This window comes from Medicago sativa, chromosome 1 (genome assembly GCF_051527215.1).
Source record: "Medicago sativa cultivar Bolivia chromosome 1, Bolivia_mono, whole genome shotgun sequence".
Taxonomy (NCBI): Eukaryota; Viridiplantae; Streptophyta; class Magnoliopsida; order Fabales; family Fabaceae; genus Medicago; species Medicago sativa.
In genome coordinates this window covers 83,526,132-83,805,278 of record NC_140749.1, presented here as the reverse complement: position 1 = coordinate 83,805,278, position 279,147 = coordinate 83,526,132, and the positions used below count along the sequence as shown (strand labels likewise).

General features: G+C 32.7%; 18 protein-coding genes, 3 long non-coding RNA genes, 1 other non-coding gene and 3 pseudogenes across 43 annotated transcripts; 12 read left to right on the top strand and 13 right to left on the bottom strand.

Annotated features, from left to right (window-relative positions):
* Positions 1 to 10,495: 10,495 nt before the first annotated feature.
* On the bottom strand, positions 10,496 to 23,747 carry LOC146958301 (serine/threonine-protein kinase STY8-like). Of its 2 annotated transcripts, XM_085739812.1 has the most exons (16): positions 23,458 to 23,747; positions 23,131 to 23,245; positions 21,969 to 22,078; positions 21,734 to 21,853; positions 19,382 to 19,454; positions 18,633 to 18,743; positions 17,959 to 18,009; positions 15,293 to 15,432; positions 15,070 to 15,177; positions 14,100 to 14,173; positions 13,305 to 13,480; positions 13,113 to 13,208; positions 12,701 to 12,781; positions 12,506 to 12,556; positions 11,073 to 11,213; positions 10,496 to 10,928 (listed from the first exon to the last, which is right to left on the bottom strand). In XM_085739812.1, the coding sequence occupies exons 1-16, from the start codon at positions 23,640 to 23,642 to the stop codon at positions 10,902 to 10,904; spliced, it is 1,659 nt and encodes a 552-aa protein (XP_085595938.1). In that variant the 5' UTR covers positions 23,643 to 23,747; the 3' UTR covers positions 10,496 to 10,901. The 2 variants fall into 2 exon arrangements, with proteins under 2 accessions (XP_085595938.1, XP_085595939.1); XM_085739813.1 differs by lacking the exon at positions 17,959 to 18,009.
* Positions 23,748 to 27,948: 4,201 nt separating this feature from the next.
* On the top strand, positions 27,949 to 32,531 carry LOC146958300 (alanine decarboxylase-like). Its single transcript, XM_085729995.1, has 5 exons — positions 27,949 to 28,220; positions 29,508 to 29,739; positions 29,830 to 30,023; positions 30,113 to 30,237; positions 31,614 to 32,531. Exons 1-5 carry the CDS (start codon positions 27,968 to 27,970, stop codon positions 32,187 to 32,189), a joined length of 1,380 nt encoding a protein of 459 aa, XP_085586121.1. The 5' UTR covers positions 27,949 to 27,967; the 3' UTR covers positions 32,190 to 32,531.
* Positions 32,532 to 44,743: 12,212 nt separating this feature from the next.
* Positions 44,744 to 49,107, top strand: LOC146958299 (uncharacterized). 9 transcript variants are annotated; one of them, XR_015024608.1, is made up of 9 exons: positions 44,748 to 46,030; positions 46,113 to 46,239; positions 46,637 to 46,736; positions 47,246 to 47,295; positions 47,391 to 47,473; positions 47,853 to 47,966; positions 48,132 to 48,198; positions 48,316 to 48,410; positions 48,785 to 49,107. It is a non-coding gene; the product is annotated as an uncharacterized LOC146958299 (long non-coding RNA). The 9 variants fall into 9 exon arrangements; XR_015024605.1 differs by having other exon boundaries at positions 45,529 to 46,030; positions 47,246 to 47,312; positions 47,853 to 47,933; XR_015024603.1 differs by having other exon boundaries at positions 45,636 to 46,030; positions 47,246 to 47,312.
* A 513-nt stretch (positions 49,108 to 49,620) lies between these two features.
* LOC146958298 (alanine decarboxylase-like) lies at positions 49,621 to 54,526 on the top strand. 2 transcript variants are annotated; one of them, XM_085739810.1, is made up of 6 exons: positions 49,621 to 49,753; positions 50,951 to 51,163; positions 52,117 to 52,348; positions 53,012 to 53,205; positions 53,421 to 53,557; positions 53,851 to 54,526. In XM_085739810.1, exons 2-6 carry the CDS (start codon positions 50,956 to 50,958, stop codon positions 54,394 to 54,396), a joined length of 1,317 nt encoding a protein of 438 aa, XP_085595936.1. In that variant the 5' UTR covers positions 49,621 to 49,753; positions 50,951 to 50,955; the 3' UTR covers positions 54,397 to 54,526. The 2 variants fall into 2 exon arrangements, with proteins under 2 accessions (XP_085595936.1, XP_085595937.1); XM_085739811.1 differs by having other exon boundaries at positions 49,627 to 49,753; positions 52,039 to 52,348.
* An 18,436-nt stretch (positions 54,527 to 72,962) lies between these two features.
* On the top strand, positions 72,963 to 76,356 carry LOC146958297 (serine decarboxylase-like). 3 transcript variants are annotated; one of them, XM_085739806.1, is made up of 6 exons: positions 72,963 to 73,065; positions 73,455 to 73,693; positions 74,121 to 74,352; positions 74,458 to 74,651; positions 74,741 to 74,877; positions 75,409 to 76,356. In XM_085739806.1, the coding sequence occupies exons 1-6, from the start codon at positions 73,022 to 73,024 to the stop codon at positions 75,988 to 75,990; spliced, it is 1,428 nt and encodes a 475-aa protein (XP_085595932.1). In that variant the 5' UTR covers positions 72,963 to 73,021; the 3' UTR covers positions 75,991 to 76,356. The 3 variants fall into 3 exon arrangements, with proteins under 3 accessions (XP_085595932.1, XP_085595934.1, XP_085595933.1); XM_085739808.1 differs by lacking the exon at positions 72,963 to 73,065 and adding an exon at positions 73,218 to 73,357; XM_085739807.1 differs by lacking the exon at positions 72,963 to 73,065 and adding an exon at positions 73,235 to 73,362.
* A 50-nt stretch (positions 76,357 to 76,406) lies between these two features.
* On the bottom strand, positions 76,407 to 79,529 carry LOC146958296 (uncharacterized). The gene is made up of 4 exons (XM_085739809.1): positions 79,054 to 79,529; positions 78,576 to 78,708; positions 77,086 to 77,170; positions 76,407 to 76,827 (listed from the first exon to the last, which is right to left on the bottom strand). Exons 1-4 carry the CDS (start codon positions 79,461 to 79,463, stop codon positions 76,580 to 76,582), a joined length of 876 nt encoding a protein of 291 aa, XP_085595935.1. The 5' UTR covers positions 79,464 to 79,529; the 3' UTR covers positions 76,407 to 76,579.
* Positions 79,530 to 81,748: 2,219 nt separating this feature from the next.
* Positions 81,749 to 87,260, bottom strand: LOC146958295 (small ribosomal subunit protein eS4-like; annotated as a pseudogene). Its single transcript, XR_015024601.1, has 2 exons — positions 87,181 to 87,260; positions 81,749 to 82,697 (listed from the first exon to the last, which is right to left on the bottom strand). The product of XR_015024601.1 is annotated as a small ribosomal subunit protein eS4-like (transcript).
* Positions 87,261 to 98,240: 10,980 nt separating this feature from the next.
* Positions 98,241 to 99,479, bottom strand: LOC146958294 (uncharacterized). Its single transcript, XM_085751904.1, has 4 exons — positions 99,331 to 99,479; positions 99,161 to 99,225; positions 98,668 to 99,050; positions 98,241 to 98,600 (listed from the first exon to the last, which is right to left on the bottom strand). Exons 1-4 carry the CDS (start codon positions 99,477 to 99,479, stop codon positions 98,241 to 98,243), a joined length of 957 nt encoding a protein of 318 aa, XP_085608030.1.
* A 43-nt stretch (positions 99,480 to 99,522) lies between these two features.
* LOC146958293 (uncharacterized) lies at positions 99,523 to 99,986 on the bottom strand. The gene is made up of 2 exons (XM_085751897.1): positions 99,976 to 99,986; positions 99,523 to 99,910 (listed from the first exon to the last, which is right to left on the bottom strand). The coding sequence occupies exons 1-2, from the start codon at positions 99,984 to 99,986 to the stop codon at positions 99,523 to 99,525; spliced, it is 399 nt and encodes a 132-aa protein (XP_085608023.1).
* Positions 99,987 to 108,699: 8,713 nt separating this feature from the next.
* LOC146958292 (alanine decarboxylase-like) lies at positions 108,700 to 111,639 on the top strand. Of its 2 annotated transcripts, XM_085729830.1 has the most exons (6): positions 108,700 to 108,734; positions 109,053 to 109,289; positions 109,445 to 109,676; positions 109,773 to 109,966; positions 110,100 to 110,236; positions 110,914 to 111,639. In XM_085729830.1, exons 2-6 carry the CDS (start codon positions 109,061 to 109,063, stop codon positions 111,478 to 111,480), a joined length of 1,359 nt encoding a protein of 452 aa, XP_085585956.1. In that variant the 5' UTR covers positions 108,700 to 108,734; positions 109,053 to 109,060; the 3' UTR covers positions 111,481 to 111,639. The 2 variants fall into 2 exon arrangements, with proteins under 2 accessions (XP_085585956.1, XP_085586028.1); XM_085729902.1 differs by lacking the exon at positions 108,700 to 108,734 and having other exon boundaries at positions 109,040 to 109,289.
* Positions 111,640 to 122,042: 10,403 nt separating this feature from the next.
* LOC146958291 (vacuolar iron transporter homolog 2-like) lies at positions 122,043 to 123,129 on the top strand. The gene has a single exon (XM_085739805.1). It carries the CDS (start codon positions 122,133 to 122,135, stop codon positions 122,796 to 122,798), a length of 666 nt encoding a protein of 221 aa, XP_085595931.1. The 5' UTR covers positions 122,043 to 122,132; the 3' UTR covers positions 122,799 to 123,129.
* A 2,042-nt stretch (positions 123,130 to 125,171) lies between these two features.
* Positions 125,172 to 125,752, bottom strand: LOC146958290 (uncharacterized). Its single transcript, XR_015024600.1, has 2 exons — positions 125,616 to 125,752; positions 125,172 to 125,338 (listed from the first exon to the last, which is right to left on the bottom strand). It is a non-coding gene; the product is annotated as an uncharacterized LOC146958290 (long non-coding RNA).
* Positions 125,753 to 126,856: 1,104 nt separating this feature from the next.
* Positions 126,857 to 135,027, bottom strand: LOC146958289 (eukaryotic translation initiation factor 2 (eIF-2) family protein). 2 transcript variants are annotated; one of them, XM_085739803.1, is made up of 12 exons: positions 132,835 to 135,027; positions 131,603 to 132,126; positions 131,410 to 131,517; positions 131,218 to 131,318; positions 130,468 to 130,558; positions 130,261 to 130,371; positions 130,121 to 130,186; positions 129,713 to 129,772; positions 129,038 to 129,595; positions 128,512 to 128,631; positions 128,057 to 128,176; positions 126,857 to 127,389 (listed from the first exon to the last, which is right to left on the bottom strand). In XM_085739803.1, the coding sequence occupies exons 1-12, from the start codon at positions 134,789 to 134,791 to the stop codon at positions 127,324 to 127,326; spliced, it is 3,882 nt and encodes a 1,293-aa protein (XP_085595929.1). In that variant the 5' UTR covers positions 134,792 to 135,027; the 3' UTR covers positions 126,857 to 127,323. The 2 variants fall into 2 exon arrangements, with proteins under 2 accessions (XP_085595929.1, XP_085595930.1); XM_085739804.1 differs by having other exon boundaries at positions 131,603 to 132,123.
* Positions 135,028 to 141,137: 6,110 nt separating this feature from the next.
* LOC146958288 (uncharacterized) lies at positions 141,138 to 149,715 on the top strand. 2 transcript variants are annotated; one of them, XM_085739802.1, is made up of 5 exons: positions 141,138 to 142,429; positions 144,058 to 144,178; positions 144,576 to 144,593; positions 144,958 to 147,937; positions 148,173 to 149,715. In XM_085739802.1, the coding sequence occupies exons 1-4, from the start codon at positions 142,193 to 142,195 to the stop codon at positions 144,978 to 144,980; spliced, it is 399 nt and encodes a 132-aa protein (XP_085595928.1). In that variant the 5' UTR covers positions 141,138 to 142,192; the 3' UTR covers positions 144,981 to 147,937; positions 148,173 to 149,715. The 2 variants fall into 2 exon arrangements, 1 of the variants encoding a protein (XP_085595928.1); XR_015024599.1 differs by lacking the exons at positions 144,576 to 144,593; positions 144,958 to 147,937; positions 148,173 to 149,715 and having other exon boundaries at positions 144,092 to 144,468.
* A 5,162-nt stretch (positions 149,716 to 154,877) lies between these two features.
* On the top strand, positions 154,878 to 164,187 carry LOC146958287 (putative L-gulonolactone oxidase 6; annotated as a pseudogene). The gene is made up of 6 exons (XR_015024598.1): positions 154,878 to 155,167; positions 155,365 to 155,758; positions 158,295 to 158,550; positions 158,820 to 158,927; positions 159,707 to 159,806; positions 163,402 to 164,187. The product of XR_015024598.1 is annotated as a putative L-gulonolactone oxidase 6 (transcript).
* A 2,310-nt stretch (positions 164,188 to 166,497) lies between these two features.
* Positions 166,498 to 173,964, bottom strand: LOC146958286 (receptor-like protein EIX2; annotated as a pseudogene). Its single transcript, XR_015024597.1, has 4 exons — positions 172,233 to 173,964; positions 171,655 to 172,076; positions 166,981 to 167,662; positions 166,498 to 166,732 (listed from the first exon to the last, which is right to left on the bottom strand). The product of XR_015024597.1 is annotated as a receptor-like protein EIX2 (transcript).
* Positions 173,965 to 176,542: 2,578 nt separating this feature from the next.
* LOC146958285 (eukaryotic translation initiation factor 5B-like) lies at positions 176,543 to 182,055 on the bottom strand. Of its 2 annotated transcripts, none has more exons than XM_085739798.1 (12): positions 180,972 to 182,055; positions 180,345 to 180,865; positions 180,147 to 180,254; positions 179,956 to 180,056; positions 179,220 to 179,310; positions 179,001 to 179,111; positions 178,854 to 178,919; positions 178,526 to 178,585; positions 177,844 to 178,401; positions 177,548 to 177,667; positions 177,328 to 177,447; positions 176,543 to 177,205 (listed from the first exon to the last, which is right to left on the bottom strand). In XM_085739798.1, the coding sequence occupies exons 1-12, from the start codon at positions 181,510 to 181,512 to the stop codon at positions 177,140 to 177,142; spliced, it is 2,463 nt and encodes an 820-aa protein (XP_085595924.1). In that variant the 5' UTR covers positions 181,513 to 182,055; the 3' UTR covers positions 176,543 to 177,139. The 2 variants fall into 2 exon arrangements, with proteins under 2 accessions (XP_085595924.1, XP_085595923.1); XM_085739797.1 differs by having other exon boundaries at positions 180,345 to 180,868; positions 180,972 to 181,903.
* Positions 182,056 to 182,657: 602 nt separating this feature from the next.
* LOC146958284 (Ubiquitin carboxyl-terminal hydrolase family protein) lies at positions 182,658 to 186,022 on the bottom strand. Of its 2 annotated transcripts, none has more exons than XM_085739799.1 (2): positions 185,828 to 186,022; positions 182,658 to 184,866 (listed from the first exon to the last, which is right to left on the bottom strand). In XM_085739799.1, exon 2 carries the CDS (start codon positions 184,722 to 184,724, stop codon positions 183,465 to 183,467), a length of 1,260 nt encoding a protein of 419 aa, XP_085595925.1. In that variant the 5' UTR covers positions 184,725 to 184,866; positions 185,828 to 186,022; the 3' UTR covers positions 182,658 to 183,464. The 2 variants fall into 2 exon arrangements, with proteins under 2 accessions (XP_085595925.1, XP_085595927.1); XM_085739801.1 differs by having other exon boundaries at positions 182,658 to 185,244; positions 185,828 to 185,940.
* A 3,387-nt stretch (positions 186,023 to 189,409) lies between these two features.
* Positions 189,410 to 197,674, bottom strand: LOC146958283 (ubiquitin interaction motif-containing protein). 2 transcript variants are annotated; one of them, XM_085741374.1, is made up of 7 exons: positions 196,824 to 197,674; positions 194,491 to 194,569; positions 193,765 to 193,913; positions 193,125 to 193,248; positions 192,786 to 192,974; positions 190,830 to 190,901; positions 189,410 to 190,731 (listed from the first exon to the last, which is right to left on the bottom strand). In XM_085741374.1, the coding sequence occupies exons 1-7, from the start codon at positions 197,246 to 197,248 to the stop codon at positions 189,907 to 189,909; spliced, it is 1,863 nt and encodes a 620-aa protein (XP_085597500.1). In that variant the 5' UTR covers positions 197,249 to 197,674; the 3' UTR covers positions 189,410 to 189,906. The 2 variants fall into 2 exon arrangements, with proteins under 2 accessions (XP_085597500.1, XP_085597501.1); XM_085741375.1 differs by having other exon boundaries at positions 192,786 to 192,971.
* Positions 197,675 to 202,932: 5,258 nt separating this feature from the next.
* On the bottom strand, positions 202,933 to 203,039 carry LOC146958282 (small nucleolar RNA R71). The gene has a single exon (XR_015025268.1). It is a non-coding gene; the product is annotated as a small nucleolar RNA R71 (small nucleolar RNA).
* Positions 203,040 to 215,002: 11,963 nt separating this feature from the next.
* On the top strand, positions 215,003 to 217,046 carry LOC146958281 (uncharacterized). The gene has a single exon (XM_085739796.1). It carries the CDS (start codon positions 215,544 to 215,546, stop codon positions 216,894 to 216,896), a length of 1,353 nt encoding a protein of 450 aa, XP_085595922.1. The 5' UTR covers positions 215,003 to 215,543; the 3' UTR covers positions 216,897 to 217,046.
* A 23,486-nt stretch (positions 217,047 to 240,532) lies between these two features.
* LOC146958280 (trihelix transcription factor DF1-like) lies at positions 240,533 to 244,024 on the top strand. Its single transcript, XM_085741373.1, has 2 exons — positions 240,533 to 240,931; positions 241,896 to 244,024. Exons 1-2 carry the CDS (start codon positions 240,648 to 240,650, stop codon positions 243,559 to 243,561), a joined length of 1,950 nt encoding a protein of 649 aa, XP_085597499.1. The 5' UTR covers positions 240,533 to 240,647; the 3' UTR covers positions 243,562 to 244,024.
* Positions 244,025 to 257,555: 13,531 nt separating this feature from the next.
* On the top strand, positions 257,556 to 259,169 carry LOC146958279 (uncharacterized). Its single transcript, XR_015020359.1, has 2 exons — positions 257,556 to 257,978; positions 258,103 to 259,169. It is a non-coding gene; the product is annotated as an uncharacterized LOC146958279 (long non-coding RNA).
* Positions 259,170 to 262,240: 3,071 nt separating this feature from the next.
* On the bottom strand, positions 262,241 to 265,177 carry LOC146958278 (trihelix transcription factor DF1-like). The gene is made up of 2 exons (XM_085741372.1): positions 264,813 to 265,177; positions 262,241 to 263,974 (listed from the first exon to the last, which is right to left on the bottom strand). The coding sequence occupies exons 1-2, from the start codon at positions 265,079 to 265,081 to the stop codon at positions 262,537 to 262,539; spliced, it is 1,707 nt and encodes a 568-aa protein (XP_085597498.1). The 5' UTR covers positions 265,082 to 265,177; the 3' UTR covers positions 262,241 to 262,536.
* Positions 265,178 to 275,647: 10,470 nt separating this feature from the next.
* LOC146958277 (uncharacterized) lies at positions 275,648 to 278,189 on the top strand. Its single transcript, XM_085741371.1, has one exon. It carries the CDS (start codon positions 275,867 to 275,869, stop codon positions 278,102 to 278,104), a length of 2,238 nt encoding a protein of 745 aa, XP_085597497.1. The 5' UTR covers positions 275,648 to 275,866; the 3' UTR covers positions 278,105 to 278,189.
* The last annotated feature ends 958 nt before the right edge of the window (positions 278,190 to 279,147 follow it).

The following is a 279,147-nucleotide window of genomic DNA, read 5'->3' as shown; positions in this document are numbered from 1 at the left end:
GGGCTGACCAAGATCTTCATATTTATTCTTTACGACAATTTGGTTTGCTACAATTTGGATTCTATGGAAGGAAAGGAATTACCGTATCTTCCAACATACGGTCTCTAATTCCGATGTTCTTATTGAAAAGGTTAAGCTCAATACATTCCTATGGCTGAAATCGAAGCAAGCTTCCTTTTGTTTTAGTTTTACTGATTGGTGGAAACACCCGACTCTTTGTATGGGTGTTCAGGTGTGATTTTTTCTTTATTTTGTTGCTGCTGTTTTGTAATGGTAGTTTGACTCTGTAAATACTTTCTGGTGGTTCTCCCTTTGCACACCTTGTGCTGGTTGAATCACCATGGTTGTTATGAAATCTCATTTTGATTTGTTCAAAAAAAGAAAAATATCGCCTACATAAAAAGAAAATGATCAAAATAAATTGTTAAAACGGTTTCGCACTTTTTATGCTCAAATTAACATGCAGAAATCGTGGAGGAATTCATGGAAGCATATTTTTCTTTTTGTTCTATGTATACAAGAGTAATTTATATCATATATGATGATTTCAGATGCTGGTGTGGCATACTAATGAAAGATGGGGGGTAAAAGTAAGATATATATAGCTCAAGTTGTTACATTATATTGAGTTAAAAAAAGTGGTTACATTATATAATAAGTATATGCATGATCCTCGCACTATAATGTTGATGAAGCTAGCAATTGATTTATATATTTTTTTAAGCAAGAAAGCTATTGCTTTATATGTAAACCAAACATTTTGATTTAAAATAATGTTACAAATTAATCAGTACTATATGATACTAAATAAAAAACAAGATTTGGTCGTCTACTCTAATTGACCTCACTTACACATTCAGATAAGCTGTCTAGCTCGAATATACATGCATACATAGATTCCTTAATTCTTGCATTTAGCTTAACCCATACAGTATATTATTCCTTAATTCCTCAATTTGGATGCTGGTGACCAATTTGCCGACTTTCTTATAAATTCATTTAAAAATATTCTATAGAGAATTTGTCTTATAGTCTGAATATTCAAACAACTTTACTGACATTAAAAAAAAAAAAATTGTTGCCGACACGGGATTTTTGTGTTTGATTCCCTATGTTACTACTAACACATCTAACATTTTTTTTAACAGCAAAATTTTATTTAAAAATCAGATTTTTGTTAAAGACGAACAAAGACTGGTAATTCAAAGAATACAACTAAAGACACCGTATATAAGCGGAACACTCGAAAATGAGAATCATCAACGACACCCCTACACACACACCTAACCGAACCATACCTTCAATACCTATAAGGACAACACCGTCAAAATAAAACATCACCACTTAAAACAAACTCCTTAACGAACCGATCACTGAAAAAATGATATCCATACTTTCTCTATCTTTAGATGCTTTATGTGTTTGGTTTAGAAGAGAAGTTGTGAAGAGAGAAATGGGTAAGAAAGAAGTTGTGAAGAGAGAAAAATGTGAGAAATAGAGTAGATTTGATGGGTTGTTTGGTATAAGAGAAAGAAGAGAGAAATAGAAGAGAAAGAGATGCCACTTTTTTTTTTAAAAAGACAAAAATACCCTTGAATTAAAACTAAAATATAATTTATTATATTTAGTTAAATTAATTTATTGGTTCTATATAATTAATTTTTTTAAGGATATAATTAAATTTAAATTATTATTAACTGATGTAATTATTAATATACTTTGATTCAATCTTTGACAAAATTAGTTTATTTAATTTAACAATCTAAGTTAAAGTGTATTATATATTTTCGAAACACAAATTTCAGCACAACTCTCTGCCTTGTTGCTGGTCCAGCCTCATTTATTTTATTTTTTTATAATACACACGCCAAGTTTTCTTTTTCCTGTATTTGTTACAAAAAAAAAAAATTGGGTTTGGCATATTTATCCAAAAATTCATTGAAACGAATCAAAATTGCATAAGTATGAATTTGCAAGGGCATAAGCGTGCATTTGCTATCTCCACGTCACTCCCCTGCATTTCTTCCCTTAATTGAAGAGAAACAAAAAGGTGGTAAGGCCCACCTATTTTTATTCTCTCTTCACAAACTCTTTGCTCTCCAAACAAGAGAAGTTTGGTACTTCTCTCCTAACTCTCTCTTCACTAATTCTCTCTTCTTTAACTCTCTCCAACGAAACAGAGTTACGTCTACATGTAGAATTTTCTTTTAGCACACGAGTTCAATCAAATCTTGCAAACTAAATACTTTTAGGGTGTGTTTGGTTTAGAAGAGAAGTTGTGAAGAGAGAAATAGGTGAGAGAGAGAGAGAGAGTGAGAAGAGAGAAGTATGTGAGAAATAGAGTAGATTTGAGGGGTTGTTTATTATTAAAAGTACTATAATACCCCTATATTAAAATAACATTTCTATTCAAATTAATTTAATTCTTTTGTTTTAATTCAGTTAATTAATTTAACTACTTATTTTAAATGAAACATATAGCTTTTTTTTTTGTATAAAATTAAGTATTTTTTACCAATAAAAGGTGTAGCATTTTCTCGTGAAAATAGTGTAGTATTTCGAAAATATTTTTTTTAAACTATTTAAACATGAGCGTACAACATACAATTGCAAATTAGCGACACACTCAATATTTTTTTTATAATACATACTCTCTCCGGTCACTATTATAAGCAAATTTTGATTTTTAGGTTCATTCAATAAATGATGTATGTGGTCTACAATATAGACCATATACATCATTTATCGAATGAATCTAAAAAGTAAAAATTTGCTTATAATAGTGACCGAAGGGAGTACTCTATATTTGTTTACTAATTTCTTATCTTGCCACTAATTAGCTGTTAACTAATTGTATACAATTGCAAATATTTGTTAACTATTTCAACTAATAAATACACTAATTCCCTAAAAAAACACTAATTATTTATCATGTGCACCCCTTCAATCCACATCTTTGCATGATAATTTCATTAGATATCCTTCATATGTACAGTACTTTGCGCAAGAGAATCATTTTTATATTTGCAGGAACTCTAAATAAATGAGAATATAATATTTCAATGCAAGGGCAAACATGGAATAACAAAATTAAGAGGCTTCTCTCCTCCCTTTCTTCTCTATTTGTGAGGAGAAATCAAAAAGTGGTGGGTCCCACTACTTTTTAATCTCTCTTCCGTATTTCTCTTCATTCCAAACAAGAGAAATCTGCTCTCTCTTCTCTATTTCTCTCTTCTCTCTTCTCTCTTTCTCTCTTCCTTATTTCTCTTCAACCAAACAGACTGGTAGAGATAATTTAAAAACAATCTAATGTAAGTGACACAATATTTCATCTAAATATAGGTTTCTCTCACTTTTACATAATACTACCTATTCAATCAATTCTTTTAAAATCAATTTTAATCACCCCAAAGTTAATACACTCGTAAAAGATTTAAATGCAATTTCTCTTGAATCAATGAAATGTTAATGTCAAATTCTGTTGTTTGAATAAATTAAACAATGAAAACTGAAAGGCAAAGGGAAACAAGACATGATCTGATAGTCGGGTCCAATGGTTTCATCATAATTCAAGAAAATGAACCTGCTACAAAGTCTACAACATGCATGCCATGGGACCCTTTTCACCAAACAATCATGATACGTGTTATGGACTCATTTTAATTTTTTTTTTTTTTATTGTGTATCACCCTTACATTATTTGTTTGGTTCTTCCAAGTGTCCAGCAGCCAGGATCAATATAGATTTTTAATTTAGAAGGACCCATTTTAATAAGAAAAAAATAAATACATATGTTTGGTTCTTCCAAGTGTCCAGCAGCCAGGATCAATATAGATTTTTAATTTAGAAGGACCCATTTTAATAAGAAAAAAAATAAATACATAAAATCTTTCATTTTCAAAATAATAGATTTGAACTTTTTTTATTTTGTATCACCTTTAGTCTCTCAAGCACAAGGAATGTCAGAGAAGAACTAAGGTAGAAGAAGTATTTGTTACATCAGGTTAACAATGGAAAAAAGTGATATAGCTATAATAAATTAAGTGATAACTCTCAAACATAAAAGGAGATGAAACCACCACACGTGATAATTAAAAGTAAAATTATAATGATTTACCTTCAATCACCAGAAAGATTGGAACTTAAGTATATCTATAAGCTAAATGATTGAATTTCCCTTTTATTGAAAAACTTTAGCATTCCCTTTTATCTATAACAGATTTGAACTTAAAAGATTAACTTCAAATCTTTTAAATTACAGTCCCATTTTTTATTTATTGTAAATCCTCATATTTTCTTTGATGTTTCAATAAGAAGATTTGAATTGACTTTTCAATCTGATTTTTTAAATGTAAAAGTGTTGAGTAGAATCTCTATAATAATTTTTAAATATTTATTTGATCAAATTACCATTCACTCGTGTTAGATTTATATATCTATTATCGTTTTTACAATCTAATGACTTGTTTTTAGGATAATTTATGTACTCGAACCACCTTATTTTCCACTTCTTATATGTGTTTATTTGAATATATGTTGGCAACTAGATTACTAGCAACAAAAAATTAATTTGATTATGTTGCCTTTCAAACTATTATTATAAATTCAAAATTCATATGAGTTTCTATAGTGTATAACTTGATAAATAGTTAACAAATTATCCGTAAAAATTTAAATAAACACTTTGAAAGAGATAAAGATTTTTAAATTACAAGGACTTATTTTAAAATGGAATACAACAATAATTATTGGTGCTTACATCATAAACAATAAATAAATAAATACAGACAAAGCAAATTATGTATAATTAAAATATTTCTACTACGCGAATGAAAGTTAAATTTTATGATATATAGTATAGAAATTTTGTCTCTCAAGATATTGTTTCTTTACTTAGGGCAATACTATTTACCACAAGGATAGAAATCATAAAAACTGTCACGACTTAGTTGCAACATTAGATTCGCTATTCAACACCAAAGTGGTAAAATGTGCATCACTAAAGATACATGTTTGTTGGTCGTAAATCATGTGATGCTCTTTTAAGCCGTTACTTTGTAACATTTGGCATTATCCTTTTATTTAATACAAAACATGGTAAATACAAAAGTTTGAAAAATATCACAATCTGTATTAAGCTCCATCATGGTACTTAACCTATACTTATTTATTCTATAAAAAAGTGCCCAACCCTTTTTTGGTGGCCATGAATAAATAAGGAAACCTTACACGACATTGAATACAAATCAAACCATTTGACATTGTCCTTTGTTGATCAATAAATGTGAGAGGCACTCTCCATGCACGTGTTCAATATTGTGATAGTCCTTGGCTCCTTGCCATTGGACCACTAGCTAGAAAGAGAGAAGAAATGTAAGTAAGTAAAAGAAGGAGAGAGTCCATAGGCTAGCAATATTTTGGACCATCGTGGAATATGTCGCCGTATGTAAATTTCATTTTCTTTTTTGGCAGAAATTTAGTTTAATTCAACTTTCAAAGACTTAAAAACAACACCAAAAAATTTGTACAAATTAAAAGTATCTTTTTATAAGTGACTTTGTCCTTGAAGTTTCAATAAATTAGTAAAGTTCAAATTCACAATTGGATAAACTTGGATAAGCAAAGAACAAAAAAAGTTAGGAACAAAAAATGATATTTATCAATGTTAAAAATTGACCACCATATTTATTTATTTACTTTTATAAGCAAACTTTTATTAATAAAGAGTAAACTAGCATAAAATATATAAAGCTATTCCAAAATCAGAATACAAAGTATTACACACCTTGTCTCCACATTACAAACTAGATAGTAACAAAATAAATAAAGCTAAAAAAAGATGCAGTGGTAGCACATGACCAATCCCTACAACACAACACGACCAAAATTTTACTCCTACAGCTGCAGCATCATGATTCATGAAGAGAACGCAGACTGGTTGATATCACACGGGCACCCATTTCAACTGCAAGTCCACTTGGTGCAACAACCAGCCTCATACGTAAAATAACATGAAAGAACTAGACTTTGCCACCAATACAAGAAGGCAAAAATCAAACACTTCGAATACAAGCGAGTGGACTTAGTTAACCACCAAAATCTGAAAATATAAAATTTATAATCATTCCTTTCCTACAAATAAACCAAGATATGATTCCATTAACCACTTCTAAACAATTTGCAACCTTTTTGTTAAAGAGAATATTAGAAAAATATTTTCTACATCTATTACCCATTCTGTATCAAGAGAGAGATCAAAATAGAGGGAGTGATGCGATAGATATGATAGATAAATGATATGATAAGAAGAGATAGATAGAGAAAAAAATGAAACGTTGAATAGACGTAGGAGAATTGAAAATGTATAAATATAAGAATTGAATAATATTTCAATTAATGAAATTCATGCAAGTGCAATCATTAGTGTTTCATCAATTATCACTACTTTGTTGCTAAATAGTAGGATCATATTGAGAGAAAAAATAGAACACTGTATAAGAAACTAAAAATGGATCGGTCCAATCGGTAAGAGAATTAAGTTTTGTGTGTTTGCCGGTTGATTTTTAGGGGTCTAAACTTATTATATGCTTATGTATCATGTTGTTCTTGAATTTATTTTTTTTTTAAAAATCAAATATATTTTTTAAAATATAGACTTAGCCCTCCAAAATCTTATGTCTAAAATCCAACTCGCAAACACACCCTTAAGCAAGTGGTTTGTGATTTGATCTTTGACTTTTACGTATAAAAAAATTTGATAATGGAACAACCCACCTTATGTGTCAATGAATTCTCTAACGAGGATTAGTTAATAAGTAGTGAAAACATTGTACCTATAACATAATACTTTGTACCTAAAAAAAAACATAATACTTTGTATAAGGAAATTTATTTATTATGCCCATCAATCAAATATAAGCTGTCCTCGTGTTCAGTTGGTATGAACAATGCATAAAATATGTAAGGTTCAAACCCCGGCCACTACAAAAAAAAAATCAAATATAAGCTAATCTTTGTAGGGTGGTAGTTTTTCTTTGTTTAATTATTCAAGCTAGATATCTGCTGATATTTTCGGTATATTTTGAATAGCTATACGTGATTATAAATGCTTTTAATATTAGTTAAATGTTTAACCAAAGTTAAGTTAGTTTTTTTTCTTTGGTAATCAACATTCAGGGGGAAGGAACGATGCCCTAATTTATAGAAGACGTCAGACTCAAATAGTATTTACAAATGTATTAATATTTATCCCTCTTTAAAGGCATTAGCATGACTCAAACTTATGACTTTTTGTTCAAAACTTGTTGTTTTATTTATAAAGTTAACTTTATTTTGTTTTGTAGAAAGTTTACTTTTTTTTTTTTTTCCTGAACTATTGATCTTTAAGCACAATACATATTTTTAGGATTCAACAATATTTTTTGAAAATAATGAAGTCACTGAATACAACAAATGAAATCAAATGATTGTTCCTTCAAAAAAAAAAAAAATCAAATGATTGAAATGAATCTGGACAATATGTATCTGGACAGGAAGCAAGCGAGTATTCTTCTCATCATGTAAAAACGAATTTGGTCGTGTATTCGGTATCTACATAATCTTGTTTAAGAGCAAAATCAACCTCCGGGAGGTGGTGAGGTTTAGTATGGGAAAGGGTAGTTCTTTCCCATCATGGGAAAGTTTAACCTAGACCGTAGATTTAATAGTTTTTTATTTAGATGGCTGAGATCTTTTACTTGGTAATTGTTGTAACTTTTTGATGGTTATTGTGTAGAAAAAAACCAACCCCACCAATTCATCATCTCAAACCCAGGAAAACCAGCTTCCTCCTCTTCCTCTTATTCTCCATTCACAAAACAAACCATACAAATCTAAAACTCAAAATGATGAAGAAGAAAATAACTCTGCATCAAGAACCAAAACGGTGAAGAAGTTTGGTAAAGAAGATGCAGAAGCTGATTTAAAGATCCAAAATATTGAACCCAAATCTGTAAATATTGAAAGCCAACTTCAATTTGTATTTAAGAATGTTAAAAAGAGTCCACCATTAAAATTTCTGATTCAACAATTTTCTGCATGCTGAAAAAAATTAAGCAATGTCCTGTTGAGAAACATCAACACTCACTGAGAAATAACAAAGGTACCCATAAGCATTTTTCTATTTTTCACCCTTTTGATTTCACTATTCTTTTTGTATCAGAATCAATTTGTGTCAAAAAAATCAGAATCCCAATTTTATTGTGCCTGAAACAACAACCGCCGGATCCAAATTTTGATGAGTGAAATATGGTGGAGGAAGAAGCAGAGAAGAGGAGATAAGAAGGATGCAAACATTGAACCGTTAAATATATCGCTTTCATTAGAACCGTTTTCTTTTAATTTTTTGTTTCAATAGTGTGCAATTGGATTGGGATTATGGCAACAGAGGAGTAATTTGTTCTCAGGAATGCAATTTGGATTGGGATTATTGGCATTTTAATATGTTTTTAATTAATTATTATTTTTTATTATTACAACAGGTCATGACTGTCAGCTGTAGGTAAAAAGCAAAGTTTCCCATGGTGGGAAACAAGTTGCCTTACCCAGGCTAAACGTCACCCCGGGGGGTTGGTGGAAAGATACCTGCAAAAGACACTCTGAAGTCAAACTTACACATAATAATATTTTACCCCCTCGATTTTAAAATGAATGTCGTTTAAGTTTTTTTATCTACAAATTAAAAAATACAATGATCTTGTCAAAAGACATCACAATTTTAATAAATTAACCTTATTTACTATTTGTTTTTTTTTTTTTTGAGGGAAACCTTATTTACTATTTGTGTAATGCTTTATAAGTAGTATACATTCAATTAATTAGAAAGTACGAATAGAAATTTGACAACAAAAAAAAAGAAGCTAAAATTAGAAGTGAAATAATAATTCAACATTAAAAAATGTAAGTGACATTCATTTTAAAACAAATTTTTATTGTTAAAGCGACCCTCATTTTAAAACGGAGGAAACAAGAGAGTAAAAGAATAGGAAGATGGGAGATGCATGAATTATGATAACTCATGAGACTCCTCCAAAGACGTGTCTCTGGATTTGGACCATAGACTAATATACTAGTAAAAGTCCGACTCCCATATTGATAGTTATAACTTTTGATAAGAGTTTTTAAAAAGGAAACGTCATATTATAAACCGGTTTAATAAGAATGAGTTGCGCTCAATTTCAACAAAATAAGATCACGTATTTACTCAATCGGTCCAACATCCTAAATGTATTCAATCCCTCTTGTTTGTATGCACTCAGCTACCTCTGCGTAGATTAACTTGGTATTATGCACAAATATTTGATATAGCAAACACTATCCTATACGGATTATCAAACTAGTCTATCTAGACTAATTACGTATACACCTAGATCATTCCATTTACCTCATATTAATTAAGTGTCAAGTTTACATTAACTATTGGCTGTTAGTCATTTTAATTTTTATAAGTGTACCTATATATGGATTATCAGACCAATTACCTATACACCTAGATCATTCTGTTTGTCTCAAATTAAGTGTCAAGTTTACATTGACTATTTGGTTGTTAGTCATTTTTATAAATGTACAATGAAATATAATGACTTGAAATAGTACATACAGTACTAATTTAATAATAGAATGGAAGAGAAAAAATAGTCATTGAAAAAAGAAAAACAACACTAGTGATGAACATTTTTTTTATTATATGCTAACCACAACATCGATTTTAATTTTGAGTGATACTTGTACCTTTGTTATACAATGTATGCATAATTTACCAAGCCAAAAAATATCAATGGACATCATTCTCCTTAGAATATACTTTTCTTATTTAATGAAATGTAAATAGATATCAAGTCTGGTAAAGGTCCTAGTTCAAGATTAGGGAATCACAGCCTAAATTAAATTGTTCTGCTCCTGAGAATCCAGGTCTCTGTTGGCTGTCGAATTCTATCTTATGAGAAAAAAGTAAAAGCATACAGGTAAAACACATCGGAAGAAGTTACCTTTGCCACTTGACATCTGCATATTTACATTTTCATTGTATTGAGCGTATTTTGTGGATTGGACACAAGTCATGATGCTATCAACTTGCAATTTGTTGTTCAAATAAACTAATTGATTGTTGAAAGAAAAAAGGACAAGAAAATGAACATTATGTATCCAATATTAAACTAGTTCTGCATACAATGAATCAGTCATGCGTTTGAAAGCAAGATCATTAAAATATTAAATGTAAATTCCTCAATATGAGGCATATCACTTGATGAAAGCCGAAGAAAGAATGTTATTATTGGCACATCAAGTGAGCCTTTTCATTGTTGTATTTGTTCATAAGAATTTTACTACGTATACAATGGTTATTTATTGTTTAGTTACACTATCGATGTAAACTTCATATCAAGACTGATATGTAGAACCTAACAATAAATAAACACAGAGTTGATAATAAGGAAAACATTGGTACCAGTAACACTTTGCACTAAACTAGCTTGGATAGCCGGGCTCATCGCCTCGTGTAATATATACAATACGAAACATTAGTTGATCGACAGAAAAATTACTCACAAAATACACTTCATTGATTTCACGTCATTTGAAAGAACATATCAATAACAGCTTGGAATAAATTCCTCTTTTCAAAACATCTTTACACAGTTAAGTTGGACGTGATTTTTCATGGGATATATATTTAAGTTATATGTCAACTATAACATTAGTATGCCTCTTTACATTTTCTCACTCTGTATTGGTCAGTTTTGTGAAGTCCTTTTTCCCTCGGTGCAAAAGGGAGCATGAGAAACTCTGCAGCTATTTGAATAGCGAAAGACCTCCCCAACCGTCTGAAAATAACTGGAATGTAATAGTTTGACCTTGAAAGGTTAAGCACCATTAACTTCTGAATAATTCTGCAATTTGCACGTTAAAAACAAAGATCAGACTAGGGAAGTTTGTTTTTTGATAGAAACCCGAGAAGTTAAATGTTATATTAAATAACAAGAAATGGAACCTCTTTTTTTTCTTTCTAAAAAATAACATTTACTATAGTTTACCTCCACTTCTAGCAAAAGATTTTCAAGTTCAACTCTTATCTCATTGAAGGATGGACGACTGCTAGGAATTGCTTCCCAACATCTTTGCATCAAACCTAATAGTTTAGGGTGCCCGTTCTTTGGAAGTTCTGGTCGCAGCCCCTGAATGAATGTACAAAATCACAACCGGGTCAGACACAAAAGTGCAAATACTGGTTGAACACTGCAACTTACATACACAGTCACAGTAACATTGATACAATGTTGTATCATTATATAATATATATTTCTGTGTATTAACATTAATCATCAATTATTTATAATATAGGATTAACATTAATCAATTATTCATAATATACTCTTGAATAAATATACCACTTGTGAAAAAGTTTATCAACTATTGAACTTGACCAATTGATCGACACTGAGTGAAATTTGTTGTGAATGGCATTTGATGGGCTAGATTACTCACTGCCATGCAAGTTTAGTGGTTCCTATTCTCATCTGATGGATAATCATTAATCTGATTCTTGATCTAAGTTTGTAGCGAAATTCTCCACCAATTGCTTTTTTTTTGGGACACTGGTATATTGTATAATAAAAACAAATCTTGTATCCAAGGGTTCCATGTTCGAGCACCGCTAGCCCCCCTTGCAGGGAGATACTGTAAATCTCTTTGTGAGTGTTTTTTGAGCCTTAAGGTCTTCCCTTGGACTGGGGCACCATCCCCTCATCCTAAATTTTTTTCATGAAAAAAAATACTAATAAAAAATAATATACCTTCGGGTTTAGAGGTAAAGTAAGAAATCTCAACCATTAAAGATTAAAGTAATACATCTCATCAATTAAGATATCACGCTCTCTCTATCAAGGTTTCATCACTATGGCTTCTCAAAAATTGAGCTCTCACTTTAAAAAGTAAAACATCTCAACCATGCCATTAAAAATAAAATCTCAATCATTAAAGAGAAAAAAATCAATAGCTAGTATTTTAACAAATTTATGATTTATTATGGATGTGCACGTAACATCAACCATTGTTGAGCTTTTCATAAACAATCGAGCTTACCTACTTCATACTCTTTAAATTGAATTGTTCACTTCAGAAAGCCGAATTATAGGGTTACGGACTAATTTTAATTCCTTATGCATAATAAGTCTTCACATGTATATTTTATGTTTCCTTCAAAAAATGTATATTTTATGTTAATTTTTATGCTCTTATATTTGACATTAATTTTTCATAATCTTTTACGCATGTTTATTATTATTTTGTATAAAAATGAATTCACCTATAGTGGGTACAATTATGTGAAACTTGAAAAAAATTAATTCATCTTTAATTAGAGATTATAATGTGCATTAACTATAATTAAATGTATCCCCTCAACAATTTGTCGAGCTCACAATTTTACACATCAAACATAAATCTCAATAATAAATAAAGAACAAACCTGTCTCACACCCAAAGCAGCTTGTAGTGGAGTCATTGTATCATATGGTATCTGAAGTACCAAAAGGAAAAAAAATTATAAAATCATTACAAGAATCTTGCACAATATATACATATATAAAGAATATCGGTTCAAAGAATTGGAAAGGAAGATAAATAAGAGAATAAAGCACTACAAGTCCAATTTCGGCCATACCTTTGCTGTCACTAGTTCCCATAGGACTATTGAAAAACTGAACACATCTGCCTTTTGATCATAAGGCTGGTGGTTTATGACCTTGAGAGAAAATGCAATGACAGTAAGATACCCAATGTAAAACCATAATAAACCAAATATATCACATGTAAAATCAATGTAAAACCTTAATTAAAACAAATACTCTGACATAATTATCTACGATATCACAAGATACTACATATATATTAACAGTTTATGTTGAAGTGTTCAACAAGAAAATGTAAAATAAAATTCTAGATCCCAAACTCAATTAGTCGTCAGAAGAAACATTTAGTTGTTACTAGTAATGAACCAGAACCATTGGCTTTACATTACACAATACTTCCACATGATATTAAAACATGAAAAGCATAACAATTTTTTAGCAAACCTCTGGAGCCATCCATCTATAGGTTCCAGTTTCTGCAGTCATCACTCCCCCCTGAATTAGGAACCGAGCAACTCCAAAATCTGCCACTTTAACAACCTACTCAAAAAAAAAAAATGTCAGTCATGATAAGAATTTAAAAAAAAATAAAAATAAAATCAGCAGCAGCATTTCAAACTTTCAGTAAATTCATACATTGTGAGTATCCATCAGCAAATTGGCTGTCTTCAGATCCCTGTGAATTATGTTGTTTCCATGCAAATACTCCATTCCCTTGCAGACATCAATTGCGAACTTGAGTAATTGAGACAGCTCCAAGACATTATGATTTTTGTGCAAGTAATCATACAGACTTCCCCCAGTCATATACTCTGCAAAAATATACAAAATTTTGAAATATAGTTTGAATACAAATAATGCTTTTACGCTTTTATTTTTATTTCATATTTCAATTAATCAAGGGACTCTCATTTGTGTGAATAAAATGAGGAATATATAGATTGATTACTCATCTTATACGATATTTCATCAAATTTTTACATTGGTGTTTAAATTCAAGTAAGTTTCATAGAACTTCTCCCATGGCGATTCCCATGTTCATTTTAACTTTAAAGTTTCTGCCTCAATCGTATCAATTTATTGTCTCCCAATGATACCATTTTTTCAGGTTTTCAACTAGAGTATCCTTCCTTACAAATATTGTTGTAGAGTAACATAAGAGGCCCTACCAACAAAAGTTTTTCATCAATTATCGGTAATTATTACATTATTGAAAAAGACAAAGAATGGTATGGACATAAGTTCTTTTTTTTAAAATCTATGTCGTGTATAAGAGGGTTCAATTTCTAACTTTAAACCTCTTGGAAGGTGTCATAATAGTGTTTAGTTACGCAAGACATCTCTCAATAAAGGGCACAACTTACTAATTACACATTAAATTGGATATTGTACAACCATATATTAGCATAACCAAATGGATAAATCTAATACCTGTTACTATGCACAAATGTGGACACTTTGTGCAGGCACCAATAAAACGGACAACATTTTTATGTTCTACCTGTCTGCATTCAGAAATACAAAAGTCAAATTGTCAAAATATTTCCAGGTTAGAGAAAGGTAGATGAAAAAGTGAGAATCCTTGCAAAACTATAATTAATGTAAACAAAAGCATTAAAACTAAGTACTTCCTCTGTTTCATATTACGTACCTTTTTAAGGTAGTGCACACTTCTTAGGAAAATGTTAATAAATGTTGTACCGTTATTCTAAAGTGACAATTAATGAGATAGAGAAATATTGCAAATAAGACATTTATAGTGAGATGGAGTTGGTAGCATATAGACTGACATCCAATCCTTGAAGGATTAACCAAGTGAACAGTTGTAAGGAAGCAGCTAAATAAGCAGTTTATTGGCATGATCTACATACTTGACAAAATGTACAAGTCACTAGTGAACCAGAAAAAGAGTAAGGCCTATTTTTCCTTCCTTGAAAAAAATTAAGACTGATAGTTTTGTAGCATGCCAAACCACTTCTTAAGACTTGGTACTTTCTTGACAAAATGTACAAGTCACTAGTGAACCAGAAAAAGAGTAAGGCCTATTTTTCTTTCCTTGAAAAAAATTAAGACTGATAGTTATGTAGCATGCCAAACCACTTCTTAAGACTTGGTACTTGAGTTGATATTTCATTTCTCTCTTTACTCTTTTAAATACATGTAGTTGTTAGAATATAAGAAAATATCTTATAATATCTTGATATTATGCTAGAATATTTAGAATTTAGGATTACTCCCGAAGAAAAAGAGAACATGCTTAAAAGTATAAAAAATTATATGGTACAACAAACAACAATAAAAATATTTATTAATTTTCAGAAAAAAGAATATATAAGAAAAACAAAATATGCAATATGCAGGATTGTCTTAATTCTTAAACCAAGAGCAGCAAAATACAGACCTCAAAATTGCTATTTCTTGAGTAAACTCATCCTCTAAAGCATCATTCAGTTGATCAGATTTCAGAACCTTAACAGCAACATCTTCACCAAGATAAACTCCATGATACCTGTCCGAAATACAAAGTGAATTAGATACACAAGAATATAAGTATGACGATATAGAGCAGAATAGAAAGAAAAATTAAAATATAGAAAAAATAACGGCAAAACAATCCAACATACAAATCTCCACAGGATCCAGATGCTATTTTCTCTCCTATCTTTAATGACCTCCTGTCTATTTCCCAGTCTCCAGATTTTCCTTCTGCTGCTAAGGCTTTCTCCACAGCTGAATGAGAATTTGAAGAATGAGACCATGACCCCTAAAGAAAGGAAGAGTATTGATTACAATATTACATGCTTAGCAAGAGTATTACTGAATCCCAAATATTAGATAAAATTCAAAATATCACTTTAAAATTTGGTTAATGTGTGATTGTCCTAATTTTTCTATAGAGTAATATATTGTGAGATTTTCCAGTGTTGAGAAAAGAGAAAACGGTGGAGAGAATCCATTACATCTGCCAATTGATCATTTGAACCAACAAAGCTAGTGATATCTCCAGATTAATTCTTCTCCCTAATAAAATGACAAATTGACAATCTATCACTGTATGTTTAGTCCTGCCATGAAATATTGGATTTGAGGCAACAAGAAAACAACTTAATTATTCACAGATGAGTGTCATCTGTGTAGCATCTCCAAACCTAAGATCCTAAAGTAACTATTTGTGCCAGATGAATTCACAATTAGTTGATGCCATGGCTCAATATTCTGCTACTGCACTTGGCCTTGCAACGACATTTGTTTCTCAGAAAACTCGTAACTACAAAACTCCTTGTTGAGTGACGACTGCCAAGCCTTATGAACACTATTTAGACGATATCTCTGGCCGATGTAGGACTCTCAGACACCCCCTCACGCTTAGGACTTTGAATCGCTCGACCCAAACACGAAACGCCACTTGACCCCTATCAAAGAAAGCCTTGGTATAGTGTGCTTGACTTGAAGGTTCACACATCCTCTTGCAGGGAAAGAGGAATGAATCCTTCGCGCTTGGTATGAAGTATGGACTAATGTGGACTTCATAACATGGATCTGAACACACCTTAAGCAGAAGATTGGACATCTAAAGTGTAGACAAAATGCGGCTGGGATAACAGAAGTCATGGCTCAATAACAAAATCTAGGATAGACTCTTACCATGTTGAGAATGAGAAATTGTGTGTTACACATCTGAGCTATATCATATGCATACTGAATTATAAAGTTATTACAAAAATACAAATATTGATGTTACCCTATAACTGTATTTACATGATACTAATGCTATCAACCGTGACTACTTATTTACATAATTTTTAACACCAGAATGAGAAATTGTGTGTTACACATCTGAGCTATATCATATGCATACTGAATTATAAAATTATGACAAAAATACAAATATTGATGTTACCCTATAACTGTATTTACATGATACTAATGCTATCAACCGTGACTACTTATTTACATAATTTTTAACACCCTTTTTTTTGAAATATAATTTTTAACACCCTAGATGTGGCGAAAGCAAAATACTTACTAAACAATACAAAATTCTCCTCAACCATTAAACATAAACTATAATCAATACTCCCTCCGTTCCTTTTTAATTATCACTTTTACAGAATTTGTTTGTTTCTAATTAACTGTCACTTTCAAAGTTCAAAATAACATTAAATGTTGTTTTTCCTATATTGCCCTTAGTAATTTATTGCAGAGAGAGAAATATATGAAATATGATATTAAATAATTAAGGTTATTATAGGAAAAACATAAATTGTTGTATCAAAAGTAGTAAAATACATTTATTGTCTTGGTTTGTGTAAAAAGCCAAAAGGTGACAATTAAAAAGGAACGGAGGGAGTAGATATTAGAAAATTCAAATGTATCTCTATCGTCATTAAAACCAGCATAAACCAGAGCAGCAATGAAACCACAAGCTTGCGTAACCTCATTGGTGAAAATCGTATTCCTTAGTATTAATTGTTATTTAAATGAAGTATAACATCAGATATAAGCATTACACTTTCTGTGACTGAAGTGGATTTCTGATGAACAGAGTGGGTTTTCTGAATATTTACTAAAGCTCACGGGCATACATTTTAAGAAAAGGGTAAGATATATATCAACTAAAGTTTATGAAGAGGATTTGTGTACAATGATTTTTAAGTAAAATACAGTTCGACATTACTAAAGACTACTTTGGGACATAGATATCAATAGTAATATTAGTTATCTGTAACAAAATCATAGGTCACTTGACAGTGTCTGTTACTCCTTATGTTTGTGTTCTGCTTTTGGAGATTGACCACGGACACCATTATTTACACAGTAGGGCTACTTGGCAGCTTTGTATTAGATATTTTGGCATCTTGTATGAGCATTGGTTTGAGGGTTTCTCCATCTTCTTTTGATAATTGTGTCCACCCTATAGGCTTTGGTGGCAGGAAAGAGTGTAAGATCTTTCGCAATGCTTTTGCAGGTTCCTATTGAGCATGAGCTGTGGGAAACTAAACAAGCTATAAGCTTTCCAGGATTTGTTAAGTTTGTTGTAAGTGGTCTATTTCTCTATATCCAGTTTTAAAATCCCAAATACTTTTCCTCCCCTAGGATCCTATACTCATAAGCCATTTCCAAGGAAATTGTAGAGTTGGTACTTTTTTGAAAGTTTATTGCAGGAAATACAAGCCTATGAGCATCAAGAATCATTAATCTATTCATTCTTGACAGAGGTAAAATTCAACAATTCAAACAAAACAGATATAAGATTTTGCAGAATCAAGGTCAAGGAGACAAAATGCACCTCACTCCTTGCTACAGCTTTTTCCATAGCAGCATACAAACCATCTGTTTCCTGAGCACAAGATTGCAAAGTAAGCAACAATGGGACTCAGCACAGATCACCGACACAGGAGAAATATAATAACAATGCTCCCTCATAGCCTACAAGCTTATGCCCTGGTTTGAACCAATTAACTTTTAACCCAAATTAAAAGGTCTGATAAAATAATTATTTTTAAGTAAGGGTCTTGCCAACAAGTGCCTAGGGCACTTGTTAAGGATAAAAAAAAGAAACAATTGATATATTTTATGTTTAAAAAGTTACTTTTTAATGTTTCAATGTGTTGAATACACAACTTCCAAGATAAAACTTCCACTTTAAACTTCTTATCAAGTGCCCTAAGGGCACTTGTTAGCATTTCCCTTTAAGTAAATGATCCAGATGAACATTAGTGAGTAACTGGTGTTCGCACCTAATCCATCTTCAAAGCTTAGATGTCAGTATCAGAGTCGAACAGTTTAACCACCAAGTACAAAATTGTATAATGACTTGAAGAGTTATCAAATGCATGCAACAACACAAATGTCAATGTAAAATTTAAATTAATGAACAATGACTGGTTTTAAAGATACAACTTTGCAGAGGTCTTCAAGGGGAAACAAATATCATCAAATTCATCACATGTAAAAGCATACCTCTAGTGGCCATCCGTCCACCACAAAAACATCAAGGGAGTATCCATCAGTAGTGGAAAATACATGTGCTTCACGGATGTTAAGCCCGATATCAGACAGCAATGCGGACAGCTAAAGAAAATAATATTCATCAAAGAAATCATGCTATCCATCAATAGGAAATAATATCCGTCGAAAGAAATCATGCCATTCATCAATTATATTTTAGGGCATTAACAAACTAGAACCTCATACTTCAATATAGTAACAAAATGGAGCTAAGTTTGCACAAAGGAACCCCCAACATCCACCCCAAAGATCTTTTCTATCCAATGTATATGGATTATGTAGGGATAATGATGTGTTAAATTAACAATAATAGGCAATAATACAAATCACTTGTCACCATCAAGAAAACAAATTACGTGTCACTATCAAGAAAACAATGATGCAGAAAATCTTTTTATTAAAACTTCGCTATAATATCCCACATAAGCTTTCAAAAAGTGTGTATAAGCTTCATATGACAGGATACTCCAAAACTTCTCAAAAAATCTCTAGCTATCAAATATCTTCAAATATTGAGGGAACCTTCTATTCCATTACACAAGTTCGACATACATGACAAATCAATAAAACAACGGAAAATAAACCCATAGATTGTATGCAGTGTAGATGAAAAATCTAGCTCATTTACATTAGGAGTTTGAAGTTAACCAAAATATGCAAATTTTAATCATAAAAAAATAAGTTTAACTTTTTGATCATACCTGACTTAAAAGCTTTGGTTTGTCAACAGCAGAAAATATTATTTCATGAACTGGGACACTTGAATGTTCATGCCTGCATTTTACGTTTAACTTATTTTCCACAAGCAAAATTTTTGAATCATGCGGGTAACATTTCACACAAGTAATACTTCAATTTGTAGCATAGATAGATCACACAGAGTTAAAAACTCAAGGTCAAAAGGTCCAATTTCTCCAACACAGGAAGAAGGTTTAATCTACCAGTTGTAATGAATAAATCCATGAAACTTCTAAGTTATATAAAAATAACACAAACACAGGGATACTAGTATATCCTCCAAAATGAAAAGATAATGTGAAAAATACACAAGCACATCAGAGCAAAACAAACTTTCCAAACCGAATGGATTTTTCTATAATGCACATGATGTTTCTGTTGCGCCTCTTGTCTACTTCATATCAATCTGTATATGGGTTGATACAAGAACAGCTTCCTTCTCTCATTTGGCCCCTCCCCCCAAAATAAAGTTATTTTCTTCCTTTAAAGTTAGACATACATGGAACGATGGAACTTCTATCAACATCAAAGTATCCGCTAGTGTTAAGGGTTCATATAATTTCTTCTTCTCAAGTTTCAAATCAAGAAAGTCCTACACCACATGTTCAGTGCACACAGAACAATGGCATAAATAGTAATTTTGAGGCTGGCGAGGTAGATTTGAAAGAGGTGGTTGTGGTGGCTGCGATAGCATTCAGTGCAAAGTATGCTATTAATTTGGCCATGATGCATCCATGTGTTATCATAGGTTTAACACCAATTACATTCCACAACAGCTTTAATCATTTCAGAACTCACTGAATCAATTTCAGCCTTCATTGCATTACAGATTATACGTAAAATCCTGATTTTGACTACCTAGGACTTGAGCATGCATTGAGAGTCTGGGTCCTGCTTTACTCAACATTGGTTCCAAGTCCAATAAATGTGGTTCGTCTTCATTCACTGTTCATGGGTCTAAACAAGCTTATTCCATAGTTAAATCTACTTTTCTCAAGCATTTAGGTGCTTAAGACTATTTTCTGGGCATTGAAGTGAAACGCTTAAAGGGTGTCTCTTTATTCCTTTTAAAAGGAAGGTACATTCAGGACATATTGCCTAGAGCTCACATACCACAAGCAAAAGGCATTTCCATATTTACCAGTTCATATTTTTCCTATACAGTAAAAAAAAGTATGTCAATTTCTCTATAACCCTTAACGGGACACAAGAAATAGTTAAAACAATACTCATCTATCTTAAGGGTACAACAAATGACAACAGTCTTCTGCTCAAAGCTTTGCCAAGACAGCCACTTCATTTAAAACCCTGTTGTGAATTTGTGATGCAAACTGGCTGCTAGCCCAGATGATAGAAGATCAACCTCTGGTTATTGAGTGTTTTTACTTTTTAGGCCCTAAATTGATCTTTTGGTGGTTTAAAAAGTAACAATTAGCAGCAAGATCTAATGCTGAGGCTGAATACAGAAGTTTGGCTGCAACGAAATTTTGAGGATTCAGTCACTACTAAATGTGCTGCATGTGCCAATATTAGAACTTTTGGATTGAATGTGATAATATCAACACTGTCGCTCAAATTCACAATCCTATTTTACATTCTAGAGCTAAATACATGGAGCTGGCGATATTTTTTTTAGAGAGAGTTCTAAAAGAGTCTTGTGGTCCATTGCATTCCATCAACAGGTTCACATACAAACCAAACCTCTATCTACTCAGAGATTCATTATTCTCATAGAGAGCCTTAAAGTGTTTAATTAATTTTCATCGGCACAAGCACCATGAGTTAAAGGGAATGTTCGGGTGTATATTATTCTATATTGCATTGTTGCTTCTATTGCATAGCACATAGTTAGGTGCTTCTACTATTAGTTCTCGCAGCTTCTGTTTCTAGTAGCTTATGTTTGGCTTCTGTGATAGAAGCTTCCTTTCAAATAGAGTCAGTTAGTAACTAACTAACAATTATGGTTAGTAAACGATAATTGGTTTTTTCCTGTTACCCTTAAACTTATAAATACAGAGGACCAGCTTCTGTATCATTTCAAGATTTAACAAATAATTTTTTTAGAAAATTCTCTCTAATATTCTAAGAATACACTTCTCTCAGTTTTTTTGGTCTTCCTCTCATTTTCTCACCTAGCATGAACTCTTAGTAGTTTGGAATTTCTAATTCCACTTGTAACAAGTATATAGAGCTAAATTCCTGTTCTACAAACAAAATTGCAGCCATATTGGGTTCTGATGAATGTAACAAGATAGTCATTTCAAAAGTTTAAAGATAAAGTAAGAATTCACATCACAATTTTATTCAATTGGTACCTCTGGGAAAAGCTGTCAGTTACAAATTTTTCCTTTGTATCCTTGGAGTTCTTCATAACATCCAAATTTAGATCCTCAAGCTTCGAGTAAGTCTCAAACTCAGTTGCCAGATCTCTTGTCCTAATGATAGAAATTACATAAACTATAGATTATGAAAAGATAAAACTGATATTTTCGTTGTGAAACCTTCCTGTGAGTGTATATGCATTATAATACTTCAAATTTCACTGAATACCTCTTATTAGATGCTATGACTCCCCCATTTGTTGCATGAGAAGAAGACTCGGGGCGAGTATGAGTATTAACAATTTCTTGATCTTCACCATCTGTCCTGGTAGCAATATTCTGCCCAGCAAAATGGTATATAGGAGAAGAAAAGTCAGTACAGATCTATGTGTGTCCAACACACATACATATAGTTATGTTCAATCACTTTTGCTTTCTCAAAGTATTATCAGTGTCCATGTATCACTGTTGTTCCAGTGTCCATATTTGTGCCAGCGCTTCATAGGTACAGGCATTAATATGAGAAAAAAAATTACTCCCTTTGTCTCATAATACTTGTTATATTTGCGGAAAAAATTGTCCCAAAAAGATTGTCACTTAGGTTTCCAATGTATTAATTTTTTTCCAACTGTACCCTCTAATTAATACAATTTACACCCTCAAGTTTTTTTAAGCAAAAGTTATAGTGCCAAAGCATCGCATGGCAGAAATGACATCCAACTATGTTGGCACCCAAGATCACCATCTATCATTTGTAACACCCCTAATAAATTTATTAAAATAAAAGAAAATAATAGAGTTTGGGGGACTATGCCAAAAGCCAAGGGTACAATCATGAGAAACAGACTACAATCGCCTCATTAAAAACCTTAAAAGGAAAAACCAAAGGGATTGAAAAAGAGTGCGGTGTAAAAAAGCTACAAATCAAATACAAAACTCATGATTAAGAAATCATTTAAAACGGAAGTTAGGAAGATGGTTCCTATTTCTAAAAAATTCCTCGGAAATGAGAGATAGAATTACATTCCACCATTGAAACGAGAATTGGACACAACATAGGATACAAGTTGGCTAGCACAGGTATTTCCTTTGGTGAATATATGCAAGCAGAAGAACCTCATTTGTTTGGTAAGAATCAAACAACTATCTTTGCATTTATATTCTACACCGATGAGAATACACTAATAGTTAATAAGGATAAATCAGTAAAATCATCGTTCTCTTTCTTTTATTTATCATTTTTTTCCGTAATCTATGTGAAATTATCAAATGCGTCAATTATTGTGTGACACAAAGAGTATCATTTTTCAAATTATCATGATGAGCTACTAAACATGAAGTTTCTAATTCTAGAAGTGATTCAAAATTTGGAACAAAAGTAACAACAATACCTCCAATAAACGAATATGGTAAACAGGACGCTTATCAGGATCTCTTGCCAAATCAAGAAGACTCCTATGAAGTAATACATCTTCAGCTCTATCAACATTCACATCAAGTCCATAACTGAAAATAATAACAATATCCATATTTTCATCACTTCAATTTCTTACTGCTCAACTCAACTCAAATCATAGCTAAATAATTTGAACGCATAAAATTGCGCGAAGGACATTCAAATTTTCAAATAGTAAAATCCAAAAACAATTCAAATTCAAAACAACAAAAACAGTGAGAAAATGAAATTGAACAGTGACGATCGAATTGATGAAGAGAACCTTGGAGGCAAACGATTGAAGTGAGAATCAAGCTGTTCACGAAACTCGGGATTCGATACGGCTTGTTCATGACCGGTTTCAACCAAACGGTTATAAACGTCGGTTCTGATATCGTAGTTACTGTAACCGCCACCGAAGGAACGCGGTGGTGATGAACTCTCTCCAACGCCTTCAAGTAAATCCATTGCTATTGATATTTTGGTATAGATCAAGATTGTTGCATGGTGAAGAAGAAATAGAAAGGAGGTTGAAAATTGCAGAGAAAAGAGAGAAAGAGAAAAGAGAAAGAGGATCTTTGACTCTGGTTTTACAGTTGAGAGTGGAAAAGAAGCAAGGGTAATTTCGTCAATTGGATGGGTATGTTGTAAGATTAAGGGGCAGGATATTGTGATGTTGCTTTCAGGGTAATTAAAATTATTTCTCGTATCATTATTATAAACAAAATTTTGTATCTTTATTATAAACAAATATCTATTCTTTACATTTATTAGATGATTAGTGTATAAAGACCGAATATATTAGTTATTGAAATCAGACGGGGCATTTTATTGGCATACTATGGATGTTTTATATGTTTCCCAAAAGCACAAAACAAATTTTAAACACTACATCAAAACAAATTTCAAGAGAATATATTGAAATGATACGATAATAAATAAACTAAAAACACCAAAACATAATGACGCTATCAATCCAACAAAAATCAAATTTCAAGAGTAGTCGCTCATAATTATTTAAACGGTTGATGAGTATATCAATGACAAAAATATTGGAGAACGCCTTAAGTTTGATTTTAATAGGAAATGTCATGGATTAATTGAGATATTGTTTGTATGAGTAAAGAAACTGGTGGTCTAGGGGTGAGGGGGTTGAGGGAGTTTAATATAACATTGCTTGGTAGGTGGTGTTGGAGGGCGTTGGAGGGGGGAGAGAGAGAGAGAGAGAGAGAGAGAGAGAGAGAGAGAGAGAGAGAGAGAGAGAGAGAGAGAGAGAGAGAGAGAGAGAGAGAGAGAGAGAGAGAGAGAGAGAGAGAGATAGATTATGGTATTAGGTGTTGGGTGTTAGGTACGGGGAGGTAAGGGGACAATTGAGTTATGGGGGAGGAGGAGGTTCTGTGTGGTGGAGGAATTTTAACTAGATTAGAAAGGGTTAGGGTCTGATGGATAGTGGTTGGTTTCGTGTTAATATTAACCGCGTAGTGGATAATGGGCTAGGTACTCTCTTTTGGTGAGATCCGTAGTTAGGCAGAGCTCCCTTGAGTGATAGATTTAGTCGGCTTTATGATTTATCGCTTACAAAAGTGGTAACAGTGGCTGGCAATATATACTCATTCGGTCATGGATTGGATGGTGTGGTGTGGCGTGGCAGTGGTGTAGGAGGTTGTTTGCTTGGGATGAGGAGTTGGTCGGGGAGTGTGTCGAACTATTGAATTATGTTGTTTTGTAGTCTGATAGGGAGGACATATGTGTTTGAAATTTACATCCTTCCCATCGTTATACGGTGTGCGACACTAACAACATCTTGGTAGTGGATGGTGGTATGTTTCATGACAATAGTCCAGTTTTGTAGTTAAAGGCAGACCGTTAAAATCAATCTTTTTGTGTGACGTTTATTACTCAACCGGGTGCCTACAAAAGAAAATCTGGTTCGCTGAAGGGTTCTGACAACAAATGATCAAATCTGTACTGGGCTCTGTGGCATGCAAGAGGATATGGACCATTTATTTTTCCATTGTAAGTTTTATGGCCAGTTATGGTCTTTGGTTTCAGGTTGGCTAGGTTGGTCATCGGTTAATAAAGGATCGGAAGCATATTGTTCAGTTTGGAAGGTTAGGTTGATCTTCCAAACAACTACATGAAGGTTTTCATATTATTTGGTTAGTGGTGGTGTGAGTGATTTGGAAAGAGAGAAATAAGCGTATTTTCCATAAAAAAAATATAGGAGCAGCTGCAAGTGTTGAGTGAAAAAGTAAAACTTCATTCTTTCTGGTGGTTGAAGTCGAAATACATCAAGTTTGACTTTGATGACCAACTTTGGAGGCTTAACCCCTTTTTTCTGTTTGTTAGCTATTTTTTCATTTTCTATTATCTCTCTCTCTCTCTCTCTCTCTCTCTCTCTCTCTCTCTCTCTCTCTCTCTATACTTTAATGTAACCGACGTTTTTCCCGTGAGTTCCATTTCTCACACCTTGTGGAGAAGGACTTATTGATATGTGGTAATATAATACATTTTTGCCTCTTCAAAAAAAAAAACTTGAGTTTTAATACATAACCAAAGTGTGTGTCAAAAAAATACAAGACCAAACTAATAGATTCAGCAAACCAACAAGATAATCTTTAAAATTGTCATGATTACCAAAAACAAGATGAGAGTAAGTCATTCATATTAAATGAAGACACTCATTCACAAATTTCTTATGGGAAATCAAACATACAAATTGAGTAACATGACCAGAGATGTTGATCGACAAAGCACGGCTAACACCTAGCAAAGATAAAATATCCAAACATAACTTAAAAGAAACATCACAATCAAAAAACAAATGACATGATTTTGTCGTTATGGTAAAAAATAGTTCTTAAACTCAAAAGTTTTGGATCAATTAAAACTAAGCTTGTGTTTTTAGAGAGATGTAAATATAAATATTTTGAAAGTGATCTTTAAACATGAAGGTCTTCTTTGCCTTTGAATGTGTCATCACTCCCTCATCCTTTTTTTTTAAAAATTATTATTTATTGTAATTTTTTTAATTAAACATGCACACGACATGTTATTGCAATTAGCTGAAAGAACGACACTATAAATTCATGTACATTGCATATGTTCGTGGAGCAGATGGCTTGACCACTCACTTCTAACAAGTAACAAGACATTTTTTTACCACTCACATATATAGAGAAGGGAAGGGAATGTTTGTGCAAATAGGTTAGCTAGCTTTGACCTTACCCTTTCCTTTTCTAATTTAAATTTATGGACAGATTTTTCAGACTTTATCAAGGAGTACAGTAGGAACATGTTGGTATATATGCCCAATTTCAGATTTATTAACTTTTGAAAAAGTCCTTGACATAATCCCCTTTTCTTTCTTGTATTTCTCTTCTTTTGGTCATATATTTTGCGTGGTGCTACTTGCATCACTTGGTTAAAAAAAATGTTGTAATATGACCATTAGAGTCACTATTATTAATAAAAAAAAAATCTCATTCCTCAATTTTTTCACATGTTCTCTATATTTTATATCAAATCTTCTACATTTTATTATTCTCAATAATCTTTTACGTATAAACCCAAACTTTTTTTAAGGGAAAAACTCAAACTTATATATACTACTTTGAAGTTTGACGTTAGTATATTTTTAAAAATATCGCTACTTTTTTTTATAGAAACCTATATCTTTCTGAAATTTAGCTACTTTTTTTATAGAAACCTATATCTTTCTGAAATGATATGTTCGCATGTTGCAGAATTTAGATATTTTCTTACCTTACAAATTCAAGACACTAACGCGAGGTGAGGAGTGATGCCCAATTGCAGGCTCACTATTTGACCGATACCATATTTGGGTTCCTGCCATATTTAACTGTCTATTCAGCCAACCGGCAAGATTGAAACGACGATGTAAGAAAAAACACGATAAAATATATTTTCCCTAGTACTAGTATTTTCTTAATAATTTAAAATAATCTTTAAAAGATGCATTGAAAATCAAATAGTGATACTTCTAGATCATGATTCGAGTGTGATTGAATAATTGAATAATTGAATCAACCACAATTCAATCGGTTCAACATTATTCAACAAGATTAAAGTAAAGTTTAGATGAACCCAATCAACGAACTCATTAATTCACAATTGAATATGCTGATTCGGTCCAATCTTTACAACGTTAAAGTTTTCTTTTTTAAGGAACTAAATTAAAGTTTTCTTCATGTCTGTCCACTTGTATATTTGCCATTGATTTCTAATATTTGGTAGGTCTTAGGTAGTTTTCTTTTTCAGCCCAATCAATATCCAACAAAACAAACTACTCCCTCCGTCCTGGATTAACTGAGCCATTTACTAAAAAAAAGTGTCCCAAAATAACTGAGTCATTTCAATTTTCAATACTACTTTCATCATTCCCAAATCAATATATTCTACTTTTTCCCCTTTATAACTCTAATTAATACTACTTTCATCATTCCCAATTCAATATATTCCACTTTCCCCTTTATTTATACATTTTTCTTAATAAGTGTGAAATGAGCCAAGGGCTCAATTAATTCGGGACGGAGGGAGTATAAGATATTGTGAGACATTATGACCAATATCCGTTTGTGTGTGATAGGAAAATACTACGTATATACACCAAAATGAATTGTGGACATAATTGATTCAAGTATAGAAGAATACACCCAATCCACAAAATATATTTAACTAATTAACTCACCTTCTTTTGCTATATATATAAATAATATATACATTGGTCACGCATATTAATTAACTACAAAACTACAAGTATATAATAGTTAATGGAAAACCTAGGAGGAAACACAATGGCAATGGCTTTCATTCCTGATTCAGAGTTGTTGCCGATGGTTAATGTTGATAATGCCAAGCTTTCAAGAGAAGAAGAGAGACGTGAAAATGTTGATGAAGAGAATAGACGCAAGGACCTTGCTATCAACCAATGCATGGGCGAAAAAGATGCCAATTTGGATGCAATAATTGCTCGCTATGCGGAGACTATATTGTCTATAAACAAGTACAACTTACGTAACTTAGGTAGGGTTTTGGTGCTTCATTTTTCTATCTTTAGTTATTAAGTTGGCAATTTCTATGGTACTCCAAACAAAATTGAGTGTTTTGGTACTCTCAAATGTTTAACCAATAGAAAATAGCCATTTCAATTAAATGATCTATGTCAGCATTATTAAATATTGGACAAATTATTATTTCAGTCAAGTAATTAATTAATTTTTTAATTAAAACAAAACCAAATCATTAACCGCCAATTTTCTCTCCAATCTTCATCATCTCAAAAGTAACCTCCTCCTTTTCCTTTATATAAGAACACAAAACTTCATCTATGTACCAATTTCATCTCAAACATCTTTGAACAAAACTTCATTTATGTTCCTTTGTTTCTTTCTCCATTAATTTTGCTTGAAATACTAGTACTGAATTTTAATTGGAAAATTGATGGCATGGCTTTCTTGTGTGACCTTTTTTCTTGTATTTTCATGGTACAATTTTATGTTTTTTTTATTTGTTTTTCTATCGGTACACTACTAGAAAAAGCAAAATTAGGGAGGGAAATTAGTGACGGAATTAGAGAGGGATTTCATGTTTTCCCTCACTAAATTTCCCTCACTAATTTTTGCTTTTTTAGTAGTGGTATTTTCAAATATACCTGATTTCTGCTTTGCATTATAAATAAGGGAAGTTATGTGATCGTGATTCACGATGTTTTTCTTTAATTGAAAGTTAATGTTAGAGCCAATTGTTTCGTGACATGGGTTAGTTTAAAGTGTAATCTTCATATTTGGGATGAAGAAGAACTGGGATGAAGGAATAGAAGAATGGACTTCAACGATTGAAATTTGTTTTCAATTAAATCAAATTAAAATTAATTATATCATAAAATAAAAGCCTCAAAGTGTAAAACTCACAAGTTTGGTGGTGCTAATTCTATAATCTACTCAAACTTACTTGTTCCATGCTGTCAAAAAACTATTGGTTATTTTAGTTTGGAGTATTGGTACGTATAAATATTTGGGTGTACGGTAGAAGGAGCCTATTAAGTCATCTAAACAAAAAAATTCATTTTCTTCTTCATTAAATTTTTTCATTCTATTCACTAGATCAAAAAAAATCATTTTCTTCTTCATTAAATTTTTTGCCATTAAAAAAACATGGAGATGAAATATCAACAAAAAGAAATTTAGTAACACACGTAACAGTTAAAACATAACAGAATCAGTATCTACCTATCTAAAACAATTCACTTACTTTTTTTTGAGCATAATTATTCTTCACTTACTAACGTCAAAAAAATTATATTAATTGAAGGCTACCCCACTAATCAAGACTTCAACTACGACAAATTAGCACCATTATTTCATTTTCACTTGAACAATGCGGGTGATCCATTTGTTGGAAGTAGTTTCTCTCTGAATTCAACTACATTTGAAGTTAGCGTGCTTGATTGGTTTGCAAATCTTTGGAACATAGACAAAAGTGAGTATTGGGGATATGTCACAACCGGTGGAAGTGAAGGAAATCTTCATGGAATTTTAGTAGGGTTAGTTTTTTTACGTACAACTTGTTCATATATCTATAATAATTATTATACACAACATGTATAGTACTTGATTTATACATTTGTATACAGGAGAGAACAATTTCCAGATGGAATTCTATATACTTCACAAGAGTCACATTATTCGATATTCAAAATAGCAAGAATGTATAGAATGCATTGTGTGAAGGTTGGTTCTTTATTCTCGGGTGAAATTGATTGTGTTCAACTAGAGGCCAGTCTACTTGCCCACAAGGACAAACCAGCCATCATCAATCTTAACATAGGTATTTCCTATTTACTAATTAAATTTGTATTTGGAAACAATATATTCACTTGTACAAAACAAGTTGAAATGATGGTTACTTTGTTGTAGGGACAAGTATTGATGATCTTGATCTTGTAATACAAACACTAAAGAAATGTGGTTTTACTCGTGATCGATTCTATATTCACTGTGATGGAGCTCTATTTGGAATCATGTTGCCTTTTATAGAACAAGTGAGTTTAAATTATTTTCATAAACTTTTTTTTTTTTTGAAAAATCTTTGGTATTCTATAAGCAAATTTTATTCAAAATAATTAGGGAAAATTACACTAACCTCCCCTGAGGTTTTCTTAAACAACACATAGACCCCCTCTATTTTAATAAAAACACTCACCTCCCCTCTATGAATCAACTGTTAACACCGTTCAGACTTCAATTTTCCTAATTTCTTTATTAACAATTCTAATGTCCTTACACCATGGCACAACTCTGCTTTACTCTGATTATTGTGCTTCAATATTCACTTTACCTCAGTTCTCCGCTGACGCTCATCTTCTTCTTTTTCAACATTTTGATTTATGGAGTGAAGTGATGTTGCTGAACTTTTAAAATGCTGAGATTGTTATTCTGAGCGAGGATTATATAGTTTCATGGATTCTTTTTCATATATCTGATTTGTAAGGAATTGGTTACTGATAATTGGGGATAATGTAACGAGGTTCTGTCAATTTTTGTTTTTTTTATTTGCACCTATTGAACAATCTTGGTGCAGCAGAAATGAATTTTAAAAGATAAATAATGAATTTTGGGGATAATAAATTTTGGTGCAGCAGATAATGTAGCGGCAATTCCTTCATCCATAATAACATGTATATATAAGCTATCCATTCACATTGATTTTGAAAGATAAATAATCTTTCTCTGTATTATGATACTTGTAGCCTTTTCAAACATAAAACCACAATCTAATTTTATGTAGGAAACAAATCCCTACTGCAAATTGCAGTCTTGAACCTCAGGGGAGTTATTTATGCTTACCGTAGAAGAAGGAGCACTCCGACTTATTCAAACTTCCGTTAAGAAGAGACTAACGGTGTTAACTTATAAGGGAGGTGTGTGTCAATTATAGAAATAAATAAGGGAGGTTAGTGTTAGTTTTTAAACTAGAGGGGGTCTATGTGTTGTTTAAGCAAACCTCAGGGGAGGTTAATGTAATTTCCCAAAATAATTAAATATAAAAAAATGATATGACATTAAACTATTGAATGTTAGGTATCATATCCAACAAAATTATAGGATACCAATGTATTCATCTATTTTTAACAAAATATTTGTTATTTTCAGAACACTGGGTTGAGTCTAACTCAACCTTACAAAATCGATTTTTAAGGTGAAGTGTGTCATCCTTTACATTACTGACAAAAAAAACATTTTCATATAGGAAAAAGTATTAACACAACTAATTGAATGAAAATTATTCAAATTTACTTGAAAACTATGATTATGTAGAATTCTTAACTCAAGCAAGGCTTCGTGTTTAATTTAAGGATATACCCTAAATGAATGATTACTTGATTTAATCTAAAATATTGTTTTGGTGATTTTACAGGCTCTAAGGGTTAGCTTCAAGAAACCTATCGGCAGTGTAACTATTTCAGGTCACAAGTTTTTGGGATGCCCATCTCCTTGTGGTGTTGTGATAACTCGTTTGAAATACATCAATGCACTATCTAGAGATGTTGGCATCATTGCTTCAAGGGATGCCACAATCACGGGTAGCCGTTGTGGGCATACTCCAATCTTCCTTTGGTATGCTCTCAAAAAAAGGGGTTTAATAGGACTTAAGAATGAAGTGCATAAATGCATAATGAATGCACGATACTTATTTGATCAACTACGTGATGCTGGAATTGGTGCAATGTTAAACGAGTTTAGCAACATAGTTGTATTTGAGAGGCCCCTCGATGATGACTTCAATCGTAGTTGGAATTTGGCATGCAATGGGAATATTGCACATGCGGTAGTGTTACAACATGTTTCTGTCCAAATGTTGGACACCTTTGTTCATGAATTTATTGAACAACGATCCGTTTGGTCAAAAGATGAACAATTTCAACCTCTATGCATTGCAAATGATGTTGGTTCCAAAAATTGTGCTTGTTTGATGCACAACTTATCACATTAGCTAAAATTTATAAGAAGTTCATTAAATAATTGACTCAGTTAATAGGGTCATTGGTCATGTACGTAATATTGCATAAAAATAATTAGTTCTTGTATTGGGGAGTGGGGACCGTTTTGTTAGAAATAGACTCTATATGTCACCCTTATTATCGTTTTTATAATGATTTTATTTGTTACTATTTGTTTGTTGTTACACTCTTTTTTCCTTCATCGGATTTTATCTCATTGAGGTTTTCGGATAAGGTTTTTAGCGAGGTAACTATATATGTATTCCATTGTTATTTTTTTGAGTTTTGGTCTAATCTCCCCAAATCATACTCTCCTTTTTATCTTTATTTTAATGATATTAGGGTGGCAAAAGTTGTGATTTTTTTGACCCCATGATATGATGTATATACACTCTAATTTTCATTATTTTCCCATGGATGTTGTGCTCTATATGTGAAATTTCATTCAAGTTATAACTTTAAAATTTTAACAACATTTCCCCCAACTATCATACTACAATTGTTTTAATACAATTATTATGTCATTGTATGTATACACTTCATATAAAATAAAATTATTTTATTTTAATTTATTTCACTCTGTTATACCTAAGTATTTTTATATGACTTGAACTGCAAGCAGCAAACTCTTTGATTTTAGCCCATGAAATGCACCACGCCATTCACTCATTTTGGCCCGCTGGATAAACTTTAGCTCAAATTCCATCGGTAACTACTGTGGTTAAAATCCAGCGGCAATTAACTGTCGTTGGAGTTAAACTTGTAATTTCATGGTGTTACTTAGCTTTATTAGAAGTTGGAAATTTGTTTTTTCTGTTATTTTGGAAAATTAAATAAAAAATGAATATTGAACCCCATGGGGACTTCGTCATCACCCCCATTGCTGGCCTTCTACGCCATCTTAACCTATCTCCTTCCTAAACCTAATTTCTCAACTTGATGTCAAAAATCTACTTTAGTAAAGGTATGAACCACGCTTAAACTATAACTAAGCAGAAACATACTCCAAACATCTACATGGTCAAAAAGGTGAATTGATGACAAGCACGTGATGGTGCAAAATCATTGCAACAACGTGGTGGAGAATCAACATCAGAGCTTAACGGTGACATGGTCACTACGAGTTTCGTTCTCTATCAAGCTTTATTTTTAAAGGAAAAAAAAAATAAGCAAGTCCATATGGTATATTTTGGACAATTTGATAGATTCGACCCAACAAAAATATGGAAAGTTATCCTACCTTTCCTGTAATAATGTTAGACGATTCGTTTTTTTGTTGGAAGGGCAAAGCCAATTTTATTGAAATGAAACACAACACAAGTACAAGGTATACTTTGTGTGTGAAAATAGATACAGGACGTGAAACAAGCAAAACAATACAAGTAGCATCAGGAACCAACAACAAACCAAAACACCTGACAACAAATATAACTAAACAATTAAAAGCCACTCCCTACTCAAACAGCAAACCAAAAGACGATCCGTTTATTAACTCAAGCTAATTATCTTGCCTGTGCACGACACAAATGCCTACGCTAGTGGTAAAATTAAAATAGGTAAACACTCTAGTTAGCTGACAAATGTCATAATACTAACCTTACTCTATTATTTTGTACTCCCTCTGTTTCACAATACTTGTCCATTTTGAAGAATAATTTTGTTTCACTTTACTTGTCACTTTCAAGTTTCAATGCAACATTAATTATTGGTTTATCAATAATACTCTTACTTATTTATTGCAGGGAGAGAAATAATAGAATGAAATAATAAATGACTATGGGTATTATAGAAAAAACACAAAGAATTTTATCAAAAATGACAGCATTTATTTGATTCCTTATTATGTGTAATTTCTTCAAAATAGACAAGTATTGTGAAACGGTGGGAGTAGATGATTCTCTCTTGATCATAAAGTTGGAGATATGTTTAAGAGCTATCTAAAGAGTCAAAAACTAATTTTGATGGTTTAATCTTGGCTAAATTGCATATTTGGTACCTTAACTTATTTTTAATTTTTATATTGGTCTCTTGATTAATTGTTGTTACGTTTTGGTCTCTCGACATTACTTTTGTTGGTCCAATTGGTCCTTTTATGTTAACTTTTACACCTATATCTAAGGTGGATAACATTGTAGGGGGTCCACCAAAGACCTCATTAATTTGGTTAACATTAATTGTTTGATCTTTTTTTTTTAAATACAACCATTAGATCACACATGTCTACTATACCTTATGGTGCACCCCATACACCTAATCTTTTTAACATTTCTTCATCTTCTTCCCTTCTCCTCCTCTTCACCTTCGTCATAATCATCGAACCAAATCCAGATAAAACCCAGAAAAAAAAACTCAAAATTATCAACATCCACCATGGATCCATGATACAAAACCAAATTAGTGACATCCAAATTCGAAAATGCACCAGTCTCACTTCCATTTGTTTTCTTCCTCATGATTATCATAAATTAAGTTTACAAACATTCACATAGTTTGAAATTCATTTATGAATAATAAATCACAATTAGTAGAAAGTAAACATCCCCAAAAAAAAAACAAACCTAAAAAAGAAGAAGGAACCTGGAAAAAGCGGCAGTGAAGTTTCTAAATTGGATTAAAGTATGGGAAATTCTGAAGAAATTCGAAGAAAGTTTGAGGAAAAATGAGAAACCCTAATATTCTCCGATGAAGATTTGAGGGAAAATCCCTTAAATAAGGATTTGTGATTGTAATATGTTGCGCTGGATGAATAATGAAAACTCTCTCTCTAAATATCTCTCTTCTTCGGGTATAGATTTTGGAACTGAATGGATGGTGGAGATTTTAGAAAAATCCATTGAAACATTTGGTATGGAGAGATCGGGTATAGATCTGTCAATTTTGAAAGTGACGAAGCAGAAATGAGATAATGACGTTGAAATTAAATTTCTGGTTTCTCTTGATGATTTTGAGTTTTTTTTATGGGTTTATTTTGGATCTGGTTGTTAGAATTTCTTCTAATATTTTGTGGGCTACAATCAATTGTTGGTTTTGGTTTTAATAAAAAACGGACTGATGTTGTGATCCATTTGATGATGCTTAGGCCCTAATAAAAGTGATCAATTAATAATGGGCTTTTGGGCACTTAATCTGATTTGTGTAGAAATATAGTGTAGGCCCAAACACTAGGCCCATGATGGGTGGTGCCTAGGGTTGCACGGTTATAAATAGAAAGGCTGAGTCCCCTTTGCCATCACTCTGATAATACGCTCATTAGTGGTTTGCCCTATCGACAACCCTAAGAACCGGAGCACGTGAAAGGCAAAGGAAGACTCAGTCATGGCATCCAATCCGACAAGTAAGTGTGTTCTATCTCATATAATATTGAATAATTTTCTTACATGTGGTATCAGAGCCACTATTATATGATTTAGAACCCAAATAATCACTTGTTTTGAATTGCTAATTGATTTTGTTCGAAATTATGATCCCTAAAATTAATATCTCATGATTCATTGAAAATTGGCTTATGCAACTCAAAGATTTTTTGTAGATTATGATCATACGAATTCAATGAGATCAAAATCGTTAATTTTCGTTGTCTGTAGAGAGAGAATTTCGAATAAAATCAATTAAAACTTTTAGGGTTTAGGTGAAATATGAATTCATGATTTCGATTCAAATTAATTGGGGCTTTTGTTACCAAACGATTAGAAATACGATTATCATTGAAAACCATATTTTTCTTTTGAAAATCGATTCATGAATTCATGTTGTTTTTTCATGAAATATGTCCGGTTCTCTTTTGTATTCAATAACATGATTATGTTGCTTTTTCCTTACGATTCTTGTGTGTGGTGAATTGGAAATTGAATTCCGGTCGAAACCCATCAAAAATCGCATAAAACCATTAAGTTTTGAGTGAAAACCCGTTTTCAAAGCTCAAACCCGTGCCCGACCCGGTTTCTGGTCGCGGGTTGACCCACCAGAGGTTGAAGATGAAGTTTTCATCTTCATGCGAAGCCCACTCTCACCCAGAGAGAGTGCAGGCGCGTGTGACCTCGCTGTAGGTTCGAATTCGATTCCATTTTTTGCGTTGATCTCGAAATTAAATTTCTGATTTTTATATATACTTTTCACAATTTTTTTCCGCTGCGTAAATATTTTCCGTAAATTATTTGACATTAATATGTTTATTTAAACAGTTTTATAATATTTACATAATAGAAAAGTATATTGGAAAATTAGAATTTAATATTCGGAGTTCAACAGAACTGTTCACTCTCCCTAATTAATGACTCATGATTATGAGTTAATTTTTTGTTCCCTATACTATTATTGAATTGTTCAGCAATCCTGTAGTAAACAAAATTATGATGAATGCGAATTGAAATGATACTGATCAGTCTAGATGCATTTAAATAATGCATATTTTTTCTGTGTCGTATTTTGACAAGAGTTGTTGATTCCTATGCAAAAGAATTTCTTGCGTTGATATAGCCCGTTACCACCAAAGTGGGACCGCCTCTATTGATTGATTGATGAAATTTCTTTTTGTAGTTTGAGGAATGTTTTTAATTGTAACATGTAGTTTCCTGCCCAAAGGTGGTTATTTCATTTTACAATTAAAAATTTATTTGGGATAAGTTATTGGAGAATGTTTTGAACTAAGGAATTTGTCTGCCCAAAGGTGACAAATTTCTGAATTCAATACATGCTCATTGATTAACTTACCTGAGGTTTTGACTGGGGTTTTAACCTTAGTTTGTACACTCTGCCCAAAGGTGATTGTACTATTGTATTGGCCTCATTGTGATAGCTTGTTAATTTTGAGCTATATCTTGTCATATGATTTATTTATTTATAATGCATTCATGTTTTGTCTCTACAGTGAATTTTTCTGTGAACAATTGTTCTACTTCCATCGAAATGTTGAATGGGTCGAATTATAAGAAATGGAAGCAAGATGTAGATTTTTCCTTGGGGATTGCTGACTTAGACATAACATTACGCGAGGATAAGCTTGTGGTCAATGCTGAGAGTACTGCTGAACAGAGAGAACGTCTTGCTAAGTGGGTGAGAGCTGACAGGTTAAGCCTAATTGCTATCAAAAGGACTATCTCCGAGCATCTTCTTGGCGGTTTGCCTGAGGAGTGCACTGCTAAGGAATTCCTTGATGCTTTAAAGGAGAGGTATACAGTGTCTGACAATGCTGAATCTGGCCGTCTGTTGAAAAAGTTAATGGATACAAAATATGATAATGATGAGGGTGGTGTTAGAGATTTTATTCTGAAAATTGTTCACATTCAAGGCAAGCTGAAAAACCACAAGATTGACCTGAACGACAAGTTTATCGTGGGACATGCCCTGAATTTCCTTCCTGTTGATTTCACCCAAATCAAGACTGCCTATAACACCATAGGGGTAGACTGGACTGTGAATGATCTTATTGCTAAATGTGTAGCTGAGGAGGAGAAACTTAAGAATGAAAAGAATGTATTAGCCTTGCTGTCTGTCCATTCCAAACCCCGTTTTGGCAAGAATAACTGGAAAAACAAAAACTCATTTCATGCTTCTCACAAAGGTCAGGATGTTAAGAAACCAGGCACATGTCATAACAACTTTGTAGGAGGTCCTAATCCAAATTTGTTTAAGAAATCAGGTTGGTGCTTCTTTTGTAAGGAGAGGGGTCACAAGAAACATGATTGTGCAAAGTTGAAAGCTTACCTAGAAAATAAGCAAAAGTCTGAAGGAAATAACTTTGCCCTTGTCTGTTTTGAGTCTAACCTTGTTGATGTTCCTATAGATTCTTGGTGGCTTGATGTGGTTCAACAACCCATATTGTTGTGTCTTTGCAGGGGTTCAGAAACCTGAGAAAGCCCAGTCCAAGGGAAAGAACACTGAGGGTAGGAAATGATCTAGCAGTAGCTGTGGAGTCAGTGGGAGATGTCAGCATAGTTTTAGATTCTGGTTTTGAACTTGTTTTGAAAAACACCTTTTATGTACCTTCTTTTAGAAGGAATCTTATTTCTATTTCTTTGTTGGATGAACTTGGTTTCAGTATCACTTTTGGTAGTAGAAAAATAAGTATGACATTAAACTCCCAAGTTATTGGTTTTGGAATTTTAGTTGATGGTTTATATAAATTGTCTTTGTCTTTAAATAACCTTGCTTCATCTTTTGTTGTTGAAAATCATGTTGCTAAAAGATCTAAGGTTGAGGAAAATTCCTTCTCCTTGTGGCATAAGCGTCTAGGTCATATTTCTAGGGAAAGGGTTGAGAGATTAACCAAAGCGAATATTCTACCTTCCTTAGATTTTGATGATCTAGGTACTTGTGTAGATTATATTAGAGGCAAGTTCACCAAAACCAATAGAAAAGGTTCAACTAGAAGTTCTGAACTCTTAGAAATTATCCACACTGACATTAGTGGACCCCTAACTCCTACAATTTGTGGCAATAAGTTGTTTATTACCTTCATTGATGACTTTTCCCAATATGGTTACCTTTATTTGATCAAAGAGAAATCTGAAGCTCTTGATAAATTTAAGATTTTTAAAACTGAAGTAGAGAAACAATTGGGAAAAGTAATCAAGATTGTAAGGTCTGACCGTGGTGGAGAGTATTATGGCAAACATGGTGTTGTAGGACAACATATGGGACCATTTGCCTCATACTTGCAGGATTGTGGAATTGTTCCACAATACACCATGCCTGGAACTCCTGAACAAAATGGTGTAGCTGAAAGGCGTAATAGGACACTGAAAGACATGGTGAGAAGCATGATGAGTAAATGTAACTTGCCTGAATATTTGTGGGGTGAAGCCTTGAAAACTGCCCTTTACATTTTGAATCGAGTTCCCAGTAAATCTGTCCCAAAAACTCCTTTTGAACTGTGGACAGGAAGAAAGCCAAGTCTTAACCATCTTAGAGTGTGGGGTTGTCCAGCAGAAGTAAAGATTTATGATCCTTTTCAAAGGAAATTAGATCCTAAAACAAGTCATTGTTTTTTTCATTGGATATCCAGAACGTGCTAAGGGATATCGATTCTACTGTTCTGGAGGTGGTGCAAAAATTGTGGAATCTATAAATGCAAAATTCTTAGAGCTTGATGTAGCTGATCCTATTGTCCCATCAAGTGAAAACAACACTCCTCCACCATCATCGGTGAGTTTGTCTCTGCCAATTGTTTCAACAGAGACAAATGTTCAAGCTGGTAATGAAGATTCTCCTCAGAATGATTATGATGATGGTGATGTAGATGCTCCCATTGAGAATGAAATACCACAACAAATTGAGCCTAATGAAGCTTTCCCTTTGAGAAGATCTACTAGACAAAGGAAACCCACTATTGGAGATGAATTTTTAGTTTATCTCAGTGAAGATGTTGTTGATATAGGAGATATTGTTGATCCAAAGTGTTATCACGAAGCAGTGACGTGCCCTCAATCTGAGAAGTGGAAACATGCTATGAATGAAGAAATGCAATCCATATCAGTAAATAAAGTATGGGAGCTTGTTGAGTTACCTGACAATTGTAGGGCAATTGGTTGCAAGTGGGTCTTCAAGACAAAGAAAGATGCTAATGGCAACATTGAAAGGTTTAAGGCTAGATTAGTGGCAAAAGGTTTCACACAAAAGGAGGGTATTGATTTCAATGAAACTTTTTCTCCTGTGTCCACAAAGGATTCCTTTAGAATCATTATGGCGTTTGTAGCACATTATGATTTGGAATTACATCAAATGGATGTGAAGACAGCTTTCCTAAATGGTGATCTAAGCGAGGAAGTATATATGCATCAACCTAAAGGTTTTCATGTTGGTGGAAATGACAATTTGGTTTGTAAGCTGAAAAGATCAATTTACGGCCTAAAACAAGCCTCTAGACAATGGTACCTAAAGTTTGATGAAGTGGTTACATCTTTGGGTTTTGAAGAAAATAAAGTTGATCAGTGTATATACCTTAAGGTCAGTGGGAGCAAATTTATTTTTCTTGTGTTGTATGTCGATGACATATTGTTGGCTTCAAATGATCTTGGTTTACTATGTGAGACAAAACAGACACTGACAAGATTTTTTGACATGAAAGATCTTGGAGAGGCTTCTTTCATTTTAGGAATTGAGATTAATAGAGATAGATCACGTCACACACTTGGATTATCTCAGAAGGCTTACATTAATAGAATCTTAGAAAGATTTAATATGCAGAATTGTAAACCTGGTGAAGTTCCTGTTGTCAAAGGTGATAAATTAAGTATGGAGCAATGTCCGAAGAATGAGGTTGAGCGAGCAGAAATGAATGATAGACCTTATGCGAGTATCTTGGGAAGTCTCATGTATGCTCAAGTTTGCACTAGACCGGATATCGCTTTCATAGTTGGCATCCTAGGTAGATACCAGTCAAATCCTGGGAATGATCACTGGGTAGCTGCCAAGAAGGTGATGAGGTACCTATAGAGGACTAAAGAGTACATGTTGACATACAGGAAAGTTGACAACCTGGAGATCGAAGGGTACACAGATTCAGATCTTGGTGGGTGCCCTGATGACAGGAAATCAACTTCTGGATACATCTTTATGTTAGCTGGAGGGGCAATATCCTGGAAGAGCAAGAAACAAACTCTTGTTGCCTCTTCAACTATGCAAGCAGAGTTCATTGCTTGTTATGCTGCCGCTACTCATGCTGTTTGGTTAAAGAATCTAGTGACAGGACTTCATGTTGTTGACTTCATTGACAAGCCAATAACCATCTTTTGTGACAACAGCGCTGCAGTGTTCCACACAAAGAATAACAAAACTTCTAGTGGGTCGAAGCACTTGGATTTGAAGTATCTAACCGTTAGAGATCTTGTTAAAGAGGGAAATATAGTGGTGAAACACATTGACACAAATTCCATGTTGGCTGATCCCTTAACCAAGGGGCTCAAGCCCATTGTTTTCAAGAGTCATGTTGAAAATATGGGAGTAGTGAGTTCTTTTAATGTTCTTGGTTAGTGGGAGTTTAAATTTTGTTGGTAGTTCGAATGTTGAATTACTGTTATTTGATACATTGATGTAGAACTTTATTGATGTAGAACTTTCATTTAATTGTCTTGTTATCAATAAAGTCAATTTTTCCATAAAATTTATATGATTGTATGGATGTATCAAATACGAAATATTATAGCTCAGTGTCATTGGGATCACTACGCCGGTGATCGACACTATTTTGGAGCGGAGACGATGTGGTTTTCCGTGGACCACATAATTTCTCTGGCTTTAATGCATTTGAGAGAAATCACATAATTTCTTTGGCTTTAAGGCATTTGAGAGAAATTTAATAAATTTCTCTGGCTTTAAGGCATTGAGAGAAAATGAGGACCGACAATGAAAATGATAGTATGGTCGATGATCACGTTGACATATCATTTCTTGCTACACTCTACACAGATGACTAGTCGACGGAATTGGCGATATTTGTAACCATGGAAGGTGTTGTATCAATTAAGGATATAACTACCGCCATGATTCGATATCATTCAGTTCGTAGTTGGACGGAGTCTTTATTAAGTGTTGCATCATGGGATCATGTAGTGGCCACGTTATGAAGTTTATTATCAGTCCGAGAGTCGTTTTCAAAAATTATTGTTTTTTAATTTTTAATTTTTATTTTATTTTAATTTTAAAATACACAATTGATTTTGCCCAAGTGGGAGAATGTTAGAATTTCTTCTAATATTTTGTGGGCTACAATCAATTGTTGGTTTTGGTTTTAATAAAAAACGGACTGATGTTGTGATCCATTTGATGATGCTTATGCCCTAATAAAAGTGATCAATTAATAATGGGCTTTTGGGCACTTAATCTGATTTGTGTAGAAATATAGTGTAGGCCCAAACACTAGGCCCATGATGGGTGGTGCCTAGGGTTGCACGGTTATAAATAGAAAGGCTAGGTCCCCTTTGCCATCACTCTGATAATACGCTCATTAGTGGTTTGCCCCATCGACAACCCTAAGAACCGGAGCACGTGAAAGGCAAAGGAAGACTCAGTCATGACATCCAATCCGACAAGTAAGTGTGTTCTATCTCATATAATATTGAATAATTTTCTTACACTGGTTTGATGAATATGACCAAGATGGAAATGAGGAGAAATGAAGAAGATTAAGAAATTTTAAAAAAATTAGGTGTGGGGATGCACCATTAGATATAGTAGGCATGTGTGATCTAATGGTTGTATTTAAAAAAAGATTAAATAATTAATGTTAATCAAATTAATGAGTCTTTGGTGGACCGTTTTTTTTTTTTTTGAATGACAAAATATATTATATATAAAAAGGATTAAATCCCAAATATTACACCAAAAAGAAAAAATACACCAAAACACCCATTGAAAAATCAACAACAATCAATTTTCCAACACCACCAACAGAGATCAAAAAAGCAGCCGACGATGATAAGATGCTTCAAACGATCAGAGTCTACAATGTTGATTCACCTTAGACATTGGTGTTAAAAGTTAACTGAAAAGGACCAACTGGACTGACATAAATAACCCACTCAAATTGGCACCGGAAAGAATTAAACCTGAAACCTTGAAGAGGAGCATACTCCAAGGTTTCAAGCCAACAACACTCAACCAACCCAAGTGGACCAAATATGAAGGACTAATACGAAGACAACAAATAAACTAATAGACCACACATGCAACTTAATCTTTAACTTTTTAAAAAGGGTTTGCTATCGAGTGCATGAGACACTCTTTAAAGATCTTAAAAATAAATATTTATTTATTGTGTAAAAAAATATATATTTATGAAAAGTTTATATCTTTAATGTATTGGAAAATAAAGTTTATATCGAATGCTCCGAATCATTTGTTTCCCTTAAAAGAAATATTATACACATTGAAGACAGTCCTCATGAGCTTAGCTCAGTTGGTATGGATAATGCATAAAATATGGAAGATCTGAGGTTCAAACCCCGATCACCAAAAAAAAATACACATTGAAGACAGGATACTTAAATTGAAGAGACAAAAGAGTCCCCTGAGCAATAAAACTGCCAGTCTACTACAACCAACCTCATCTCCTGCAAGGACACGATTATTTAAAGATATCAAGTCTCACTATTATTGCACACCTAATTCACGATCACGCATCGACTGGGAAGACACAACGTGGGAATCCAGTCTACTACAACCAACCTCATCTCCTGCAAGGACACGATTATTTAAAGATATCAAGTCTCACTATTATTGCACACCTAATTCACGATCACGCATCGACTGGGAAGACACAACGTGGGAATTATTATTCATCATAAGAAGCAGGTGTATGTCTTCCCAAATTGATTGTTTTGATCCATATGTAAGAGTTGTGTTATTTATACAATTAAAATTGTGACAACTAGTGAATACCATATATTGTGTGTATACACAAATTGAAAACAGCCAAAAAAATATTAAAAAAACAACTAATAAGCTGGCGGTTGTACAACCACAAATTTCAATATGTAATTATGGTTTCATGATACGTACATACCATACGTAGTCAAAAATCAAAGTCCATCATTCATCGAATTAAAAGTTCCAAAAGTCCCTTATATATACGTCAAAAATTCTAAAAATAACTATATCATACTTTATTTTTTGACAATATACGTTTTTTTTAAAGGATTTTTGACAATATATACTCTAAAAGTTGAATCTTGGTATTTTGTAGACATTCAAAAATTAATCAGGACTATCTTTCAAATAAAATTAATCTGGACACCTAATTTAATATTATTATCAACATTACTACATGATCACACACACATGATAGATAGAAGAAATAAATAAATAAATAAGTAACTAAGTGAGACTTATTTATCAAATATAATAAATAAGAGGGACTTATTAGTAATTAAATCAATAAGTAGGACTTACTATTTAATTTACGAAAATAGAGAAACACGTCCACATAAGATATGGTGCTCATAAGTGGGTCTACAAGTACAAAGGGGTTGAACATGATACACACTTCATAAGGTTCAGAAAACCCTAGCCACACTCAAACCCTAGTCTCTCAAAAGCTACGCTCGATTTGGCTAGCATTGATTATCGGAGAGATCAGTTTGTGTGGAATAGTAGATGTATCACTACACTTGCTTTGCTTGATCAGAATCAATTCCGCTACAAAGGCTCTGCGCTTTAGGAGGTAAACACATGAACCTTTCAAGGTGCTTGATTTTTGATTGATGGTTTAATTAAGGTCCGTTTTTGGGATTGTTCCGCTAAGAGGATTAATTTATTATTATTATTATTATTTATATAAAAAATTCTCTTAAAATCTCCACAATGACTTTACACCAAAAATTAAACCCCAACCCTTATTTATAGACATACTCAATCTAAATCAAGACCAAATCATAAAAATAAGTAATACTCCAAGAAGCAAAACCATAGTTTCTTTGATCAAGACCAAATCATAAAAATAAGTAATCTCAACAATGACTTTTTTTTTTTGAAGAGGCTAAAATGAATTGAATAAACACCAAAGAGGGCCTTCTCAGCACAAGATGTGCTAAAGAAGAAATACCCCAAGTTCAAACAGTTACACGATAATATTTACATTACAACACCAAACCGCTTCAGCGGAAAAAGCAAAAAGAAACACCAATTAACCAATGCCTAAAGTGATGAACGGACAAAGCCACCACCCATGGTAGTTAAGAGGAAGATTGATGAATTTTCCTTTCAACCACATGAAAGATGTCGACTTTATCTTGTCCACAACCTGAAAAATTGTGCATTTTCTATCATTAAATACCCAAAGAAAATGACTTGATACCAAAAATTAAACACCAACCCTTATTTAACCCTAAGAAATACTATCGGATACTATAAGATACGATACCCTAACACACTACAAGAAACAATTAATTTGCAAGAACAATAATATGTGATCATGACGCATTTGCCCTTTATCCAAGAAGGACAAATTTGTCCTTTTATCCAATTGCATATTCGTTCCATGTTTTCTTTCCTCATTTGGGCGGAAATGTTTCTGAATGTGGGATCCACCAAAACCATAGTTTCTTTCCTCTCAGACAGAGATACCAAACGAAGGAAGCTCCCTTATCTATAAACTTTCCTTCCTTCTTACTATCCATCCACTCACTTTCACTAGAAACAAAGAGTGTGTAAGTGTATGACATCCTTTGGCCCTCTCTCATCTCATGATTCTTCACATTTCCTCAACTTCACCTCTATCCTTCTGTAATTTCCATCAAATAAGGTGTTGAAAGTTTGACTAATCTTTTAAAAAACATGTAACCTATAGATATTACACAGGATAAAATCGAACTTGAGAATCTAATTTTTAATTTGTATTGAACACTACAAGAAATTTGCCATATAGCAACAGACACCTTTAGCAACTGCAAAAAAAAGCGTTGCAATAGATAAGATATAGCAACCAAAATTTCAATCAACGGTTGGCATAGGGTATGAGAGAAAAGGTGCCATTAGTTTTCACGAAATTTTCATATGCCTCCAAAACCAAAGTCTATAAGCGCTCAAATTTTTAGCCTCAATTAATTTATTATTTTTTTTCACCATCTTCTTTCTCTCACAAAACTAAACTGCTCACACAAAATAAAACAAAAACCTCACAACCCTACACCTATCCTTCATCAGAATCAATTCAATCGTAAAACCCATCTTCAATCGCTCAATCTTTCCACTTCCTTCAATCGAACCATTGTAAACCCTATCCTTCCCTGAAATCAATTCAACCTCTCAATCAAAACCCAAAACCGATTTCATCATCCTCTTCCGTCATAACTTGTACAGAGAAATCAACTTCCACTTCCAGCAGAGCTCTTTACCGAAGGTAAGGGAAAACCTAGTTCTATACAATTTTCTACTGCATTTCAAGTTCAAAATTTACTCATTTTTGTTAGGTTTTGTTGTAGTTGATGTAATAGATCTCAGTTTTTCAAAAGTTAGTGCTATCGACCCCAGTTCTTTAATTGATTTCCTCCTCTTCTTCAGTCACAGCTTGTTTCAATCTTCAATATCTAGAACCAGATCTCCTTGAAGGTAATATAAAATTGACTCTTTTTGTAACTTTGAGTGTGTTATTTGTTGCGTATTGAAGAGGTGTGGTGTGTGTTGTGTAGTTGTTGTATGATTGTATCTAGAAATCAGTTTTCAATCTCTTAATTTGGGTAGCAATGAGTAGATGGGATTTAGAGAAAAAATTTGGACTTTGAGTGTGTTGTTTGTGACTTTGTTGGTAATGAAAAAGAAAAAAACTGAGAATAATGATAGGGTTAGAGTGTTGGAACTCTGTTTGTGACTCTGTTGGGACTTTGAGTGTGTTGTATATGACTCTGTTGTGCTATCTTATAAAGTTATTTTATATTATAACATCTTTCATGTTTGTTACTAATTTCTTGTCCATTCAACTCTGTTGTCAAAATGGCTACGCCGACAGCTATAGCGGAAAAATTAGGACAACCGCAACAGGCCGTGTCGGTGCGTGTCAGAAGTGGCAAGCGGTCAAAGCGGACCGATCAATAGTAAAACAATAACTGGTACTAGTTGTATATAATTGTTATTAGCTATTTTCGATATTGCTATCCCTTTTATTTCATATTATGAATACTTCATGAAAATTTGAGTAATGTTTACGGTATTTTGTATTTCTTTTTGAATAGTATGGTATTTAGTATTAAATTACCAGTGGCGGTACCGCTTAAATCTAGTGATGGGTCATTTTATTATGTTTTTTTTTTTATATTTCTATATAGTAAACGAATGGTTTCATGTTAAATAAGTGTGTCATAGATTGTGTTTCTTGGTTTTTAGAGAATGGAATTTTAATTGCCCTGAATATGGAGATATTTTCTGCTACATTTGCTTCAACCTTGAGATTTGGAGAATTGATTTTGTTCTCCTCTATTGCAGCTTTGAAGGGTTCATACTTGAAAATATGATAAAGTTATTCCAATGTTAAAAATCTATCTTATTCATAGTGAATTTAAGATAGGAGCAATTTTATTTATTTATTTATTTTCATTTTGGTCATGGAACTTGTATACAGGAGGAATTTGTTGAGCCTGCGGATCTTGATGCTAAAGATAAGAGATTAATGTCAATGGCTCTTGCATGTACTTCTTGAAAAAGTTCTACTTGCTAGTTTTATGGTGAACATTGAATATAGCATAATGTTATTTGTGGTGAAACAGATAGACTACTACAAAAGGAAATGGGTGTTGGATCTCTTAAGAGTAATGATGGGGGTGGACTTACATACTTGATTTTTTGTAAGGTAGATGTTGTTGTTTTCATGAAGTATTATTCTGTGTGATTTTTTATAGTGGAAGTTTTGATTCTTATGGTGTATAACAATTCATGATGGAGGAAAAAAGAAGGCTTAACTCATAAGTAATTTTGAGTCTATTCTCTGAATTATTTTTATCCCGAAGCAAAATATTGACACTTTTTAAAATTGAATCCCGAGTTTTATTTTATATCATTCTTGCCATTTTTATGGTTGCATCCATTTGACCCTCACAACCACAGAGTAGGACGTAGGATTTGTGTGGTGTGTTTGGTCTTGTTTCCTGTTGGGGTGTTGTGTTTGTGTTTAGGGGCTGCATTTTGCTCCTTTGCAATTGATATGTCTGAAATTGAAATTATTATTGCAGGTTTGCTACAAGGCTGATCGGGATTAAGAGAGTGCTAAATTTCAAAAGAACAAGAATGGAGAGCACATCGAATCGAGTGTGGTACATGATAATTCCCTTATACAGCTAATGAAGGTCTTGTCAATCTTATGTTGCAGTTGCGCGTTAATGCTTCTTCATGTTATTTGTCTCCTTTTGTTTTACTAAATGCTGCACATATCAGCTCCATTTTTCCAATCTGATTGTGCAATATACTTCTGTTTGCAAATAATATATAATTATACTTGCTTTCTTTGGCAGATCTTTGATGATCCATCACCATCACCTTCCAAAGAGAAGTTTTCGCCTGAATACCGGTTTCAAAGAGGTATTTAAAATACAAATTGGTTTATGAATGATGTTGTTAACTGAATCATTACCATGAAGGGAAATATGTGTTGCAGAAAACTTGTTTAATTCTTGTTTTTTGATTACATGAATGCAGTTTGAAAGTTCCTTGAAGAATAAAACTACTAAGTTTCAAGCACTACATGTAAATTTTTTACAAAGAGAAAGCCACTTCTCTTCAGACCTTGCAAGGTACTTATCATCTGAGGTACTAATTAGCATTATTTTTTGTGGGATTTAACTTTTAATACACTAAAGTTACTGGTAGTATGATATTTTTCCAGCCACTTAAATATGTATTTGTATTTACTATGAAAGTAGGTGCTAAGTTAATATTGATATTAAAATATGACCGAGATGATAGTGGGCAAAATGTTAAACCTACTTTTACATGGCATAAGCGTTTTTTTGTTGATGAGATTTCTTTTAGGATTGAGTTTATGTTCTCCTTGTTGTGTTTTGTTATTGTAGGCCGTAGGCTTTGTGTTGTGTGTTTCCTGTTGGATTCTGATAATTCTCTCTCTCTCTCTCTCTCTCTCTCTCTCTCTCTCTCTCCCATGTTGCAGACGAGTGAATTTGTTAAGGTGAGAGACAGTGGCAAGTTTGAAGGTTACCTCCTTGCAGCATCCGCTGAAGTGTGTGCCGACTTCAAATATGATTCAACGACTGTGTTGATAACCTTGTCTGTTCCAGTTCCTTAAGAGGAGATGCTTAAATCGTTAATAGAAATCCGAGCATAAGTCATAAATAGGTTGTATTAAGTTAATTCTATAAGGATAAGAGCTTGATACCATGTAGCTTTGTTAGTATGTAAGATGTTAGTTTCCAATGTTTGTAAGACTTGTTAATTTGACAATATAATTGAAATTTTCTTTTATTTTGCTCTAAATATTGTGTGGTGCATATAAAAAAACAGTATAAAACTTTTGTTATTTAAAAACTATTTGTTTTAGACAAAAATATTTATTTGTAAAAAAAAAAAAGACCTATAGCAACGGGCAGTATGATCCTATACCAATGGATATACAGTTGGCTAAAACCATTAAATAGGTGTAAAGTTCCGTTGCTATAGCTCAGAATCTTTAGCAACTTGCTTTTTATCCGTTGGTATAAAGCTATTGTGACGGCAAATTCCGTTGGTATAACCATAGTATTGTAGACGGCAGCAGGCAGCCGTTGGTATAGGTTTTTGACCTATACCAACGGTATTTTGGACCTTTACCAACGGTTTTTGCTGTTGCTAAATGGCAAATTTCTTGTAGTGGAAAATTGATATAAGTAATTATTATGATACGTATTAATTCCAAATAATACACTAAATATATATTATGTATATTATGAGAGTGAGGGAAAAAGATATATATATATATATATATATATATATATATATATATATATATATATATATATAAAGGAGGATTTGATGACAAACTATATACACCACGGGAAGTTGAGAGCAACGAGCTAGCAAGAGAGAAATAAAGAAGATTCTGCATCATAAAGAAAAGACCCTTCCGGCACAAATTAACAAGCAGGTTAGCATTCTTCATCTTCACTACCTTTATTAACTTACTTCATCATATCACCAGTAACATTTTTTTGTTGTTGACAATATATCACCATTAACAGTGGCAATTAGTTAATTAATTAATTGAGACATTTCTTCCCCTCTATCTACACATCCGAAATTATGTGGTGTTTTTAAAAAGAGTAATGATATTTGTACACCTTTTTCTACACATCCGAAATTATATTTTTCAGTTACTATATTTATTTTCTGTGAACTTTATATTATATTGTATAATGAATTTTTTTACTCAATTATTAGCCTTGAACATTTAAGTTTCTAAGCTTTATTACACTAACTATTGTATTTAGAATGCATAACAATGAAAAATAAAGTGAAGTTTTGTTTGCAATTTACAAACCAACATTAATCCTTAACAACTATCAATTTATGATTCCTAGGTTCAATTTTGGGAACTTTTTTAACTTATTGCATGCAGTGTTATTCACGCACTCTCATAACAACGATTGAGTGCTCGTGATTTTATCTTGAATTTATCCTCTTATCTTTGCATTTTGTTGTTTCATTTTTTTTCCTTCTTTACTATTCAAAAATCTTCTTTAGTCTCATCATACTAAAGCAAGCCTCAAGGAACTCATCTTTCTTATATCTTTGAAATTTCTTATAATTTTCGGCTATATCATATGACTTCTTAACTTTCTTGAATATATTATACATATAAAAATTTATTTTTTCTTTACTAAGTTATACTCTTAAATCCGGCTCCCCTAAGATAAATTTCTAGCCCTGTCCCTGATGTGGGGACCAAAAGAAAAGAGAGATGATGCTATATGTGGCACCCAAATGTTTGATAAATAAAGAAAAATGTCCATTGCCATTTGCCAATCTAAACAATCTAACATTTTTCTATTTTAATGTTACGCGGGACTTTTTTTTTTTTTAAAGAATGGTTTTTCTTTTTGAAGAAAACTAAACTAACTCACTAAAATTGGTATCAGAAAGAATCAAACATATAAGATCTTAAGAAGATTACATTTCAAAAACTCAAACCAACATCATCAAATCAAGCCAAAACGAAAGAATGTTACATGGGACTCGTCAAAAATGCTAAACAATTTAATAAAAATATAAACATATAAAATTCACTCGTTTGGAGTTTTGCACTCTTTTGGTGTCACTAACCACAATTTACACATAAATACAGAGACAATGGAAAATCCAGTGAAGAAAAGCATGGAGCTATGTTTCAATAATGAGCACTATGAAGAAGAAGATGAGGAGAGAGAAATTCAAGAGAATAACAATGGACATATGTGCCTTGCCGTCACCAATTGCAATGGGGAGACACATGCCAAATTAGATGAAATTATTACTCACTACGTGGGGACACTAAATAAAAAAATATCACATTTTTTGGGTATACTTTTTATCAGGAGTAAATTAAGCTCTCTTCCTCTCTACATTAAAATAACACTCTTTTTTCACTACTAAAAAAAAATAACACTCTTTTATCTTCCTCTTTTTTGATGGGATTGGATTACATACTCCCCTAAAAAAATAGACACAATTAATTTCTACTCATTTTTTATAATGTACATTCTTTCATCTTGAAAAGTGAAAAGATACTCCGCTCCTCTAAGAGATGATTAGATTACAATTCACCCACTTAAAATTAAAATTAAATATGTTTTACACTTTAATCTATTTTAACATAAAAAAATATTTTTATAATATTTACAAACTTTAAGCCGACATTTAAAAAAAAAACTCTTTTTTTATTATTATTTCAATGTCAATTATAATTAAATTTAAATATTTTATTATTAACTTAATGATTTAGAGTATAAAATTCAGTTTTCAAATAGCCATATTTTATCAGCTTTAGCAATATTTAAAAAAAAACTAGTTTTATTTTGTATTTTTTTATATTTTGTAGTAGGGTTTAAAGTGTGAATTAGTCAATGATATTGTGAATTGAAAAGAATTTTGATTTTATTAAAGTGTACCCACAAATCGCAATATCCTTTTTCTCCGTCCTTCTCTCGATGGAGGAGATTATAATTTTTTTTAATACATAAGTAGGGAGATATGTGTGTATATATTTTGATATATGAGAATTGAGAAGAGAGTAGTTTAATAAAAACATTAGAAATGAGAATGTAATTCCATCTTCGTTGGATCTCCCTCTCTTCAAAAAAAAAAAAAAAAATTCGTTGGATCTCCTTGACGTTTATATAATTATATTAGGTTAAAGTATACAAAGATATAAATATTAGTCTTTTTTTTTACAAGGAAAAAAAAGGTCGGACCTTCATTCTCATGTTGCAAGATCTACATTGATGGGTGTATTGTACTTATTTGTTAAAGCAGGGTACCCCACTAATCAAAATTTTGATTACGACGCATTGGCACCTTTGCTACATTTTCACATAAACAATGCTGGAGATCCATTTATGGGTAGTAGTTATGGTGTAAATTCAACAGATTTTGAAATCTCTGTGCTTGATTGGTTTGCTAAATTATGGGAGATAGAGAAAGGTAAGTATTGGGGATACGTCACAACTGGTGGGACTGAAGGAAATCTTCATGGGATTTTAATTGGGTAAGTTTGGTGAACTTATCTACTCCATTCGGCCTTTTTTTATAAATATTTAATGATATTTTTCACTCATATTTACTCTCTCATGTCTTTTTAAATATTATACAAATATACATTTATTATTTTTTTTAAGGAAAATATACATTTATTATATAAAGTTGTGAAACATTAAATGCATCAATCGATATTAAAAAGACAGTCATGAAACAAGAGGTAGAAAAGTCTTATAAATAATGATTACATTTTAAAAGTTGTGACATTTTCTTATAAATATGATCCAATTATTTTTTGAAAATTTTCTCATAATAAAGACGGAAGGGAGTATAAAAATTGATGATGTAGTTAATGAGTATTGTTTGCCTATAATTATTACTAAATTAGTAGTTTTTATTTATAGATGTATTTATAATTGACTTCTGATATTTTGAAACTTAAAAAAGGCTAATATTTATAAATAAATTTTATCTATCAAAGGACGCTTATAATTAAAGAGGGAAGATGATCATGAACTAAAGTATTCTTGGGTGCAATTGTGAAGCTAAACCTTCCGAGACTATAATCTCATTAGTTTTGTTGAACTTCATTTCCAAAACATTTTTATGTATAAATTTCATATATTATTCATTTATTTATTTTTTATTCAGTTATTTGTAATTTTATGTACAGAAGGGAAAAATTTCCAGATGGGATTTTGTATACCTCGCAAGATTCACATTATTCAATATTCAAGATTGCAAGAATGTATAGAATGCAATGCATAAAAGTTGGCACATTGATCAATGGTGAGATTGATTGTGCCGATCTAAAGACTCTACTTCTTGCTCATAAGGACAAGCCAGCTATCATCAATTTAAATATAGGTATTCAATTAACAACACATTAACATATATTTTTATTAACACACTCTATTTAACACACATTTACTGGAATCCATTTAAATTGTTGCCAATAGTAGAATGTATGTTGGAAATATTATGTAACTAGCACTCTCTAATAGAATATACTATATAGTATAGACACTTAATTGCTTAAGCTCAAAAATATTTTTCTTCTTCTGATAAACATGATTAATTAGGATCAACCATGAAAGGAGCTATTGATAACATTGATATGGTAATTGAAACACTGGAGGAAAGCGGTTTTCCTCGCAATCGTTTCTATATTCATTGTGATGGAGCTTTGTTCGGAATGATGCTGCCATTTCTTGAAAAGGTGAGTAAACTTTTATTGTTTATAGCATCAACTTTCGTTTTAGTGAAAACATTGATATCTATTTCATTGGATTGGATGTCTAAGTTTTCTCTAACTCTTTTCAGTAACTCAATTAACATCACTCCATGAAAGTTAGCATAGCCACTACACTTTTTCAAACACTCACACATTTTTTCTTCAGATATAAGTTAATCTTATAAAGCTATTTGGGTGATCTAATAGGCTCCAAGGATTACCTTCATTTTTCTTCAGATATAAGTTAATCTTATAAAGCTATTTGGGTGATCTAATAGGCTCCAAGGATTACCTTCAAGAAGTCCATTGGAAGTATAACCATTTCAGGCCATAAGTTTTTGGGATGTCCAATTCCTTGTGGTGTTTTATTAACTCGCTTAGAACACACCAACACCTTATCTAAAGATATCGAGGTGATTGCTTCTAGGGATGCCACAATCACGGGTAGTCGAAGTGGACATGCTTCAATCTTTATTTGGTATGCTTTGCAAAAAAAGGGTTTATTAGGGCTTGAGAATGAAGTGCATAAGTGCATAATGAATGCATGTTACCTAAAAAGGAAACTTCGCGATGCCGGCATTTGTACAATGTTGAATGAATATAGCAATACAGTTGTTTTTGAGAAGCCTTTAGATTGTGAGTTTATTCGAAAGTGGAATTTAGCTTATGAAGGAGATATTTCACATGTGGTAGTGATGCAGCACGTTACTGTTGAAATGTTGGACTCCTTTGTTGATGAGTTTATCAAAACAAGATTGAGAAAGCCTTTGTGCCTTGCAGACAAAATTGGTGCTGAAAATTGTACCTGTATACTGCATATTTGATTCACATAGGACAAAATGTATTGCATGATACATATTTGTATTAAATAATTTACCCAATGCTGTTGTCATCAATTTGTACCAATATTTTAGTTGAAATTTATAAATTATGTACGTTATAAACAATTATCTATTTGAATGTGTATTATTTTTTTTTACCTTTTTACATTGAAAACAAATATAATTTAAATTATTATGTATTTAAAATAAGAGTTTCCAAGTTTTGCAACCAATAGGTGTTCTACAAGGAGGAATAACAACAAGGAAATAAGGGCAGTATACACACACTGCGTTGAAGTAAACCTTTAAGAATCATCAAATAGGGTTTGACATACACTGGAAGACTCATTATGGGATAGAAAAACGGCGATGTCTCCCGTGCGAGATCGGTATGCGTCGCGTATGCGTGCGATATGATTTTCTTGTTATGTTACCTTCAGCTGTAGGTCCAGGCACCATGTATTACCTTTTACATTGGGTAAACCTTATTATTGAAATTAAAGAAATTATTAGTGGACCACCTTAACCTCCCTGCGGTGTCACCACCTTAACCTCCCTTCTGGGGTGGTTATTAATGGCCGGCGGTGAGTTTGTTTGCTCCTCCGTGGCGGACCACTTTGGTCTCTTTTTAGATTTGAAATCTGTATCGTTGGAGATGCTGCTTTCTTTTCTGGTTTTTATGTTTTCGCCTCAGACTCTGTTTCTCTCAACGGAGGTGGCTGTTACTCGATCTGCAACACCGATCTCGGTGTAGAGCCCCTCCTGGGTTTGGTTTCATGAAACGTGTTGACTGGTTTTGTCATCACGTCAGCATTTAGGAAGCGGCGGTGCTGTTGCTGCACTTCCTTGTTGTTTAGTTGGTTGATAAGGTCCAACTTCTTCCTTTCAACGGAGGTGTTGTACCTGAGTTCGAGATTCTTTCGGCGGTTCTCTTCATAGCTTGCTTTGCTGGTTGGGTGTTGGTTCTGCGTGTTCGCAGATCCTTACGATGGAGGTTTCAGTTTGATTGGCTAGAAATGGCTGTGATAACTTGCTGTAACGTGTTATGGTGAGTTGTTGGTTCGTGTATCTGCTATCGTGATGGCGGTCGGATTCACTGCCATTTGAGAAAGGGTTTGATTTGATCAGTGCTGTATTGCTCCTCCAAGGTCATGGACCTGCTTCGTAACAAGTCTTCTATGCTAGAAATGGTGTTGTCCGTTATTGCTGCGAATGTTGGGTGCGGGTGTTACCGTGTTGGCGGTGCTCGTGGTGCTCAAACCCGTTGATCGACCATCCCGCGATCTGGCCTTCAATTGGTTTTGAGTTGCTTTATTTAGATTTGGCTAGAAATAGCCTTGAAGCTTTCTATCGCAGTATAGTGGATTGTAGGCGTGGAGTTCTGTATCCGTGTTGGCGGCAGGATCTCTCACCTTCACGAAGTTTGGCTCTATATAACTTAGGGGAGGGTTCAAAATCCTCATCAGTCTACCTGATGTTGGACTGTTTAGCTCAAAAGAGACATTATGCTTGTTGTTGTTGCAAGGAGTTGTTGGTTCTTGGATTCATTCGGTGTTGACGGTTTGTCCATACACCGCATGTTAGACATTTACACTGGTGTTGTTTTTATTTCTTAGTATCACTCGATTGGGTTGGCCTACACTTTGTGTGGAATGACTGGGTTAGGTTTATGTCCCCCTAGTTCTTTTTTTTTTTTGTATTTATTTTTTCCTTTTTTTTAATAATATATATGAGCACACATAGACTGGAATCTGCAAGACATTTCATTTTTTGGACTGTTTTCTATTCCTTTTTTATGTCATTGGACTCTTGCTTTATAAAAAAAAAAAAAAGGGGCAATTTGAATATTTCAGTTTAATTAAAATAGCCATATCCAGTTTGTGTGATTAAGGCGATACACCCATCTTGCAATTCCAATTTTCTTCATGTTATAATGTGAAGTCAATGATATTTAAGCCAAACGCAAATTATAAAATACTTTTTCGGTTATATTTATAAATGATATTTTGGTCAATAAAAGTGAATGTATTTGGTCAATTTTTTTAACCAGATACATTAACTTTTATTGACCAAAATTTCTATAATAAGTGAATGTAACTGGTCAATTTTTTTAATCATATACATTAACTTCTGGCGACCAAAATTTCTTTAATAAATAGGACTGAAGAGAGTAACTATATAGTCCAGTCAATTATAATGAAATTTTTATTTAATAAATGTAAAACTATTTTTATTCAGGGTTAAATACGTAAATGATCCCTCTAAATATACCAACATTTGATTTTAGACTGCCTAAAATATTTTTTAGGATTTTGGTCCCGCCTAAATTTTCCTTGCATGAAATTAGTCACTATAGAATATTTTACAAAAAAAAAATGAATATTTAAATAGAATATTTTAACAAAAATTAATTAAATAGTCAGTCTTTGTAAGATTCTCATCTTTAGTAAGTCAGTGTTACAAAGATTCTCATATTTAGTAAGTCAGACTTACAAAGATTCTCAAGTCATTGAATAGTCAGTCTTTGTAAGATTCTAATCTTTAGTAAGTCGGTCTTACAAAGATTCTTATATTTAGTAAGTTTAGTAAGATTCTCATCTTTAGTAAGTCAATCTTATAATGATTCTCATATTTAGTAAGTTAGTCTATGTAAGATTCTCAAGTCATTGAATAGTCCGTCTTTGTAAGATTCTCATATTTAGTATATCAGTCTTTGTAAGGTTCTCAAGTCATTGAATAGTCAGTCTTTGTAAGATTCTCATCTCTAGTAAGTCAGTCTTACAAAGATTCTAGTCAGTCTTTGTAAGATTCTCATCTCTAGTAAGTCAGTCTTACAAAGATTCTCAAGTCATTGAATAATCAGTCTTTGTAAGATTTCCATCTTTAGTAACTTAGTCTTACAAAGATTCTCATGCAATGGATGGATACATTTTGTTTTTTTGAATCAAATTCTTGTGTCTTTTATAATAATAACAGAGCTTTTATCATTCTTTGAATCTTATTGCATTTTAATAATTTTTTTTGGTCAAGTAGTCTAGTGGTTAGAGCTCACACAATTTAATTGTGGAGAAGTGGAGTGTCCAGGGTTCGAACCCCGACCCCTGCATATAAAAATTGCATTTTAATAATCTAACTATCATATTAAATATACTTCATCCAGTCATTTTGATAATTGGACATATAAATTAACTTTTGTTAGCCCATTGTTTATTACAAAAAGGACAAGATGAAGTAATTTATAAGGATGTTTAAGTAAATGAAACACATTTTACCATTAAAATCAACATTTTCAATATATAATATTTTAAACAAGACATTTTAATTTGAGAATTTTTTTTAAAAAGAGTTAAATATGTTTTTAATCCCTACAAAATCATGAATTTTTAGTTTAGTTCCTATAAAATTTTAATTGTAATTTTAGTCCTCCAAAATATTATATTTTCTAAAAATAGTTACTAATTTAAAATCTTTTTATAAAAAATGGATACTTTTAGTCCTCCAAAATAATCCCTATAAAATACAAACATCATAAATTCATGTATTATTTAAATATTATCAGTTTAATTCAGGGATAGATTATAAATAAACAAAAAACATAAATCAAGATTCTAGAAAAATATTTAGTCTTATGTGAATATGTTAGTACCAAATAACATTAAATTTCCTTTATGAGTTTTTATTTTGTAAAAACTTCCATGAAAACCATCCGTTATATTCATACATTGGTTATATCAAACCAAAAATAAGCATTTTAACTCTAGTGTTTAACCCACGACGGTGGTTTGACTCTTCAAATATGCAATTTTATTTATTAAGACAAAAGAATGGATGAAAACAAAATCTTAAATCCTTAATAAGGAAATTCTAGTTGAATATGAACATTGGTTGCTGGGATTTTCACTTAAAAAGAATACATGGAACGTATTAGGTTGCTGGAAATTTTTTCCAATTTTTCAACAATGACAAAAACACCATTTTTAAAAATTGAATCTAAAATCAATTGCATCTATTAAATAAATATATATGTTAAAAAGAATACAACCATAGTGGGTCACTTAACCTACTAATCTCAACCATTGAAAATATTCAACTTACATCCAATGGATCACATCCCTTTTGCAATAAAAATAAAATAAAAATCAAGTCATGCACTGGTAGGAAACCCATGAAGGTCATGCACCATAGCCTTTGCCTAGAAAAACACCAAGTTTTAGTTTTCACATTTTGGTTCTTGTAATCATGGAATAATTATGAAGAGCAGCGGTGGAGGAGGGGGTTGGTTCTTAGAAAAACGTGGGATCAGTGGAGGAGTAATCAGGTGGAGGTTTATATTAGGGGTAGAAAGAAAGATGATGGAACCGTAACATAAAATGATCAACTATTATATGAAATTAAAAGACAGTTACTTTTTTGAAGCCATAATCACATTTACCCGACATATTATCAAGATGTGAGACTGCATCTTCCTTTTCCTAATTATGTGTTTCAGGATTTGGGTTTTTAATGGAACAAACTACAAACGAGATAATTGTAAAGTGATGACAAAGGAGGTAATTGGATCCTCTCCTTTCTTCATTCTCTCTTTCCCCTTAGGGACAAAGGAAAGGTAGAGAAAATAGAGAAACTCTCTAATATTCTTAAAGAAAGATATTATTATTTGAATGCTTGAATTCTTCAATGCCTAAACACTTAGCGATGAGCCTTATTTATACTACTCTAGTAAGGCTCCACATTACAAAGTAGAATGATTTAGAAGCATTGATTACAAAGAAAAGTCTAGATATATGGATACTCTAGTTCATATGGCTAGAAGGATCTAGAAATATTAAGATTTCCCTAGTGCTTAATTTTATTTTATTTAGTAGGGTGTCTAGTAGCTTCCTTATTATTCTTTAGTATTATAGAGACTTCCATATTTTTCTTTAGTATTCTAGGACTTCCATAACATTCTATATCATTCTCTGTCATTCTCCCCAGGTTGGAGGAGGTTCGTCCTCAAGTCAAGATTTTCCTCTTCATCCTCAAGACAACACACATATGATGAAATTAGCCATTTTTGAAAACATGTCTTCGACTACCATTTTAGAATCCTTCAGTTTTCGAGTCCAAAGTAATCCAAGGAAAAAAAAACAATAGAAACATCTTCCCAAGGTGGCTTAGGAAGTGGACGAGGCATGTATATCTTTGTTTTATCCATGAATAGTTCCTTTGTGACTAAAAGTTCAAATAGCTTAAATTCCTCTTTTCCTTCGGTGAATTCATTGAGTAGTAGAGGTGCCAACTTGATTTTAATCACACCCTCATTATCCTTGTTATTCCATTGTAAATTGCAGGGATGTGGTTGCTCTTTTGTCGGCAACTTTAATTTTTCTACCATATAGTTTGATAGAACATTTTGACAACTTCTACTATCAATGATGATATCAAAAACCTTACCTTGTGAGGTGGTTCAAGTGTGGTTAATATTGTGTTTTAGACATGATTCTTCTTTAGTTGTTGTTGTGTGTGAGATTCTTCTAATTTCAAGCGGTTCACCAGAGTCAAAAGGAATATATTATCCTTTGTATAGTAGTTCGTCCTTCTCCTTTTTTTCAAAAACTTCATGAATATTGGGAACATTTTCATCATCATATATTGGATCTCTTCTTCCCTCTTCTTTAAGCATTTCACAAAAGTCAACACCAATATATTCCCTTCATCATAGATTGGTTCTCGCATTGTCTCTTCTTCAAATGATTCATGGATGTCTTCTATTTCTTCTTCAAAAATATTATATATTTCCTCATCAAAGATGGAGATGGATTTACGATTTGGACAATCTAAGGCTACATGGCCATACACATGACACATGAAACATTTAGGTATCTTGGTATTTCTCTCTTTGATTGTGTTAAGTTGAGGTTTAAATGAAAAAATAGGTTGATGGGTTAGTGGTTTATGAGAATCAATTTGATTTTTGGTGGAGGAAAGAGGTTGGTATGAAGATTTTTTGGATAATTGTTTTTGAGTAAAATTGTATTGATAATAATGAGGATGTAAGTACTTACAAGTTAGCTTCTGACACATTTTGTCCCACATCTTGATCTTACTTTTTCCTTACACTTACATTTCCTTTTAAGATTTTTCCACCAAATTAAAGCGTGTTTCTTTACTTGTCTGCAACATTTTTTACCTTTTACTCCTCTAGAACCTCCTTATACTCAAATACACGTTCAGCAGTTTGTAGCCAATCCACAACTGAATGGATGGTGGAGATTTTGAAAGTGACGAAGCAGAAATGAGATAATGACGTTGAAGTTAAATTTCTTGTTTCTCTTGATGATTTTGAGTTTTTTTTATGGGTTTATTTTGGATATGGTTTGATAAATATGATCAGGGTCGTCCCTAAGAATTCGGAGGCTCGGCTCTGGGAATGAAAAGAGGTCAGTGATAAAATCAAAACGTTTTTTTTTTAAAAGAGCAATGTTCTATTTATATTTTTTAAAAGATAAATACAAGGTGCCGTATATATGCGGTACACCCAAATGTGAAAATGACTACCGTATACATGAGGAACCCCCACCTAACACCAAAAGCAAGAGGACCTAATTCTAATAGGCCTAAAAGGCTAAAACAAGAGGACAGAAAATGGCTGGGGGTGTTAAAAAAATTGGAGACGGTAGTACTAGTGGGTATTAAAAAAATTGAAGCCCATAGCTGGGGGAGGCCCAGCTCTGTTGAGCTGTTTGCACCCCCCAGGGCCGGGCCTGAATATGATGAAGATAAAGATGAGGAGAAGAGAAGATGAAGAAATGCTAAAAAGATTAGGTGTAGGGGGTGCATCATTAGATATCGTAGGCATGTGTGATATAATGGTTGCATTTAAAAAAAATATCAAACGGTTAATGTTAATCAAATTAATGAGATCTTTGGTGGACTGTCTATAATGTTGATCCACCTTAAACATTAGCTTTAAAAGTTAATAGAAAATAACCAATTGGACCAAAGGAAGTAACATTGAAGAACCAAAACGTAACAACAATTAACTAAAGGATCAATATGAAAACAACAAATAAATCAATGGACCAAATATGCAATTTAACCTTTAATCTTTAAAAAAGGGTTTGCTATCGAATTCGAATGCATGAGACACTCTTTAAAGATCTTAAAAATAAATATTTATGAAAGTTTATATCTTTAATGTATTATTAGAAAATAAAGTTTATATTGGAATGCTCCGAATCAGTTGTTTCCCTTACAAGAAATACTATACACATCGAAGACATGATACTTAAATTGAAGAGACCCCCTGAGCAATAAAACTGTCAGTCTCCTAAATGACACAATTATTTAAAGATATCATGTCTCACTATTATTGCACCTAATTCATGATCACACATCGAAAGGCAGACACGACGTGGCGAGTTATTCATACAATTAAAATTGAGACTAACCAGTGAATACCATATATTGTGAGGTATACACAAATTGAAATCAGTCAAAAAAAAATAGTACTTCCTCCGGTCCTATTTACAAGAGAAAGTTGACTTTTTAGTCAAGAAACTAAACCAAATACATAAATTATTTAATGTATCTAAAAAGTAATTGTTTCTTGTAAATAGAACCGGAGGGAGTATTTAGAAAACAACTAACAAAGCTGTCGGTTTTTTGAAGGAATGAGCTGTCGGTTGTACAACCACAAATTTCAATATGTATTTATCATATGGTTTCATGATACGTACATACCATACGTAGTCAAAAATCAAAGATCATTCATCGAATTAAAAGTTCAAAAAAGTTCACTATATAAACGTCAAAAATTCTATAAAAAAAAAACTATAACAAGCTTTATTTTTATTTTTTGACAATACACGTTTTTTTAAGGATTTTTGACAATATACTCCCTCCGGTCACTATTATAAGCAAAACTTCACTTTTTAGATACATTGAATAATTAATGTATCTAGTCTATAATAAGGCTAGATACATTAATTATTCAATGTATCTAAAAAGTGTAATTTTGCTTATAATAGGGACCGGAGGGAGTACGTTAAAAGTTCATATCTTAGGTATTTTGTAGACATTAAAAAATTAATCTAGACTAGACCTGACCTAATTGGAAATAAAGTTTGCAAAGCATGCGCTAAATCGTTATAAAAATTGATGGTGTAGTTAATGAGTATATTTTGCCTATAATTATTACTAAATTATTTTTGGGTCTTGCCAACTTGTACCTATATTTATTGTTTAATTCTATTTTAAGATCCTTATCTTGTACCTTAAGGGAACAATATTTATTCATAATTAACTTTTGATATTTTAAAACAAAGTGGTATTATAATTAATGATGTGTGTGGAAACAAATAATATACATCAAGAACCATGAAAAAGGCTGATATTTATAAACAAATTTTATCTCTCAAATGATGCTTATAATTAGAGACGGGAGATGATCATGAACTAAAGTATTATTGGGTGCAATTGTGAAGCCTAAACCTTCGAGACTATAATCTCATTAGTATTGTTGAACTTCATTTCCAAAACATTTTTATGTATAAATTTCATATATTATTCATTTATTTGTTTTTTATTCAGTTATTTGTAATTATATGTACAGAAGGGGAAAAAGAAAATTCTAGATGGGATTTTGTATACCTCACAAGATTCACATTATTCAATAGGGTCATGTTAAGCAGTGCCCCCGAGCACTAGTTAAGCAGCTAAAAGTGGAAAGAAAAAAGAAAGTCAACATTAAAAGCAATACTTTTTCAAGTTTTAAAAAGTAAAATACACAATTTTCGAAAAAACTATTATTTATTTTTTTATAATTCATTAACTATTGTCCTAGAGGAACTCGTTAACATTTCCCTATTCAATACTACCTCCGTTCCTTTTTAATTGTCACATTTTGACATTTTACACAAATCAAGACAATCAATAAATGTTGTTACTTTTGATACAATAATTTTTATTTTTACTATAATAACCTTATTTATTTAATATCTCTTTACATATATTTCTCTCTCCACAATAATAAATAAGGGTATTATTAGTAAAATAACATTTAATGTTGCATTGAACTATGTAAAGTGACACTTAAATAGGAACAAGAAAATTCTCCAAAAGTGACACTTAAAAAGGAACGGAGGGAGTATTCAAGATTGCAAGAATGCAATGCATAAAAGTTGGCACATTAATCAATGGTGAGATTGATGATTGTGCTGATCTAAGAGCAACTCCAATGCATGTTCTACACTATGTTCTTAAGAGACAAGAACTGAGAATTTTGTTCTAGCCATTGGAGAAGAATGACATGGAAGTACAAGCTGGAGAACTGTTCTCCTAGAGGAACACGTTCTTGCACTGTTCTGTCAGAGAAAACAAAAGCAAGGAGAGAGAAGAGGAAAGGAAATGAATATATAATACCATGTGAAGTTCATGATGGACCCCATATAAAACAAACTAAGAACTTAAATGCATTGGAGTGAAAATGATAAAAGTTCTTGAATTCTATGTGGCAATTATTGGCCCACAAAAATTACCTTGAGAACATCAATATTGTTCTACCGCTGGAGATACTCTAAAGACTCTACTTCTTGCTCATAAGGACAAGCCAGCTATCATCAATTTAAATGTAGGTATTCAATTGACAACTCATTACTTCACATATATTTTTAGGAGAATGTTAAGCAATGCTCTATGAGTATTGGTTAAGCATTTAAAACAAGTGAGTTTTCATAGAAAAGTTGTATAATTATTACTTGATTAAAAGTAACATCTTAAATTTTCAAGACAAAATTACTATTTATAGATTCCTTTATCAATGCCCTGAGGGTACTGGTTAGCAAATCTCATATTTTTATTAACACACTATATTTAACACACGTTTAGTGGAATCCATTTAAATTGTTGCCAATAGTAGAATGTATGTTGGAAATAATATGTTACTAGCACTTCTCTAATAGAATATACTCCTCTGGTGACATTTATAAGCAAAACACAACTTTTTAGGCTCATGGAATAATTAATGTATTTGGTCACATTTATAAACCAAATACATTAGTTTTTCAATGAACCTAAAAAGTTGTATTTTGCTTATAAATGTGACTGGAAAGATTACTATATATTATAGACCCTTAATTGGTTAAGCTCAAAAATATTTTTCTTCTTCTGATAGACATGATAATTAGGAAAGGAGCTATTGATAACATTGATATGGTAATTGAAACACTGGAGGAAAGTGGTTTTCCTCGCGATCGGTACTATATTCATTGTGATGGAGCTTTGTTCGGAATGATTCTACCATTTCTTGAAGATGTGAGTAAACTTCTATTATAGCATGCATCAACCTTCTTTTTAGTGAAAACATTGATATCTATTTCATTGGATTGGATGTCTAAGTTTTCTCTTTACTCTTGTATTTATTTATTGGATTAATTAAGTAAATGGTCCATGTAAATATTCAGAATTTTGTTTTTAGTCCCTATAAAATAAAACCACACTTTTTAGTCCCTATAAAATTTTTCATAAGCATTTTTAGTCCCTATAAAATTTTTCCATTAGCATTTTTAGTCCCTATAAAAAATTTCTATCAACATTTTTGGTCCCTAAAATGCTTAAGGAAAATGTCACAGGGACTAAAAAGTGTGATTTTATTTTGTAGGGACTAAAAACAAAACTGTGAATATTTATAGGGACTAAAAACTTAATTAACCCTTATTTATTTATCACTGGTGTTATATATCTTTTATTTCCAAGTAATAAAGTCTAAAATAGCAATCAAGAGAAATGAAAAAATAGGCCCCAAATCTTCTCGATCTGTTTATTTGGCAACTATTTTTTTTCCTTCCTTGAGTGTTTTGTTGGCCTCACTTGCCACTCTCTTTATTTTTTAATTATTATATTTAAGTTATTTTAATTTACGAGTCAAATATATTTTAGTCCTTATAAAACACTCTCATATCTAGTTCAGTTCCTAAAAAAGATTTCATTCATGTTTATAAGTCATCATTTAAGAATTTCACTGACCAAATATGGATGGAATTTTTTTTTTTTTTTGACAAAAAAATATGAATGGAAATATTCACCAATATATCCAACTAAATATAAACGAAATTTTTAGTCTTCAATACACATTTTTTTGGGTGCTAACCCTACAACTTCCTAGGGGACGAAGGTCTTAGTAATCCGTAGTTTGACCGTAAGGTAAGTAAAGTTTGAAAAAAATTATCCCACTAAAAAATTAAAGTCGGATTCTTGCAAATCATTTATCTTTTAAAGGGACTCATTAATTATTTGAGCACAATCGGTTAATTTAATAATAAGTTGATAAGCTTTTGAAAAATATAGCTAGGGATTGATTCTAGGGATACCATACCACAATTAGTGAAGTGCCAAATTTACTTATTTTTTTTACACTAATCTACAATGTGATAAATCTCAAATTTCCGTATTTTTTACATATATTTTATTGGCACTTGTTTTATAAGTAAACTACGGAAAATCCCCCAAATTATTGTAAATATTGATAAACAAGCTTTAGAGAACGAGAGTACTTACTTGACATAATTTCATACATTTTTTGTTGGTTTATTGCTCAAAGATATGGATTACATAAAACCAATATTTTCAGTTCAAGGTAATTCGCCAAGTGATATTCCCGCAAGTGTACGATTTTGTCGAGCAATGAATAGATATAGATTCATAGGACTTGCGAGCATCAACAATTTTTTCCAAGTGTTTAGCTATAAGAGTTTGAATATTTGATGATTTGATTGTTTTGAAAAATATGAAATTTATAAAAGAGTCTTGGAATTATTGAAGTTCATTACAACATGTGGTAGAGTTGAAGCACGTTACTATTGAAATGCTTAACACATTTGTTCATGAATTTATTGAAAAACGATCCATTTGATCTAAAGATGAACAATTTCAACCTCTATGCATTGCAAATGATGTTGGTTCTAGAAATGTTCACTCCAAGATGTATTTATGACACCCGTGCTTTTATTGATATCAAATCGCTATTGAAATGTTCACTCCAAGATGTATAATCTCTTTCTTGAACCCTACATCCATGAAGTTCAAGTTTATGACACCCGTGCTTTTATGGATATCAAATCATAACTGAAATGTTCACTCCAAGATGTATAGTCTCTTTCTTGAAACCTACATCCATGATTCTGTTGAAAAGATTTGTCTCTCTCATGCTAACTAGAAAATTACTTGTATAAGAAGAAAGTGAATTGGACATTAAAATGGATCAATTCATCTGATTCATTTGTTGAGAGACTTATTTCGCTTATACTTGTATTGAAGATTCCAAGGACGAGATTCCTACTCCTTCCTTCTTCCTTTTAATAGACCTTCATTTGTTAATAAACGGTTAAGAAAGACCCCAAATAGGGGTGGCAAAAAAATTCGTGGAGAAAATTCATCATGAACACGGAGCAGGTAACTAAACGGGTACCCGTGAGTAAAATAAACGGGTATTTACTCATGTGTACGACACTCATCTCAGTTATTTCTCTCAACGGTTAGGTTTTTTTCTTCTCCTTCATCTATTCTCTTTCTTTTCTAGATTTTATTTGGAGTTTTTATGCTTTTTGGATGTTTTTATCCTTTTATTTTACTTTAGATTATGGAAGAATCGTGAATTTTGTATGCTTTATGGCATGGTGAATTTGCATGAGATATGTAGGAATCATGAATTTTGTTTGGATTATGGGATTATGCTTATGATATCATACTACTTGCACCCATGTATACCCATTGACATCCCCAGCCTCAAATGAAATATTCGTTAATCATGACATTCTCAATAAATACATATTATTTGTGTAATTTTTAATATATATCTAAGGGCATATGTTAGCATGACTTATATTTTATCGTAATTTTGCACAATTAGTTAGAAGTAAACTAAACTTATTTTTACATGAAACCTAAAAAATTAATTGCACTTAACTAAATTTTCTAATCAAGGGGAAAATAACTTCTTTTTATATTAGTAATCATAGTAATTAATAAATATAAGTTAGTGAAAATCGATGATTAAATTTTTTGGGTGGTGCCCGGAGTTTGAACCTCATACCTTGCATATATTATGCATTGTCCCTACCACGATGACCGATGATTAAATTTAGAAGAACAAGATATTTGACCTGTGCTCCGCACATGTTTATTGTAAAGGGATTGACATACGAATAAGGATATAGCCAACATGATAGGAATGAAATTGGTGCGATGCATTTTTTTTAGTATTAAATAAGTGTACAAAAAAAAGGCAAGAGGATAGGAATGAAATTGGTGCGATGCATTTTTTTAGATGGAATTTGTTAGGTTAAATTACTGGTAACCTAATACAGCAAATGAGCGGGAAAACATTAGGTTAAATTGCTGCAGGCCTAACAAAATTAATAAATAAGGATGCAAATGTGTTGCCTTTGACACATTGATTAAAATACTAAAATAAGTGAATTTGTTCTCGTGAGTTTAGCTCAATTGGTATGAACAATACATAAAATATGCAAGGTCCGGGGGTTCGAACCCCGGCCACCAAAAAAAAGAAAGTGAATTTGCATCAAAAAGTGATGCAATTATCGCTGCTAAGACATCGCTGCTAAGACAAAAATAAAAATTGTATTTTCAAAACAAAATTTTTTATTTTGGTGATCACAAAACAAATTTTCAAAACAAAACTTTTTATTTTGGTGATCACAAAACAAAGTTTCTCTATTAATGTTTGAGTTTATAGTTTATAGTTTATCTTTTTTTATTCTATTTATACCCTTATTATTTTAGCTAAAACACAATTTTGCCCGTTATAATTTATTACTACTCAATTTTTGCCATTATAATTGAAAAGAGGAAGGCTACGCTCACAGAGACTTTAGTTCAGCACTTGTTTAATCTCTACAATCGACACTTATGAAAGTATCTTTTTATACAAAGACATGCAATTTTTTTTATGTTACGACACTTATGAAAGTATGTTCAGTTTTCCTTTTTCTTTATTAAAAAATGTTCAATTGTTTTAGCTATATATGCAACTTATTTTTGTTTTTACCCCATACCTCTACATTTATACCTTGACTCCAACATTTATTTCAAATTATCCAATTTACTCCATATATAAAATAAAAATCAGTCATTTTTTCACTTTTTTTTTGAAGGAATCATTTTTTCACTTGTTCACCCCACTTTTTTTTTGGAAAACATTGTGCATTACCTGAACCCTTCTTTGCCTTCAAAATTATTTTTCTTTTACCTGAATGAATTGTTGTGAGTTGCAGGTTTCCTGATATTCGTTCTCTGATTCATTCATCATAGTTTTTTTTGGGTTGTATGCTAGGGTAAACTCATTCCAGAACTGGAAAATAATGAAAGTGAGGGGTGAAAAATTAATGTGTAAAAGGTTAAATGATAAAAAGGGTAAATTTTGAATTTTCAAAGATTTGTAGGGGTGAAAGTACATGTGCAGGGGTATATAGTAAAATTTCCTGCACTTATAAGAGTATTTGTAAAAAAAATAAGATTGGGCTACAATATAAATTTTAGATGAATATATTTATTTTTTATTAGTCAATTAATTAATCAGTTCAAACACGGTTTAATCGGTCGAACCATGATCTCGATTAATAGACTTAGAGGAGGTTGACAACTTATTTTTGTCCAATTAACAATTGTTAAGGTAACAAATATATTTAGATTAATAAAACTAACACAAATAAAACAACCAAAAAAAAATTGACAAAAAATAAAACAACTAAATTTATTATTTTGGATGAAATAAAGTTGTCTTTAATTCCGTTAAATATTGTTTTTTGACATTACTCCATCCGTCTCACAATAATTGTCTCTTTAGCTTTCTCAAAATAATTGTCACTTTAGAATACCAATGCATCATTTATTACTTTTTTTCCCATTATTATTGTACTTGCAAAAAGCACAATAAGGGATACTAAGTTTAAGTATCGTATTCTAGGGTTTAGACTGATTATTGGATATCTTGAGAATGCTCTCAAGGGTGGTATTTATAGGCTGCTATGGGCTTGGGTATCGGTTGCTTGGTTACCAAGCAAGAGGGGGTATTTGTGTATTTTAGGCGGTTTCTAGAGGTTTCTAGAAGTTTAGAAAGGCGGCGCCCTAAGGTGGGCGCGCCTAGGCCTCAGGAGCCCTTCTAGAGGGCGCCTGAGCCATTCTAAAGGGCTTAGAGCCTTTCTGGAGGGCTTTTAAGCCTTTAGGAATATTATGATGGTTCACAACCCCTCAAGCACGAGTCTTGGGACAATGCGAAGTGATGAAAATATGGGACTGGCCCTTCTGGAGGGCACCAAGTCTTTAAGAAAGTATTGTCGGTTCAATTATACCCTTATTTATTGAATTTCATCCAACTTAACTACTCCATTAACTACAATTAATAAGAGTATTTTAGTAAATGATATTAATTTTACCATTGAAATCAACACAATTAATCACTTCATTAATAATCATGTACAAACCTTAAACGACTATAATTTAGAGACGGAGGGAGTATTATTTTAGCCCCACCAAAATGTTAGTGTTGGATCAGCTCCTGCCAGGGGCAAAAGGCTTCAATGCAATGATGCTACCCCAAAAGAAAAAAAAAACTTGAATAACTAGCATAGTTTTATATATAGCTACCCATTAATATAGTATTGAGCTACTGAAAACAATTTTGTTGGTTCAAAGAGGGATGATATTAATAAATATTGATAATCTATTTAGTTTAGTGTCAATTATGGATAAATTTATCTTCTTAAAACCCCAAAGAGCTCATCTCATCTTTTTACAAATAACTATTTTTTACTTTTATTTTCTTTGTCACCGTTTCATTAAATAAAAGTAAAAATTATTATGAATTTATTTTACTTATTAATCAAGTTTAATACTCCATCCGTCCCACAATAAGTGAGCCTTTTGTAAAAAAATGTCCTAAAATAACCGACTCATATCACTTTTCAATACAATATTAATTATTTTTTTTCAATTATAACTCTAATTAATACTACTTTCATCACTCACAATTCAATATATTGCACTTTACATTTATGATAGAGGAAAATGCATCAATACTTAACAAGAGCATTTAAAACCATTTTTCTTTTTCATTTATATATACATTTTTCTTAATATGTGTGAAATGAAGAAATAACTCATTTAATCCAAGACGGAGGAAGTATATTAATAAGTTTTTAAAATATATTTTATTTCTTTTTTATATTCGATCCGTTGTAAAAATTATGCTAGCTTCCCCGCTGACTCTTGTAGACACGTGATAAAAAAGATCCTCGCAAAAACCATGTTTTTATCCACGAAAGCCTTGCATTGAAAAGCCGGCAATGTCCATAAATTGTTTTATTGATTGCGTCCGGCAGTTCCAACTTCCAACTAATCCCTCTCCCACAAAGTTATTGCAAAAATTCATAAGAAAACAAAAGATCCCACACTTTCATTTTTACTTACCTGGTAGTGTGTTTTTCAAGCTTGCAAACAAGAAAGTCCCACATCGGAAGTGTACGTCGAGAAGGATAGGGAAAACATATCCATAAAAGTTGAAGCGTGAACCATTCTTTAAGTACAACCGGAATTGAACATATCCATAAAAGTTGAAGCGTGAACCATTCTTTAAGTACAACCGGAATTGAATTATAGTATTATTAATTAATAATTAATTGCTTTGTTCCCGGTTTAAGTCGTTTTTGGAGCAATTAAGAGGTTTTTGAGCTATTTTTGTTCTCTTTTAAGCCTTAGTTAAATTTTTGATTGATATTTAAATTTAAAGTTTAAGTAATTCATGTCTATTGATTCATTTGATTCGAGCTCTAAAACCGAATTGAAATCGAATTTGAGCTAAATAAATAGTTTGTGATGTTCGAGTTAATTTTTATCTAGTTGAGCTAAACTAGATTTGATTCAGCTCGACTTATTTTCAACACTAATCGAATTAGACTTTGTAAGGTTTAAATTTGGTTAGTAACAAAATTTAGGGTCTAAAATTTATGGGGGCCTGAGTCACCATTTTGAAAGTCGAACATCCATTCAGTTTTGATCCCAAAATTTATAATGTTAGACATTTTTATTCTATTTTGTCGGTTTTTCATTTACATCTGCAAAAAAATACTGTAAATTAAAATCTTTTAGGCCCTCTGTCTCATACATCGTTTATATTATATTGTGTGCGAGATGTATTGCTTATCGTTTATATCTTTCAGTTAGAAATAAGAAATTTTAAAATTTTATAGTTGTTTTTGTGTTGATGTGATTTTATGTAGTCACCATAAAAAAAAAAAAAAAGACCAACACATGTTGGCTCAGTTGGTAAGGAACGGGCCACTTTCCCTTAGAAGGTTGTGTGTTCGATTCCCGCTGCCGATGTGAGGACGGTGTTGGTGGGTAATCTGTAAGTACCCATGTAAGTGCCCTTTGGGCCCGGAGGCCTGCCCTGACCCTGGTGGTGACCGGAGCCGAATCCACCTAAACTTTTTGTAACCAAAAAAAAAAAAAAAGATTTTATGTAGTCGTTGTGGGACAGGGGTGGGCATTGTTTGGTTCAGGATGAAAACTAAACCAAACCAAACTGAACTGTTGCTAAATCTAGAATAACTGAATCGAACTGTTTGCATTTTGAACAAAATTTGAATTGTGTCATTAACCAATTTCATAACTTTATTAACTACAATCCCTCAAAAAATAACTTTATTAACTACAAATATATGTTTTTTTTAAGGGAACTACAAATATGTGTTGTTAATTAACTATTTTTGAAATCTATGTATTTTTGTCATTTTCTGAAACTGCGTAAATAAGAGGTTACTCCCTCAATCTCACAATATCTATCGTATTTGAGTTTTACACGGTTATTAAGAAAATGATTAATAATGTTGATTTTAATGGCAAAATGGGTATCGTTTATTAAAACACCCTTATTAATTATAGTTAGTGCAATATTTATAGATGATTGAAATGCAATAAATAAATGTATGTTAGTGGAAAAAAAAATGTTGTATTGATATTGTAAAAGAGACAAATAAAAGAGTTAACAATACTTTTTACATGGTTAATGGAGATTTGAAATTTTTGTGTTACAAAAATCCTCCTCAATACTTAAAAAACGTATCTTTTGGATTTAAAAAAAATAAAATAAAATAAAATATTGTTCACCTTATAAAAATATGATGAATGATGCAGGTGTCACATTTGTGTCCAAAACTATAGCAGTATTACTATTTAAGCAGCTTCCCGCATGTGTACGTACTAACTTATTTCCAGTATAGTAATAGCAGCCACACTTATGTTGCTACTTGCTAAAATTAAGGTGGGTGAGTTTTCTACGACTGAAAATTTGTTTTACTCTCTTTGAATGGAAACTGCCTACTCAATTTGAAAGTAAGCAGCAATTTGAGACATGTAATTGAAAATTCCGAATTGAGATTGTGTACCTTAATTGTAGTTATGTAGTATCTAGAAAGAAATTATACATTTTTCTGTGGACATATATTTTCGAATGTATTATTTAAATTTATATTTATTTGTTATATAAAGGAGGGTTTGAGGAGAAACTAAACAAACCACGAGTCACACGAGAAGCATATTACAAAGCACAGTAACTAGAGAGAAAGAAAGGATGACACAAACTTTAAGAAACAAACCTGCTGCAAGTATTCACAAGTAAGCATTTTTCTCCTTTAGCATCCTTCATTTTGTTTTCATCAACCTCAACACTTTACCTTCATTAATTACCAACCTTAAAAAATACATCTAGGATTCTAGATGCTGCATATATATGCCCACATATATGCATGTTGTCAAAGAAATTATAAATAAGATCATATGCTAACAAATGTGTTTATTGGGGCATATATATATAGATTACTAGCTAGAAATGTATACAAATTATTACTATCGGTCCAACTCCAGTTGAACCAGATCAGATCATTGAACTTTGAACATGTGTAACAAAGTCCGGTACCTTTTAAATTACCTTATCAATAAAGCAGTAAGCTAATTCAGTTTTTCTGGCCATATATATTAATATACATTAGTCATGCATATTACAGGGATATAATGGAGATTCAAGAAGGAAACAACATGGCAATGAATTTCATTCCTGATGCAGAGTTGTTACCAACAGTTGTAGTCAATCCCAAACTCTCAAGAGAAGTGAGACATGAAGAGAACATTAATGGTCTTACAAACCTTGATGTCACCAAGTGCATAGGTGAAACAGATGCCAATTTGGATGCAATAATTGCTCACTATGCTCAGACTATAACCAAGTACAACATGCGTAACTTAGGTAGGCTTTTGGTGGTTGATATTTTTCTATCTTTAGATACTATTTTATACCACAAAATACCTTGTAGACAATTAATGCAATGTCTTATTGATACGACTAATTTGTAGTAAAAAAAATTAATTTTATAACAATAGAAATCGGAGAATAGAAATAATATTTTATTAAATCCATAATAAAATATACTAAAAATACTAAAAATAAGAATGTTTACCATTGTATCATATCCTTAATAACCACCTTTGGTGTAAATCCTCCGCGCGAAACTGCGTAGAATAATCTCTCGATCATTGTGGGACTTAATAAAAGAGAGTTTTTAAAAGTAGGTATTACAGAATTTGTTGCTTTCACCATCACTCTTATACATCTATCTATCAAATCATCCATCTTTAATTATATATAAACTAACTTCGATCTATTGATATTGAAGGCTATCCCACAAATCAAGACTTCAACTATGAAGCATTAGCACCATTGCTTCAATTTCACTTGAACAATGCTGGAGATCCATTTCTTGGAAGCAGCTTCTCTCTTAATTCAATGGCATTTGAAGTTAGCGTGCTTGATTGGTTTGCTAAGTTATGGGAGATAGAGAAGGATGAGTATTGGGGATACGTCACAACTGGTGGAACGGAAGGGAATCTTCATGGAATTTTAGCAGGGTTAGTTTTTCTACCTACAATATTTTTTTTTTTTTTTTTTACATTTAGAGAAGAAAAAGAAAATTGGTCAAGTGATAAGCATTGATTTATACTTTTTTTATACAGGAGAGAACAATTACCAGATGGAATTCTATATACCTCGCAAGATTCACATTATTCAATAGCGAAAATAGCAAGAATGTATCGAATGCAGTGTGTGAAGGTTGGCTCTTTGGTATCAGGTGAAATTGATTGTGTTGAACTAGAGGCTTCTCTACTTGCCCACAAGGATAAACCAGCCATCATCAATCTTAACATAGGTATTTCCTATTCGCTAATTCATTTATTTGTATTTGGAAACTATATATTCACATGTACAAACAAGTTAAAATGGTTACTTTTGTTGTAGGGACAACTTTGAAAGGAGGTATTGATGATCTTGATCTTGTAATACAAACACTCAATAAATGTGGTTTTACTCGTGATCGATTCTACATTCACTGTGATGGAGCCCTATTTGGAATGATGTTGCCTTTTATCAAACAAGTAAGTTACTGTTCTTTACATAAATATTACTTTTAAAGAATTACTATAAAGTCAGATCCGATCCAACATATATTGAGACTTAAGACGAGTTTTAAGATGAATACTTTTTTTATTGTTTAAGCTCAAAACATCATTTCTAGATCCAGATTTTCATTACTTTTTTTCTTGACCTTGTGACTTTTAACCCATTTGAGTTGTCCTGGTGATGTTGGCTTGGGACGTTGAAGTTTGCTCATCTCAAAGTCTCAAGTTCGATCTCTCCGGTGCCAATTTCGGATGGCTAGTTTGACTTAAAAAAAAGGCTTATGGAAAAGAGAAGATATATACATATATGCCACTTTTTTTATGAGGACGAAAAAACAAAAGTTGGTAATTTTGTGGCGAAGAAAAATTTATTTAACCCTAAACATAAAAAACAATAATTATATGAGGAATATTTTCTTCGACAAGGCTTCATATATTTAAATTTCAAGATTTCATAGATTACCTATTTAAGATATCATTTAAAATTTTACTTTGGTGATTAAATAGGCTCCAAGGATTAGCTTCAAGAAACCTATCGACAGTGTAACAATTTCAGGCCATAAGTTTTTGGGATGCCCATCACCTTGTGGTGTTTTGATAACTCGTTTGAAATACATCAATACACTGTCTAGAGATGTTGACATCATTGCTTCAAGGGATGCCACAATCACGGGTAGCCGTTGTGGACATGCTCCCATCTTCCTTTGGTATGCTCTCAAAAAGAGGGGTTTAATAGGACTTGAAAATGAGGTGCATGAATGTATAATGAAAGCACATTATTTACTAAATTTACTACGTGATGCGGGAATTGGTGCTATGTTAAATAAATTTAGCAACATAGTTGTGTTTGAGAGACCCCTGGATGATCACTTTACTCGTAGATGGAATTTGGCAAGCAACAAAAATACTGCACATGTGGTAGTGTTGAAGCATGTTACTGTTGAAATGCTTGACACATTTGTTCGTGAATTTATTGAAAAACGATCCATTTGGTCTAAAGGTGAACAATTTCAGCCTCTATGCATTGCAAACGACGTTGGTTCTAGAAATTGTGCTTGTTCCATACACAACTTATCTAGAAATTATTAGCTAAAATTTATGTGATATTCTTTCAATAATCGGCTCAATTAGAAAAAGTGTATGTCTATTTTGTGGATTTGTGGGAGAGGCACGATGAATGTACTCTCTCAAACTTGTTCCCAGACTTTGGTTTCGGACCTTATTGAGGGTAGGACGTGAAAATGGTTTGTGGCTATAGTCCAGGGCATGCATTAACTCTTCTGTGAATGATTTACGAATCCTTCTCATTGTATTCTTAGAGCTGTTGCTCTTATTTTCGACATGTTACTATGTGATTTTTTTTCCTCCTTAGATTTGGGTTTTGAGTATTCATTGTGCTATTCTTTTGCTGTACTCAAGAAGAAACTATAATGTTTAACAATTGCAACCTAGAAATGCTTGAAGTGCATAAGAAACATTAGATATATCGTTACCGCAGCATCATATTGTTCAAAAATAATATAATAAAGGAATAATGACATGAAATGCACAATGACTTCCTTCACAAGGTTCCCCCCATTACACTTACATATATAAGTCAATGCACAATAGATGTTTTTTGTGAAGTTGTTATAATTGAGTTCCCTCAAAACCATTCACTACTATTGCTATTATGAAACTAGTCAAATGGATTGTAGTTTGAAAAGTCGGCGCCCATAAAATGATCATCGAAAGGCGGACCAACGATGGGAGATGGTGGATCAGGACTTAGAGGCGGCAACTGCGGTATGTAGAGTTGTGACTGGTGAGGAACCTGACTCTGGGATTGAGAGGGTGGTTCACCAGAAGAAGAATCAATGATAGTTGTTTGTTCTTGACTTTGCATCTTGAGGATATCCCTTTCTGCTTTTAACTTTTCTAAGAAAGCTGCAAGAACAGGAGTGTATATACAATTGGAATTAATTCAAATTTACGTACTAAATAACCAGAAAGATGAGAATCTCGAATTAATATGTTGAATTTAAAGTTTTACCATGAATTACTTAATTTCACCTATTTAATTTGGTGCTTGATTTTGAAAAAATGCAGATTCATGATAGTATCCGTACATGAAGTAGCATAATGAATGAACATTTTATGTATTTATTTATTAAATTGAATGTGAAGTGATTAAGGAAAACATACCTCTCTTCTTTTCTTGATTTTCTAGAGCAGACAGTATCTGTTTTTTGATATTATTGTTTCCCTCAGCTAAATCAGTAGCTTCATTCTACAACACATGAGATATTAATAATACCACTTTCAATGAGACCTAGTTAGATTTGTAAAACATGCATGTAGACACCATATTTAACGATTGGAAAATGTTAACCGGTGCCCCAGAGCACTGATTAAGGAAGCAAATGTAGAAGCTTTTGCATTGAAAATTGTGTTATCAAGATTTCAAAAGTCAAAAAAGTGTCTTTTTTTTATTTAATTTTTCCTTTTTTAGATACCTTAACCAGTTTCCCGAGGGCACCGGTTAACACAACCCTTAACAATTATATCACAGAATTGTTGTTATATCAGGTATGGAAATGGAAGTAAATAACTGTATCAAAACTCCGTGATCACTTGATAAAATAAACATTTTATCCCTTCTTATTATATTATAAAAGTTGGAACAATACCATTTTACTAAAAAACCATTTTCTGAAGTAGAACGTCGCTGCATATTATTGAGCTTTATTCATACTTCACTTCTTTTTATTAAATGGTGGTTTTAGAAATTTCTAATACGCATTTGCTATTTTGTATAGGTAAGTAAATGTTCTACATAAAAATGGAGGGTGTGTTAAGTGTAATATGGATGGAGCGGTGATTGATAGAAAGAGGAATGCTAACACTCACTCTTGAATATTCTCTCTAGTACTCACTCTTTTATTGAATGAAATTCATGCATGTCCCACCACTTTGTGTGTGTTTTATTTCCAAAGTGTACAAAAGAGAATGAGTATTAGAGAGAGTGTTCAAAAAAGAGTGTTGCTAGCACTACTCTTGATAGAAAACACAAAGCCGCATGTGGTAGAGTGTTTAGAGATGACTTTAAAGCATGGTTAGGTGGTTTCAGCTAGAATTTAGGGTCATTTTCGGTACTCTTGTCTCAACTTTGGGAAATATATTTTGCTATTCAACTTGCTAAGAACAAGGGTTATCAGACGCTTTCTCTTGAATCAAATTTGGCTATTGTAGTGTCCCTTGTTACCAAGGGATGTCCTTCGACACAACCTTGTTTTTCAATTGTCTTTGTCATTAATCATCTTATGATAAAGGATTGACAGAGTCACACACATTTTTAGACAAAAAAATGAGGTTGTTGTTGACTGATTTATGGACTATGTCCTTTCTCTACATATGGATATATATATCCACATCTTAGACTATTATCTTCCAAATTGTATTTAATCTTTTATAGTAAGATCTAGCTCATGTTTACTTCGACCTCTATTTGTAGTTTGTCCTAATGACTCCATTGTATACATTTATTTCTCTCTAGACCTAATGATGTCAAGAATTGTTACTTTACTTCATATAAACTCACAAGTTGCATTTAATCAGGTATATTATTAACGTTTGTCTAATTAATTAAACACATAAATGCAAAATCGAAGGAAATCCAATTAAACACAGCATACCATTGCCATCACACGCTCTGCAGTTGCGTTATCTGCTTGAATCTGAAGTGATTCCACCATCATTACCAACTCTTTTTCATAATTTTTCCTCTTCTCCTTGGATCTTTTAGCAGCATCCCTATTAGCAAGAATCCTACAATCCTCAATAATATAATCACTATTAGTCATCAATATTCTATCTCACACCTCAAAGCTAATTCTTTTTTTATGCTTCAAAATTAAAGTTTCCCACAATCCAAATACACTTATATTTTGTTTCTTTTTTTTTTCCTTACGAATTTTGTTTCATTTTTTAAAAACCCTAAAATCTATCCATAATCAAGCATTGGCAGCTCATAATATATCAAGGTTGACAGATGAATTTATTTGTCTTTCATATGAGTGATAAGAAAATTGCGAGATTAAATTAAATCATTGTTTTGATGATAATAATGTTTTGTAGACTTTGCTCAAAATAAATAAATAATGTTTTTTAGACCTCTTTGCTTTCTTAGGATGGACGGCTGCAATCTCCGCGAGCATTTCAGGTGGTATGGCCTTCTTCTTTAAAGACAATGATGTTGAGGGCCCACCAACGTTTTTATGATGGCGAAAATTCATCACGTTTCCTCCACCACCATTTCCGTCGGCGTCAACCCCGGCACCTACCACAGTCAAGCTTGGAAGTTGTGCTGCTGGCTCTGCCGGTGCAGGAATCGAATCAATGGGCGGCATCTCAATCGTGTTTGGCAGCAGTGACGGAAGCTGTAATGAGAATTCAGCGAAATCGAGATCATTAAGCTCCTGGTGAAGCAAGTGATCCAATGTTTCATCGAAATAGATGGTGTTATTGCTATCAGAGGTATGGTGGTTTTCTGCAGTATCCGGCGGAACTCCGATGAGATTCATTGCAGTGCTTATAAGAACGGAACTTGGGGACTGATGGTTAGTGAAATTGTGCAATTCGAACTAAGCATCTAAGTTTGGAGTTTAAGAACACGTTGGGACGTGAATAAAAGACAAATTAATGTAACAAATACCAAGGATAAATATACTAGGGAACCGCTAACTTATACTCGCAAGGCACAACTTTATGAATTAAATATAGTAATTTTTTGTTGGAATGTATGCATTGAATTTAATTTTTGAATTTGTAATAAATAGAATGCATAAAATTTGAGGGAATATTTCTACTTTTACGTTCCTTATTTTGTCCCTAAATATTACTCTCTCTCTCTCTCTCGTCATTTATAAAAAAATATTTGGTTTAACTAAAGTTTATGTACATGGTTCCAAATTAAGACCAGGTACATCAACGTTAACTTTTGTCTTATGAACAAGCCGTGTTACGAAGACAGTTGTTGTTGTTGTTGTTGTTAATAAACATTTTTCCCTAAAAAAACAAAAAGACAATTGGAAGAGAAAATATTGATTTAATCAATAATTTATAATCATCGTCATAGATACAAGTGAGAGAATAATTATTAAACGATACAATTGAAAAAGAAAATAAAATAAATTTGCATTGGAAACTAAAAAACACTCATTTATTTATAACGAATAGTTTTTTTTTTTAAAAAAAATATAACACTTATTTTAGAATAAAAGAAATACTAAGTTTCGTTATTTTTTCTTTCACTAATATCAAAGGGAAAATGGCTTTTGATCCTCACACGGCTTGCATTTCGGGGTGTGGCGATTCGGAAACGGCATCACATCTGTTTTTACATTGTGATATTTTTGGCTTTCTTTGGTCTCATGTTTGGCGTTGGCTACATATTTCGTTGGTTTTACCTGATGACATCAGACAATTTTACATTCAATTTACTTCTATGGCGGGTTTACCAAGATTTACTCATTCTTTTTTGAAAATCATCTGGTTTGTCTCTGTTTGGGTGCTTTGGAAGGAAAGGAATAATCGAGTGTTCCAAAATTCGGTGTCCGATCCTTCGACTCTTGTGGAACAGGTTAAAATGCACTCTTTCTTATGGCTGAAATCTCAACAGGCAACCTTTAGCTATAGCTATCATGATTGGTGGAAACATCCGCTTTTGTGTATGGGTGTCCACTTGTAATTTATTTTCTTTCGTGGTGGTCCTCTTTCTGAGGACACTTTGACTATGTAAATACTTTTCGGTGTTTTGCCTCTTGTACACCTTGTGCGAGGTAATTCATATTGGTTTATATCATATCTCATTTTAGCTTGTTTAAAAAAAAAAAAATAATAGAAATTAGGCACATAGATATGTCTCCCCTCCACCTCATGTATCTCCTAAGCTTGCTCCCAAAAAAAAACGGGAGCTCGCAACAAGATAGTGAGAGCATCTATAATGGTGGTCAATTTATAAAAATAAAAAAAATAAAAAAAAACATCATGTGGATCTTACATGAGGTTTCATGTGTACACGACAATGTGTTGATATTTTGAAGAAAAAAAATATCTAATAAATACCAAATAACTCAAACTTAGCATATAATTATTTAATTAAAAAATTTATTAATTGGATATCTCAATGCAGAGTTTACGTGAAACTAAAAGAGACAAGTTTTACACCGTTCATATACTTTTAGGACAATGGCTCCTTCTTTTATTTTGTTCTTTAGCATCTTAATTCATAAAAAGCATGCCTTTGGTCACATTTTCAGTTTGAACTTTTATTACATCACAAGAACGAGGTGCTGCTTGGTTTAGTGAGCTTCCTCTATAGGATCCTCCCTTTCACTGCATATGGTTTTCATTTATATGTTGCATTACTTGCACTGAAACACACTCAAAATGGAAGGCTCTATTTCGTGGGATTTTGGAATGAATCTTAAAAAAATACCTCTAAATTGATTTGTGATAGTTTCAAAAACTGGAATGTGATTTCATGAACGCTAAGGTCATAGTACATGATACAACTTTTAAGTTATTGTCTTTGTTTTTTTTATCCAAATTAATGGACTTCTTTTTTGTATCTTTGCACTTTTGCATAATTACGGGACCTGTCAGTGAGTTCAACTCCAAACAATTTTGATTCTTCAAAAACCACTTCTATTATATGATGCAATTTATTTAGAATTAAATATGCTTTTTTTTTTCCTCGTAAACTTAATTCAGTTTTTTTTACAAGGGATCAAAATTATGACCATGTTAAACATCACAACAACGGAATACAAAGAAGAAAATAATAGGATGAAGAACATGTCACCATAATATTCGTAAAGGCAATTAAACTGAAATAGCATGAAGACAATTCAGAATTGCACTTAGTACAATGAAAATAAAAAAAATATGCTTAGTCACTTCAACAAAAATGCTCACTCATCTTAAAATAACTACAATCTGCAAGCCATGCAATTTGATCAAAAAATTTAAGCAGCAGTTACATTTTGAGCAGCCCTGCCTCTTTCTAGCCTCTTCAATAACAGTCAATTTGATACCTTTGCCTTCTTTAGGAAGAGACACCCAAGGTTTTGTTCCTTTGCCAATAGTAAACACATTGCCCAACCGAGAGGCAAACTCATGACCACTTGCATCCTGAACATGGATAGTCTCAAAAGTTCCCTTATGTTTCTCCCTGTTCTTGATGACACCAACACGACCTCTATTCCTTCCTCCGGTAACCATGACAACATTTCCCACATCAAACTTGATAAAATCAGTGATCTTATTATTTTCAAGGTCAAGTTTGATGGTGTCATTAGCCTTAATTAGTGGATCTGGATAGCGGATGGTGCGACCATCAAAGGTGTTCAGATATGGAATGCCCTTCTGTCCGAATTGAACAGATCGAACCTTGCAGAGCTTAAACTTTGCCTCATCGTCCCTAACAGAGTGGAGACGAAACTGACCCTTGGTGTCATACAGAAGACGGAAGTTTTCATTTGTTTTGGGAATAGAAACAACATCCATGAAACCAGAGGGATATGTCTTGTCTGTACTAACCTTGCCATCAACTAGAACATGACGTTGCATTAAGATGGCAATAACTTCTCTGTATGTTAGAACATATTTCAGTCTGTTTCGCAGGATGAGGATCAAAGGAAGGCACTCCCTTGACTTGTGGGGTCCAGATGATGGCTTTGGTGCAAAGGCTCCACCAAGTTTGTCAAGCATCCAATGTTTTGGAGCATTGAGTCTCTTCAAGTGTTTCTTCAACCCTCACTACAAGAAATTTGCCATTTAGCAACGGCAGAAACGGTTGGTAAAGGTCCCAAAAACCGTTGGTATAGGTCATAAAACCTATACCAACGGCCACCTGCTGGCGTCTAGGATACTATGCCTATACCAACGGCAAGAATGCCGTCCCAATAGCTTATACCAACGGAAAATCAGCTTGTTGCTAAAGATTTCGGAGCTATAGCAACGCCATTTTCCACCTATTAAATAGCTTTGGTCAAACTAAATATCCGTTGGTATAGGACCAAACTGTCCGTTGCTATAGGTCTCCTTTTTTCAAATAAAATTCACCCTAATATGAATATTTTTTAATAATAATAAAATTTTTACAATAATTCCTGACCAAAAAAATATATATATTCGGCAATACTTTTTTATTGCACCACACAAAATTTAAGGCAACATCAAAGAAAATTTCAATTATATGATCAAAGTAGGAAGTCTTACAAACATACCAAAATAACAAAGTAATTTCAATTTTATATAATAACCAACACCAAAATAGATACTACGTCGACAAAAGAACACTAGATGAGCATAAAAATATCCAAGATAAAAACAGTTTCTAATCTAATCTTCCTCGCTTCCGTCTTCATCACTGCATCGACTTGAAGAATTTATCTGGTTTGCAGCACTAGCAGCATCTGCGGCCTATTAAAAATAAAAAAAAATATGTTACAAACTCTACTTAATTCATGTTATCATAATATTCAAAATCTGAAATCGAAATGTAAAATATCAATTATATAATATACCTGTTTTGCAGCTTGTAAAATAACATTCAAATCTTCTTGAGATAATCGATTTTGTATCACTGACATCATATTTGCCATAAATATATTTGTCCTCTCTTGACTTTCTCGCAGTTTCTTAAGTTCATTCCTCAATTCTTGATATTCAGACAAAGAAGCTTTTGATTTCTTAGGTTTGGGAATATTTCCTATACAACGCATATGTCCCCTCTTTTCAGCTCCTTTTACTCGGGAATAAATGTCATTCTTCCAAGGCATATGACTTTGTGTCTCGACCGATTGAGAAGTTTTTGCCTCATTATTATGTTTGTTTAGTTCTTCCTGAAAAATTATAATAGAAATATAGATTAAAGGAATACATTTTAAAATAGAATTCATTAATATGACAATCAAAACAATTGAAAAGGGTCACTTTTATGTCACAATCAGAACATAAATGTTCATTAAAATAGAACAATTGAACATAATTCAGAACAAAATTCAAAACAGGGTTCATTAATTTAAAACAAAATTTAGAACAGATAAAACATTCCCTTCTGGTAGAGCATCTCTCAATAAATCTAATAGCATAGAGAAGGACTTGTCACTCCACCCATGAAGACACTTTAAATGATACAAATGCACCATAAAGGATAGTTTGCTATACTTCTTACAGTTTGGATAAAGAACTTGTTCGTTCTCTTTCATCAATTTGTAAAACTTCACATTTTCTCCTACTTCTGGATTCCTTTCAGCCACCAGAGATTGTCTCTTCTAAAGTAGGCATTGCAAAAGCATCACGAAGTAACCCGTCCATGTCATGCTCCATTTCATAATGTTGGTCAGATGTGCCAATTGAATTTGCGGGTCTCTCACCATGAAATATCCATTTCGTATAACGTCTAAGGAATCAACGTCGTGGATCAGTTAAGTGTTCATAAACACTTGATCGACAATGTGAATCGTAGTTAGCACATTTTATACAAGGACACAATATTTTTCCGTTTTCTTCTGAGTTTATAAAAGCAAATTCAAGAAATTCGTTAACCCCTCGGATATATTCTTCACTTTCTTTTGTCGGATCATGTACCCACCCTCTATTCTCCATTCGAGGAACTTAAAGCAGCAAATAGAGTCAAAGTTACACAGTCACAAACTCAAAGTCACACTCAAAGTACACACTCATTGTCAAGCACGCAGTAAACAACACACTTAAAGTCATAAACAGAATCAAATTTAAATTACAGTAACTTAAAAACAAAAAACCAGCTCAAACTTGTTAATATGATTATATAATGAACAGGCTATACTGCCTATTAATTATTAAATTGCAGGCAGCAAATTGAAAAAGATTTACCTATACATCCCTTATAAGTTGGGCTGCCACTGTAAGATTATTTTCTCAAAATATAACCTATGAACTTCTCAAAGACACTCTCAAGGGGATGCCTATTAATCTTTCAAGTACCAACTGGATTTGTATGCGTTGGTGGGTCTGAACTCCATAGACTTCAGATTTAATCAATCTATGTGTTAAATAACTACTGTTATTAATGGATAAAGAGGATAATAAGTGTCAATCTAGCATGACTGACCTTTTTTATACTTTAAATGACTAATGTGATATGAGGGCAAGCCATGTTGAAATATTTAAATGAGATATTTTATTTCGTTGTTGACCTCCTAGGCGCTAATCAATGTTAGAACAAACAACTTCCCACATTTGTGATTTCATATAAAATCCCAAACAAATGTTAAAATATCATTAGACAACAATACAAACATTGCATAAAAATCCATCACAATACAAAATCTTAATTAAAGTAACAAGAAATGTAAGCTCAAAGATAATAACATGTTCTCAAATCAATGGTCAATGGATAATGAGAATTAAAGTGAAACATAAAATCAAAACAATGTTCCAGATTCAAAACACAACAAGTAAATTCTACATAGTTCATACATATACATGCATGCACTCTGAAAACACAAAAGTATATTCTTCATTTTAAGTTTAGAAATTTTTGTTGAAATAATTTGTACTCAATTTTTTGATAACAAGTATATTCTACACAAATCATACATATACATGCACTTTGAAAACAAGGCAACAAAAAAAGGAAAAAAAAAACAAAAAATGATTGTAAACATACCAGCACATGTGAATCTCTAGCACTTCACTTAGGATCAGCAGCAGCAAAAACAATGTATACCAACTCAAAGGTAACAGTGGTAGAGAAAACAATCTCAGCGCCTAATCCAACACCAATACTGTTACCAGCACCTGGTATTCAATTACATAATTAAATTGACAGTTAATAATCACAAGGAATCACAATCAGAAAACACCTAAAATTTATAGCATGTTATTATGACAGAAATTCAAAACAAGTTAGCAATTGTCTTTTCCAGTCCAAACAAAAGCAACATGCTATCTTTTTTTTTTTAACATCAAATATTATTAGGCTACCATCCTCATGAGCAATGAAAGATGAGCACAAAAAGAGTACAAAATCAACACTCCAGCAGGGGCGCTGCAGCTAAACAAAGGCAACCCCCTTGACAGTGCACAAATAACTATAGACACGATACAGCAAAAACCAAGGCTGCAGCCAAACACTACACAGGTTCACACCAAAACAAACCAAAAAAAAAAGCCTAGCAGCCACTGCACTGACAGCAGACCACACCAAAACAACACCCAAAAACCAAATTTGTCCAAGTAAAATCCAAGTAAAATATTTATTTAATTCCAAGTAAAACAGCAGGCAACACACCTCGCTAAATATTTTATTTCCAAGTAAAATCCAAACTAAATTTGTCCAAACTCTAAAGCAAAATCTTCAATTCTAATATAATATTCATTGCCCTATTTGTATCTACTTAATGGACCCAAAGCACAACACTATCACCCACAAAAAAACTAATAGAAATCTTTGGAGATCATAAACAATAAACTATAAAAATGACACACAAAAGTGATTATAAGAATACAACATAACCTACCAAAATAATAAAAATAAACAATATAATGACACACAAAAACACAGTGATGATGAATAAGAAGTAGCAAGTACGAGGAAGAAGAAATCGATATGGTGAAACCTTTTTCTCTGCACTAACTCTGACAGAAGAGGAAGAGGAAATCGATTTGGGGGTTTTGAGCAACAATCGATTATGAGAAAACTAATTGAAGAAGATTCTAAGAAAAGTGATTATGACAAAAGTGATTATGAGAAAAGTGATTATGAGAAAAGTGATTTAGGGGTTGTGATTGGATGGATTTAGAGAGGATTTCTATGAGGATTATGTGAGATTTGGGTTCAATCTGGGTTTTTTCCTTACCTCCATTGTGATTGGATCGAATGAGGGAGGTGTTCTCAGATTTGAGATTTGGGTTTTACAAGGAAGAGGAAATCGATTTGGAGTGGGTTTTGGAGGTTCAATGGGTAGTGTTTTGGAGTTAGGTTTTTGATTTTTTGTTTTTTCTTTCAGTTTTGTTGTGTGAAAGAAAGAAACGTGGGAAAGAGAAAAAATAATTAAAAGATGGGAAAAAACTGAACGGGCTGTTTTGGTGCCAATGGAATATTTGGTGAAAATGTTTGGCGCATTTCATTCTTAACCTACAGCAACGGGGTATTGGAACATCAATTGCTAAATTTTATCTATAGCAACTCTTTTTTCTGCAGTTGCTAAAAGTGACCGTTGCTATATGGCAAATTTCTTGTAGTGCCTCTTGCCATGTTGAAGTCTTGAGCTGAATCTGGTCATAGATAAGTTCCGCCGTGGGTGGGTGGGTTCAAAGTTGAAAGCAAAACCTTCGTGAACTTAGCTCAGTTGGTATTTTACGCTTGCATAATATATGCATAATTTATTTTTAGGGCTCAGTACATCCCCCGGTCACTTAACTTATTTTATTTTCTCAGTTTGATCCCTTAACTATAAAGTGTCTCAATTTGGTCCCATAAATCTTCTGTCGTTTACTATTTTGGTCCTGTTTGTTAGTTTTTAACCTTAAATGTCTAAGCTGGACCAACTTTATAGGTGGTTCACCATAGACCTTATTAAATCTTTTATTTTTAATCGTTTGATCTTTTTTTTTTAAATGGAGATCGTTGGATCAAGGAGAGATCTATTGTAGCTTATAATGAACCACAAACACCTAATTTTTTTCTCCATCTTCTTCTCTAAATCGTCCCCAAATAAAACTCTCATATTTATTCATCATCTTAAAATTAAGAAAATAATTACTATCAGAATCATCATCTTCTTCGTTTAATTTTCCTTAACATTCTTAAAAAAATAATTACTATCAGAATCATCATCTTCTTCGTTTCATTTTCCTTAACATTCTAAAAAAAAAATTACTATCAGAATCATTCCTAAAAAAAAAACATTCTCATTCTCCTTCTCCTTCTCCTTTCTTTCTCATGATCTTCGTCATATTAAATATTATGTTCTTATAAACCCAGAAATATTAATTAAATCCTCACCAAAATCTCAAATTAATTGAAACTCATTATTAATATTAAGAAGAAAAAAAAAACTAGAATTGAATTGGTAAATCTGGAAAGAACAGAAGGTACAACAACAAAAACGCATAAGGAAACAATACAGAAGGAACAACGCAACAGGAATTGGAATCAAAATTGGATTGGAATTAATTTTCCAAGAACAAAAAAGCAGCAGAACTAAAGGAACAAAAACGCAGCATAACAGTGCAGCATAACAAAAGGAACAAAAACGCAGCATAACAGTGCAGCAAAATTGGATTGGAATTAATTTTCCAAGAACAAAAACGCAACAGGAACAACAGTGCATCAGGAATCAGAGGTTTAAACCCATTTTTCCGTTTTAATCCGGTCCAAATCTGCTCCCCAACAACAAAACAACAATAGCAAAATGGGTTAATGTTCATAAAAAAATGGGTTTAGATTGGGATTTGGAAGAGTATAGATTAGATCCCAAAATGTGTTTAGATTGGAATATGAAAGGATTGATGTTGATGATGAAGGATTGGAATTCTAAAATGAGTTTTTATATGAAAGATTGGAAGAAGATAATAGGAACAAAGAGAAGAACTGGAACAGGACCAAGAGACGAGGAAGAAAGAAGAGGAGGAAGGGAAGACAGAGAAGAGAAGAGAATTTTTTTATTTCTTTTTTAATTTTTATTTGTAGGAATTTCAATAGAAATAATTATAAGTTGTGAGTTCATTGTATGTTTGTGTGTTCTCTAAATCCAGCCATTGATCATCAATTGTAAATGACAAGTGGACAAGAGGTTAACGGTTTTTGGAAAAAACTAACGGAGAGGACTAAAATAGTAAACGGCAGAAGAGTTATAGGACCAAATTGAGACACTTAATAGTTAAGGGACCAAACTGAGAAAATAAAATAAGTTAAGGGACCGGGGGATGTATTAAGCCTTTATTTTCATGTATTTACTTTTTGATAGATTCCTATTTCTATGGTAAAAATCAATGACACCCTAAAGACAATTCATTATAACCTAAATTCTTGTTGTTGCATTCTGATCACATGATCCAAATACATGTCAACAAAGGGCATGAAAAACATCATGATATTATTTGTTCAAAGCAAAAAGATCGCAAAATTGATGAGCATGAGAGGATCAATTATAGTAGAAATTTCTAGAAAAACGATTTGGGTTAAGGATATCAAAATGAGTCACTTGAGTTTTGTTGGAAGCCTATTTTGTAAGAGAATAATGACAGAAAGGAACTAATTTGTTCCAGATCAAGTTTTAAAGAGGTAAAGGCTTCTTGACCGCATCTTGAAAAATCAAGTGATATGCTCCTTTTGACATGTTATAAGTTTATGTAAGAATATAATTTCCTAATTTGTATAGATATAATTTGTGAAAGGAAAATGATTAAGGGTGCGAATTACTTTTTCGCACCATCCACGCGAATGAGTTGTACTATTAATGACCGTCTGATACCCCTCTATCTCAATCACTATTTCAGCCAAAATGACAAACTTAATCCTTGAAAATGTCAACGTGAAAACATGGGTGCTAAACTGTGCTATTTTTGCTACCAGATAATTATTCACAGAGAAAATTTCACCTTTTCACTATCGGAAACACCATTTTGGAGTCGCACCCAGTGCAACGTGAAATCATTGGAAACACTGCGCTGCGTTGGTTGTAACTGAAGTGGATAAAATAGTCACAAGAAAGGGGGGGTTTGAATTGTGACCCTTTAAAAATTAACCTGCAACTTAAAAATGATTCTCAAGTAGTTTACTTGGAATAGTTAAGTTAACTTTCTGACTTCAGAACGTTCTGACGTTCTTGTGCAGATTATGCAGAAACTGATTTAATTAAGTAATTGTGTTGTGTGTGTTTAGTGTATACTGAATTTAAAAGAGTAAAGGGAAGAGAAAGAACACACAGAAGTTTATAGTGGTTCCCCCAATGTGGGTTAGTCCACTCCTCACAATCTTGTGAGAGTTTCCACTATGATGCTTGAGATAACCTCTCAAATCCTGCACCTTACAATCTGTGTTCACCTGAACACTTACAATCCTGTATTCTCTAAGCCTCAGCAGGCTTGCACCTTATTGCTAAGTTAACCACTTAGACTTTTACAACCTTTGCTCAAACTAACACTTTAGTACCCCTAAAGCTAGATGAGACTTTGGTACAATTTGTATGAAGGTTTGAATGTTTGTGAATCAAACAGACAAGAAGAAAGAAAGAGAAGTTATCTTAGAGATAACAAAGAGTATTGATGTGCACTAAGTAATGAAAGCCTTAGAGATTGATCAATTTCAGTTTGCAAAAGCTTCAAACAAACTTTGTTGTTTTCTTGTATGCTTTGCAATTTGTGTGGAGTTTGAATGTTTGAGAATCAAACAGAGGAGGGGGAAGAGAAAGTTATCTTTGCACGAGATAACAGAGAGTATTGATGTACACTAAGGAAACAAAAGCCTTAGAGATTGATCAATTTCAGATTGCAAGAGCTTCAAACAAACTTTGTTGTTTTCTTGTATGCTTTGCAATTTGTGTGGAGTATGAATGTTTGAGAATCAAACAGAGGAGGGGGAAGAGAAAGTTATCTTTGCACGAGATAACAGAGAGTATTGATGTGCACTAAGGAAACAAAAGCCTTAGAGATTGATCAATTTCAGATTGCAAGAGCTTCAAACAAAATCAAGTTGTTTTCTTGTATGCTTTGCAATAGTGCAAGTAATGCTGAGCCTTTGAACTGTATTTATAGAGTCCTTGGGTTCATATAGCCGTTGTAGGGTGTCCAATGGTGTTATGCCATGTGTCCTGGGTCCCACAAGCTTTTACTTGAAATTCTGGGCGAACATTCTGACCATCAGAATGTTGTTGCGTTCCCAGGATGAACATCAGAATGTTGTTGTGTTCTTCATCAGAATGTTGGATATTCATGATGTTCTTCATCTGGGTTCATCATTGATGAATGTTTGATGAATTTCTGGGCTTGCCCAATACGTGACATGAGATTTGTTTGAGTTTTATCCTCCAAAAAGTAGCCTTTCCATATGCATCCAGTTTTGCTAGAAAAGGTGGGATAAAGTAAAACCAAATCTGTCTTGGACTTTGTGCAGGAGAGAGAGGATAGTGGATCTGCAACTTCAGGCCCATGCTTCCACGAAATCTGCTTGATTCAGTTCAGAGAATATGTTATCTCTGATGCAAGATCTCCTTTTGCTACCTTTTTCTTCTTTCCACCAACTACACTGTTCATGGCTGGAAGCATGTGCAGGAGTGAACATTCTGATCATCAGAATGTTTCATTTGTGCTTACTTTAGGATGATTTGTAAGACTACGTTTGATGTAATCAATCCTAATAGTAGAGACACAACTGAAGTGCAGTGAATGCAACATCTAGGATAATATTCTCATTGGAATAATCCTATTACTTTAATGTTCATAGTCTTAGATGAACATTAAAGACCTTTTTGACATAGTTCCTTGTCCATGCCTTTATTGTTGATAGATCCATGCAGATGTACTTTTCTGGACCTTTTATTCATGTCAAGTGTGCTTGCATGTTCTTCACGTTCTTGATGAATCTGGGTTTGCTTATGAACAACCTTCTGAACTCTCATCAGAACGTTCTGATCAACTCTCTGATCAACATTCTGAACTAACTTTCTGAACTTCAGAATTAGTTCATGAATTCAAATGTACTTTGATTTCTTGTATCTTGGTATGATTTAAACTTTGTTTGTGTCTTGGTTAATCACTCAAGAACGCACAAATACCAAGAACTATCAAAGTCCATTAATAATTTAATCACCATAGATGCCTTTATTGCTTGATCCATGCAAATGTACTTTTCTGGACATATATCCATGTCGCATGTGCCTTGCATAACCTGGATCAATGTTCTTGAGATTCTTGGCTTGTTAAGAACAACCTTCTGATCTTTGCTTGAACATTCTGATCTTCGAGCAACATTCTGATCTAACTTTCTGACCTCAATGTTAGATCTTGAATTCAAATGTCCTTTGATTTCTTGATTCTTGGTATGATTTAAACATTGTTCCTGTCTTAGTAAAACACTCAAGAGCACAAGTTAAATACCAAGGAATTAATCAAAGTCCATTAATTCTTTAATCATATTGGTTTATTATCTTTAAAATTAATTAGGGATTTTGCCTCAACAATCTCCCCCTTTTTGAAGATGATAAACATATGATTTAGGATTAAGGATTTTGATTATATATATGAAGAATAACATAGCTTGAAAATTTATTTTAATGCTCCCCCTCATTTTTATAATCCATTATGCAGAGTTTTTAAGAACTTTAAAAAGCTCCCCCTCAATTTCATAATATATTGCATAAAAATAAAAATATGCAAGATTGAACCAAAATCAATATTCATTCATTGATATAAACATGAAGTACATTACATGATACATATGGTTCAAAACAAAAAAGAAATTCATAGCATGTGATCAAATAAGTTAAGGGACCGGGGGATGTATTAAGCCTTTATTTTCATGTATTTACTTTTTGATAGATTCCTATTTCTGTGGTAAAAATCAATGACACCCTAAAGACAATTCTTTATAACCTAAATTCTTGTTGTTGCATTCTGATCACATGATCCAAATACATGTCAACAAAGGGCATGAAAAACATCATGATATTATTTGTTCAAAGCAAAAAGATTGCAAAATTGATGAGCATGAGAGGATCAATTATAGTAGAAATTTCTAGAAAAACGATTTGGGTTAAGGATATCACAATGAGTCACTTGAGTTTTGTTGGAAGCCTATTTTGTAAGAGAGTAATGACAGAAAGAAACTAATTTGTTCCAGATCAAGTTTTAAAGAGGTAAAGGCTTCTTGACCACATCTTGAAAAATCAAGCGATATGCTCCTTTTGACATGTTATAAGTTTATGTAAGAATATAATTTCCGGCGTTGGCTACGGTAGGCAACCTTAATGGGTCTCCTACCGTAGGAGACTACAATTTCTTTTTCTTTTTTTAATTTCAAAATCGATGTCAGCCATTAGATTTAGAAATACGGTTTTGAATGGCATAGATTTGTTTGCAGCATGAACCACTAGGATGGTATATTTAAAACATTAATCTTGAACTTTAAAAAAGCAATTGAATTTGCAATGAATTTTATTAAAGGGTGTTTTTGTCATGAAGGATTAAGAAGCTTATAAATCCTTGTTATACCCTAATTTTGGACCTAAAAATACTAGCTCAATTCTTCTTTTCTTGCATTTCAAGTCATTTGATATGTCTCTGATCAATTGCATCTTTCTCTGCATCCTATTTCAATATTACTTGCACAATTCATGAAAAAGGGCATTTTAGTCATTTCCTATGTTAAAATTTCTTTCAGTCTTTGAAAAATTGTTTGAGTCTTTTCAACTGGTTTGAATAAGTCTTTATTTCAATTCTATGTCAAAATCCATTTCAAAAATTGCATTTGAAGTCATTTTGAGTCAGTTTAGCCCCTAGGGGCATTTTAGTCTTTTCATGTGTTAAAACTCTGTTTAATTTCTAAAAATTGTCTCTGAGTCTTTTCAATTGGTTTAAATAAACTCTTGCTTTAATTTCATGATAAAATCCATTTTAAAATTGCATCTGAGTCATTTTGAGTCGTTTTGGTCCCCAGGGGCATTTTGGTCATTTCACACGAAATTTCGACAGAGAGAGGTTACTTTAAAGTACCTCATTTAAGTAGTTGGTTCATTTTAGTCCGTTTTGTCATTTTTAATCGTTTCACTTTACGTTATTTTCCAGTTTACCAATTTTAATTCAATTTTATTTTTTATTTTCATTTTAGTCCTAAAAAAAAAATTTATTACTAATTGCATTTTAGCCCTTAAAGTTTTGTTATTTGCATTTTTGGTCCTTTTAGTTTGTTATTTTTGCAGGTCAAAGTTGTTCAAAGTTTGTTACAAGTCCAGTGTCACGTGTCATTAGTCCATTGGTCCAGTCATCATACACCTCAGCTATAAAAGCCCAGTCATCAGTCAAAGGTCAATTCACCACTCATTCTGTTACACATCACCAGAAACATATTTCATTCCTCTCTTTCTACACTTTTTCGATCAAACACCACAAAAATCACAAACAAAGTCTCAAGAACATTCAAGAACACTCTTGAATGTTCAAACTCTAACAATCCATAACCGTCACTGTAACCAACCGAAACCACCACTCACACCACCGTCAACCACCGTAACCAACTCCAAAATCATCATCAATTGCACAAAATAAATACAAATTATCAGCAAAACGAAACAAAAACCATGCCAATTCGGTAGATTTTCGTCAAGTTCCAATAGTTCTCAGTTGATTTCCTTCGAAAATCATCATCATCGAACTGTGTTGATTCCTCTTCTCGCAATTCAAGCCAAAGGCGATCACGAGAAGAAGATCGAAGAAGAGAAGAAGAAAAATCGAAGAATCAGTGAATGCGAAGAGAAACGATTCAGCAAAATCAAATTCAACAGAGTTTCGAAGCAAGTTCATCAAGATTGAAATAGCTTCGTCCAAACCGAATCAAAATATTCAACGAAACCAAATCAAAGTTCGATCAGAGTCAATCCAAAACCCTAGGGTTTCAAATCAAGCATCGAATCGAAGATCAACAACGAAAGGACTTTGAATCTGCAAAAAGCTGAAACGGTTAGGGTTTGGACAACTACCAGGAAATCCAAGGACGAAGTAGGAAGACGAAGCCGAATCAAAGTTCTGAGACTCGTCAGCAAGGTATTCCTCGTTCCTCTCTACGTTTCTTTCTAGAAAATACCGAAACTTGTTTGTGTAGACCTAGGCTCCTTGGGAGTTCGTTTCAAAAAACTGAATCGGTAAACGAGGAAAGGAGGAAGAGTAGAGAAATTCAGTGAAAAGAGTTTTGAAAAAGAGGAGTTTTAGGTCTCCAGCGCGGCGGCGCCGCCCTGTTGGACCGGCAGCCACCACGCCGGCGTTCTTGAACTCATCGGAGAAGATAATGTCCTTTTGCAGACTCTCTCTCTCTTCCTCTCACGTTAGAGAGAGAAACAAGTAGGGTTTGTGTTGTTTTCCTCATAGTTTTTGCTTATATACTTCCCTGCAATCTCATGTGTGTGCGTCCATGCTCCTTGCCATGCTCCCCTGTGTTTAGACCGTTGGATCTAGGGTTTGCTAGGTCTGGATCAATCCAATGGCCCCTGAGGCATCTGGATGATCCAGATCCAGTATTAGTGTTGGGCTTGGGCCTAATGTTGCTGGTAACTTCGTTTTCCCTCATTGTTTGCTATTTTGACACTATTTTCTTGCTAATTGCACCCCTGTTTTGTCTAAAATTCCATATTAAAAATCCTAAAAAAAAATTTCATATGTTCTTAATATTTTTCTTGACCTTCTTGTGATGTTTTTATGTGACAAAACCTGAGGAAAATATATGTGGAATTTCTTGTTAATTTGTTTACTATTTTTGTAAAAATTTGTGAATTTTTTGTATATTTTTGAGTCTAAAAATCCTTTAAAAATTCCTAAAAAAATTTCTATATGTTCTTGATCTTTTCCTTAACATTTTTGTGATGTTGTTATGTGTTAAATCTTGATTAAAAAATATGTGGTATTTTCTAGTTAATTGTTTATTATGTTTTGTTAAAATTTGTGAAGTTTTATATGTTCTTGTGTCCAAAAATTCTAAAAATGTTCATACACATTTCTTGATAGTTTTGTGGTATTTTTGTGATGATTTTTGCATATTGAAACTTGGAAAAAATAATGTGTTGATTTTCTTGCTATTTTGTGATGTTTTGAATTAAAAATTTGTGAAAATTTGCTTGATTCTAGTTCCAATTTCTTGATAAATGTTTGTGACCTATACCATATGATTTTGTGAAGTTTTAGCTACTGTTTGTATGTGTTTCTTGCTGCATGTGAATATTTATGATTAGTTTCTTGTTCTACAAGTCATGTAAATGTGTGTATGTGAAAATAAAGTGCTAAGTGTACCTAAAAATATGTCATGATCCTTAACTTGAATATGCCCTATAATTCTCACACTCATAATACGATGAAGTCTTTGAAAAATTGCTTATGATAGGAGAATTATAGGTCATGTACTTATTGAGAGGTTATGGTGAATTTTTACTACATTTTAACACTTTATCCTTGTCCTTTTTTTACTATTCTTTGTTTAGTATTTCCTTGCCTATATTTCTATCATTTTATGCCTTATTTTCACTAACCACTCTACTTCATGTTTCATACATCATAAGCATTTCATCCTCCATCTCACATTCTCATCCTTTTATTTCTTACACTTTAAAATTCATGCAAAAATTAGAATGTAACACTTAGGATTTTTTTTTTTGTACTTTACTTTTATGCAATTTAAATTCTTGCAAGACCATAGAATGTATCTAGGCCAAAGATGTAATATGGACTATGGACTCTAATGATGTACACCGACACAAGCACCGACACATGAACACACATCACATAGATATTGCTAGATGTATGCCTAGGATTTACACTTAGAAAAATCATTTTCCAAATAAACGTGAACAACATCACTCAAATCATTTTCACAATAAACCTTGGGATCCAAAATCTCATTGTATTTTCTCTTTTATTTTCTTAATCAAATTTCAATGAAAATTAATCATACTTAGAGTTCTTTTGCAAAATAACTAATTCAAACCTCACTTTTTTCCTCAATCTCATGCCTTTAAGGCCTCTCAATCTCCATTCTTCAAAACTCCAATTTTCAAACTTAAAATCAATCAACAAAAACAAAAACATTTTTGGAAGAGAACTACGGTGGATTTGATCCCTTAAAAGGGTACGTAGGCAAGGAATCAAAATTCCTTCAATTCAAATAAAATAAAAATTCAAACATCTTCTTCTCCCTCCAATTCTTGACTTAGTAAACTCTTAGGTGCAAATATCACTTTTCAAATAGCATTTAAAAATAAAGCGTGCGCGTAGAAAATAAAGAGGGTTCCTATAGGATACTATAGTCGTTATGGGTGCCTAACACCTTCCCGTAGCGAAAACAACTGCCGGACCTCGATTCTCAAGGGTTTTGCTTATTTTTTCCCTTCCCGAGAAAAAATGAGATATCAAAGGTTAAAAAGGTCCAAACGTAATCAATGTTTGACACCCAAAAACCAAGATAAAACAATCCTAGTTCCCTTCCCCAACAATGTTACCACCACCATCCTCGTGTGTTCCCTGCAAGCTGCATACATTCCCAGCAAGCATATATCTTTGGTCTTCCCAGCATGCATAAATTCTCCGAAAATTCAAATATGATGTTTATGTTTATTGAATTTTTGGTTGGGCATGCTTGATTAAGCGCTTACTTAATTGTAAAAATCTGGGCATGATTTTATTGGGAAATTTTTTAGATCTGCACTTTTGATTTAGGATCTGCACTTTTGATTTGGAGAAGATGAATAATCCATATAAAGGATACCATGTAGCAAGGAACATGTGTTGTTTAAAAGAGGGTTTTTAATCTCAATCATTTAATTCTGATCTAAGGGTCAAATAAGCACTCATATTATTCTAAAAAAAAAAAAAAGAGGTTTCCTACGGTAGGAGACCTAAGAAGGTCTCCCACCCTAAACGGCACCATAATTTCCTAATTTGTATAGATATAATTTGTGAAATATATACAACTATTATCAAACCTATTTTGGAAACTAAATAAATTCTCACGACTGTAATTTATGGAGTATTTACAAATCAAAACAATAAATATAGACATATTCTAGTAGTTATGTCATGCTTTTTGCATAAAATATTTATGTGAAATCTGTTTTTTTTTTATCATAACTATTTTTATTGCAATCAACATCCATGACCATGCTTGTGTCCCTAAAAAAAAGACCCATACGTATGTCTTACAGATTAGTATCATTTGTTTACGTTATTATCAAAAAAGTTTGTTGTAAAATCAATGTTTTTTTTTGACAAAACAAAGTTAACTATTATCATTAATCAACCAATGTTCAATACAAGAAGGATAAGAATTAAAAATACGGTGACTAGCCCAAGAACAGGCCGCCCTAGCTAAAGTATGAGCAACCATGTTCGCTGTCTCCTAACAAACTTCACCTCGAAGTTGGAATGTAAAGATAATTGATAAACAATACTAGAAACAATAGCATAGAATTCTGAATCACCATGGCCCGGAGACGACAGAGCTTGCACAAGACTAGCGGAGTCAGACTCGAAAACAACCCGGTCCCATCTGTTCACATCAGCAAAGTGAATAGCATCGAGTAATGCTACTGCCTCCCCCTCCAAAACTGTCATATTTGCTCGTTGCAATTTCGTTTGAGCCCGAATAAATTGCCCCCGGAGTCTCTAACACAACACGCAAAAGATGTTAGATGGTTACGGTCATGAAACGCGGCATCCACATTGTACTTCAACCATGTCTCGCTCGGTTTCTCCCAAACTGAGTTGCTCCCTTGCACTCTATTCTGGCTGTGTTGCACAATCGGTAGCGAGGGATGTTTATGAACATCTTGCCATTGCTTCCATGCATCTAGTGATGTCCTTCCAATGCTTGTTGAAGTATGATGAGCGTCATTCCAAATGACATCGTTACGTGCAGCCCAAAATTTGCCAAAGAAGTAATGCCACCTGGCCAGCAATGTCTCGGCTTTCTGAACAACAAATGTCAAAAACAAAATTTGCCAAACTGCTCTTAGTTTCAACTCGCGTTTGCATCACAATCGAAGGTCCTGCCCAATACCAACTTTCACGCTCCACCGCACAACCCACAAAAGCATGCCAATCATCCTCAACAGCTGAATCACACCAGGGGCAGATCACCTCACATTTTACATGTCGTGATCGAAGTCGGAGACGAGTAGGAACACACCCCCTGCAAATCCTCCATAACAAATTACGTGCTTTATGAGGGGAATTCACCTTCCAGATTCTATGCCACTCTCCCTCAATGTGGAATCGATCAGTGTGTAACAACTCCATCATAGTCAGTTTATAACCAGTCTTAACAGTATATCTCCCGTTACGTTCCATCATCCACGCTATTCTATCATTCTGAACTTCTGCAAACAGTGGTGTGTCGAGAATAGCTTGCACCATATCATCTGAAAACAAAGATTCAATCTTATCAATGTCCCAACCTTCTCGTCAGATATCAAATCAGACACACGCAAACTGTGCACATCTTGGCTTTGTCGGGATTGAATCCAGCTACCGTGAACACCTCGAACCCACAGATCATTCATCACGCTGACCTGTTGCCCATGTCCAATAGTCCATCTACAACCATATAAAAGTAACTGACGCGAATTCCAAATACTTCGCTAAGCAAAACTCGGGTTATTACCGAGTTTAGCACCCAAAAATGAAGACCTTGGAAAGTACCTCGATTTAAAAACTCTAGTTACCAGAGAATGAGGTTTAGACAGAAAACTCCATCCTTGCTTAGCTACCATAGCGAGATTAAAAGCTTTGAAATTCCGAAACCTCATTCCACCAAACTCTTTGGGGCATGCCACACGTTCCCAAGCCATCCATTTAATCCCTCGATTGTTACTCCTTCCTCCCCACCAAAACTCATTGATCATCTATAACTGAATTCGACAAAAGATAAATACTCATTATATATGAAGGAATAGATTGTAACACAGATTTGATCATGACTTCCTTTCCCGCCTTCGATAATGCTCGTCCCCTCCACGCATTTATTCGTCTCCAGATACGATCCTTGATAAAAGAAAAAACAGACATCTTGTCTCTACCAATCATTAAAGGTAATCCCAAATACTTTCCGGTACCCATCACATGTCGGACGCCAATAATGCGTGACAAATCCTCTTGCGCTGCCCCACTCATATTGCGACTGAAAAACACCTCAGACTTTGATAAATTAATTTCTTGCCCAGATGTTGCCTCATAAGTTTTAAGAATAGTGAGTAAACATTGTGTTTCCACCACATTGGCCCTGCAAAACAAGAAACAATCATTTGCGAACAACAGATGAGACACTACTGGTGCGTCACGACATACTTGTACCCCATGAATATCACCTCTATTAACTGCCTTATAGTGTTATACATGAAGGTTCCCGCAACCCTTCTGCTTCTGAAGAATCACTAATACATACGTCAATTCAATATGGCTTGCACATAGTTAATAATAATTTTGTTCGTTCAATGTGAGAAAATAGAAAAATAACAAAATCAATAATTATATTCCTTCAAAAAAAATCAATAATTATATAGTAACCATGTGTTTGATTGGAAAATAGATTAATCAATAATTATATAGATTAACTATTTGAAATGATTAATTTAAAATAGAAACCATGTGTTTGATATTGGAAAATAGACTATGTCTTTTGCTAAAAAATAAAAATAAAAATCACGTGTTGTGCTAGTGAGCCTATTTATTTTATTATTATTATTATTATTATTATTATTATTATTATTATTATTATTATTATTATGGAAAATTACAAAGACCTCCCCTAAAGTTTGGCTAAATGGCACATACCTCCCCTCTAGTTTCAATAATACATTAACCTCCCTTCTATTTGACTCCGTTAATTATCTGCTTAATCAAGAAAAGAAGCTTAGATAGCCTTGCTGCAATCAATTAAGCCTGACATAATTTTTTTAAGAAGTAAGCCTAACATTATTAATCCAAATTCTTCATCGATGGCAACAGGCAGTTGTGTGGTGACAATGTATTCCTCTTCAACTTGTTTTAGTCTTAACACCAGAAAGCTAATATGTGTACCTCTTCCCTCAAAATTAATATATCTTCGATATTTTTCTTTGTCCTGATACTCATTCTCGTTTTATTTTTAAATTCAGGTAAACATCAACATCAACTTTCACAAAAAAATATCAAATTTGAAGTCCATCTAACCCTTTTTTCTAAGCACACCAGAAGCTTCCAACCCAGCTAGGGATTTATTAAGCATAAAACCAAAAATAAGATAAAATTGGCGTGTAGTTAATCTTATCAATATGCAAAGTTTGTTTTGGATAAAAACCTGCCTTCTATGCTTCTAATGTAGTGTGAGGACTTCAACTTCATGTTTGTTTGTATTTTAACGGAGAGATAACGGTGTTAAAAGAGAAGGGAGGTATTTGTTTATTTATTGAGAATTTAAGGGAGGTCATTGTCTATTTTAAAATTAGAGAGGGTGTCTATGTCATTTAAAGAAAACTCAGGGAAGGTGGGTGTATTTTTCCCTTATTATTATTATTATTATTATTATTATTATTATTATTATTATTATTATTATTATTATTATTATTATTATTATTATTATTATTATTATTATTATTATTATTATTATTATTATTATTATTATTATTATATCCTATTTTACCTTAGCAAAAAAACTATCTTACAAAAGCGGTGGTCTTGTGTCCCCGTGAACTTAACTCAATCGGTAGAGACATTGTATAATATATGCAGAGGCCGGAGTTCGAACCCTATACATTCAACTTCTCCACATTAAAAATATGTGAGCTTCAGCCACTAGGCTATTTAATAAATAAAAAAAAAAAGTGGAAGCCTGGTAGATGTTGAAAAAGGATGATAATTTTGGTCATTTTCTATTTAAAGAGAAATTCATGGTTTATTATGGAGGTTGGTAATTTCTATTTAAAGAGAAATTCATGGTTTAATATGGAGGTTGATAAACTTACTTTTGTATAGGTTAAATTCCTACAACATAACAAATTAATGTTCAAATTTTGATCGAGACAAAAACATCTATATTTCATAGCTAACACGTCTCAAATATGATTATTTATACTAGATAAAAACCAAAAAAATGTTAACTTTGAAATCTTGTAGCAAAGCAAATCGTCCACACTCTACATTTTTTTTTTATAAAAAATTAAGTACCTTGAGTTTTTTTTTTTTTTTTAGCGGAAGTACCTTGAGTTTTGGAAAATAATTAAATATAAAAAAAAAATATGTCATTCAATGAAATAGATGTTGGATTTCATTCTCAATAAAACTTTAGATTACTAGAGCGTTCACCAATTTCTTTTTTCAAGTAAATCTTTCTATTATTTTGTTTACACATGACATATGAAGCTTAATTTTTTTTTTGGTAGTGGTCCGGGTTTGAACCCCGCACCTTGCATATTTTATGCATTGTCCCAACCAGCTGAGCTAAGCTCACGAGGACATATGAAGCTTAATTTGATCAAACTGTGACGGACTATTATTTAAACATTAATTTTTTTTTTGAAAGGAAATTATTTAAACATTAATTATAGAACGTGATATATATTCTTTCTGAAAACAAGCTATTAAACATAATTTATATAATCACATGGCAAGAAGTTTAATTAGAAAAACTGTAAAAGTCTATTTAAACATAAATTTTAGAATCACATGAATGACCTTGTCAAAAAAAAAAATCACATGAATGACATATATATTGCAAGCAACGACCCAATTTGTAAGGGCAAAAAACAAAATATCCAATTTTTATTTTTAATAGAACTCTAACCAACTATTTCTTTTTGAATGGCAACCAACCGTATTCAATTACTTCAACCGATTTTGAATATAAGTAAAAAAATATGGTGGTCGTAAATATAAACAAAATTAAATTAATTCTGCCAATTTTATTTTTAAAATTGAAAATTTATTTGAACGTCTCATTTAAAGCACAAGACATACACGAGAATAAACTCAACAACACCAGTGCATGAATCAAGAAATGCAAAAGAGAACATCCAAAAAGAATACATTGCGTGTTTAAAAGAAATGAATGATTTTAGAAAGAAAAAAAAAAGGGAGTAAGAAAAAGAAATAGAAGACTTTGAAATGGGAGGGCTTTGAGGGTTTCTTTTTCTTCATAATACAAAATTCATCTCATTCAAAATCACATTTTATCTATACATTTTTTTTTCTATATACACACGCCTATGTAACATCTCGTTGATGCATCAATCGTTTTCCTACGAACAATAGCCAATCCAAGACTACAAAGCAACCATATATAGCACATAAAGAATAACATAACCAAAGGGACTAAAATAAAGATCCTTGCAACAAAAGGCAAGAGTTCAATAGCAGAGAAAATTAGCAGAAAAAACCACTAAACGTGTGTTTGGTTGTGCCGTTGAGAGAATTGATTTTGATAGAATTGATTATGCATAATTGATTTTGGTTAAAATGATTCTAAATGAAAGTGACTTATGTTTGAAGACATTTATGTAATACACTTCCTTAGGTCAACTCTTTGATTTCGTCCAATAACCATAATATTTTAGTCACCATTTATCCATACACTTCCTTGTTCCATTCCTTAATCATCACCTTCAATTTCACATGTAATAAAATAAATGATTAAATATACTTTTACTGTATTCCAAATTGAGGTAATACCACCATTATTACCCTCTCATGGGAGAACTACCCATTCACGCTCTGAGCTCCCCCATAAATTATGGAAAAAGGATGTTGAAATTACCTTCATTTTTATCTCTTGAATCTCATTGAAGTCACCTTTTTCCACCCTAACCAGCTATCTAGTTCAAGAGCATTTGATCTTGTTACCTAGTCCTCTAATGTTGAAAGTGTTAGTAGCCAACACTCAGTGGATTTAGTCCCACATCAGATAGATATGTTTCTTGAGAAGAGTTTATAAAGAGGAGGCACTCCGGCACTCCTCACCTTACAAGTCAGTTTTGTAAGGATGGGTTAGACCCTATAATTTGTGACATAGTATTAGAGCCTATTAAGATCTATCGTTGGGCTTCTTGCATCGTCCACGCTTCAGGCCCATTGGACAGGGCTGAAGCGTGATGGGGTATTTTTAAAGTGTTTTGTTTTTGTCTTATGAGAAAAAAGAAAAGAAAAAAAAGGAAATTATCTAGAAAAGAGAGTCCTACTAGCATCCGCTAGCAGGAGGAGACGGATTCCAATTGGGCGAACAACTATAGGTGAATAAGCTTCATGATTACGAGCTTGGCGAGGTAGTCTGCACTAGCATCACCCTCTCAGAGAGTATGAACCAAGCGAACCTGCCAATCCCTAGCTAGTAGACCCTTGATATTATATATAATAGCTGCATAATGATGCCAAGTGTGAACATGTTCTAATTGGTCCGGGATTAAAGTTAATGTTGCTAAATCTAGGGCGTTTTGCTCATCTTCCACTCAGAGAGGCAAAATGACTTCCATTGTTTCCAATACATGTATTAATCGTACTCCTTCGCTTGAGAAATAATTGGGGTTTCCGATGATGCATGGTAGTCTCCAAAGGAAGGATTTTGAGTTCCTCGAGGTGAAAATAAAAAAGAGGCTAGCAACTTGGCAACACAGTTTGTTAAACAAGGTAGGTCGCATGATTTTGGTTAGATCAGTGTTGAATTACATCCCTAATTATTATATGCAAGTGGCTTGGTTACCTCAATCCATGTTGGAGTCGATTGATAGGAAGGCATGAAAGTTCTTTTGAAGGGCACTACTAACATGGGTATCTCCCTTGTTGGTTGGGACAAGATCATCAAACCCAAAAAATTAGGGGGTCTTGGAATTAGGAAGGCTAGAGAGGAAAACACTTCGTTGTTGGGAAAATTGATTTGGCGCATTCACCGGGACTGTGATTCGTTATGGGTTCAGGTTTTAAAACATAAGTATATTAAGGAAGAGATGTTATTCACTATCTGCAAGAAATCGGGATCGACCACTTGGAATTCTATTATGAAAGCTATGTTGGCTCAAAGATGGTTTTTAGTTTCGGCTAGGGGATGGCAACTCATCCTTTTGGTTTACAAATTGGTCCAGCATGTGTAATTTAGCAAATCAGGTCCTTTATGTGGATATTCATGACCTTCACATGAGAGTGAGGGGCGTCTATATAGACGATAATTGGCACTTCAATATGCTTTATACCTCTATTCCTACTACTATCTTGGATCATTTGAAAATGGTTATGTTTGTTTGAATTCCCAAGTGGCTGATCGGTGCACATGGAAAGGTAATCTGAATGGAATTTATACTACTTGAGATGGTTATTGTTGGCTTAATAGAGTCCATTTTGCTGGCAATGTGATGGAAAATATTTCATGGAATTGGTTGTGGCACATCCTTGTGCCAGAAAAGCTGAAGTTCTTTCTTTGGACAGCTCTGCATAACTATCTGCCCACTAAGTCGATGCTACATCATCGTGGCATGCTTCAGACGAATATTTGCTCGCGCTGTAATCAAGAAATTGAGACAATGTTTCACTGCCTTCGATATTGTGAGTCTGTGACTCGTTTTTGGAAGTAAATTGGTTTTGTAGATCAGTCCTTTGTCCATGGAGATGATCTGTATGGCTGGTTGCGGAACAACATAGATGGTGCGTCGGTTTTTATGTTCCTCGATGTTGTTTAATGGTTGTGGCGCGCAAGGAATGATTTGTGCATGGCTAATATAATGGTCTCTCCTTCAATATTAGAATGAGCACGCACTACAAGAATAATGACCTTTTGCCAGGGATTTTGACAAGGGTTTGAAACCCCTAGCAAATTTGCCAGGGAAAATGCCAAGGACTACCGCTGGCATACAACACAGGGGTATGCCCTCACTAAACCCCTGGTTTTTTGCAAGGCGCCAATGTTGAAAATTCAAAAGGAGATGCATGCAGGTGTGGCAGGTGAAAAGCAGGGCAATGTCAGCAAAAAACCACGGCCTTTGCCAGGGACAACCCCTCACTTTTGCCAAAAGTAAAGGAATCTCTGCTGTGATTCCTGTTGACTTGACAAGGGCCTGCAAAAACTGCAATGTGCAGGCTTGCGAGGGGCTTTGCCGTCGGATAAGCCCTGGGTTTTTTTCTTGCCTATAAAAGAACATGCACCGGTCATTAACACCTTGCCCAACACTTAGAAAATTTTCTTCACATAAAACACAACACATTCATCAAACTTCATCTATTTGGTAAAAATTTCTTCATTTGTTACATGTTTTATCATGATATTAATTTTTATTACTTATTAATGTTATTTATTTTGTATGTAATTTGCAGCTGTGTTACTTTTATCTGCCTCCTGTGGTTAGCTATTGCCCAAATCTTGCTGTCTTTGGATTGCATTGCAGATCTACTATTGTAAAGCTTCAACAAGTTAGTAATATTTTTTCCCCATAACACTATAAATGATATATATGTTGCTGATATGTTGTAAAATATGCTGGTTGTTTTGTAAAACAATTTTTTTTTTCGAAAATCTGAACCAAAAAATATATAATCATGTTAATTTTTTTTTTGTTTTTTGATATTATTATGCATGAATGTTGGTTTATTTTATTTAAATTTGCAAGATATATGCACGTTTTTTTTTTGTTGTGATAAAAGGAAATATATGCATGTTATTTCTTTTGTGATAAAATGAAATATATGCATGTTGTTTTTTTTGTGATAATATAAAATATATGCATGCTGTTTTTTTTTTATAAAATGAAATATATATATATATATATATATATATATATATATGTTGTTTTTATTGTGATAAAATTAAATATATGCATGCTGTTTTTTTTATATTGTGGTAAAATGAAATATATGCATGTTGTAGTAGAATGTTAAAAAATTATATGGTCAAACACTAAGCTTTAGATTATATTCTGTTTTTTTAATAATAAATTGAATTTTTTTTAAAAGAAAAATAGGAGCTGTTTCTTAAGAAAAATAGGACCAGTTTAATTTCAGGCAAGTGTACATTTCTGAACTGTTTTTAAAAAAAATAAAAATTTAGGGAATATTGTTTTTAAATTTGTGTATTCAAAAATCTGATATTTTTTAAAGGTAAAATTGTTTTTTAAACTAAATCTGATATTAAAAAAATTAAAAATTTTGAAAGCTGGTTTTTATAAATATATTTAATGAAAAAGGTCTGTTGTTGGAAAACAATTTTTTAAAATAGTGTATTAAAAATCAGGTTTTTTTTTAAATTAAAACTTTGTTAAGATCTGTTTTTTTAATAAATTAAAATTTGTTATTATATTTTATCAATTTATAAAATAAAACAATAAAATATATTAAAACAATAGTATAGTACAAGAAAGTTGGTTATCGATCAAAATTAAACCAATATAATTTTTGAGCCATTTAATTGTATTTGAAAAACATTTTTTAAAAAAAATCAATTTTTTTAATTAATTAAAATACATTTTATTATTTAAAATTATTTTTAAAATATTTAATTAATTAATGAAAATACATTTTTATAAATAAAACTTTTTTTTAAAAAAAATTATATGGACGTTTGCCAGGGGTTAAACCCCTCGGATGTCCCTGGTTTTTTTCATACTAACTTGACTTTCCATCAGTCAGTCGTCAATCAGTCATGGCAGTCAGAGTCAGAGAGTTGCAGAATAAAGTGAGGGAAAATGCCAGGGATTATGTCAGGGAAAATGCCAGGCCATTTGCCAGGGGTTTAGGCCCTCGTTTTTTTCCCAGGGGTGTAACCCCTGACAAAGGGTTAGCGACGAGCGCTTTTGCGAGTGCTTGTGCCCCTGGAAAATTCCCTCACAAACGTCCAGTTTGCCAGGGATTCTGTCCTTTTCCCAGGGATTTTGCCCCTGGCAAAAGGTAATGTTTCTTGTAGTGACGGAGAATTATGCTCATCTTTTGGCCAAGTGTTTCCTCAAGTAAAATATGATTTTGGTCCCTAGGTTGGTTCGGTGGAATGATCATGGTGGGTACTGGAATGATCTTGAATGTTGATGGGAGTAGCATCGCCGGGTGTGTCAGGCTTCGGGGGATTGATTCGAAATGCTGATGGTGTTTGGGTGCATGGCTTTGCTGGTAATATAGGATTCTCCAACATCCTCCATGCGGAACTTCTTGCCGTGTATTATGGTTTACTTATGGCTTGCGGGTTTGGTATTATTTTCAAGATCGGAGGGAGTACACCATCAATCGGTTATTATTCATGAAATATAAATTAATATTCTTAATGATTTTTTAAGAGGTGTGAACAAGGTATTGTAAAAAGAAAAAAAAGGAAGGCTTCGCGACGTTTTGATTTAAAATGACCCGGGTATTACGTAAACTCCCCATTGACATTTTTTTTTTTTTAAATAAAACTTTGACGATTGACTTGAGACAGACAAAAAAAGACGACCACGTTTTTCTTGCTACATTCAATTGTATTAATTTAATTATTTGCTCAATAATAATAAATTAATAAATATATAAAAAGATAACCTTTCAAAAAGAAAAAATATAAAGATAGAAAAACAAAGTATGTATATTTACGACTGAGAAAGTCTTACATAGTCACAAAGTTTACGCACAATATTCAGACTCACGCGTAAAAGAAAAAAAGAAAAAAAGTAGAAAAAAAATCAAATATTGTATTTTTTTAACATAATTGAATGATGTATAACCAAGTATTTCTCTTTTCTACACATATGTGTCAATTCTCGTTGAACCGGTAACTTTAGCAGTTTTCTTGTATTGGCAGTCGGGATATTTTATCTTAGCCTTGTAATTTTGTTGGCATATCTTATGCCCCTTTTAATATATTTCCTCTTGGTCATTCCAAAAATAAGAGAGATATTCTAATCCAATACAAGAAAGATCCTAGATAAACATAAAAACATGTCAATGTAATGATTATTTGGCTTTGATAAAATTACTTGTATATAGTATAAAGGGGGGCTTTGACATATAAAAAAATGAATGAAAAGAGTATTTTATTTGGTACTTCACATATATATAGAGTTGATGGCAAACTTAAAAACACACCGCAAGAATCAAAGAGCAAGAGACCGACCAACTGCGCCTATTCACAAATAGTAAGCATTTTTTTCCCTTCAATATTCTTTGTTTTCATCAACCCTAAATAACACATGATCAGTTGATCACATAATATCCCACAATAAGCTAACAGTCGTTCTAATTTTATCCGATGTCCCCGAAGAGACAAGTTAATAGAGTTTTACTTTGGCCAACAATTATCTTTGTATACATTACAAAACTAATTGCCTTTGTTTTCACTAGTGCTTTATGTTTTTAAAAATAATAAATTGTTGCTATTCATTCATTTGTTTGTTGTTTTGCCACTGTTTCGATGTCCCTTTGAAATACCTAATACCTATAGTACATGAACACAGTAGAATCAATGGAGAATCAAGTAAAAGAAGACATGAACATATCTTTCAATATTCCACAAGTTCATGGCTTGGAGCCCTCTAGAGAAGAAGATAAGGATAGTAAAATTCAAGAAAATAATAATGGACATAATATGAACCTTGCCATCACCAAATGCACTGGGGAGTCGCAAACCAAATTGGCAGAAGTTATTAATCACTACGCGGGGACACTAAATCAGGAAATATCTCATCTTTTAGGTATGCTTTTATTTTATAATTCCAATCTTTTCAATTTTTATACATCAAAGATTAATTTCATATGAATAGAAGGCAAACGGACAACTATTGAACCTTTATCCGTTGTTTCAATACTTGGTTAAAAAGTATACATATTGATATATTTTTCAAAGCAGGTTACCCTACTAATCAGAACTTTGACTATAGTGCATTGGCACCTTTACTTCATTTTCACATAAACAATCTTGGTGATCCATTTATGGGAAGCAGTTATGGTGTAAATTCAGCTAATTTTGAAGTAAGTGTGCTTGATTGGTTTGCTAAACTATGGGAAATAAAGAAGGAAGAGTACTGGGGATACATCACAAGTGGTGGAACTGAAGGCAATTTTCATGGAATTTTATTAGGGTAATTAAGTTTTGTTGCACTTCACTTCAAAGAACCATTTTATTTGATATTATTACAAATATATATGATGTATTAATTTGTGTTCATCATATACAGAAGGGAAAAGTTTTCAGATGGGATTATATATACTTCACAAGACACACATTATTCAATATTTAAGATCGCAAGAATGTATAGAATGCAATGCATGAAAGTTAGCACATTGGTTACTGGTGAGATTGATTGTGCTAATCTGAAGACTCTACTTCTTGCTCATAAGGACAAGCCAGCTATCATCAATTTAAATATAGGTATTCAATTCTTAAATATTTGACAACTAAAACACGTTCACACCCACAATAGTTATAATAGAACATGTAGACAATTAATTTAATTGGCTAAGCTAAAAAATATTATTCTTATTTGGGACACATGATTAATTAGGAACAACTGTGAAAGGAGCTATTGATAACATTGATATGGTAATACAAACACTTGAGGAAAGTGGCTTTTCTCGTGATCGATTCTATATTCATTGTGATGGAGCTTTATTTGGAATGATGCTGCCACTTCTTAAACAAGTGAGTCATTGTTATTATTGCATCAACTTTCTTTTCACTAAAAACATGAATTTTTTTTTTTTTCATTACATGTAGTATCAAATTTTATCCTAACTTTTTTATTTATTTTATATTTGGTGTTATCTTATAATTTTGCTCTTATATATTTTAAGCCAATTAGTAAGTTGAAAATGAATAAATAAATAAATAAAGATGGAGTGTTTTCACACCTTCCAAAATCAGGTCGAAAGTACACACCAGAGAATACACTTTTTGTGTCGCTTGGATGTGCATTTAAATATTAAAAAAATGGTTTTTTCTTATCCAAATGAAGTGTCTTGAAAATTGACTCAGCAATCAACTTGGTAAGAGTACTAGTACTAGTAGTATTTTAAAACCAACTTGATCTATGTAACCCAAAAACAAAAAAAAAAACTTGGTTTTCAACTCGATATCGGTCGCTAATTGAACCACTCAATCATTTATTGAACAGTATTAATAAATTATGTTGAAATGAATGACCAAATCATATGACTCAATCTCTATAAAAAGTTTGTCTTTGTATTAAATTGAATTGAATGGCTTCATCTCTAAAATAATCATTTCATAAAAAAATTAGCATAGGTATTATATTATAATGAGTCGTAGTTAAAAATTTCAATTGCCTCCCTTATAATATTATTTCGGTGGTAGCACAGGCTCCAAGCATTACCTTCAAGAAGCCCATCGGAAGTATAACTATCTCTGGCCATAAGTTTCTGGGATGTCCAATTCCTTGTGGTGTTTTATTAACTCGATTAGAACATATCAACACTTTATGTAAAGATGTTGAAGTGATTGGTTCTAGGGATACCACAATTAGTGGTAGTCGAAGTGGTCATGCTCCAATCTTTCTTTGGTATGCTTTGCAGAAAAGAGGTATCATAGGACTCCAAAATGAAGTGCATAAGTGCATGATGAATGCACGTTACTTGCATGGTAAACTTCGTGATGCTGGTATTGGTACAATGTTGAATGAATATAGCAATACAGTTGTTTTTGAGAAGCCTTTAGATTTTGAGTTTATTCGAAAATGGAATTTAGCATATCAAGGAAATATTGCACATGTGGTGGTGATGCAACATGTTACTATTGAAATGTTGGACTCATTTGTTGATGAGTTTACTCAAAAACGAGCAATTTGGTTCCAGTATGGATTAAAAAAGCCTATATGTCTTGCAAATGAAATTGGTGCTGAAAATTGTACTTGTACATTTCACAATTGATTTGCATCGAATGGAACATATTGAGTAATAGTACATATTATTTTATCAAATAATAATATACTCAATCATGTTATCATCGATTTGTACTATTATCTTATCTGAAATTTATGAATAGTGTTGTAGACATTAACTATTGTTAATGTCTATTATTGTTGTGAATTGTGATGCATAGATTTTTACTTTGTACATTGATAAATATATTAGGAAAATGTTAACCGGTGCCCCCGGGGCACTGGTTAAAGAAGCAAAAGTAGAAGCTTTTGCGTTGAAAATTGTGTAATCAATGCTTCAAAAGTCAAAAAAGTGTCTTTTTCAATTTAATTTTTCCTTTTTTAGATACCTTAACCAGTGTTCCGGGGGCACCGGTTAACACAACCCTAAATATTATTATACATTATTATAAAGTACTTAATATATGAGTTAATTTATTTAAGCGACTGCAAAAATATCACATAATCCCATCAATATTAGCATCACAACCCTAAAAATGTTATAAAACAATCTTGAATTCAGTAGATCTCTGAAGAGCATACACCAAGTAGATCAGTGGTATGATTGATCTTACTGTAGAAAGCATATCCTTTATTTTTATTGGTATGAGCGATCTTACTGTAGAGTATGGACGACAAGTTAGCTTTAAAACACATGTCTTTGTGGCCTTTTTGGACATTGGAGCTTGTATGAGTGAGGGATCTTTAGACTTGAAAGTTTTTGACCTCATAAATATTTGGGTCAGAGCCAGATTTTGTGAACTTACGTAAATCGATGAGAGTTTCTTATCTAACTGTATTAGTTTTTCGCTTGCCCTACAATATAATTTGAAAGACGTAAAAACACATTAAAAATACCCTACAACATGTTGATGGTGAAAACAAAACACTCCAAATTGATAGTCTTACCGAAGATAATAGTTTGTTTGGCCATTTGAGTTTTTTTTTTTTTGAGGGGCAATTTAACCATTTGAAATTTGAATATCTAACATTTTGCTATGGATAGCAGATCAACTGACTATCTTCGATAACTCCCCCAATAACTTCACTCACCACTCATATTGCCTGATAAAGTCTTCATTTTGTTTAGTTTGACCACATCGTCTAACATTTGTAAGGGGGGTTTTAAATTGGAAGCCTATTAGTGCCTCATAACATCTCAACAAATGTGTTTTGGGGTTAAATTCTTTGGTATCAATCTTCATCCTCTCTTGTCCAAACTTTGAAGTGGAATTTTTATTGTTTATGCAAAAACTCATACTTTCTTCGTCCCATTTTAATAGTCAATTTTGCATTTTTTTTATTCTCTTTTTTAAAATAATTGTCACTTTAGAATGCCAATGTAAAATTTAGGGAAAATTACTCAATTCGTCACTTGACTTAATTGCAGGCAACACATTCGTCTTTTATCTTGTTTTTTCCCGATATAACAATTTATGTTATAAAATGTCAATATTGTATAATTTTTAATGGGGTTTTTTCAATGAAATCAAAGTTCATATGTTTCTATGATGAAGATTTGGGTTTGTTATGAGTTTGATGAGTTTTTTAAAAGTTTTTTTTTATGAGTTTTTTATTATTTAATTTTTTTTTATAAAAAAGGATAACAATGTTGGCATTTTATAACATAAAAGATCAAATTGGAAATAAAATGATAAAAATGTTACCTCAAATTAAGTTAAGAAACAAATTGTGTAATTTTACGTAAAAAAAAATTGTTTAATTTCGCCCAAAATTTATTATATTTTTTCACTAATATACTCTTTTTTTTTTTAAGGAACTAATATACTCTTATTTATTGAATTTCAATTCACTTAAGAGTGTTTTAATAAATTATAGTAATTTCTCCATCAAAATCAATTCAACTAATATTTTTTTTAAAATTACATACACTCAAATGCGATAACTCAAATACGATAATTAAAATGAGTCGGAAGAAGTATATCTTGTTCATAGTGGAATGCACACCCGTTATAGCAACTCTTCGGTCCACCAGACAAAGTTAAGTAATTGGAAACATATCCAAAGATGCTACCAACAAATATTTGTCAGTGTTGCTTGGGTGGGAAACTAGCTTCATCCCCTATCTCTATGCACAGTAGCATTCGAAGAAACTACTCTCTTTTTAAGATCTTTATTTTGTCTTTCGCACTTAGCGAACTGAAACATCTTAGTAGCTAAAGGAAGGGAAATCAACCGAGACTCCGTTAGTAGCGGCGAGCGAGAGCGGATTGGGGTTTGCTACCACTCCGACATTTGCTATTGCTACCGGGGTTAATTTACATCCATTAAAATCTAAAAGTGTAAGTTAACATCCTACACTTATTTTATTCGAAGACGAAACCCCAAGACTCTCATTTTAACAACTAACTACTGAGGTATTAATGTGAATTGTCAAAAAACAATTAATTTCAATTCAAGCATACTAAGGTAAAAAAAAAAAAAAAATTAACAATGAAGCAGACTATTTCGTAAAGTTGTAAAAAAAAAAATTAAAAGAAAAATATATTAATGTGAGTACAACTAAAGACATAATCAACCAATCTTAAATACATAATTCCTGTTATTATACTCCCTACAAGTAAACCAAGATCAAGACAAATGTTTCACATGATCCACCATCTTCAAAACATTTGCCATTTTTCATTAAAAAAGACATTATTGTGCTCCAACCAAATAACTCAAAGCGTAGTGAGCCAAATTAAACGTGAAACTTTCATTTCATTCTTCCTTCTACACATCAAATTACACGCCAAGAAGCTATCATCCACTTCATCTCCTCATCCTAAAATGTTCCAATCTAACCAATCATAAAGCAATTTATAATTTTCCATGATTTTTAAACAATTTACAAACAAGTGTCTCTCCTTAAAACACAAGACACGAAATATGTTTCTTATTGATGTTTATATTTCCAAAGTGTTTGATGTAGTTTCGTTGTAATGAGTTTGAATACCCTTTATAAAAATAATTAATAAATAGTCTGATTCATTGTATTTTTTTAATTCAAAAAGATGATTAATTAGTTCATCAATATTGAGAATGAACATATGTAGTAATCAACCAAAAAATCTTTGCTCTATTAACTTTTTGTGTGATTGTGTATATCTCTCTTTGACATGAATTCAACTCAACCACAACACGCCATTTGTTAATGGATGTCACTATTCAAGTAAAATGACTTTTATTTGTGACTTACTTTAGTATATTGAGAGCTTTAACGAGACAAAGAGTTGTGGACCTTGTTGGTCATCCATTGGTGACCCAAATAATGCAACTACGTTGTTGGAGAGTAAACCATTGAAGACTTGGTTTCTGTCTTTGATTGGAAGAAATATATAATGCACAAAAGGGGGTCTTCGTACGTGGGATATACACTCTATTCCATTACTTAAATTGTCCAATTCTCTACTCCTTTTTTATCATAAAAACTATAGTGCTTTCCTCTTCATCAATCCATTCTTCTTTAATTCTTCAATCTTTTTCAATCTAGCTAGCTGCATTAATTTACTTCTACTTGTCAATATAACCCACGTAAATTACACTATCGTTCATTATAACCCACGTAAATTAAATACTATAGTAATATACACTATCTAACAAACTCATTATATATCTTGTCTAAAAAACAAACTCATTATATATTACTATCAGATAAAATTTAGTATCATGTTAGAATTATAGAGTCGACATGAATTTACGGTAGAGTTGAGTCTAACGGAATGAGTTAGACTCTGGCGATATATCGAACCAAGATTTAAATATCAGTTAAGAAAACACATTTAATGTCCGACACGCCTCGAATAAAACTATATTCATTGGAGAGAATCTATGAGAAGAAAAAAGAATCTAGATGAGTTTTTCGTAATATTTGGAATTAGTTTATTCTGTTTGGCATTTCAGTGTCAGTGGTGGTATTGCAAAGAGGCGTCGTTCAATTACTCAGGTCATTTGGTTTGCTACAGTTTGGGGAATTTGTAAAGAAAGAAACAACAAGCTTTTTAGTGACAAAGAAAGCTCGATAGGTCAGGTGGTAGATCGGATTAAGGCTCTAGCCTTTAGGTGGTTGAAGGTGAAATTTGCTACTCTTGCTTTCAATTATCATGGCTGGTGGCTTAGTCCGTTCACTCTGCTTGGCATCGGCTGATAGCTTTTTCTTTCCTTGTTTTTTCTTGTACAGTTTTTATCTTGTAAATAGTGTGTGACTTTGTTGTCTTTTTCTTAGTACTCCTTGTGCTAGGAAAGACACTTTGATTGGGCAATATATTCCATTTTAACCTCTTCAAAAAAAAGTCTATTATGTTTGGTATCATGGTTAATAATATATTGTGGACCGCACAATTTATCATTATAATTTTACCCCCGACCTTACATTGAAGGACATAGAAAGGAGATAAATGTGAATTGGTTCCCTCCTCGTTCAATCTCTTGCAAGCTCAATCTTGAGATATGGGCCATGGATATAACTCTGGCATTTTCTCTTCTGGAGGGATCATCAAATATTGGTTGTTTTATTTGTGGTTATACCTATAATTTTGGTCGTTCTACTTCAATTATGACTGGCCTTGTTCATTGTTTGAGTCTTTCCTGCACCCTAGGTATTAACTCTCCATATGAAAGTTGAGTATAAGGTGGCGAACATGATCAAAGCTAAGAAGTCTCGTGATCTACGGAAAGCTTTATCTCTTCATGATAATGATAATAATATACTAATAATTAGTCAAAATTATAATATGTGCTTTACTTTTATTGGTTATATTTACATTAATTTGTCCTTTGTCTGAGTCATGCTAACTTCCTTCAAACGTCGGTACATCTTTTTTTCTTTTTCACTTTGACAATCCGCTTCTTTTATGGATAAAACAGTTTATCATATAGTATCATGGTTTTGGTTTTCAGTATATTTTTCCACATTTTCATTACTTTAACTTTGTCTTCGATTCCTCTCATTAATATTATCGTTAGTTTTTATATTGCTTCTTGGAATTACTTTGTGAAAGAGATCATGCACGATCTTTTCGTGAACAAAAGCATCGATTTTATTTTCTAGATTACCCTCTCTAAATTAGTGGGTAAATACCCTCTACCGATGTGGACCAATTAAAATGAACAATATAAACTACATTAAATAAAGTCAAACATATAATATTTTATGTATTTTGAATATATTTTTGTTATTTACATATTCACCCCATATTCAATTAATGTATTTTTATGTTTTAAATCAAGAAATCTAATGAAATCTTTCGTTACCTTATTTCAATTGTTTAGGCATATTTTATTTTTTCTTTATGTTTTTTATTTCATCTCTTCTTTTTCTGCAAAATTTTTTACACCATTTTTTTTTAGGTTTTTTTTACGCTATGTCTTAGTGTTTTTTCAATCTTAGTTCTTCTTCTCTCATAATTTCACAAAATCCATTATTTTTCTACCTTAGAAAGATCTAAAAAAAAGTATAAACGTTTTTTTCTTTTACATCAGTTTGATTATATACTCCCTTGAACCCATAAACGAATACATGTTATCATGTGTTTATATATCAATACAAATTTAAACGTTAGTTTTTTGACATGATGAATAAATATTATATTTTCCTAAGATAAATATATTAGTCTAAAAATTATTTTCTTTGATAAAAATAAAAAAGATATTGGTCTAAACGTTGTGCAATTAATGAATTTAAAACACCTTTTTTGTTAAAAAATATATTTTAAAACACCTAAATTTCTAAAATCATAGAACTTGATTTTTGTTATATGATTTTTTTTACCGTGTACAAGTTTGCACATGTTAAACTTGCGTATATTAAGAAGTTTAAAATAGTAAAATTGTATCGGAACTTGTATATTTTATATTAAATATACAAATTTTGTTAATTTATATTTTTTATATTTTCAATAAAAAGTAATCGAGTATTTATATTTTTTTATGTAGATGTGTCGCCCCCTTGTTAATTTTATTTTCTAAAATTTATTATCTATTTAGCATAGAAATATCACCAAATTATCTTTGGATCCAAATTATTATAAAATGTTTAACTAGCTATCACTTCTTATCTCGTAATTTAATTTTAATTTAACTATGAAATAATTAATTCAATAAGTTTAATTTTAATTTGTTTTGAAATATAATTTTTGTTTTTTTTTTTTGTTTTGTTTTGGATAAGTCAAATTAGACTATCGAAATTAAAATCGGAGAGAATCAAATTAGACCATGATCCGTGAGACGTGATCATCAGTATACTCACATAATGATCATTACGCTTTAATGTTATACCAATTCACGATGAACCTTAACTGAGTATTCTTTAAGAATAATGTTCTTATAATTAATAGAGTCTCACGATTAAGTTGTACTTAATGTTCAATTAAAGGAACCAATTATTCTAAACACTTTATTAATTTGAAACAAAACAAAATCATTAAAGAAATGTCTTATTTTATAGGTTTTTTCTAGAAGCCATTCATGAAGGTGTCTTTTAGCGGTCCACACCTCAAAGTGTGATTTCCACTTTTTAGTTATAACTTTGCTAAAAGACACCTTCATAAAATGTGTCTTCTAGCAAAACCCTATTATATATATATATATATATATATATATATATATATATATATATATATATATATATATATATCGAGGTTACTCGAACATTACAATGATTATATCTTTTAATCAGTCGAGCGATGGTTTTTTCATTCACCGACAAAGGTTCGACCTTTCCACCAAATTGGATATAACTATAGTGAGCCTTAACTTTTTATTAGATGAATGAACTATAATGAGTCGTTCGTCTAGATCAAACGAACTATAATGAGCCTTAACTCAACGAAACTCAACATGCGATCAATTAAAATAGAGCCAATTACACTCTCATCCTCTAAAACAAGTTTGAATTACAATTTCCTCCCCTCCCCTCTTGAGTTAAAATATACATTTCCCTCCGTTGAAAATAAAACTTATACCCCCCATGAGATGCTTCCCTTAATAATTAAATGGAGTACACATTAATCTATTTTAACATAAATAAATATTTTTACAATATATATCTACAAATTCGAAAATACCATTTAAGAAGAAAAAATAATTAATTTCGTTGTAATTTAAGTGTCAATGATGATTAAATTTAAATATTTTGTTATTAATTTTATAACTTAGAACATAAAATACATTTTAAATGTGAAATGTTTTCTAATATGTTTTGCGTAAGAGGTGGTGGAGTGTATATTTAACATATAGAGGAGAGTGGAGTGTAATTCAAGCACCTTTCAAGGGAGGGGAGTGTAATTTACTAATTAAAATATGATCATATCATTTTATAACATAGGTTAAAACTTTTTTATGAATTAGATGAACTATAGCGAGTCTTCGCGATTACTCGAACTGTGGTTAACATTCATTTATTTATTAGATGAAATCAATGTATATCCCATCGCTTTGTGGGGTTCAATTTTCAAAGTGTAGACCCATAATGATTTAAACCAATAAGAGAGTGAGTATTAGGGAGGGTGTTCAAAAGAGAACGTTGTTAGCATTACTCTTTCTGACAAATGTCTGAGCTTTCTTCTGAATCAGATTAACTGTTGTGTGACTTAACTCGTTTTTGATCGAACTGTTGTTAGTTATTTATTGTCTATGGCTTGACCTTACTTGTATATCAGATGAACTATAATGAGACTTAACCCGTGATTTGTCGAAATGTGGCTTGTTCCTTTTTTGACAATGATTTGAAATTTATTCTTAAATGTATGAGCAACAATGAGACTTAAATAGAGATCAATCAAAATTGTGGTTATCACGTTGACTCAAAAATGCTCGACTTCTCCTAAAATGGATGATATATTTTGAAAATTGTTAAAGAATATATTTTATATTTATTGTAATGAAATAATTTTTATTTTATTTTATCATATCTAATTTTTGTTTAAATATATTATTCTATTTTATAAATACACATGTCTTTCCTATCATGATTTTATTTAATTTTCTCTTATACTATACTACTAAATAATTGCTAGTATCTTTTAAAAATAATTGCTTCTATCGTATTTTCTTTCCTTTATCTTTCTTTCATCAATAAAAAAAATGTAAAGAAAGTAGTGACCAAATTGCCTCTGTTTATATTTATTAGGAAATAAAAGTGAATTATATATTTTTTAGAGACTAAATTAGGTCTTACAATTTTTCTCAAGAACTAAAACGAGTCTTCGTTTTTTTAACTTGTCAAAAAAAAATATTCGTTTGGGTTAATAATAGCATTTAGTCATCAAAATAAAATAAAATAACGTTGAGACAAATATCGATAGATACAAACATATGATAATATATAATAATCTAATTAATAAATAAAAATCTAATTGATATTCGACAAAATAACGTTTTGGAATTTTATTTTTTGGGACCCAAGCTTAAATAAAAACAATAAATATGGTTGTAAAAAATTTGTAACGTCAAAAATTTGTAGAAAAATAAAAAAGTGGAACAAAAAACAATATAGAAAAAAGAAGAACAAAATTTGTCCAAAAAAATAAAAGTGGAAATAAAATATCTTCTTAAATTTTTAATTGGAAAGATAAAAACACATTAATTGAATATGGGGGTAAAGATGCGAATAACAAAAATTTTATGTAAATGATGATATAAGCTTCTCACAATTTGATTGGTTGATATCATGAGAGGGTAAATACCCTCAAATCATGAGAGGGTAACGTAGGCTTCACCTTTTACATTTCCATTAACATTATTTCCTGCCACTTTGTTAGTCTTGTTTAACAATATATAGCATAATATATATATATATATATATATATATATATATATATATATATATATATATATATATATATGAGTCAGGATCCGTTGACACCAGGTGTCAACGGATTCGTTAACACCAAATCATATCCGTCCTTTTTTTTAATCCAACGGCTGACAACAGATCACACCATAACTAGAATGGGGCGTCTCCTACACTCTCCTCGTGTTTGAGGTTTTGATTTTTGGTTGATAGTATCAATTCTCTGTACTTTCTCGCGGCCATTCAAAACATCAGTCTTATAACTTCCATTGCAACAAAATCTCAAAACTTTGTAGGAATAATAATCCATATTTTTCCTCCATTATAATATTCATTTGTCGTAATATGCTTGATTCTAAACATTAAGATTAGAAAGGGGAAGTTGATCATATAAAATAAAATTAGGGAAGCAATCAATAGAGAATATTGATAATAACAACGAAAATTGACAATCATGTTAACTAAAAATTGAAGTTTGGTAAAGCTTTAAAATTGTGAGAAACATAATTACAAGTTAATTCCTTTTAATACACAGGCGTGAGTTCAGGAAGAAGAAAAGGATGTGATTTCATTTATCCCCTAAAGAGTGTGCACGTGAAGAACTAAAGCAAATAAATATGAGCCATTAAGATAAAAAAAGGACGGATAGGATTTGGTGTCAACGAATTCGTTGACACCTGGTGTCAACGGATCTCGACTCAAAAAAATATATATATATATAGGGATAGGATCAAATGACACCAAGGTGTCAAATTAAAATTTGACACCAAATCTCAACCTTTTATTTTATTTGATCTAAAGGTTTATAATTAGTCACTTAATCCTCATGTGACATGAAAATCTGAACTTACCATCTAAAGAATAATATCACAACTTGCCTAATTTATACACTATTTTCTCGACCCTCTCCCCCTCTCTCATTTAGCTTTAAAAAATACAGTAAATCTTTTCCATTATATATTTTCAGGATCCTAATACAATATCACTAGAAACAAATGGCTCCAACAATATATGAATTCATAGTATATATAACATCTCAAACAGTGCTTCTCGCTGCAACCCAAATTTTAGATCCTTACATCCATAGAAATGTATATTCTAAAATAAATAGGAGAAGAAATTTCCTCAGGCATATCATGTGAATAACTGCATATGTAAATATATTTTTTAGGACAAGTGATTAACGATATAAAAGCAAAGTTAGTGGTCATTAATTACTCATTATGACAGTTTTTCAGAATAGACATGAATTAGGAAAACCTGAAGATTGAAGAAGACACAAAATTGGAAATAATAATAGTCACGTGAGCTACATAAATGAATTAATATGAGCCTTTGATCAAATATTAATAAATGGATGAGATTTGGTGTCAGGATTAATTTGACACCATGGTGTCATTTGATCTTATCCCATATATATATATATATATATATATATATATATATATATATATATATATATATATATATATATATATATATATATATATATATATATATATATTATTTTATACACAAAAAGAAGTTTACATTATTTGACCATTTATCCTTTAACTTGTAATGTCACCATATTGGAGCACACACTTCCTCAATCATTCCTAACTTTTCACGAGCTCTTTAATAAATGAGGGCAAAGTTAATTTACTTTATTAAAACAACACATACACCTATTCCGTATGAATTTGGTGAATATAGAATTTGTCTTTTAATTAGTGGCCTAGTCCCACCATTCCCTCAACAAATACACACTTTTTCATCCATAAATACCTTCTTCATAAGCGTGTGTCTTCCACACTACTCTTTCCATTCCATCTTTCCCTTATTTATTATAACCTTCCTCTTCAATTATCTTTGTCATATTATTATTTTTCATGGAATCCAATAATTCATCCCTTAACCAAACAAAATTTGTACATCAAAACAATGACCATGATCAACAAAATGCAACCCTAGAGATCGAAAGCGATGAATTTGATTATTCAAAAAGATCACAATGGCTACGTGCCGCGGTTTTAGGAGCTAATGATGGATTAGTTTCAACAGCATCACTAATGATGGGTGTAGGAGCAGTGAAACAAGACATAAAAGCAATGATCTTGTCAGGTTTTGCTGGACTTGTAGCTGGTGCATGTAGCATGGCAATAGGTGAGTTTGTATCTGTTTATTCACAACTTGACATTGAAATTGCTCAATTAAAAAGAGACAATATTGAAAGAGGTAATAATATTGAAGAGGAAGATGTTATTGAGAAAGAAAGTTTGCCAAATCCTTTACAAGCAGCAGCAGCTTCAGCTTTAGCATTTTCAATTGGTGCAATGGTGCCACTTCTTGCAGCATCTTTCATTAAAGATTATAAGGTTAGGGTAGGTGTTGTTTTGGGAGCAGTTAGTTTTGCTTTGGTTGTGTTTGGTTGGTTGGGTGCAGTGTTGGGTAAGGCACCAGTGGTAAGGTCTTGTTTGAGGGTCTTACTTGGAGGTTGGATTGCTATGGCCATAACTTTTGGACTAACCAAGTTGATTGGGTCAAGTGGGCTATAGATTTTTAATTATATTATGTTAATTAAGTGAACTAATTAATGAGATTTAATTATCTCACTTATCTTGCTAAGCTCTCCTCATCTTTTTGGAAGAATTGAGGTAAGAGATATATAGAAGAAAGTTGGCTTTGTATAATAATACATATATATAAATGGAAGTGATGTTGTCAAAACCTTTGCAACGATATATGGTCAAAAGTTTGTGTATACCTTTTTTTTTTTTTTTTTTTTTTTTTGGTACAAGTGTATACCTTTTTTATTATTAAGAAAAAGGTGTAACTTTTGTACGACTTCATCTCTAAATATAAATCTTCATGACATATTTACTTGTTTTTTTTTTTTTTATAGGACACGCATTCATATTTTTAATTGTATAAATTATATTTCACCATAATAGTTTTGATTATTTTACATCTTTTATATAACTAACAATAAGTATTATGATAGGGAAAATTAATTAATTAATTCTCTCTCATAATCATATATTAAAAAATTATATATTTCAGCAAATTTAATATTTCTATCAACTTCCTTAATTCTTATAATTTATTCTACGATGTTGTACATTTAGGAATGAAGATAGTATCAATTGTGAACTGAACCATTGTGATGTATTATAAATGATTTTTATTAAACTTTATAAAATGATTTTATAAAGTTTGTGTTTAAATGATTTTACAAAAATTTGAGAGAAAATTTCTAAAGTTTGTGTTTCTCTGAAATTAAAAAAATAAAAGTATCGATTGTGACCATTGTGGTAAATTTAAAAATCTATATAAAATCAATGTTTGTTAAATATATTTTCATTAAAACACAAATAATAATAATTTTTAATCTAGTTTATATTTCCTATTGAAAAACATGATTTTTTTTTTGGGAAATTAAAATATACTTTACGAACACAAATAATAATAAATTTTAATCTAGTTTATATTTCCTATTGAAAAACATGATTTTTTTTTTGGGAAATTAAAATATACTTTACGAAAATTTCATAAAATATCGAATTTCAAAACACAAACAGGGAGAAAATCTGAGTTTCATGAAAAAAGTTTTAAAAGATTTACAAAAAGATTTTAAATTTTACAAAAATAGAAGAAATTAAAACTAGTTTTGAGAGAAATTGTATTAAACCTATAGAGAAAAAATGATTTTTTTTTTTGGGAAATAAAATATAGTTTTGAAAATTTCATAAAGATAAAAAAAAAATCATATCCATTTGGTGTGGCCTATTTTAGATTTTATAACACTCTTTTATTAAACTTCTTTTTGTTATTAACCCTCCTGTTTTCATTGAAAAGGAGTCTGGTAATCAGAGTTCGATCAGGTGGTAATTAAAGTTTTGTTAAGAATTGTTCCATCTAAAAATCAAATTCAAATTCTCCTAAATAATTTATCATTTGGTAGAGCTCATTTATCTCCTTTATTAAACTAAGGGACCGTCTGGATTGAGCTTATGAAAAACAACTTATGCAAATAAATAAGCTTTTATTTATTATTCATAAGCTTGTTAAGGTAGTTTATGAAAAAACAACTTATTAAGATAAAACTTTCGTTAGTGAAAACTTGTGAATTAATATAAAAGCTTATTTATTTGCATAAGCTATTTTTCACAAGCTCAATTCAAACGGGGCCTAAATATGCATTCTTAAATACAACTTTTGTCTCTAAATATAGGAGAAAATTTTCTGTCCCGTTTTATAACACATCGTTCAAAACTTCAATTGAATTAATCGTTTCTTTATTAAAATATATCTAGTTATTTTGCATTTTAGTTTATAATATGAAAGCAATAAATACTCATAAATATAAACTTGAAAAAATAATTTTAATTATTAACAAATTTTACTAATTTAGCAACTAGTTCATATGTTTTGGCACACAGCAAAAAAAATTATGGGTGTGACACAGTAAGTTGTAGTCTAAACCATAATGACTAGACAATTTATTAAGGAAAGATAGAAAATATCTAAATAAATTAAAAATTTAAACCAAAAATTGATATTAGCACTAATAGTATTTAAAAAATGTGACTACTTTTTAAGCGATGTGTAAAACTTTTTCCACCCTCGAAGACACTTCGTAAGAATATATAGTTGTGTGTCATTCAAATGCGTGCTTCAGAATTAAAAAAAAATAAAAATACAGAATTTTAATTCTCCATTAAGAATTACATTTCCTAAATCATTTTAGAAATGTGGGAGTGGATAAATTTGCTCCCTCGGATGTGGGCCTATGGTAACAATATTGTTTAAAGAAGCAATCTAAACTAAATGTTTAGACGTTTGATTCAAGTTATATTCGTCCGCACTTGAAGATGATGATATAATTTGTATTTTATTTTCATATTAAATCATCTTTAGTTAGAAGAAGGTTATGCAATAATTTCCAAGCAAACATTGATATCTTAAGTGGAACCAATTTATTCCAAATGACTTTATACATATGAATATCAACTACTTTAAAACTTGATATCAAATCGTAAGTTTCTTGAAGTGAAAATAGATCAATATCTCAAATTTTAGCATCCTCCACATTATCCTGCAAAGAAATATGTAGTTAATATAACCTTACACTCCTACACCAACTTTTCTCACACAAACAAATTTCTTTTCCAACTCCAACCTTTCTCAACTCTGCTGCCTAACACCATATCATTCACAGTCATATTTATATCCAACGCCAATTTAAACAACCTACTAGTTGCTTATTGTCATGCTTACACTACCCTTTTGGCACTTCTTGTCACGGAGTTCAAATTAATATATTATGTTGATTAAAAAAAACCTACTAAAGTGCTCCTTTAAAACCTCCTCACCTAGCCATGGTTTGTGTCGAAATAAAGTGTTACTATCATTTCCATTTTCCTAGTAACATTATCCACGAACCAGTTTCCTCCATTCTCCTCATAACCTCTAACAATACAAAAAATATTCATCCACCATATTAAATCTGTGTTGTCCCCCTCCTCCAACCATTTCACCATTTTCGCGACCATGTGTGTGTATGTGAGAGAAAATTTGACGCCAAAGTCCATCCTTCTCCCTCCTTTACCTACAACACCACTTCCTTAAAAGAGTTAAATTAAAATGCTTTTAAAACTTCTCAAACCTAAATCTCCCTTCACTTTAGGTAAACACATTTTGCCCCAATAGACCCGATGAATTTTGCAAGCCTCTTCACTTCCACCCTACAAAAAAGGTTTAAAAAGAGATTCAATTTTACGGAGCTTACTAAAAAATTTGTGCAGTCAATATATTCAAGGATGTTCGATCACGATCATACGGTTCAATTTTATATTAAATAGAAATTAAAAAAATCTAGAGATCTGAACCGTCTAATTTTGATCGAATGATTCCATGACGTTGGCTGCATAAAGTCATGAATTCTATTCCAAATCCAATTACGCGACATTTCATTTATGTTTTGTTTTCTAAGTTTCCCTCCAACATAAAAGTGTGTTGTTTTCTAGGTTTCCCTCCAACATACCATGTACCTAATTATCATGGTTCTTGTTTGACGAGAAAAATTTCCAAAAGCTATATTCAATGGTAAAAATGTTAAGTATCAATTGGCGTATCATTAACATTTTTTATGACAATAATCCTGCAAAGCATCTTTCTAAACATTCTTTATGTACCCAATTTCTCAAGGTTGACTCTACCTCGTTCACAACTATCGTTTACTTGCTCATACAACATTTCAATTTACATGTTTTCTATTTTCATGAATGTTTCACCGCGCTATATTTTCGGCTTATTTTTGTTTATAATTCTGGAACATATTTGTAATGTTTATATCTTATTGCTCGCTAGATTTCCCTAAATTATTCGATCATTCTTATTGTCAATCCATGTAATCCAAAATGATTGATCAAAGACCAATGTCTAGCTTTCCCTAAATTACTTTTAGTGAATTCAAACTATCAGGACAGAAATTGTCATCATTGGACGATTTCTGTTCAAAGGAGTATAGATCCAGCTCTCACACTACACAGACGAGTGTTGTAGATCTCCATGTGAAAAGTATATGCTGCAATATTTAAAATACACATGCATATCCAAACAAGCATGCATACCTATGCCCGTTCCCAAAACCAAAATGCAAAGCATGGAACACCAAATGTATACAAATGGAAAATTTGTACACGACAAAGTCAACAATTTTGTCTGTCACATGAATACTCCCGTGAATATTTGCTTTCTCTCATCGAACAAAGGAAAATTAAATTCTTATTTGCTTCCATGTATACCACAGATGTGTATAGTAAATCACAAAATTTGGACCTTCGTCCTTGACAGTTACCCTTTTGGCCAGAGGATCCAAGCTGCAGGAGCATAGAAGTTTCTTGTACAAGTCACTCTGGCACTACAAAACGCCTTCTATCTGCATCATTGCATCTACAAGGTGAACCCAACCGCATCCTCACAAAAATCCCTCAAAGTCCGGCATTATACCGAACATTTCACTGAAAACCTTGTTTATCTTTAATGAATACTCTCGTTGTATCTTGAAAGAAAATAGTCTTATTGTATCTTGAACAAAGTCTTCAATTTAACCACCAGCTTCCATTCCTCCATAGTCAGATCATCCTATGTCAATAATTCAATGGTATAACTTTTAAGAGACAGTCCAACAAAATCCAATAATAGTTAAATGAGTAATGATAACTGGACATACTTTTTTTTTTTTTTACATATACCACACCTTTATACGGTGAACAGTACCCTTTTTTGGGTCAATTTTTTACTTAATTTTTTTCCCTAAGAAAAAGAGGAGTATTTTTTGTAACACAAAAATTTAGTTGTCATCAACCAATTTCGCGACTTCATTAACCACAAAAAATGTATATTATTAACCACTTTCGGAATCCATGTACTTCTGTGAATTTTTTGAAACTATGTAAAATAAGTGGTTATGCTTTGCATTTTTCGGGTTAATATAGTCAAAGTGGCAAATGAAATTTATGTTCCAAAAGTGGTCAACAGCGTACACTTTTTTCCTTAATGCAGTAGTGAAATTGGTTAACACAACTCAAATTGTGTTAAGAAAATCCTCATCCATATTAAAAAAAATATGTATGTTCTTTTTTAATAAAAAAAACATTGCCAAAAAATTGTACTGTTACCGTATAAGCATGGTGAACAGTCATTGGTGTTGCATTTGTGTCAAAAAAAGTGTGTTGAGTTATCATTACTCTGGTTAGAAACACATCATTACTGACAAATTTATTTATTATTGTTGTTATTGATGACTTACCCGATAATTAGTTTTGAGAATATCAATAGATCTCCGTGAAATATGGCTTACAAGTTCATCATCAATCTCAAAATGCCTCCCGAACATTTTCTGCTGTTCTTCAGAATTGCTGCCAACAATCTGCAAACGAAGTTGAACAGAACATTAACACTTATCTTATTCACCTCTATACATTTTTATTTCTTTCTCAATAACCAAGTCTAAAGATAGACCACCTGTAAATCAGTGAAAATGGATGTCACTTTTCCATCGGTGTAAACAAGTTAGTTTATATAATAAACTATTGTTACACAGAACTTAAAACAGACATTAATCATCTTTACCTTTCCAACATCGCTCAATCATAGTACAAATAAAATGTTTTAAATCCATATCTCAAACTTCGTTTAATGGGGAAAATAACTGAGTTCAGACAAGTTCATTATGTAAAATTCAACTTTAATTCAAGCACATACCTTAATGGCTACTTTCTGCCCTTTCTTCGCATAATCAACCGGTTTATGGTTATTCTCAATGGAGGCAATGCGACCAATATCAATGAACTCTTGGGAAGGGATACAAATTGGAGTTCCAATCTGTCAAGTAGACAATATTAGGAGCAAGCTAAAAGAAACCAAACAAATTGTGCATTGAACACATAACAGGGTACAAATTTACATAGCAAGTGTGAAGAAACAAAACAAATTTTGTTGCACAGCAAGTTCAATCTTTCAACATTTTTACTGTATCAGAAGGTGTAAATCATTTCGTTCCAAAATTTCTATCTCCTCATTTTAACCGCAGCAGCCTAAACTTATCCATAGGCCATAAATATAAAATTGCTAATTCCTTTTTCAAATACAGATGCAAGTGCAATACTAAAGTACAACTAATGAATTTATACCAAGGCAAGCAATACAATCTTATGCAGAGAAAACTGCTATCATCACAAACATTGCAACCACATTGAAACAAGTTCATCTGAATTAAAAAAAAAAATACCTTTAAAATGCCTTCAAGGATATCAACTCCCAAAACAATCGGATCCTTCTTGTTGAAGACACAATTTGGTAAGATCTTCAGAACACATGGGAAGACTGCCTCATCCGCAGATTCTTTCTTTTTCTCCTCCTTAATGTTGTCCATGTAAGCCTTAAATTGATCAAATAGATGATAAATGATATCCGCTATAAAAATTTTCACACCCAATTCTTCTGCAAGATCCCTAGCTTCAGGGGTGACTTTGACATCAAATGCCAATATAGTAGCATACTCTCGTTTCTTTTCAAGCATTACACTGGCCTTCATCACATCCTTCTTGTGTACAGGGCCTATGTTTATAGCACTAACAGGAATATTCACTTCTGGAGTTTTCAGAAACTCCAATAATGCTTCCAATGAGCCAAGGGTAGATGCCTGGACACAAACGCCCTCACCACTCCTGTCAATCCTGCTCAAGACCGACTCCACGTCTTCCAAAGCTGCCTTTTTAATATATTCCAAATCATCATCAGGCTTTACCACATATAAACTAGCTCCAGCAATAGCATGTTCAAGCCCCTGAAATAGCAAGAAATCATATCAAATATCTGATTCTCTACACATTTATAAACAATAAACGAAGAAAACCATAGTTATATAGACTGGCATAAAAGTCAGATCAATATCATTAAGTACCTGGGCAGTGATCTTGATTCCCATAGCAGCTTTGATTTCTTTGTGATGGATATATGATCCCTGAAATTAGACAACCATTACTTAGCTGGAAGACATACTAAATAGCAAAATATAGCTCCTCTGTTAAAGGCCCCTCAGACTAAAGAGGATGTTTCCCATCCCCTCAATTGACATATTCCAAATTCCAATGATGGAAAAATGACCACCTCTTCAGCATAACAATATGAGCTATGAACAACTATACTTGCTATAACTTGGTTCCTTCATGTTAAACATCTCATAATCATTTCCTAAGCTTCTAACACGTTATTTATCATTTGCCTCCATTGACCCATTCAAATTTCTAAATCCCTTTTTCCTACCCAAACCAGCTTTAAAATAAATCGAATGCAAAAGATATAATGGTACCTTAACACGAAGTTCCTTCATTGGATGAGGTGTCAATAAAGCTCGAATTGTGGTAACAATTGGACCCTATATTATAAACTTTATTAGTTAGAAGCAGAAAGCAAGTATTAATACATGTGGTTATAGTCTGAGATGCTTGCCTGCATTCCAGATACAACTATTTGATCCCCTTCATGAAGAACACCATTAACTAAAACAACATCAATAGTAGTTCCATGGCCTTCAATAACCTTGACTTCCAAAACGGTACACTGGTAGCCACAGTCAAATAACAGTTAAACAGTTAGGTCTCTATTGTTAAACGATCAAGAAGCATTCAACCACTTCAACATCAAGTGATGGCTAACCTGCACTTCTTCGCTGTATGTAAGCTTCTCGGTCATGGTCTTTTGGGTCCACTGAACTAATAGTAATAACATATCCGGGATTCCTTCACCACTGAAATATTAAATACTAAAACATCAGTACAAAAACACCGACAAAGTATTCAGCAGATTATATGTAATACTATAGTTATGGTTTTTGCCCGAAACAAAGATTTGGCATTCATCCTCTGCTCCTACCAAATTATCATCCTTTGGATGATTTCACGTAGAGCACAGACAAGTTAGACACAATTTGGGGGATACCAAACAAAGCTGAGATGTTCTGAAGCACACTAGAATGTTCGAAACAATCAAAGACGCCTCTTTCTAATGATAGTGAAAATGCTAAAGCAGATGCAAGAAGATAAGATACTTGCCTGTTACCAACAAAATAATTGATGTAAAATGTAGGCATCTTAAAAAATGTAGGCAGTATTGTAAGTTATTTCCTATATTATCGTCAACACTATTTAAAGTTACAACAGTAAATACAATTCAACATCCTAGCATTGGCACTACAAAAGATTACATATGTAATCGCCTCAACGGCTTGGGGTTGTTTTCATGTGACTAAAAAGCTGTGGATTTGAGTCTTGGATGCAGGAAAACAAAATCTCCCATCTGGAACATCAATATGGTGGTTGGTAGGGGTAAAATGGAGGGGAACAAAATCCCTTTTGTAATACAATGCTACACAAAAGAGGTATTATGGCTACAAGGCTACACAGTTACCTTATTGCACTTGTAGGCACAATGCTGAATGTCTCGCCCATTTCTTTGTTTTTGTAATACAATTCTGTATTTAGCCCTTGTTCCTTGAACTGAGTGACAATCTAGAAATGAAACAAGAAAAATTAGCATGGCGAACGTTAACAAACAATCTACCACAACTTACCAAAAACAAAAACAAAAAAACTTTACTACCTGAGTGACCCTCATATTGAACTCATTCTGAACATCCTTAGACTGCTGTGTCATTGCTTTACGAATTGGAGCATTGCGACATGTTTTCCAGCCATAAAGCCTGTCAACCTGCAATGTTGCGAGAACAGTGACAGAGTTGAACAACCTGTAAAAAACATATATTGGAAGTAGTAGCTCATGAGAGTATACTCACCTTATTCAATGCAACAATGAATTCAGTGTTCCTCATTTTTAATAGATTGAGTGACTCTATAGTTTGTGGCTCTAAGCCATGCATAATGTCCACGACCAAAATTGCAATATCACATAGACCTGAACCCCGAGACCTCAAGTTATTGAATGACTCGTGTCCTGGGGTATCAATAACCAGTAGACCGGGAACTTTCAGTGTTGCATCAGCTTTCAGTTCCTTGGTTCTTTCACGTATGTTCTCAGCAGGAAAGTACGTTGCACCAATCTGTTGGGTGATACCCCCAGCCTCACCTTCTTGAACATTGGTACCTCGAATGCAATCCAGAAGCTTGGTTTTGCCAGTGTCCACATGACCCATGATGCAGCAAATTGGCGACCGAAGGTTCCCTTCACTCGGCTTAGAAGGCACGGCAGACAGTTGTGGATCGTGCCTTTTCTTTTTATCCTCAACCACAACTTTGGCCTGTTTTCTATCTTCAGTTTCTTCAGCTGCAGGCTTCGTAACAGGTTTATTTGTAGCACCTGCTGTGGAAGAAAAAGCAAAGCAAAATATAAATAAGCAGAAAAGTAGTTAAATTAAAGTATTAAATTTTACAAGGTAAACAAAAGTATATGCCAAATATCATGCCCCATCCAACTAGAGAAGGGGGTTGGCTCCGCAGGTCAATCAAACATTATTAGGCCACTTGACACAGACAAAAGTTTGGCCACGCCTACAAGATACAGGGAGATCTAATACTTGGTGGTCTACTGTCAATGAAGTATAAAAAACATATCCTATGCTTATCTGAAGCAAAGGAAGAAATAGAAATACAGTGTTGGCAAATATAAACCAGGAAAATTTTATCACTGCCATAATTCCAGGTTTGAAACCAATTGCTGCAGTCAAAGGAAGAAAGGGTATCCCACAATAATTTACTAGTTTATTGCAGCCGGTGACATTATTAGGTTACAACATTAATATGCACAAAAGTTTGATCACTTGCCAGCAGAAAAAAATTCAAAAACTAAGGTCTTGACCATAAAATATTCCAAAGTAGCATCAATTTATATTTCTAAAATTCTAACACTACAGTAGGCTCATATATTTCCTATGCTAGTGAGGTACGAAAAAACCAAGAAGCAATAGGACCCAAAACTGATATGGTATCAAGCATGTTTTCAACAATTACAAAAGTTTCAAGCATAAATGTCAGGAAAAAGTAAAAACTACCAATAGAATGCAAAACTCACCAGCATTTTTAGAAGGTATGCCATTTTTAATCTCTTTTTTGACAATTGGTTCAGGCTCGGAGTCAACTTCTTCATCAGCAAATGCACCCCTATCATTCAGATTGACATCATCCCAGCTTTTTGCATCCCATTCATCCTCAACATCATCATCTTCATCCACTACTTCTTCAACAACTTCAGGAAGTTCAACTTTGTCCTCCATCTCCACTTCTTCAACCTTTTCAGGTTCCTCTGAATCTAAATCAGCAGTAGTTTCCGTTGCTTCAACACTTTCATCTGTCTTGACAGCAGCGGCACCATTATGATTTCGATTCGTTGTTTTCCCTTTCTTTGTCTGATAAATAGGTTTTTTGGATGGTCCACCAGTGTCCGCGCCAGGAAGAGTCATGCCCCCTGTGCTATTGAGAATCTGCCTCCTCATTGCCTCCAAACGCCGGGCTTCTTCTTTCTGCTTACCAGTTAACAATTTACCTTCCTGCTTCTTTTTCAGGAGTTTCTCCTTTTCTTTTTCCTTCTTTCTACGTTTAGCCTCTTCTGCCTGTCTCTCAAGTTCCTCTATCCTTCGTCGCTCCTCTTCTTCTTTCCTTTGCTTCTCTTCCTCTTCCTTTTTCTTTTTTTCTTCAGCCTCTTTTCTTCTAGCCAGTAGTTCTTGCATCTCCCTAACATGCTTTGGCACTTTCTTGTCAGCCGCTTTGGTCTTCGAATCATTTTTCTTCGGTTCAATTGCCTCAGCTTTCTCTTCTACAGCTTCAATTACCGGTGCACTTCCAGCTGCTGCTGCCGCTGCCTTCTTCTCCTTTTCTTTTTCCTTCTTCTTTTTCTTCTTTTTTGCGGCAGCAGACTCTACAGTCTCATCTTCTCCCTCCTTTTCTCCTGAAGCACCAGGGGCAGAACCTACTACAGGAACCGGCTGAACTTTATCATCCTGCTGAGGAGGAGCCGCAGCAGGTTGTGCTGTAGCAGGGGCTTCGCCAAGCTCTGCGAGAAGCTTATCTAAATCATCCTCCTCTTCTTTAGTCCTCCCACTCTTCTTCTTATTCTTTTTCTTATTCTTGGAAGTTCCAACGACCTCTTCACTCTTACTTATATTACCATTGTCAACACTAGGCTTCTCAGCCTCCACAACATTTACACTTTCACTCCCAAACTCGATTTCATCACTCACTTTGGCAGAAGCACTACCACTTTTCTTTTTAGAAGACTTCTTTTTACCAGTAAATGCAAAAGAAACATCATCCTCATCTTTCTCATCATCACCACCTTTAGCAGACTCAGATACAGAAACACTATCCTCCTCCGGAATAGCTTTACTCAATGAACCACCTGCCTTCTTCGAACCCTTTGATGACTTCTTTTTCTTACCCGAGAAAGTGATTGGTTCATCATCATCGTCTTCTACCTTTTCATTCTTACTCTCCTCTTCTCCATCATCATTCTCATCTAATGCACTGAACAAACTACTTCCCCCTTTCTTCGAACCCTTCGAGGATTTCTTCTTCCCTGTAAAGCTAACAACCGGTTCATCCTCATCGTCATCGCCCTCACCGGTTACCTCCGATTTCTCTTCATCATCATTATCAACATCGTCCTCATCACCAAGCACACCAAATCCAGAAGCAAACACACTTCCACCACTACTACCACCACCACTTTTTTTCGATTTCCCTTTTTTCTTCCCAGCAAAAACAATTTCATTCACATCATCATCATCAACAACAACAGCATCATCAAAATCATCATCATCATTATCTTTTTTGGATTTAGCATTACCTTTCTTACCTTTCTTTTTCCCGGGTTTCTCTTCCACCGCAACCGGAGCCGCATCCTCTGACACCTCCTCCACTCCGATAGAATATTCATCGTCATCGATAACCGGAGCCTTCTTCTTTGATTTTCCACCGCCTTGTTGCGGCGGAGGATTCTCGTCGTCGCGGATTGCTGGCTTCTTCTTCCCCATTTATGAGATTAGGGTTTTCACGAATAATTGAATCGATTCGTACGAAATTTGTGTAAAAGGGGAAAATGAAAAGCGAGATTCGTGTTTTCAATGTAACAGCGAAAGAGGAAAGAGAAAACGAAAATTGCTTTGTGCGGCGGTGAAAAGGAAGAGAATCTGTGTAATGAAAGTGAAAATGAATATAAAAACACAGTAGCGAATGGCGAAGAAGAAAGAATAATAACGCAAACCAAGTTGCTTTGCCTTGCCTCTAGGGTTTGTAATTGTACTCCACTTGCGTTTTTGTTTTTAGTTTATCTTTCTTTATTATTATTTTTTTATTAGTTACCCACAACAACCATATTATTTCATTTTGTTACCTAAATAAATTTGTGTTACCTAGAATAATTTTAACCAAATGTATATGTTGATATTATTTTATTTTATTTTGAAAAAGTATACATTGATATTGTAAAAAAAATAGAGAGATGTTATGTTGACAAACTTTTTTTTTGTTGTTTAACATCATATAATATTTACATATATTTTTTTTTTAGTTGGATGTTTCTTTTTCTCATAATCATATCAATAGTTATGAATTATGTATTTTTGTACTGCTTTTCAAATAATTTTAAAAGTTTAAATAACATTACTAAAAAAATTACACATGACTTCACCAATTAAATCACTCCATCTCCTTGTGGCCATGTATTTGTTAAAAAGAATTAAATATTATTACATAAGTTTTTTTTTGTTAAAAGAGAGAAGAAAAAACAAAAGACAAAACTACGTTATAATAAAGGACACTCTTATAGCATCAACCATCAACTAATAAGGTTAAGGATAGACATGGGAATGGTTTATGCACAATCACAATAGATTCTGAATGATTAGTACCTACTTTAACAAGTATATGTATATCCACACAAGAGTCTTCTCAAAAAATATGGTGAATAAAAAATACCTCACTCCTTAACCAAATGCATTGCGAATATATTTTAAAAACTGTTAAAAGTTAAAATATTTTGTGATTTGATATGGGTAATTGTGTTTTATGATGAGTCATTAATTTGTGTTTTTAATAGATTATTTGAGTCTGTTTTATTTAGATTTTATGTGTTTTTATTTTCTTTTTAGAACTATTTTACTTCAATTGCAACTTTGCAAGTTATTTAATTTCAGGAACAAATATTTCAAAGATTGAGTCTTTGAGCAAAAGAAAGAAGATTTGAAGCTGATTTGGGCCAAAAATACGAAGATTTGGTGCAAAAATATGAAGCCAGCCACTAGAAGGCTTGGCACGGCCCGTGCCACCACCACAACACTCCTTTTGCTTATTTTGCTTCTCGGACAAGCTGTCTGTTTAGTTTATTTCTGACCTAAAGCCTATAGTTTCTTGTGGAACATTCTATTGATGTATTTCTTGGGGCTTAAGTAGTTGTAGACTATAAATAGAGTAGCTAGCAAACATATTGAATCATCTTTTGTTCTTGGAAATAATAAGTGACAATTGTTTCTTTGAATAAAAGTTCATCTTTATTTTCTTGTTATTTACTTTTATGTTCTTCTTCAACTTCTCTTCTATGTCTACAATGAACATGAGCTTCCTGTCTTGGGATTGTTGGATGAGTCTAATGACCTAATCCCTATCAAACTAAGCCTCGAACCCTAATTTTATGTAAAACTATTTTCTAATCTATTTCACCGTTTTTATAATGAATTAACAAGTATCAAATCAATAAAACGAAAGTGGAGGGTTAATACTTGTTAATTCATAATCACAAATATCAAGCGAAGTATCGAGAGATGAAGTTTTGATATTGGAACAAGTGAAATTAGAAAAGGATTGCGAAACATGAGAATAGTCTAGCAAACCTTGAGACAATATCGTGCTTCAAGGATTTCAATAGCAATCAACCATGAGAATAGGTGTGGTTGCTAGAGAAACACACTCACTGAAACCGAAAGGAGATGTGATAGGCTGAAGAGAAACTTGTCTTTAGAAAATAAGTCCAACATAAAGTTCTAGGTTTAGGGTTTGGTTTATGAAGGATTTGTCACCATGACGAACCAATAATCCCAAGACGCTTTTTATTATTATTTTCAAACCGTTAAAAATCCCAACTTTTCAACTGAAACTCTCTTCTAATCATTCATGGATTTACTGCATCATTTTACAAGTGCATCAGAACTAATAAAAAAAACGAAACATTAATTTTTTAGTTGTCATAAAAATAAAAATAAAATATAACATGTTTAGGTTTAAATATCTTTTTGCTACTTATAAATATTAATTTTTTTTTTGTCATCTTAAAATTTTACTTCATCTTTTAGTCTCCTAAAAGTTTTTCATAATTACTTTTGGTTTCTGCTTTTCAATCAATTCATTTGTATCGTCAAAATTTTGAATGAGTTTCTTGGATTGTGCTCTTCCTCAAGGTCTCAGGTTCAATTTTCCTTGATGTCAATTTTGAATTGGCTCATTTAGCTACTTAAAAAAAAAATGAATGAATTTTTGCATAAATGTTTATGATATTATGAGAATCTCTCTCAACAAAAAAGAACTTTTTAATAAAACATAAATTAAAAATGAATTTTTATGTTTTTGACGATTGAAAATGCATATTTGATTCATATTTGGTTAAAAATGATCTAATTTTTTCAAAGAAATTTTTATAATATTTAAACATTCTTACAAAAACTCATCCAAAAATTTAAAGGGTATTTAAGAGGCGATTTTATCTAAAATAAATCATTTAAGAGGTGATTCCAATTGTTATTCATTTTAAGTGAACTTTCATATTTTTATATTTCAACTATTGATTTTTAATATTTGTTTTTCCAAAAAAATTATCCTTTTAAAAATTTACCTTTTTAGTCATATTGATTTTTCTAATTTTTCTATTTTACAATTTGATTAGAAAATTAACCTTTTTCTTAAAGTTTGTCCTTTTTAAAATAAATTTTTGGTTTGAATTTTTATTTATTTTACAGAAGCTTTGTTGTTTTTTATTTGGGTTATTGATTATGAAAAAGGTATTAATTTGAAAGTTTATCTATTTTAAATATATATTTTATAAGTTATCTTTTTTTTCTTCTAATTTATATATTTTTCAAACATTGTTGTTTGAATTTACCTTTTGAAAAGGGGGTTTTGAACAATGATTTTTTTCTCTAATATTTTTTTTTAAAATTATTGAGTTGGAATTCCCAATGCATTGAATGCACAAATTTTCATAAAATCTTACTATTTTAAACTCGTAAAGAGTGTCCTAAGGACACTCGTTAGCATTTCTCTTAACTTAATTACAACTTATTTACACATCATGAGCTACTATGTCTCCCTACTACCTTCGTTGCTCTCTCTCTCTCTCTCTCTCTCTCTCTCTCTCTCTCTCTCTCTCTCTCTCTCTCTCTCTCTCTCTCTCTCTCTCTCTCTCTCTCTCTCTCTCACTGCCATGTCCTTAAATATTTTCATAGATAATCTCCCATTAGATAGATAGTGAAATTTAGAGTTAAGGTGGAAAATTGTTGAAGAATGACTCAAATTTTGTGTTTTTGGAGGGATTAAAAATCGTGACATGATTTTACAATTGTGGCACGATTTTTAGGCACAACCTGGAGGAAGCTAATGGAAGCCAAATCGTGACACAAATTTCGGATAAGGGTGCAATACAGTATTGTGTACGAGCTTAATCGTGACGCGATCAGGCAAATCATGACGCAATTTTCCTTGGATCTGAACACTACCTAAGTATCCTTTGGCTCATTTGTTGAGTAAGCTTGTGAATCTCATGGAAACCAAAGGAGGGAACGTTTAGGGTATTTAGATACTATAGGTTGTGGGTCTTTGTGTGAGGTTTAAAGCTTTAAGATGTGAATCTTGGAGAACCAAAAGAGGGTTGGTGCCATTTGGGAGAGAGATTCATGGGGTTGGGAAGCACATCAAAGGAGAGTTGTTGTGAGCAACTTGGGTGAGTCTTGGGAAACCAAAAGAGAAAATCGTTAGGAAATCAAATACTAAGGATTGGTTCTCTTTTGGGGGTTAGATTATAGAGTTGGGAAACAATTGGAAAACATCATGGGTGAATGAAAATCATTGAGTGTCTTGTTCATAGGAAGAGATTAGGAAAAAGGTAGAAATTAGGTTTGTTCTTGGAGAGTTTGTTGAAGATGATTTCTTGTAACTCTTTTGTATCTTTTTGTAAAGAACTCATTGATATTGGAGATGTTGAAATTTGGAGTCCGACTCATCCTTACAAAACCAGTTCATAAGATGAGGAGCGCATTCTCTTTATAAACTTTTAACAAGAGTCTTATCTATCGATGTGGGACTTCGACTTTTTCCCAATATACCCTCCTCACGGCTAACACTCTTTTTTTTTAGGCTTGGTGCGTTGATAGGTATGTGGCCCTTGAATTCGACAAGCTCTAATACCATGTTAAAATTTGGAGCATTACTCATTCTTACAAAACCGGTTCATAAGGTGGGGAGTGCATCCTCTTCATAAACCCTTATCAAGAGGATGCACTCCGCACCTTATGAACCGGTTTTATTAGGATGAGTTAGACCCCAATTTCAACATGAGAGATCAATCTCTCTCCAAGGTAGGTCGTTGTTTGATCGAATTGGGTAAACATTTTTTAGTGTTGTTCTTTTTTTTTTCTACTCTCTTTATCTTGTTTATTCTTTGGATCGATTGTGGTTTTATTTTACACTTGATTTCTAGATTTGATCTAGATTGTTGTTGTTGCTTGTGAATATTTTGGTTATTGATTGTCATTGATACTTGCTCCACGAATCTAAATTTTATTGATGAGAGATTTAAAGTTATCGAATTCAAAACACTCTCAATATCTAATTATATTTTATTTGTAGAATTAAAAGAAGTTTATTAAAGCTGAAATTTTTTAATAATGGCGCGTGGTGAACTTCATGTACAAGGAAATGACAAATGACCCTCTGCAATTTATATGAGAAATGCCGTCATGTGTCCAACAATGATATTCGAATATCTTAATTTTTCATACACATGTCCAACACCTCATTTTATCTGTATCTCTCACTTCTCATCACATCACTAAACTATCAAATCACCTTCCTTTTCTTTTCTTAGTTTAAAGATGTATACACTCATGTGAGTGTTGAGATAAAATCTAAAAATCCTTTATTGATGTTTTAATGATAACAAACCTTGAGAAGTAAACTAATAAGTTTTATGAATATTAATCTACTGATGTTTGCACTTGAGCTTTTGTTGAAAGGATAAAAATCAATTGAGGAGGACAAACTAGAATCAACTTACATCAACAAGTGCATTATTTATACTCAACGATGAAAGAATAAAAATACTTAAAGTATTACCACAATAGTATCAAAAGCTTCATGAAGATATTGAAAGACTATTGTTTTCATCAATGGAGGTTTAATCAAAGGTTATGATTATCTTTTTATTTAACTTGTGTATTTGAGTGTTCTATTTAGTCATAGATTAAATATTAAAGGCGCACACAATCGTCAATTTTTGTTCTCATACAATGCAACAAATTTTGAAAGCCAAAAACCTTGCAAAGAAGAGAAAAAACGTATAGTTTGGTATGTTGCAATTTAAGACATCAAAGGTCATTTAATTGACATTTTAAGTGACAAATATGAAACCTTCTATTCAAGGAATATTGCATTAAAGGAGCTAGTTAAAATGCCAAGGTTTTTTTACGTGCATGAGGATAACATGTACATGGCCAAACATTTTATTACAAAAGGAATTATATAAAAAAGCATGTTTCTTCTTTTGGATGCAAGAACTACACGTGGACAAATCAGAAAGCAACACATACATGGTATTGAGATGGCATACGGTTTTGCCATCAAGAAATACAAAGAAAATGGTTTTGGTTTTGCTTGTCTCCAATACTACTCGATGTCCAATCCAATGAGAGAAACAAGCACACAACAAAAGTTGGTTTTTCTCCTTTTACAGCAAGAATTCACTAGCCTTTGGATAATTTTGTACACATGGATTTACCTACCTTAGAAAGAAAGAAAAAACACTACAAATAAGGTGAAGGTCACAACTAATTGCTGGCTTGCATATTATCAAGTTACACGTGAGAACATAAAACTTGTCCAAAGCTTCACACAATTTTTCTAGCTTATGGAGGTACAACACACGTGGGACTCAAGGCTCTTCTAAAGAAATTGAGAGCTGTTGCTAGCTGTTTACACACATGTGAGACTAAAGGAATTTGAATTAAAGTATCATGTGCACGTGAGAAGAATTAAGAAAGGCAGCAAGGATACCTCTTTCATTACAACTTGAAGCACCTCTCTGCCTATAAATATTGAAGCTCTCAGCTGAAGGAAAGCAACCGAATTCTTTTGAGAAAACAGAAGCTTACAAAGTTCAAATACTCATAAGCTCTCACCGAATTCTTTTGAGCAAGCAGAAGCATACAAAGTTCAAATACTCATAAGCTCTAGCTGAATTTTTGAGAAAGCAAGAAGCATACAACCTCCAAAAATTCCAAAGCTCTCTCTTTTCATATTTCAGTTTCAGTAACTAAATTTGCTCTTTTGCTTTGAGCTTTTTAGTGAAACACATTTTTAGAGAAGCAAAGACATAAACATCTAAATCCTCCAAAGCTCTCTTTATTTCTAGTGAACTAAAAATTGCTCTTTTGTTCTTGAGCTATTTTTAGTGAAGCACTACTAAATTTTATTTGATTTTTGGTCCAAGTAAGAATTTGTTTCTTATTGGATTGTAAAGCTTGTAGGTAACAAGTGTGTGAAAAAACAAGGGTTAAATCACAGTTTTGTAGGGATAGATCAGGTAGATCTAGCAAGGGTGATTTGTACTCGTTTGTTTTTGGTTGTAAAGGCAAAGGTAGATTTACTCGTTTGCAGGAAAGATCAGTCGGATCTAGCAAAGAGTAAAAGTTACTCATTTGTGTAAAAGAAGACAAAAGAGGAGTTGTGGTTAACGTAACTTAACGCAACTACCTAGTGGAAAATCTCACAGTATTGTGGGGACTGGACTAACCCATATTGGGGGAACCAGGATACTTCTTGTGTGTTATTTTCTCTTTCCTTATCTCTTTTATTTTATACAATATCACACACTTCACAATATTATTGTTTTATTAACTAACATACTAACACAATCCAAGTATATATACTTGAGAATTTTTATTTGGTAATTTTTATTAGTTCACAATTCAAACCCCCCTTTCTTGTGAAAATATTTACTTCAATTGGCATCAGAGCCCGGCCTCTAAAAAGCCTAAGCACCCAACGGTGTAGGAGGAAAAAGATCCAGAAAAGAAAGTCTCAAAAAACCTAAACACCCAACGGTGTAGAAGGAAGAAGACCCAAAGCCTAAACACCCAACGGTGTAGAAGGATAAGGATCCAAAAAGAGAAAAAATGTCTAAAGTAAAATTCATGTCAGAAGGAGGTTCTGCAACCATAAATCAAGAAGAAGAATTGAATCTTTATAATCAACAACAAGCACTTGACGATGAAGAAAGTCAAGATCAAATTATCCTTCTCACTTGCAAATTACTAAGAATGATACAAAGAAGAGATCAACAAAATTTCTCTTCAACAAATAAGGATGAAAAAGAAAACTTATGCCTAATGGCAAAATCAGATAATGAAGAGGTAAATCCTAAACCATGTTCATCTTGTGAAAAAACTGGATATTTATTTGATAACCTTTTTTATAACTCTCAAATTCTAGAACAAACTTGTGAAAGTTTAAGAAATGAAAATCTTGAACTAAAAAGGGAAAAAGAGAATTTGGAAAAAATAAATAAAGATCTTCTAAAAAATATCCAAGATTCTCAATCAAAAGAAGTTTTTGAAATTAAAAGTGAATCTCAAGAAGAAAACATTGTTCTAAAGAAAAATGTTTTACAGTTGAAAAATGACATTTCAAATTTCGTTAAATCAACTGAAACTTTTCAAAAAATTATGGGATCACAAGTAAGTGTTTTCGATAAAGCTTGCATAGGTTTTAAAACTAATCAGAAACAAAAACTTTATGAAAATTTTTTCATTCCTGAAAAGGTTACAAAAAGGAGTGAAAGGTACAAATGTACATATTGTGAAAAATATGGACATCTTGAACCTTTTTGTTTTAGAAAAAAGAAAGAACAAGCTTTACAAAAAACAAGAGTTACTTTCAAATCAAACTTTGTTAGATTTTATAAAGAAGGATTTCCTAAAAGTAACACTAACCATCAAGGACCCAAAAAGATATGGGTACCCAAAGCACTACTAACTTCTATTGCAGGAATGTCTCATGACAGTCAAGAAAAAGCCCTGGTGCTTGGACAGTGGATGCTCAAGGCATATGACCCAAGAAAGACAATGCCTCCTCTCATTTAAAAAAATGAGAAAAGATAATACGTAACTTTTGGAAATAGTTACAATGATCAAACCAATGGGACTTTTTATCTTTGTTAAAAATAATTTAGTTTTAAAAAAAAAATTATTAAGGATTTTTTTTACGTGGAAGATTTAACTAATAAATTTTTTTAGCATCATTCATCTTTGTGAAAATTGTTGAAAGTTATTTAAACCTTATATGTTTGAGAATAAACAAACATCTTTATTTTTTAAATCAAAACATTTTTTTGTTTTAAAATTTGATGCTTTCTTAACCAAGTTTTGTTTTATGTCTTGTGTAAAACATATACAAGTTTGACATAATAGAACTTTCCTTTATCATTCAAACTGTCATTCAAAAATTAGGTTCTATGAGAATAAAGAATGTGAAATTTATTTTAAAGGAAAAGAAGTCAAAAGTTTTTTTTCTAAGAAACATTTTGAACTACTTCACATTATGTTTTTAACTTATAAAATTTATAAGTCTTATGACTTTGTAATATTTTATGAGTTATTAAAATATTTACTTGAACATTATTTTAACAAAAAACGTAAGGACAAATACTGTGAAGTTTTTCTAGGTTCTTGGTAAAAATGTTCAAAGTCAAAAATTCAAATATATTTTCTTGTAAGTAAGTCACAGTGGGAGATTCAATAAACATTTGTCTTCTATGTTTATAATCTTGTTTGTGTTAGAAAAATCTTGAACAAAACTTACTATTTTTGGAAAAATAGAAAATAAGATATATCATATTTTCACTTTTATGAATATCATTTCTATATTTTCCTTAGTAAAGAAAGTTTGGTAAAATTTGATTCAAAATATGTCTAAGTTTTTTTTTGAGACTTTACATTCTATGAATTTGATAGAATATAAATTTGCAATGGTCAATGTGTAGATTAAAATATGCAAATTATGTTTGAGGATCTTAGAAGAAAGCATGCACATAAAATTTGATGAATTTGAGGAACTCGAGATTCAAGAAAGAATCATTGAAGAAGATGAGGAAGAAAGTCAAATCAACTCCAACAAAGAAAATTCTCCTCAACAACCTTCAAAAGAAGAAGCACCTCAAAATCCTCCAAGATCTTGGAGAATCATTGACCGACATCCACAAGATGAAAGAAGAGAAACTAACACAAAACAAAGCTAGATTAATAGCACAATGTTACAATCAACAAGAAGACATAGACTATGATGAGACTTATGCTCTTGTGGCTAGACTCAAAGCTATAAGAATTATTCCTGCATATGCATCTCATAAATGCATAAAACTTTTTTAAATAGACGTAAAAAATGCATTTTTAAATGTTTTTTTAAAAACGAAGAACTTTATTTTCATCAACCTCCAAGTTTTGAAAATTTAGAAAAACCAAATCATGTGTTCAAACTAACCAAAGCTATGTATGGACTTAAACAAGCTCCAAGAGCCTGGTATGAAAGATTGAGCATTTTTTAATCAAAAATGGTTTTTCATGATGAAAAATTGATACCACACTTTTTAGAAAAATTGACAAAAATGATTTATTAATTGTACAAGTGTACGTAGATGATATCATTTTTGGAGCCACAAATAAAAAATGTGTGATGATTTTTCAAAACTCATGGAAAGTGAATTTGAGATGAGCATGATGGGAGAACTTAAATTCTTTTTGGGGGTTACAAATCAAACAGCACAACGATGGCATTTTTATATGTCAAGAAAAACATGTCAAAGATATTCCCGAAAAAGAATGTAGAGGAATGATTGGATCCCTTTTATATTTAACTACTAGTAGACCTGACATTGTTTTTGCAGTTGGTTTATGTGCTAGATTTTAAACTGCACCAAAAGAGTCACACTACATTGCAGTTAAAAGAATTTTCAGATCCAAGTGTCGGTTTATGGTACAAAAAGGGATCACATTTCAATCTTATGACATAGTATGATGCTGACTATGCCGGAGACAAAATAGAAAGAAAAAGCACAAGTGGCGCATGTCAACTGCTAGGAGAAGCTTTAATCAGCTGTTGTTGTTGAAAACAAAATACTATAGCATTATCCACCACAGAGGCTGAATACATTTCCACTGCAAACTGCTGCTCTCCGCCTTACGTAAACAAAACTCTCACCGGCCATCAATCAAGTGACCTCAACATTACAATGATGATAAATGAACGGGTATGTGGACAGATTACAAAATAAAGACATTATCATCATTGGTACTCAAATGATAAAGGTCATTAAAGGAGGTAACTCTGAGCCAAAACATATAATATTTGCATTATAATAATTTTGAATACTTTTATGCAAAATTATTATGTGATTGATTGGTTGCTCTTGAAATTCAAAATGCATACTAAATCTTTTTATGCAAGTATATGACTTCAAAAAGCTTAAATGGATGCATCATTCTCCTTGTCATAACTTGTACATGCATAAAATGTGTGGTTATTGAATACAATAAATCAACGATGCTTTCGACTTAGAGAAAAACTTTTTAAGAATGCTTTCAAAATATATGAGTCTTCTTAAAGTTTTTCTTCTCAAGGGATGTTTTGTTAAACATTATTTTATACAAAAGCTTGACTTATATATTTCACAATGATAAGTTTTTTAAAGGATAAATGAATTAACACTTGTCTTAATTCATATTTTTATGATCTTGTGGAAAATACCTTAAGTGTGTATTTTTATGATCTTGTGGAAAATACCTTAATTCATATTGATTGGATTATTGGTCAATATTTTATATGTGCAAGTCATGTTGTATGCTTTATGGAAAAATTATTCCTATTGATCAATAAATATTTTTGGAGTAAATCTCTTAATTGTGTTTCATGATAAACACAATTCTTTGAACAAGAAAAGAGGCAAAAACTCATGATTAAGAACTTTTCATGAAAAATATTATTTTCTATAAGTCTTTTCATTTTAACTTATCTCAATACAAAATTTTGGATTAATCCAAATTGGTGTTCATATCTTGATTAGCCTATACCTTGCTTGATGCATAAGTATAATTTTTTTTCGGCTGTTCAAAAAATTGAGATTTTGATATGGCTTATGTAAAGGATCCTTCTTCAAACATGATTTAAATGAATATCCTATTTTAGGATTTATTTTTGAAGGATTTCAACAAGAAGATATATGATTGATATTCATGAGAATATCTTGTATTAATTTGCCATAATATACAAATTTGGTCTAATTTGAATAAGACTTGCATATTATGATATTTGACTTATTCTTAGTATGAAAGTATTATTTTGGATATTGACCATGATCATCTTTATCACACTTACATGTTATTTAGATGCAAGCATCATTGAGGCATATTAAAATATTTTGTGCATAATTAGTCTTAATTGTTGCATAAGCCCTTGTGAAATTTTCTTTTCTTCTAAATGTTTAAAATATATGTTTTAAGCATGGCGTAGAAATAATCAAGATGTCTCACACAGACACTTTCAACTGAAAGTAAGCTTAAACATTTTTTTTATTACAAGTGTGTTTGCATAAATTTTGTGAAACAAAAAAAACACTTGATAGTTCTTTTTGTGTGCTGCTAAAATATGAGAAAATCATCTTGAAAAGAATGGCTCTTTAAGCATTATAGGAGCTGAAACTTTGAAAAATTCATATATATATTCTCAACATGATGATATTTTGAAAAGAGAGAAGTTTTATTGACTTGAAGTCAATTCACTCTGATTTTTTTTTAGCTTCCGCATTTGCGTCACTTTCTCTCTATTCAAAAATAAAAATCATTGGACAAATTTTCAAATGACATTTTATGTTTCAAACGGCTAGAACATAGCCGTGTCCATCATTTTATTTTTTTTGGAACATGATCTTGTTTTAAAATAAATTGATTGTCTCAAGTTAATGTAATTGAGGATATTCATGTCATAAAATTGAGAGGGAGTAATTCTAAGTTTGAGAATTTTTTTTCTAACAACTTCCATTGACATTTGAGATCAAATAAATTTTTTGTTTTTATTTTGAGAGCATCGATGAATAAAATTTCAAAAAACTGAATTTTTCATGAGGTTAAGTTGTATTGCTTTTGATATATTAACCAAATTGTGATTTCAGTATTGACGAGAATAACCATTGTTCATCCTACATGTGCTTTAATGTTTAAAATGCAAACTTGATGAATTTGATATCTGAGTTGATTCTTAAATTTGATATCCTACATTGCTATCTACAATTGTGCTTCATTTTTTTCACCCCCAACACTTTTTGATAGATGCCAAAAGGGGGAGAGATATGTATGATGGGAGAGTAAAGTAAGATGGAATTAAATAATGAAGAATGTTATGAATTAATCTCTTGCATGTGTTTAGGGGGAGTTTAATTATTATTTTAAGAACTAAACTCTTGCATGTATCTAGGGGGAGCTTAATTGAAATATCTATCAACATTCTTGCATTTATTATTTCCATCCATAAAACTTATGATTTATTCTAAAGGTTTGTCATCATCAAAAAGGGGGAGATTGTTGAGATAAAATCTAAAAATCCTTTATTGATGTTTTAATGATAACAAACCTTGAGAAGTAAACTAATAAGTTTTATGAATATTAATCTACTGATGTTTGCACTTGAGCTTTTGTTGAAAGGATAAAAATCAATTGAGGAGGACAAACTAGAATCAACTTACATCAACAAGTGCATTATTTATACTCAACGATGAAAGAATAAAAATACTTAAAGTATTACCACAATAGTATCAAAAGCTTCATGAAGATATTGAAAGACTATTGTTTTCATCAATGGAGGTTTAATCAAAGGTTATGATTATCATTTTATTTAACTTGTGTATTTGAGTGTTCTATTTAGTCATAGATTAAATATTAAAGGCGCACACAATCGTCAATTTTTGTTCTCATACAATGCAACAAATTTTGAAAGCCAAAAACCTTGCAAAGAAGAGAAAAAACGTATAGTTTGGTATGTTGCAATTTAAGACATCAAAGGTCATTTAATTGACATTTTAAGTGACAAATATGAAACCTTCTATTCAAGGAATATTGCATTAAAGGAGCTAGTTAAAATGCCAAGGTTTTTTTACGTGCATGAGGATAACTTGTACATGGCCAAACATTTTATTACAAAAGGAATTATATAAAAAAGCATGTTTCTTCTTTTGGATGCAAGAACTACACGTGGACAAATCAGAAAGCAACACATACATGGTATTGAGATGGCATACGGTTTTGCCATCAAGAAATACAAAGAAAATGGTTTTGGTTTTGCTTGTCTCCAATACTACTCGATGTCCAATCCAATGAGAGAAACAAGCACACAACAAAAGTTGGTTTTTCTCCTTTTACAGCAAGAATTCACTAGCCTTTGGATAATTTTGTACACATGGATTTACCTACCTTAGAAAGAAAGAAAAAACACTACAAATAAGGTGAAGGTCACAACTAATTGCTGGCTTGCATATTATCAAGTTACACGTGAGAACATAAAACTTGTCCAAAGCTTCACACAATTTTTCTAGCTTATGGAGGTACAACACACGTGGGACTCAAGGCTCTTCTAAAGAAATTGAGAGCTGTTGCTAGCTGTTTACACACATGTGAGACTAAAGGAATTTGAATTAAAGTATCATGTGCACGTGAGAAGAATTAAGAAAGGCAGCAAGGATACCTCTTTCATTACAACTTGAAGCACCTCTCTGCCTATAAATATTGAAGCTCTCAGCTGAAGGAAAGCAACCGAATTCTTTTGAGAAAACAGAAGCTTACAAAGTTCAAATACTCATAAGCTCTCACCGAATTCTTTTGAGCAAGCAGAAGCATACAAAGTTCAAATACTCATAAGCTCTAGCTGAATTTTTGAGAAAGCAAGAAGCATACAACCTCCAAAAATTCCAAAGCTCTCTCTTTTCATATTTCAGTTTCAGTAACTAAATTTGCTCTTTTGCTTTGAGCTTTTTAGTGAAACACATTTTTAGAGAAGCAAAGACATAAACATCTAAATCCTCCAAAGCTCTCTTTATTTCTAGTGAACTAAAAATTGCTCTTTTGTTCTTGAGCTATTTTTAGTGAAGCACTACTAAATTTTATTTGATTTTTGGTCCAAGTAAGAATTTGTTTCTTATTGGATTGTAAAGCTTGTAGGTAACAAGTGTGTGAAAAAACAAGGGTTAAATCACAGTTTTGTAGGGATATATCAGGTAGATCTAGCAAGGGTGATTTGTACTCGTTTGTTTTTGGTTGTAAAGGCAAAGGTAGATTTACTCGTTTGCAGGAAAGATCAGTCGGATCTAGCAAAGAGTAAAAGTTACTCATTTGTGTAAAAGAAGACAAAAGAGGAGTTGTGGTTAACGTAACTTAACGCAACTACCTAGTGGAAAATCTCACAGTATTGTGGGGACTGGACTAACCCATATTGGGGGAACCAGGATACTTCTTGTGTGTGATTTTCTCTTTCCTTATCTCTTTTATTTTATACAATATCACACACTTCACAATATTATTGTTTTATTAACTAACATACTAACACAATCCAAGTATATATACTTGAGAATTTTTATTTGGTAATTTTTATTAGTTCACAATTCAAACCCCCCTTTCTTGTGAAAATATTTACTTCAGTGAGGATGTACACAAAACAACGCTTCCTAATATTTAAGAACTCTCGTCCATCCTACTTGCTTAGTCCTAACAAAAGAATTAACAAAAATTTCACCCATACTAGACCATTGACCCGTGCTGACGCACGGGTCATACGAAAGAACAAATATAGCGCAAATATGAAAGTAAACATTTTACTTGAATCGAAAAAATAGTATAGTTCAATTCATAAAATAAATTGCCAGAAACCTTTGTAATGTACCATATTAAACAATTTCCATGACATCGACCCTGTTACGGTAACATAACATATAAATTTAATGACATAGTTTATTGAAGAAAAGAAAATCCAACGTCTGTCGACATAAAAATAGTATCAATATTCATTCCTTTCTAGATTATGTGCTTTCTTCAATAAAAATAGTTTATTGAAGAAAAGAAAATCCAACGTCTGTTGAATTGTGCTTTCCTTTCTAGATTATGTGCCCTTGTTTATCTTGGCCGTTTTGACTAATGAATGTGCCATTTGCTTCTTTTCTTTGTTTTGTATAAATCCATGGATATATACTGTCAATTTCTATCGAAACTTGCTGTTCATTTTCAATATATTGTTTCTTACTTCTACGTACAAAATCTCTCTAATATATCTTTTCTTTCTTTTTTAATTGTCAAATATTTGAACACTTCAAAATGGCTAACTTATAATCATAAACAAAAAGCTGAGAAATTCCTTATGTACTGAGTAAATATATTTCCTACGTATTTGCACAAAAAAATAAATAAAGCATTGTAATACGAACTTGCTAGATAGTAATTTAACACTAATTTAAATCACTTAAAGTAATTGCATAGTGTGCAAACCTGAAATACACCTGGTATATTAAAATTGTGTTTTTGGTCAAATAGGTGAGTGTGCTTCTATTCTAATCTAAATAGAATAGCATGGAAACCAAAAGTGTTCATTGCTAGTTTACCTTCATTGTCTGGTATATCAGAATCCTCGCAGTTTTCACCGCATATGCCATCGAAAGATCCAACAGAATGGTCGTGAGACATATGTGTGGCATTTGTTAAAACATGTCCACTGGTTCCAAGGATTTCGTTGGTTTGGCTGTTAGAACCGTGCCTATTCGGTACTTCTGTAAAGAAACATCCATGATTTAGCAAAATTAGGTGAAACAATTACTAATAATGTTGCGGTGCTTGTGCTTGACTAACCATTCTCATAGTTACAAATAAATAATAAGAGAAAAATTATGTTTGTACTTTTCATGGTTGACATGTGTAGAGCAGCAGGAGATCAAGAAAACTTAAATATGAAACAAAGATTAATACTTAAGTACTAATATAAGAGATAAATTTGCATAAATTAGAAGAACCGCCACACATTGAAAAGTAAAAACCAAATTTTACTATTATTGGTGCCGGCTAATGGTATTGTTATTGGTAAAGTCACCAACAAAATTTTACACATCTCTTATTATTATTATTATGAAAAGACTGCTACACATTAATTTTACTATTATTGGTGCCGGCTACTCACTTTATCATATGAATTTAGCTTGTAAACCTTATCATATAGAAGAACTGCTACACATTGTGGTAAAAACAAAATTTGTTGATAAATTTGCTGATAAAATGTTGTTATTAAGTCTCTAAATTAATAGTATACTTTTTGCAATGAAGTTACCAATTCATCACAGTTTGGTTAATTGTTTACTAAAGCCAACTAACAAACGATTGTGCAGGGCATGATGATTTAGAAAACGATTTATTTACTGATTTGCATTAAAAATAGCTTAATTTGTTATGCACATTGTGTTTACTTCCCAGCATAAAAAATAGGTCATTTTGTTTCCTAAAGATTGACATACTCATAAGCATGGAAAAATATGACATTTTGTTAACTAAAGATTGACATATTGATAAGGATGAAACACATGACACAAATTAGTAACCATTGAACAATTTTGTTATGTATCACGGAAAATAATAGGAGATTCTGTTTACTAAGGATTGACATCTTGATAAGCATGAAAGAAAATAGTAACTATTTAACAATTTCTGTTTATATCGATGAAAAAAATGGCAGCTGAATTTCTTGACAAAAAATATTTCCAATATTATAAATATTACCATTTTTACTTATACACTTGCATATTAAAAGTTTGGAGAGCAAAAGTTGGTTATGACTTCCATATTCTAATGCAGAAATATGGGAAGCATATAAGGTTAAATCAGAAAATAAGCATTAGGGTTAAAATAGTAAATCTAAGCAATAGGGTTTAGGTTAAAATTAGGGCTAAAATAATCACTCGGGTTAACTTTTATATATAAGAAGATATATAAGGAATCAGATAAGGTTAAATCAGAAATTTGCTCAAAAAAAAAAGGTTAAATCAGAAAATAAGCATTAGGGTTAAAATAGTAAATCTAAGCAATAGGGTTTCGGTTAAAATTAGGGATAAAATAATCACTCGGGTTAAATTTTATATATAAGAAGATATATAAGGAAGCAGATAAGGTTAAATCAGAAAATAAGCTTTAGGGTTAAAATAGTAAATCTAAGCAATAGGGTTTAGGTCAAAATTAGGGTTAAAATAACCACTCGGGTTAACTTTTATATATAAGAAGATTCGGCAAATGTAGTTCGCGCGTCAATCATCATGCAAAATTCCAGAACTAACAATATGAAAATCAAAACAAACAACAATTTTTCCATTACCAAAATCAAAAGCGCAACTACGTTTATTATTAGAAGTCATTGATCAAAAGCTGAGTTGGATAAATATAAATTTGTCATTAATCAATACCTATGTTATTATTTTTGCTTTTCTAGTCATCATGTTACCCATTAGGGGTGGCAAAATGGATGGATTGGATGAATATGGATTTGGATCCTAATGGATGGATCAAAAAAGGTCCATTAGTCCATTACAATCCACTATTTTTTTTTCTTAAAAAAAACCATCCAATCCATCCAATTAGAATAAAGTCCATCCAATCCATCCATTATTAGATTTTAATGGATGGATAATCCATCCGATCCATAAATCAAAGTGTATTTTTTTTTTTTAAAAGTATATTACTTTTTTTGATAAGTGTATTATTAATTGAATTGTTTTATTCAAAAAAAATTCAAAACAGTTTATTATGATCTCTTTTAAAAAAACAGCTTATTTGAAACCACTTATTTATACAAAACAACTTATAAGAATCTCATTTTTAAAACAACTTATTCGTAACAACTTAATTATGCAAAACAGCTTATCACGATCTCATTTTTAAAAACAACTTATTCAAAACAGCTTATTTATACAAAACAGCTTATTACGATCTGATTTTCAAAAACAACTTATTCAAAACAGCTTATTTATACCAAACATCTTATGACGATCTCATTTTCAAAAACAACTTATTCAAAACAGCTTAATTATGCAAAATAGCTTATTACGATCTCATTTTCAAAAACAACTTATTTATACAAAACAGCTTATTACGATCTAATTTTCAAAAACAACTTATTCAAAACAGCTTATTTATGCTAAACAACTTATTCAAAACAGCTTATTTATTCAAAACAGCTTATTTACGCAAAACAACATATTCAAAACAGCTTATGTATGCAAAACAGCTTATTACGATCTCATTTTCAAAAGCAACTTATTCAAAACAGCTTATTTATGCAAAACAACTTATTCAAAACAACTTATTTATTCAAAACAGCTTATTTACGCAAAACAACTTATTCAAAAGAGCTTATTTATACAAAACAGCTTATTACGATCAGATTTTCAAAAACAACTTATTCAAAACAGCTTATTTATGCAAAAAAAACCTATTCAAAACAGCTTATTTATTCAAAACAGCTTATTTATGCAAAACAACTTATTCAAAACAGCTTATGTATGCAAAACAGCTTATTACGATCTCATTTTCAAAAACAACTTATTCAAAACAGCTTATTTATTCAAAACAGCTTATTTACGCAAAACAACTTATTCAAAACAGCTTATGTACGCAAAACAGCTTATTACGATCTCATTTTCAAAAACAACTTATTCAAAATAGCTTAGTTATGCAAAACAGCTTATCACGATCTCATTTTTAAAAACAACTTATTCAAAACAGCTTATTTATACAAAACAGCTAATTACGATCTCATTTTCATAAACAACTTATTCAAAAGAGATCGTAATAAGTTGTTTTGCATAAATAAGCTGTCTTGAATAAGTTGTTTTTGAAAATGAGATCGTAATAAGCTGTTTTGCTTACATAAGCTGTTTTGAATAAGTTGTTTTGCATAAATAAGCTGTTTTGAGTAAGTTGTTTTGCATAAATAAGCTATTTTGAATAAGTTGTTTTTGAAAATCTGATCATAATAAGCTGTTTTGTATAAATAAGCTCTTTTGATAAGCTGTTTTAAAAAATGAGATCTCAATAAGCTGTTTTGTATAAATAAGCTGTTTTGCATTACTAAGCTCTTTTGAATAAGTTGTTTTTGAAAATGAGATCGTAATAAGCTGTTTTGTATAAATAAGCTGTTTTTTTTTTTAATAAAACGTATAAATAAGTTGTTTTTGAAAATGAGATTTAATTAAAAAAAATAGTTTAGTTAAAAAAAATAAGGTGATAATCAAAAATATAATTATTTAAATAAAAAAGATTAATATTTTTTGAAGTTATCCATTAGACTTTTTTATTTTAAAGAGGTGATCCATTGGATTTTTAAAATAAGGTGGATGGATCAAGTCCATCCATAGATTTTAATAGATTGATCCAAACCAATCCATTACCAAATTTTTTTGTTTGATGGATGGATTAGATGGATTTTGTAGTGGATGGATTGGATGGATATGGATCTCATGGATCATATTGCCACCCCTATTACCCATAACTCGATGTTTATTATTAGAAGTCAATGCTCGTTTTACTGATGTATATATAAATCTAAAATCTAATAAAATTGAGGTAGGCTATAGTTGACCCTTGATCTTATCCATTATCAAATCACCACCAAAAACACGGCACTTTAGAATAACATTTTCTTGAAGCCAGACATGGACAACAATATTACTTTCGTTTTATAAATAGCACATTGCAGATCATAGAGATAGATAAGAAATATCAACGCTAGACAATGCTAATGGTATGCTCTAATATCATGAGAAAACAAGAATTCAAGTTCATTCATTTTATCTTCCTTTTTACAATACATGGGGTAATTTCAACTCCTCCAGCAGATCCAATTCAGTGTTCATCAAATAATACAAACTGCACCATCACAAATTCAAATGGTGTGTTCCCCGATCGAAGCATTTGCAGAGCTAGCGAGGTTATGTACCCAACCACAGAGGCAGAGCTCGTATCAATAGTCGCGTTAGCTTCAAAAAACAACAGAAAAATGAAAGTTGCAACGCGCTTCTCTCATAGCGTATAATGAATGAAACAAATGAATGAAATGATTCTCATTACTTGTAAATGAAGCAAGGTTACAACTTATACAGACAAGTGCATGTCCATGATATCTATCATATACAAGCTGTATTCTAACTATGTCTAGATAACTTGGAGAGCAAGTTATCTCTAACTAGGGTTACTATCACTATTTTCTTCACTATGCAATATAGCGCTCCAAAACTAGCTTGTCCCGATGATAATGGACTTCTAATAAGCACAAAAAATCTCAACCGTGTGTTGAAAATTGATGTCAAACTATTGAGAATGACGGTAGAGAGTGGTGTGACATTGAGAGAGATCATTAGTGAGGCTGCACGGTTTGAAATGGCTCTGCCATATACACCATATTGGTCGGGTTTAAGCATTGGTGGCCTTATTAGCACTGGTGCTCATGGAAGTACATTGTGGGGTAAAGGAAGTGATGTTCATGAGTATGTAACACAAATTAGAATAGTTAGCCCTGCAGGACTTGAAGATGGATATGCTAAGGTTCGAAATCTTAATGAATCTGACCAAGATATTAATGCTGCCAGAGTTTCTTTAGGGGTTCTTGGAGTTATTTCTCAGGTATGCTCTTTTTGTTTTGTATTTCTAGTAGTACATCTGTCTCGTTACAAATGTTTAAAGTGAGTAATAGTTATTTTGGTCTCTTAATATGTAATGAGTAGTCACAACAGTCTTTCAATGTATCAAAATTTTAAAATAGTTTATGATTGTGCGTCAAAATAGTTTCGGACACTAAAATAATCCTTCAATGCTCACAACATTGTAGAGGTATTTGACTTTATATCAAATAGGTCTCATTTTTGTAGAAAGGAGACCTATTTATAAGAGAAGTTAACATGTCAACTGATTTCTTCAATCACAAGTTAATATATAAAACAATATTTTAGTAACTTTTATTGCTAACAATTGGTCAATTGGCTATAATATTGATCATTATTGATCAAGAGGCTTTAAAATAAATCTAAGCTTTCTACATTGAACCAAAATTAACAGCTACAACGACACATATTCTGCACCATATAACTTCAAGAATTTTTCTAACATTAAACATTATCAGTTATTCACGAAATTTAATTATCAAGTATCCCTAACATACATATGAACTCATACATATTTTTAGTTCCACAAAAATTATTATAGAAAAGTGTAGAATCAATTAGTTGAACATTTTATAACATTTGACCCACCAAATGACCACGGATTCAAACAAAGACAACATAAATAAACTAATAGTTTTACTCTTTGGAGAATTATAGTAAAATCAATCAAGAAGTTTCAAATGACAAACTTTTTACCGACACAAACCACATAAGCAACAAATTTCAAAATCCCATTAGTGAGGAACAAAGTGAGAACAATTGTGAACAATAAATAAGTTTATGTTTAATGGAAGATTGATTTTGAACAACAGAGAGAATTAGATGATATTTAGGGATTTGAGATTTAGGGATTTAAAATTCAATTTGGGGATATTGATTTTTGGTTCATGACCAAAGTGATCTTTTTCTACTTTCACTTTAGTCTCTATGACACCTCATATGCCATGTCATTGTAAAATCTGTGTCACATCATCACTTAACAGAATTATTTAACGTTAGGGACTAAAATGATAACGAAAGTGCAGATTCAAGGACTTCTTTATATTTAATCATGAGTCAAGAACCTTTATGATAACGAAGTGCATAGTCAGAGACTAAAGTGATCATTTGCTTGATTTTATATATCCGCACACATTAGCAGAAAATTATGGATAGACACTCAAACACAGGTAGATGTAATATAATATTGGTGATGTGATAGAAAGAGAGATAAAAATAATATATTAGATAAATGTAAAAAAAATCAAGGTTGTCCAAATATAAGTGTCACATGTTAATTTATGTAGGAAACATATAAGGTAAAGGGATGCAAGTTCTCTTCAAGAAATTATAATTATTTTTTGGTGAAACAAGTAATTAAAATATTAATTAATCATATACTAATTATGAGTCATTAAGATTATATTTAAGCATGCAACCTTGTACAAACTCAATGTAACACGTATACTAGCTCAAATGAGTTGTTTTAGTAGTAAAAAGACAATCTTGAATATGAAGGTTGGATACAAATATCGCTAGTCTATTTAGAGGAAGGTAGATGTAGGTGTATATTTCTTTGATGTGTAGGTTACAAGTTAGTAATGAAGGTTAGGATTTATTTAGCTTTTAACTACTACTTTGATCTTAAATGTAAGTAAAAAAAAGTTAAATAAAGCACTTTGATCTTAAATATAAGTAAAAAAAAAAAAGTTAAATAAAGTTTATGTCTAATTAAAAATTTGAACTAAATACACTTATATCTTGTTTGACTTTTATTTTTGCTTATATGTAAGATCGAACAGAGTACTTTTTTGTTGTTGAAGATAAATGGGAGGAAAACTCAAATAAAACCACGGTTAAATCAATGTGGGTTTATATTTCAGTAATAGATTTATACTTCCAAAATAACTCGTACACAAAGTTCTATATTGAAGTTAACCAAAGTTTAAGGGTTTAGTCAAATGGTAAAAAGGTACGTGTTGAATCTTAAGGTTATATGTTTAAACCCTACGTAGGTTTTTCGAAGAAGGAAATTAAACGTAAACTTTTGTAAGTATTTTATGAGCTCAAATGTCATTCATACCTTAAAATGGGACACCAAGCCTTCATCTATAATTTTGTTCACCCCTATAATGGGTGCTACTTTGATTCTTTAACGAAGATTATTCAATTCTAAATACCGTAATTGTTAATACTATTTCGTACATTTTTTTTTTTTTGAGGGAATACTATTTCGTACATATAGTGTTGAATGTTGCAACATGTGTATGAAAACAAATTAATATTCTAATCAAATAAAAACTATTGGTTTTAAAAAGAACAAGATCTACATGTTTTAATTTGAAACTTTGATGATGATGATGATCATATCATAACATAAGGAACTTACCTATGAAGTTTTGTGAATATGTGATGCAATTGTAAGTATAGAAAACTAAAATTCGTATAAGTTACACTCCTATATCTTTGGGTTTCTAACATTATGTTTGACTTGACTATTACCACTCATTATTTTATAGGTTACACTACAGATGGAACCCCTCTTCAAACGATCTCTTACATTTTTGACAAAAAGTGACTGTGATTTAGGTGATGAATTGACTAGTTTTGGTATCAAGCATGAATTTGCCGATGTATCATGGTTTCCAACTCAACAAAAGGCAGTCTATAGAATCGATGACCGTGTCTCCATAAATACACCTGGAAATGGTTCATATGATTTTATTGGATTTCGATCCACACCTTCGGCCACATTATCAGTTTCAAGGACTACAGGTTGATTAGCTTAATTTTATTGCATTTTATTGTATGTCTTGAACTTAACTTGTACTCCCTCTGGTCACTATTATAAGTAAAACTCCACTTTCTAGGTGCATTGAATAATCAATGTATCTAGTCTTTATTATAGACTTAATACATTAATTATTCAGTGTATCTAAAAAGTGAAGTTTTGCTTATAATAGTGACCGGAGGGAGTAGAGTATAGTACAAACTTAAAATTGTTACGCTTAAAATTTATTTTTTACAATTGTTGTTATTAACAGAGGAGCTTCAAGAAGCAACACATGATACTAACGGAAAGTGCATTAGTGCAAAGTTGACCACTGAAACATTGAAAGGCATTGGTTATGGATTGTCTAACAATAACAATGGTATTTTTCTAACTCATTCCAAAAGAAACATGAATAATGCTGTGTATCCCGAAAATTGTTATCATGACAATTTCACGAAGCTTAATTTAGTGAAAATCTGCCCTAAATTACAACCATGCCCCCCTTTTTTTCTGGCCAGCCCACAATTGTATTGGCTGAATGGTTTTCGGGATACGCTCGGGACAAAATTCTTCTTGACAAATAGCATTGCTGAAGAAACATTGTATAACCACTTTAAATACTCTCTGTTAATCAAGGGTTAAATATGTTTGGTTTAATTGGACATTTGGTCCCTTAATTAATTTTCCATTTTCATTTTGTCCCATAACAACTAAATCGTCCATTTTAGTTCTTCAAATATGCATATGTTAGTCAAGAGGAATGCTAGCAACACTCTCTTTTGAGCACTCTCTCTAGCACTCACTTCTTTATTGGGTGAAATCAATGTATGTCCCACCACTTTATGTGGGTTTCATTTCCAAAGTGTAGGTCCTACGTTGATTTCATCCAATAAAAGAGTGAATGCTAGAGAGAGTGTTCAAAAGAGAGTGTTGCTAGCACTCCTCGTTAGTCAATTTGGTTCATTTATGTTAACTTTGACCCCAAATATTTAAGGTGAACCAACATTGTCAATGGTCCACCATAGAGATTTGGATCAAAGTTAGAAAGAAATAGTTAGAAGGACTAAGAACGAATGTTGATATATTTTGCTGGACGAAATACATATTTCACCCATTTATCAACAAAACATGAAAGAGTACAATTTGATTTTTTTGTAGGACTATTTGTTGGGTACCCTGTTGTTGGATTCAACAACCGCATGCAGTCATCAGGTACATGTTTGGATAGTTTGGATGATGAGTTGATCACAGCGTGTCCATGGTGTTTTATCTTGGTTTTTCGGGTGTCAAACATTGATTAAGTTTGAACCTTTTTAACCTTTGATATCTCATTTTTTCTTGGGGAGGGAAAAATAAGAAAAACCCTTGAGAATCGAGGTCCGGGAGTTGGTTTTGCTATAGGAAGGTGTTAGGCACCCATAGCAACTATAGTATTCTATAGGAACCGTCTTTACTTTCTACGCACGCGCTTTATTTTTAAATGCTATTTGAAGATGTTATTTACACCTAAGGGTTTGCTAAGTCAAGAATTGGAGGGAGAAGAATGTGATTGAATTTTTATTTTATTGGACTTGGAGAAGTTTTGACTTCTTGCCTACATACCCTTTTAAGGGATCAAACTCCATGTAGTTCTCTTCCAAAAAATGTTTTTGTTTTTGTTGGTTGATTTTAATTTTGAAAATGGAATTTTGAAGAATAAGAGAGAGAGAGGCCTCAAGGGCATAAGATTTGGAAAATGTGAGGTGGAATTAGTTATTTTGCAAAAAAAAGTCTAAGTATGATTAAAGTTCATTAAGATTTTTGTTTAAGAAAATAAAGGGAAAAATTCAATGGGATTTTGATCCCAAGGTTTCTTTGGAAAATTATTTGGGTGAAGTTGTTCACATTTTTTGGAAAAAGGATTTTTCTAAGTATCGTGATTCCTAAGCATACATCTAAAGCATACACTCCCTAAACATACATCTAAGATATCCATGTGATGTGTGTGCATGTGTCGGTGCTTGTGTTGGTGTACATCATTAGAGTCCATTGTCCGTTACATAGGCCCTAGTTTACATGCTATAGTCTTGCAAGAATTTAAATTGCACAAAGTAAAGTACAAAAAACCCTAGGTTATACATGCTAAGTCTTGGTAAAATTTAAAGTGCAAGAAATAAAAGCTAAGAATATGAGATGGAGGATGTGATGCTTATGGATGAATGAAACATGAAACAAAAAGGTTAGTAGCATATGATATAATAACAAGAGATAAAGCAAGTAAAAATCATTATAACAAAAGTAAGAAAATCATCATAAACCAATCAAGAACAAAGTAAAAGATATGCCTAAAGATCATACCACAAAATGCCAAATTCACATGACTTATAATCCTCATAATCCAATACATTTTCAAAGGCATACATTCAGGTTTTTCAAAGAGGATTAAAGAAATGTGTCATAAGGAGCATTTTTTATGGAGAAATTGGATATATCCTTTATTTATTATTCACAAGCAAAACTTGTAAAACAAGTAACTAACCACAACCTATTCACATACAGTAAAACACACCAAAACAGTAGTAATTTCATCACAAATTCACACATCACAAGCCACAAACTCATATCAAGAATTGGACTCAAAATTATGCAAGTCTTCACAAAATTTTAACATGAAATTTCACAAATAAGCAAGGAAAATATCACACCATTTTTTATCAAATTTTTAGTACAAAATTAACACAAAAAGGTCACGAAATTAACAAGAAACACTCATGAATTTTTGTAGAATTTTTAAAAGATTTTTAGGCATGGCAGGGGGTGCAAAAAGCAAGAAACAGGGTGCAAATAGCAAGAAAACAGAAACAACAACGAGATCCACTACAAAAACCAGGCCCAGGCCCAAATCTAATGGATCCGGATCACAGGGAACACTCACAGCCGATGGATTGATCCGGATCCTTCTTAACCTAGATCTAACGGTCTAAGATGGAGAGGAGCTGAACCAGAAATGAACCGGACCGGTTCAGGCATCTATATAAACATATAGATGCCGGTCCAATTCATTTTCGCTTCTTCCTTCTCTCTCTAAACTAAACCTAGTGAGAGAAGCTCTCACTTCTCTCTAAACCTAACCGTCGGAGATGGATCGGAGAAGATGACCGGAGAAAGCTCCGGTACGGTGGTTCGCCGGTGGCGCCACCATGCCGAAATCTTTCTGAACTCTTTTCTCAAAAATTTTACATGATTCTTCTCGTCTTCTTTCTCCTCTTTATGGTTTTGAGATTACTTTTGTGAGATTGTGATTAAAACGGAGTAGATCGGGGTTTGAAACTTACGGTTTTTTCAAGAACTTTTCGGTTTTGAATCTTTTTCCACATATGTTTTCCAGAAACTACCGATCTACTTCAATCTATCTTCGCTGATGTTTTTAAAGAGAAACTGAGAAGGTTTACGTGTTTACCTGTGGTTTAATTTGGAGATTCGAAGGAGAAGACGAAAGAAGCTTCTTGAATCCTTTTCTGATTTTCTGGTGAATGCTTTGTTGTTGTTTCAAACCGAAAATAAATCGGTGAACACGTTCCTTTTCTTCTCTGGTTCAATTCGAATTCAATCCCTCTTCTTCTCTGCCTCACCAAATCCTTCGTGATCGCGTTGGATTCGTCACAATTTGTGATGGATCTACGCCAGAATTGCGAAGGTAACCGATTCAATGATGAAGATTCTTCATAGAATCTCTGAGAATCTCTATGAATCCGAACTGGTTTGATGAAATAGTTGTTGAATTGAGCTTGTTTGTGATGGAACTGGTGCGAATTTGTGATGAATTGGCGTGGAATTGGATTCTGGAGAGTTAGGGTTTACGGTTTGGGGATGAAATTCTTCATGAACTTCATCATGTTCTTGATGAATTCTGGATTTTGATCGTAACTGAATGGAGAGAGAAAATTGGAAATGTTTGTGATTGTGATTGTGATGTGGCACGTAATGGATGGGTCTTGCACTGTTCTGGGCTTAGGTGGCCTTTTATAGGCTGCCAAGTGGCCTCTGGACCTATCAGAAGGTGACATGTGGCGTGGCCTGATGACTTGGACAAAAATGACCTTTCTGCAATTGTTAGAAAAAAGGACTGGACTGCAAAGGACTAAAATGCAATAATAAAAGGAAACAGGACTAAATTGCAAAAAGGACTTAAAATGTAAAATAATAAAATTTGAGGACCAAAATGTAAAAAGAAATTAAAAGGACTAAAAAGAAAAGGACCAAAAATAAAATAAAACTAAAATTGGATTAAAATTGGTAATTGGAAAGAACTTAAAGTGAAACAAAATAAAAAACACAAAAAGGACTAAAATGAACCAACTACCAAATGAGGTGCTTTAAAGTAACCTCTCTGCCAAAATTTTGAGTGAAGAGACCAAAATGCCCCTAGGGACTAAATTGACCCAAAATGACTCAAATGCAATTTTTGAAATGGATTTTAACATGGAATTAAAGCAGGGATTTATTCAAACTAATTGAAAAAGACTCAGAGACAATTTCCAAGGACTAAAATGAGTTTGAATGCAGGAAATGACTAAAACGCCCTTTTTCATGAATTTTTGCAAATAACATTGAAATAAAATGCAGAGGAATATGCAATTGATCAGAGACAATTTCAAATGACTTGGAATGTAAGAAAACCCTTTTGGATGGCTTGAAATGCAAGAAAACACAGACAAATACACAGTTGAAAATATTTTCAAGACAGTAAAGTATGGTAAAATATCAGGGTAAAACAATAGCAAATTGGCAGTCTCTCAAGAGTAATAGACATATATCAAAGATGGAAAACATTTTGAGCAAGTATTTTTAGGTCTAAAATTAGGGTATGACACATGGGACTCAAGAATTAAGGGAGCATTCAATTACAATACAGCATTTAGTATTCCTTTATCTATTGTAAAACACTTCATTGAAGATGTTAAAAAGCTTGTTGAGTTGGAGCCAAAGGCTTTCTGTGGCTTAGAATTGTACAATGGAATCCTCATACGTTATGTTACAGCTTCTAGTGCATACTTGGGAAAAGCAGAGAATTCTGTGGATTTTGACATCACATATTACCGTAGTAAAGATCCATTGACTCCTAGGCTTTTTGAAGATGTAATTGAAGAGATAGAACAAATAGGGTTGTTCAAATATGGAGGGTTACCCCATTGGGGAAAAAAATAGAAACATAGGATTTGTGGGGGCAATAAAAAGACATAATAAGGCAAATAGGTTTTTGAAGGTTAAAAAAGAATACGACCCGAAGAGACATTTCTCTATTGATTGGACAGACCAAGTGCTTGGACTTAAAGAAGGGGTGATAATATTAAAAGATGGATGTGCATTGGAAGGGTTGTGTATATGCTCACAAGATAGTCATTGTGCACCAAAAAAGAACTACTTCTGCAGACAGGGCAGAATCTATAAGGATGCTAGGGTTTGTAGGCTTGATGTTAAAACTTAAGAAGAAAATGACATCGAGCAGCAGCTCTGATAGATTGGTCTTTTGTTGCATAAGTTATCAAATAAATCTTGTCACCACCTTAGCATGCTAGTGTTTCCCTTGCACCATCCAATTACTGACACTAAGCCACTATGTTTCACATTTTCAATTTCTACAAGATTATGTTTCTATTGATGCATTAATAAATATTGTTATTATTTCAACTATAAATTGGTCATTGGAATTAGTATAAATAATGTCACTTCCTTGAATCATTCTAATTCCTAACTTCAGAAAGATCAAATGGCTTGAATCCTATTTGCTCTATGATACTGCAATGTTGGATTAAAACTCACTCAATGTTGACTAATTGCTAAGAAAGAAAATTTAGAGAATAAGAAGATTGTTGACAGATTTATTAATGATATGAGTGAAGGTATTGAATTAACAACAATGTATCAAAACCTTTTATAAGTTAAATTGCAACTTATTGCTCTTAAAACAAGTAAATCAGTAAACAATTAGTTAAAAGCTAATTAACTCCTAACTTTATTACTAACTTATAAGTTATAACCTACACAATAAGTAACAATACTAAATAAAACAGCAAACCTGCATTAGCAAACCAATGACAGAACCAAAAAGACTTGGTTGCAAATTTCAATTGGATATTAATGAAATGCACAAGCCATTTAATTTACTTGATAGTGATATACATTTTGTCTGAATTATAAGAAAGATATATTGTGTTGTATGAAAGCATATAGTGCATGTTGTGATATTCGGTTAGCACGTAGTCATTCTCTTGTTCTATCACTTTCTCTTAAGAGTGTGCTGTAAGAAATCATCAGTAAAAATCTTTGTGAATATTTTACTAATAACAAAGGCATAAGTGGGTGAATAATCGTGCTTTGTTATACCACTAATGGCTCGTTTTGGGATCATCATTCACGGCTCTTGAGTTTTGGACATGTTTTGTGGTTCATTGGATGTTAGTTGATATGTGGTAAATGTTTGAAGAAGTTTTGTATGAGGCTTCCTGGTTTGGTTATTTGGAATACGGATAATGCATGTTGCTGCCTAAAGTTGATTGTGTTCAGTCCTAGTTGCAGGCACATCCACTCATGTGGTTTGATGAAGTCTTCAAATTTGATAAATGTTAATTTACTTGCTAGTTTCTGCAAGTTTCTTTTGCCTCTAGTTCATGATTTTGTACGTCCTTGACTAATGGAGTATCAAGAGTTTGTTGCTGCCTTTTTTGGTGTCTATGTTCCATGATTTGGTTGCTGAGTTTGTCATCTAGCTTGATTTTTTCTAGTGTAAGTGAAGGCTTAAATTTATGGTTCTAGCTTTTTTTTTTTCTGCATGATGGAAGTTATTTGATTGTTTGGTTTTGTGCCTTATGTGCACAAACTTGTTTGGTGTTCTGTTGAAGCCGAATATGTTGTTTTGTTGAAGCCATTAGTTTTCAACATGTTGGTTTCTTTGTTGAGTTCTAGCATGGTGGAGCTCCCTTCCTTTTTGAACACCAAATTCTGCTGCATTGCCTAACTTTCCTGGATCGTTGTTGAAGTTTGCTTTTGGTTTGTCTACCATAGTGACAATTGCAAACCGTTTGCCATAACAAAGAGACAATACAACTTATGAATTGTCTGATTACATGCGAGGATCTATTTGTTGTAACGAAAAGATAACATGACCTATGTGTTTTTAGTGTGATTAAATAGAGGAAATGTGATATGTTTGGAGCTATTTTCCCATTTTAGATGAATACAGTTATTTATGTATATAGATTATTATGGATTCATATCTTCAGTTTTTATAGAGAAGTGTTATCTTGGACATTTCCTACTTCAACTTCATATTCACTTTGTTTATTTATGCTCATACTAAGTTTCTTAGACTTTTCAAATACGTTTTCTTTTCCCTTCGGTTTCCCAACTTGTGGAGTAGATTGTCTTTGGGATTGTAGATTTGATCATGAGTTCCATATTTTTATTAGGCCTTAATTTGAGTAGGTATTCTTTTGCGACTTCTGTATGATGCATACTTATGATAAGAGTTGTCTTTGACTTTAGCTTTATATAAAATCAAATAGCTTGAGTGACTACTTGTGTAGTTGCTATCTTTTTGGTGATACTAAATTTTGTGAGGAGTTGCACAAATTATGGATTTTATTTTTTTTAATGATGTTATTTAATAATTGTATCTTCAGAATCCAACGGTAACAATATGGTTAATGGCGATTATATATAATTTCTTATCGTCCCTAAGTTTCTCGCACCTTCCAAATTTTCAATTTTGTCATGGTTTGGATTCTAAAATTTGAAGCACTATTTGACTTTTTGGGATTAATATCGTGCTAATAAATTTGAAGCACTATTTTATCACGGTGTGGATTCTAATATTTTACTAATAACAAAGGCATAAGTGGGTGAAGATAGAGCAATTTTGTTATGTTTGGAGGATGCGTTACATTATTAAATTGATATTAGAAGCCATAACAAAGCACAATCACACACTAAAGTTTTAACAAAATTCCATTAATTACATTAATCACTTGATAGCACAAGATTTCCATACAAAAACTGCCAAACTTGAAATTGAAAGTCAAACAAAACACAATCAAACACTAAAGTTTTAACAAAATGTAATTTATTCCTATTCCTACCCATAACCAAACAGCAAGGGTGTGAACTCCACATTGCTAACCAATCTACATTATTCTATAAGAGATCCTTCAAAAATAAGAATTAATTTTATGAAAAAACATTAAAACAAGTAACTAATCATTTAATCAGGACTTGTGATTTATATTATGAGATTGATATTGTCTTTGATGGCAGATTATTGAACAACGAGAAATGCAATAAAAATTATAGAAATGCTTTAGTTACACATATATCAACAAAAAAAGATATTTTCAATATTAAAAGTATTCATGATTGAGGTAAACCGCAATTTCAGTAAAAAGGAACATAAGTACCTGGCTGGTACATTTACTGCTTCCACCACACGAAGATTTTCAATATCAAAGTGTTCAAGAATCTGGAGTAGGTTTCTCTCCAAGACGGTAGTAACAATATTGATCCTACCAAGCCAACGAAACCAGTGAAGAATCCTATCCCCATGCTCATGTATAATGCTTCCAAAAATATTGAATTGTTATCTCCTGCATATGTTGTTGGCACTTGATGTTTTGATGGATCTTCTCCTGGACATTTTATATCAAGAGGTTCTCCAGAAAGATTGGAATTTCCTTCAAAACTCAAAGCATTAAAGCTCTGCAACTGTGTTCCAATTGGAATTTTTCCACATAGCTGATTGTTGGACAAATCCAACATAGCGAGGCGATCAATGCGAGCTAGACTGGAAGGAATTCTGCCTGAAAGACAATTTCTTGACAGATCAAGAAATTCAAGTAATTTGAAGTTTCCTATGTTAGAAATGATTTCCCCACTGAGATTGTTCCTTGACAAATTTAATGAAATCAATCCAATTAAGTACTCCATTTCAGTTGGTATTTCCCCTGTAAGATGGTTGCTTGAGAGATCAATGGTTTTTAAAAACTTATCTGCATTTTTGAAGTCTTGGTCCACACCTTTCCACATCAGTAATAGGTTGAAATCATATGTTACTGAAAGAGATGAAAGAGATGAATATGTTTTCTCAATATTATATTGTAATGTCTTGTCCTTTTCCATATCAAAGGTACATATATACAATAATAATAGGCTAGTCAAACCTATGATTAATTACAAGCATTAATCAAATTAATTACATATAACTAGGTACATATATACAATAATGTCTTGTCCTTTTCCATATCAAAGGTACATATATACAATAATAATAGGCTAGTCAAACCTATGATTAATTACAAGCATTAATCAAATTAATTACATATAACTACAAATATAATTATGCTTTAATGACAAAATTATTTTATTCTATCACACCCCCACAGTTGAAGCGGGAGGTTCACGAACGCTTAGACTGGTCCGAAAATCATCAAAAAGAACACGAGGTAGGCCTTTGATGAAGATGTCAGCAATCTGGTGACGAGAAGGAACATGAAGTACGCGTGCCTGGCCACGAGCGACCTTTTCTCTAACAAAGTGAATGTCCATCTCAATGTGTTTAGTGCGCTGATGCTGTACTGGATTACCAAAAAGGTAAATGGCACTAACATTATCACAATACACTAAAGTAGCATGAGAGAGTGGGAAGTGAAGGGGAGGGGATTCTCTCATGTGACTGGAGAGTCCAGTGAGATCCTCTCCATTCAATTTTTTTAATTGCAAGCATTTATAATTATTAAAAGGGTAATTAAAGGCTCAGATTTTCACTGCAGAGCATCTAATGAAATTCTCACTGGAGAGGATCCAAGTCTGGAAGTGAAGCTCCAAGAGAAGGTTGCGAAGCCAACAAGATTCAGATACCACATTAGCAACACCCTTGTACTCGGCTTCTGCACTAGAGCGAGAGAGTGTGGGTTGTCTCTTGGAAGACCAGGAAATGAGGTTGTCACCAAGAAACACACAATAGCCGGAGGTAGAGCGGTGGGTGTCAGGACATCCACCCCAATCGGCATCAGTATAAGAAATAAGTTTCTCAATAGGGGATGGATAAAGATGCAAACCATAGTGTAGGGTGCCCTGAACATAACGACGGATGCATTTGAGGGCAAGCATGTGGTTAGTGCAAGGGGCATGCATGTGAAGACACACCTGCTGAACAGCATAAGAGATGTCAGGACGGGTGAAAGTAAGATACTGCAGGGCTCCTGCAAGACTCCGATATAAGGTGGGATTGTCGTATGGAGTGCCAGCAGAGATACTGAGCTTCTGTTTGGTGTCAACTGGAGTAGCAGACGGTTTGCACGAGGTCATGCCTGCTCGGGCAATAATTTCACTAGCATAGGTACTCTGACTAAGGAAGAGGCCACTAGCATGTCTGGTCATGAGAATGCCCAAAAAATAACTCAGAGGACCCAAATCCTTCATAGCAAACTCAGAGGCAAGGAGTGCCATGATTGATTTTCGAACCTCATGGGAGGAGGTGATGAGAATTATATCATCAACATATAACAAGATGTAAGCCAAATCAGAGCCACATCGATAGATGAAAAGGGAGTGATCTGAAGTGCTATGCTGGAATCCAATGGTGGAGACAAAGTCTGCAAAACGCTGGTACCAGGCACGAGGTGCTTGCTTCAAACCATAGAGTGATTTTCGCAAGCGACACACATAATCTGGGCGATCAGGATCATGGAAACCAAGTGGCTGATGCATGTAAACTGTCTCATGAAGGTCACCATGTAGAAATGCATTATGGACATCTAGCTGATGAATAGGCCAGGATTTGGACAATAATGCAATTGTGAGAACGGTGCGGATGGATGCTGGTTTTACCACAGGACTAAATGTCTCATCACAATCCACACCTGCAATCTGTGACCTGCCATCACCTACAATACGAGCTTTATAACGCTCAAAACAGCCATTAGATTTCTTTTTATGCCGAAAAATCCACATACAACGAATAATATTAACATCACAAGGTTTTGGAACCAAATCCCAAGTATTATTGCTAATAAGAGCATTAAATTCAGACTGCATTGCGGCTTTCCAATTAGGGTCAGATAAGGCTAGTTTGGGATTTTTGGGAAGAGGTGATATGGTCAGATCATCAATGGTAACAAAAAGGTTAAATAGTTGTCTGGGTTTGTAGATACCCCGCATGCTATGGGTGGCCATAGTCCAAGTGGGAGGTGCAGGCTGGGCTAGTGGTGTAGGTGATGGGGAGGTTTCAGGAGTATGCGGTCCGACTGGTGAGGTAGACGGAGGGTCAGGTACAGGAGGTGGTGAACTTGGAAGTTCATGAGGTAGAGGTTGCAAGGTAGGATTGGTCCACTTATGTATAATAGATGGGTGGAGGTCATCAGTGAAACAGTCATATGCGGTGAGAGGTAGGGAAGGCATGTGGGCAAAGGGAAATTGTGTCTCATCAAATATGACATGTCGGGAGATGATGATCTTTCTGTGTGACAAATCAAAACATTTATAGCCTCTGTGATTTGTGGGATACCCTAAGAAGACACACGGGGTCGAGCGTGGTTGTAGTTTGTTAATGGTAGTGGATGGAAGCAAGGGATAACAAAGACAACCAAAAACTCAAAGATGTGTGTAAGAGGGGTCACGATGATACAAAAGTTGAGTAGGAGAGTGATTTGACAAATTCTTTCGGGGAAGGATATTAAGAAGATAAGTAGCCATTTGAAGAGCATGATGCCAAAATGAGGGAGGAACAGACGAATGAGCGAGAAGAGTACGAATCATGTTGTTAATGGTGCGTATTTTACGTTCCGCTTTCCCATTTTGAGATGAAGTATGAGGACAAGAGAAATGGAAAACAATACCATTATCAGCACAATACTTATGAAATAATGTATTGTTATATTCACGCCCATTATCACATTGAAAACATTTGACAGTTTGGGAAAATTGTGTGCGAATTTGATTAGAAAGTAAAGTGAACATTTCAAAAACTTGAGATTTGTTACTTATAGGGAATGTCCACAAAAAATCAGAATAATCATCCAAAAATAAAACATAATACCGATGACCAGAGGTACTTAAAATCGGTGATGTCCATAAATCACTGTGTAAAATATCAAAGGGCAATAAAGTAACATTGTTGGAAGAATCAAAAGGCAACTTAATATGTTTACCAAACACACAGGAATTACAAATAGTTTTAGAACTCAAATGTTCACTACTAATGAACTTATTACTATGAAGAGACTGCAAAGTGGAAGAACTAGGATGACCGAGACGATTGTGCCAGAGACTGGAAACAAGACCAGCAAAGTGAGAAGAAGAAGTGACTGGATATAGATCGCCAAGACTATTACATCTCATGAGAGGAATCCCCGTCTGAAAATCAAATACCGAGAAACCAAATGAATCAAAAGAAACAGAAACATTATTGTCAGTAGTGAGTTGTCGCACAGAAATTAAATTTTTAATAATTTGTGGTGTGTGTAAAACATGGTTAAGGTTTAAGGTTTTGTGTTTGTGAGATGTAGGCAGGGTTGTGTGACCTGACCCTTGAATTGGAATACCTTGTCCACTGCCAACAATCAGTTTCTGATTTAAATGACTCAAATTAGAATAAGACGAGATATTACCTTGAGATGCTGCTGTATAAGACGAAGCTCCAGTGTCCATGTACCATGTGCCGTCTGGAGGAGTGAGAGACATGGTGTGCATAGCAGCTGCAATGTCTGTGGGAGCTGGTGAAGCTGTGGTAGCGTGAGCCTGAGGACGCTGGCCTAGGATGCCTGGTTGCCTTGAAGTACCGGTGGGGCGAGTCCACTGAGAAGTGGGATAAGGGCAAGAAGGCACACTCCAAGGAGGTGGGGTCCAACCCCAAGGGGACCATGGTGGTGAGATGAAAGAGATGAATATGTTTTCTCAATATTATATTGTAATGTCTTGTCCTTTTCCATATCATGAAAGGTACATATATACAATAATAATAGGCTAGTCAAACCTATGATTAATTACAAACATTAATCAAATTAATTACATATAACTACAAATATAATTATGCTTTAATCACAAAATTATTTTATTCTATCAGTTACAGCATAAACCGATGTATTGGTTGAATACAAGTGTTCAAATGATGTAGTTGAACTAATGAAGTCCTGAGACATTGAAGTAAAATTGTTTATACAAGTTGGGATTCCTCTGATAAGTTATTTAGTGACAAATCCAAGACTTGAAGTTTTCTCAAACAACAGAGATTTGAAGGTAAACTTCCATAGAAGTTATTGGATAGAAGGCTTAAGATTTCTAAATTTTACAAGTTATCTCCAATCCATGAAGGTAATGGACCATGAAACTTATTTTCACCAAGATCCAACAAAGCCAACTTATTTGAGCAATTCTTCAATGAGGAAGGAAATTGTCCACTCAAACTATTATTTCTTAAAATCAAAGCCTCCATATTAGAAAGGACACCCATTGAGATTGGAATCTTTCCTGACAACTTGTTATTGCTCAGATCAACATAATACAAAAAGGTTAATTTTTTTTTTTTTTTGTCAAGTAGCCTAGTGGCTAGATTTACACACATTATGTGTGGAGAAGTGGGGAATCCGGGGTTTGAACCCCGGCCCCTGCACAAAAGTTATCCCTGGTAGCTACCAACTGAGCTACACTTGCGGGACTGCAAAAAGGTTAAATTATTCCAACAATCCGGCAACTCACCCTTCCATTGATTGTTTGATAAATCCAAAATTCCCAAAAAATTAGGTTTACTTTTTCTGCATAGAAAAGAAAATAAATCTGAAAATTTACTATTGGACAGATACAGTGCTCCTGCTTGCAATAAAAAAGAAGGAATGGAACCTTCAAACTGATTTGAACTCAAATATATATAAGGATAGTAGGTAAGACTGAGTTCCAAATTAGGAATCATGCCAGTGAGATTGTTCTTTGAAATGTCCATGTAAGCTATTGTTTGCAATTTTCCCCAAAACCAGTGAGGTATTGGAGATATATTACTGACGTTTGGAAGGGAAAGAGAGGATAAGTGATTTTGTGTTTGAAGCCAATTAGGAAATCTAGAATTCAGATTACAAGATAATAGATCCAATTCTTCTAATTGAAAAGGAGCAACCCAATCATCACTAACCTCCACAGTCAACGAGTTGTCAGACAAGTCTAGGGATACCAGTTTGGAGAGGTTGGTGAAATGGGATTCAGAGACGACACCTTCAAAAGAGTTTCCGCTCAGGTACAAACTCTCTAACTCTGTAAGTAATCCGATGCTCGTGGGTATTTCTCCAATTAATTTATTGTAACCGGAGAGGATTGAAAGGTCTTGTAACGTGCCCGAAATCTCATTTCCGCTCAGGCGCAACTGTCTTAAAGATGAGAGGATTGAAAGGTCCGGTAACGTGCCTGAAATCTCATTATACGGTAATGATAGTACCTGTAACGATGATAGATTTTGAATGCAGTGGGAATAGTTACTAGAGGTGATAAAATCTAAATCTCCACTCAATCGGTTATAATAAGCTTGGAATGTCTGCAAGGTGCAAATATTCCCAATTGATTTTGGGATCTTTCCTTCTAGATTGTTGAATGAGAGTTCATGATTTACAAGTGATTGCATTATGTTTCCAAAATCATCAGGAATGGGACCTCTCAACAAGTTATTAGAAAGGTAAAGTTGTTGAAGATTGGAGCTGTAGTTAAGCACCCAGTTGAATATCATTGGTGATGACGTCAACTGATTCTCAGATAGATCAAGGACAGTTAGAGAAGTAGTGGAAAAGTTCAAATGAGAATCAGATCATGGGAGAATATTGGCGTCAACAAGGCTACAATTGATTAGATGCAACTCTTCAAGGCTTGGAAGCTTCATTATGAATTGCAAGGTGTGATGAGCAGAATCGTTGAGATTTTGAACTCCACTCAAGTCAAGAATTCTCAGAGAAGATAGATTTGATAGCCACTCAACATTTCCTTGAAGATTAGAATTCAAACCAAGTTTAAGAGACTGCAACATTGAAAGATTTCCAAGTTGGAAAGGGATTTCTCCAATGAATTCATTATGGCTAAGGTCTAGATATGTTAATTGTTGCATCTCAGTTATTGAAGGATTGATCTCACCACTCAAATATGAATCATGCAGATTAAGACTTTGAACATACCCAGTTTGGTTGTTGCATTGAACTCCCTTCCATTTGCAGCAATCTGCATTTGGATCGTCCTTCCATGTGGACAGCATGCCATAATCATCTTGAAGGCCCTGTTTGAATGTGAGGAGTGCATGCCTCTCCCTCTCTTTGCACTTTGTGTCTCCATTATCTATTGCAGAGTTGAACCCAACAATGGAGAACAACACCAACAGTGTATGTAATCTATTAATATTATAGTTTCTCATCATCATTTCAACAACAAAATAAAATTGAGTTTCTCTAATGAAAAGTATACTCTCAAGAACAGAAACACACGTATAAATATAAAGAACAGGTAGTGCGTGAGGTTGATCCGTACAACGCCATTTGTGCGACGTTTCCAAGTTGCTTCCTGATATTCAATATTTTTCACGAAATTGTACGATTTTATTTGAAGGTAGATTGCACATGTAGAGGTTCTAATTACTTGCATTATTTCCATCAAATTTGAAGTCATAATGGGAAGTGGTCCTTTTATATCCAAATACAGAAAGCATCTACTTTTCTTTAAAAAGAGTGTTGTGTCCGAATTTGGAATAGTGCGATTCATTGGTCTGTTGTGCGTGATCCATGATGGCCTTATAAATTTGGAAATGATGACTTTATTTATAAACTTGTATTGTCTAGATTGTTTTTATGAAAGAATAAGGCAAGTTCCAAACAGTTATCCAATAAAGCGTGATACACATGGCCTTCAAAGAAATAGCTATATATAGGTAAACTACAATGCAATGATTGTCGGCTGGCATAAAATGTACTAATACATTCATATTTTGTGATCTTTATGCTTGCGTCGGTTGATTTCTTTTTGTTGTGTGTGTTATATACTGCTTGTTATTTACGGTTGTTATGCAATTTGATGAATTAAGACATGAGTTTTAAAACTGATTTAGCCATGGAACTAGTCATCATTTCAACATTCGTAGTAGCAGACTGCAGTAATGGGTTGGTTTCAGTATTTGTCTAATTCACACAAATGATATACACACACATATTTTCCTTTGAACCACAACTTAACTTGATGCAATTTTTGTTGGTTTAGGACTGTTTTTGGGCCGCAAAAGAAAAATAAAAGTAACTTAATCACATTGCTATTTACACTATTATTTATAGGGAAATGTTAACGAGTGCCCCGGGGCACTCTTTAAGCACTTTAAATAGTAAGTTTTATATGAAAAGTTATGTAATGAATGCATTGGAAATTGTAATAGTCGACTTTTAAAAAGAATAATTTCCAAATTTGGGATGAAGAGTGCTCGGGGGCACTAGTTAACAAAACCCTTATTTACAACACTCAATGATCAATCACCGCACGATCCACATGAACTGATGATTCTTTAATTACAGCGTCTACAAGATTTTTACACATACATTCAATAAAATCACACCATAATGTCTCTTTCTTACATTACAAGCATGAAAACAATGTCCTTAATTGCATGTTTAAAGGTCCGGAAAATATCACCTAATTCAACATTATTTATTATTTATTTTGGCATTAGATGCATCCAAAGAAAGGAACTTGTGTCTAAAATGAGAAGAAAATTATTTTCTTTATGTTGGATGTTAACAGAGTGCATGTTGCACGATATTCAGGTACGATATAGATTATATTTACCTCATAACCGAATTTCAAATTACCAGTAACAATAGCAGGGACTAAACTGCTATTTAATTCATCTAAGTCCAAAATTGATATTTAACTCATCTCATGTTAAAAAAATTCTAAATTTTAGTATATGAATTTTTTATAATGTTCTAAGATATGTTTGAAAAAAAAATGTTCAAAAATGATGACTTTGTTGATGACGATTGACTATCCGGAAATTGAGAATCAACACGCTCCCATGAAGAAGGGATTCGACTAGTCGATGCCTCATTTGCTTAAGATCACACTTTTTTCTTGGCTCACTTGGTTGGTACCTTTCTTGGAGGTGGAGACAACATTGTGGTTTCTGGAAATGCTAACTAACGCAAAACCTCTTTGATTTGTAGTTTCATTTGGTAAGGGACTTTTTTGAGACGTTTCTGAATACCATTTCACTTCCCCATGACAGAAAACCCATCTTCATTACTTTCTTCACCCATAGATAATTTTCAATGACGGTCTATCTCATCCAATTGAATAGGCTTGTCATGACGGATCTTCATAGCAATGATACATGCACATGAGAGCCCATATAATGTCCTTATCACACAGCCACAATATGCATGCTTCCTTGGAACGTTTTGCTTCTGCAAAAATATAGCTCATAGCAGCTCTAGACACATAACCCCCCCAACCCAAAGTATAAAATGTTGTCTTTTTATCTATGTTCCAATACAGTACAACCAGATGAATCAAATCACATACATATTCATGATGACAAGAAATCCAAGTGTTCGAAATCAAAGAAATTGACAAGGCAAAGTCTAATAAATGGAAGTCTATAAAATTCACTGGTCATGCAAAAAGAAATTGCATATTTAGGTACAAACAAATAATTAATTCTTTTAGGTAGAAGTTTAACATAATTCAGAAAAAAGAAAATAGAAGCAAACGCTCAAATATCACTTATTATAAATAAAAAAACTTTGGTAAAAAAAGGACCTAAAAGACTAGAAAATGCAGTGTGAAGTAGATAGCAAAGCTTGAAGTAAAAAAACAATGCATTCAAAACTTTTCAGCTCTAAGCACTTTTCAACAGATCCTGATATCCCTTCAAAATGTTGAATATCATTCCCTGGAATGCTCAAAGTTGCAATCATAGAGAAGCACATAGAAGTACATTGAGTAGGAACTAAACACAACTTGTGTCTGTACTGAATTCCACATTTAATTAGAGGCAAGTAAAGCCCATGTAATTTATAAGCTAGACTCAAGGATGAAACATAAGGAAACAAAAACATATTTGGTTATACAATAAAGCTTAACCTCCATCTGATGCTTTTTAGATAGGTCTATACACCAGCAATTAACCATTCCATTTCAATGCTTCATAGGAATTCCCTGGGGAAAAATAATCATTCTTTTGAATTTTTCACCATCTTGTTTGGTTAAATTGTTACTAACTGGAAATGTTTCTACAAAGAATTCCCAAATAGTCATTCTGTTCAAGTAATTAGGGATGATGAGCATTGTGGTCACTCAAAAAATGCCTTGATAATCAAATATCTTAATGATTTGTATAGTAAATCAGAAAATTAAACTCATAATCACTTCCATGTATTCCACAGATGTGTATAGTAAATCACAAAATTTAGACTGTTGGTCCTAGACAGTTGCCCTTTTGGCCAGACGTTTCCAGCTGCAAGAGCATAGGAGTTTCTTGTATAAACCACTAGTATCTGCAATTCTTCCTCATTGCATCTAAACATTTCACTGAAACCTTGTTATAGAGATCAAGTCTCATTGTATCTTGAAAATTCTCTTCAAGTTCACCAGCAGCTTACGTTCCTCCATAGATAGATCATCCTACATCAATAATTCAACAGTATAACTTTTAAGAGACAGTCCAACAAAATCCATAAATAGTTAAATACACATTGTTACTGATGCATTTATTTATTTTATTATTATTATTATTAATGACTTACTCGATAATAATTTTTGAGAACATCAATAGATCTCCGTGAAATATGGCTTACAAGTGCATCATCAATCCCAAAATGTCTCCCGAACATTTTCTGCTGCTCCTCGGAGTTTCTGCCTACAATCTGCAAACCAAGTTGAACAGAACATTAAGACTATCTTATTCACCTCTACATAGTTTTATTTCTCTTTTTCAATACCCAAGTCTAAAGATCGACAACATACCTTAATAGCTACTTGCTGCCCTTTTGTTGCACGATCAACCAGTTTATCATTAATCTTAATGGAGTTGATGCGACCAATATCAATGAAATTTTGGGAAGGAATACAAATTGGAGTTCCAATCTGCCAAGTAGACAATATTAGTGCAAGTTTAAAGAAACCAAACAAATTTTATGCATTGCACACATAACATGACCCTCATTACAACCATAACCCGGAAAAAACTATGGTAGATCTATGGTAAAAAATCCTCATTGCAACCACAATTAAAAAAGATCATCTGAAATAAAAAATGATACCTTTAAAATGCCATTAAGGATATCAACTCCCAAAATAATCGGATCTTTCTTGTTGTAGACACAATTTGGTATGATCTTCAGAACGCATGGGAAGACTGCCTCGTCAGCAGATTCTTTCTTTTTCTCCTCCTTAATGTTGGCCATGTAAACCTTAAATTGATCAAATAAACGATAAATGATATCGGCAATAAAAATTTTCACACCCAATTTATCTGCAAGTTCCTTAGCTTCAGAGGTGACTTTGACATCAAACGCCAATATAGTAGAATACTCCCGTTTCTTTTCAAGCATTACACTGGCCTTCATCACATCCTTCTTATGTACAGGGCCTATGTTTATAGCACCAACCGGAATATTCACTTCTGGAGTTTTCAAAAACTCCAATAATGCTTCCAATGAGCCAAGGGTAGATGCCTGGACACAAACGCCCTCACCACTCCTGTCAATCCTTCTCAAGACTGACTCCACGTCTTCCAAGGCTGCTTTTTTAATATATTCCAAATCATCATCAGGCTTCAGCACATATAAACTAGCGCCGGCAACAGCATGTTCAAGTCCCTGAAATAACAGGAAATCTTATCAAATCTCCGATTCTCTACACATTTATAAACAGAAAAAATGAAGAAAAACATGATTGGATAAAAACTAGCATAAAAGAGGTCAAATCAATATCCTTAAGTACCTGGGCAGTTATCTTGATACCCATTGCAGCTTTGATTTCTTTATGATGGATGTATGATCCCTGAAATTAGACAACCATTACTTAGCTGTAAGACAAAGCATGGGACTATGAACAATATATTTGCTAAAACTTGGTTCCTTCATGTTAAGCATAATGTTAAGAATCTCATACTTAAGTACCAATTCAACAAAAAGAATATCAACCAAGACCGAAGAGTCTCTGGTCCACATGTACACTAGATAGTTATGAACCAAGGTTATAATTTTCCTATCAAGCAACAAATGTGATTATATAATAAATCAATCAAATGCAAAAGATATAACAGTACCTTAACACGAAGTTCCTTCATTGGATGAGGTGTCAACAAAGCTCGAATTGTGGTAACAATTGGACCCTATATTATAAACTTTATTAATCAGAACTGAGAAACAGAAAGCAAGTATTAATAGATGTAGTTATAATCAGAGATGCTTGCCTGCATTCCAGATACAACTATTTGATCACCTTCATGAAGAACACCATTAACTAAAACAACATCAATAGTAGTTCCATGGCCTTCAATAACCTTGACTTCCAAAACGGTACACTGGTAGACACAGTCAAATAACAGTTAAACAGTTAGGCTCTATTGTTAAATGATCGAGAAGTATTCAAGCATTCAACCACTTCAACATCAAGTGAAAATATGGCTAACCTGCACTTCTTCGCTGTATGTAAGCTTCTTGATCATGGTCTTTTGGGTCCACTTAACTAATAGTAATAACATATCCGGGATTCCTTCACCGCTGAAATGTTAAATACTAAAACATCAATACAAAAACGCCAACAAAGTATGAAGCAGATTCTACGCAATGTTGTAGTAATGGTTTTTGCCCGAAAACAAAGATTTCCCATTCACCCTCTGCTCCTATATTATCGTTGACACATTTTGACATTGCAAAAGTAAATACAATTCAACATCCTAACGTCGGAACTACAAAAGATTACATATGTTATCGCCTAGACACATTGGTTGTCGGGGTTCTTTTCATTTGACTAAAAGGCTGCGGGTTTGAGTTGTGGATGCAGGAGAAAAACATATTAAACCAAACAAATCCTAAGTGGATGCAAGAACAACGCATGGTTTGAGCCTTGACACCTTTGGAACGTTAACATGAACAAATCCTAAATGGATGCACACAACGAATAAGTTTCAAAACTATGAGTCGCCCATTTTTGTGGTTCTCATTTCAAAGACAAAGGAGACATCAATTATATCCAAGAATAACATGATTTCATGGCAACTTTAACCACATAAAGAATTGGAAAGACGCAACAGACAATGTTTTCACACAAATCCTAAGCGTTCCAAAACCAGCTATTGTGTCGTTTACCAACCCAAAAAAATGGTTTCACACAGGAGCGAAAGAGTGTTATGGCTACACAATTACCTTATTGCACTTGTAGGCACAATGCTAAATGTTTCTCCCATTTCTTTATTTTTATAATACAACTCAGTATTTAGCCCCTGTTCCTTGAACTGAGTAACAATCTAGAAGTAAAACAAAAAAATTAGCATGGCAAACATTAACAAAAGCAATCTACCACAACTTACAAATAAAAGAGAAACATGTTTTACTACCTCAGTGACCCTTGTTTTAAACATATTTTTGACATCTTTAGACTGCTGCTTCATTGCTTTATGAATTGGAGCGTTGCGACATGTTTTCCAGCCATAAAGCCTGTCAACCTACAATGTTGCAAGAACAGTGTAACAAAATTGAGCAGCCTATAAAGAACATAAACTGGAAGCAGCAGCTCATATAAGTGGAATACTCACCTTATTCAATGCAACAATGAACTCTGTGTTCCTCATTTTTAATAGATTGAGTGACTCTATAGTTTGTGGCTCTAAGCCATGCATAATGTCGACAACCAAAATTGCAATATCACATAGACCTGAACCCCGAGACCTTAAGTTATTGAATGATTCGTGGCCTGGGGTATCAATAACCAGTAGACCGGGAACTTCCAGCGTTGCATCAGCTTTCAGTTCCTTAGTTCTATCACGTATGTTCTCGGCAGGAAAGTAAGTTGCACCAATTTGTTGGGTGATACCGCCAGCCTCACCTTCTTGAACATTTGTACCTCGAATACAATCCAGAAGCTTGGTTTTGCCAGCATCCACATGACCCATGATGCAGCAAATTGGTGACCGGAGGTTACTATCACTCGGCCTAGAAGGCACAGCAGCCTGTTGTGGATCGCGCTCTTCTTTTTTCTCCTCAACCACAACTTTGGCTTGTTCTCTATCTTCAGTTTCTTCAGCCAGAGGCTTCGAAACAGTTTGATTTTTAGCAGCTGCTATGGAGAAATACAGATTGTTAGCAAAAAAAAAATGGTATCAAGTAATTACACAAATTCAAGCATAAAGAAGTACAAACTAGCAATAAAATGCAAATCTCACCAGGATTACAAAGCTGCCTCCTGATTTCCTCCAAACGCTGTTCTTGTTCTCTTTGCTTCTTTTTCAGGAGTTTTTCCTTTTCTTTTTCCTTCTTTCTACGTTTAGCCTCTACCGCGAGTCTCTCAAGTTCATCTAACCTTATTCGCTCCTCTTCTTCTTTCCTTAGATTCTCTTCCTCTTCTTTTTTCCTTTTTTCTTCAGCCTCTTTTCTTCTAGTCAGTTCTTCTTGCCTCTCCCTAACAAGCTTTGTCACTTTCTTCCCAACTCCTTTGGTCTTGGAATCATTTTTCGTTGGTTTACTTGTTTTGGCAGTTTCAATTACCGGTGTACTTCCGGCGGCTGCAGAAGCTGCTTTCTTCTCCTTTTCCTTCTCCTTCTTCTTTCTCTTCTTTTTTGCCGCAGCTGACTCCACAGTCTCAGGTTTCTCTTCCAAAGCCATCAGAGCCACCTGAGTTCCGATAGAATATCCGTCGTCGTCGTTGATAACTGGAGCCTTGTTCGAATTCTCTTGGTCAGGTATTGATGGATTCTTATTCACCATCGATTCAGATTAGGGTTTCCTTTAGCGTTAAAACGGTTTTATTATAGTAAAAAAGGTGTGACTTGGCGCTGAAGTTTCCTTTGAGAATTGAATTAGTGAGTGGATGCGAAAATTGAATTTGAATACATACAAACGCTGACTTGGACCCCAAGTTTAAGCTTTTTTTTTTTAATAAATTATTATAGTTATAGTTAATTACTTCTTCAAAAAAAAAAAAGTATAGTTACTTATATATAGAAAACAAATTGGAGAATAAGAATAAGAAATAACAATATTTTTCTTCAAAATAATAAAAAAAAATTATCTGATTATTTAAATATTAAGAGGTGTTCATAAAAAATGATAAAAGGGGTATTTTTGACCAAAGAAAAAAGTCCAAAAAGTGTATTTCATTATATATATATATATAGGTATATATAGATTTAACCAAACCAACATAAAAATTTGGATGATGTAAATAAAACCTCTGAAGAAATATGAAAAAGATGGATTAGAATAAAACGTCAAATGAACATATTTAAGGAAAGGTAAAAAAAGAAAAGATTTTTTAAAATAAAATAACAGACGAAGTTGAAATCGATAATAAGCAATGAGTAATTAAACATACCATGAGATTAGGAAATTGAGGTGTGGAGAGAAGAGAAGAATTGAAGATCTGAAGCGTGATTCGTGAAGAGAAGTGGTTTGAGGACTGATAATAAGCAAGTTGCACCGAAACACACTCAAAATGGAAGGCTCTATTTCGTGGGGTTTTGGAATAAATCTAAAAAAACACGTCTGTAAATTGATTTGTGATAGTTTCAAAAAATGGAATGTGATTTCTTGTAACGCTAAAGTCGTACATAATACAACTTCTAAGTTATTGTCTTGGTTTTTTTATCCAAATTAATGGACTTCTTTTTTGTATCTTTGCACTTTTGCATAATTGCGGGACCCTGCCAGTGAGTTCAACTACAAACAATTTTGATTCTTCAAAAACCACTTCTATTATATATGATGCAATTTATTTAGGGTTAAATATTTTTTTTTTTATCTTTATAAGTGGAGAAAGTAAACAAGGTAGGCTTTCAGCATTTCAGGCTTGGACTCTTTAGATGCAATCTCTGGTTGAACAATAACCAACACAGTGAATTTTTTACAGTATCTATCAAACAAGTCTCGCCTCAATTAGATTACAATATTAATGCAAGAAAGTAATGCTTACAGATTGGCAATTGCAGTTCATAATTATTCTATGAAATCATTACATGAAAGAATTTAATATAAAGAACTGGACATTGCTTAGATACATGCAGGTCACTGCTATCCTGTGTTTTCTATGTAGACGCAAATCAAATGGCATTCACCAGATAAATACTATCCTGGCCTAAAGCATAACATAGGAAAACTTCAAAATACTTTGAACTGCTCAAACTAATCTGCCCCTTAATCTCTAAGCCTGTAACAGAGAACAAATTAACAAATAACTTGTCCAGTGAGACTCAAAAATCATCACAGTAGGCCTAGAATGGAAGTTTGAAGACTATTCTGTCTTATAACAACTAGTACGACAAGCCTAATTCAATTTCAAGGAAAGATAGGATGCACTGCAATGCAATCACCACTATCTAAATTATTATGTAAGTCAAATGCATCATACTATGTTACATATCAATGTTATAAAAAATAACTAAACATTGAAGGGACGAGACTTTTGTTTTGATCAGATTCAACAGGGACAAAACTGCAGTCAATCCGCAAAAACAACCGAACATTGAAGCGACGAGACTTCTGTTTTGGTCAGATTCAACCGCATTTTAATGGGACAAAATCACAGTCAATCAACAAAAACAACCGAACTCTAATGAAAAACAGCAAGGTTCAGCCAATTAAACTGTCCAGTTTTGTTCGTTTGATTTTTAAAACACTGTTCCATGCACCACACCTAGGTCCTAGGCTAAGCAAATCTTCATTCATGAACCATCATCATCAAAAAGAACTTTATAAAACCTTTTTCTTTCTTCAGGGTCAAGCAACCCTCCCAGCTTATTACCATTTTCTCCCACAACCTCATCATCTTCATCAGACACTTCCCTGTTTCTTCTCCTTTTTCTACCCTTCATGTGATCCTCATCCACCCTATTCAAAGGAAGACCTTTATTTCTCTTCTTTTCGATATTAACAAGTCGCCGCCTCTGGTTATACTCATGAAGCCCTTCCTGCATAATCTCCCCAAATTTCTCTTTAACAACCACAAGAGGATCCTTATCAACTAATTGAGACCCAACATACCCTTCTCTAAGTAAAACAGTATAAATCCTATACTTATTAGAAACATAGAAAATCCCAGGATGCTTAAGCAACATCACATTCACCTTATCAGGCAAAAAAAACTCCCTTTTAAAATGACCCAATTTCATAATTGAAATCTTCTTCCAAAGAGTCAATGACAACAACTCATGAACCAAACCCACATTCCTCTTCTCCATTTCCTTAGACCCTTCCACCAACCCCCCCGGATCAGAATAAGGCGAAACATAAGGAACCAACTCAAATTCGCGAAATTTCTCCAACGATTTCACCCAACTAGAAGGCAAACAACACGAGAAATTCACCTCAACCCCGTTCTTCATCGCCAAAGCCTCAACTTCCGAAACAGCAAAATCAGGGTTCCATTTCATCAACTCAACCACCATAGAACTTCTCCTCCCACTCTCATTCCTAATTCGAAACAAATCCGAATATTTCGCCACAATCCCAATCAAATAATCATCAGGAAACCCTAAACTATTCTTAATTTCATTGATCTTCATAACATTCAAACTATTATTCAAAGAAAGCATGAGCAATTTGGCGAGACGTCGAACGAAAACAGATTCAAGGGAATCTTTAAGGGATTGTTCTTCATGAACAAGCTCCATCACGCGTTTAGTAAGAAGAACGTGATCTTGATGAAACTGGAAGCAAGAAGGGTATTTGGAAATCCAATTAAGAGCTTTACCTTGAAGATCTAGCGTTCTGAATTTCTTCTGAAGGGTTTGAATTGGGATTTGGTTGTTAGGGTAACGGAGGATAATGTTTTTGATTTGGTTGTTAATTATCCAACGTTTGTTGCGTGAGAGTGCTGATTCTAAGTCTGGGTCTTTTTTACTTGACCATAGACAATAGTGTCTTTTTGAGGAGGTTGAAGTGGTTCGGAGGAGAATAATGATTTTGGTTTGATGATGGAACATTGGTTCTGTTACTGGTTTGGTTGTTTGAGTGCAGGGGCGGAAATTTCAAAGAACTTCAAGATGTGGATTCGTGTTCCATGCTTCTTGATTAGTCTAAGAATTAGCTCTGTCTCTAGAAAGCACAGGAAAAAACTTGTTCATCCTACACAATAGAATAGTGACTTTGTAAACACATTGCACAATTCTACATAACAAAATAAGCTATTATGATAAAGAAGCAATTTTTCAAATTCTAAACAAGCTAATTGCACAAATAACAACAATCACTAATTGAAATTAGAGAAAACAAAACCAAAAACACAAAGTAGGCCCACATTAATTCTACATAACTTTTATGGTAATCCACTAACTACCTGTTTGTCTGAAAAAAAGAAAAGAAAAAAAAAGGAGTGGGATGAGATCTACTTATCTCAGTGGATTCTCTAACTATAACCATAATTGTGGCCAATAATCAACTATGAAATTGTCTAGCCAATCAGTTCATTAGCGACTAAGTATTTGCATGGTCACTAATAGTCACCTGTCATAAACTTGAACCATGTAAATTTAAATACCAGCATAAAACAACAAATATGAATCAATAATGATCGGTCTTGAGCAGAAAATAAAGGTGGAACACACGTTAATTATCTTGGTCATTTTTAGCTGATGTGAATACTATTGAGCGTGAGGGTACTCAATAGTATCCACTTGCCGGTAAAGCGTTAGATATGATGAAACAATACTTCACCGGATCTGCCTCACAATTTTTATTAACTAGTTTAATATCCATGCTTCCAATTGTACTAATCATAATTGGCCAGTTGTACTAATCACAACCGGATGGAAAATTAAACAAACTATCCTGCCAACTGTACTAATCACAATTGATCGGACGATAAACATACTTATGACACTGGGCAATTTAAACCATTAGTTTCAAAGCTATTGTACCTTCCAAACACACATAAGCTTATCACAACTACTAGCTAATGTGGGAACTAATGTAGTAATGTTCTCACTAATCATCATCCTTATCTGTCTAATTTCATAAACTATGCTACAACGACAACGAATTCAGGTCTAATTATTGGAATTCAAGCTTAAATAGATAGAGAACCCACCTTAACAAATATGAGAGTGAGCTGCCAATCCTTCAAATCCTCTTCCAATTCTTGTTATCTCTTCCTCCAATTGCAAACCCAACCCTCATTGAGAAATTGAAATTGGAGTGTGATCAGCCGAGTGTTGAAGAGTGGAAGGGAGAAGTGATTTTCTTAATTCCTTTTTTGCGCATTTTGCCTCATTGTTTTACCCTTCCTCATTTGATTAATTGCTAGTTTGCCATTAGTTAGGGAAATTTATGTCTCTGAGGTTAGGGTGGTGGTGTTCTCCATCTCTTGAGATAGTTATATAGGCGAGTTCCGGTTTTCCCACCTATAAAAAAGATTCTTTCGATTCTAACCCTGTAATATAAAGATTCCGTCGAAAACCCCCCTGAGCACATTTGAGACCCCCCCCAGCAGATGACGTGGCATGACATGGCGCGCTGAGTCACCTGTTCTGCTGACGTGGCGCGCTGACTGTATAATTAATTTTATTTTTTATTTTTTTATAGGGACACGTGGCATTTGTCATTTTTTTAATTTTTTTAATAAATTTTTTTTTTTAAAAAAAATTCTAAAAAACGAAAATAATTCAGAAAAAATAAAAAAAATTACGAATTTTTTTTTAAAAATTGGAAAAATTAATAAAAATGATAAAAAATCTGGAAAATTTTAAAAATAAAAAATAAAATCTGGGAAATTTTAAAAAAATAATAATTTAAATTCTGGAAAAATAAATAAAAATTGAAAATAATGAAAAAATTTGGAAAAAAATTAATAAAAACGAAAACAAAAATCTGGAAAATTTTAAAAAAATTCTGGAAAAATAAATAAAAATTGAAATAATGGAAAAAATAAATAAAAATGGATTTTTTTTCGAAATTTAGAAGATATTTAAAAATACTGGAATTTAATTTTCAAAATAAAAAAGTTTAGATTTTTTTCGAAATAAAAAAACTGGAAAGTATTTAAAATTTTAAAAATCTGGATATATATTTTCTAAAACCCAATTACAATATGAAAATTAAATTTTGAAAATATATAATCTGAAGAAAAAAATTGATTTTAGTTTAATTAAAAATTTAGGAAAAAAATCTGAGAAGCTTGAATTACATAGGAATATTTTTGTAAAAAGAATTATTAATGCGTGTAAAATTTTAAAAAGATTCCGTTTACACTCAGGTTCATCGAGCTCGAAAGAGCTTTATGCTTGCTGCTTGAACAGGGAGTTGTTGGCACTTGGGTTTGTTATTGTGTTGGCAGTCAATCCATTCGCTAAAATTAAATCCTAATTGTTTTTGACAAATGTTCACTATTCATATTTTTTTTGTAATCTGGTTTCGTCCCCGCACGCGGGTTTGCTATGTTATGCTCATGATTAGTGAATTTTTGTTAGGATATTTTAGGACTGTTTCGCTTGGTCTGATTTATAATGATGTATGCCCGTTTTGGGTTTTACCTGGGTTAGGTTTTATGTCCCCCCAGTCTCTATATCTCTCTCTTTTTCTTTTAATGTATTTTTCTTTTTACTTAAAAAAAATTTAAAAAGTGTCTTATTTAAGAGACATTAAAATTTAAAAAGTGAGTACCTCAAGTTGCTCTTCCAATGTCTTTTGAACTTCCCAAAAAAATCTAAACTTTTTTATTTTGAAAATTAAATTCCAGTATTTTTAAATATCTTCTAAATTTCAAAAAAAATCCAAACTTTTTTATAATTTTTAAAATTTCGAAAAAAAATCTATTTTTTAAATTTTTTGGAATTTTTTTCATTATTTTCAATTTTTATTAATTTTCCAGAATTTTTTTAAAAAAATAATTTTTTTAAAAATTTTCCAGATTTTATTTTTATTTTTAAAATTTTTACAGGGGGTAAAACTGGAACTCGCCTAAATTACAGGGGGGTAAAGACATAAAAAAATTACAAATGCCACGTGTACCCTATAAAAAAAATAAAAAATAAAAATAATTATACAGTCAGCAAGCCACGTCAGCAGACAAGGGTGACTAAGCGCGCCACGTCACGCCACGTCATCAGCTGGGGGGTCTCAAATGTGCTCAGGGGGGTTTTCGACGGAATCTTTATATTACAGGGTTGGAATCGAAAGAATCTTTTTTACAGGGGGGAAAACCGGAACTCGCCTATATTACAGGGGGGTAAAGACATATTAACCCTTATTTTTTTAACTAAATTATATGAGCGATCATTTATGTTTGAGGTTTTGTAATAGATTAAGTTTTTTTTGTCACTCCTTTAAGTTTGAGGTTTATAACATATTGATCGTTTAAGTTATTTTGGTCACACATAAGTCCTTTATGTTAATCAAACATTACAAAAATAATGCTGTGGCATAAGGACTAAATCGAAAACGTTTACAAACTTAAAGAACTTATGTGTGACAAAAATAACTTAAAGGAACAGTCTGTTACAAACCTCAAACTTAAAAAACTTATGTGTGACCAAAATAACTTAAAAAACCAATATGTTACAAACCTCAAACTTAAAGGACCCCTGTGTAATTTAGCCTATTTCTTTCATCCTTAAAGTTTGATAGTTATGTAGGGCGGTTCAAACTTTGGATTTCCTCGTTTATTCAACTTAATGAGTGAATTTTTAATCGTTATTTTACTTGATAAAAAAAATAAAGAAATTGATAGGATCTTTAAACTATTTTCATCATTAATCTTCTTTTTTTTCTTAGACTAAAGACTCAATTTGATCCTCACAGTTTAATGTCTAGCGAAAAGACAATACATATGTTAACTTTTGATATTTTCATACAAGAATAATGTTAGCAACACAATTTTTCAACACACTCTTTTTAATTAATTAAAATCCACATATATCTCATCAAATTTATATGGAATCCGCATGATTTAGTGAGATTTATGTAAATTTTAACCCATCAAAAAATGTGTTAAATGTGTTTTTTTTAGAGAAATGTTAAATGTGTTAAAAAAGTATGTTACTAACTCTCCTCTTTCATACAATGGACAAAGTAATCCTTGTGCTAATTTCAAGTCATTATATCGAGTTATCAACGAATTAGTTTGTCTTGTGAAAATGTCCAAGATCAATTTAAATTTCTTTGTTAGAGATTGGATTAGATCGCATTGTAAGAACAGGCCTTCAATGTTTTTTCTATTTCTATAAATCAACACAATCTCAAAGTTAGACAATCCAAACGCATTTTAGTCACAATGACAACGCGCACGCTGAATGCAAAGAAGTAACAAATGCACGTCCAGTTTGAAGCAACTATTTCTGGCTTCTGTTTTTTCACGGTGGAAGTGCTTTGAAATGCGAAAAAAAATGGTTGGACGTCAAACCAAACGTACAATGATCCCCTTTTAGTTAGAAGCCCGTGGATAGCTTCTAGACCAAAGTTCCAAACACACGATTTACATTGGAACAGCTGAAAGAACATAACTGCACCATCAACAATGATTTTCAGGAGGATCCAGATGCTTCAATTCCAAGTTTCAAATACTTTACATTTAAACCCTGGAATACCTTCAGAAACTCATGCAGACCATGCTCATGATAGTTGAGCCCAGCACAAATCAAATGAAGATGCCGTCACACGAAGAGGGCGAGAGATGTTCCACAAGAGAGGAATAATATTATTATGAAATACTCATTTTCCTCAATTCAGAAGCCAAGCTCGATAATATACTATATTACAACAAATTCAGAAACAAGAATAAAATCCACGTTTATTAATAATAAGCCCCGACCACTAAAACACATCCTAATTGACAATAATACATTTAAATTAATTTTACACAAGTAGGCATAAAGATGAATAGATATCACCACACACCCTCCTTCCCCCATACTCTCTGAATGTCATGACAAAATCCAAGAGAAAACTGAAAATACATTAATCCACATTATATATTGGCTTCCCAAATATTGGAGAAAAAAATCTGGAGATTTGACCCCCTCCTTATTTTCATGTGCCTCAAGGTACCATATATCAAAGTCAAGCATAGAAGCTTCATCGCCTCTTTTCGCAATGGCTTTGCTGAACCAACTGTGTTTTCCATTTCCCAGCTCAACCCATTTAAACAGAATAAATTACTCTAAATGAAGTCTTTCAGACTATACTAGGAGGATCACCTGACCAGCTGCAGACAGCACGGGCCCAGCGCGTTCTTATGCAGTCAACCAAAGGCGCATGCTGAGTAGGCTCTGGTTTAGATACCTCCGTGTCCTTCCCAGCAGAGTCACTTGCACCGGAAGCAGATGGGCCTTGCACATCTGTCATAAATTCCTCAGGTGTCCACCTTGGGGGAACTGAGACGCTTAATTTTGTGAGCCTGGGTCTTTGCAGTGGAGTTTCACCCCCAAAACTTACTTGACTGCCATTCAAATCTGATTTAGCAATCCCATTAAAATGGAAAAGGTCAAAGACCTTCTTACCCATCAATCCTGATGAATCTTTCAAACCTCCCAAGCTTTTGTCCAGGTCCAAAATTACCTGCCAGAATTCACTCCATACAATGAACCCTGCACTGCAAAGGTTATCTAGCTTATCTGCCGGAAGTTTGATATTTGTTTCTCTGATGACTTGATGGAACCCCTCAACACTAATGAAGCCGCCACCTCCACTTTGATCTTGTGCATCAAAAGCTTTGCGAATCTGTGTCTCCCTTCCTTCCAGTTCATTCTCATTTTGAACGGTGGGATCAAGAGCAAACAACACTGTGTAATGGGATTCACTCCCAACAACCCATATAGGCCATTTTGGGGTTTTCAGAAACTGACCAACCTTGCAGAAATTCAGGGACTCAAGCAAGGTGAGAAATCCAACTTCCACAGTTCGGGATATACCTTTTAGAAACATTCCTCCACCCAAATCCATCCTTCCATCAAATACATTAGGGACAGCCTGCCCACAGAGCAGCAGGTTTACAATTTCCTGCACAAGATTTGTAGAAAAGGACAGATCTCATTATAAAATTAATTTAAAATAAACTGAAGTTAAAACTTAAAAGAATAGCGGCGCTTCTCAATTACCTGGGAGGCATGCCCAAAAGGAGCAGTAACCAGTGGTAGGCTGGGATCATCCCTGTCACTTTGAACCAAATCCTAGAGGAAAGCAAAATATTGCATACATTATTTGGAGAAATTTTTGAAGGCGTGATAACAGCCAGTATAAATTCAGTTGCCCATTGGAATTTATGACGTCTATTACCATTGTATTCACCAAATTTTAGCGAGTGTAGAAGGTGAAAGACCTAAATTTCTAAAAAAAAACATAGTGAAACTCAAAGTTTAAACTTTAAAGGTGTAGGTACTGATAACAATTGCTCCATTGCTCTACAACAGTTTTGAACAACTACGGCTTATTAGTTCCGACATCGACACAATTTATAGGAAACCAGGATATGAACATAGAAATCCATCTGTCATGATGCTGATCATCAACCAGGCAAGCTAATTTAAACTTATAAGAAAGAAACACTGTCATCCAGTTTCCAAGATATTTTGTTGACGATAGATGTCAGAGGAGAAGATGTAAATGAATACACGGGATTTGTGCTATTGAATGAACTTGGTATTGGTTCTGATGTTGGACCAAAAATTCAGGAATCCTTCAAAAGTTATAACTTCTAATAAACTTTAGATGGATCTGGAAATGCCAGTGATTTATTAGCGCAGTTCCCAGCATAATATTTATTTAGAATACCAAGATATTCTCTCAGTTTTCCATTCCCTATTTCAACATGGTACCAAATACCATCCATGACCAAGACGAATGTAAACTCCTCTGTATTTCTACTCTGATGCTTTGTTTCAGTATGCTTATCGCATTTTTAGAATAAATAGCAGTGTTAAGCTAGTAGCTTAGTGTCTATTATCACAATCACAATCGTTCAGTGTCCTATAGGTAAAATATACTTCCTTTTATATTTTTCCATATAATCCCTATGAGGCTATGATTCCAACAGAGTCCTTATGGATTAAGTTTTTTTGGCACAGTGAGCTTTTCTAAAACAGTTTCTTGACAGTTGACAGAGTCCAGGCATTAATAAAACAGTTGCCAGAAAAACCCTAACTCTGACCCCCTCCCCCCTTCTTCAAGCTTAACAAAGCATGAAGGTACTGCCACAAGTATTACCAACATCATTAATATAACTAATTTCAAGTCAAAAAGAGACACATTTGTCACAAACAATGAGCATCCACCACTTTCAGATCCATTTGGGTCAGGTAACTCCAGGACCAAGAGCTTGTGACAATATCCAAGGTCTCAAAAAACTAACAACCATGAAATGGGTTCGGGGGCAGGAACGGGGATGCGGAATGACATTGAGTTGCAAAGTATATTTAAGCCAATTCAAGCTACAGCAGCACATATTTGCTTGGCTCAATTGTTTGCGTCCAAATTTACAGGTAATGTTAAGCCTTAAATTCATATGTGAAGGCCCTATTTGAATTAGCTTCTAGCTAATAGGAGCTTCTTAATTAAAATAAGTTTATGATTGTTCACTTATAGAATAGTCTTTATGAGCTTTATATATGTTTATGGAGAAGTTAAATAAGAGAACTTATGAAAAATCGTAAAGCAGAAACTGATTTCCACTTATAAGAGAAGTTTAGTTTGAAAACATCATAATTATTGAAAGCTTCTGTTGATATTTCTTTTTTTTAAAGTGCTTATGGAGAAATCAATCTGAAGTAGCGCAAACTAAATTCCATCAACTATGCAAATAACTTGGATAACCAAAATGGTCATATACTACTTTTCTTCATCACATAAATATTCCTATAAAAGCGACTAAAAGTACAATACACAAGCAAACCTAATAAGCAAGTTTCCCCAGTCATTGCACATTAGATCACAAATAAATAATTAAATCTTTTTAGGTAGAAGCTTAACATATTGCAAATAAAAAACTATGTAAAAAAAATATTAGACTAGAAAATGCAATGTAGGTAGACAGCAAATCTTGAAGTAGGAAAACATACCAGTCCACGAGAAAGTAAAGCAGAAATTAGGAAAAGCAATGCCCCCATACGACTTTGGAATAAAGGAATATTTGCTTCAAGCCTCTGTAAAGCAGTTGTTTCTGATGTGTGTGTTTCAACTCTAAGAACTTTCAGCAGATCCAAGGCAGAATCAATAGAAAGAGCTTTAAGTGAGCTTGCAATAACCTGCTAATTGGAAAGGACAAGACTCAGCACAGCGGAGAATATCATCAGAGAACCATAGTAAAACACTTCAGTAACAAGATAGGAAATTCAATTCCATCAGTTGCCAGCAAGATGTTGCGCAAATAACTAATATCAGTACAATAACAAATGTACCTCCTCCTCTGAGATTCCTTCAAAATGTTGACTATCATTCCCTGGAATGCTCAAAGTTGCAATCACTGCCCTTTTATTATTTCCACATGAAAATAAAATTTCACCCATACTTCTTACCAGGGCTCTGCAAAGAAATCAATAAACATACATATATGATGAGCATAGAAGCATACACCTACCAACATTGAACACCAGAGAAGCACATAAAAGGACATTGAGTAGGAACTAAATGTTAAGGCTGTTTGAAACTTTATGTATGCAATTTACTGATAAATAAAACTTGTGTGTTGTACTAAATTACACATTTAATTAAATAAATAAAACGGGCAAATAAATCCCACATAACTAATACTGTCACTGCAAATGAAATACAGCTAATGAGCAAAACTTAATGCAGATTGAAAATGACAGAAAGAAACATAATTGAATCAAATCTATTAAAGAAGAACTACATTGTGTTACTCAGAAAAAGGACGCCTAGTTGAATGAAATCAGATCCTATTCACGTTCATGATAACAGCAAATAAACAGTATTCCAAATCAAAGACATTGACGTACAAGAAATGGAAGACAAATATTACAATTAAATTTATTTTTACCCAGCTAAACAGAAACGACTGATCAGGGAAAAGTTAATCACCTTACTTTTACACCATCAGTGAGTGACGAAATATTATATGATGGAACTGGGTGGCTTTTACTTGACGCGCCCAGACCTTGATTCTGTGGCATGCGTGACAATTCTTTCAATTCATCGCTGAAGAAAATAATGTATTTGAGCACGAATGCCTGAAAAGTTAAAGGGGAAAACAAGCAAAATCAATTTAGAACGAAAATAATAATTTGGAACATATATTTTATATCGGTAGAAGAAATAAATAAAATGGAAATGAAAATAACAAATGGACATGAGTAGACATGCTCACACATGAACAAACAAGCCACGGAGATATCTTATTTTATTACTAATAAAGCAACAAGTAAAAAATCGTGCAATACAATGAATGAGTATAGCAAGATATTGTTTAACACGAGGAAAAGCACATAGGATGAAAGACACAAACAACATGAAATGTGCAGCCAGTCGTTAATATTTTTAAGGTTGAGGTACTCATTTAGCAACTATAGTTTCACTCTGAAATCAGTTTTGTCCTTGCAGGTCAAAACCATTGAAAACAGACTCAATAGTTTAGGGACTTTGATGGTCACTATTAGATTGGCTAGCTATCCAAAAGGTCCCTACAGATGTGAAGCTATTAAAATCAAATAGGGATCTTGCAACGCTTGAAGTAGGGACTTCATTAAACAGTTTTGAAAAATGGATAGTCTGCCACAAATATGCAATAATGGAAAATATAGTCATTACTTGTATAGTTGCCAAAACGCCACAGGGGCCTCCTTCATGCTGCACTAGGCCCATTGATGTTTCAGGATCAGAGCTAAATCTGGAGAAAAGTTTTCATAGTATTAGTAAAAAGACAAGTAAATAATCCAATTGGAATTTAGATTACTAGAAATAAATAACTCAAAAGTCAGACTAATTTTTAGAAAAGGACACTATGATACAACACAACGTGATTCAATTTATGTTAATGTATTACTTGTATACAATATGTTTTGTGAGAAAAGTTCAGAATTTATATTAAATCCATATTACTGTTGTCCTACACCCCCTCTTCAACAGTTGCAAGAACACTTGTGCAAGGAAAAAACATGACTTCATATAATAAAAGATCCTTGCATTATATCATTTAGGTCCACTTAAAATTTCCCCGCTGTCCACTTTAAAGCAGAAGACAATGACAGCCACTTTGGGTCCCCTTCTAGTTCAAAGATTCCTAGTTCTCTAAAGTTGTGTTCCCTTTCTTTAATTGTTTTTGGCTTCCAAACCACTATCATCTTGAGCCATAATTGTTTCCACTTGAATTTGGTTCTTTTTTGAGACATGTTAGTAACACTTTTTCCAACACACTATTATTGGGTGAAATTCATATAGACTCCACCACTTTGAAAATGGGTCTCCTCAGATAAGGAAAGAGACACCACATAATTTAGTGGGTCTCACATGAATTCACCCAATGGAGAGTGTTCTACTAGTTTTACTCTTCACTTCTCAGTTTATCAGCCAATCTTGAATTGTCTCCATTACTTGCTTCGTCTTCAGCTGTTCATTGGATTCCAAACCATCCTGCACAACAATATCTCTCTGCAACTACATTCCTGTGCCCACCATGTGATGCTTTTAGGATCTGAGAAGTCTGATACTAGCTAATCGAACTGATATTTTATTAGAATGATTGGAAAAATCTTCTGTTTACAAAACAACGATGGAAAACTTTAGAGTGTCTATACCCTCCCTGCCTAAAGTCCCCAATTTCCTCTCAAATGATTATACCACTGTCTCTCAACGCCCTCCCCTCTTACAGGAAATATTCATCATTTCTTCTAACTATCTCATCCAAGCTAACTGACTGACCACACACACCAACAAGCCTAATAGACGCCTAACCAAGGTTGTCACTTGTCAGGATAAAGATCTTGAATATATATAAGTTCACAAGTCTCAATTGATGCTTAAAATTTAAACATAAAACCAACCAAGAGGTAGAAAGAAGAAAAAGAAAAAAGAAAATCCAAAAAATTAAGAGGTTGAATGAGTTGGTGTGCTTGCGCCTAAGGTTAACAAGCTGCTACGCATATGGTTATGCTTATGCATATGGCTGCTTCGACGTCGTCTCTCTCTCTCTCTCTCTGGATGGAACTAACCTCTCTCTTCCCCTCATCCTCATCATCGCCACTTTAACACTCCCGCTCAATCTCCTCTTGATTTGTATCAACCGTTTCTCCTTATCTTTTTCTATCACCTTCTCTCCCCATGGTAACAACTTATCTATCTCTCCTAATCGTGTTTTAGGTTTTTTTTTTTCTTTTCAAATGGGTTGTGCAGAACCCGACCCAGCCCAGAACGCAATTCCAGCAATCCCAATCGCAGCACAATCACGAAATCGGCAATTCAATGATCCAACCCACAATTTCCCTCATGATCTCACCAAAACATAATTTCTCTCACTACTTGTTAACTATTTTCCATATTTGTTTTTTGCATTATCACCAAAACTGAAACCGTTAATTGACTCAGATTTAAGAGACTCTTCATGTTTTCATTACTAGGCGAATAAATGATTTGGACATAAATAGTTCCAAATAAACAATTTCTATGTAATACATCGCTCAGGGCCGGCCCAAGAGTAAGGCAACTAAAACCCTTGCTTTAGGCCTACCAACAAAAAAAAAAAATGACCTTAGTTTTTTTAAACAGAAAAGGCCTCGTATACGGACATAAAAGACCCCATATATTAAAATATGCTCAAGGCCTCATCGAATTTTGAAAATTATTGGGCCGGCCCTGACATTGCTATTTCGAATAGGTATATAAGGCTCGGTTCGCGGCTAGGGTGAGGAAATTAAGGAACGGAATCATAACGAGGTCAAAGATTTGATCCTAGCAAATTAAGGCTCGCAACGTGGCTAGGGTGGGAAATTATTGTTTTTTCAAATGGATTATGTAAGGAACAATTCAGACTAAGCTACTACCCATAAATGCTTAAAACGAACAAACAATGCAATGCAACATAGATTTCAATAGACAAACACATTTAAGGGTTATGCTACAAAACAACAAACTTAACAAACAAGTACCTTATTCCTTGGTTACACCATTGTGCTAGAATGCCCTTCGAAACTTCACTTCCAAAAACCATAACAAACAATTTGTTAGCTTCTTCCGCAGAGAGTTCCTTACTAAAGCTCTCACCTTTGAAAGCCAACTCCTCCTCCCTCTTTACAATTCCAACTTCCCCGCCCTTCTTCTCTTCTTTAACTGCCGGCGACGGTGAAGCCGGTACACGTGAAGGCAAAGGAGAAACCCTAACAACCGCTGCCATCCGCTTCTCAGCAGCCGCAGCCATAAGCTCCCGTCTCCGCGTCTTAGATTCCGGTGAATCCTCTGGCAACCCTGAAACAACACCGGCAACTTCATCCCTCGGTTTATTCCGCTTCGGTTCCGGCGTCATACTCATCTGAATCGCCATTTGCAAATCCTCATCTTCTCCTTGATCCGCCATTATCGAATTTATCAAAATCCTCAATTCACAAATCACGCGAAAACCCTAATTGAATCGATTTTAGGGTTCCACTTGAAGAAGATCGACGAAAATTGATGAGAATTGGAAATTGGAGAGAGATTGTGAAGGGTAAAATTGGAAATTAAATTCGCGATGGGAAACTGAAACTGAAACTGCGACGGTAGTGGTGGTGGTGGTGATGAGTGAAACGGTGTCGAGTAGAATGAATGGTGATGGATTATTGTTGTATAGGTGAAGGTGGTGAAATGACGGTGATGACCTTGAGTTAAAAGCGAAGAAATGGTACTTGAGTGAATAGTTAAAGGGAGCGGGTAAGGGTACTGTTGGGATGCGGATTTAAGATTAGAAGAAGACACCGGTTATGCTTTGCTTTAACGGGGAGGAAACAGAATTGCTTCTGTTCTTAACTGTTAAGAAACATAATTTGAGCTTGGTTTGTTTCATTTATTTTTTTATTTATTTTTTTGTCTCCAGAGCTAGACATGAATGATATTTATTTTATTTGATGGAATGGATCGCATTAGTAGATCTCATTAAACTATCACTTATGTTTATCTTTCTTGTGAGATTTCTTTCCAATTACATATATAAATTATGAGATTACACCTGTAGTTTTAGTGCAGGGTGTTCTGAAATCCAACGTTGATGCGGCGATTTTCAATGAGCATAATAGTTTCGGTACAGGTATTTGCATTTGATATCGCCGTGGTCATATTATAAAAGCCGCCACAAATTGGTATGAAAGCAATCCTCTTTATCAAGAAGCTGAAGCGGTGGGTTTACGCGATGTTATTTTGTGACTGTGACGGATTATCAGATGTGCACATTGAACTAGACTGTAAACTAGTGGTTGATAGCATATGTGATAAGAATAATAGCCAAGCCGAATTAGGCAATATCATACTTGATGTAGGTCACTTTTACAACAATTCACAAATTTTAAAATAAGTTTTGTCAGAAGACGAGCGAATGTTGTCACTCATAGCTTAGCAAGGTTGTAAACACTACAAACCTTATGATGAATGGAATGATATGAGTTTATGTTTGTCAAAAAAAGGTTACGTCTCCGGAGTATATTTTACATTTAATCATAATACCAAACTTACCTTTGATCATATCAATTTTACAAACATTCTTTTTTCATCTCTCAATCTTACCGCGAAACGAAATGTCACATATAATGGTAATTGGGATGGTTTTCTTTTTTGTTTGTTTTGACAATGGCTAATTGTGATGGATAGTGATGATTGGTTCCGTGAAATAGTGATAAGAGGAATAAAAATAGTGTGGATCTTTTCACTAAATGATGCTCAATTATAAAATGTCAGACTCTAACTTGTTCATGCTTATAAGATGTCGTCGTCGCTTTACAATTCTTGATCTCGTATTGGAGGTTTACATAACACGACTGTGTATACGTGAATTGAAAAATGTAAACAAAAACTATGTTAATTTATTAATGTATGTTAATGCAGTTTCAGTTTGTGTATATTTTAATTTACTTACTCTAAAACTGAGTGATGTATACGTGACTTTGATTCTGGCCGTTTCTGTAAACTAAATTTACTTATACTTGCATTGCACTACACAAAAAATGGAAAGTTGGAATTTTGTGAGAGAAAAAATGGAATGTTCGATTGAAAAATTATTTCAAATTCTAACACAAGAGAAAGACGTAGAAAGAGAAAAATAAGGAAAGGGGAGACTGAAAGACCATGGAAAAGGAAGACAAAGAAATGGTAAAGGTTGAAAATTGGAAGAAGGTGTAAAGGTATTTTGGACAAACTTGGGGTGACCAAAAGTTCATAGAGTGCAACTGGAAAATTTCCTTTCGAAGATGGACATAAAAATTGACAATAAATATAGCAAAGAGAGAGTCCACTCATTTCATCGAATTTACTACTAAAATCAACCAAAAAAGTTCATGTAGTTTACATTTTTTATTTTATAAGAAGAGGGTCCGAGTCCAAATGAAAAAGGAAACTACAAGAAAAGTAGTAGTGAAGTCAAAATCCTAGCAAACAAAAATAAACTAATTTGGGTCATAACATGCTTATAGATCATTGAGGAAGGGATTCCAACACATGGTGAACATGGAACGCCTTCACTTCCTGCTAATCCATTTGAATTAATTGTCGGATTTTTTCAACCAACACCTCTTACCCACAACAAAATATGTGAGACTAATTGAAAAGAAACACCATTTTGCACTGCTAGAGGTGGGAGTTCAATTACTTCACTCGACAAAGCAGATAAAAAACATCCATGTCATTGGTCAATAATCAACAGTGTTATTATAGATATCGATTTTTGCTAAGATAGCATGGTATGATTGAAAACAATTTGTGATAATGATACCTCTATGAGACTTAACCAGTTACATTTGAATTCTAACAATCTTCCCAAGTGTGAGTCACCCACATCGTTTGCATGTTCCACACTAGGAGAGAATAAGGACTACATTACGTGTGTTTGACAATGGTTTGTCTCTAATGTAGGCTTAAATGCTTGGGTTTTATGAAGTACACTTTGGTTTGGTTTGGACGGTTTCGGTTCTCATGCAGCCAATCAAAAACTAAACCTGACCAATGACTTCTGCTACAAGGTGGTCTACACACATCCAAAAAAAGTTGGTTTTTGGTTTTATGTATTGTATTAAATTTGATTTAAACACAATCGTATTGAGAACACATGTCATTTGGTACTCAATAGCTTGACCATACAATAAAAGATTGTCAACAACACATGAAATACGAAACAGTTGGTCCATGTCTCCCTATGTTCAAAGGCCTCCACTTTCCATCCTCCACATCTTGAGAGATAGATTAGAATGAGATAATTTATCCATTTAAACGGCGAAAGGGCAAGGAGACATAGGGTCTCTTTGTCTTATCTCCCTCATATGGTTTGAAAAACGTTTGTCACTGATATATTAAGAACACGCGATAAATATTTGTTACATATAAAAAAAACGGGAGAAATATTTGTCATCAACTATATATTTTTAAAAGTTATAAGATAAATTATCAAAATAAACTAATTTAACAAAATTAGAGTTATTTTGTCAAATTAATCTAAACTTCCTATTTTTATTCTACAAAATCTTATGTTTACTTGAATTCTTTTTACAGAAATTTTACCCTACACCCCAACACTTATACCTCTACCCCTACAAACCATAATGAAATGCCAATTTTACCCTTTTATGAAATTATACCCATTCACCCATCACCATAACCATATGTTTCTGGAATTGAAAATTGAAAATTTAACACAAGAATTAGCAACAAATCTGAAATCAAATGACCTATCAATCACACTCCTTTAATCAATTTCCCTTTCTCTCACTTCTTCAAATCTTTTCCCCATAAAATAAGATAGATCATTAGATTTTATTTTTCACGCTAGGCTATTTTCCTTTGCTATCAATTCATGAATGTCATTTTTCTTATGCTATCAATTCATTTTGCCTCTCCTTCAACGGATTTGATTTTTCACAGTATGACCATTTTATGTTATGATGAATATACATAAAGTCGGCTATCGAGACATGTGTGTTTCTATGCTTTTCCACATTTTCCCCTTTATTATTTTTATAAAATTTGAAGAATTTAATTAGATGGAAGTGATACGAAGAAGATAACTATGGAACTGAGGAGAAACTTTGAAATCTTTCGTCAATATGAATTGATAGAGACATTCTTGGAGCTTTCCGGTATGGGGATCAATTATGATAGGTCATTTGATTTTAGATTTGTTGCTAATTTTTGTGTTGTATTTTCAATCTGGAAACACATGATTTTTTTTTTTGAAAGAGGAAACACATGCTGATGGGTGAACATGTATAATTTCAAAAAGGGGTGATGACATCCTGTCATTACGTAATATTAGGGACTTATTGTGACATTTTGATAGAGTTCTCATGCAATTTATACTGTTCTGGAGTGCAAAAAGCTTAAATATTGAAGTCTGTTCGAAGGAAATCGCGCCACGCCAATTTCAAGCTGTGCTGCGATTTTTGAAGCAAAATTACATCCTCCCTGTTTGAGGGAAATCGCGGCACGCCATTATACAAGGCGCGGCGCGATTTTGATGGGTCAGGCCCATGACTTCTATAAATACTGCACTAATCCTGAAGAACAAGGGTTACGATTTTGGAGAGCAAAGTGCGATTTTGAGACATCAGAGACAGCTAGAAGGGCGATTTCTTCATCCTTTTACCAATTCATGTATGTTTTAATTATTTCATTTATTATGCTATTTGTAAACTCGATTATGAGTAGCTAAATCTCTTAGGGATTAGATCCGAGATGAATCTTTGTAACCCTAATTGACACATGTTGCTGTGAAACTCTATTTCGTTTATGAATTCAATTCTAGTTTATTCAATTCAATTGTTCTTAATGTTTTTTATATCTTGATCACATATAACTTGATTTCGTGAGAATGAATGACCACTGACCATGGCTTTCAACTTAGACCTAATTGAATTGTTCTAATAGGTTAACGTTCGGTAAAACCTTCAAGAATTATTAGACCACCTAAGGAATTAGGGGCTGTAGTTTAAGAAGAGGGTCCTAACTCAAGGGATTGATTAGGGCTAATTTGTTAATCATCGTAAACTAGAAGAGGGTTCATAACAAATAGGTGCAGTAGACCAATTAGGGGAACTTAGAGGATTCGACGGATCTGATCTCATCTTTCTCTCCATATTTTCTTAATCAAATCTTTATTCTCTTTTATTTGATTTCATAAAATCAAACCAAATCTTCTGCCTAGTGGCAAACTAAAAATAAACTTTACACATCCTAATTATATAACGAAATTGAATTATTGAAGTTAAAAACAGTCCTCGTGGGATCGATAATTTTTACTACTTCGATAGTATTTGGTGCACTTGCCAGAGATCTATCAAGTTTTTGGCGTCGTTGCCGGGGACTGTTGAATTATTTCAACAAGGCAATTACATTATAATTTAGGGTTTTTGCAATTTAAATTTCTGTTTTTTTTATTTTTATTTTTCTGTTTTCATATTCACTTGATTACTTTGCGTTGTGCAGTGCTACTAAGGTATTTTGCTATTTATGCGAGGTAAACAGAGCTCAGACGACTTAGAGTACGATCCGAAAATTGAAAGGACTGCTAGAGCACTTCGGAAAGCTGTCCGGTCGCAAAGGTTAGCTCAGTCTGTTCCACCGGGTGTTCGAGAACAAATACCGGAGCCACTCTCAACTGAATCTGAAACGATCTCTTCTCCTAAATCTGCAACTATGGAAGGAGAAGGAGTTGTACCACCGAGACCTAAGCTAGGAGACTACGGGTTAGCCACTCATCGCGGTCAACTGACCCATACTTTTCAACCAGCTAACCCTGTAGCTTTCGACATCAAGACAACTGTCCTCAACGGTTTGAGGGACAAGCAATTCGATGGGACTGAAGCTATGAGTCCTCATGAACACTTGAGCCGCTTTGCTGAAACTTGTGAGTTTTGTGTGCAACCAGCCACCGTGACTGAAGCACAAAAGAAGCTAAGGCTGTTTCCTTTCACTTTGACGGGAAGAGCGAAAGATTGGTTGCTAACAATACCAAACGGGACTGTCCAAACATGGGAAGAGTTAGAGCTGAAGTTCTTGGAGAAATATTTCCCTATGTCTAAGTATTGGGACAAGAAGATGGAGATCTCTAACTTCAAGCAAGGAGAAGGTGAATCATTGTATGATGCTTGGGAGCGATTTAACTTACTTCTTAAGAGATGCCCGAATCATGAGTTCACCGAGAAACAATACCTCCAAATCTTCACTGAGGGGGTAACACCAAAGACTAGAATGTTCTTAGATGCTTCCGCGGGAGGTAGTCTCAAGAGCAAAACTGATCATGAAGTTCAAGCTCTAATTGAAAACATGGCTGGCAATGAGTATCGTGATCAAGCTAAGAAGAAAGAAAGAGGAGTGTTTGGGGTAAGTGAGCAAACTGCTATCCTTGCTAACCAAGCAGCTATGAACAAACAAATCGAAGCTCTAACTAAGGAGTTTCAAGGCTTCACTTTGACTCATAATCAACAACAAGTAGCTGCAGTCAAGTGTGACTTATGTGGTGAAGAACATCCCAATGGTGAATGTGTTCCAGAAGGATCAAGTGAAGAAGCTAACTTCATGGGAGGTTATCAAAGGCAGAATCAATACTACAATTCAGGCATCAATAAGCATCCAAATCTAAGCTACTCAAATAACAATGCTTTGAACTCTCAGATGCTCACTCCTCCTCAACAACAACAAAGGAAGCCATCAGCTCTTGAGGAAACTATGATGAACTTCATGAAGATGACTCAAGGCAACTTTGAAGAGATGAAGAAGAGTCAAGAAGCTGAAAGAAAGAACAATGAAGCTTCTAGGAAGATGCTTGAAACTCAACTGGGGCAATTAGCTAAGCAATTGGCTGAACAAAACAAAGGCGGATTCTCAGGTAACACTAAAGACAACCCTAAGAATGAGTCTTGTAATGCTATTGAATTGAGGAGCAAAAAGGTTTTGACACCTTTAATTCCAAAAGCTCCAAAGAAGGTTGATGAAGTAGTTGAGGTGGAGGAGAATGATGTAGTTGAAAAAAATGATGAGGGTGTAGTTGAAAAAGAAAATGATCATGGAGTAGTTGAAAACGAAAGGAAGAAAAAAATAGAGGGAGAAAAAAGTGAGAAGTTAATTGATGAAGATTCAATCTTGAGGAAGACGAAGAGTCAAATATTGAAGGATGGAGACAAACCACAGGTTATTCCATCATATTTGAAGCTTCCATACCCTCACCTTTCGAAGAAGAAAGAAAAGGATGAAGGTCAATTCAAGAAGTTCATGCAACTTTTCTCACAACTTCAGGTGAATATTCCTTTCGGCGAAGCTCTTGATCAAATGCCGTTATATGCTAAGTTCATGAAAGACTTGTTAACCAAACGAAGGAAGCCTAAGGATGATGAGAACATAGCACTTTCTGAGAATTGTAGTGCTATTCTTCAAAAGAAGCTGCCACCTAAGTTGAAGGATCCTGGTGCTTTCACTATCCCTTGTTCAATTGGACCGGTAGACATTGGAAGAGCTTTATGTGACTTGGGAGCAAGTATAAACCTGATGCCTCTTTCAATGATGAAGAAGCTTAAGTGTGGGGAACCAAAACCAACAAGAATGACCATTACTTTAGCTGATCGGTCAATCTCTTATCCTTTCGGTATACTTGAAGATGTGCTAGTCAAGGTTAATGACTTGGTGTTCCCAGCAGATTTTGTGGTCTTAGATATGGCTGAAGATGAAGACATGCCACTCATTCTAGGAAGACCCTTCCTTGCAACTGGTCGTGCTTTGATTGATGTTGAACGTGGAGAGTTAATGTTGAGGTTCCATAAGGAGCAGGTAGTTTTCAATATCTTTGAGGCAATGAAGAACCAAGATGAGAACCACAAGTGTTACCGGATTGACGTTTGTGAAGAAACAGTCGAAGAGAACTCCCTTGAATCTCAACCTATTCAACCTATGGAAGGAGAAATTGTTAAGCCTATTGAAAGTAAGGAAGTGGTTGAAGATGTGGGGGTGACAGAGTGTGTCAAGCAACTTGAAGCAAGCACAGAACTTATGCAACAACAATCATCAGGAGACATCCTGGACAACAAGTATGGGGGATTGGGAACTTGGAACAATATGCCTAAGACTACTTTTACTAATCCTTGTGGTGTATTTGCTTATAAGAAGATCCCCTTTGAAATGCGTAATGGGCCGACTACTTTTCAATGGTGTATGCTTTCTATTCTCTCTGACACGATAGAAAGAGTTAGGAGGTACTATGACAAAGGGGTGGTAAGGAACAAGCCTGTTGATGGAGCTGTGGATCTAAGGAAGTCTGGTGCACAAGGAACTTTCAAGGGTAAGGAACAAAAGCTGAAACGGTACCGTAAAGGAGGACTCCCAAACAATGAAGAGGGAGAGACATCAACTGATCCTTAGGGATAGTCATCAGTCAAACTAGTGACGGTAAAGAAGCGCTGGGTGGGAGGCAACCCACTATTTATTTTTCAGGTATGATTTTATTGCTTTCAAAAACAAAAACCCAAAAATATTTTTCTTTTCTTTTAATACAAGGCAGGAAAGTTTTAAAAAATTTGTTCAAGGATACTTCTTGCCAAGAAAATCATGCAAGGTACTGATGTCTTGCATGATTCTCTCCTCAAAAGTTTTTCAAAAATTCAAGTAACTCAGGCATTTTTCAAGAAAACAAAATTTTTGGCCTGAGGAAGCAAAGAATGCTCCCTGTTTGACCAAAATCGCGCCGCGCCTATATATGGCCGCAGCGCGATTTTCATGAGCAAACTGCCTAACCCCCTGTTTTAATGAAATCGCGCCGCGCCTTGTATTTGGCCGCAGCGCGATTTTGCTTGGAAGCTGCCCAACCGTTGCAAAAACTAGCCGTTACAAACCCACTATCTCCCAACCGTTGCAAAACTAGCCGTTACTAGCCGTTGTAACACAAAATCGCGCCGCGCCTTGCATTTTGGCGTGCCGCGATTTTGACCAAACAGACCTATAAATCCTTCACTGTTCATCATCATTTTCATTCCATTCTTCATACCTTTCTCTACCAAAACTTCCATAAACTTCCATTCACGAATTCTCCTCATCTTCATCTCAATAGTCACTTCCTAACCATCATCATACCACATTCCTATCACAAATTCACCAATCCAAACCACCATCAAACCACAATCATTCCAAACCTTCCCAAACTTCACAAAACTTTCCTTTCACCATCTTCCTAAACCACAAATGGCCTCCAACCAAAGAAACACTCGCTCAAAGAAAGCCACCAACCCCAAACCATCCACAAGCAAATCCAAACGCCCTCGTGCCGCATCCGAACCACCCGAAAACGCCATCCATTTCATCAATGACCAAGCCCAAGAGTTTCATCAATCTATGAAGAGTTTCGAGGTCATAGGGGAGAGGAAGTTTGATTTCACAAAGCTTGTGAAATATCCTTTCTTTGAGTCTGAATTACGAAGGAGGGGTGGACGAGGTTGAATGATATGATCGACGAAGCAAACAATAAAACGGTGATCGTCAAATTCTTTGCAAATGCAAGGGTGTCCGATACACCTTTTCAATCTTTTGTTCGAGGAAAGTATATTGATTTCAGCCCAGATGCTCTCAATGCATGGCTGAATGTTCAAGCACCAGAGGAGTGTTGGGTTGAAAAATTGAGGAGGGAGAGATTTGCCATTACGGAGGATACCTTTGATGAGATCATAACCACCATGTGTAGGCCTGGGTCGACTTGGAAAAGGTCCCGGATGCTCACCTATGCGGAGATGTTGCCGGTACCCAAGGCATGGGTGTCCTATTTGGTCCAGACTCTTGAGAGTGCATCTTGCACTTCTGAAATTCCTCTCAAGAGGGTGCTTGCTGCCTACGCCATCATCAAGGAGCACCCTATAGATATTGGCCGCCTCTTGGCCAATAGCCTTCATGATCTAGCAACCGGAAACACCACACAATTAGGGCATGAAAGTCTAATTAATTGGTTGTGTGAGCAAGAGCTTGTGCCGGCTTATGATAGTGATCTCAACACCAGCAATATGAAGCCAATCACGGACTCGGTAATGGATGGATTTGTGAAGAAATATGAAGGCTATATGAAGGAGAGAGAGAGGGAGGCAGCAAGGCAACAACAAATGGAGCAAGGAGGGAGTAGTAGCCAAGGGGGTTATGCTCCTCTTCACCCAAAGCTTGAGGAATTCATGCATGTGCAAGCTAATTGGATGAATGAGACTTCGGACCAGCTGTGGGTGAACCGTCCTAGGTTCTCAGCTGCGTTTGCTGCGGAGGCTCAATTGCATATGGGTCCGATTAGTGGGTCTTATGAGAGGTTTGGAGGCTCCCGTGAGCGCATGGAGCAATATTTTACACATCAAGAAGAGTATGGTCTGCGCATGAGGAGGGAAATCACTGATGATTTCAATGTCACCGAGCAAGATCAAGGGGATGGCATCTTTGAAGGATTAAGGACACCGGGGGCTGGACACTCGGATGATGATGTGAACATGGGCTGATCTACTGATGGATTAGCATTTTCTGCTTTGTATTTTATTTTCAGTCATTTTTCTTTTGATGTACTTTCTTTATTTTCTTTTTATGTCGAAGTCCATTGAACTTATTTCCCTATTGTAATTGCTCCTGCACTTGTTTATTATTAATGAATTTGTTTTGTTTCATGTGACCTATTCCAGTTTAGTAACAGTTGTTTGATGAAACGGTATTCCAAAAGTTCTAAAGGAGGGGTGACTTGATTCAAAGGTGAAGTGTACGGCGTTGCTAGGTAGTCTCATACTCCCAGAAATCTCAGCCATAAGGTTCATTGCCAAATTTGTTTTTCAATTAGTTTTCCATGCAACTACATTTCTAGAACTTGCATTGTTTCTCTATTATTGATTGGTCTTTGTCAATTACACACTGAGGCAAAAGTGCTTGGTCCTGTGAGCCTTTTTGAAGCCTACCCTGTTTTAATTTGTTGAATTTATCCTTTCTTAACCAAATGTGAGCCGGTAGGATTAGAACTTTTTGTTCGGTGACAAACTACATTACAAGCCTAGAGACTTTTAGGATTTGTCCCTTAATGTATTTTCTGAGTTAAGGCATTGTAGAATGTTGCTAAAGATTAAGTTTGGGGTTGCTATTGGAATTTGCAACCAACTAAGTTTGGGGTGGGGGTACTAGAGAATAAGAGAACAAAAATGAAAGAAATAGGAAATTGTCATGCAAAATACACACAAAAATGGTGTATCAAAAAAAAAAAGAAATTGAATGATGAAAAAGGGACAAAACATTGAAAATCCGAGTAACTTCAAACTCGATTGTCCCTAAATGTTAAAAATGTTCTCTAGTACCTTTGCAGTGATTGTTATTCCACAAGGTGAATGATTGAAGGATTGAATTTTGTGCTTTAACTTCCGTAGGAATGCCTAACTCAAATTTTGTGTAGCCTACTTATCCAAATATATCCCACCTTTCACCTAAGCCCCGTTATAACCCTAAAGACCTCAAAAGTGTGTAATGATATTGACTTTGATTGATGTTTAGAAACTTTTCAAGCGTATGGTAATATGTAGACCTGCATGTCGACTGGTAGAACCCTGTTTCAATTTGATGCGAGGAGTTGTGAATTGGTGGATGCGAACAAGTCAAACTAGCTCAACTTTAGCTAGAAGGAGAATGAACTTTTGGGTACTATCGTTTTGTCAGGTAACTGTTATTTTACTGTCGTTTGTCACTGTTGCAAGCAAATTCCTTGAGGACAAGGAATGGTTTAAGTTTGGGGTTGTGATGACATCCTGTCATTACGTAATATTAGGGACTTATTGTGACATTTTGATAGAGTTCTCATGCAATTTATACTGTTCTGGAGTGCAAAAAGCTTAAATATTGAAGTCTGTTCGAAGGAAATCGCGCCACGCCAATTTCAAGCCGTGCTGCGATTTTTGAAGCAAAATTACATCCTCCCTGTTTGAGGGAAATCGCGGCACGCCATTATACAAGGCGCAGCGCGATTTTGATGGGTCAGGCCCATGACTTCTATAAATACTGCACTAATCCTGAAGAACAAGGGTTACGATTTTGGAGAGCAAAGTGCGATTTTGAGACATCAGAGACGGCTAGAAGGGCGATTTCTTCATCCTTTTACCAATTCATGTATGTTTTAATTATTTCATTGATTATGCTATTTGTAAACTCGATTATGAGTAGCTAAATCTCTTAGGGATTAGATCCGAGATGAATCTTTGTAACCCTAATTGACACATGTTACTGTGAAACTCTATTTCGTTTATGAATTCAATTCTAGTTTATTCAATTCAATTGTTCTTAATGCTTTTTATATCTTGATCACATATAACCTGATTTCGTGAGAATGAATGACCACTGACCATGGCTTTCAACTTAGACCTAATTGAATTGTTCTAATAAACAGGGTTAGTCTAGGAATAGATAATCGTTTGTTAGTGATAATAGGTTAACGTTCGGTAAAACCTTCAAGAATTATTAGACCACCTAAGGAATTAGGGGTTGTGGTTTAAGAAGAGGGTCCTAACTCAAGGGATTGATTAGGGCTAATTTGTTAATCATTGTAAACTAGAAGAGGGTTCATAACAAATAGGTGCAGTAGACCAATTAGGGGAACTTAGAGGATTCGACGGATCTGATCTCATCTTTCTCTCCATATTTCTTAATCAAATCTTTATTCTCTTTTATTTGATTTCATAAAATCAAACCAAATCTTCTGCCTAGTGGCAAACTAAAAATAAACTTTACACATCCTAATTATATAACGAAATTGAATTATTGAAGTTAAAAACAGTCCTCGTGGGATCGATAATTTTTACTACTTCAATAGTATTTGGTGCACTTGCCAGAGATCTATCAAGGGGCAAAATTGATATTTTTTATGATTTGTAGGGGTAGAGGTATAACCGTTGGGGTGTAGGGTAAAATTTCCTCTTTTTACTTTTTGCAACAAATACCCATTTTTCTTTTATCTCTTCTCTCCCTCCTTCATACTCTCTCTCCCGTCCTCCTTATCTCTCTCTCCACCTTTTCTCTTTCTTTGTTGTATTTCATTTTTTTCACTATTTAATTTGTTTATTAAAAATTCACTTTTTTTTTCCTTTTTTCCCCTCTCAATCATGTTTTCTTTTTCTTCAACTTCCCTTTTACTCTTTTCTTTATTTTATTTATCACTCACTTTTACGCTATTTTAAGGTGTGTTCGATTCTCACGGGAAATTGTAAAGAGAAAAACAGATATAAGATAATGTGAGAATAGAGAAAGAGGTGAAAAATATGATATATTTAAATTTGAAGAGTTATTTGATATAAGAGAAAGAGTAAGGAAACAGAGAAGAAATAAATAAACAAGTCTTATGAATTCAACAATAAGTCCTAATTAAGTAATCCATTTAAAATTTTACTTCAACCTTAAAATACGGTAAAAACAATTTAGTAACCTTTTGGTTAATCTATTACTATCTTATTACAACCACGCATATATTTTTTGAAAGGTGGCGAATAACAGTTTATTTTTGTCAAATGACAACAAAGAATCAAATAAAAATTAACAACCATGAATTATATGGAAGTTGACCATTAATTAACGTGAGGATCATGCTAACTAGTGTTTCTCGAGGTACTAGTTTAAAAAAGAAAAAAGGTAAGTTTTGCACTGAAAACAACATTTTGTATACTTTTGCGTATTTGATTACATAAGTTCCATAAAATTATAATATATTTGTTTTCTTAATCAGTGCTCCATAAACATTAATTAACATTTTCCTTAACGTAATACATTTGTCATAAAAAGAAAGTTAATGTAATGCAGTATTGCTTAAAAACAATTAATGTAATAGTTAACAAATTTAAAACATAATCCTTGCTAACAAGTTGATACAGTCCTTCATTGCGACATCACATGGCCGCGTAACAATGATAAGGGATAATCAGTTAGTCATTTCTCTCATTTCGTTCACATGTCAGAGACGAAACCAAAAAGTAAAAACTTGGTCTCTTATATTTCTCTCTTTTCACTTCTCTTCTGACCCAAACTAAAGAAAGTAAGTCATTATCTCTTCTTTTCTCTTTGCTCTCTCTCTCTCTCTCTCTCTCTCTCTCTCTCTCTCTCTCTCTCTCTCTCGCTCTCCGTCCCTCCGTCCCTCCCTCCCTCCCCCTCTCTCTCTCTCTCTCTCTCTCTCTCTCTCTCTCTCTCTCTCTCTCTCTTATATTTGTAGACCTATGACAAATTATAAATTAATGCATTTTAAACGTGTTGACAGAGAAACATAAAAATTAAGAACACTAAACGTGTAATTTTATTTGAGCATGTTGGACACTAAATATGAGTATCGCTTTCACTCAGAGTTCGAACATTGATCTGTCAGGTTGTGAGAGTCTAACTCCTTCAGTTAGACTTAAACCCACTAGTGAAAGAACCTTTTTAAACAAGAATTCAGTTTAATTAATAGTATATCTTGAAAATAATATTTAATATAGACATGGGTTATCAATTGTTAAACCTTGAAATAACAAAGTAATATTGAATACTAACACAAATATAAATTATTATTTTTACCTATGTATATTTTTGTTTGCGCACAATCTGTCTTAATATATTTACAACAATTAACATCATATTTATAAAAACATGAAGGCGAAAAGTATTTAAGACATGCATAATCAATAAAATAGTTACCTTTGAGATCCAACATGAATTATATATAGGTCTGCAACTCTCCATTTACCTACCAAATGAGTTAAACACAAACCATATTTAAAGAATTTGACTTACAAAAATATATTTAAAGCGAAAAATATTCAAAGACCAAAATAAAACTTAAAAAATTTGAGGGTTTAAAGTCGTTGTTCCGATAAAAATACCTTATACTATTTAAAGTGCTAAAACTAGTAAACTTATATTAAAAATCCATGTAATTATTACATTAGCAAAAGTAACAACTTATATTTTAAAAATAAAAATCTTTTAACAGAATCTTTAAACAACACGCCCTTAGAACATACCATTTCTTTTAATCTGCAAGCTTTTCTTAGCTGAAAGATCATCATCTCATCCTAAATTATGATCATCAAAAGAAAAAGAATTTAACACACATCAAGAGCCTACTCCATGTCTCCATTGGATGGAGAGAGGACTCATGAGCAAATTTATAATATTATATTGTCAGAAAAGGGCGCTTCAAATTATACGGGAGAATGAATACATTAATCATTAATTAATCAAAACAAACAGAAACATGAAGGTGACATTGCTTTGAGTTAGATATGTTAATTACTCCCTCCAGTCTTATATATAAGAGAAAATTGGGTCAATAAAAGTTGATGGATCTGGACTGAATTGTTAACCAGATACATCAACTTTTATTGACTAAAATTTCTCTTATAAATAAGACCGGAGGGAGTAGATTAGACTACGAAATGTCGCAACAAAAAAGTGGCCCAATCACCATCAAATTCCATTATTTTGTGCCGGCTATAATATGTTTGGCATGACGTTACTTTCAATTATTCACAGGCAAAATATATCATTATTATTTTTTTGAATATGACGTCAACCTGCATTGGAATGGACCCACTAGATCTTCCCATACACTGAACTTGCTAAGTTGTGTTTTTTTTTTCCCTTCCTTTGGCGTCTCATGCATAACAACTGGTATTAAACTATCCTTAAAAAAAAACTAGTATATTAAACTAAAAACTAAAACATGCCAACAAGTCCACTTATATTTCTTTGGTATAAGAGGTTCGAACAAAACCAACAAAAACGAGAATCTAAACCGAACTAAACTAAAAAAGTATCTGATTTTGTTTGGTTCGGTTTGAAGCTAAACTAAAGAACCGATGCTTACCACACTCCCTCAATTTACTAAGATCATTTTGCCTTCACCTTACACACTTGAATAAAGTTAGGATAATGTGTTGGAATTTGGCGATTCAAGTTGAAATTGAATTGAAATTTTAGTTTGGACATGTTTTTTTTAATTTGACGGCGAACTTAATTTTAGAATGTTTAAATTTCAGTTTGTATGGATTGTTGTTTTGAGTATGTTTTAATTTCTAGATGTTTTTGAAATTTGTGTTTGATGAATGATGGACGTTTGGATCATGGATGATTGAAATATTTCAGTTTCATAAAGTTGTGTTTAATCAATGATGGATGAAATATTTTAGTATTGTCAGTTATACAAAGTTTTTTTTTTTGGGTATTGAAGTGTTGATGGAAAATTTTATAGGGACTAAAAACAAAATTTTAAATATTTACAGGGAGATTAATAATTATTGTTAGAATAAGACCTTTATTATAATTAAATAAATACAAAGATCGTTTAGGTTCTTAAAAATGAAAAATATTAAATTGATTTTAAAAAATGTGAAATGTAGATCGAATTCTCCATGTTAGGATAATTTAGTTTTGTATGAACTATTTTGACGTACAATTAAAACCGAGGGGAGCGGATGAGAGATTTCTTTTTTCTGGTGACTAGGGTTCAAACCTCGAACCTTGTATATTTTATGCATTATCTATATCAATTGAGTTGAACTCAGGACAACGGATGAGAGATTCTAACAAGAGTAAACGAGCTATTTTTTATTTTTAATTAATACTTGTAACTCGTCATTATATAAAAAAGAGCAAATATTTAAAATCAATGGTCTAATGTACACATAGTGTAGTCACACACAAACAAAAAAACACGCAGTGTGATAAAAATAAACAAAAAAACTATATGTAATAGACAAAATTTCAATGTCTACAAATAAACACCATTGCTATTGAATAGGTTAGCACAACTTTTATTTTATCATACTATCAAAATGTCAACGTGTGTTTTTTTTGGTTATAGAGTGTGCCTATACTTCTGAACCTCGGATACTCCAAAACAAAGACGTTCTCATGTCGGAAACGTATCGAATACCGATACTCCACGGATACTCGTGGGTACGCACCCCCGAAGTACGAAATTAATCATTTAAATTTTTGAAAAATACGATACTCTGCAGTTACACAAAGATACTTATAAGATACTCCACATATACGTATCCTACAAAAAGATGAAGAGTAAAAGAGTGGGACAATGTTGTAAACATCCAGTAGAGATGTATATGATTCAATTTTAGATATGCATAACTAGAATTGTTTCTCGATGAACCACTTAAAATTATACTTCTTGTAGATGTAGGTAACGAGAGATAGGTAATTCAGTTAACCAACATTAGATAAAATTTGTGTTGAGTTCTTTTGATTAATGTTTATTTTCTTCAAGCATTTTACATACATATAAGTTTTAGTATAAAATTTTTGCTAACGTATCTTAGCCGTATCGTATCATAAATTTTGAAAAATTCGCGTATCCGCGTGCCAGTATCGTATCGTACCCGCATCTGTATCCGAACTTCATAGATCTATATACACACTTTGGGCAAATAAATCCATAATCTATTTGTGCAATTTTGGTACTCATTTTAATCTTAACTTTTATGAACTAAAGTGCATTTTGAAAATAAAAATGGGACTATTAATTTAAAATTAAGTCTTATCAAAATATTAATTATTTTGTAACCAAAATATATTAATTATTAAAAAGTTTGAATTGATTAATTATAAACTTGATTACTATTATTATAAATCAAATTGGACAAGTTTTCTGATATTGACTTTTTTTCGTACTTTTGTTAATACTTTTTAAGAAAATGAATTTAATTAACGCAAGTATTTTCAGGATTTTTCCTCTATTTATTATTGTCTTTTAAAGAATATAAATAATTTTGAAGGAAAAAAAATCAAAATTATTGAAAAGAATATAATTGAGTGAACTTTTTCTAAGAATCATTTTTAAAAGGATATTTTTCTTTAAAATAAATAAACACAAAATAATTACTATATATTTTTTAAATCTTTGAAAAAATAAACTCTACTTTATTTCTTTGACCAAAAACAAATAAATATTTCATTTAGTAAAATCCATAATAATTTTTTAAAAAGTAGAAAATGCTAACAAAAAGAGAAATAAAAATCTTTTCTATCCCGTCAACGACATATAGAGATGGAAATGGATCAGACCGATCAATCGACACCCGAGCTATTTTAAATCTAGGTCAGACAAATTTCATTTAAAGAGACTCCGCTCTTAAGACATTACCTCGTACTTAGATCAGACTTAGTCTTGCAAAACCTAGGAGAGTCAATGTTCTCCTTTTTACCGGGATTCTGTTCAGTTTTCAGAGCCTTTTAACACAACTCCTCTATGCTATGTCGTGATTCTCACCTCTGGATTCCTTCCAGGTTTTCTTCCCAAAAAGCTCCTTTTTTCCTGCTTCTCAGCCACCAATTCTTGGAACTTTTCCACCAGATAAGTAGCTTTATCTTCCATTGAAGAAGGTTTTATTTTCAGTTTTCTAACGACCCTTTGAACATTTTCCTTTTGTTATGCTTCTGGGCTATTATTTTTGAACTTTATCCCTCTCTTGTCATGTGAAAGTTTGTTCCTTTTATCTTTTGCCATCATTGAATTAGAGGCATCATATTGGTCTGTTTGAAATGATGATTTTTTGTTCTGGTTCGATTGGTGGCTAGTTTTGCTTATAGATTAGGTGAAAAAAGTAATTGGGGGTTTGAAAAATAGGATTTTTTGGATGATGGGTTTATTAGTTTGATCTGGGTTGTTGTATTGTTTATGAGAAAAAATGGATGTGAATTTGTCACAAGGAGGAATGATTCAAGGTGGTGTTGGTGGTAATTCTTTTGGTAGCTTTGATTTACCTGGATCAATTCAGGTTCATCATCAAGCACACCATCCTCATACCATTCACCAACATCAAGCTAATCCGCGTCAAGGGTTGTCGCTACATTCATCGGTGCAAGATGGCTTTCCACTCACAATGGGACCTTTGCAGAGCTGTGATCAGAGTATTTCAATGACAGATTATGGTAAGGGAGAAAGGGGGAAAAATTGTACAAGTGAGGAAGACGATCCCAGTTTTATGGAGGATGGTTTTGATGGTCAACAGGAAGGGAGTAGAGGTAAAAAGGGATCGTCGTCGCCTTGGCAGCGTGTGAAGTGGACTGATAATATGGTGAGGCTTATGATTACAGCTGTTTCTTATATCGGTGAGGATAGAACTTCTGATGGTGTTGGTGGAAGTGGAAGAAGGAAATTTGCGGTTTTGCAGAAGAAGGGTAAGTGGAGATGTGTGTCGAAAGTCATGGCTGAAAGAGGTTGTCATGTTTCGCCGCAGCAATGTGAGGATAAATTCAATGATCTTAATAAAAGGTATAAAAAGCTTAATGATATGTTAGGGAGGGGAACTTCTTGTGAGGTTGTGGAAAATCCTGCGCTTTTAGATGGAATTTATTATCTTTCCGAGAAAGAAAAGGACGAAGTTCGAAAAATATTAAGCTCAAAACAATTGTTCTATGAAGAGATGTGTTCTTACCATAATTGTAATAGGCTGCATTTGCCACATGATCCTGCATTGCAATCTTCAATGCAGTTAGCTCTCCGTAATAGGGATGATCATGATAACGATGATATCAGAAGATCCCAGCTTGATGATCATGATGAAGACGAGCAAGATGCAGAAACCGATGAACACGATGCTTTTAAAGACAATTGTGCTTCCCGTGGTGAGGGGCGGTTAAATGGATCAATGAAGAAATTGAAACAAAACCAAGGCCAAAATCATGCTAATACTTTTGGTAATTCTTTCAACTGTCAAGATTATTTCAACAAAGGCTCGTATCAGCGTGGACAAATGGGGCAGTCTGATGGTAATCAAGTTATACCTGAAAACATGAGAGCAGCATGGTTACAGAAGCAATGGGTTGACTCTCGCCAAGTTCAGTTAGAAGAGCAAAAGTTACAAATTCAGGCTGAGAAGTTGGAATTAGAGAAACAAAGATTCAAGTGGCAGAGATTTAGCAAGCAAAAGGACCGGGAGTTGGAGAAGCTGAGTCTAGAAAACGAAAGAATGAAGCTTGAAAATGAACGTATGGCTTTAGAACTGAAGCAAAAGGAAATGAGTCTCGGCTTTAACTAGGTCAGCAATCTTGCAAACTTTGTGGTAGGATGTAATTTATTTATTTAGATGAAATAATGAATATTTTATTGGAAAACTTTGGACCATTTGAGTATGTTAATTTGGCAACTCCGGATAGTTATAGTTTTGCTCAATGATTACTTTACTGAAGTTTTGTTGCCGGTGTTTCTATTATTATATATTGTCTTCTGTTTCATTTATATCATTCTGCTTATTTTTCATTCTCGAAATTTTTGATGTCCTTATCAAGTGGAAAACAGACTTTTGTTGAATTAATGTGCTTCATACTTTCCGATTTATATATCTTAATTGTAGCTTATAAAAAGCTCGATGTAGAATTTTCTAAAGCATATAATAATAGCAACATTTTTGTCAATCAAATAATTTTCTGTGCACCTCTATTTTACTTTGTAAGCTAAAATTGGAGTCCTGTCCATCTATGTCGGACTACCACTGCTGAGTTTTCTTCTCAGCTGTTTTCTCCCCATTGTTTTACTCTTTGCCTGAATACTAGGTAATTATTTCTTGAAAAGCTCTGGTGAGAAAATCCAGAATGCCCTCCTAGATCAAGTCTTTCTCTTATATATGAATGACTCTAAATACAATTCATATCAATGACATATGGAAAGTTAATATAGCTGAATATGCTTAATCTCCTCATGTATGTCATGTGTTCCTAATAATACAAATAAAGTATACACTTATTTTATATTTCATAGAAACCAAATGCATTCGACGTAGCCCAATTTTTCGATTTTATTTTATTTATTATATTAAAAGGAGTACTTTTAAAATATGGGTTGCTAGAATCAAACTCCTGGCCACCATGTCAATGATCAGGTGGATTCTTGGAAATCCTTTTTTATCTCTAATATGTCCACAATGTTGTCAATCGTGGATCGGAAAAAGTAGCGTTTTTCCAATTTATGTTATGCTAGATTACTGTAGCACATCTGTAACTGCTATTTGATGATACTTTGTACTCAATAACATATCGCGGAATCATTGAGATTTGTTCACATTCCTTCTCTATAGTACTTTAGCACCGCTATTTGACAACATTGACTGCCCAATATAAGAAAGCCATTTGGGCTTAACTGATGGAAAAAGCATAGGCACGCGTCAAGGGTCGAACTCTTGAGTACTAGTATTTAGTGATAGAGGCTTTGGCACAATAAGGCATGTTTCCGGCAAATAACAGGAGGGGTTGAGAGAAGGGTTTCAAGTCATTTTGTGAGAATTGGGGCCATTTGGCATTGGGAGGTGCAATCCTTGATGTCGTGCAGGTCAATACTATAAACAGAGGAGTTCATTCTAGTTTTTATGATTCAATACTAGTTTGTAGGCTAGTTTGTATCACATGTCAAGAACCAAATGTTCTTAAAAAGCTTACACTATTAGGTGAAGGACCCATAATGACTTTTATCCTAAACTTTTCACTATTATTTTATAATTTTGGCTCCATTATGGGTATGTTTGGACGAAGGGTTTTGAAGAGGAGGGGAGGACTTACTTTTGTTTTTTATATTACGGACACTTATGGCATGTTTTTAAAAATAAATTCAGTGTGATTAATGTAGTATATGATCATTTACCATGTATTTCAATTTTATAAAAATATCAAATATGTTTCAAAATATAGGCTTAGCTCTCCTCTCCAAAACCACCCTCCCAAATAGACCCTAATAGTTCTCATTATTGAGGATTTTTTTTCGTAGAACAGTCCATGCATTTGGTACCAGAAATAAGTCTGACATATATTTTACAATGAAGACACAGGCTTATGCCTGTACTTTTTAAGTCTACGATTATTGGCTGACAAAAGTGGATATATTGTCCCAAAAGGGTACACCTTTGCGCATAATTGAGATGCTTAAACATTGTTACAGAAATTGCTCGTACTGTATTTGATGAGTGTGTTTATTGAAGTCCTTTTTTTGTCTGCAAAATGTTCATGTGAATTTATCAGAGACATATTCATTCTGTTGGTCTACGCATTGTAAAATCCATTTAATATAATATCATAAAGGGTGTATTGATACCAACATTGCGTTGGCCCGACTGGAACTGGACTCAATTCTATTAAGCAAAGTCTCGAGTTCGAGTTTTGTGGATTGAAAAAAAATAAGGTGTGTTGATTCTTCTTGTATACCAATGGCATGCTCGGTGTCTCTTGGAGTATATACCCCGTGCTCATCGTATTGTGAACATTAAGTATAAATTCGCAAGGTGATGGAAAATGTTTGATTTGGAATTAAAAGCTTCTTCCCTTATGCAGTAAATTAAAATTTTATTTTTTCTTTTCCTTGTATATGGTCAATAGCAAAGATGATAAACGGTGTAACAAAAATGCACAAATTTTACTTTACTAGATGGCATGACAGATTATCCTTTAATTTTAAATTTGAATGTAGGGGTGTAAATAGTTGTAGCTCATAATATACCCCCATTTACCCTCTCCTTAGAAGATCTTAATTATATAATAGTATGTTTAAATTTGCGGTACCCTACCATTTTCTCGCATATGTATCGCGAGGCAGAAGCTACAAATCCGAGCTTCAAATTTTTCGCATGGGGGAGAGTTATCTTACCGTACAAGCAATCTAGTGCTTAGTCTAGACAAACATTCTACTTGTATTTGCGATTAGGAGCTAACTCCTATTTGTTTGTTCACGGACGAGTTCTTCATGATATGGAGCTAACTCCTCTTTGGTCAACAATCCAGATTCATCTATTTATGAAATGACCACCTTATACTCCCTCCATTTCAAAATGAGTGTCGCTTTAGCAAAAAAAAATTGTTTCAAAATGAATGTCACTTTCAGTTTCCAATGCAATAATAATGTTTTCTTTTCAATTGTACCCTCCAATTAATACTCAGCACACTACTTCCAAAGTATTACTTTTAAAACTAACCAATAGTTAATAAGGATAATTTGGTAAAATAGCCATTCTCTTTCTTTTAATCATTGCATTTCTTAATATGTGTGTAAACACCTAAAACGACACTCGTTTTGAAACGGAGGGAGTATAATTTTTGGATTTTATGATCCGAAGGGGTAAAATGGGCAAAAAAACCCTGATTTTTTAGGATTTTAAGATCCGAAAAGTAGGGTGCGTGAGTAATTTGAGGGTAAAAAGAAATTCACGGATGAAATTGATAAATTGTCCTTTTGAACTTGGGCTACCTATTTTTTTTATTGAACTTGTGTTTAAAGTGCAAGAAAATTGCTTCTCTGACGTAAAAAAGTTCATAATAACACAAGTAAATGACCAAATTACCCCAGCGGTAGTTAACTACCTCTAGCTTTGTTGTATTTAAGTGCAGTTCCAATTGTGATTTTACGCATTTCGGTAGAAAAATCAGAATTCTACGAAACTTATTCAGAATTCTACGAAACTTTACAGACACCTCTATAAAAATACATATAAATTAAGTGCAGTTCCAATTGTGATTTTACGCATTTCGGTAGAAAAATCAGAATTCTACGAAACTTATTCAGAATTCTACGAAACTTTACAGACACCTCTATAAAAATACATATAAATGATATGAAAAGTTTCGTAACATTCCGAATAAGTCTCGATTTTTTTTTCCTACCGAAATGCCAAAATCGCAATTGAAAAAAATAAAAAAATCGACACTTATTCGGAATGTTACAAAACTTTTCACATCATCTATATGTATTTTTATAGAGGTGTCCCTAAAGTTTCGTAGCATTTCGACTAAGTCTCGATTTATTTTGATTTTTCGATCGAACAATGCAAAATCGCAATTTTTTTTCCAAGTTCAAGTCCGAAAAAGTGTCACAGAGGTTGAACTTTTTCACGAATTTTTTGCACTCATGTTTAGAACAAAAAAATAACATCTCCCACACAAAATTTGAATTTTTTGACAAGGGACGGAATAAAAATGAATTTTTAACGCGCCTAAATTTTAAGACACGAAAACATCAAAACATCAACCTAAAAATTGAATTTTGAGCTTTTTTTTTGCAGACACCTCTATAAAAATACATATAGAGGATCTGCAAATTTTTGTAGTATTTCGACTAATCCTCAATTTATTTTGAATTTTTTACTGAAACGCGTAAAATTGAAATATTTTTCCAACTGCGCGTCCGGAAAAGTTATATAGAGGTTGAATTTTTTCTATTTTTTGCACACATATTAAGAACATAAAAAAAAACATTTCCCGCAAAAAATTTGAATTTTTCGACAACGGATGGATTAAATATGAATTATTAATGCGCCAATAACTCAAGAAACCAAAACATCAAAACGTCGACCTAGAAATTGTATTTTGAACTGTTTTTTTGCAGACACTCTAAAAAAAATATATATATAGAGGTTCTGTAAAGTTTTGTAAAATTCTGAATAAGTTTCGATTTATTTTGATTTTTCAACCGAAACGCGTAAAAGCACAACTGAAACTGCACTTACGTGCAGCAAAACCAGAGGCAGTTAACTACCGCTGGGGTAATTTGGTCATTTACTTGTGTTATTATGAACTTTTTGATGTCAAAACAACAATTTTCAAAGTGCATATAGGATTCAATATGCCACATGATTATATTATAAAGTTGATGATTTTTTTAATTTACACTCTCTGGTTCTTTTTACCCGACATTATTTGTCAGAAAAACTTATTTTTATTTATGTTTTCAAATTTTAATACAATATTAAGTATTCCTTAAAAAAAATACAATATTAACTATTATTTTATGGAGGATGTTAAACAGTGCTCCCGGGGCATTGGTTAAGCACCAAAAGAAGTAAGTTTTTGTTAAAAAGTAATGTAATTATTACTGAAAAGTGGCAGTTTATAGTTTCAATACAGAAAATTCTATTTTTGGATTCCTTAACCAGTGCCCCTGGGGTACTGGTTAACAAGACGCTTATTTTATTAATAATACCCTCTCCTGATTTATTAGAGTGAGCAAAACGTTTTTTGTGTAAATAATCTATAAGGATGACTAAAAAATAACGAATGAGGTAATAACTAAACTTTGTATAGCAACCTACACTGTACCTAATTTTTTTTTGGGTAAAGTATACTGTACCTATTTTATTATCAGCCAATGTTAAATTTGAACATGAAATCGAGACATCAGATAACTAAACTGATTTGAGTGAGAATGAGAAAAAGAGGTAAGAGGTTATGTAAATAATGTAAACTTATGCTAATCAGTCTATGCCATGAGTGACAACCGACAAGCCATTCATATTTTTTATTGGAGTTTATTTTTTACCTCTCGTTTACCAAAGTACGAATTCACATTTCATTTCATTGACATTTTTGCTATATTTTGATCGCAAAATGACATTTGTCATTACATTAATCATTGCTGAATACCGTTGTCTACCAATAATTGAAACTCAGAAAGTGGTACTCCCATATCAGTCCTTTTTTTAGAGTCAAAAAAGAAAACAGTCTTGTTTTCCCAAGAAAAAAAAAAGTCCGTTTTCGAATTAATTCACGTTCTTCTTCCCAGACAAACAATACTTGATTTGATTTTGTCTTCAAAAGCACTAGTTCGCCCTTCTGACTCCAGAATATTAATTAAGAAAACAAGACATTTGAACGAATACATAAAAGATGAACTAGTCCTATATAAAGTCATGCTATCAAATGTACTTATAAGTTATAACACTCGTTAAAAATTCAAAAGAGAAAATAATTCACTGGTATAAGTTTTACGTATAATAAAAAGTTCCCTTTTAAACTTTGTTATACACACAAATTCAATGACTTACGTCATCTAAAAAGAAAAATTCAATGACCTAACTGTATTGTTGTTATAAAGTTTCAACTAAGCAACGGTATTTTTTGTCACTAGTATAAATTTGAATATGACTATGAGTACATATGATCCGGCATGAAAGGTCAGACCATGAGACCCAACAAAGATGGAAGAGATTATATCATGTCAGACTTATTGAATAGTTTTACTAGGTAATGAAATCATATGGTTGGAGGAGGATTTCAAAAAAAAAAAAAAAAAAATGGTTGGAGGAGGATTGTTCCACCATTTGGTCCCAAACCGAAATCAACTTAATTCCTCTAGGTGATACTGATTTAAGAGTGTTACTTTTCCCACCCTATGGCTTTCCTCGCGCGCCCTATTTTTTTTCTTCCAATTTTACCCCTAGTCCGGATTTCGTAATCCGGAATGCATTGTTAGTAATTTTCAGATGTCTCTGGATTTTAAAATCCGGATTAGTATTTTAGCAGAACTTTTGCAATTTTAAGCTCTACAATTCGTAAAATAAAATGCGAATAAAATAAAAAACATAAATAAAAAGACACAAACATAAAAACAACTCATTTTATTAATATATGAACAATACATTACAATAATTTTCAAGCTTTTTAAGCTTATTACATAACATCCTAAATCTATTTCTAATCTCCTAAGAGCCTAATTCTAATCTCCTAAGTGCCAAACCACTGGTATGTGATGGGTCATACCAGTAGTTTGCCTATTGGAGGAAAACCGGAGGAGGAGGGAAGAGGAGGGCGGGAAGAAGAAACAAATGCCCCTGAGGGAGGTGGAGGGTGCTCAGACTTACGCCTCGACAGGCGAAGCTAATAACCACACTGACCCACATGACCCTCAGATGAACCGCCCTTCGTTGCAGCGCGGTTCCATCCTCATTGACCGTTCATACAAACCCTGAAAGTTTTCAACGAGGCCCTTATCTATGAAAGGCCAACGATGGAAAACCATAGTTGTAGAAGGAAGAAGAGGAGGAGAGGGATGGTGTGAGAAATGGTGGGGTTTGGAAGGGTATTTATAGGGAGGGGTGGGTGAAAAATGGTTGGGAAACCATTAATGCAGTCAAAAAACGTGGTAAAACACGTTTTTTTGACTTGACCACCGACAAATGCGTGTGGTGCAGACCACCGGCCATGACACTGAAGCGTTCCGGAATATACAATCCGGAATGCACCTTTTAGTTCCGGAATATATTTTCCGCATTAGTGCGATTATGGTGCTCTTATGGTGAACGAGGGGAACGTTTGCACTTCTTTGTAGGGCTAAGGACATTCCGGAATGTATAATCCGGAATGCTTCAACATTGGATTCTTTTGAAAGAGAGCTTGACTTCTTTTGAAAGAGTGCCATCAATTAGTGGTTGGACGGTTACAACTACTAACACGTTTTCATCGACTGTATTAATGACCTAGGACTTGTTTAAGGCTATAAATAAGCTTCCATCTTCAACAAATACATTCATTCTTCACTTCACCTCTTTCCTTCCATTTTCTTCAAATTTTTTAAGTATTGTAGGAGTGTCGGTGGTGTCATGGTCATTGTTGACCATTCCTATGAACCCTGCAATAGCATTTCAGCTTGTGTGGGGTTCATATAACGGTCAACAGAGACCCTTGACATCAAAGAAAGACACAAAATATGCATATCGTATATGGCCGGATTGTATATTCCGGAAGTTACTAACAATCTTGTCCGAAAAACATAATCCGGACCAGGGGTATTTTTGGAATTTTTGCAGGGCGCGCGAGAAGGCCATAGGGTGGGAAAAGTAACACTCCTGATTTAATGCCAGAGCCCACATAATAGAGATTGCTAAAACCCTTAGTATTACGAAGAGAACAATTTCAGTCATTCATTTATGCACCTCCACTAACTTATCAAAATGTGTGAATCATGATTCATGACCAAGGATAAAAAAAATAAGGATCACACTAGCAATGACGGCACTAAAGTTAGGCATGGCCCAAAAATAGGGACGCCTTTTACTTTTAGTTTGCTGCTATTGGAGTATTTCTTTAACCTTATTTCTGTATTATAGTATTTTTGTTTGACTCTCCATTCATTCATATCCTTGTTTGACATTTTTTTAAAAGTGTGTTTAGATGAGAGAAGTTACGAGGTAATGTAATTTTTGGGGTAGTTCAAATTTTTTAATGCAAGTTTCATTGCTTGAATGTTAAATTTGAAGAATTTTTAAAATGAAGGATTTTAAAAAATGTTTTGTCAAAACTAAATCCGAAGAATTTCAAATACCACCTAAAAGTAAGAATTTGACATTACTCTACTTTATACAATATGAATATCAAATTGATCCTTATATATGTTTAAAAAATTTACACATTATTTTCTATTTAGTCTTTGAATTTTGAAGGTGGGTTCCTATTAATTAAAAATTCTTATACATTGGTCCTTTGTAAATTTCAAAATTCGTTCCTAATTTTTAATTTTTTATGAATGAATAATAAAATTACTACACTAGAAATGAAGAGAATTCAATTGAAAAAATTTAAACTGAGTTATTCTCACAGGTATATTTCTCTAAAATTTCTAACTACATTTGAATATATTTTTGGAGTATCCTCTGGGCAGTGCGTATAAGAGAATTAATCTTTACACCTAAGTAATTTTAGGGTTGACTATTTCAACCGATGAATTTCAACAAGTACAAATGAAAAATCAAATTCATAACCATGTCTAACAAACTTGAAAGTTACCATTACTCCATTAGGACCACACCATTTTCGATCAATGTTTGACATCTTTAACTTTGGTGCTTAATTAATACTAGTAGATACAAATAGCTATGATTGGTCTACCTATTATTTGAGTTTGTAGTGTTATTTTCCATTGTGGTCCGTTAGGATGAAAAGGAAGAAAGAATTGCCAAACACGCTTATATAAAGTCCACTTGCACATGCTTATCCAACTATCCATTTGAAAGAAGTGGATGGGTGAAAAAAGAAGGTTAAGAAAAAGTTAAAACAAAAATAATTTAAGCCATTAAGTTAAATGAATAGGAAAAAAAGAAAGAAATGAAAAGCTAAGAAGTGGACGTGAGAAAGATGTGTTTAGTAATTTGTTACGTAGTACTCTTCTTTTAATTTCTTTTCTTCTATGTCTCTATTGTAAATTGTTGTTTGTGGTCACATGGGCCCACCACCCTTCCTTGCTCAATATGGGCTTTTTGAGTGCTTTCATTCCATGGGCCCCATGTGGGCCCCATTATAACGACCTTCTTCATATTAATGTCGTTCTAAATTAGGGTTAGCAACGTGTTTAGAAGTGGCGTGGATTGCTTAATTACCCGTGACAATAATAGAAATAGTAATAATTATTTATAAGTAGCATTGGGATCGTTAATGTAAGATTTTCTTTTATTTATAACCCTACGTGCAATGTGCACATGGTTCCACGTTCCAATGAATCTACTACACAAGATGTGATGGAATAATTTTACTGTATAGTTGTACTAGCTTATAAGTAATTGAGCTGTGATACTTTGTCAAAAAAAGAGAGTAAGAGCTGTGATAAACATGGACTTGTAGCACTATATTTATAAAATAAAATTGTTTGCACATGGCTATCATTGCTTGCAATTTAATCTTCTTACTTTTTGCATGCAGTTATTTACTCTATACTCTATAGACTGTTTCTTAAGCTCCAAAATTTACTGAATTATACTTCATTCAGATCATAGTAAGTGTTATTTTTGCATATGAAAAGTATTTTAAAATAGGTTTTTTTTCCTTTCTTCTGATTATTCTACGTATCCAAAAGTTAATATCATCTGCATCTGCTAAATCATTATACTTCACTAATTTTGCAAAGTTGCAAAATTCTATAATTTACTTAAACCTTTTGTGTGTGTGTAAAACTAATCTGATATACTAATTATTTTGAGACACATCAAGTATTATATGCCAAATTATATTGTACAATCTTTAGTGTTTGCATGAGAAATATTTTTCAGATAGCGTAATTTGAGAGTGTAATTCTAACTCTTATATGTAAAGTCCATTGTCATGAAGATAAATTTAAAGAATTTTCAAATCAAAAAGCAAAAAAAGTTCAAATGGCATCTAAAAATTTATGATACATTTTGTCAAAGCAAAATTTAGAAATTTCAAATGCCACCTGAAAATCAAAATTCTTTCCTTGCTCTATACAATGTGAATGTCAAATTAGTACTTGTAATCCTCTTAAATTTTGCAAATTGGTCCCTATAATTTTACATTTTACAAATTAGTCCCTATGAATTGTAAAAAAGATATAAAAATTGGTTGCCAAAATTTTCGAATTGGTCCTTTTACTTTTTCAAAATTTGTATTGGTCCCTTTATTTTAAACTTTTGCAAATTGCATTCTATTTTTCATGTTTTGAAATAGTTCTGACAGTTTTTTGAAATTTCATAAAAATAGCCCAACAAAATTTAAGAATGAAGATTATTATCATTATCCAAACAAAAAATAAAAAATGAAAAAAATTCAATTGAAACATTTTAATTATCTAAAATTTTAATTTCCCTAGAATATTTGACATACTCCATCCAAACACACTTAGTTTTGTTTGGGGGTTAAGGCGTACGTAAAAGGGAGAGGGCTTTCATGGAAGGAGAGAAAGAGAAATATAGGGTATTCCCTCACTTAGTTGGGAGAGTAAATTTTTAATAGAGTAAGCTGAAAATACTAGAGCTTTAAGGATATGTATTGAATTCAAAATCTTACATAGCTCTCCTCAAATGTATTCTTTTATTTTGAATTCAATACATATCCTTAAAGTTGATAAATTATTTTACATGAATCTTTAGAATATTATAATAATCTCTTTTCGAATTTTAGAGAAGAAAATATCTCTAAAGCTCCTTATTCATGTTTTGCTAAACAATTCTATTTTTTTTAGAGATTATTATAATATTCTAAATATTGATGCAAAAAGTCATTAAAAATTTCAAATATTATATGAGTTGACTTAAAAGTAGGTAGCAAAAATGGTGATGTAAAACTTTTTGAGGATCAAAAGATGATTTTTTTAAAGGGACTAAAAAGAAAATTTGAAATATTTATAGGTACCAAGAATATATTTAAACCTTTAGTTAAAGCTTTTTAAAATATAACAAATTTTTTGAATAAATTTCTACTATCAAGAAAATTGATTAATATTTTTAATGAGATGAAGAAAATAGATTTATTCATTAAATCTTTTAAAAAAATGTCCACAATTTTTATCACTTTACCCAAACTATCCTTAAATGCATTGGCAAAACATAATTTTAAAGAGATTTCATAATTGAGATAAATAGTTTATCGGAGTCTTCGTGAGCTTAACTCAGTTGGTATTGACAATGCGTAATATATGCAAGGTTTGGGGTTCAAACCCCGGTCACGACAAAAAAAATAGTTTATTGGAAAAAACTCATATTTTGAAATGGGTGGAGTATTTTTTTCACAGTAGTATCAATATTTATTTGGAACATACATTTTTTTAGGGAGAGTTTGTCATTTATTTAGGACGTACAAAGTTAGAAAGATTAATCCCTGCATTTTATAGTTGCATGTGGAGGATATCAAATTTACAGTAACAAAAGATTATAAGAAAACGGAGCTACCTACATCAATAATACCCTTTAATGTGGTGAGCCACATAAAATTGCCTTTGTTAAATTAATTTACATCTTTTAGTGGTGCATGTATGTGCATTTGTGAGATTTCAAATTAACTTGGACAAGATGTGAGGACTGAGGAAAGGAATAAGGAACTAGGGTGGGAGGCAAAAAAAAAAGAATAATAAGATTGGTGGATTGCTTAGCTGGTGACAGATAAAAATGTAAGGGTTAATCCATTCCACATGGTAGACAAAGAAATGTAAGTGTACATTCACATCACATGCATACCCCATGTGAAGTAAACCTTTTGTCTACATGTAAAACTTTTTTCTCATATGGGTCCTGTAAATATTAATTCAATCAACATAATATAAATCGTAACGTATTTAATGAGTGCATATGCATATATGTATATGTTTTTATTTTCCCTCCCATCTCAGCAACTTCAAAAGTGACAACCACACTCCTCCATTTCCTCAGTGATTCCCTTGTCTGCAGGGTCTCTCTACAGTTATTCTTTACATTTTTCTATTCAACTTTTAAGGAAAGAATATTATTGGGGTGGGTTCCCTTCTTCATATTTACATCGTTAGAGCTGTAATTTGTTTTTTTAATTTACAACAGTACACATGCCAAAAATGTACAATATGTAAATGTTACAGTATATATGTGTGTGTGCAAAGATAACAATTTGCAAATTACAATCCATTGTCAAGATTTGGAATTTAACCAAGTTTGTTCCAGCAGGAAGTTATTACATTGTTGGACCTGCATGTACCATGATCATAACTATAGCAAGAAATCACGACTCATGTTTTTTAATTTGTTGTGTAATTGTATCCTTATTATTAGATTATATATATTATCAATAATAAAAAAATATTGAAAGCTTAAACTATATGGTTTTTCTTATAATAAAATTTTATGATAAATTAACCCATTATATGAGACAATCTTATAACCTAAGTATCATATTGAACATTTTTATCTACTTAATATACAAATCCTAACACAGACACCTTTCCTACGAACCAAAAGGTCAAGAGAAAAAAAGGAAGTGGTTTTTTTTTTGAGGAAAAAAAGGAAGTGGTTAGAACTTAGAAGAAAAATAAATCTTGATTTTTACTATTTTTTTGTTCCAATCATATTGTTAGAATTGAATTTTATCACTAGTTGTTGAAACATGTGATTAGCTTGTTTTCTTCCGTCTACTTTCAATCATTATAACTTAATTATTTTTGAAAGACACGTATCATTGTTTAGACATATATACCACTAGCCTCTGCATTGGTTATATTTAGATATATTGTAACTTTTTTTTTTGAGTGCTTATGCAAGAAAACTTTTCCATTGATTGAATGTTGTTACTTCGTTCTTTTCACCATCTCTTTCGTTTTTCTGGTATTGTTAAGTACTGGTTCTTTTCAATATAATGGAATGTATGAATATGCTTTAATTCGCACATGTTGTAGTCAACATGTTCCATGACAACTTTCGTGAAAATAAATTTTTGCTATAATTAAGCGCCCAATACCAAGGTATTATGCATGTATGTGATCATTGGGTCCAATTATATTATTGGCCACAGTAGGCTGATGTCGATGACTACTTTAAGCCATAATAAGAGCTGTAAGTCCCTCCTTAAAAAAAAATGTAAATCTTCGTGAGTTTAACTTAATTGGTAAATAATATTGCATAAAATATATAAAGATCGGGTTCGAACGTTTGACACCTCTTTTATTCACTTAAAAATTATATTTCTAGCAACTAAACTATCTAACAAAAAAGATGTACTTTGGTAGATATTTCTTAGATCATTTTAATGTGAAATTGAATCTCACGATTTATCATGATCTTATTCCAAAAAATGATTAGAAACTAATTTATCTCGGTTTATTTTTTTCAAATACCATAAGTCTCTTTTATGTTTTTCAGAAACTATATTAGATTCCAGAGTTTATTTGAAGAACTAAATTGAATCTTCACTTAAATTTTAAATGTCACTTGAGTTTTTTTTAATTAAAAAGACAAGTTATTTCTTGATGGATACTAAAATATCTCTAAAAAGGATTGATATAAGTAGAAATATAATATTTTTGATAAAAGAGTGGAGATAACGCCTATTTATTTATTTATTTATTTATTTATGAGAAATGATAATTTATGGCCTTAGGACACATGTTAACAAGCTAAATGCGTAAAGTTAATCTTAGAAATCATGTATTCAATTTGTCGAAAGTTTGAACATTTATCTTTCTATACAAAACTTCTCTTTTGATTCTATTTTTAACACAGACTTAGAGTTTAGAAAATTAGTTAGGACTGTGTTATGTAGACAAGGTGTTAAAGTTTAAAAAATTGTTCTTGGTTGTGCTTATTCTTTTTATGATGAAATTTTTTTATTGTGCTTTCTAGTGATAAATGATGTTATTTCAGTTCATTTTCAACAAATGGATGGTATACAACTTTTATTGTAAATGTATTGCATCAAACAATGTTATTTTTATTGAGTAAATTACTCCCCCCCTTCCCTCGAGATATGCTTAAATTACATTACCCTCATATTTTATATCAAAATTTACACTCCCCTCCTTTGAGTGAACCTTGAATTACATTCCACTCCCCTCTAACGTTAAAATCTACACTTATCTCCCTTAATATTTTTATTTTTAATAATAAGCAACAAAAATATAACGCGCACAAGCAAGTGTAAAAGGGCGCGGATCCATTTTATTCTAATCAAAATTTGAATTATATTTTTCTTTGTTTTTGATATACAATATCATTAACATATAGTTTCCACCTGGTATTGTGATTGCCATGCCTATTTATACTATGCAAAACCTTTGGTTTCCATATGGTATTTGTGATAATATTGATGTCATGGTGCGTTCCTTTATATGGGGAAGAAACTCTTGTCACTGGGTGAATTGGAAGAACTTGACTAAGCTCAAATCTCAAGGTGGTTTAGGCATTCGTATAACTAGGAACTTAAACATTTATCTACTAGGAAAACACATTTGGGACATTTTACACCAAGCACAAAAGCTATGAGTTCAGATGTTAAGGAACAAATACATGTATGATACCCATATTTTGCATTCTTCTTTTAAGCCCGACGATTCTTGCATATGGTGTGATATTGTGAAGGTGGTGGAAATATTAGGGCCAGGTTTTATATTTAGAGTCGGGAAAGGACATATATATGTTTGTTATGATAAATAGATAGATAATATCTTCCATTGCAATGATGTGCCATATGTTGACATTAGTGACATAAACCTTTGTCTTTGTGATTTGTTTGAAAATGCGGCTCGAAACTTCAACAAACTCGACACTCAACTTCCTTTGTTTTACCAAGATTGTATTCGTAGCATTACCATTGATAGTGACGTTGATGATAAACTCATTTAGAGTGGCTACCCCTATGGTATATATTCGGTCAATCATGGTTATAGATGGTTGGAACAAAAGTTAAATCAACAAGTGGGGTCCAATACTACCTGGAGTTGGATTTGGCGGTTACCAATTGCTGAAAATATAGGGCATTTTTGTTGGTTAGTGATGCATGATAGTGTTCCTACCAATTCATTTAGAGTCTCATGCCACCTCACCTCCAATACTTCTTGTCATAGATGTGGTGCTGCTCTTGAGAGCGATTTGCATACGCTACGGGATTTCGCTAGAGGAATGTCTATTTGGATGTATGTTTATCCTACCTATCCTAACAATTATTACATGTAGAATTGTCAACTTTGGTTTAAATATCATGCTACAATGAAGGCGGGTACTAAGTTCATAGTAACTTGTTTTAAAATTTGGAGAAATAGAAACGAACAGATTTTCCAAAATGTGCAGTAAAATACTTGGAATTCTGTCAACAACATAATCAATTTTATGACTTATCTCCCGTATTTTGATAAGTATTACAAGCTCAAAAGATACATCAAAATTAAAAGAAACAAATAAGTGATGCAAACAAACACTTGCTCAGCAAACCCACAACAATATGAGAGTGAGCAAGTCACGAAGTTTGAAGGTTAAAAAAGGAAAATTCTCTTAGAATGTATTTGGATGAGGAAATGTTTTGAGGTAATGTAATGTTTTGAGAGAATTTAAATACTTTAAGGCGAATTCCATTGTTTTGATGATAATTTGGAGAATTTTTAAAAAGATGGAAATTTATGAAGTATTATGTTCAAGTTAAATTTAGAGAATTTCAAATGACACCTAAAAGCTAAAAAACTGTAATTACTTCATTCTTATATTTTTTCAAGTTTTACATTTTAGTCCTCAAATTTTCCAAAAATTTTAAATTGACCTCCAAACATTTCAAAAATTGCAATTTGACCCCTAATCTTTTCATAAATTGCAAATTTACCCCTCATATTTTCAAAATTTGCAAAATGACCCCCTAATTTCAATTTTCAAATTTGGCCCAAAAATTTAAAATTTGTAAAATTTTCCCAAAAACAATGACAATGAATTTTTTTATTACTCCATCCAAACAAGAATATTTAAAAATGAAGACAATTTAATTGAATCATTTGAATTGCCTAGAATTCTAAATTCTTTAAAATTTCTCAATTACTTCATCCACTCACACTCTTAGTGAGCCATGAGGGATATGGAAGCAAACAAGTCGGAGACTTTGGGAATTTATGACCCGAGAAATTCCATTATCGACCTATAATTCACGAAGAAAATATTAAGGTGGTCTAGAAACTCAATGTTGAGCTAGCAGAAATCCACATGTGAAGAAATGCCAATTCGCTTAGCAAGCTTCAACCCGTTAATCAAATTTACACTTCTGCAATTTTTGGAGATCTTACTATACTATAAGTTGCAAAAACACATAGGACCAAGGGAGAAGGCTGAAGAACAAAGGTGAACCACCATTACTTCAAGATTCAAGCTTGGAATATTAGAGTGTATAATCGATCAAGGAAAGACTTTAGAGGATTAGTTGACAAAAATCAATCCAAGCATAACTTTTAATTCTAACTAGTAGATTTTGCACAAAGTGCATTTCAAGGAAGTAAATTTGAAACATGGACCATTCTTAGAAACCCATTAGTTTTGATGATGAGACAGGACACAAACTTCCATAGAGGAATGATGAGATCACTGTCAAAACTGATTCAGGTTCCTAGCTTAGGAACTTCCTGCTTATGGCTTATTTATTCCCCTAGTTGGGTTACTTTTGGCTATGTAATATTAAAGAATTATAACTTATCAATGCCCATAGTTGAGTTGCCTTTAGATATGTGTTATTTCTGCACTTGTTTTGCAATGGTTGCCCTAAGTTTATGTCCACCATTATGACTTTATTAAGGGTGGTTAGAAACCATTAGTTTGGATATGTAAGGACTTGTAGTACAATGACTAAATTATGAAACAAGTTGAATATTATGCACTTCAATTGTGTCTCTTTACTTTTTACTCTGTTTTGTACATATATGCACCAATGATCAATTTGATAACTAAATAAATAATTCAAGGACTTATTTGATAGTTTTTCATATAATGGAGGGATCAATTTGATGTTTTTAAAATAATTCAGGGACTAATTTGCTTATATTATTATCACATAAATGTTACATTCTTCTTCAACCTCTTTTCATTGAGGGTATTACACACGCCTAGTACAATACATTAACATGTTACAAAATTCAAACAAACAAATTATGTCTATCAAATACTTAATTAATTTGAGTTCACTTCCTACACAATCAACTTTGTCCATCAACCTTATCCTCCAAACTTTTCCATCAATTTTGCCTTTCTTCCCTGATCAGCACCAATTCCATTGTTTTTTAAAGTATCCTGGTTCTTCAGCTTCATCAACCCAAACAAAAAAAAATTACAATTATCATCATCATCCTACACAAAGGAAAATCAAAATCAATCAACAATAAAAATGCATAACATTAAACAACACATAACCATCGTTAAACAAACCTTTGACAAAGGGTATGCATAGCAACGCCTTCTTAGGTTTTTGAGAGTATTAGCTTTTCTTACAGCACAAATTCTGGGACACAAACATTCAATCATTCGGAAATCACCATTAAACATGAAGCTTGAGTTTAATAGCTGTTTTGGCCCATATATACGACCACCATCCATCATTTCAAATTCAATCTGAACAAGTTTTATTGAAGAAGTTTTGGATTGTAAATGGGAGCAAAAAAATTTAGGGTTTGAAGTTTTTAGAATTGAGGAAGAAATAATTGTTAATTAATGAAAGAAATTTTGGGGATTTTAGACCGTAAATGAGAGATTGAGAATTTAGGGTTCCAAGTTTATAGAATTGAGGAAGAAATGGACGTTTTACAATGGCCATGAAGAAGACAATGTTTTTGTAGATTTCAATCAAATTTATCCTTGGAATTATTTTTCACTATCATTCATATTCCTCACTATTGTGTGCATATGACATGGCACGCCACGTGAGTGGTTAACATCTCACGTCAGCACCGTTAACAATCCAATTTGACAGAGGGACGAAATTAATTGACATTTAATAAATTCAAAGACTAATTGACTATTTCGACAAATTAAAGGACATAATTGATTGGTCCTTGCAATTTTGAGGAGAGGCCTATGTTACCCTCTCTTGTTTAGGGGGTAATTACCCTCTCATTATATCAACCAATCAAAATATAATATATATATATATATATATAGACAACATTAAATGTCAAATAAATGAGTCAATTTTTTCTAAAAATAAAAGAGTTAATCTTAATCATAAGGTAAATTTTAATACTTTAAATTTTTATTTAATTATATTAAGGTGTTCAATCTTACTTAATTTACACTACAAGACTTATAACAAATAAAATTTTACATCAAATTTATTTCATCTGAATATCCTTAAATTCATCACTTACATTCATAAAATTTCTTCCATTCCAGAACCCCGAACGTGAGAACAAAAACATCTCCTTCATTCAAATTTCTTCTTCTTTATTCTTCTCTATTGACCAGTTTTTGTTTCTTTTTCATTCTTCTTCCCATTTTGATTGTTCAATTTTGTCGTTTCAAACTGCCGCAGTTTCCAATTATAGTGAGAATTGTCGTTGTTTCTAGAACCGCATCAGGTATCGTGACTTGATTTTTTTTTTATTTAAGCAGCCAACCTAATAAAATCTGCTAACATGCATAGACCTGCCTCACTATCAGCCAAAGTCTTTAAGTCCAAACAAAAGAACAAAAGCCTCATGACATAACCATTTCAGCAACAACCGAAAAAATGCTAGTAAACTCCCACAACATCATAGCGACAACACCTGCTAGCAGTCCTCAAAGTACAACGGATGATTTACTCAATTCTTATAATTAACTACCTAATAACCAAGAAAAATCAAATCAAAAAGAAAAACCACACCATACCTGACATGGTTCTGGAAATAACGACAATTTTCACAATATTTGGAATCAAACGAACGACGACGATTCTCACAAAAATTGAAAACAGCGGTAGTTTGGAACAACAAAATTGAACAATCAAAATGGGAAGAAGAAATTTTATGAATGTAACTAATAAATTTAAGGACATTCAGATGAAAGAAATTTGAAGGGAAATTTTAATTGTTACATAAGCCAGTCATGTAGTGTAAAATAATTAAGACTGAACACCTAAATATAATTAAGGCAAGATTACATTAGGGGTCCTTTATCTTATTTATTTGTAACACTTTGGTCCTTTATCTTTATTTTTTCCCGTTTAGGTCCTTTATCTCTCTTAAAAGCACATATACATCTTTTTTTTCTCATTTTTTATTAAAAAATACATAATTTTATTTTTAAAAACATATTTTTGTTAAAAATGAAAAAATTCCAGAAATATGATGAAGATGTTCATCATCTTCATCTTCTTCCTTTGAATCTTCATCATTTTCTTTAAATCAACAAAAGTTCTACTAAAATATATCTCCAAATATCGTGAATTAATGTTATATTCACCTCAAATCTTCATTTAAACACAAAAATCAAAACCGTATTTTCACAAATGTTGCAAGGCGGATGGTGGAGGCTTAGTCACTGGCGGAAGGGTTAGGCTTTTTGAAAGTTAAGATTGTTCTGGAAACAACAAAATTGACGTTCAAAGCTGCTCTCAATTTTGGGGTTATTTTTATGCCGTGTTTGAATATTGAGTTAGAAAAATAATAATAATAATAATAATAATATACGGTGTGACAATTTATATAACTAAATCTTTTTTTTTTGTGATGAAACTAAATCTCTTTCTCTATAGGATTTTGATTTTTGTGTTTAAAAGAAGATTTGAGGTGAACATAATATTAATTCATGATATTTGGAGATATATTTGTGTAGAATTTTTTTTGATTCAATGAAGATGATGAACATCTTCATCATATTTCTGGATTTTTTTCATTTTTAATAAAAATATATTAAAAAAATAAAATTATGTATTTTTTTAATAAAAAATTGAGAAAAAGAATGTATATGTGCTTTTATGAGAGATAAAAGACCTAAATGAAAAAAATAAAGATAAAGGACCAAAGTGTTACAAATAAATAAGATAAAGGATCTCCAATGTAATCTTGTCTATAATTAAATAAAAATTAAAAGTATTAAAAGTTACCTTATGATTAAAATTTTATTTTTTTTAGAAAATATTGACCCATTTATCTGGCATTTAATGTTGCCAATGTATATTACATTTTGATTGTTTGATATCATGAGGGGTAAATACCCCTAAACAAGATAGGGTAATCTAGAAAAAAAACCCAATTTTGAGGACAAAATTACCTATTCACTAAAAATAAAAAAAAACAAAAACTGTCCATATCATATGATATTCTATGTGTATCACATTTGACCACCAAACGGGTCCATAATGACTTGGTTTAAAATTAACAAACCAATGATTTTGCTTGCAATCAACCGTGATGCACATTATCACGGCAATCAAAACATTGACGTTATTTATTACGGTAGGTCACAAACCCAACAGAACTGGCCACCATTTACTTCCGTTCATAAATGGCTTGGGCTAATTATATGACCTAGCTAATTCTATTCAACAGTGGTTCCCACTAAATGAGAATTACTTTTTCTTAATCACAATCTCAGTTTGAATACAAGACTATCAATAGAATCGTAAAAGATATTTTAAACCATTCTATTTTTTTATCTATTTTCTAAAAAATCTGTGGAGGAAAATTTGTTCAAATTGCAATTGACATAATCAGGTAGGACCCCAGAAGCTACATGTTGAAAAATATAATTGACAGTTTTTTGTTTTTAACAAAAATTATTATGATCAACATATAGAAAATTAGTAAATAGGAAATTGCAAAATCAAATTGATTTTTCTTTGAAATAATCTATTGAAACATAATTTTCTTTATAAAAATTGTACGAGTTATGCAAAACTTGTAAAAAGAAAATTACACTTACATCCAATCATATCTCACAAGATAGATAATTATTAAAAATTAATATATTAAAATGTCATAGAAATAAAATGGATGAATACGATAAAAAAATAAAAAATAAAATGAATCGGGCTGACCCATTAGCTCACAATGGTCGACACTAGCTCAATAACATGTATCTCAATAAAAACGGACCAAATCAATCTAACCCGTATACGTTGCTGAGTATACTTGATCCGATGGATCGGGTGGAACCATCCCATTTGACAACTCTAATATCTAACTCGGATAATCATTTATTTCATTTTAATACTTGTATTATTTTCTTCGGTTTCTTTTATATAAAATTTTTAATTAAAATGAAAAAATGTGTTCGCTGATTGGTAAAAGTATGAAAAAAGGTGCAAGTTCAGTGGCAAAATTTACGAACTCAATTTCTAATTAGAAATCTTATTATAAATACTCGTTCAAGAGGAATCAATTTGACCTTTAATCATTGACATAATAAAAATTTCCACCTAAGATAATTAAAAAGTGATCATTAGTCTCATCATTTTTTTGAATATTATAAGACTAAAATAATATATTAAGGAAAAAATATTACGGGGACCATTTTAAAAAAAAATATATAAGGACAAAATATTTAATTCTTTTATTTTGGCTGATTAATTTTCCCATACAATTTAAACACCATTTTTAAGGGAATATATATTCACCAAAAAATGATCTATATAAAAGATGTATTCACTACAATAACTGCGTTACAGAATTACTTGATCCCAACAATTTGATATAAATAAAGGGTCATGGTTAAGGAATTAAAGTAGGAAGAAAAGACAAATTTTATATTGATTTTTTTTTTTCAACTTTCTAAAAGTAGAGTATATAATTTACAAAGTAACATTTCATTTTTTTAATATTTCTCGAGGGTACTTGTTGGCATTTTCTTAAAATAAATGGTTTAAATTTTTTATTTAAATTTGAATCGATAAATATATAATTCTAAGTCGTCTAATCTCTTGTTTTATTTTATTTTTTCCAATTTTTAATGATATATAAATGTTAGTCTTATAAATTTGGGTTAATTATGTTTTTGGTCCCTACAAAATTGCGACCTTGTAAGTTTAGTCCTTACTTAATTTTAATAGCATTTTTAATCCCTACAAAAAAATTCTGCACTCAATATTAGTCCTTACTCAATCCAAATTTGTTTAATTTATTCTTAAACTCTTAAGTTTTTCAACAATTTTTTACAGGCGTGTTAAGAACGTTATTAAAAGGTCCTCCGAAAAAAATCTCGCAAAAATTTGATTTCTACATCCATATTTTTGTTACTTATATCTTAAATTTTTGTCGTTTTAAAAAATTCATATTTAATTTATTTCATGTTAAAAAATTATAGATTTTAGTAATTGAACCTTTCATAGTGTTCTAAACTTGTATAAAAAGAATCGTTAAAAAATTTAAGAGTTTAAGAATAATTAAACAAAATTTATTTTAGCAGGGACTAAAATTATAAGTAATTTTTTTTTTGTAGGGATTAAAAAAGCTATTAAAATTAAGTAAGGACTAAACTTAGAAGGTCGCCATTTTATAGGGACCAAAAACATATTTAACCCTATAAATTTTTAGAATAATTTTTCTCTTATCCAAGTTTGAATCCAAAACCTACAATTTTATATTCCTTAATTCAAATCAGCTAATTATCAACCCTGTTTTCTATTTTGCTATTGGTATAGCAACCAACAATGCATTCAAATAAAAATACACAAATAGAGAAAAATATATAACGACTCGGATTCGAACTTAGGTTCAACTTTAACAAAGTTCTTTGTTTATTTTAACTTGATACTCCTTCTGTAATTTAAGAATTCAGCTGTCAATCTTAAAATAAAAACTTGAGGGGAATCGGGCAAGTGACAGATCTCAATTGTAAAAGATCAAAATCAAAATAAAAAAATGCAGAAGCAGTGAAATGAGGGACAAACCCAGATCACAAACAAGCTTATGTAAATAAAATATAGGAATAGATTAGCTTCAATGATTAAAGGTCAATGCAGAACCATGTTAGGGCCTATTTGGTCATTTCCAAATATAAGTGTGCCCAACCGCCACTGAAATCCAAAAAACACATCCCTAAAGTAAAAGCAACCAAAGCTCATCTTCATCTCATCTCAAGAAAAGGAAAATAGCGATAATAATAATAATAAAATTAATTTTGTTTTTGTTAAAAAAAACATTTTTCAAAAAAATGAAAAGATAAAGATAAATTTTAAAAAAGGAAAACAAAAAGGTGACCTACAGGTGCCGGCCTTTAACTAAATATAGCTGGACAGACAAAAACCAACAATCATCTCCATCTTCTGTGTGCTCATATTTTCAAAAATTACAGCAATTATCTATTATTTTAATCATAAACATAAACATTATTCATAAATAATAATAAATACATCCATATATTTTTCCGTGCCACTTTTGTTATTATTATATCCAAAGAGCAAAGTCAGGTGAATTCATTCATCAAGTCAAAATGAAGAAGTGATATGATAAACATTAAACAAATATTACAAAAAAAAAATAAAAAAATGGGAAAAATAACTGAAGATTCCACTACTGAAAAAGAGAGGAAAAAAAAAGGAAGCGCGTAAAAGTAAAATATTGAAAAGGACAAAAATAAAAAGGAAAAATATTGATTCATATTAATTACAAAAAATAGATATATTAAAAAATAACAATAATAAATTCACCTTCCATAGGACACATAGAAAGAGAGAGAGCAGAGCGTTTTCATTTCATTTCATTTCATACATATATACACAAACTTATACACATAAATAAAACCCCATCAAAATTCAAAGAATTCACCACCTCTATTTTTTTTCTCTCAGTTTATATTTTTATTGTTTTCTCTTATCTCAGCTGCTGTAATTGCTGTTTGAGAAAAAAAATAAGAGAAACTATGCTAGGTGACTCAGCTGTTTTAAGTGGTGGCGGTGGAGATGCACCAGCAGCAGCAGCAGCTGCACCACCTAACATGACGGCGGAAGGTGGTGGTGGTGGTGGAGTTGGATCAAATTCAGAGAGTGATGTTGAAAGAGGAAGAGTTGAAGATGGTGAACGTAGCTTCGGTGGTAACCGGTGGCCGCGACAAGAAACTTTGGCGCTTTTAAGCATACGATCGGATATGGATACAGTGTTTCGAGATGCAAGTGTTAAAGGTCCTTTGTGGGATGAAGTTTCAAGGTTAGTAAATTTATTTTATCTTTGTATAGAATTTTTTTTTTTTTTTTTTTTTTTTACAAAAATTTAGTTTATTTGGTTTGCTTAATGTCACTGAATTCTCACTTCTCTTCAACTCAATTCATTTTAATTTTGAAGTGTAAGATATTTTAGAAAAAAATAAAATAAAATTCATGTGATGTAGAGATCTGGGAATTCAAGCTTGCTTCAACTCCATCATTTGGTTTTTGCTTCTTTTTCCGGTTTCTTAGTCTTTTGTATTTTTCTCTTTTCCATAAAATCCTCCTTTTCTAATTTATTTTTTCATTGCTTTTGGTGGTGTATATCATTATCTAACATTAAATTAATAAAAAAAAGAATTTAGATGTGAAGTCTATATGATTTGGGTTTGATTTACTTTTTTCTTTCTGACATTCACACTCACTTTGATTCATGTCTAATTTTCCAAATAAGTTACCAACTTGAATTGAGTTATCAAAAGTAAGATTTTCTTTCCCCCCTTTTATTTCGGTTACCAACTCTCATGGGAAATTGAAGTTTGAATATTGTCAAATATTCCTAACTTCAGTTCATGCATTTTTCATGGGTCACATTTCTTTTCATCAATTCATGGAAATTTGTTACACAAAACAACAATAGTTTTCATCAAGTTAATTAGTAGCATCATGTTTTCTCTCCTTTATCTATTTCAGTTACTTTCTTTTCCTTGCATTTCCATGATCCAATTAACACTACTTTAATTATTAGTACTCAACTCAGTTCAATTTCAAAGTTCAAACCCATGTTTTTATTTCTTGTTTATTTTGTAATTTTGTTATTATCTTATGCTAATTTTCATGCCTTTTTTATATCATGCATTTGTCTTGTAGCTGAATTTGATGAGATAAGATAAAGAGTGTACACATACTTTTTTTCTTTACTTTTTTTTTTTTTTGGTTGTTTGTTTCTCACTTTAATTATTAATCAGGAAGCTAGCAGAACTTGGGTACCACAGAAGTTCAAAGAAATGCAAAGAGAAGTTTGAGAATGTTTATAAGTATCACAAGAGAACCAAAGATGGCCGAGGTGGAAAATCAGATGGTAAAACTTATCGATTTTTTGATCAATTAGAAGCCCTTGATCATTTTCATACCAACCCTTCAACTCATCAACATCAACCTCAAAACATAGCAAAACCACCACAAATTTCGGCACCAACACCGTCACAAGTTGTTACAACTGCAACAGTTTCACTACCAATAACAGAAGCAACAATGTCACAAGTGGTTAACACCACTCTAAGTATCCCTCATGCAACTGTTCCATCAATTTCAGTGCCTCAAAACAATATTGCAACTACCCAACCAATTATCAATATGAATCCTACAATCCCATCCAATCCTTCAACTATTTTCCAACCATCAACAACAAACCCTACTTCCACCAACCCTCTTCCATCTTTTCCTAACATTTCTACAGATCTATTATCCAATTCCATGGCTAGCTCCTACTCGACGTCTTCCGAAGACACAACGGAAGAAGGATCTCGAAAGAGGAAGCGGAAATGGAAGGACTTTTTTGAGAGAATAATGAAGAAAGTGACAGAGAAGCAAGAGGATTTGCAGAGGAGATTCTTGGAGGTCATTGAGAAACGCGAGCAGGAACGAGTGGTTAGAGAAGAAGCGTGGAGAGCACAAGAGATGCAAAGAATCAATAGAGAGAGGGAAATGCTTGCACAAGAAAGATCTATAACTGCAGCAAAAGATGCAGCAGTCATGTCTTTCTTGCAAAAAATTGCGGAACAACAAAATCTAGGACAAGCATTGCATAACATCAACATTGCACAACCACCGCCACCACAACAAACACAACAACAACAACAACAACCACCACAAAGAAGTGTAGCACCAACACCAACACCGGCGGTAGCACCAATATCAGTGGTACAAGTTAACACAACACCGCCAGCACAACCACCCCCGGCAACCAAGTTGGGCCCAACAATAGTCCCGCAACACCAGCAACAACAATTGGTGACGAATATGGAAATTGTGAAAGTTGATAACAATGGTGAGACTTTCATGGGAGGGATGAGTTCGTCAAGGTGGCCGAAAGTTGAAGTTCAAGCACTGATAAATCTGAGGACGAGCATGGACAACAAGTACCAAGAGAATGGACCAAAAGGTCCTCTATGGGAGGAGATATCTTTAGCAATGAAGAACCTCGGTTACAATAGGAATGCAAAAAGGTGCAAAGAAAAATGGGAGAATATAAACAAGTACTTCAAGAAAGTGAAAGAAAGTAACAAAAAGAGACCCGAAGATTCAAAGACATGTCCTTATTTTCATCAGTTGGATGCTTTGTATAAGGAGAAAGGAAAGGGAGAAAATTCTAGTGGTGGAGCTGGTTCGAACCAGGTGGTGCAGCCCGAGAGCATGGCGGCACCGTTGATGGTTCAGCCGGAGCAGCAATGGCGGCCACCTCAGCAGGGAGAAGATAACATGGAGCAGAACCGTGGACAGGAAGAAGAAGAAGATATGGATGAAGATGATAAAGATGGTGAGGAAGAAGATGATGAAGAAGATATGGATGAAAGTGGTGGTGGTAACTTTGAGGTAGTGGCAAACAAACCTGCAGTGGGTGCATCAGCTTGAGTATAGTATAGTAGCTAGTGAGAAGGAGCAGCTGCAAAAAGGGCACAAAAGAATATAAACAAAAATGAGTTTGTTGGTGGGGTCATAGATAGTGCAGGAGTTGTCGAGGAGGATGGTGGTGATGGTGGTTGTGGTTGTGGTGGAGGAGGAGAGATTCTCTTGTGGAAGAATTTGAATATGTACGGTGGAATGACACATGGGTTTTGAGGAGGGAAATTTGATGGGGGTTGGTTCGTTGGTACTTTGTTGTAGCAAATATATGTTTCTCAATTTTATAAAATTTGTTTATTTTTTGGGGGGTGATTAAATAAGTGATAAGTCCAATTAGAGAAGAGTTAAGATAGAGAGAGTCGGTTCATGTTTCAAAACAACAAAATAAGCAATAGAGACCTTAATTAAGGTTGTATTTTATTTTCATCTTGTTTTATGTTTATGGTGGTGTAAATTGGACAAGATTATTTGAGGTTTTGATTTTTTTTTTTTTTTTTTTTTAAGGTTTTCAGTTTTGACATGTTGTTAGTCTTCAAATGCAGTCATTGGTACAATATATATCCATGAATGGTTCAGGTCTGAATCTACAAAACTTTAAACTTGATGATAACTTCAACTGAATCTACATTATGTTAGAAATATTTTGAGATTTGTTCGGTTTAGTTTAATATTGTTTATGTTGAATACAATTTACAAGATGGTCACCATTAGTTGTAAGTATAGAGATTTTGAAGTAACTAATCATCATAATTAATTCTAACAAATCTCAAACTACTATCTTTTAGACATCCTTTACAAATGATGTATGGTGCAGCACATGTAATAGATAGGAAATAATTTCTCTTTAAATTTAATTATTCTGCAACATACTAGTACTACATCAACTGTAAAATTGTGTAAATGGTCTAGATTTGTCTTATGTTAGAATAATAATAGATGCTACTCGGAAAACAATGGAGTAAGTAGTTTAATTATGGCGCTGAAACAAAGGGATGGTAAATTAAACAAGATTTAACATTGAAAAATGTGACGAGGTTAGGAGCATTAAATTGTTGGGATAGTGACCCCACATTTAACAATGTAAGAGACCCGTATGAAAACAGAAAAAACCAGCATCACACATGGAGTAATAAACCCTTGAAAGAGGGTCCACTAAGTCACTAGGAGGAATCTTGTGAGTAACCTCATCTCTGAAAAAAGAACCCAAAAACACTATTAGCATGCAGTTGTTGTCTCTGTCACAATCACTGTTCACACAAACAAGATGATATGTTTCTCTTCATAGTTAGTGTCAGTACTAAGAAAGAGATCATCAAGGTTCATCATCTTCATCATCTTTTGGTTCAACTTTTTCTGTTCTTAATTTGTGCTTTTTGTCAGCCTTAATTTCATCACCATCTATTACTTCATGAATCCACTGTTTTTTTTTTTCTAATACTAGTGTGTACACATGTTAAAAGCAAAACAAAAGTTTATTATATGCTTGATTTTTTTTCCATAAAGACGTATAAATTGATTGGTTTATAAGTAATGTGGTAAAAGAGATTATGTAGTGCTTTTGGTATTATATATTCACATAAAAGAGATTGCTATAATGAAGGAATTTTCGTATAGAATAACCCAAGCTAAGTCATTATTTTTCTTTGAAATTTGAAACTTGTATAATGGTATGGTGGGAATCCTATTCTCCTATTTATACACTTATAATTTAGTTTCATATTTTGAAACTATTTTTTCTTTTAATTCTTGAGTTTTACTGCAGCCAATGCAAATTGTACTTGATTCAAAAAATGCAAATTATAATCCTCATTTCCACGTGTTAATTTCATATCCCCATCCAAGGTCCAAACGATCATATTAAATGGAATCATATGCAGGTCATACAATTTTCTTTTGAACTTTCTAGACGCATATAATGATTGGGGGTATCCAATTCTTCTCTCATATATTCTTTAGTTCTATTTGTTTTTTTATGTTAAAAAAATTTCTTGACTTGTATGTTGGATTTGTGCTAAAAGAATGTGTATTTAGCACAAAATCATTTCACTTCCTAAGTGTAAATTATATACGACCAACAACTTTGTTATATAGAATAGCATTTATAAGTTTTCTTATACTGGTATATAAGCATAATGCTTGTTGCCTCCAATTCTCCCTATATACCTCTATATGGTTTTAATTAATATTTCTCTACAGTGTTTGTGCTTAATTAATCTTGAGAAATGATTGGTGGGTAATTTAATGTGTGTAATTGTTGTAAACTTTAGAATGCAAAAATCAAATTCTTAATCATAAAAAATAACATCTTGGCTTCATTTCTTTGCCAAAAATAGGATCAATATCGCTTCAAATGTGAATCACACAACCTGTAATCTCCATCATATGTTAATTATTTTGAAATTCTGACAAAAATAGGACACTCAATGAGTAGCACAACGGCCAAAAATCCCATGTCATGAGCCCAAATTAATTTTCACCTTGGGTAATTATTTATGAAGATTTTTATCATACCAGGCCAACATGTTTTGGTACAGGTGATATTTGCAGTACGATCATTTTAATAAAACTACTTAATATATTTAAAAAATTGTAATAACAAAATATTAATTAAAGTACGATCATTTACAAAAAAAAAAAAAGTCTCAGCAAAATAACATTTAGAAATTTCAGAATTTTCTTTTTGATGAACAAAAATTATTGAAAAGAGTACAAGAAGTCAAAACCCATTAAAAACGAGTCAATTTCATTTTTAATTATAAGTAATTATTGAATGAAATTAATGAAGAAAAAGAAAAAAAGTGAGAAAGATTTTAACAAGGTAGGAAAGGTTTGGAGTTGGTGTTATATTCTAAAATAAATTGTGCATTTGGTAGGTGCCTGTTATGCACGATATCATGGTGCATAAAATTTGACTTATATATATGCCCTACAATTTTGTCCATTTTGATGAAAATGCTGTCTATTTGCGCGTTAAAGAAAGTGCCCCACAATATTGAATGGCCTGCATTTACCTCCTATGGATTGGAATAATTATTCTGTTACACAGCAACTGTTTGGGACATAAACGCTCCAGTTGCAGTACCCTTCCCTTGCATGCATAAAAGTCTACGGACTCTATTCCTTTGTCGGAGCCAAAACAATCGATTCCATCCTCACTTACCTTCACCTTATTAATTGCCATCAATCACTTATTAGTGCAACAAATTCGCTTGCGAATTCAAACTTATAATATGTCATATCAAATGTCCATGCAATCTTTTATCATATGATTTTTTTTTTTTTGTCGACGGGATCATATGAGAGTCAGTTGCACTTGCCATACATTCAAATGAGTGTTTTATCGGCATAAGCGTAGTTTTTATTTTTTGCGTAAACGATATTTGATTTATGACGATGATATTAAATTTAAAGCAAAAATGATTTATAGTTTTAAACATTCGCTTGTGAGTGAGAGAACAATAAATCTGAATAAAAATCACGTTTCTAATTTCAAGTTAAAATCAATACGCAAAATCAATTCTAATAAGAACCCCTAATATACCATAATCCATTTTCAATTTTTAGAATAAGGTACTTTTTAGTTTCTCAAAATTAAATACAAAATGCATTAAGAAAAATAATAACTTTTATGTTTGACTAAAACAAATATTTGTTAAGGAAGAGCTATTAATATTATTTAATGAAAGCACTCCAAATATTATTTTTTATACACCTAAATTACATATCAAATGATTTTAGATATGTATAAATTTTTTGTCCCCAAACGAATTACCAAAGCTTATTCCTACCATGAGTCTAGTATTACAACCAAGGTCCAATAAGGCGTCCATACGTTAGAGCGGTCCACGTGCACCAATGAAGAGTTGCGTCACACTAGATCCTACGATATGAGCACCTATGAGTTGTCCATATGTTCCAACAATCGTTGGAGTGTCTTCGTAGGTACACCCCCTCACTCGAGGGAAGGATTCGTTCCGATCGTAGTGAACACGCTTCAACCAACATGAACCGCCTCGAATTTGCTTCGCACCATCTCGGGCCGATTCTATTGTTCCATGATCAAACCATTTACATAGATGATTAGTGAATTGTGTAACATTATGAAAGTGTTACACCGGTATAATTTGAGATCTTCACTTTCAATTTTTGAAGAAATAATATTTCTTTTATTTTATTTCAATTAAATTTTAATTATTTATTTTAATTCTAACATTTAAATCTATCTTCCAGAATTGAAAGTTGAAACTAACTAATTTAGAAATTAAGCTGAAATAAGATGAATTGTAAAGGGGAAAAAAGAAACATTGGCTACAATAATGTAGATGACTTTAAAAAGAATCAGATATATGAAAATCCATTTGAAAATCCATTTTTAGAATAAAAGATTTTGGTATAAAATATGTGGGAATCTGAATACCAGCCAATTTATAACTATAGCATGTGCATTTGCCGGTAGATGGTAAGCAACAGTTTCTCTGAATCACATGAACAGCTATAATTTAAATACTAAAGTACGAAAGGAAGCAAATTGTGAATAAATAAAATAATCTATAAATATTCTACATTAAAATGCAGCAGGAGAAGAGATTTGTTCAGAATCTTATGTATATGGTAAATGAAACTTATACAAATAAAATAGAAAAATATTAGTTAGACACCTCATTAGAAGTATACATCTTGAGAGAACAAGAGTGATATGATAAGTTGATAATGTGATTGAACAAATAGATAGAAAGAAAAAAGAAAAAAAAACAAAGCGTTGAATTTGTAATAAAAGGCGTAATATATCGTTGTTGAATAAAATAAGTACTATGGAATTGTCATCCAGGAGAAATTTTTATCACTAAATAAATAAAAATTAGACGAGTTAGATTGAAGGCTTGTTAATTTGATTTTGAAAATTTTAATGGTTTTTTCTCCTTAATTAAATGCTGGAATATTATTCAGCTATATCAAAGGCAAGTTCAAAGACGGAAAAACTAAAATTAAAATATGGTTAAATTATACCAGATGTCCTTTAAGTTTAAAATTTGTAATAGACCGGTCTTTCAAGTTATTTTTGTCACACATAAGTCCTTTAAGTTTGAGGTTTGTAACAAATTAGTCCTTTAAGTTATTTTGGTCACACATAAGTCCTTTAAGTTTTTAAACGTTTTCAATTTAGTCCTTCTGTTAACCAAAACAATGATGTGTCAGAAGGACTGATCTGTTACAACCTTAAACTTAAAGGACTTATGTGTGACAAAAATAAAGGACTAATCTGTTACAAACCTCAAACTTAAAGGACCACTAGTGTAATTTAATCTTAAAATATTAATCCAACTAAATTAATGTATGGTAATAGAACCAAATAATACTAATGGAGGCTAAACAATTGGACTCAAGTCATTCATAAACTATATCAAATGACAAATCATCGAAAAAAAATTTGAGTTTGATACTTAGGTATAATAATTTTTAACTTGACTACCGAACTTTGGATTACTAGACCTCCTTCCTTTAAAAACCAGATATTTTACGATAAAAGATTAATATCGATATAGTTATCTTTAACCGCAAGAAAATTAACCAATATTCGAAATTCAAATGATCAACACCCACATATTTAATGTCCAGCACGCTTCAATACATTGTTTTGGGTAGATAAAACCTATGGGAGAAAATATAACCAAGTGAAATGATAACTAAGATTTTGATGTCTCTGTGTATTCAACTATAAACATACCTAAACATATAGCTGCAAAGATATGGTAAGTAAAGTATGGGTAATGAAGATATTGGAGTTCGTGATGTATATATGGGGTTGGACCAAATGAATTTTAAGCCATCTGCAAAAAAGGTGAGCGAGTAACAAGGACAAAATATTCATGTTACTGAAATGATGGATGGAAGAGTAGCTTTATTTAGATGTTTTCCTACCATATGTCCTTTCTCGAGTCCTTTGAAATATTTATTTTACACCCTTCAAATATCGTTTTTTCAGACTATAAAATACGACATGTATACTTCCTTTTTTTTCGACCACCTTCCTTTAGCAGTTCCCCTATTTTTTTTAACAAAAAAGCTACTTCGAATCAGGAGCGTGTTTTCCTATCTCCGGATATTCAACCAACTCTTTTCACCTATAATTAAAGTATCATCAGCAAACTGAAGGTGAGTCAGAGTCACCTCACCAACTCAGCCAACATGGTACCCCTTAAACAAATCCGCCCCCACCATTTGTTTCATTAAAACATTGAACCCTTCGGTTGTCAGCAAAAATAAAAAAGGAGAGAGAGGATCCCCTTGCCGAAGCCCCCTCTCAATAGGAAATTCCTCCGTTGGGCAATCATTCACCAAAATCGCCGCCTTCGCAGTCCCAATACATTCTGAGATCCATTTGCGCCACAAAGTTGGAAAATTCATGTTTACCATCACCGCATCCAAATATGTTAGGTCCACAGAATCTTAAGCTTTCTCAAAATCGACTTAGAACATCATAAGTTCCTTATCTAGTCATCTAGCTTCATCTACAACTTCATTAGCAATCAAAATTCCATCTAAAATTTGTTTCCCTCTAATAAAAGCAGTCTGAGAGTCAGATACCGCACTCCTAATGACAGTACGCAATCTGTTAGCTAGAACTTTCGCTAACACCTTATACAAGCAACCCACCAAGGAGATAGGCATGTAATCATTAAGACGCTGAAGACTGTTTATCTTCGGAATCAAGGCAATAAAAGTATAATGAAATTAGTGCGATGCATTTTTTTATATGGAGTTTGTTAGGTTAAATTACTGCTAACCTAATACAGCAAATGAGCGGGAAAATATTACGTTAAATTGCTGCAGACCTAACAAAATTAATAAATAAGGATATAGCCAACAGGATATGAATGAAATTGGTGCGATACATTTTTTTAGATGAGATTTGTTAGGTTAAATTACTGCTAACCTAATATAGCAGATGAGCGGGAAAGTATTAGGTTAAATTGCTGCAGACCTAGCAAAATTAATAAATAAGGACGTTGGTATAATATTATTAAAATTAAAAATATATTGATCTCTATATATTTTATATTGAATTATATATTGATCTTTTTTCAAAAATATATGAAAGATTTCTCTATTTTTCTTTATATATTTTTCACCCCCAAAGCCCTCTCCTCTCCTCCGAACTCTCAAATAAAACTTCAATAAATGCTTTTTTATTTATTTAATAAGAAAAGTTTTACATTGTCATCTAATTATATCTTATTGTGATGCTACTTTGATATCATCAAATCAAACATCTCCACTAATATTTACAATTTGATATAATGTGATAACCATGTTAATTTATTTAACAATATTAATTCATTAGTGTATAATGATTAGTTTCTTTTTTATTATTTTTGTCTGGTCAATAGTTTTTTTTTTTTTTTGCAATTTAATTTGCAAAATCTGTATATTAGTAAAAATAAAAATAAAATGTAAGATCAACAAACTCAAATGCTCTGTGATGCATGAGACTTATTAATATGTGTGTGTTATACTCAAGGTTAGCCAAAAGAAACTTTAAGCATATTTCAACATAAAAGAAACGGGTATATTTATATGTTCTATAAAAAAGAGAGGGTATATTTGCGTTGAAGTTTTGTTTTCAATACATAACAGCGATCAACAAACAGAACATTTTGTAGAAAGAATGCGTGTAAGCTTGAAACTATATAGTACTATTAATTTTGATCGAGAAACTATATAGTATTAATTTGCTTGATTAAGACTATGCACTTAACATCTTTGATAGACTTTATATAGTGGAGATAAGTTTCAACTACTGTTTGAAAAGGACCTTAAACAAATTTATAAAAAAAAATGTTGTGGAATATTTGGTCACCAAGGTGAAGAAGCCAAAGGTTTCATTACAACCAGCAAGGCAGCAGGACTCCCTTGTAGGAGCATGCCTATGAACTTTGGATTCAGTGTCAGGACCACAAGATCAAATCATATAAGCCTATAAATTATTTCAAATATGCATGCTTGAAGCGAGGGAAACATTTTTTAAAAAAATTGCATTATAATACAGACCAAGTCCTAAACATTAATCATCATATAACAAGAATAAAGACTAAGTCATATCACTTCGATTTGTTGCTCCACCATTATGGACTATGGTTCAACTAAAATGAAGGTGGTCACTCATGAATTCTTCAATTATAGCATAATTATTGTTTTGGATAGGGTTAGGATCCAATCCGTTCAGGAAACGCGGCTCAACTCGCAAAAGATTCACAATCAGCTACATCTCTATCAAGCATCACACATGACGAAATCTACTGAATAAATCAAATTTCACACAACCATTTTAGATCCAAAGTCCCTTACAAATCATCTATAAAAGGAGCCTTGCCTAGAGTCCTCGTTCATACACCGCCTCCTTTGTGGAGCAGCCACCATTCGCCACCAGTTGTCGTCTTTAGTTTCATTCTGGATCAAATATATTGAACCATTTATTAATATGGGAATAATGTTTTTGTTAATTTTCAATTCAATAATCTCAAGTCATATGTAGATAACTTAATTCTTCAGAGACAAAAATATAAAAGACCTATCTATATAGGGTCCTGTGTTAAGACTATATAATAATATATTCACATTAAGCTAAGAGCTCTAGCATTGTTTAATTGGAGTGGCTCCAGAAATTATGGGGGGTTCAATCACTTTAGATAGAAAGTCAAATTAACAATTGATAATGTTGCCACTTATGATGATGATGTGTTAGAGATATAGTCGTGTTGAAAAGGATATCATATCAAATGATTCTTAAATAAATAAATTTCTATGAGTATGATTGTTAATTTGTTATAAACTATTAGTTTTTCAAAGATGATTCTATTTCGATAGAATTGTATAATCAACAATTGACTAAAAAATTATTGTTAAGCATGCGCATCACTTTGAGTTTGACATAAATACAAAAATATTTCACAAATTGGACAAGATTGAAAGTAAAAGCATCAAAACCAAAATCAGATGCTCTTTTAATTCTAGAGCCACTAAGGTTATAATTTATATTGTGGTCCAATTCTTATACATGATCAACTCCAAGAGACCAAGTACTACAAATCGAGGACTGTGTCCAGGTTTATATTTGGAAGAATGTGTTAATCGCTTTGCAAAACTAGAGAAAAGACATAATGTCCCTGTCATTAACTTTAGCTATAATCATTAGTCACTAATAATCTTTTTCAAAGCCACGAGAGAATTGGACCAAGCTCCATAGAAAAGAATGCGATCAACTTAAAGGAGTTGGACTAATAATACTAATCAAGAGACTATGGGATGTAAGGATTGTGTTAAAGACGTATATATTTTAAGGAAAATGTTTGATGAACACCTCAATAGTATACACGTTGAGAGAAAAATAGATAAAAATAGTGATGTGATACATTAATAATGTGATAGAAAAATATAGATAAAATGAAATGCTGAATGAATGTTAGGGATTATGAGATGTACAAATAACATGGTTGATCTTCGAAAATGTTTGGTGAACACTTCATTGGATGTATACACCTGGAGAGAAAAAAAGATAAGAGAGAATAATGTGATAAGTTTATGATGTGATAATAAGAGATAGATAAAGATAAAATAAGGTTTTGAGTGGGTATGAAATAATATATATCGGGTTGTTGAACTTGGATAGCGGCACCTTTTTTTTTATTATATACCATTATTTCCGTTGAAATATGTCTTGAATTAGTGTCGGGAAAAAGTCTCACATCAGAGAATATGAAGAAATATGCAAAAATATGGCCATATAAATAAAGGACTTATGTGTTAGTATTTCTTGCACCAATAGTTAGTGGTTTTGCTATAGTTGGTATTACCTCTACTATTCATTATTTGTAATAATTGATTATAGTGGAATTCTTTTCGGTGGTTCTGCCTGTGGATTAGTCAGCACATTCCTGGATGCCACGTTAAATCTTGTGTCGTCTTCATTTTATCTTTTACTATTAATGTCATTATTCTTGCATCCTGTTACAACAATATCATTTTTTACTGTACATTTACAAGTCGCATAAAAAAAAGCTTACTTATATGAGTTAATTTGTAATTTAAATTTGATTAACTAATTAGAGTTGGTTAGGTTGCTTTACAAGTTAGTTACAATTTAACTTGTTATGCAAGTTATGATACATCCAGAACATTTTGATATTTCTCTCAGTTATGCGTGTGCATGCTCTATCAGTGGCTTCCATAACATATGGTTCATGATCCACGGGTTTTCAAAATATAGCTTCTACGAAAAGATTGCAATTCATTAACAACTGAGCAACATGGTTGGTGGTGATGGCTTAATATATATATGTAAAGGAAATTAGCACTTGGTTATTGATATATGTGGTATCAATAATGGCTTTTGAAAAAAGAGTTTTCTCAAGGCAAGAATCGGGAGAAGTGCGTAGTGATTAGTTAGGATACAAGAAATCTTTGATTTGCAAAGATTGCTAGAAGAAAAGAAAAAAACCAAAGATGTATCCTACAAGAGGAAGAGAAGTCTTCCTGCGAGAAATCCATGAAAAGATATAAGATATAAAATATAAAATAAAATAAAACTCTTTTCAAAATCAATGAGAGCGTGGATGAAGTGAATTATAAGGAAAGAGATATGAAGGCTTTGTTCTTGATCGACGACTATATGGATAATGTGAATTATAATGATTTCTTCAATAATGTGAATTCTTTAACCTTCTATCAAAGGTTAAAGAACCAACGAAAGAGGGATTTTGTCACTACCAAGAGAGTAGTATCGAATTTGATTCTTAATTAAGCAAAAAAATTAAGAATTGTAAGAACAAAATTAACATGCGGAAAAATTGTAAAATTACCAAGAGAGAGATTGATGCGATTCTTAATTAAGCAAATATTTTTCAACATATGACAATTCACTTGTAAGAATTTGATTCATAATCTCACAAGAGACATGGTTAAACCTCATTCAAAAGAGTTGAAAAATTGTAAAATGATGATTGATGTCCCTATTATTAATTAAAATTTATCATTCCTTCATTTTTTTTTATAGCAGATATATTAACATGCGAAACAATCACAGTTTAATAGGGTGTTATTATTTGTACCCCTCTTTTTGCTAGTACACCCCTATCATATGATTTGCATACTTCTTTCTCAAAATGTCTAGAAGATATATTTTAATTTAATAACGGTAGCACTAATGAATATTTTACAATTGTTCTATGTGAAATTTGAACTTTGTCCAACAAGATTATAAATTCAAATTTTTACTATTAGGAGTTGACACCTTATGACACGAAGATATAATTTCATTTATTTTAAGGGATAATATGCTTTTGTTCCCTGTAATTAATTCAATTTTTTTGTTTTAGTCCCTTTTATAAATTTTGTTCAACTTTTAATCTCTTAAAAGGTCTTCTTCCACACTCTGGGTCCTTACTTTTAGTCAAATCATGTGTATCATTTATATTTTTGAATGAATTTTTGCAAGAATATTTAGAATATTATAAGAATCTCTCTAAAAAAAATATTTTCTTTAAGCGTCAAAATCATTAAAATTCATATTTAATTCATGTTTTATTAAAACATTCTAATTTATTTTTGGAGAGATTCTTATAATATTCTAAATATGACTCTGAAAAAAATTCAAAAGTTTTAGTCTCTAATATTCTAAACATGACTGCGAAAAGATGCTTATAATATTTTAATTGGCCATCCTATTAAAATAAGGGTTAAACATATATTTGGTCCTTATAAATATCAATAATGGCTTTTGAAAAAAGAGTTTTCTCAAGGCAAGAATCGGGAGAAGTGCGTAGTGATTAGTTAGGATACAAGAAATCTTTGATTTGCAAAGATTGCTAGAAGAAAAGAAAAAAACCAAAGATGTATCCTACAAGAGGAAGAGAAGTCTTCCTGCAAGAAATCCATGAAAAGATATAAAATATAAAATAAAATAAAACTCTTTTCAAAATCAATGAGAGCGTGGATGAAGTGAATTATAAGGAAAGAGATATGAAGGCTTTGTTCTTGATCGACGACTATATGGATAATGTGAATTATAATGATTTCTTCAATAATGTGAATTCTTTAACCTTCTATCAAAGGTTAAAGAACCAACGAAAGAGGGATTTTGTCACTACCAAGAGAGTAGTATCGAATTTGATTCTTAATTAAGCAAAAAAATTAAGAATTGTAAGAACAAAATTAACATGCGGAAAAATTGTAAAATTACCAAGAGAGAGATTGATGTGATTCTTAATTAAGCAAATATTTTTCAACATATGACAATTCACTTGTAAGAATTTGATTCATAATCTCACAAGAGACATGGTTAAACCTCATTCAAAAGAGTTGAAAAATTGTAAAATGATGATTGATGTCCCTATTATTAATTAAAATTTATCATTCCTTCATTTTTTTTTATAGCAGATATATTAACATGCGAAACAATCACAGTTTAATAGGGTGTTATTATTTGTACCCCTCTTTTTGCTAGTACACCCCTATCATATGATTTGCATACTTCTTTCTCAAAATGTCTAGAAGATATATTTTAATTTAATAACGGTAGCACTAATGAATATTTTACAATTGTTCTATGTGAAATTTGAACTTTGTCCAACAAGATTATAAATTCAAATTTTTACTATTAGGAGTTGACACCTTATGACACGAAGATATAATTTCATTTATTTTAAGGGATAATATGCTTTTGTTCCCTGTAATTAATTCAATTTTTTTGTTTTAGTCCCTTTTATAAATTTTGTTCAACTTTTAATCTCTTAAAAGGTCTTCTTCCACACTCTGGGTCCTTACTTTTAGTCAAATCATGTGTATCATTTATATTTTTGAATGAATTTTTGCAAGAATATTTAGAATATTATAAGAATCTCTCTAAAAAAAATATTTTCTATAAGCGTCAAAATCATTAAAATTCATATTTAATTCATGTTTTATTAAAACATTCTAATTTATTTTTGGAGAGATTCTTATAATATTCTAAATATGACTCTGAAAAAAATTCAAAAGTTTTAGTCTCTAATATTCTAAACATGACTGCGAAAAGATGCTTATAATATTTTAATTGGCCATCCTATTAAAATAAGGGTTAAACATATATTTGGTCCTTATAAATATTTCAACTTTTTGTTTTAATCCCCCTAAAAAATTCTTTGGCTTGTAGCCCTTCAAAAGTTTTTCATTATCACTTTTGGTCTCTGCTTTTAAGTCAACTCACGTGTATCACTCAAAAGTTTTTTTTTTCGTAGTCATGTTTAGAATATTAAAAAAAATCTTTCAAAAAATAAATTTGTATATTTTAATAAAACATACATTAAATATGAAATTTTATGTTTCTGGGGCTTAAAAATTGATATTTAATTTCTGTTAAGTTAAGCAATTATAATTTCTTAATTTCTTTGGGGATAGATTCTTATAATATTTTATAATTCCTGCAAAAATTTATTCTAAAATTTATAGGATTCAAATGACTTGTACTTAAATGTAAGCATCAAAAGTGTGGAATGAAATTTTTTTAAAGACTAAAGGTAGAAGAAAAAAATTAGTAGAATTAAAAGGAAATTTTTTTTTTGGAAATATATAGAGATAAAAACAAATTTAATCTAAAATTTTATTAGAACAATCATCCATGAAAACATTGCCTGACCTTCCATTTTAACAGCGTTTAATTACCGACATGAAGTTTCAACTTTCATCTAAACAAAGTCCAACAATGTTGACTAGCTTTAATAGTTGATTTAAATACTTATGGAGTACTCCTTTATCTATACCTATTAATAAAGGCAAAACATTGTTTTGGTGTAGCCTATTTTATATACCATTTTTGCCCTTCAGTCTATTCAATTACTTGCTCATGTCCAAAACTAACTTTAGGGCAAAAATGACTTTTTCTTCTATTCTTTTACGGTTTTTTCCTTAACTGCATTAAAGGAGGTTATATGATTTTTTTAACAAAAACTTCTTTATCAAAAGAGAAGAACAAGAGTATCTCCTCTCTGGAAAAAAAATGAGTATCTTCTCCATACCTTCTTATCCCACCTCACTTGGTCTAATCGGTATGAAAGAAAAAAAAATGGAAAATAGGTTCAATTAACTCGGTTAAGGGGAGAGTATAATTGAGAGGAACAAAAAAAAGAGGAGGAGAATTAGGATTAGGGTTATTAATTTAAGAAGTAGGATATGAAACAATGGAGATTGGAGGTGGTTATTATTTTTACACTTTTAAAATCAAGCGGTTTAGTTATTTTGCAAGAGAAGAAAAAACATAGAACCACAACAAGGGCATTACAATCGCAAAATATGGTTTCCATCACACCAAACAAAATCACTCAATATGTTGGTTTGCAGAAAGTAATCGCTACAAACAAACACCGCATGAAGATGTGCACGGGCTGAACTTTGTTGTGAGTCACAATCATAATAATTTAATTGATTTCATACATTAATCGTTTTCATTTTCTCTACAATTACGTCTCATTCATATTCAAGATCAACATGTAACTTCTCTTTGAATTAAAACATCTATAGAGATAAGGAGAGGGGGTCAATAATGAGATCAACATGTGCCACTTTTTGTAAGGGGAAATTGCCACCGTGAAATGTGTTGTTGGAATGATTACCATTATTTGTTTCCAACAACTCAGGATGTATCTTTCTATCAAGGGTGTAGTCAACGCATTTGAATGGCATGGATCAATGAATAATTTTATGGCCTTTAGCTTGATGTAAGAGCACTATAAATCAAAATTTAATCAATAGGAAAGGAAGTAACAACATAATTTGGTTTGACAATTCTTTGCTAATTTTATGTTTCTAATTTTTGTTTCTTTTTTCATGATATTGATTTAGAATGGTTACTAATTTGGCACTTGATTAGTTTTTTTTTTTCTTTTTCTCTTCCACTTTTCGTTTTCCTTTGATGGAAAGTTAGATATACCTTCTAATGTACTAAAAAAAATCACTATTTAATTTATAACCCCTTCTACTTTGTAGTTTTTTCTACTTTATCATTTATCTTTGTTTTAATTGTATTTTGATATCTTGATCGAAAATGTAAAATGCATGAATATTATATATCACTTAAAAGCGTATAGTATTTGCTAAACTGATTTCACACCATAAAAAACTCACCATTGACTTTTTATTTTAAACCTTTTTTTGTTGACTTTGATTAAAGTGCATTTTTTTGTTGACTTTGATTAAAGTGCACTAAAGTGGAGATTCAATAACAAGCATAAAGTGGATTGGAAAAATGTAAGAAGATAGAAGCAGAATGGATGAAGAGGGAAATGAAGAGGAAGGGGGAGACGAAAGTGGGAGGGTCGTAGGTGGCCTGTGTTTGAGACGGATAGCAGAGATAAAGAATGAGTGAAGAGAAAGATTGAAGGAGAATTTCCATAATAGGGTTCTCTATTTTTATTTTGCTATTTTACAAAACAAACTTATCTCTTAGTCTTTCATTTCTTCTTTGTGGATGTTGATTATTTTATTATAGCTGCTTTCTTCGGGCATGCGTTGTTTCAGGTGGAAGGTGTGCTCACGATAGATGTTACAAGGATTAAACAATGTTTAAGGACTAAAATTGTTTTTGTTCATTACTGTATGATTTCCTAAAAAAAAAAAAAATCATTATTGTATGATTGTATTAGTTTTGTTTTCATCATGTTATTCTTATTTACATAAAAAAAAATAGATGAATTTGTTTTGTTACATTTTCCATCTATGTTGTGATGCCTCCAGTAATTGATTTAGAAACGTATTGTTGAATTGTGAAATGGGTACAATGCGTGTCATTATGGTAATTGAGGGTTGAATGTTGAAGAGATTGATCCCACCATTAGAGATACTCAAAATGAAAATAGAGAACTCTTTATATGCTTTCTTATATATACGGCAATCTCAACACAAGGTAAGTTAAGTTAATGGTTCACCATCCAAAAATAAAAGTAGTTAAAATTGGTTCTTCTATTTGCATTGTTCTAAATTCATCAAAAACTATATGAAATTCAATTAATAGTTTCTTTATTTAAATCTCATATTGTTTTACTCACATTTCACTTAGTCCTTTATTGTTTTTTGTGAAGAACCTTAGGAAGAGGAAGGAGTTTTATTTTTGGAAGGAAGAAGATGAAGGAGGTGTATGACAATCCTCTTTACATATAGGTTTGTCTCGGCGTGATGTAGTATATTTCATTGTGTCATGTGTTTCAAACAATAGTTTTAAAAAGAATGCAATCGGATGAATGAGCAAAAATAAGGTTAGTTGAGGAAATAAAGGAAAAATACCGAGGTCAAGGGCTCCGAACAAAATACAAACTTGAGAGGAGGCATTAGATAGTTGAAATTTTCAAGAGAATTTACAGATAATAGAAAACAAACACATGGTGAGGGATAAAGTCATAAATGATGGGATGAAGATGTGAATGATCAAGTATTTGGACACAATATGAGACCAAAGTAGGTTGACTGATTGCAAGGCACTCGAGCCCCTTTCTAATTTTTTTGTCTTTTGCTTTATTGTCTCCAAGTACTACTGTTATTTTCAGTTTTTTGCTCAACTTTGTTGTTGTACATTAATCTTAATTGTCTCTTTTTTTTCTTTCTATGACATTTGTTCAATGTGGAAAACAGAGTGGAGATGCCACAGGTCCCTTCCTTTGAATGCTAAACATGTATCCTCAAGGAAGTCACACAAAATGATGGAAGAAATAAAGATGTACAATCAACGGGGAGAGAGGGGGAGAGAGAGAGACCTTTAAATAAAACCACTAATGTAATTTTTAACTAAGAACTTCATCAATCAAGTAACTTTTAAGTAATACTAAAGTGGATCAATTATGATTAAACAATTGTTTATTTGTTGAAGAATTGTAGGATTTTTTGAATCATATTTATACAAAATAGGCTAAATGAAAATTCATCAAACAAAAACATATTGTTTATGACTTTTATACGTTAGCGCAGTAGAAAAAGCGGTCAGACGGGCACGGGAGTGCCCGTCTGAGCGCTAGTCGGAATAATAACAATTTGAAAAAATGTACACAATAATCGCTTTCGGCACAAAAATTACTACTAATATCTTGTCAAGGAAGAAAAGAAACCAGTAGTATAATTTACTTATATGCTGTGTATATTATGTTCCTTGTAAGTTACGGTGATTAACATTTTCAACTCACCCACTAGTGCAAATCCAATCCAATCCAATAATGAAATTGATGATCTGGAAAATCCCATCACAATTAATGTATAAAAGTCAAGACAGACAGACAGACACAGTAATAGAATAATGTAATTGGATGGCTTAATTTTGGGATCACATATGAGTCATAAGATTCCTCTTTATGGAACCTGAACAGAATGACTCTTGCAAAGTTGTCATTTTGTTGCAAGTAGCTAGGGACGAGGAGAATAGAGCTGTTATTATTAACTGTTTGTTCTTTATACAAATTATTAAAGTCCTCTATGTTCAGGCTATACTTTTAGTGAAGAACAAACTGGAACATTTTTATTTTATTTTTATATGTGTACAATAAAATAATGCAATTTGTACAACAATGTTTGTTTCTCATTGAAAAGAACTCACCTGATTGAGCTAGCTAATCCCATATTTTTTTTGTGAATAATACATATATGCATAAAGTAATAGTATTATTATTGTCCAAAATATAGGATTTATATGACTAAATAACATAAATATAGAAAAGTTGACGGTGATATTAAATTTGACAAAAGTTAGTTTGTCTTTTCACATAGAGACGGTTGAAATGTTCAATTGATTTGAGTTAAATGTTAAAAATTGAAAGACGAGTTCAAACTCGAACCGAATAAAAGAAATGGCTACAACAATTAATTATTAAGGTTTAAAAAAACACTCATAGAGAGTTAATTTAGGTTTCTATCATATAGTATTCATTGTGTTGGTTGCATAAAATGATTAAAATAATTAGTGGTGTGTTGTTGATATAAAATAATTAACACATGAAAATTGTAAGATGGTCTTACAAATAAAGACGCATAATTTGTTTAATAATGTATTTAAGAGGGTCCTATACAGGGATGGAGGCAGATATAAAACAAAACAAGTCAAAGTTTAAAAATTTTAAATTAACAAATAATGCAAGTCCTCTAACCATTTAACTATTTCACACACAACTAGTTAAAATCAACTTTTCAACAACAAAATGAAATTGAAATACATGGTGGTTCTGCTATGCATATATATATATATATAGTAGTTCCATCCACCTCCACAACTTTAATGATGATAATAACTAAAGGAAAATTACAAGACTATAGCATGTGACATTTTTTTTAAAAAAATCATCTAATATTGGGACCTCTCTGTCATATTCAACTTATACTTTACACAAAATATATTTATTAAGAGCCTAAAATAACATGTATTCATCCTCTCATCTCATTCCACTATAGTTGCTTTGCTTTGCTGGCCCATGTGAACTGTTTAACAACATTGAATCTCTGATCTCATTTCATGACGGCTTGAATCTGACCCACAACTCCAATGATCTACTTTTAAGCTGGCCCATGATTTTCAGAATGTATTGTGTCAGAACCCAGATGAACATGAACATACATAATGATGCTTTTTCAAATGGGACCATAATTTAAAAAGAAAAAAATAAATTGAATTTTTATGGTCCAGGTGTTTGTGGTATGCCTTTAATATATGACTATTTTCAGTGACAAAGTTCAATAACATCTTTAATCCCAAATGCACAAAATAATTTAAATAAAATCCAAAAGAAAATTCTATGATCTCACGAAATTGGATCCTCTACTGCTTCAGATGTGTTATACCGTAGGAACTTTTAGATTTAAAGAGAAAAATTCTCTTCAAAATCTAAGTTTCTACAGGTGCAACACAATACTGCAAATGTAGAGGATCTAGGTCAATCTTTGTGTCTCTTGTTTACATCCAATGAGAAGCTTCCTTATCTTGTCTCATACAACTGTGTCCATTGATGAAAGTTTATTTGTTGTCACAACTTCATAACGGCTACTAACACCTCCTTCATCTTCTTCCATGCTATCTCCATCTTCATATTCATCCATGTTTTCATCTTCTTCATCATCAACATCACCATTGTCATCTTCTTCTTTTGCTTCATCAACATTCTTCTTCACCACAGCACCCTCTTCAAATGTAGTTGGAGGTCTCCATTGTTGTTCTGGCTGCACCATCAATGGCTCCATCGTCTCATTTGACTTCATGCTATGAAACGAATTAGAACCAAAAAGGTTCTGTGTTTTGTTCTTTTCTTTGTAAATAGCTTCAAGTTCATTAAAATAAGGACATGTCTTACTATCATCACGCCTTTGCTTGTTACTTTCCTTCATTTTCTTGTAGTATTTGTTGATATTCTCCCATTTTTCTTTGCACCTTTTCGCATTCCTATTGTATCCTTGTCTCTTCATTGCAGCTGAAATATCTTCCCACAATGGTGCTTTTGGCCCATTTTCTTGATACTTTGGTTCAAGACTTGTTCTTATCCTTATTAGAGCATGAACTTCACTTTTTGGCCACCTTGATGGAGAAGGAGAAGCACCACCATTACCACTTTTGTAACCATTATTCATATTTTGAAATTCAACAATGTTGTTGTTTGGTATCACTAGTTGTTGTGTTTGAACTTGTGATGCCAGAGCTGTCTGACACGGAGACAGCTCTGGTGCTGGCGGTGGTTGTGGTGGTGGCTGTCCAGACAATTTTTGGAGAAATGCAATAACAGCTGCATTTTTTTGAGCTGCTGATGATCTTTCTTGGATAAGAAGTTCGTGTTCTTTATTGATTCTATCCATTTCTTGAATTCTCAAAGCATCTTGTTGAGCAATGTGTTCTTTTTCACGTTTGTCTATGGCTTCAAGAAACTTCTTTTGCATTTCCTCTTGTTTTGCAAGCACTTGTCTTGTGAGTCTCCTGAAATAGTCCTTCCATTTTCTCTTCTTTCTATACTTCTCTTCCAAGTCTTCGTCCGAAGCTGTGGAAGAAGAAGTTGAAGTTGTTGTGGTTGAGAATAGGTTGTTCATGTTTGGCAAAGAATTTGGAACATTGTTGTTGTTAGGTTGTGGTGAAGGAGAAACGAATGTGGTAGGGTTTGTGGATGGAACAGTGGTTGTGACATATGATATTGTTTGTGTGGTTTCATTGGGATTTATTGTTGGTGATGAGAGTGTGTTATTATTTGGTTGTGGTTTTGGATGGTAAGAGGAGAATGTGAGTTGTTTTTCAAGTGCTTGTAATTGATCAAAAAATCTATAGGTTTTTCCTTCTGATTTTCCACTCCTCCCTTCTTTGGTTCTTTTGTGATACTTGTATACATTTTCAAATTTCTCCTTGCACTTCTTTGAGCTTCTATGATAGCCAAGTTCAGCTAGTTTCCTACATGTATGTATATATAGAGGGATCACGGAAAGTGGAGGAGACAGAAAGGAGGTGATAATTAATATTGATAATGATGATTGAATTTTGTAATCATATATAGTTAGTATATCCATTGAAAAAGGAAAAGAAAAAACTAGACTCCTTTCACGTAAAAAAAAAGTAAAAATTTGTGATGAGGAAAAATACAAAGTATATAGTACTAAATTAAAACACATGTTACACCAAAAAAAAAAATAAACACATGAAGCTAGGTAGTTCATACCTAAAAGAGTGACCAATAAATAAGAAACACAAAGTAATAAAAATTAGATGGAAGGATGAAATTAACCTAAAAAAAGTTGAAGAAGATGAACTCAACATTAAACTTAAGTAATTTAATTGGTTAATAAAATTATATATGAAGAAGTATGTACCAAAAAAAAAAAAAAAAAATTATATATGAAGAAGTAAATTATAAACTATGATTGAGTTCAACATCCAGCAAGATTCAGATAGAAGAATTTCACTTAGATGATTCAAATGACATAAATTATCTTATGACTCAAAATCTAAGATAACCGAATTATTGCCTCATACACTTGAGAATAAGATATATGCCTTTTCAGAAGGAAAAAAAAAATGATTCCAATCAAAGAGCTTTTTTTGACTAGTTCCACTGACAGGAAATAGGTTCCAAAAACTGATTGGTTAATTTGGATACATATCTAAATTCAGATCTTCTTCATGCATGATATAGCTTATAAACAAGAAAATGAAAGGTATATAGAAAAAGATGAAGAAGAAGAAGAAAACAAAAAGAAAAGACATAGATATATAAATATTGAATTGAGTATACCTTGAAACCTCTTCCCAAAGTGGACCCTTAAGACTTGAATCACGAAAAACACCATCCATATCTGATCTTATCTTCAAGAGAGCCAATGTTTCTTGGCGGGGCCACCTATTTCCTCCACCACCGTTAATATTGATATTCATCTTATCATCTTCCTCACCACCAATCTCTCTTCCTTTCTCTTCACCGCCGCCTCCGTTTTGCGCCGTAACCGGCACAATATTCTCACCGGAGCAAGTCTCCATCATTACTGTTGCATCACCAAGCTGCATATAGAAGAAGATATATGTCCCTACCTAGCTATTATACAGCTTGAGAGGGAATAATTATATGATCAGAAAAAATAAACAAGAGGAATAGTATAGTATAGTATACTCTCAACTCAAAGGGTTTTTATTGTGCGCATTGAGATGCTTTCATGAGGGTGAAATATATTTCTTTATTTTTAGGTGGGATCTGTCAATTTCATTATTCACGTCTAATTAATTCATTACCTAGTTCAAATTATTTAATAAGCCAGGTAATTAACTTTTGCTTTCTGTATTTGTTATGTGTGTAATTATTATTGTTGTTATTATTTTAAACTTTATGATTAGGGTATGGAATCTTCAGTTATTTTTTATTTTATTTTTTTAGTTTGTTGGGGTTGGATTGAAATAGAAGAAAATTAAAAAGGAAATACAATCACTTTGGGTTGTATTATGTGTGTCATATTACGTATGAGCTGGAAAAGTAGTAAAAGGAAATTATAACATGGATATTTTTTGTTTAAAGAGAAAATAATGATATAAAGGAAGTATATTAAATTGGAAAATATTTATAATAATATTAAAAATATGATATCTTTAAAAAAAAAACTAAAAATATAATATGTGTTCTTTCAAAAAAAAAAAATATAATATGTGTATTTTTGGAAAGAAAAAAAAAATTAACAGATGTACATAGTGGGAACAGCCTGCAGATAGCGACGATGGAGATAATAAGTTGGCCCATTTGTAGGTCAGCTTTGCTTATTGGGGGCTTTTGGATTTCAGTGGCAAAATTATTTTTTAAATTACTGGATTACCCTTGAGATGGATCCATTGACCTTTTGTTAATCATAGAGTTCTAAATCCCACGATTTCTTTTACAGCGGCATAATGAGCTTAGCATTCATGGAAAGCTTTCAATAATTCTTCTTGTACTATCATTTGGTGCTCTTTCCATATTCCCCATGATGTATACTACTTCATCCGTTTTAAAATGAGTGTCACTTTAGCCAAAAAAAATTGTTTCAAAATGAATGTCACTTTCAGTTTCCAATGCAATAATAACTTTTTTTTTCAATTGTACCCTTCAATTAATACTCTGCACACTACTTCCAAAGTATTACTTTTAAAACTAACCAATAGTTAATAAGGATAATTTGGTAAAATAACCATTCTCTTTCTTTTAATCATTGCATTTCTTAATATATGTGTAAACACCTAAAACGACACTCATTTTGAAACGGATGGAGTATTTCGGACCGGGGCAATGCTCATTCCAAAAGGATCTATGATTTGAAATAGGGTTTTGCTAACAAGTGTCTTAAGGGCATTTGTTAAGGATTCAAAAAAGAAAATAATGGATAAATTTTATGTTGGAAAAATTACTTTTTAATGTTCAGTAGTGTTAACTTGTGCCCTTATGGCACATGTTAAAAAATCCAAAAAAAGAAATATTCTCTTAAAATTTGTGCATTCAATTCATTAAAACATTAAAGATTAAATTTAATTCACACATTCCAATACATTATTTCTACATTTGGCTTCTAAACTTGTACCTTAAGGGCACAAGTTAACATTTCTCTTTAATGTTTTAATGTGTTGAATATACAACTTCTAAGATAAAACTTTCACTTTAAACTTCTTATCAAATGTCCTAAGACATTTGTTAGCAAAAGTTTGGGCACTTTATACCTTCGACACACTTTAGGATATCTCGTGAACAAACTTTTGCTTTCTAATTACCATCGGATGATTTCTCATCATATAAGTCGGTTTTCTAAAATTGGGTTGGATTCAACCTAAATTTAAATATATAGTATCATAGTCTGATTGTGATCCACAAACCAATGAGTTATGGGCTCATACCATATTAAAATTTGGATCGAGTCTAATTCAACTTAATAAAATTGACTAGTACAAAGAGTAGCTAGAGCCGACAATGAACTGAGAAAACTCAAACATAGTTCAAAACTCGATTTGACAATTAGTACATTGAACTTGGTTTATGAACTAAATAAGACGAACATGAGCTGGAAGTTAAGTTTGTGAACTAGATGAGTTGAACTTAAGTTATATAATTCGACTCCTTTGATTCACGAGTTTACTCGAAAATGTGTGTGTATGTGTGTTCGGAAAGATTTTTTTTGAGGGTATTCTCCATTGAAGTTTTAGAATTTTGTTGGGTTGTTTACTTGTAGTTTGCTATGTTTTTAGTTTTATATTTTCTTTTTTGTAAATGTATGCCGGTATGAGCTTTGTATTTGTGCCTATCATTTAAACGATTTATGCTTGTGATAGTTTTATTTTAATTCAAGCCATATTACAAAACCAGATAAAAAAAGAATAAGAATTTTGAATTATTTGATTCAAGCAAACTAAGGAACCTAATGAGTCAAATTGATTTCTCATGAACTCTAAACGAGTTGAATCGAGCTAAAAAAAAGTTCATTTTAAACTCGAGTTGAGTTTTAAGCTAAACCAAATCTAATTGAATCAAGTTTATGTGAATTCGACTCATTTCCAACCCTAATAAAGATGATTATCACTATTCATAAACATTTGTTCATGTCATACAATTTTAATGTGGATTCCTAACAACTCCCTGATGAAAAATACACTATCACATTCTAATTTAACATTTCGTTATCTTAAATATATTCACTTAATTGAAGCTAGAGTTCTTAGAGGTACACCATCCCTCGTGGAATAGCAAGGCCGTCCTCCACCACGGCAAATTAACTTAAGCCATCATTCAATCCACTCCAAATTGCACATGAAATTGATTTTTATCTTATTTTTTAAAAATTTGGGTGCAACAATAATACTGTTGGATTCAAATCTAGTTAAGAGCCCGTTTGTTATAGCTTTTTTAAGAAAAAAAATCACTTATTTTAAAAAAATAATCACTTATTTTAAAAAAAATAATCACTTTTAAGAGTATTGCATCCGTTTGTTACAGATTTTAAAAAAAAATCAGAATCTAAAAATAATCTAAAAACAGCTTCAAATGAGAAGCTGTTAGGAGCAGCTTAAAATAAAATAGATTTTTTTTAGAGGAGAGAGAAAATATAATTTAAAAAATTGGACTAATTTTGTAACAAAAAATCTCTTTTATATAGTTGTATCCAAACAAACTAGATTATTTGTTTAAAAAAAGTGATTTTTATTACAGTAAACAAACGCAAAATAGATTCTGATTTTTCATATAATCTCTAAAATATAATCTCTAAATTATTTTATATCAAAATCACTTTTATTTTAATCCATAACAAACGGGCCCTAAAACTTCATGTTAGCTTGAAATATGCTTAAACCATCTCATATTTAAAAATAGGATATATGATTTTGTCAAAAAAAAAATTAGGATATATGATTTGTACAAAAAAAAAAAGTGTATATTTTCTTTAAAAATGGTATCATCTATATCAGCCTAGTTTTAAAGAATATATTGAAAAATAATAATTGATAGTTCAATTTCTATTTGTTGGAATGTATCAACGTTTATTACTGAGAATTTAATATTCGATTCTTGGCTACCAACAAAACATTTGCTTCTTAAAAAAAAAAAAAAAACACATCACTATTACTACTATTATTAATTTATTATTACTATTTATTAAATTAAAATATTACTTATTTAAGTAAATTCTAAGCAATCATGAAGCCATGTGGGTGGGATGTAAATACCGACCATAGTTTGAGAAAGTAAACTAATTTTAGTCTGTTAGGTTGTTAACGACGACTTGATTATGTTTTTTTTAATAAGAAAAAAAATGAATTAATGATTTATTGGTTAGATAGAGCATAGATGTAGGTCATTTTATTATGGCAAACACCATTTATGAATGGAAGTAACTGGTGACAAATTCAGTTAGCTTTCAACCTAACATAATAAATAGAATGAATTTTTTGATATCATTTTTATTGCTAAATATCTTTTAAATCCACATGCTCCGCCAATTATTTAAACTTTTGTTAGGGACCATTCCCATCGATGTGCATGTATATAATGATGTGAAAAGCGATGGATATCACTACTTACTTATATATTTTCTTTTTGTTAATTGAGTCACTTCTTCCCCTTTCTTTTCTCCCTTGATGTAAATAAATGGTGTATTTAAAAAGATGCATGTTAAAAGAGAACACGATAAAGAGGGCTTTATTTTCCTTCATGTAATTTTTTGGATCTAAAGAGGTCCATTAGTTCATAATGACCCCACAACGTGCTTCAACGTGATGGGTTTTATGAGCCAATATTATTTTATTTAGCTTTTATCAGAAAATGAAATTGTATGGCTTTGAGAATTTAGGAAATTGATCCTAAATCACAGTTTTTTTCTAGTCTTTTAGACATTATATTTCTGATCAATAAAATCTTTAGTATATGGTTCAATTAATCAACCACGATCTAGACAAATAAATAATCGGATGAACCAATTAATTCTATTGGTTAATCAAAACATTGTTTTTAATGTCATCGTAACTCGTAAGTTTATTGACAGGAGACGTTGTAGTATGTAGGATTAGTGTTTGAACCCCAACTTCCTACTCATTCAACTTAAAGAAAGTGAATTTCTAATCATTAACTACTTGACAAAAAAGAATACATTATTTTTTATGTTGACGAACCAATTAGTTTTATAAAGACACAAATAATATTGGTCATTTTTAAATTTCAAAGTTATATTAACATTTTTTGTCAAATAATTGGAAGGGTCTTCCTAGAGTTCAGAATTTATTTGAAAGCTTTATCATTGTAAGCTTCTTATAACGTAAGAAACATCAAAGTGTCTATGATTTGGATACTTGCTTCAGATATTTCAGAGAACCAGAAATCATATTTTTTTTGACACAAAACAAACGACATTCATTCATTAAAATTGATAGAGTACATCGACGCAAAACAAAATCGCTAAAAATAAGGAGGATGAATCTCTGAACAAATTCACAACATCCATGTTAATAGCATAAAACGACAAAGTACATAAGCCTACAAATATGACTATATTAAAATCACCGGAATAGCCATGTCTCCGGATCTGCAACGTTGATGACTGTTAGCCAATATATTTTACTAGCTGTAATAAATGTGGTCAAAGTATAGTTGACCTAGATTTAAAGAAGATTCGAACAGAGTGTTGTATTGAAAGCAAATTTAGGTTCGAAGATGGTAGAAGACTTCGACAGAGCAGTTTTCGAAGGTGGTTATCAACAGTTATTCTTTAAGTCAGTTTGTATTTTAAGTTTGTTTTCAAATAAGCAAAACTGTCGACTTGTGGCAGTTGTAGTTTGAATTTCAAAGAAGTGTAGTTATTTCTAGACTTAGTATAAATAGTAGTTTTTCATAGGAAAAACGGGTCACAATTCCATCATACAAACTTACACTCAAAGTATCCGTATGGAAGCGAGAAACGAGTCACAAGTTGCAATGTATGAATCTGTGTACCAACTTTTGTTTAATCAATACAATTTACCTTTTTTTCTTTAAGTGTTCTTGCACTTTACTTTATTAAGTTCGATTGAGTTCAAGTGGATTGAATTCGATTGTTTTTATCATATTTCTTATATTTTCGACACCAGAGACACAGAATTTCTAACAACAAGAACAAACACAATATGTCCTAAGATTTACTGGTTGATCTTGCAAGTTACCATTTGTAAACCAGCGGTTGTTTACGAAAATCCAACGTAAACAAATTGGCACGCCCAGTGGGACTGTTTGTGCTTTTTGTTTATAGTTTTTGTTAGAGTTTCTTTTAATTCTGGTTTGTTTTGTTGTGTATGCAATTAAGAAACAAGAAATTGCTTTTTAATATGACACGCGCTAACAACCAAAAGAAAACAAATCCAACATCTTCAAATGAAGATGTGGATCAAGTGACGGTTGAAGATGATGTTCCATCCCCAGAGAATGTTAGAACATCACAGGCTGTTCCAACTAGTAATACAGCCACTCAAATATCGTCTCAGGCCATGCCTTCGATGGCCACAGTAATTTCTCAAGCCATGCCTTCGATGGTTACCCAAACTTCCCATGATTATCCAAATAATACTTCTATTCAAGGAGTTTGGGATCATAGATCAATGCCATATGGTATGCCATCATCATTGATGCAAGGCTTACAAACTAGTGGTAATATGTTTTCAGAAAATTTAAATGTTTCATTACCACAACTTTTTGGTCCTGGGGTATCTACCACATATAGAAGTCCCCAACAAAATTTAACCAATGCTTCTATGGCTGCCATTAGGCAAACTATGGAAGAAACTAATCATGATATGGTTAATATGATGACCCAACAAATTGGTACTGTCATAAATCCTTTAATTCGAGACACCAGCACTAGTTATCAAAGGTTGTCTGATCAAATGGAAAGAATTGCTAATTTCTTTGGCGCTCCACCAATCCAAAATACCCAATTGCCTCAAAATCGAAATTTGAGGGCAATTGAAATAATTGCTGATGAACCAGTGGTTCGAAATCATGAAAATATTGTCCAACCACAAGTAGTACAACCACAAGTTCAGGCAGAACCTGAAAGACAACCCATTTTGGTTAATAGAAACCAAGATGCCGATCAAGTGGTTTTACAAGCCCGTCGAAACAATTTCGATGGTCAGAATAATATAGCGGGTATTGTGGAGGCTTTGTTAGCCCAAAATGGTTTTAATATGGGTTTACATAGACCAAATTTTGTGTCTCCTTTGTCTGAGTATGTTTTAGACGCTGAATTGCCTAGAAATTGGAAAATTCCAAAGTTTACCAAATTTGCTGGAGAAACTAATGAATCTACTGTCGAACACATTGCTAGGTTTCTCATGGAAGCAGGAAATATTGCAGAAAATGAAAATTTGAGAATGAAATATTTCCCAAGTTCTTTGACAAAAAATGCTTTTACTTGGTTTACAACTTTACCTCCTCATTCAATTTATAGTTGGAACCAATTAGAAAAAGCCTTTCATGAACAATTTTACATGGGTCAATCTAAGATTAGTTTGAAAGAATTGGCCAGTGTTCGACGTAAAAGTCATGAGTCAATCGATGATTATCTCAATAGGTTTCGTCTCCTTAAGGCTAGATGTTTTACTTCTGTTCCAGAATATGAATTGGTCGAAATGGCTGCTGGTGGCCTCGATTATTCTGTTCGAAAGAAATTAGATACCCAGTACTTAAGAGACATGGCCCAATTGGCAGACAGAGTTCGACAAGTTGAAAGACTTAAAGCTGAAAAATCTAGAACTCATAACAAATTTCCTAAAAAGGAAAAAATTGCCTATATAGAAACAGGAGATAGTGAACCCGAATTCGATTGGGGTTTAGATATCGTTGAAGACAATGATATAAACCTAGCAGAATTAAAAGATGGACCTCCATATGCTTGTAAAATGTTGAGGCCATCCAATGGAAAAAATCCTGAAGATCCCAAGAGTGACAAATATCCTTCTAAAACTTATACTTTTGATATTACTAAAAGTGAAGAAATTTTTGATCTTTTAGTTAATGATGGCATAATATTAGTGCCACCTAATATGAAGTTGCCTCCTTTGGAACAAAGGAAGAAAAGAGGATTTTGTAAATTCCATGGTTTTTTAGGTCATAACCTATCTCGATGTACTCGTTTCAGGGATTCTGTACAAAAAGCTCTTGATGAAGGGAGGCTGAAATTTGGAGAGAAATCAAAACAGCAAGTGGATGGAGATCCTATGAAAAAGGCAGAGTCCATGTTTGCTGATGTTTCTGCCAATGTGGCAGAATCCATGTTTGCTGGTATTTCTATCAATATGGTGGAAATTTCAGAGAATATTGATGCAGAAATGGTTACTGAGGACCATCAAATTGAAGAGCCAGTGGTTACTGAAGATCAATTGGCCAAGGAAATGGAGAAAGCATATCCAAAGGCTGAAGAAGATTTGGTTGATTTTTTAAACCGATGTAAAATATCTAACACCAATGCTATGCTTTGTCCTCGATGCAGTGCAGTGTTCGATAAAGAAGCTGCGAAATCAGTTGAAGGATATCAACCTCAAACAAAACGTAAAGGAGGGTGGTTCGAGAACCGTTCTAAATTTGGCTTTAACAAAAGAGGTGTTCCTTACAAGATGAAAACTTCAGAGAAGTATCAAGTGAAGAACCATAAGAAGACGTTCGTTCCTTCATCGAAGTCTCCTATTGATACTTGGGTTTTCTCTGGGGGCAAGAAAACTGGTCATTCTGCGCCTCCAGCACCACCAACAAAATGGGTAAAAAGAGCTGTCAAAGTTCCAGACCAACCAGAGAGTTCTAATCCTAACAAGTATGCTTACAAAAATAACTATAAAGGTAAGAATCCTATGAGTAGAACTCAATGGCGCCGTTTTCAACGCCAGAAAAAGGAAGGAGTTTTGAAAGATGTCACTAATGATGACAAAAGTAAGGGAAAACAACCAATAGTTTTCGAAATGGTTAAAAAACCAGCTACTGAAAGAATTTTCCCTCCATTATCTTCTGCTTTAAACATCCCCAAAGGGGATGATGATATTCTAACTTCTACTTTTTCAGATTCTGAATCAAGTCTTGACATTATATGTGTGGTTTCTGTACTACCAATTGAATATGCATATGATGTATCTTCGAAGGCCAATCATGATGATGAATGTGATTTCACTGAGGAAATGGCTCGTCATAGGCCTCTGTGTTATTATGTTATGAACAATGGCTGCATCGAAGATCAACATGCAGTGTTCGAAAAACCTGATGATAGCATGAAGCTTCATTTAAAGCCTTTGTTTATTCAAGCTAAATTAAATGGTGTTGGAATTAACAAAGTGTTAGTAGATGGTGGTGCTACTGTTAATCTCCTACCACAATCTTTTCTAAGGAAACTTGGTATTTATGAATGTGATTTGAAACCACATAATGTAGTGCTCACTAATTATGAGGGATCTACTGGACAATCTCTTGGTGCTATCGAACTAGAATTGGTAGTAGGAAGCATAACCAGAGCAATTGTGTTTTTGGTAGTTCCTTCTAAAGCCAATTTCAATGCATTATTAGGGAGGGAATGGATCCATGCTGTAGGTGCAGTTCCTTCTACAATGCATCAAAGGATTGTGATTTGGAGGAAAGATGGTTTGGTAGAGAATATTGAGGCTGATCAGAGTTATTATTTCAAAGCTGAAGTTGATAATCAAGATATCAACAAAAAGAACTTTGACAAACAGCTTCAATATATTGCACCATTCATGGAAAATGATGCATCAAGTTCTATGACTAAAGAAGAAAAATTCTTTGTAAAACTTGCACCAGAATGGGGTTTTCGTTGGAAAACTGCATTCGACGATGACTTCATAGTGGTGAACAATGAAGATTGCCATGAGAAGATACCTGTAAAGGAAACAGATTTGCTGAAGACAAGAAGTACTTCGTACAAGAGGGTTACTGATGACCAAGGATATTCAGCAAATGGAATCTCACCAACTGGGTGGGATATCAATAATTGATCAATGGTTGAGCCCAGCATATGGGAAAAGATTACGGCTTATGTAGCCGAGAAAAACTTTGATTTGGCTGAAACAGCCAAAGAAGAAGAGGTCTTCGATGCTTCAGTAGAAAATAATTCTGATGACCTCGTTGATGATCAAAAATTAGACTGTATTTACGATGATGAACCTTTGGGTTTTGAAGAAGATCCAATGGAATCTACAATAAAAATGAAGGCCCAAGATCCTCTTGAAGAAGTGGATATAGGAGATGGTTCTGTAAAAAGACCAACATACATAAGTTCAAAGATTCCTAAGAGCTTCAGAGATCGAATTGTGGCGCTTTTGAAAAATTACAAGGATTGCTTTGCTTGGGATTATCATGAAATGCCTGATTTGAGTAGAAAGGTTGTAGAGTTGCAATTGCCAATCAGGACAGACAAGAAACCAGTGAAGCAAATTCCAAGAAGGTTTGCACCAGAGATTCTACCAAAAATAAAAGAAGAGATCGAAAGACTCCTCAAATGTGGCTTCATCAGACCTGCAAGGTATGTTGATTGGTTAGCTAATGTAGTTCCTGTTAAAAAGAAAAATGGAAGTATAAGAGTTTGTATTGATTTTAGAGATTTAAATCTCGCCACTCCTAAAGATGAATATCCTATGCCAGTAGCAGAAATGTTGGTAGATTCTGCAGCAGGTTTCGAATATTTGAGTATGCTTGATGGTTATTCAGGTTATAATCAAATATTTATTGCTGAAGAAGATGTTTCTAAAACAGCATTTCGATGCCCAGGGGCATTAGGATGTTATGAGTGGATAGTAATGCCATTTGGTCTTAAAAATGCTGGTGCTACATATCAAAGAGCAATGAATTCAATGTTTCATGATTTAATTGAAGATTTTATGCAAATTTACATTGATGATATTGTTGTGAAATCATCTTCTGAAAACAAACACTTAGAACATTTACGTTTATCATTCGAAAGGATGAGACAATATGGATTAAAAATGAATCCATTAAAATGTGCGTTTGGTGTTTGTGCAGGTGATTTTTTAGGATTTGTTGTCCATAAAAAGGGCATCGAAATCAATCAAAATAAGACTAAAGCTATAATAGAGGCTAAAGCACCCTCTACCAAAAAAGAGTTGCAGTCTTTATTAGGCAAAATAAATTTCCTCAGAAGATTTATATCTAATCTAAGTGGCAGAGCACAAGCATTCTCGTCATTACTTCGATTAAAGAAAGAGGAAATTTTTAGATGGGAGCCTGAACACCAAAAGGCATTTGAAGACATAAAGTCATATTTATCTAATCCTCCTATTCTTTCACCTTTGTTGAAAGACAAAAAGATGAAGTTATATATAGCATCATCTGAAAGAACTATAGGGAGTATGTTAGCACAAGAGGATGAAAATGGTGTAGAAAGAGCCATTTATTATCTTAGTAGAGTTTTAAGTGATGTTGAAACAAGATATCATCCTAGTGAAAAATTATGTCTTTGTTTGTATTTCTCATGTGTGAAACTTAAGCATTATATAAGACCTTTTGATGTTTATTCCCATTTCGATATTATTAAGCACATGTTATCTAAACCTATTCTGCATAGTAGAGTTGGTAAATGGGCTTTGGCACTCACAGAATATTCTTTAACTTATCAATCTTTGAAAACTGTGAAAGGCCAAATAGTGGCTGATTTTATTGCTGATCATTCCATTGAAGAACCTGTGACTGGGGGCATCGAAACATTTCCATGGACATTGTATTTCGACGGGTCTAGTCATAAAAATGGTTCTGGAATAGGTATAGTTATTGTTTCACCAACAAATGAAGTAACCAAATATAAATTTCGAATTAGCCAATATTGTTCGAATAATGAGGCAGAATATGAAGCCTTAATAAATGGTTTAGAGATTTTGCTCGAACTGGGGGCAAAATGTTTAATTATTAGAGGTGATTCTGAATTAGTAATAAAGCAAATAACAAAAGAATATAAATGCCTCAAAGAAACTTTGATAATGTATTACACTATAGTTAATGCATTACTTAAACATTTTGTTCAAATTGAAGTTCAACATGTTCCTAGAGCAGAAAATCAAGAAGCTAATGATTTAGCTCAATTAGCTTCTGGATACAAACTTTCGAAGGAACAAGAGCAAGAGGTTATTGAAATTAAAACAAAGCGTAATTCGATAGACATTGTGCCTAACAAATTGTTAAGACCAAAACTTGGGGGCATGGAAGCATCTCAAGGATACCTTCAGAGTGCAAAATTTTCTGAAATTTTGGTCATTAACAATTTGGATGATAATGATTGGCGAAAACCCATAGTCAATTTTTTGGAAAATCCAGATGGCACAACTTGTAGAAAAGTCAAATATAGAGCCTTGAGTTATGTGATAATAGGCAATGAATTATTTAAAAAGACTCCAGAAGGAGTTTTACTTAAATGCCTTAGTGAAGCAGAAGCATATTTGGCTGTATCGAATACTCATAGTGGTGCTTGTGGTACACATCAAGCAGGCCATAAAATAAAATGGCTTTTGTTTCGACAAGGTGTTTATTGGCCAACCATGTTAAAAGATTGCATAAATTTTGCTAAAGGTTGTAAAGAATGTCAAGAACATGCTGGAATTCAAAAAGTACCAGCTAGTGAATTACATTCAATAGTGAAACCTTGGCCATTCAGAGGATGGGCTTTAGATGTAATTGGGGAAATCAAACCTAAGTCATCCAAAGGCTACAAATATATTTTGGTTGGAATAGATTATTTCACTAAATGGATAGAAGCTGTTCCACTAAAAGATGTTACTCAAGATGAAGTTATAAACTTCATTCAAAAATTTATTATTTATAGATTTGGCATACCAGAAACTATTACTACAGATCAAGGATCTGTATTTACTGGTCGAAAGATGGTAAAATTTGCTGAAGAAATAGGATATAAATTGTTGACTTCAACACCATATTATGCTCAGGCAAATGGTCAGGTAGAAGCAGCAAATAAGAATTTGATTACTATAATAAAAAGAAAAGCTAGCCAAAAGAAAAAACCCAAAGAATGGCATGAGTTTCTTTATGAAGCTTTATGGGCAGTTCGAACTTCTCCTAAAGAATCTATAAATACTACTCCTTTTCGATTAACATTTGGCCATGATGCTGTATTGCCAACAGAAATCTTACTTCAATCTACTCGAATTCAAAGACAAATCGAAATTCCAACAAATCAATATTTGGATATGATGTTGGATGAATTAGTAGATATTGATGAAGAAAGATTAATGGCTTTAGAAGTGCTTACAAAGCAAAAAGAAAGAATAGCAAAAGCCTATAACAAAAGAGTTAAATCGAAATTATTCCTGCAAGGGGACTTAGTTTGGAAAGTTATCTTGCCTATGGATAAAAAGGATCGATGTTTAGGAAAATGGTCTCCTAGTTGGGAAGGACCATGGAAAATTCTAAGAGTTTTTTCGAATAATGCGTATGAGATCGAAGAACTACAAGAAGATCAGAGAATTCTACGCATAAACGGTAAATATTTGAAAAAATATAAACCGATGTTACAAGAAATTAAAATTACACAAGAGTAATTTGATTCGAAATAAAAACTTGGCATTAATTTAAAAATGCCAACTGATGGGCAGGTTACATCGAAATGCTTAAAATGGAAAAACCATTACAAAAGAAAACATAAAATACTTAAAGACTAAAAAGCATTTAAAGATGGTTTTCACCATTCAGTTACAATCCCAAAACGATCGAGAAACCAGCGAATTTCCGTATCGAGACGACACCTGAAGCAAGCATTGACCAAGTAGTATTCATGATCTGGCCCAGGTAGAAGTGCATACCAGCCTCCAATTCTCCCATCTCCTGCACAGTTGTGGTAGTTGTTGCAAAAACGACGCCTAGTAAGCCAAATAGGCATGGGCCTATTCCACCAAGGACAGCGAAATCGATAAGTTGAAGTCCCTCCCAAAATGTCGCTTCGAAATTCTGCCAATCGATGTGTCCATGCAAGATCTTCGAAGTCTTCGAGGATGTTTTCTGGCATAGGCATGGAGAGTGCATTGATGAGAAGACGGTAGTACCTTGCACTCAGAGAGCCAGTGGCGTTGATAGCAGTAGTGAGGAGGCGTTTCATTTCTTCAATGTTTGGATTAGCATCCAACATGTGTTGAGTGCTTCGAAGAATACAGAACATGGCGTTGCCATGACTCCAGAGTCTAAGTTTAAAAGCAAACTTAGAATGAGCCACCATAGCATTGTTGTACCATTCATTGGGGTCATAGAGGAAGTAGAGGACATCATTTCCAAAAGCCCTAGAAACTTCAGAATCCTCACTGACACGCCAATGCCTGCTACTGGTATGGCGAAAGGCGAAAAGATCTTTCCTGCTTTGAGCAGCAATCTTTGCAGCAATCTTGACTAAAAGATCATCACTCAGATTATCAATGGTGGTCATGATGATTTGGGAAAGAAAGCTTTGAGTAAGAAGGATTTTTCAGACGAAGACGAAACAAAGAAAAGAGTGATTTTTATAAAAGGAAAATCATATTTATAGGGGAGGGAAGTTGAAAGAAGTGGTTCAATCAGACGGTTCTTCTTGCTTTGAAGATGATGACACGTGGGA

Excerpts from the sequence above, each read along its gene's own strand:
- LOC146958280 (XM_085741373.1), top strand. The coding sequence starts at position 240,648 with ATGCTAGGTGACTCAGCTGTTTTAAGTGGTGGCGGTGGAGATGCACCA. Across the intron at positions 240,932-241,895 it reads TTGTGGGATGAAGTTTCAAG|GAAGCTAGCAGAACTTGGGT; the intron begins GTTAGTAAATTT and ends ATTATTAATCAG.
- LOC146958284 (XM_085739799.1), bottom strand. The coding sequence starts at position 184,724 with ATGTTCCATCATCAAACCAAAATCATTATTCTCCTCCGAACCACTTCA.
- LOC146958298 (XM_085739811.1), top strand. The coding sequence starts at position 50,956 with ATGGAAAATCCAGTGAAGAAAAGCATGGAGCTATGTTTCAATAATGAG. Across the intron at positions 51,164-52,038 it reads AAAAATATCACATTTTTTGG|GAAAAAAAAGGTCGGACCTT; the intron begins GTATACTTTTTA and ends TTTTTTTACAAG. Across the intron at positions 53,558-53,850 it reads TGCTGCCATTTCTTGAAAAG|GCTCCAAGGATTACCTTCAA; the intron begins GTGAGTAAACTT and ends GTGATCTAATAG.
- LOC146958288 (XM_085739802.1), top strand. The coding sequence starts at position 142,193 with ATGTCTAAAGTAAAATTCATGTCAGAAGGAGGTTCTGCAACCATAAAT. Across the intron at positions 142,430-144,057 it reads CAAAATCAGATAATGAAGAG|ATTAAAATATGCAAATTATG; the intron begins GTAAATCCTAAA and ends GTCAATGTGTAG.
- LOC146958278 (XM_085741372.1), bottom strand. The coding sequence starts at position 265,081 with ATGCAGCTTGGTGATGCAACAGTAATGATGGAGACTTGCTCCGGTGAG. Across the intron at positions 263,975-264,812 it reads CTTTGGGAAGAGGTTTCAAG|GAAACTAGCTGAACTTGGCT; the intron begins GTATACTCAATT and ends ACATACATGTAG.
- LOC146958297 (XM_085739806.1), top strand. The coding sequence starts at position 73,022 with ATGACACAAACTTTAAGAAACAAACCTGCTGCAAGTATTCACAA. Across the intron at positions 73,694-74,120 it reads GTACAACATGCGTAACTTAG|GCTATCCCACAAATCAAGAC; the intron begins GTAGGCTTTTGG and ends TTGATATTGAAG. Across the intron at positions 74,878-75,408 it reads TGTTGCCTTTTATCAAACAA|GCTCCAAGGATTAGCTTCAA; the intron begins GTAAGTTACTGT and ends GTGATTAAATAG.
- LOC146958285 (XM_085739797.1), bottom strand. The coding sequence starts at position 181,512 with ATGGTGAATAAGAATCCATCAATACCTGACCAAGAGAATTCGAACAAG. Across the intron at positions 177,668-177,843 it reads TCCTTAATGGCATTTTAAAG|ATTGGAACTCCAATTTGTAT; the intron begins GTATCATTTTTT and ends TCTACTTGGCAG. Across the intron at positions 177,448-177,547 it reads GGCAGCAAGTAGCTATTAAG|ATTGTAGGCAGAAACTCCGA; the intron begins GTATGTTGTCGA and ends CTTGGTTTGCAG.
- LOC146958300 (XM_085729995.1), top strand. The coding sequence starts at position 27,968 with ATGGAAAACCTAGGAGGAAACACAATGGCAATGGCTTTCATTCCTGAT. Across the intron at positions 28,221-29,507 it reads GTACAACTTACGTAACTTAG|GCTACCCCACTAATCAAGAC; the intron begins GTAGGGTTTTGG and ends TATTAATTGAAG. Across the intron at positions 30,024-30,112 it reads CATCATCAATCTTAACATAG|GGACAAGTATTGATGATCTT; the intron begins GTATTTCCTATT and ends ACTTTGTTGTAG.
- LOC146958283 (XM_085741374.1), bottom strand. The coding sequence starts at position 197,248 with ATGGCGGATCAAGGAGAAGATGAGGATTTGCAAATGGCGATTCAGATG. Across the intron at positions 194,570-196,823 it reads TGGTGTAACCAAGGAATAAG|ATTTAGCTCTGATCCTGAAA; the intron begins GTACTTGTTTGT and ends ACTTTTCTCCAG. Across the intron at positions 193,914-194,490 it reads GCGTTTTGGCAACTATACAA|GCATTCGTGCTCAAATACAT; the intron begins GTAATGACTATA and ends TTAACTTTTCAG.
- LOC146958294 (XM_085751904.1), bottom strand. The coding sequence starts at position 99,479 with ATGGCTTGGGAACGTGTGGCATGCCCCAAAGAGTTTGGTGGAATGAGG. Across the intron at positions 99,226-99,330 it reads ACTAGAGTTTTTAAATCGAG|ATGGACTATTGGACATGGGC; the intron begins GTACTTTCCAAG and ends ATATGGTTGTAG. Across the intron at positions 98,601-98,667 it reads ATTGGGCAGGACCTTCGATT|AAAGCCGAGACATTGCTGGC; the intron begins GTGATGCAAACG and ends TTTGTTGTTCAG.
- LOC146958277 (XM_085741371.1), top strand. The coding sequence starts at position 275,867 with ATGAAGTTATATATAGCATCATCTGAAAGAACTATAGGGAGTATGTTA.
- LOC146958292 (XM_085729902.1), top strand. The coding sequence starts at position 109,043 with ATGAACACAGTAGAATCAATGGAGAATCAAGTAAAAGAAGACATGAAC. Across the intron at positions 109,677-109,772 it reads TTTCATGGAATTTTATTAGG|AAGGGAAAAGTTTTCAGATG; the intron begins GTAATTAAGTTT and ends CATCATATACAG. Across the intron at positions 110,237-110,913 it reads TGCTGCCACTTCTTAAACAA|GCTCCAAGCATTACCTTCAA; the intron begins GTGAGTCATTGT and ends GTGGTAGCACAG.
- LOC146958291 (XM_085739805.1), top strand. The coding sequence starts at position 122,133 with ATGGAATCCAATAATTCATCCCTTAACCAAACAAAATTTGTACATCAA.
- LOC146958289 (XM_085739803.1), bottom strand. The coding sequence starts at position 134,791 with ATGGGGAAGAAGAAGCCAGCAATCCGCGACGACGAGAATCCTCCGCCG. Across the intron at positions 132,127-132,834 it reads CATACCTTCTAAAAATGCTG|CAGGTGCTACAAATAAACCT; the intron begins GTGAGTTTTGCA and ends TTTCTTCCACAG. Across the intron at positions 128,632-129,037 it reads TCCTTGAAGGCATTTTAAAG|ATTGGAACTCCAATTTGTAT; the intron begins GTATTTTTTTTT and ends TCTACTTGACAG.
- LOC146958296 (XM_085739809.1), bottom strand. The coding sequence starts at position 79,463 with ATGAATCTCATCGGAGTTCCGCCGGATACTGCAGAAAACCACCATACC. Across the intron at positions 77,171-78,575 it reads CAGAGCGTGTGATGGCAATG|AATGAAGCTACTGATTTAGC; the intron begins GTATGCTGTGTT and ends CATGTGTTGTAG. Across the intron at positions 76,828-77,085 it reads AAATCAAGAAAAGAAGAGAG|CTTTCTTAGAAAAGTTAAAA; the intron begins GTATGTTTTCCT and ends CTGTTCTTGCAG.
- LOC146958281 (XM_085739796.1), top strand. The coding sequence starts at position 215,544 with ATGGATGTGAATTTGTCACAAGGAGGAATGATTCAAGGTGGTGTTGGT.
- LOC146958301 (XM_085739812.1), bottom strand. The coding sequence starts at position 23,642 with ATGGATTTACTTGAAGGCGTTGGAGAGAGTTCATCACCACCGCGTTCC. Across the intron at positions 15,178-15,292 it reads TCTGGATCCTGTGGAGATTT|GTATCATGGAGTTTATCTTG; the intron begins GTATGTTGGATT and ends TATTTCGGACAG. Across the intron at positions 12,782-13,112 it reads ATAGATGGATGGCTCCAGAG|GTCATAAACCACCAGCCTTA; the intron begins GTTTGCTAAAAA and ends TTTTCTCTCAAG.